Source organism: Corvus cornix, chromosome 1, assembly GCF_000738735.6.
Source record: "Corvus cornix cornix isolate S_Up_H32 chromosome 1, ASM73873v5, whole genome shotgun sequence".
NCBI classification, from domain to species: domain Eukaryota; kingdom Metazoa; phylum Chordata; class Aves; order Passeriformes; family Corvidae; genus Corvus; species Corvus cornix.
Window position 1 is genome coordinate 96589488 of NC_046332.1, and position 288358 is coordinate 96877845.

The 288358-nt window shown below is 36.8% G+C and overlaps 2 protein-coding genes across 13 annotated transcripts; one reads left to right on the top strand and one right to left on the bottom strand.

Annotated features, from left to right (window-relative positions):
* Positions 1-10557: 10557 nt before the first annotated feature.
* On the bottom strand, positions 10558-80652 carry LOC104686134 (pseudouridine 5'-phosphatase). 5 transcript variants are annotated; one of them, XM_039550175.1, is made up of 6 exons: positions 80299-80382; positions 58881-59029; positions 57025-57136; positions 53536-53754; positions 39836-40065; positions 10558-11772 (listed from the first exon to the last, which is right to left on the bottom strand). In XM_039550175.1, the coding sequence occupies exons 3-6, from the start codon at positions 57029-57031 to the stop codon at positions 11596-11598; spliced, it is 633 nt and encodes a 210-aa protein (XP_039406109.1). In that variant the 5' UTR covers positions 57032-57136; positions 58881-59029; positions 80299-80382; the 3' UTR covers positions 10558-11595. The 5 variants fall into 5 exon arrangements, with proteins under 5 accessions (XP_039406109.1, XP_039406115.1, XP_039406102.1 ...); XM_039550181.1 differs by having other exon boundaries at positions 58849-59029; XM_039550168.1 differs by lacking the exons at positions 57025-57136; positions 58881-59029 and having other exon boundaries at positions 80299-80652.
* STS (steroid sulfatase) lies at positions 79701-192661 on the top strand. Of its 8 annotated transcripts, XM_039550141.1 has the most exons (13): positions 79701-80329; positions 81223-81401; positions 92193-92304; positions 102263-102407; positions 104757-104909; positions 106609-106730; positions 109627-109749; positions 115326-115749; positions 126086-126222; positions 148436-148573; positions 157556-157715; positions 160295-160416; positions 186466-192661. In XM_039550141.1, the coding sequence occupies exons 4-13, from the start codon at positions 102370-102372 to the stop codon at positions 186846-186848; spliced, it is 1800 nt and encodes a 599-aa protein (XP_039406075.1). In that variant the 5' UTR covers positions 79701-80329; positions 81223-81401; positions 92193-92304; positions 102263-102369; the 3' UTR covers positions 186849-192661. The 8 variants fall into 8 exon arrangements, with proteins under 8 accessions (XP_039406075.1, XP_019138551.1, XP_010392663.1 ...); XM_019283006.3 differs by lacking the exon at positions 79701-80329 and having other exon boundaries at positions 80699-81303; XM_019283005.3 differs by lacking the exons at positions 79701-80329; positions 81223-81401 and adding an exon at positions 91375-91478.
* Positions 192662-288358: the final 95697 nt, after the last annotated feature.

Here is a 288358-nt window from a genome sequence, read left to right on the forward strand (position 1 = left end):
AGCTTTAGCTGAATCTTGGCTGCACTGGAGAGGGAGAGCTGGGCTGCTCCGGCTGCCCACAGTAGGTCTTGGCGGGGGGGGGCGGTTCTGCAGGTGGAACAGGGCCTATTGGCCCCTGGATGGCTGTGGCCGGGCCCGGCCCCCATACGAGGCCCGCAGCCACCTGTCCCAGCGCCAGAAATGAGACAGAGCTGTGGGGGAGTTTCTCTATTCTTAAGTGTGGATCACAGAAGCGGTGAAAATTTTAAGTGGCTTAAAGAATTGTCCATATTCAAACTGGCCAGCTGATAGGTTCTGTCAGGTCACAGAGCAAGCTGTAAGCACCCCTTTGCAAGCACATCACTTCCAGGACTATGTTTTGCTAACCCATGACAGTTGCAAGTACATTTTACATTTTACTATGTCTTTACTTTTACGTGGTGATTGGTCATATTTACAGTGGAATAAAAGTGAAAAAGAAGAGGAATCAACAATCCAAACAAAATCCACTTGATGAGTATCTTAAACCTTCTCCATACACCCTAGACCTGATGTAGCCATTACTCCCATTCACAGTGCAGAAAGACAGCCCAAAAACATTGCTTACCCTGGCTTTATGTAGGAAAAGTGGTTTTTTTTCTCAGTCTGTAATACTTGTTTATAATTCTGAGATGCTAACTTCTTACTGTGCTGACCTGAGGGAGTACACTTAGTAATCCTGAGTTATTAACCTCCATATTTGAAGGGATAAAAGAGAAAGAGGGATAAAGAGAAAAATGGATAAAAGAGCGGTCTGTTCTCTTTGTAGAGAGAATGGACAGCTAGGGCTTTACGTGCATTCTATTTAAAATCCATTTCTTTGTTTGCTATTACAGGTTTAATTTATTTTCTCTTAATTTTAAATCTTAAACAGAATTTTTTCTTTGTAAAATGTACAGCCAAAATTGTAAAATTAAATAGGCAAAATACTACATTTTCCTAAACCTGACGTCTTCTTTTTGATGGTCATTAAGCTATGGGGCTGTAGTTATAATATTCCTGACACCAGTGGTCTTATAAAAAATAATTACAAACCTTTTACTTAAAATATAATATAATAATATTAAAGCAAATTTCCTTTAAAAAGCTGAAATGCATCACTGATAATTTTCCAATATTTCAAATGCTGTTTGCACTCTGGCTTGTAAGTTTTTAACTTATCTCACAGAATTATACTTTCTTGTTTGTGTTTTGTGATTAATTCCATCTGCAAAGCTCACGTCTGCTGGTTGTTTACGTCTGTAATCAGCTGTGCAATCAGACAACTAAAGGTGTTGAATAACTCAGCTAGTTTACATGCATTCCCAAAAAAAACCCTGCAAATATGGGGAGGGCGGGGTGGGGAAGTATCATCCTATCATTAGTGAACAACAATTGAAGACTTCTCAGCTCTGTTTTGGACTTTAGAAAGGGGTGAGACTTTGCAATAGTGATGATTCTTACTCCAAGAATTTTGAATACACAGACAGTTCTGCATTCCTGGTGCAAGTTGCTCTGGGCACTGAAGGTGGCTCCTGACACCAAAGGGGATCCAGTGAGGTCTGAATCGCCATCAGGCCACTCTGCAGCAATCACACCATCACTGATCATATGCACATTTTGCTCGTACTCATTGATACCTTTTTCCTATCTTTCCCTTGGGATAGCATGATCAATGTCAGTCCATGCAATGGGTTGGCTTTGCATTTCAGGAGTCCCAGTGAATTAGCCTTACTCTTCAACATCAAAAGTGATTTTTGTTCAAATCACTAGCTGTAACTGTCCAGCATGCTTGGCTGTAAACTGAGAAATCTGAGGATAAGATTCACTGTAAAATAAAGATCTAGGTTGTGTTCCTCCATAAAAATCCTTGATAAGGTGATAAGTGTTACCTTTTGACAAATAAATCTCAGGTAGTTTTTAATTTAATTAGTAGAATGCACATTTTCCCTCTTCACATTTGAAGTAGCCTGTGCTTTCCCTGGGAATCTTTTAGGTCAGAGTCCATTATCAAAGACAAGGACTCTGTCTAATTCATAAGTGAAAACAACAAAATGGGTACTCGGAATTCTTGGACTTTTTGGTTTTGAATAGATTATCTAAAATTTTATCAGACATTTCTTTAGATATTTTTAAAGAGAAAAGTTACTGAGAAAAACAGATAAGAACAACAAATTTTTGCTTTTTCTATGGGTACAAACCTCAGTTATTAAAATCATATCAATTTGGCAAGAACAGTTGAGGTGTTTTTGATTATCAAGGCAAGCCACATTAATTCAGCCATACATTTGAAGAGAGCATTTATCTTATTTCTTTTTATGTAAACCTAACAGAACTTAAAAAAACCATACCAAGAATGACATCTCAACTATGAAACCCAGCAGGGAAGATGGTATTTAATCACTAGGATTAGAGTCACATATGTGTTGATGGCTTCTTATCTGCAAAGATGAATTCATATGAACCATAGTGTTCAATCTTGTCAAACATATTGATCCATTGTTAGGAATTTAAATATCCTTTCATTTAACTTCAAGCATATGCTAAACCTAAATGTTTATACCTGGCAGGGGGAGGGGAACAGGAAAGTAACAGGGGAGAGAGAGAGATGAGCTAAAAGGAGATTGCCTGCCTATACTTGTGTGATGTATAGCCCATTTAACAGAGGATTTTATGGGCTGCAATTACCTGTGCCTCTCATGAGAGATATTTTTCCTTCATTTTAGCCATCCTAGTCAAACAAAAAATGTGTGTGGCACACTTTTAGTCTTATCATTGCCACCAAAACAGGTAGGAAGATGCTATCATAATTTGTTATAAATCATTCTAGTCTGCAGTATTTTTTAAAATTTTCTGTAGAATTTTTTACATCAATTAATTGCGGATGAAATTTGCCTAGCCTCACGCCGCAAAGCAGACTGGATATTTAGCTATAGAACAAATTCAGTTCACAGAACTATTAGAAGTTTTCCAGCAAAACACAACCCTCCTAAAGCCAGATGTTTTTCTAGTCTCTAATGGTAATTTGTCCGTATCAAGGTCATAGAAACAGCACATCTGAGAAAATCATTTTATTCTGTCCTGGTTCCAAACAAGACGGGGTAATTTTTGCAGTAGCCAGGAGGGGGCACAGCTGAGAGCCACCTCATGTCATTGCTGGGAGCAGGAGGAAGGGATTTTCTCTTCCTGGGAGAAGTGTTTCTTCCAGTCGAGAAAATGTGGCAGAGGGAGACATTTGATATTGTCTGTTATCAGGAAGTTTTCTGTGTAATTCTTTTTTTTATACCATTTTTTATTAATATTGTTGCTGTTACTGTTTGTTTTCTTGTCTTATTGCTGTTGCCAGTAAATTGATCTTATGTCAAAACATGGTCTTTACTTTTTGTGCCTCTAATTCTCCTCTCCCACCCTCTGCAGGAGAAGGGGAGGGGAAAAGTGGGGGGAGCAAGTGGCAGCATGGTTTTAGTGGGAGCACTAAATTGGAGAATACCATTCCTAAACCATGACCACTGGCATGTCTCTGAAATGACTATTTTGTTTGGCAGTTACTTAACTCTTATAACCAAACAAACACCAAAAATGAACCAAACAACAGCAACAAAAAAAACAAACAAACAAAAAAAAAAAAACCAAAAAAACAAACCAAAACCAAACCCCCCCACAAAACCACAAAATGAAACAAAACAACTAATACCTCTATGAAAAAGACATTTTAATAACAACCAACAAGGTCAATACTGTGGTAGTACCTTCAGATGGTTTAAGGGAAGGAAAAGTGTAAGAAAGGTTTGTAAATTAATTAATTAAGAATGTAGGATGTTGTGTAAAAATAACAGGCAGACCAGAACAAATAACTACAAGAGCTCACAAAGGATGGTCTCAAGTCACCTTTGTAAGAACACATCTCAAATACTCAGTATGCAATCCCTCCCGATAGGCTGTCCTAAGTGTGCAAGTTTTAGTATGCTCAATATGTCAATTAGAAGTAGATATAATAGAAGTACAGATTATTTATATTGGGTACTCTCATCTCGTCTCGTCTCGTCTCGTCTCCTCCCCTCCCCTCTCCTCCCCTTCCCTCCCCTCCCCTCCCCTCCCCTCACCTCCCCTCTCCTATCCCCTGCTCTCCTCTCCTCTCTTTTCCCTTCAGCAAACTTTCACACAGGTGTGAACTTCACTAAGGATACAGAACTCTCTGCTGAGGTTATAAGGAGTATCAATTTTGTATCAGATACACAACTGGCTTTAAGAGGAGCACAGATGACAGCTATGCACCAGCTCCTTTCATGTAGATGTCAAAATGTTCTTCGTACCAGAAGGGGTTTTCAAGCTGTTTCTGACACAGTTGAGTCTTCACTAGAAAATCAGAACTGAAAGGACCTGTAGACAATTTCACAAACCAAGTTCCTTCCACCGACAAAAATAACAAGTATTTGATTAAAGGAATGTGTTTAGGACACATGGAAAGTGTTTAGGACACTCCAGACAAAAAAAAAAAATTTCCAGACACTGATTTCAGTTACCTATGTGCTCTGTAACATTTATAAAATGGTTACTAAGAGTTACATAACATAGGCTAAGGAAATATGACAGGGTGAAATTACATAATTAATAAATCTCCTTACAGTAAGATTTGCTTTAGAGAGGGGAAAAATCCACCATGTTTTTCTGTCTCATATTGCACTGAAAAACATAAAATCAGTTACCTAATATGTTTGGTCTGAAAAAAATGAATGCCATGTGTTTTGCAACATTTCAGATGTAGCCATCAATAAGAACAATGTTGAAGGCTATAATGGATCAGTTTACAAGGCTGCAGTCATAGGCCTCCAGGAAATCCATTTTGACTTAATCAGCTTTCCAATTGTTCAGGTAAAATGTAGCAGTTCTGGATGATATCCAAGAATGAGGACACAGTAATAAAATGATTCAATACATTTTGCATAGTCTTCACAATTTTTAAATCAAGATGCTATCTTAGCAAACATTAACACTTGTTTTTCCTCATGTTCCCTGTTCCTCCCCGTTTTTTGGTGCTGTAATGAAAACTCTGCTCTCCCTTAAAAGCAGCTCTTCTCTACTGTACTTAAAAGCAGCTTATGATATCCATGTCTCTGCAGATATTCTGCAGCAGGTTAAATACGTGAAATATTACTATGTGACAAAACTACTGTTTGCTGAAATTACATTCCGCTACAGCAAAAAGACACTTCACAAGGTACAACATTATTGAACGTCTTTCAGCATTTTCTAAAAAGGAAAAACATTCCCTAGTGTAGCACTTACCTTCTCTATCTTCAGCACAACTATCATGGTCCTGTGCTTGACCATAGCTCTGCTGATTGACTCAGGATCATGACAAGCAGCACAGAGATAACCTCTGAGAACAGCAGCTGTTCTTGTATGTCACAAAGTCACTTCTCTGCATTCCTGGCAAAGTGTACAGAGATTTTTCTCCTATTTAAGTCTAACTGCATTTCACATATTTTTGTTTATCTCTAAAGTTCATGTGCAATAGAAAAAAACTGAGAACAGAGATAAAACTTGTGCATTTCTGAATTTGCTTGGTTAACAGCTAGAACGACTCCTCTCCTTTTCATGATCTGAGGCAGAGAATCAGAGGAGGCTCAGAATGATTGATCTGTGTGCGTCTTCCTCTTGCCCCTACTTGTTGCTACCTACCCTGCGTTTGGAAAAAGTAATTGGGAATAACACTATTTTGTAGAAATACCATATTTACATTCTTCCCCAAACAAACTGCATCATTTTATGAGGAGCTGGTGGCAAATGTATTTTTCTATCAGTTGTGGATCTGTGTGATCTCTTACTAAACACTTCCTTTTCACAAAAAGTAAGAGGGTTATCTGGACAAAGAACCTCTAGTTTGAAATTCCTAATGCTTTTCATTTTATCACATTTGAGTGTAAGATAGCAGTTTTACCTGCAGCCATACAGTGATTTGTATTGGATACTGTTACTATTAGACACATTGCCCACATTCTAGGTATGTAGGTAGAAGTAATCAATTAAATTACTAGCAAGACATCCAGATGATACTGTGGAATCTGCTTTGTCAAATTTACAGGAAATTTAATTAACTTCAGTACTCCAGCTTCCAAAGTTCTCTAAATGACAAAAAGTTGTTGTCTATATAGCTCTTTGTGAAAGGAATAGTCAGTAACACCACCATAATACACTTTACTTAAGTAACCATGACATCATGGATGAAATACAGTCAAAATCAACTTCCCCTTCTATGGGCAAATTGCTCTGTTTGCCATAGGGGTTGACTTATATGTAGAAACCTGTGTTTCATAACAGAGTGTCTTTGCATATGTTTTTGAGTTGAGTCTTGCTTCTGTTAATGCAAACAATTTTCCCATCATAATTACTGCTTTTACAGTTTTGCTAAGGACAAGTGGAACTTAGCAAAACATGTTTCTCTTCTTTCATTTCATTTGAGTGTGAGGTCCTAGATGGTTTATATCATGGGTCACGTCCTTGTTTCCAGCTCCCTTTTCTACCATTCTGTTCTTCTCCACTAAATAATGCTCTCTCTGCTCCCTTTGAATCCAAGGAACCTTGGATATTAACAATGATCCTGTTAATGTTTTATTTCATGTTCCAGTTTCATATTGCAGCTATTCTGGGGAAAGAGCCACAGAGAAGCGCGAGCTGGAATGCTCTCTCTCTCTGCTGAAGCTTGTTTTAATCACAAGAGTGAGCCAGCACCTAACATTTTGAATATGATGGCTTAGAGCCCATAAATCAAAGGGCTGAAGAGCAGAAGAGACCAACAGCCTTTCTTATGCTGCCCCCTGCCCTCCAGTATATACCTTTGTTTGGGTTTTTTTTGACACTGAGTTACCTGGTGTAGACACAGCCACTGGCACATTCACTGAGCCCTCCTGCCAGGGGTGGTTTCCTTGGAAGTTCTGGAAAGGGCTTTAGTTTGAGTTCTTGCCCTTCTTCTGTCCTTCATCATAATAGGGTAATTAGACCCACAACTCACACTTTTTGGCCAAAGGGAAGGTTAATATAAAGTGTTGATGAGAGTCATGTTTCCCTTGGGACAGAGAAGTGTTCTGAGAGAACTCCTTTTCCTCCAGTCCACTATTTCCATTTATTTCCATTAGTTTGACAAAAAAGCAGTCCTACCTTGTCAATGCCAAAACACAGTAAATTCAGTGAAGATACAAACTGGTTAAATTAGAAACAAATGCATGGAAACAAATTAATTGGAAAAAAAAATAAAGGGTTGCTATATTTTTATTGTCTATCATTATTCTAATATTAAAAAAATTAGAAACAATTTTTTCATATGGCCTGTGGAATTGCAGAATTTACTGCCTAGCTAGTGTTTTTGGTGTCTAAATTTATATAGATTAAAAAAAAAGGCAGATTTCTGTATGGATAACTAGTACCTAGAGCTAGCAAGAAAGCAGCAAATTTCAAGCTTCATTCTCTACTTGTTAAAGATACATATGAATTTTAATGTAGTAGAAAATAATCAGATTTTTTTAAATATGAATTTTCTTGCAATTTTTTTTTCTAATTTGGATTCTACTGAAGACATTTTTTGGAATACATGCAACATGCGCGATCTGGGCAGAGGTTTCTTTGGTTTAAGTATAGCATTCTTTAGAAAGACATCTAATCCAAATGAGGAATGAATATCTCAGCTTTTTCTGATCTTTATTTGTAGAAGGCAAATGCCAAGCTTCATAGAAGTCAGACTGCATTTTAAAATTAATCCTGTTCCAAGGCAATGAATTTTTATTTGAATATATCCAATGAAACCCCCATTTATGTAGATCTTTGCAACCTGGAAATTCTACCAAAATTAATCCCATTGAAGTTCCAGTAAAACGTAAATCCTAAGTCACTTGTGAGGTAGAAAGCAGTTTAAGTTCCAATACAAGAGTTTGTACATCACCAACTTGTCTTTCTTTCTTTTCTTTTAATTTATTTTCATGACTGAATTTAGCTCCATCTTGCTGCACTGATCCTATTTTCCAATGATAAAAACTTGGTCATGAATTTTTGCCTTTATTTTCTGGAGGCTGGAATCATTCTCAGGATATGCCTGAAGCACATGTTCTATATTAAGCCAAATAAAATTAAATATATCCTTAAAATTAAGCTGGTGCTTATTCTTTGCTTAACAAAAATGAATTAACCATGTGTTAACTATTTACTGGGATTGAAGTCTGCTTGCTGAGTTAGAGGCTAGACTTTTTTGATTAGTTTTTAACAGTCCTTTTCATAAAAACACAGATGGAGCATTCAAATGTCCTGATTGCTCACATGTTCTCATGATCTGTAGCCAGGATCTGGTATGGATTTTTTTCAGTTCAGACAGAACAGGACTTCATCTGGAAAGCAGCAGATGGAAGGAAGGGAGGGGATCCAAGTTTTTAATCCTTTTTTTCATTTTACTTTTCTGAACAGATGTTGTTGAGATGATCGAGCTACAGAGCCTCAAATCCAACCAAAAACTGGGTAAAGAAATATATACAAACATATGTTGATACTTGGTACATGGTTAATCAGGCAGGCTACAGTCATCTACTGCTGACATGAGTGTCTCCCTCACATATAATGGAGATGACAGGATTTTTAGGGCTACTGTAGAAGGATTTATTTTTGTGTGCTGTTTCGATTTCTCATTCAGTCAAGAGAAAGCTAACAACAATAATGAAAAGTACTTTAGTAACATTTAAATGGTTCAGCACAGGACCAGGAAGTTGGTGAACAACAAGCTGAACAGTACACAGGAGAGAATTTTACCAGAATGGTAGAAGGTTATGGCATATTGGCTCAGGTTCACAGACTTCAGTTTGGGGCCATAATCTCACTGACAACTGTCAGGTGTGATACTAAATAAATGGAAAAAATAATTGTAGGCAATAGGATTTGCTGATGGGTTAGGGAGCAGTATTTTTCTGATTATTAATTTTCATCAAAAAATAAGGCTATTAAATTAGACCTACAGGATATGCTGATCTTACCATGGTGGTCATGATGAAGTAATTCTGATTTTGTCAGTGATATATTCATTAATGTCTCTACATCTATAAAACAAAACTCATGACTTTTATGGCAATTCCTTCGAAGTAAAGTATAAATGAGATGTGTCTCACTTTTACTTTTTTGCAAAACTCACCTGTTAAATTAAATATATGCAAAATTTAGAAAAAGTTACTAATTACAGCTTATTAAAGCTTCTTCTACCTAGTAACTTCCTTGTTGAAATTCAGTAATTATGAACGAAGGGGATCCCAATAGGCACCTGTTTTACACTTGAAAGCTCAGAATTATTGCTCTAAAGTAAAACTTTGTGCAATGTAACATAAGTCAAAAGACGAATTATACAGCACTATTTCTGTTATCGTGTCTGCGAAGACTAGAAATGGAGTTCAGGTTGGATGGGACAGGTTGTTGTCACTATACAAACAGTTATGACTGCAATATCCATGGCCAAAGGAAACAACATAATATGGAGAATACTTACACTGAATCAATATTTACTCTTTTTCCAAAAAATGCCTCCATGTCCTTAGAATGGAAAGCATTTAACTGAAAAGCATTATACTGTATGTATAAAAAGATTATGGCACAGTTTAGGTCATATCTGACTGACTGTTACAGTGCGGATACTGCATCACGATGTATCAGACAATGAGGCCCGTGGAAAAGAAATATATATGGACCAATTCTTGATAGATGTTTTTCAGAGATGTTTATTTCTCCAGCCGTGTGGTCGGGGCTCTGCCGAGGAACTGAGGCAATCACGGGACCCGAGGGTCCTTGCCCGCGCAGGGGAACACAAACCAACCAATGGGGAACGAGGCTGACCAGGGGCAGGGAAACCCCGTGTCTGTCCCCAGGGCCCATCTCCCAGGGCTCCATGGCAGGGGGGAGGGCCCCAACAACGGACCATATGGAATAAAATGTCCTTATTTACTTAAGGTATAAACAGACCACTGTAAAAGAAAATAATTAACAGTCTAAATAGAAGATGTAAAAATTTGAGGTTTTTATAAATACAGAAGGAAGAAAATCTAAGGAAACTCACCATGAATACTCAAGAGTCTATAATCCATTAATTTCTTTCCTGAAAAAACACCGTTAAATCTAACACAGTTAAACATCAGGAATGTCTAGAAAATATTTTTGTGAGGAAGACTATATAGAAACATATAATATTAAAAAACCCTAAGGTCAGAGAAGGCTTCTCATAATACATGGAAATTGTCTGATTTGACATATTTCATGTCTCTCGTCTTTATGGAGTTTGACATTTTACCAAGACTGTGAAGTACCTCATGGATACTCATTAGAAATGTAGGGATTTAAGTCCTGAATACAATAATTAATTTTATAAAACTGTCATAAAGCTACATACATACTATAGCTTTCTTTAGACAAGGTAAAAGACATTGCTTCCATCATGTCATACATGTAATAGTGGACTCAACCAAAACCTGTCTATGTATTTAGCATTTTATAAAGGGGCCCTTACCCTTGTACTGACAAGATGCCAGAAAGAGACAGAAGTAAGAGGGACAGATGAAAACATAAACATTTAATGGAAATTATGGTAACCAGGAAAATAAATTTTAAGTATTTACCTAAATCAAATCTGCAATTTCTGCACTTTAAAAATACATAGCAAAACTCTCTGTAGGGAAATTGGTGAAAAATAAGGGCTCAAGGACAAGGTAAGAATAGAAATTAAGGACAGCCTACAGAAAGTTATTTGGATAAAGGAGTTAGGGCCATAACTTTATCAGAATTGAAACACAGACACAGGAAACATTAATTTCACAAGATTGAAAGGGAAGGCTACATGGTAGATGGAAAATAAGGATATAAGGAAATGAATGAAATATGATGCAAAGAATTTTGGCTAAATTCTAAGATCATATAACTTTGTATAGCTGCTAGCAGGTGATCAAAATATCAGAAAAGATAACAAAAGAATTACAGAATAATGGAGGTTTTAAGGGATGTCTGGGAGTCATCTCATTCAATCACTAAGAGGAAAACAAAAAAACCACAGAAAGTATAACAGAGTCCCTGTTGCAAAGAAATGGGGGAAAAAAGAAAAAAGACAACACAATACAAGTGGAATAGATGGACAAGTATGGGATGAGGGAAAGGATAAACATATTGATAGCAATAACGGTGTCAAAAACATTACAATGGGATAAAAGCCAATCCAGAACAGATTTCTGGTTAAGATCTAAACAGTAAGTAATTCAAGTGGAAACAGAACAAGACGTTTCCAATGCAGTTGCAATAAATTGTCTAAATAGTTTCATAATTTTCCCAGAAAACATTATGATGTGAATAGAACAAGGTTGGATTCACTTAACAGAAAGATGCTGTTTTAATTTAGCATTTATCAAAAGGACAAATCATAAATATTCCAGACAATTTATCAAAGTGTGAAAGTCTGGGTGGTAACAGAATTTTTGTGCTCTAGTTTTGAGGAGGAGAGTAAAAGATGAAAAAATATCATAGAACCAAAATAAAATTGCATTTCACTTTTAATTTATCTCCAGTCAAGTACATGTTCACAGGCATTAGGCATTAATCGTATGCTGGTAAACCAAACAGTTCTGGTTGGAAATCTTCCATGGACTTCAGCACCAGTGTTCCCTTCTTTTTAAGATCTGGATTTAATTTTTCATCTGGAATCATAACCACTTGCATTCCTGCTGCCAGGGCTCCTGTGACTCCATGTGGTGAATCTTCAAACACAAGACACTGAGAAAAAAGGAGATGAGGGGGAAAAAAAATAATAATGTTACTGTGAACTTCTAATAGATTGTTTTAAAAGAGAGAATGATCCTGAATGAAACTTAGTAGGAAAACTAAATTTCGTTCTTGGCTTAGACACCTCTAATTAGAACAAGAGCAAACCTCTCAGTTTGAACATCTGCATGGTAATTAACCTTTAATTAATTTCAATTCAAAAAACATCAATACACTTACTTAAATCCCAGAAACGGGTTATCCAGATGTTCCTAAGTGCTTTGTTTTATAGGGATGGGTTTAATCACAAGCTTAAAGTAAAATTAAGCAAGTGCCTAAATACCTTTATAAGCAGGCAATTTAACTTTTCCAAACCAACTTACAACCTGCAAAACGGCAAAAGCAGTGCTTTCACTTACAGGTGTGGCATTTCCTCAGTGCACAAGGCGGGGAACACTAAACTACCTAGGTCAACAGTAGGACTTTGGATGAGTGGAGACAGACACCACTCATCAGAATACTGCTGTCAAAGTCATGCTCTATTTGCTTAATTCTTCCAAATCAATGATGAGAAAGAAAATAAGCAATTGGAAGGTTACATTTAGAGAAGAGACAGTTTAGTCAGGCAGAAGTTCCATGCCTTACAATAGTCACAATCAAAAGATTGCAGTTTGGAAGCAAAGTTGTTAAAAATAATCATACATTATTTGTGTGGATTTTGAAATTTAACATCAGAATATTGAATAATAAACATATAAGATAAATATATAAAAATCATATCATCCAAAATGTTATATATTAAAAGATAATGTTTCTGGAGCTCATTCCCATTCCAGAATTTATATAATGAAGCATCTCTTCCTGCCTCTTCCTGTCTCTGACCTGCAAATTCACTTTGAATTTTTGGTCATGGACAAGCCAAAGCAACTTTTGGCATCCAATGATCTGAAAAATTCCGACCACGGTTTCTAACACTTCAGCAATTCATACTGCATTTATTATCAGTATTATTAGCACTGCTACTACTACTAATGCCAAAATCACTGCCACAAGTAATTTTAGTAATTGAAAACAGATGCTGGGATGGTTAGGGCAATTTTCCTCACATCTACTAATCATGTTCTCTCAGGCACATGGTGTGATTCCTGAGGCTGTCCTGTGCAGGGCAAGGAGTTGAACTTTGATTATCCTTGTGAGTCCTTTCCAACTCAGAATATTCTATGATTCTATCAACATAAAACAGCATACTGCACCTTTTAGGTTCTCAAACACACAATTATTTCACTGCAGAACATAAAGGATGCACAGTGTTTGTTCTGGCTGTGGTCTAAGGGAACCCAGATGCAACTTGCAAAAACTCTATTACATTCAAAGAAAACATTTTTGCAAGATTTATTAAATTTCTGCACTATATATACCCATCTATCAGAGACTGTGGAAGGGGAAAAATAAAAGAACCCTCTCCTGATTTCCTTTCTTTTTAAAATATTGATTCTTGCCTTTCAACATGTCAGCGACAACTTGGAGTCTGTCAAGTGAAAAGTAAAAGGTACTTTCTACCTTGCATGTAATAAAGTAGAATTTAATTAATGATTTGTAGTGAGCCAAAGGAATCACATCAATGTCTTTTGTGCTCATTTCCTTCATACAGTTACTGCATTCCATTTTGAACAATGTGATACTTTCAAATGTTGATACTATCTACAAATATGTAACCAGCTGATCCTGGAAAGCTTGGTATGATTGCTATTAGAATGGAAGCATGGCTCTGCCTATAGGTTTTGTTCTTAACAATAGCTTAGTTCATGACATTAAGCACTCTGAGGACAATAAATGAAACTCTGACAGGCTTTGCTTTTTGAAGAATAAGCTTAAATGTTGCAGAGAAGAGCATTGTCAAGGCCTTTCAGAAACCTTTTCTGATCCAGCTCATACGAAAGAATGTACTTCATTGCTGTGCCTTGAAAGACCTAATTGACTTCCATGATGTCACTAATCTTACTGTATGAGAAGAGCTGATGATTATGGAAGGCAATATGCATAATGAGAAGCTTAACTAATTCCCTGGAACTAGACACAATTAAAACTCTTAATTATCAAAGAAACCAGGCAAATGACCCATAATTACAGTGTCTTGCGTGTTACAGGAAATAAGTGTACTAGGTCTTCCTTAAGTCTTCCTTTCTACGGAAACTTATTGTCAACAGCACAGTCACATTTTTAATGGATGACAACAGGTTTACAGAGGTTCACACACAAAATGGATTTATTAATAAATAAAAATGTTATAAACTCTTCACTGTCCTGGACCACCCACACACTAAATTTAGAGATATGAAAGCAGCCAAGTTCTTTCCCATTTTGCGTAAGTATTGCAACATCAACATCACTCCAACTGAGAGACAGATGAGATTTATACAGACTTCAGCTGAGATTCTGGCTGCTTCTCTGCACTATTTCTAAAACTTGTGTCACTGATCAATACTACTGCTATGAGATCTCTCAAAAGGTCATGCTAATATAGGACAGTTCTCACTTTGGAATGAACTAAATGCTTAAAAAAGTAAAGTAGGAAAGTATATTAATTTATATTTCACTCTATGAATCTAGAAAAAGAAAAATTAATCACTTAACCAGAGGAAGAAATAATACCACTGCAGCACCTTATTACCTTATCTTCCTACATGACATATAAGAATATAAGAAAAGAGTGTTAGTTAGGCTCTTGGTATGTACAGCAAGCCCTCTCTAACCTACATACTGCAAAAGTCTGGATGGAATAATTATGTGACTACCAGGGATATCCATAAATGTTATTGCTATTAGTGATAACTAAGAAGCCTGGAAGGATAAAAGATTAAAATCAGTTTTGAAACTAAGATTTTGGAAAAGCTGTGAAGGTAATATATATGCATAGGGAGTGCTTATCAAACAAGCATCCTTGACCACATGCGACATTACTATATTGGCTCTAAAAAGACTGAAGGATGAGACTAAAGATGCCATGATTTATACACACAGAATTATCTGCAAATTTAACACTACCATCTATTGTTCTGTAAAGAAAGAATGAAAAGAAAGTTTTCATCATCTGTCCTCAAATGACACAGAAACATTTGGTATCAGAATGTGACACATTATGTTTTGGACTTCTTATGGATAGCATCTTATACTCTGTAACTTCTTTATTTTTAATTGATGTTTTCCCCCTTCATAATCAAATCAACCGGTCAAAAGCATGATGGGTTATTTGTAAAATTTGCACTGTAGAAATATTTGGTACCCTTACACATTAATTTATGTATATATGCCCGACACAGTCTTCTGTAAGTGTTTAAGGACTAATTCAAATTTCATCATATCTCTAAAATAGCCCCAAAACAGGCTGCAGGAAGAAATTCACCAAGTACAGCCAGGTCACATGGATATCAAAATGACACTGTTGATTTCTGTAAACCAGCTCAGGCCTTTCATTTCTACATATAACTTGCTGACTGTTCATTGTCAGAAGTATTTTTACTTTTTTCTTTGTGAAAAATTAGCCCATACTATATGGTTAAAATTCAAAACTAAGTAGTATCTAAGAAATAAATTATCAGTCTGAAAGATATTACTACTGAAATCATGGTTTGTGTTTTGTTCAACAACTTTTATAATTTTTCCTTGCTCAATTTTCTTTAGATTTTCAAAATAGTTCCAGTACTAACCAACTCTGTTAGTCATGTGAGTGACCCAGAAATTTTCAAGAACCATAATATAATTCAGAATACAACACAGACCTATCCATATCCCACACAAAATACTGAGATGCTGAAAAGGTGCTGTTTGTCATTTATGGGAGGTGGTGGAAATTCACAAAAAGAGAGAGGAAACAACAATTTTAACATGTCATAACACAGATGCTGGACTACTTTATAGCTCAACTTATGTTTTCTTTTTTCTTATGTTTTTATATTCCAAGTACCTGGGAACAAGGGGAAAATGTATTTCTGGGTGACCCATTTACCATCAGAATTACTTAAACATTATTGAATAAATCCATTTTAAGCAGCTGCAATATTTGCAGTTTTGGTCTTCTACTGTGTTAATTCTCTGATGAATTAATGAAAAACAGTAATGAAATAACGCGCTTAATGTTTCTCTCCTAATCTTTGGACTTACACTCCTTCCAGAAATAGTTGGGAAAAATCCCAATAGTGAATACAATAATGAATTACATTTCATTTTATTTTAAGGACATGTGCCAATTTGACCAGCCAGGGATAACAGAATCATATTAAATATGCTGTTAAGAAAGTAATGCAGCTTACAGCCCTACAACTTAGTTCCATTAAGGAAAATGAGGAGTAAGCCAAGATGTTTTTAAATGCTATAAAAAATGAATAAACAAGCTGGAAACTTAAAATCAAACTAATTAAGCACCAGAGTATTCAGAATACTAACTACAGCCACCATTCTTTATGAGTCAATGATTCATATTAAGAACTGTTTGGAAATTACATGCACATATGCTTTTTAATTCAGATTTTTACTAACTCACTACTAGTATGTTGCAGACCAATATAAGAATCAAATTATTTACCATAAAACAAAAAACATAATAGCATAATTTCAAAAAAGAAAAAAGAAAAAAAAAAAAAAAGGAAATGTGTTACATCTGCACATAATTAGATCACTCTGTTTCTAGCTCTTGCATAAATGCCACTTTACATTTCAGCCCACACCAGCAGTTCCTCTCTCACAAACCAGTTCACAGAATGTCATCTCAAGGAAGACCAGAAGGAATAAAATGGGGAAGAAGGAGGAGAAATTTCATATTTCTTGCTTGTTTTCAAGACTTGATCAAATGAAAGAAAGTGTTTCTGTGAGTGACAGTCAGTCCCAGACACAGCAGCTCTGTGAGGCAGGGAGAAGGTCACATTTACATGCGGGGTTACTCTGATCATTCCGGATGGCTGGAGCACTCTTTTCACAGAGCTCTGTGTGTTTAGAGGACAGTACACTGGAAACTCTGTATGCTAACTTGTATTACAGGCCTCAAGAAATTCCCAGGCATTTCGGAAACAGTGTCTGATTATCCCAGCAGCAGAAATCTAACTCAATCAACTGCAGCTTGGATTAGCTATAGAAGGGTATTGTTCTTTTATGGAGAACACAAGGCAAATACTCAAGATGTTCTCTACTGAGGCTACTCATATTGCATAACATGCTGTAGTTTTATGTCACTTATCTCTAAAAGTGGCCAAAAAAAGTAATTCTGTACAATGAAATAGTTAATTTGTGCTGCCTTCCTTTCCACAGAGAACTGTCTTTACCAAACCCACTGACTTCCTTGACATGTAATGCTCAACACATTCAAACTAAGCACCTTGCACACAGAGCTCAGAACTCTAGGACAAAATACACTAAGAGGGGTCCCTGGAGCCCATTTGGAAACACCCTATCCAACACATGTCCAGCCTAAGCAGGCTGCTCAGGTCCTTGGCCAGGTGAGCTTTGAGCATTTTCAAGTATGAAGATTCCACAGTATCCTCCTGGATACCTGTTCCCATATGGCGAAGCCATACCTAGGGTGAAAATGGTTTTCCAAGAATCTAGGAGTTTCTTGTGTTCCAGCTTGTCCCTGTTGCCTACTGCATGATCACTTTGCACCTTGGAGAAGAGGCTGGGCCCATCTCATGAGCAAACACATCAGAGATACAAACCAGGTACACCCAAAGGAGGAACTGTTTTGATGCATCCAAATGCTAAGCCTCAAACTGAAACTGGAAGTAGGCACCAAAAGTATTTCCTAAATAAAAGCAATGAACTTTATGCCACAGGGAATGTGGACAAACCCACAGGTCCAGGCTGCCAGAGCAGGTACCCTTCCTGTTTGTTTTGTGTAACTGGACACCATCACTTGCCTACAACTGCCTCAGCAGGTGCTGCAGAAGGCACTTGATTCTCATGGAGCAAGCTAATTTTTTAAAAATCTATTTTGGCAATAGTTTACTTTTGTTCTATAATGTCTTCTTGACCAGTGTTATTTTCCCACACAGGAAGACCAGCCTGCATGGTGAAATTTACATGACATTGATCTAAACATTATTTAATTATTGTATAATATTTGATGGAAGTGTCAATAACAGCCCACATATTGCTTCAGACATACAGTAATTTCCTAATTTCTTCAATAAAGAGAAAAAGGGTGAGAAGAGGCATTAACCTTTAAAGAGGTTTTCATTGGGAGTGCAAAAGCATTATGGAAAAGGTCATTTTTTTCTATTCAGGACAAGCTTCTCATTGAACTGTACACAAGAGTGTCACCAGTCTGGAGTGACTTGGTGAGATATAGCTGTGTTACACTTTAACTCTTCATGATCAGGAAGAAAAGAGCCTTTCATTCAAAATTCAAAGCTGAAAGTTATTATAGAGAATATTTAAGATTATTAGCATAAAACTCCAAGCACAAAGCCAGAAAATACCACCTTTAAATAAAACAAACAAAACACTAACATAATTGTAATAATTATTTTCTTAATATTTCAACTACAGAAAAAAAATACATTAAAAATGGCAATTCGCTCTTCTCAACATAGATTTCAGAGGAAAGTGGAGAAGAATGTACAAAACTAAGTTGGAAAAAATATTAACTCCTAAAGTTAAGAGGAATATAAATGCTCCTGTTGGACAGTATTTGAATCATATGGGTTCATCCCTTCAACTTACCATCTTATACCTGGCATACTTAAAGCTGATTGTATGTGTAAAACCACGAAATGGCTGTGCAAGGATTTATGAACGTGCTCTTTCAACAGTAGCCCACCTGTGGGCATTGGGTTATGGTTAGGAATGTCATAATTCCATAATTTATTTTTGCAACAGCAATCTAAAAATACCACATCTGAAATGAAACGCCTCATTACATCAATAATGAGATCTATTTAAGTAACTGTCCTCGTGATTTCAAAAGATGATTTCTCAGCCTTTTAATTTGCAAAGCTGCTTTGGCTGTGCAAGCAAATGGAGCTCAGAACTCAAAATTTCTTACATAATTTTCTTTACCTGAGAAATTATTTCTGCGTGCTAAATACACTATTTCTAAAGAATCTGAACTCTACCACCAAAAGTAAAAGAATTAATAATAAAACCCATATTTCTACATAAACTATGTATGATATACCCTTTTTGAACTATTTATCATGAGAAATAATTAATTCAATGGAACCACTCTCCTAACCCTGAAAGGATTAACTAAGTGCATGGCAAGTTCTACTAAATCAATACAATTATTATTGGTAAAAGCAAATTTTTTAATAAGAATGTATTACGTATTAAGAGGAAAGTTTTAAAAAAAAGTCATAATTATTTTTTTAAGATTTCAGTAGAGAAGTCATGTTTTTCATATTAATCTCTAGATTGTTTTTATCAGCTTCCTTTGTTTATTTTGGGGAAGCAATAGTTACCTAGGTACTTCAAGCTATGAAAAATGCAGAGAAGGAAAGCCAGTTAATATCAAACAGTTTTATGTGAATCAATCATTAAAACAGACTCAAGAAAATTTCTTTCCACTGTAAACTCCAAGCCCAAATATTTCTGTAAATAAGAAAATTAATATTAATATTAATTAATATACACTTAAAATGAATTCCCATGTAGAAAGTTATTTAAGTCTTAATCTCAATACATTTCAACATGCTTTTGTCAAAATTCCTCTAATATGATCTAGCTATTTTAAATACTGCATAGAAGCACTTTTTTAAATGCATTGATGACACACAGTTATCAAGCTGTGCCTATTTTTCTATTAGACCAACTCTACCAGATAAGAGAATGCTAACAGTAACTTCGACCAAGTGTTTTCAGTTCTTATTTTGACTCAGGAATGGTTACAGGAAGAGTAACAAGTCATTTTCCATGAAAGGAATAAGGGACACAAAATGTAGATGAATGCATCAGAGTAAACAATGAACAAAATTAGAAAAACATGCTTATTTAACTCTGTGTGTGTATGTATGCATGTGGATCAATACACGGTGTATATATGGTCTCCATACAGATAGTTTCTCTCTCTGTGCCTTAAGTCTTATTCAATTTAAGATATATATTAGATCAGTAACTAACACAGCCATGATACTCACTTAACATGAACATTAGTTTGGGAATACCAGCCATGGTATTAGCGACTAGTTACTATGCTTGTCACACAACTTCTGCCATGAGTAATTTCTTTTGGATACTCAGTTCTTCAAAGAAGCAAGTTTATCAGTATCTGGATTCTCATCAGCTTTTCTTAATATCATTTTTATTTAAAACCTCCTCCCATTTTGTATATTTCAATCACAAATAATGTTCAGATTCAACAGGGTATAAAGCTGACAGATGGCAGACTAATTCAAAAGGAAAACTACCATGTATTTGCCTGTAAAACAACCTCTCATGCGCAAAGTTCTCAAAACACTTTATCAGGCCATATGCTTAAGTGAAAACTACTTGTTCATCCAGCACAATAATGATTTTATATTAAAACTAAGAATCACCACTTCGTGAATCTGCTGATCTGAAGCATCATGCATTTGCTGACCTTCAACAGTTTGAGTGAGTCTTTAGAAAAGGGATGCAGGCTGATTTCCCATTTAAACTGTGTCCACTTCTTTGAGACTATTGGAATTGCTACTCTAAAGCTTGCTGCCACATTATTTTGCTAGGTAATTATTAATTACTTATTGCTATGTAATGGCACACAATATACATATATACACAGAAAATATGCAAATGATATATAAGTATTGTATGGACTCAGAATCACATGATTCCAGGATGGCTGGAATGGTGTTAATAATGCCAAGGTTGTGGGTTTGATCCCTGTATGGGCCATTCATTTAAGAGTTGGACTCATGCTCCTTGTGGGTCCCTTCCAACTCAGAATATTCTGTGATTCTGTGATTCCATGACTGAGACTGGAAGCAACCTCTGAAGGTCACCTGGGCCAACTCCCTGCTCAAGCAGGGATACCTACAGCCCAGGAGAAGATCCAGACAGTGTTTGACTATCTCCAAAGAGCGAGACTCCACTACCTCTCTGGGTAACCTGCAACAGTGCTCGGTCACCCTAATGGTGAAAAAGTGTTTCCTGATGCTCAGAGGGAACCTCCTGTCTTTCAGTTTGTGTCCATTGCCTCTGGTTCTGTCATTGGGCACCACTAAAAAATGCCTGGCTCTTTGCATTCTCCCTTCAGGCATTTACTTACATTAATGTTTCCCTGAGCCTTCTCCAAGCTAAACAGTCCCAGCCCACTTTGCCTTTCCTCAAATGCAGTATGCTGAAGTCCCTTAATTATCTCGGTGTCCCTTTGCTGGACTCCCTCCAGTAGCTCAATATGTCTCGTACTGGGAAGTGCAGAACTGCACCCAGTATTTTGCAGGTATGGCCTCACCAGTGCTGAGTAGAGGGGCAGGATCAATTCCAATTCCCTCAATCTGCTGGCAACAGTCCTCCTCATCAGCCACCTTAAGCTTGCAACGGCACATTGCTGGCTCATGGTCAACTCAGTGTCCACCAGCCATTGTAATTACCTTTTCTTCTGACCATAGGAAATCAATTGGGTTTTCTTTCCTGTTCGGAAGTGTGCAGCTAGACTCACTGGTGCAGAGACAGATGGCATTGTAATGGAACTCCTAAATTTAAAGGTCTGAATGACAAATGTGCAAAAAATATAGACAAAACTTATTGCTAAGTGACCATTACAAAACCTATGATGAGAATATAAAGCACTCCATTAGGAAGTGTCTCAGTCACCCCAATACTGATATAAACACATTTGTTCACCGTTAAGTCAAAGACAAATTGCCCTCTCTACAAATGCCTGCAGTCAAATTACAGAGAAGCACCTGAATGAGAGTTAATGTGCTTATAACACACATTTGTTTGGGAAAAACATCCAAGTTGTCTCTGCCTAAGCACAGTCCACCCTTCTTTTCTTCTATTTAAAACAAATTATGTGTATTTATATATTAGTTAGACTACCATGGCATACTGAAAAAGAGTGATTTTACATTGCTCTAACCATCACGACACATGACCTGAAAGAAAGCACTTCTAATACTGAAATACAATCAGTTCAGAAATAGATGCCAATATATTGCCAAGAATCTGGATAAATTGACAAGCAGCTGAGTGCTACAAGCAGCATTTTACTGATAACTTGGAAGCTTCAGCACCCAGACATTATATAAGTATTCCCTAGGGAAACCAGACTGCAGCAGGTGCGTCAAGGTGACAAAGTATCACTGCCACACAGTCCACTCACTGAATTATATATTCTGGCTACCAGGTAAAATATTCTGTGACTACAAAAATAAAAGAGGACAGGCTGCCTGTTGGATGAACAAGCAAAAGAGAATCTCAAACTTTGTGATTCAACACACAGGAAATGGCTCAGGTGATTTTTTTTTCTCTTCTTGTTTTTGTTTTTTTAGACGTTGTAGTGTTTTCTGTTATATTTCAAGTCTTTACTAATTGATTCCAGCTGCTTCTAGTGAGTTACAGATAAGATTCATTACTGAATAGAGAAAATTGATAAATCAAATAGCAAATATGTCTAAAGACTGAGGACTCAAAATCTCATCTACACATAAAGACTGACTCCAGGATTTATGTTCTGGATCTGAAGATCTTTAAGGTGTGGCTAAAAGCACCTGTTTCATAGTCTTCAAAGGCTTGTAAGTTCTAGTCTTAGCAAGCAGAAAAGTGTGAGAAAAGACACTAAACATTTATTTTTTTCCACTGAGCCTGCATCTGCAGAAAAAACACTTCAATACTTTTAAAGCCATAAAGAACAGTCTCCTCATTGACAAGGAAAGTCGGAATTTAACAGGTAGTTCTACTGGATATCAAGATGATGGACTAAAACTGGAAAGAGACAATTATTCTGTCTAGAAATACTGTTACTATATGCTCAACTAGGTCACGTTTTGTTACCAAAAGAACCAAAAAGAAGAAAATCTTACAAAATCAAGTGACAATTGTCCTTTTGAGCTAGTTCACATAGATACCCAGTATCTTGCACCTTGATGAAAAGCAAAGATGCTGCTCATGACACTCAAAATGCTTTTCTCAATCAGATGTTCCTGTGCTTAGCAGTGGTAGTGCTGCAGGCTTCCAGCAAAGGTTCTCTTCATGTTTTCCTACTTCCCTTACAAACTAAACTCCCTACTTTAGTTGTCTTCCTAAATACCTTCCTTGAAGAAAAGGAACACAGTTCAGGTAGGCTGATGTTAATTAACAAGAATCTTTCCTTCCAAATATTCTGTGGTTATGAAACATCATATTACTACAAAGTCCAAAGAGCACGTATGGAACATAAGCATTTAAAATTGCCAAGTTTCTATGGAGAGGGATCTGTACATTTTCATATGCAGAAATACATACATATATGCACACACATTAGTTTATGTGACAGAACTGTACAGAGGAAGAAGAACAGCAGGAACAGCAAGGGCAGGTGGGGGACCCTGAAACACCCTGGCCAGCTGCTCCCAGACACATCACAGCAGTCATCAGCCTACCAAAAGCTCATTGCTGTGCTGCATGATGGGGCAGGATGAGCCCAGGAGCCCTCTGAGGTTCTGGCCCAGCCACTGCTGGTGCCACAAGGCCAGACCCACACAGACATGCCAACAGGAGAGGCTCCATGGGTCAGGGCAGTCTGTGGTAATGTGAGACAGAAGGGGCTGATGGGGTGTGAGTAGGGGCCATCTGTTCTTGGCCATTCCTGCATCAGTCTGTGTAGTCTGTCCTGTCTCCTCTAATTAAACACCATTTATGATGGTTTTCCTGGGCAAGGGCTTACTATTGTGCACACACATGTGCATGGAGGTCTCAGTGTCAGTCCTGCCATGCGACCAGGAGTTCCATGTGCCAACAGTGCAGCACCTCCAGTGAGGATGGGTGTGCAAGTGAGGGTGTGAGGGCTAGCAAAGAGAATGCTGGAGTAGCTGGCAAGTAGGTGAAGTGTCCTGGAAGTCCAGCATGACCCTATAGGCAAGAGCACAGTCAGTCCTGGCTCTTAGAGGGACAGGGTAGGCACAGGGCAGCTTTGGCCAGCTGCTGTAAAGATTGTGGCATCTCGGGCTTTCCAAGAGATCTGTCTGTATGTGCACAGGAGAGACTCTGTGGAATGACAGAAGCACAAGACTGGGATCCAGGGACAGTAGAGTACCTAAAATCCAGCTGCTGCAAGGATTCATAACACAGGGTGAATATAGGGTACATTTGTCTCATATATTTATGCATGAAAGTGACATAACAGATGATCACTTCAAGATCATAGGTACAGGTTGGAAAAGACATATTTAAATTCTCTAAAATTCCTAGGCATATTCATAGCTGCAAAAGTTAATGGAAGGTGTCTGCACCATGAACATGTGTACTTATTGAAAAATTACGGCATTTTAAACATTTGCCAATTAAGGTGATTTTGTTTTATGTTTTCCACTCCAAAAAAGCGAACAAACAAAACCCACAAAAAAAAGCCAAAAGAACAAACTGTGTGGAACACTCATAGACAAAGGCTTTGCAAATAAAATGAGAGCCATGGTCAACTGAAATAATACTGAGCCCTTTGTTGTGTTTATAAAAAGAAATGCAAAAAGATGGTTGGGTTGTTTGGTTTTGTCAGGCAACACAAGCTTTTAATATCGCTAGTCATTCAGACCTTCGACTAAGATTTATTAACCTGTCAAACAAAAGCAATATTACAACATATCCAACTGCAGTTCATTTCAGAACATTTATTGCTCTGTAAACAGAAAATCCAGATTCTCCTTAAACAATCTATTCCTTTTCTTCCTCTTGAAGCAAGAAGGAAGGCATGGTAGTAAGAGAAATTCTAAGTAAAAAATAAAGAAGGATTTATAAACTTATTTGCACAAACATATAGAAAGCATAAAGTTAGAAAACGGACTTTTACGGTGACTACCTCAACTGAAAAAAACATCACCCACCATTGGGCAATATGGATAAGAGGGGAAGGGGAAACAGAATAGGGGCACAGCTCCGTGTTTACTTTGCATATTTTCTGCTATGCAGCTCAGCTCAATGCCTCTGAGAGGTTTAGAAAGGAGGGGGTTTATTGGGAGACTGAAACAGAAGGAGCATGATACCTACCTGGAACACGATCAGGTCATCCAGTCTCCCTTTACAGAGAGAAACATGTGATGCTAGGGAATGGGTTACTGCTTCTTGGGGATAGAGCCTCGTCTGACAGCCTGACAAAGGGGAGGCAGACACAGCTCCGTGCCCCCAGTACAAACAGTAGCAAGGCTGAGCATGTATCTCCCAGCAGGCACTAGCACACAAACACACACGTAAATAAATAAATAAATAAATATACACAACTCTAGACACACAGATCAATGCAGTTATACTCAGCACTCCCAAGGACCCACAGGGTCATTCAGCTGCCTCTTCTCTAGTGCTCACACGCTTGCACTCAGCCTGGCCACTGGCCCTGCAGATGCCTGGGCTGGACCCCCTGTCACCTGCAGTCCCAGGCTGGGGGCTAGTACCTCATTTTGCCCAGTTGCCAGCACCCAGATCTGTGTTTGCTCCAGCCACTGGCACCTTGGACACATGGGCCTCTGCCCGGGTCTGGTTTCAATTGCTGGCCACACACATACAGACCACAGACAAGATGCCCTTCAGCCAGGAAGATTTAGAAGTGGAATTTGCTAACACAGGACACACCACACTGGTAAGGAGTTGTGCATGGCCAGACAAATGTGTTACCTATTTACACATCCAATGGTTTTTATCCCCTTATCCCTCTATTTCCCTGTAATAAATCCTGATCACACCCCAAATTTTCTTCCTCTGCATCCCATGCTGAGTGCCACACCCTAGGCAGCATCTCCCCTCAGTCTAAAAGGATTGATCCAGCATTGATTCACCTTGATAGGACTTCTGGGACAGCAGTGGGAGGGCCCAAACAGGCTGTCCCTCTCTGGGGGAGTCCTTAATCTGGGCTCCTGTCTGCCTTTGGGACTCTGCTGCCCTGGCCATATGGAGATGGTCACCTGATAGGATGACGACTTCAGTGACAGGTGTGGGAACTGTTTGGGAAGGTGTGATTTGGGATCCCCCACCTGCTGTCACCTCTCTCAGCTCTTTTGTGGGTCTGAAACAAGCTTTTAACACAAACCCCAACATCTACATCTGGTAGCAGATCTTCCTTAGGATCTTTCCAATTCTATGCAAGTTTATGCATCACATGCTGCTTGATTGCTAACATGCAAGATCAGGAATCCAAGTAGTTTCTTTTACAAGCCTTTATAACCCGGGCCTGACATGCCATACACTACGCTAAATATAGAAATCAATAGAAGAAAAAGTGATACTCAAATCAGACATCCTATTTTTCCTTTCTTCTCAATGCTGCTATTATTCCAATGTTCAGTTTGATCCTAAAGCAATACACCACAGCATGTCACAAGCATTATTATGTCTTTATACTGCCGAGTAACTGAAATCCTTTTATTAAAATACAGCATTCTGTGATGGATTTCTTCATCCTTGGACTGACATTGAGCCTGAAGCTCTTACTAGTAATCACTTTACAGAAAGCCAGATCACATACTCAACTCAGACAGAGAAGCTAAGGACTCAATTCACAGATTTTTAAAAATGGTGTGAAAGCTGGTGAGACTGAATTGTTCTAGCAAAGAATAGACATATTTCAAAATTTCTGAGAAAAACTACACTGAACACCTTTTATGTATTCAACTTATGGAACATTTTATTCACCATTCATTAGCACCGTATTATTTAAACAAAATCAGAGAAACAAGAAAGTTACTCGACTAAATATTAATCATCTTAAAGAAAATTAAGGCTGTCATTTACTAATATCAGGTGTAAAGAGGAGCTGTAAATATGAAGATATCACTAAGTCTTCCACCAGCCTACTCAAAGTCAACAATCATCTTTCAAGCATACTTGCTCTTCAACTGATTGCTAAGGGGATAACAAAAAAAAAATCAAATTACAGGAGAAAGGGACAGTAATAAATTGTCCAAACATTTTAGAGTTACTAGCTAATGCAATACTAGAAGATGCAACTGACATCAGTGTTTCTAAAGAAAACTTCTTTACTTTGAGAGACATGCCAAAGTGCACATTTGCAGCTGACTCCTCTTTCCACTATCTTCGTGAGATTTTATATTTAGACATGTAGCATCCTAAATGTTTGAAGAGTTTTTGCTGTAATGTTAGCCCTGTCACATCATCTACCAATCCTCTTGAGACAGAATGCTTAGCCTCAAAAAAGTAAATGCTTTTACTATTTCAGTACATACATCATTAACGTATAGACTATTTCCTCACTTTTCATCTACACTCCCTAAAAAATGCTTGAGAAAGCCATAAGGACAAATGGGCTACTGCACACTATTAACTCTTTATAATTTATAATGAAGGTATATAGATTACTTAGTGCAGTTACAAATTCAAGTTTTCATTTTCACCTTCAAGGCCCTATATTATCTTACCCACAATTACTTATGTCTTGCTTTTATTTCCTTCTACTCCCTAGGCATCTTCTATCCTTTCACTTAATTGCATTCTTTATCTCTTTCTCCCACTTTCAGCTGTATGTCTTATATCACGCTGACCTCTGTGCCTTGTACAATCTTCATGCCTACATTCTTCATCCTTCTCCAGCAGTATATTTAAAAATACACTCTTTCAGGAATCATTGGTACATGCTCTTCTTCCTCCCTTTCTTATTGCTTGGCTAATAACTAAAATTTGTCTTGCTTAAATCACTTTTGATCCTTATTGGACCAGGGCAGCAGAGAACACAGCTGAAATCAGAGATGTCTGATTTACTTCTTATTTCTATCAGGAACGACCTCTGTTAACTTTTTAACTCTGAGGAGAACTGAGGGACAATACTTGCTTGCCATCTAAAATAAAGAATTGGAATCTTGATCACTAAAAAAGCCACAATGTTCATTAAACAAATGCCAATCAGTGTATGTGTATAGTGGTTAGTTTCTAGAAGCTACATCTGTACTTCTTAAATGTTTACATATATTTCACAGTGCTCCAACAGTTGTCCAGAGTGGGCTCCACGCCTGTGATCCAGCACACATGAATATGATGCTTTTTATCCACTCATGGTTTAATGTGTACTTAAATGTAAATATGATGACCACACTGAGCAGCACACAAACATCAGGAAACCAGGGAAACATTCCCAGATGCAGTAATGGTCACATATGGTAGAGTCATAGCATTATTCCTGACTTCTAGAACACATGACTACAGGAATTCCACCTTTGTAAACTTCAAACACCTACTCTACACAATATAACTCTTCATGGAATTATCATATGACCATTTTACTAGTTATTACTATAATTGCAAAAATATTATCTTCAGAGGAACATCTTAAAAAAACTGCAAACTTATTTGCTGAAATTTAAGGAAAAAAAATCTTCTCAATGAAAATTTTTGGCCTGGAAATTTAAAAACTCACAACAGATATCAGTCTTCCAATGATATAGCTAATCTAAAGACTGAAAATGCATTCTACTTTAGATACATGATCATTCTTTGAAAAAATCAAAGGTTTTGTTTTAATTTGCTTGGGTAACTGCATTATTGAGAGTGAAAAGCAGTAAGATAAGTTACATGCTATTATACTTTTTGTACCCATGGCACTTTTTTGAATCAGGAATATTTTGAGTCTGTAATAGTTTTGAAGTTGAGGACAACAGGCAACCTCTAATGTCTCCAGTCTGAGCTACAAGATGCAATAATATGTTCTGGAGACAAACTGAATACATCACTGTGACCAGGTGTCTGTTCAGGAGAAAGAGGACAATTTTCTTATGGAGGAAAACATGTTCTGTAACAGAAGATATTTTCAGCAATGGATGAAATTGCATCAACTAGTCTTTACTAGTCAGCAAAACCTTGGGGCTTTGAAGCAACTAACCTATGAAGTGAAGGAGTTACTAACATCAAAAGCCATTTCCATTACCACGCCACTATCTTAGAAAATAGTTGCAGTTGCATTTTAAAATAATTCTGGTGCTATTCAGGGAAGTATTGACTAGTAATCCTTATCTCTATACTTGGTAAAACCTGCTGATAACACAAAGTTTTGTAGGTCATCTGGGATAACATCTGTAAGAACTTTGGAGTGATAGTCTATTGGGCAGTCAAGTGTCAAATGAAATAAAATGGTCAAGAAATGTGGCAGGACGCATTTTCTAACGTTTGCTTTATGTATTGGACATCACTGTAAACAGCTCAGTGAAAATTCAGAACTTGGGTGATCAGCTCAGTGAAAATTTAGATCTTGGGTGATATTATTTATATTCAGAGATATATATAAAATAGTCTCATCTGGAATGCTCCATGTACTAGATCTCACAGACATTATTATATGTTAAAATGTTTTTGATAGGAAGGGTTTGAAGAAATGCAATCAGAATGATTATGAGGAGAAAAAAACCAAACAACCAACCATATCACTGCCCTCATCCCCACAAAAAAACCCAAACACAACCCTTTCAGATGGTGAGGTTTTGAACAGACTCTAAAGGGCTTTATTTAGGGAGCAAAAAATAAAAAGGGATGTGACAAGCAGCATTTACAATACTGAGTGGCAGATCAATTACTTCTTATCTTTCTCACTCATAACATATAAAAAGCTGACATTGGAACATATGCAACATATACAGAATTCATTGTCCCAGGCACACATCAGTGTCAAGAAAAAACACAGATCCTGTGAATGGGTTACTATAGCCTGTTTTTACATCTGTTTTTGTTAAAAAACAACTTGATATGGGAGCAACAGAATTTAAGTGGATAAATTAACCCCCTCTAGCTAAAAGGTGATTATTAAACTGTGATTATTAGCTATCATCAGAGATGGTGCCAAATAAGCTGGACACTGAATTTGAGCATGAACAGCAATTCCTATATTCAGTAGCATTTAGACAAAAATGAAAAGCTTTTCTTTAATGGAATAGGAGGGTAGCATTTCTGCTACTGCTTGGAATTGTATTCTACTTTAAATCAGAATCACTTCAGTCTTACTCAAGTTTAACTTGAACCGTTTCCTTCTTGGCTTTGAATTATGCTATTATTCTAAGATTAAAAGATGCTGAAATGGAAATGTTAGGCACCCTTTTTTAGCAGACATGTCTTCATGTCTTCAGTTCTTTTTATACTACAAGGTCTTTTATCTTTATAACACCTATCACAACAATAATTTAGAAAAAATCTCCAATACTGCTTCATGGAGTACACTTTGTAATCACCTTCTAAGTGCACTTATTTTGTGATGCAGCAATCAGTCTGAGCAAAAAGCTTTGCCCTGTTTAGACTATAAATAATTTAGCAGTGTTAATTGATGGTTCTATATGTAGGTTTTCTGCAACCATGCCAAAAAGACAGACTCTTACAAATTCTTTATCACACAACAGAGTAAGAACCCTATCATGTAATACCAGCTCTCTGAATATTACCTACAACCACATCTCCACAAAGAACAAGTAATTTAAACAAACAGCAAAAAAATAAACTCGCCATTCCCTACCCTTAGTGCATTAAAACAACGCATAGCTGACAATATGACAATAATTTACAAAGAAGCAACCAAAAATATTGCCAACAATGCAATTCCTTCTTTCAGTCTTCATTCTTTGTCCTGAAACTGTTGAAAACCATTGTTACAACAAGCTCTGGGTGATTACAAAGGTAACTCCAGATACAGAGAGGATCAGTGCACTAGATCTTATTGAAAGAGGATTTATTCATGCTTGCTATAACTCAAAAGACATTAAAAACATTTTTTGTGAAAATTCTTGTTAATTAAAATCTAATTATTCAATGACTGCTGTTTGGCATCTCTAAGAAAACGCTCAAGGTCTTGAAAGAAAGAAAAGATAATTCAGTGAGCAAGTTATCATAAAACAAGGATTTTCCCCCTCTTTTTTACTACTTACCATGCATAATTAATATGTGATAATACCCATAATGAGTTCCCTAAAACAATTAGCAACGCATCTCCAGTGACCTGCTAATCTGAATATAATGCTTTTTGAATTTGGAGGTGTACCAGTCTCTTTGTGCTTACACACTCACCTCACGTAGAAGCATAGAAGGCTGCAGAGCATAATTTATTATTCTGCATCACATTTCATCAAGTTCCTTAGCAGCTACTTGATACATTATCAAGACAAATGCAAGGAAAAAAATGTGTTCCTACCTCTCCACCCCCCAAGTAGGGTACCCCAAAGACTAAGAACTAATTATAATCCTTCTTTCCTCTTTCAATCATTAAAGATACCTTAAGTGAAAGCAAACCTTGACCAGGTTACTTTTTGCATGGAATTTCAATGACTTTTTTCATCTCTGTAAGACAAATACATCCATAAATAAACATGCACTGCAGTAACAAGGGCAATATCTGGAACACTTAAAAGTTAAATTACTTGCAAGCCATGCAATACCTCATTTTTCTTCCACAAATATATAATAAAGACTGCCAGCATGGGGATGGGTAGGTTGGCAGAGTGGATGTGTACATGTGTGAACACAGAAGTACACATGCTTCAGAAGAAAAGGGAGGAAGTAAATCAACCATAGGAACCAAGAGCATGATAATTGAAAAAAACCCTGAAAACAAACAAAGTCTCCTTCCTTTAATTATCTTGTAAGTATAAAATGGTGGCCTATTATGAATTTAGGGAAAAGATGCCTGTGTATAGTAAGTGTAGAGGACCTAAGCATGTTTTGTCTCAAATATTCAGAGAATTGCTACAGGAAAGGTGATCAGAAGAGAGGGTCCCATGGAGGTGGGGAAGTGCTGTCGAGGCAACTTCCTGCTCCACTTTGAGACTTCTGCTCAGTTCCCCCACCCCAACTCATTACTTTTGTATAGTGGTGTGGTGACTTGTTCGTGAGCCAGCACCTTCTGAAGAGTTTTTGTGGGAATTATGAAGTGTAGTGTACAAAACTAAGGGCTTGTTAGCCGATACTTTTTGTGGACATGTATTGTAAGAATTTAAGGGTGTGTTAGCCAATACCTTTTGAGTGTAAACACTGGGCTGGTTGCCACAGTTAAGAAGACTGTATAATAAAACATAAGACTTCCCCGACACATGGTCCAGTGCCTTTTCTCCACCTGACAAGAACCTATAACCAACATCACACCCTCTACCAGTGGGTTGTGACAAGTAGATCTTCAGAAGTCCTAGCTTGTGAGACATGGTGAAATACCTCACATTCTTTTCTCTACAGCTGGAAGGCAAGCTTCCTAACAACAGACTTCATCATCCAGCCTGGGAGACACAAGTAAGGGCTACATGCTTAGATTGTGTAGCAGCTGAGGAAGGTGCAGGATTCAGCCAACAGTACATTCCACCAGAGTCCTGCATCTTTGCATCCCAAGCTTTAAAGCTTCTAGAAATATTTCAAGATGGAGGTCTTAACACATAAAACTATATTGTTCAATACCTATTTACTTTAAATTGCTTAATACACAATTTAAAATGATGATTTATTAATAATTTATTCCTTTAAATTTCTTCAGTGTTTGTCTGAAATCAATAGCTTCTCTAGAAGGGAGAGGAACCCATACAAAAAGTTATGCTGTTAATTATTTTGCAGTGCCCCATAGTAGCAGGAATTCAAGAACTAGTCCAGCAAAATATACTAAATAGTCAAAAAACAACTTGCCATCTAGAAATAAGTCTTCAGTCACATTGCAGATCAAGAAAAGTAAAGGCTTCAGGAACTCAGGAAGAAGTTCTAGCCAAGAACCTTTCTGAGCAAAGAGCTAATGTATCATGTGATAACTAGGACAATTCCCAAGGAAGCCCAAAGGTTGGAAGATTGAATTTCTCAGGTTCAAAAATGCACAAGATGTTTTCCTACATTTTTTCAGAAAGTAGCCCATAGAGTGGACAAGACAAGGATAAAACTCTCTTCTGATCTCCTTTAAAAAGAAAACAGAAGTCCCATATTGCTGTTATGTTCTCTATGGAGGACTTTTCTTGGCAGTTTAGAAATGTGCTGGAACTAGTTTTCCAATTATGCTTTACAAAAGACTAACTACAAGGTATTTTTAGTTCCTGATGAAAAGACTCAAGCTGTTGAGACTGGGCAATTTTGGATGTATACATAAAAGCAAAAAAATCCCATTTCTCCAAAAAGCTATAAAATCAGAAAAAGGGATGTTCCTTGGACTTGGCACCTCATCTTGGTTAGAAGGCAGACAAGTGGAAATGTTCTGTTCCAAGTCCATAGATACACCCTTTCAGATTTCACCTGCTATCCATTTTCAAAACTTCAGGGCAGGTTCTACACGATAGAACTAAACTAATCTGGGTATACACAAATGATGGGACATACTTCATTCGCCTCTCAATCACTCCATGTACAATAACAGTGAAACCCATGTTACCTAAATCTATGTAATCTAAATTTGTTTAAGGGAGTGAACTCTGCTTTTGTTGCAAAACACTTAAGCAAGGTGTGTGTACTCAGGAGCAGTGTTTTCAATCTCTCATGGCACTGAATCAGTTGCTCAGCTGTCCCACCACCTCCCAGGGTGGACCACCCCCACACCACGACACACTTCTGCCACGGGAGAATCTTCTCTGCTGTGTTTGGAAGCCTGTCACAGTGTAGCACAGGATGCAAGGCTAACAGCAACATTGATAGAGTACAACCTTGAAGATGAGGGGCAAGAAGAAAACACACACCCCAGAAACACTCAAACATCCCAGACCTTCATTCAGTCTACTAATGACATGGCTACACTGGAGTTGGCATCAACAAAGCAGACAAGAAGTTCTTTATTGACTTTAACCCATCAAATGCCTAATTAATTCATGAACTGTAAAACATCAGTACGGACAAGACAGTGGCTTCTGAAAAGAAAGACCAAATTCTACTTTCTACCTCAAAATGCACCTTCAGCCAGAAAGAGCTGTGGAGCAACCTTGATCCCTCTTCATAGTAAGCAGCCACTGGCATGTGCTGTATGTCTCTGTCAGACCACACTGTCTGAGAACAACAGTTATCATTTACAAACTCTTTGTTATCTGTCCTCCCGAATGCAGCCTAACACTTTAAAAGTCAGGTATACTCTGACCATTATGATCACAGGTTATATCCACTGGAAAAAACAAATATCTAACAATATGCTAAAACAGCTGGTAAGAACTGTGAGTCCAAGGAGATAAGACAGCAGGGCTTGGGTAAATCAGAATGGTTTATACCATGAATAGCTATTTAGAAGGTTGTTTCAGATGAGAAAAAATTGGTAATGTATGCCTATTCAAAGAAAGACTAGAGCCAAGCTTGAAGAAACAGCCATTAACGTAAATTTGAACTAAGCTGAAAAATGTCAGTGTTTTTACATTTAATGCCCTTTTTTATTTCTAAAATAAAAACTTGTGAATTGCAAACATTCAGGAAAGAGTATAAGCCAATAAATTCATAAAATGGAAAAGGGGAAGATTTATGGTGATTAAAATACGTGATTTCAACAGCAGGGATTCCAATTTACAGCTCAGTGCACCACCTAGAATGGCTGTTCATGTCTGTAATTTCTGTATTTTAAGTAAAGTACTCCTAATACATTCAACCTCCAGGTATACAAAAGGAATAAGAGAAACATCACTAATTAAATACATGCTTGAAAACCATAGTAAGTAAAATATATACACTACATGCATACACTAAAAATGGTGGAATTGAATGGCCAAAAAAAAAAAAAAAGTGGAAAAAGTTAAAAAATAAAGGGGATAACACAAAAAAAAGGTTTTAGCATCCTTTTATATGATGATCATGTTAAGTACTAAATCAGCCTTCTTTATCCTGTTTTAGTTGTACAATATAGAATAAAATTACAAAATATTTGAATGTCATAGTGTTCTGAATCTACTGTTCTTTCACTACATTTTCTATAGCAAAAAAGTCGCAGAAAATTTCTCTTTGAACTTCTCCATTCTATGACAAAACATCCACTGAGACTCATAAATCCTAATGCTATTTAATCAGTCTGAAAAAATTTTAATGAGCTCTCTCTAGATTTGGTACAGAGATTATTTGTAACTATGGGATCAATTAATTAATTAGAAATGGAAGAAACTGCAAAGAAATAGTGTTTTAAATTAAGGTAATGATTTACATCACTTCGAACTTTTTAAATAGAACAGATTGATTCTTCATAAGAGAGTTATGACCATTTGTATTACTACAATCTATCCCTGTGTTTAAAAAGTGAATAATAATGGATTTATTTGCTTTTAAACTAATACTAAGGTCCATTATTTTACAGAAAAGCTACAGGCAAATCAACCAAAATACTGGAAAGAAATGCCTTAGCCTTCAACATCCTTAAGCAGGAAGTTAATTATTTGTGTGGTTTTGATGACAGAAGTATCTTAGAAATATGTATAAATCTTGGCATGAGGATGTCAGAAACCCTCTGATTCAGAGTCATATGTAAAATAAATTTGCATACCATTTTTGTTATTATGAAACAAAACTTCTTCAATATAGTATTGAAAAGTTATAGTCAATATATAAATATATATATGTATAAATTTTACAAGTACACACAAATGGCCTGGTTATTATAAACTCTTTTACATAAAAAATTAATATTCTAGTATTTCAAATTCCAAAAGCATGATTTTAAAGAATGTAAGCCCTATAAGTTAAAGTGGAACAGAAAACTATTACAGCTGGTGAGGGGTCAGTAGCTCTGACCGAGGAAGAGGTGACCGGTCCGGAGAGATGGTCCCAAAAGGAATCACCTTCCCAAGGCCTGGTGTCTTCCCTCAGCTGCTGGCTGGAGTGCCCGTGCAGAGACTGTCAGCTCTTTAGTGATTGTCAGCTCATGATTTCAGCTCAGCTCTGCAGGGCAGCCTCCAGACCAGACCAGAGAGAGACAAGAGGCTCGTGTGGCTGGTTCTGCACGAATGGTAGCTTTATTGTTGGTCCATACTCCAGCAAAGGGGAAAGCCAGGGACGAGAGCTCTCTCCCTCGCAGGGGCAGAGGGCTAGCTTTTATAGGGATACAGGGGATGGGTGCCAGAGGGTAAAGGCCAATGGGTTACAAAGGATCTGCATAGGGTCTCCCAGAGGATTCTGGGTCTGTCTTTTCTCGCCCTAAGTGAAAGTTAGCTGCCTTCCCAGGGAGTCCTGCTGGGAGATTGAGCAATCGCCTTATCTCAGCGATATCTCAGCCCCAGGGCAGGGGCTGGGCATACCCCACAGAAAACTATTGTTTAGCAGAAGTATTTTTGTTTCCTTATTTTTTTTTTCCCAGATCCAGTCTGTGAAGTTAATCACTGAATCACAGGATGAGTCAGATTGGAAAGGACCTCCAGAGCTCATCTGGTCCAACCTCCTCCATTGCACAGGACTATGTCCAGACAAATTTTGAGGATCTCCACAAGCTCTCTGGGCAACCTTTGCAAGTGCTTGGCCTTCCTCACAGTAAAAAAAAAGTGTTTCCTGGTGCTCAGACAGTCTCCTATGTAAGTCTGTGTCCATTGCCTCCGGTTCTGTCACTGGGCACCACTGAAAAAAGGTCTGGCTCCTTCTTCACTGCAGTTTCTCTTCAGGTATTCATACACATTAATAAGATCCTCTTGAGCACTCTCTTAACTACAGCCAGACCACTAAAGAAGATGTTAAACAGTACCCAGTGCTCACCCCTGGCGCACACCACTAATCACTAGCACCCAACTAGACTTGCGCCACTGATCACAACCCTCTGGGCCTGGCCACTCAGCCAGTTTTCAAACCACCTCACTGTCTGCTCATCCACATCATACAGGTGAGAGTGTCGGTAGACAACAGCCACTGCTCTCACCCCGTCCACCAGGCCAGTCACTTAATCAAAGAAGTTAATCAAGCTGTCAAGCATGACTTTCCCTTGGTGTAGCCATACTGACTACTCCTGATGGTTTGCTTGCCCTTACTGTGCCTGGAAATGGTTTTCAGGATTAGTTGTTCCATCATCTTTTTCCAGGGATTGAGATGAGGCTGAGAAGCCTGTAGTTCCCTGGGTCATCCTTCTTGCCCAGCTTCAAGACAGGAGTAACATTTGCTGTCTCCAGCCTTCGAGCACTTCTGCCAATGGCCATGATAGATCAAAGATTATGGAAAGCGGTCTTTCAAAGACATCTGCCAGATCCCTCAGCACTTGAGAGTACATCCCATTAGGGTCCCTGGATTTATCAATGTCCAGTTTGTTTAAGTATTCCCTGACCAGAATCCAAACAGAATAACACTGAAAAGTGTCTTTCAATCGTCTAAATAAAATGTATGAAAAAGAACACAGTGTTTTGAATATTGTGGCCTGAAATTTCTATAACATTCAAGAACGCATTGTTTCTACATATGTACAGCTCCAGACGGTTTTCATACAAGTTGCATCTGTGCATTTAAGAGCAGAATTTGGAATATATTAAAAAAAAATATATAGTAAAATACAAAATTTCTAGTATTTAATTTCGAGATCCTATTTTGATTACCTGACTGATTTACTTAATTACTTACATGACTGTGCATTGTTACTAGTGTTGGAAGTTCATATGATGCTTCGTGCAGCACAAGATAGAAGACCTAGGCTGAATTTGCAGGATGTATCTTTTTTGAAATTCCTGTGCTATCATTTTATCATTATGCTTATTAAGTTCCTAGTTAACCAAAGACTGCAAATCAAAAGGTCAACATTTAAGAAATTCTGAGATGATATTTACGACATCCTTCAATGATGGTAAAGCAGATATAATATCCATTTATAAATCACTTTAAATACCAGTCTACTTGCAGAAGTATGCCTGTATAGCAGCAGCCACTGGCTGATACACCACTACAGCTAAACTCTGCATTTGTTTTTTTCTGTCTACATTGTATTTTTTGCTTAGAGCAGCAGTGAAGTTTTAAAGCAAACCTGAAAGCTCTCACTTGCTCCCTGGTAGTTTGTTTCACTGTGTAGTTTTGGTATGTACTAGGTTGCTCTAGCAGGAAGCTCCAGTGAAAGTTCTTTCCAGGCACTCATCAAGAAACCTCCAATGCTTAAGAATACGTAAAGCTCCAAAGAACCTTATCTCGGCCTAGGATCACAATAAATCTAATCCAGTAGAAAACATTTAAATAATATATAGCATAGGTATATGGGCCTAAGCACTAGCTATGATGCTCTAACAACCTGTTTTGCTTGAGTCCAGTTACTTGGTTATGTAGACATTACCTTTATCTCCTGATAGTTGGCTGCAGCCTTGGATGTTACTGATTGCTGGCATGAAATCCAGGCCTGCAGCTCTATTAGTTCACCACTTGGGACAAAACTCTGAAGATGACACCATTATACTGCAACTGGTCACAAATGTTTTGGATAGTTTCGCATGTACTGTTTTCATTTCCTTCCTCTTGGGAATTCTGTGCATGTGCAAATTTCTCACACTTTAACATTTGTGACTTTTGTAGATGCAACAAAAAAAAGTTCAGCTGAATTATCTGCACTAAGGGAATTTGATGCTGTAAATTTCTTATAAAGGAAAAATATGGATTCAAACATTTATGTTCTTCTTCACAGAAGAGTTAACAAAATTAAAAATACAGAACTACTATAAACAATCTGTGACTTTGTCTAACATACCTTTAAATTTTAAAACTATTAAGTGTAATACAGATGCTACTATTTCTTCATATATTTTTTTCAATGCTAACACAACTAAAGGATCAAATACAAGTATCTACACATGTCACTGGTCCACTGGTTTTTTGCTTGGTTTTGTGTTGTTTTTTAATGTTTTGTTCTTTTTAAGTATTACCACCTTGTGGGTTTTCTGAAATAGAACCACATACTAAGAGTTTTGGGAAAGCTGCTCCTCTGCTCCTCACATGAAATTATATTTAATTTGCCATTAGCACAGATGACATTGTTTCCTTGTATATGTATATTTGGTGTATCATTTCTGAATATGCAAGCTTACAAATGAAGTAGATTCACATATACAGAACATCAAGAGAAATTGCAACAGAAAATAATCAAACCAAACCAAAACCCAAACCCAGTTTGGTTAACTGTTTGACAGTAAACCACACTGCATCAAACTTAATTCACTTTGTATTCCCAGGCAATGAAAATACCACTTAGACTCTGGGTGAGAACTTGAAGTATGAAAGGCTGAGGAATCTTAGCTAGTCATTCCATATGTATTTATCTAGCCTTTTTTTCCCAATAATTCTACTGAGAGAACAGTAATCACAGTCTAATTTACCTAAATTTTTTCCTTCAAATTAGCATGTAATGTATTTTTCCACAGTAATGAAACTCCAGAACTTCAGAACTTACGTTCCACTTGGGACAGAGAAGAAGCGAGAAAAATATTCTAAGGATAAAGGCAATTTAATTTAAAATAAAAATGAAGACATTATTTTAAGTAACTCTCAGCTTATGTGAAATATTCTCCCTACAGATTTCTATTTCAGAATAAAGTTTGGAAAGTTATATATAAGATGGGAAAACTAAACACATCTACTATTTTAGAAAGATTGCTCAAACTGAAAGTTTTAAATCGGAAACACGAACTATGATCTCAGCGATTTAGACTGCTAGTGGAAAGATGTAGCTTAGGAAAAATATATGTCCTCTCCACAAAGAACTATATTTAATGTTTCTACGCTTAAGAGGTAAATCAGCCATGAATGGATGAAAAATAAACTGACCTATGTTTAAATAACTGTTTCCAAACTCTGAATAGTGAAGTTAAGCTTGCAGATTTATGTATACAGCAGAAAATCATTATATTTTCCTTTTGCTGCATGCTACCATGTAGTAAGTCAGAGAAATCTGCATAACAAATTCTAGATGTAGTGGGGGAAAATCTCTCTCTTCGACAGCACAAACATCTTTGAAAACAGGGTTTGCTGACTTTTAGAATATTTATATTAATCTAAGTATTTATCACATTAAAAAAAAAACCAACACATAGCCCAAACAGAAGATTTCTAAATTTAACTTGTGCCCTCCCCCTCTTACCTTCTCTGGTGGTGCAGGAGGGTGAAATCTCTTTGCACAAAGTAAAAATGGATCAGGATGTGGCTTGCCACGCTTCAACTCAGGGTCATCTCCCAACACAATATGATGAAAAAGACCGAATAAGTCTTTGTGTCTGGTTGTTTTCTTCTGAAATGACTCTTCACTTGAGCTGCTGGCAACAGCTATGGGTATGTTGTGTTTGTGTAAATGACGGATCAGCTTATTCACCCCTGCAAGGCAAATATATACATTTTAGTTTTTATATATATGCATGTAAGTTGGTATATGTATTAACATTTATACCCAATTACAAAGCATTTAGCAATACTTCAACAATGCTGTCTTACTGAATGTAATAAACCTATTCCAAACAGTCAGTGTAAAAGAAAATTCTTGCTATATCTGAAATGTTCCTTCTAAACTCAAAAATCATGGAACATTCTGTAAGTTACATATCTACTTTTTCTGTTATAAAACAAGGCTTTTCACAATATGTCAAAAATGTGATTAACATCACTACATAATGAGACCCACTGGAAACTCATTAAGCAAGGTCCCCACATTATGTAAGTTTATTAGTTGAAACTGAGAGTTTGGGAGAACATTTTCTTTCACATACAGTTATGCTTCTGGGAAAAAAAAAATCAAAGATATATACTCTTCTCACTGGATTGCAGAGTTTTAATTTCTGAAGCAGGTATCCAGCTGGCTCAAACCAGCCCCTCAGATAGCTCAGTTTCTCTTTTTGCAATTCCTAAAGCAGGTAACACTGAGCAGAGGAGAGCAGCTGTCAGTCACAGTTGTTAATACCAGAGATTTATCTATTGATGCTGTGAACCCAGAGTAATGAAACCTCAAATCTTATGAGTAGAAACTTCAATCTGATCCAGTCTTCTAGGGAAGGTTAATGCAGTGAACAGTGAAAACACAACAGTCTGTGTAAGATGGAAACATACTTTGCTATTCAGTGCAAGTTTTGAGTTTTCTATGAAGGGGTTTTAATGCTCCTGTGCTGAAGCATTCTAAATGCTAGATACCTCTCCCAGACAAAACAATTATCATTACCTAGTGAAGAACAAGCATGGATGTCTGGTCTTTATCAATTCACAAGAGAAAATCCTCCATAGCTGTAAAATCATTTCAGCTGTGCTTCTTGGCATTAATCCCAACTGTACTGGACACAGGAGATTAGTTTCAGGTAGTTTTGGTTCAAGTAGACTCCAATTGACTTTTGGCTCTTTGAAACACTTGAGCACAATTCTGTTTTCATGTTCCAACTACATGAATTCTTATCTGATTTTTCATGCCTGATTATACAAAAATAATCTTATTCCGTTCCTCCTGATTCACTGTCATAGTTATGTCTGGTGTCTGCTCCCTTAAGCCATTCCTACTCCTCCTTTGCCACCTCAGCATCTCTGATTTGTGTTTCCCTTGTGATCCAGCCATTCAATTCTATAAATAACCCTATTATGTGCCATACATTTTTCTTAAATATAGTCATATGTCCAACTTTGAGAAGTTGTAAGTTCTACTGATAGTAAAGTGTATAGATTACTGAATAGGTGCAGTAACTAATCTACCTATCTGGAAATACAACTTGTAGGTATGACTCTCTACAGATTTCTCATTTATTCTCCAGAATCTAATCAAACAATTAATAACTGACATTTCCAGCCCCATGCTTGTATTTGAAGATGGCCTTTAAACTTTAAATACATGCACTTCTCTAATGTTAGATTTTGAGTTGGACAGACATGGCAAGCAGTACTGCTCATCTACGGTCAATATCTCAGCCTTTTAAAAGCCTTCCTATGCTCCCTTAAGTGGTCATACTAAGCAAGTGCATTTTTCCCCAAATGATGCTACTATGTTCTCTCACTGAAATATGATGTTTAATACAAGCCAACTTTTTATTCCAGATACTTTATATCTTCATTCTGAATCATGTGAAGTAAGTCTATATTAAATTAATGGAAGCATTAACATTCCTTAATGTAAAGCAGTAGGATAAGCATCTCTTCCCTAAAATAAAATGCATTCATTCTAAGGAACTTAATAAATTGCAATGTTTATCAAGGCTACCATACATAAGTGTAGTAATATAAAGCAGTCCAAAGATTACATAAGCAGAAGACTCTTCCTATCTCCTACACCCTTGCTATGATATGGTTAGTTTTCTCTAAAGTTGTGTTCTTTTCTAATAGCTAATTTTCTTTAGTCCCACTGCATCACAGCTTCAGTTAATCTCTCACTGTTTATTCTATGTTTCTACTGAAGGTAGCCAGCCACAGAAAAGCACTGTTGCAGAAAGTTTATTTCTTCAGGGTTCTCTCTTGTGTTCCCCAAGCACATAATGATTTCAGTGTGTAAATGTGTATGCATGTGTGTTTGATTTCTCTTTTTGGCTTCCTTCACAACACGGGAGTTAAAATGCAGTTGTCCCTAATGTCTCCAGAGAGAAAATATCTACATTATTCAGAAAATGCACTTTAATAAGAATATGCCACTTAAAAAAATATTATTTACATACATGTAAATACAGCAAGATAGGAAAAAAAAAAAAAACAGGGGGCAAATCAGCTGCCCAGAAAAAAAATTAAACTGCATTTGGAAGAATAGGTAGCATAACTTGACAAGCTCAAAACAGTAGCAGCTGAAAAATATTTTCATTCCAGGTTTGATTTCCTTTTTGTAAAAGCTATAAATCAGGAAAATCCATTTTTGTTTGCATCCATTACCACCAGTTTAGCTCTAGACACTTTGCCACCATATCAAATTACTGACACAATTATTGTAATAATTCAGCATATAATTCTTCATTAAGAAGATAATATCTTTCTTAGTATCCTTCTAATGTTTTAATTTTTTTAAAAGAAAACATCAACAGAAGGGGAATTGAGGAACTGCTTTAAAGATCTGTAAGAAACTTCCCCTGGCAAATACTGTCATTATATCTTCTACAGCTACAAAGGTTTTTCAATTAAATGACAATCAAAACCAACCAATTCAAAACTCAATGGCTATGAAGAAGTATACTGAAAATTCCCATGGCCTGCCTAACTTCTAACTTACTTGTAGCTACCATGTAAGGGATCAAGACCCATCCATCCCAGAGGGATCCCTCTGCTAGACTTCTTGGGACTACCCTCCACCTCTCCTACTGAAAGCTTAATCATATACAGCAAGAATAAAAATTAAAGAAATATCAAAAGAAATAAAGATCTCTGTTTTTCCAGCATAAGAATACAGTCCAAATGTTGCACACAGGCAATAAATATCTTATGCAGAACAACATAAATTCTTCAAGTAATTATAAAAAAATTACGAATAAATATCCCACAAATGTACTCTTGTTTTCAGATAGTCAAAGAGGTAAGTACTGCATCTTTATGCTATCTCTTTAAATAAGAAGTTTTAAATCAGACACAGAAGCTTAATATATACTAACTACAATAGTTAAACACTGGTGACTATTGCACAGAACAATAGGTGAAAAGAATTGTAAGATAAGTTTTGTTACAGAAGCTGCAAAGGAGAAGGATCAACTTTAAATGTCAGCATCTTTAAAACTCAATTAATCACAAATGTTGATGAAGTTATCAACTTTGAGAAAAGAAAAAGAAAACAAACCAACAGAAAGGACCTGTTTCTTCTGAGACCACAGACACATTTAAAAGAAAGAGATTGGCTCTTTTGTTCTGAAAATTGAAGAAAAGCATATATATTACTTTATTTTTTTGAAAAAGGAACTTTTATTCCTCCATCAGACTCCAAATGTGGTGTTGTTCTCTTTGGATTCAGCTGATAGCATGGTGACTAATACATTGGATCAACTGACAAACTAAAAATAAGACTTATACCGAACAACAAAACCCTTGGGCTAACTGTCACATTTTCTTTCTCATTGACTAATACAAACATGAACAGCAAGAGTTCAGGAAATCAAATAACGTTACACTAAAATGATCTAATGAGTATCCCTATCTAATTATTTACGTGCTATTACAACACTGTTTTCTACATTATTCCTTCTAAGCCATCACATTTTATAATCAAATGACATTATTGATCATGAGGTGAAAATTAACAAGGTGAAACTCCTGAAAGCACCTAAACTCAAATTGACGGAAAGCAAAGGGAATTTTTATTTTCCTTTTAGCTTTATACAAACATGATCTGTGCCATGCACAATACTTCAAAACAGTGAACAGAACATATGAGTTTGCTACATTTTATCTGATATAATTTCAAATTTTTGTACCATCCCTTTTCTTGTATTTATCTATCCCCGAGCAAAACACTGTTCTTAACTTGAATCGCTTCTGCATGTCCAGATTCAGATCTATTTCTTTTGAAATGCTTTCAGACAAAGAAGGAAATACTATAAAGCTCTTCTATTTTTTTCAAATATTGGTCTCCAACAAAACTTTTGTCTATGAACATGTTACAGTAGTGTATGTTTTTCAAGATAAACAAGAAAGGGATCTCCATGAAGAACTGGGCAAACACGTGAGATAAGGAAGAGAATTATTCATGCCACTTCAGGACTGAACCTTAATTTCAGTTTCCTCTGTTCCCCAGTTGAATGATGTCCGGTGTTCATATTTCTGCTTGCAGTTGATTCATTTGAAGGCATAACACCATAATACAGACAATCACAAAGCAAGATCTGACAGTACCTTAGCCTGAAAATCCACTTTTTGATTGTCTTATAAACACAGCCAAAGTCCTACAGTCTTCCAGCTTCAGGAAAACAGCTGGTTTGTGTACTGTCAGCACAGACTGCAGGAGCAAGGTCTCATAAATGCTCAGGCCTACACAGACAGCCCCCCTGCCTTCTAATGTTTCAATCCTAAAAAGATGAACATAAGCTATGTAAGAAAAAGCCCTTAAAAATGAACTTCACATGACCCTCTCTCAAGAGAAAGTATACATTGCAAATAGGACCATAGTAAGTTAACTCCTAGAATTTATAAGGTAGATTCTATGAAAATTAAGCTTCAAAATTACATTACAAGACCTAACTGGCTGAGAAGGCCTCAAATAAACAAAGAGTGGCATTTTTAGTGGCATATCCTTTCACAAACACCACAGTGTACTATACCACTCTTGCCACTGTTTAGTTCTCCCCTGAGTGGCACCTAGGTACCAATTACATCTTATTTCTGCTTAATAGTATTTTATCCACTACACAATCCCAGAAAAAAAACCCAAGAAATCAATAGGCAATAGAGAAATAGAAAATGTGTGTGTGTATTGTTGCCCTTAATTTATCTGAAAGCTAACATGTTCTGCTAGGAAGGACATATAGCAGAAGTATCCACATTTTCCCACCCTTAAACAAAATTCAAACAGCTCACAGGGCTTTCAGATCTGCCCCAACCATCGCACATAATCCTTTATAGCTTACAACTAATTTAGTTAAAGTGTTAACCAACTGTAAAACATTTTGAGCAGGCTGAAAGAGAGAATCATCATATACAGTAATACCTCATATTATTCCAAATGATTATTGTCCTTATTAAAGCAATTACAGTGTCAGATGTCTAATAATCTAAGAAACAGTATAACGTAGGATTACTTTAGTTCAAGACAGTAAATAATAATAATAATAATAATAATAATAATAATAATAACAATACCCCCATACAAACAAAATACCATAAATACAGTTTATTTCTTAAACTAATTAAATGCAAGCATTAAGTAGTCAATGAAATCAGGTTACATTGTGAAGTTTCCATAGATTCTGTGTATTCTTCTTCACATTCAAGTGGAAGTTCAAGTTAAATTATTACAGAATGCTGAAGGCTACATCTATGAAAATGATCAAAAACTTTGGCTAGACTTAGAGTGATTATTCTGTGCCTTTTTCTTCATAGTTGTTTTTTTTAGAAAGTAAACACGTGAACTCTTAAACCAACTCAAAATAGAAAATGGGTATTTTAAAATTGATATGAAAATGACTTGCTGCGTTCCAAAGCTTCTCCACACTAATTAGTTAAATAAAAAATATTACTTCTCATTTCACAGAATCACAGAACTGCCTGAGATGGAAGGGTTCCACAAGGACCATCTAGTTCAACAACCTTCACTCACATAAGCCTCAAATTATTATGATTAAAGTAACAACTTTAGTGCTACCTACTGCTGCTGTGTATCCTTTGACATAGTTTTGGGGACTACAAAAATACTTTAGAAAAAGTGAGGTATTTAGGACATTTTACAGATTGTCTTATCCCTCTCTCCAGGTAGTTACTGGTTATTTGGTGATTGATCCAATTACATTCCTGCGCTATGTTTGTCTGTATTTCATAATCGCAATATGCAATTTGTTTGCCCGTTAATTTTAATTGTTGAAAAGATACTCATTCTCCTTATTCCAATAAGCTATACAGACCACTTTCCTTTGTACTATGTAATAATGAGTACTATCAATCACATTTATTTTATTGTCAACTGTCCTTTTATAAGCCAAAGGAAAGATTTTCTCCCCAAACTTTTTGATAAGAAATGTGGTGGTTTGAAAAAAAAATAGGGTGGGGTATGGAAATATGTTAAAAAGGTCTTTTTAACAGAGAACAAAAACTGTAACCATATGGGCAACCAGATCTTTCCCTATGTATATTTTATTGTATCTACATATGCTTATGCTTTCTTGGGAGGGGTAGTTGGGGGTGGTGTAGCTTATTTATTTATTTAACCTGAACTACTTGCCCTCATTCAGAAACACAATTGTTTTTGTTTTTATTTTTATTTTCATATCATGTTTGACTAGTCTTTTAATCTACTACTTCTTTTATCCTGTTTCTCTTTGCTGATGCACATGTATGGTTTGTTTCTCTTTCCCTGCTATACTTTTGGAGCTTGTCTACACCATGTAGCCCGTGCTAATATGACTACACTTGCTAAGTCTTGTAGCTCAGATGCAGCCTATTCTGAAGAAGAAACAACATGGCTACAGACTTTTTAAAAGAACACTGTATTAATCAACAGATTTTCAGACCTGTGCACTGAAATATTTGTTGGAAGAACTATACCAGTCACCATACTCTTTCTTTACATAGTTTCTGCACAAATTCATAGAATGTTTTGTGTTGGAAAGGATCTTAGAGATCATCTAGTTCCAACACCCCTGCCATGGGCAGGGCCTACTTTTTCTAGGTCAGGTTGCTCAAAGACCCATCCAGCCTGGCCTTGAACATTTCCAAGGATGGGACATTCATAGCTTCTCTGGGCAATCTCTCCCAGTGCCTCACCATCCTCACAGAAAAGAACTTCTTCCTAATACCAAACTTAAACCTACTCCCTTTCAGTTTGAAGCCATTCCTCCTTGTCCTGTCACTTCATGCCCTTTTAAAAAGTCCTTCTTCTGCTTTCTCGTGAGCTACTGGAAGGTGCTATTAAGTCTCCCTTGAGTCTTCTCCAGGCTGAACAACCCCTATTCTCTCAATCAGTCTTCAAGGAGAGAGGCTTCATCCCTCTGATCATCTTCGTGGTCCTCCTCTGAACTCGTTTCAACAGGTGCAAATCCTTCTTACGCTAGGTGCCCCACAGCTGGATGCAGCACTCCAGGTGGGGTCTCAAAAAGAACAGAGTAGAAGGGCAGAATAACCTCCCTTGACCTGCTGGACACACTTCTTTGGATACAGTCTAGGTCACAGTTAGCTTTCTGGGATGTGAGCACACATTGCCAGGTTGTGTTGAGCTTCTTGTCAATCAACACCCCCAAGTCTCTCTTACCAGGGCTGCTCTTAGTCTATTCTCTGCCCAGCCTGTATTGGTGCTTCGGATGACCTCAACTCAGGTGCAGAACCTTGCACTTGGCCTTGTTGACCTTCATGAGGTTTTCACTGACACACCTCTCAAGCCTGTCCAAGTCCCTCTGGATGGCACGCCTTCCCTTCAGCATGCTGACTGGCCACACAGCCCAGTATCCTCAGCAAATTTGCTAAGAGTGCACTGAACCCCACTGTCCATGTTGCCAACAAGAATGTTAAACAGCAGTGGTCAAATACAACTTCGTGCTTTTCTCACAGATGTTCAGTACTCCCTCACATACATCTGCTCATTCATCACTGTAGATACAGTTACTTTTCTACTCACACTAAGCAGCATGACCAGAGAGGACACTTGACCTCTGGGGAGGCAAAATCAAGGCTCTTTAGACACCCATATTCAAGTCCACTTCATTTTGCTGTAAAGTTACATGACACAAGCTGTCCAAGAGTGTTTGGTGTATATCTGGAAGAAAAGACTTACTGCTGAGAAAAAGACTAAAGGAAACTGAAAGGTCCATACAGTGTTTAAATTAAGTGTGCATACATTATGCATGTCTTGATGATTTATGTTCAGTTGTACACAAATGGAAGTATTAAGGATAAATATAGCTTCTGTATTAAAAAGACTACTCCTTTTTTCCAAAATCATTTACAGTTCCCACACTGAATGTGATATGACACCACATCAAATGTGGTAGAACTTTTCAAGATTTCATCACTTTTTTTAATCAAAGAAAAGTTAACATTACCACTCAGAGCTTTGTCAGGTTGATTAGATTTCTAACCAATTCCAAGATAATCCATTAAGTTCACAAAAACAAATCCAAGAAACCTTAGCAGCCTCTGAACACTAAAAGCACTCAACAAAACAAAACAATCTCACTTAGAAAAAGAAGCTGCTGTTTGTTGACTTAAGTAACAAAATTATCTAAAAATATTTTTTATGTAATCTGGTTTGCTACAACAATTGCAAGCCCATCACTGGTGCTATTAATTATATACACTTTCTCTCAATCCTCAGATGAAGTCAGGATTGCTGCTGTGAAGGTGACAGTGTGACAGAGGTGATGTCATACACTGCTTGATTTAATTGCCATGAATGCTTTAACTTGGTTAGCCCTGAACAGGCAGTTGGACTAGAGAACATTTGTACATCCCTTCCAACTGAAATAGTTTTGTTCTATTCTTTCTATTCTGTTCTATTCTATTCTATTTCTATTCTATTCCATTTCTGAATCTCATGAAACTATGGAAACACAGCTCTCAGATCAACCTCCTTCTTTATTTGTTATGACATACTGTTTAAAAATGCTATCTGCAATGATATGTTATCCTTTCTCCAAGCTACAAAAGTAGAGGTGGAAACTACCGGCCTACCCCCACTTTAGAAGGCAATGTCTATAAATAAAGAATTTTATCTTCTCATCTTATTGCTCCCTAAAAAGTATCAGAGATCCTTCTGGTTAGAGAGACTTCCTATTCATCAAATCATTACTCTCATTTTAGTCTGGACACATGCACGACCACAGAAAGAATGTAAGTTCTAAATTTTACATAATTCAAAAACTGCATCAACTGTGTTGCTGATTTCCTGATGAAAGCATGTTTGGGTTGCAGTCCTTTAGAACTTGATGTAAAGGCCAAATGTTTGATATCAGCCAAACAGGAAGCACCATTCTGAGTTTGCAGCTAATTGGCTGATCTCTAGGGGTTACAGGCTCACTGAGCCCAGCATGGACTCACTAGAGTTTCCTACCATTAAAACAAAAACAGCAAGGAAAAGAAAAGATAGCATGGTAGGAAGTCTGTTTAACTGTCAAGGGCACAACATGAATCAAGGAAGCAATAGTTAAGCAAACTAGACTGCTGGTTGAATGGAACTGTTAAGGAAAAAAAGAAAAATTTGGAGTGAGTTGCCATTGAAATTTGAACTGTTTTCCTTTCTTCTCTTTTTGTGCTTTCTGACTGGCTTCATTTGGTACTAAAATTGAGGTATGAAATTATCTCCTCATGGCTGCAAGAGACAGTCAACTTTCTTCAACTGGAAAATAGCTTGCACATCACATTCTGCACTGGCTGAACAGAAGATGCAACAACTAAATCCCAGTTACCGTGAAAACAACCCAGGAATGGAAAATGTCCAAAAGGTATATACACAGCCACACAATCCTTAAAGATCTGTGCTTTGTGATAATGATGATAAGCCAAAACCCAGAGACTACAGAGAAAGAATAACAGCAGTTTCATAATCCTGACATGATTATAGCAACTGTTGTATAATTTGGAGTTCAGTTTTCTCACTCTGTATATATTCTAGGTTTATGCAAAAGCACACCTATATATGTCTAGGTAAATATACATATGCATGGTTTTCTTCTGTTCTGCTTGTCATTCCCTCATCTTCTGACTATGCACTTCCCTGCAACTTAGAAATGTTCAAAATGCATTTGCAGAAACAGAAAGCCTACTACATTACTCTTGTAGATAACAATGTCTGTACTCTGACAGAAATATTTAGAAAAGCAGCACAGTGGCAGGCCTGTCATTTTGTAAGTGTCATCTTGGATTAATTTTTCTCCACTGAATCAAAATTACCATTCCTTAAGATTCTTTCAGAACTAAAAATAAATCTGTGAAAAACTCTCAAATAGTTACTGGAAAATTCCATATTGGAAATGGATGTAGTCTCTTCTTAGATGACATTTGTATTTTGACCACAGCCTGATGTATTGAAGCTTGTCTGTCAGTCTGGCATACTGAAATAGCCAAAACTCAGTCTTCAGCCACTAATATCTCAGAGCTATTGTACACAAGCCTGTGCCATGGTTTAACCCCAGCTGGACACTAAGTACCACACAGCTTCTCTGTGTGTGTGTGTGTCCTCCCTGGTGGGATGGGAAGAAGAATCATGAAAAAAAGTAACTTGTGGGTTGAGATAAGAACAGATTAATAATCAAAACAAAGTAATAATGATAATAATAATACTACCAGTTGTAAAACGAAAGGGAGAGTGGGAGGGACAGATAAAACCTAAGAAGAGTGATGCACAATAGAATTGCTCACCACCTGTTGACTGATGCCTAGCCCATCCTCAAGCCACAATTGGTCCCTCTCCTGGGTAACAACTCCCGTTTATATACTGGGCATGATGTGCTATGGCATGGAATATCCCTTTGGCCAGTTCAGATAAGCTGTCCTGACCATGCTCCCTCCTTGCTTATTGTGCACTTATTCACTGGCAGAGCACGAGAAAATGAAAAATCTTTAATTTGGGGCAAGCATTACTTAAACATCAGTGTGTTATCAACTTTATTCTTGTACTAAATCCAAAACACATCACTGCACCTGCTACTAAGTAGAAAATAAACTCTATCTCAGCCAGAACCAGGACAGGTTTCTCACCTGTCAGACAAAGAACTGCTTTACAAATTAAATAGTCATTTAAATTCCACACTATCCTTAATCTTCACTGATATACCTGTCACTTACTTGATTTAGGAATTTACAGAGTTATCATCTTTGGCAAGACCACATGCATAGCTCATCCAGAAACAAGTGCCACTTGTGACTTGCCACAGAAACAAGTCACTTTTTCAAACATCATTGGTCACTGTTTAGCATTGCTCTCCACCAAATCAAATTTCAATCCAATTTTTTGGACGAGCTTTAGAAATTGATTGAAAAACAGAACCTCACACATTTACTAAATGTCAAAAGATGGCCAGAGACACAGCACTTTGGAGTCATCTTACACCATTAATATGACAATTAACTTTCACTTTCCTGTATTTACCTGTAACCATCTGAAAGATCAGTTTAGACAGAGAACAATGGAAACTCAAAATGTTACCACAATCTTACGTCTTGCACAACACATGCAAGGAACCCATTTTTAATTAAAGAACATTAAGTGACTGTAAAATAAATCTGCAATCCATTAATAAACATCCTCAGAAGATACAGAAAGACAGAATGAGATTTAAAAATCTGGTTCACTGGAGAACAGTTTCTAAAGAAACTAAATAGTAAGTAACTGGAGCCATTTTCCTCTAGCTTATTAGCTGTCATCAACTTGGTTTCCCAAAATTCATGGCAATTCAGCTTGTATCTTGTATCTTGTGACCAAGTAAGTACAGATCACATCACTTTAGTGACCAAAGATGCCTTTGCTCTCTACAATGGCCACTGAGCATAAAGTATTCTAGTTCACATCAATTCTACTTTAGAATATAGACTAAAAAAAGTTATCACATGTATTTAGTTGAACTGAAAAGATAATCAGTTGAACAATTTTGGTGATGACAAAAATGTTTACTTGTTTTTCCGAGCACTAATTTTGCTTGTTTCATCCATAATAGTCCAGCTTCAGTGAGCCTAAAATTCACTTTTGAAGGCAGGAACAGTACAAAACTTCATGTTTCCTTTGGCTAATCTGTTTCATCACCTTTGTAACTCTGTTCAAGCCAGCTCAGCCACATTATCACAATCTTCAGCAAGCACAGAGTATCCACTTAATAGCATCAATTACTCATGTTGTTTCTTTACAGCAACTCTTCTTTGTGTCACCTAACACTTTACCTGGTCTGTTCATCTGGCATTTTCTAAACCCAGATAAGGATTTTTTATTTGGCTTGCAAAAGATATATTTGAAAAGTCAGTCCCAGAAGCTTGAGATGAAAAACAAAAAACACATCCATCCAACTTTCTTATTTTTCTGGGAAGTTTAACTAGGCTTACAGTTTCAAGTGGATCTATAAGTGAGAGAGATGCAATTTGAAAAATCTTGTACATAAAAGACATTAGAGAGATAACTAAGTTAGAAAGACAACTAAGTTGGACACACAATGTACTAAAGTTTTTAAGCTGCTGAAAAAATCACAGCTATTATTTTTGCTGCTTGTTATTTATTCGTAACATATCACATATTTTTAACCTTTATCCTCTTAATGCATTATGAAACTAGATATAAAAAAGCTTCTAAAAATTAAAACATTAATGTGCTGTAGAAATTGTCAGAACACATGAGCACACATTCAAAGAGAAAAAATAACTGTTAAACGTACTTTGACATGCAGTTATTTCACTTCTAATACTTTTTTATAGTCCTTTCCTCCTATTTTTTTTCCCTTCATAAATTATTGATATTTGCTCCAGAAAGTTTAACATTGCACATAAAGTTAGCAGCAATCCTAGCTTTAGGTACTGATAGTGTTGCATGGCTGAGGATTTCTCCCTAAGCATTTCAAATCTAAATGTAATTGAATACAAAATTATGCATTCACGCTACAGGTAAGATTCATCCTCTTGCTTATCTTGAGTTACCTCATTGAAGCTACTCACTTGGGCATCCTGCACAATCACTGTTAAAAGACACGTATCTTGAGAAGGTAAGGAAACTCACCTGTCTTAGGATAACCTGAAAAATCCTCCTTCTCCACTGACACACTCAGACACTGTACTTGAATTACAATTTTCAGGTTAGGCGAGATCAATCCCAACAGAAAGAACCCATGGGCCCACATACTTCTAAAGGTGCAGGCAAAGGCATCTATGCTTCACAAAGTCAGACTATGCTTATGGTCAGGTAAAACACAGCTGCCAACAACAATTATAAAGAATGTTTAGTTTACTAAACAGAATCAATGCACATGTATCTAGTCCTTTTTTTTCTTTTAAAACATGAAAAAAAGCTTTTCTCCAAGTAAATAGTGGAAAAAAAATCTGTCAACTTTAATACGTAAAATATCCTTTTAAACAGGTAAATAAAGAGGTGGATTTAGGTAAATTTTCTAAAACAAGAGCAACAAAACAATCTGTAAGATCAGCTGCTTTGTGGAAGGCAGACTACAAACTTCTACCTTGATCAGCATTTAAATAATTCCATAAAGAGTTTATAAATGCTGCAAAGAAACATACCTGGCATCAACTCAGCAGTATGGAATATCTTCTCCTGCATCATTTTACTTTCATTCAATAATTCTTCTGTGGTTATTGGAAGACCTAGAACTTCTCGAATAGTCTCTGCTGCTTCTGGGGCTTGTTTACCCATAACCAAGGATTTCACATCCCAGTTGTACGTCTTTCCAAAACGCCCACAGATCTGTTCAAACACTACTGAATAGAGATGCTCAGTATCTGTGAAAAAAAAAAAAACAAAAACAAAACAAAACCTATGTATAAACAGGTAGGCAGCTGGTCTTGCAAATAGACCACATAAATGGTCAGAGAATGAACTGCCAGGACCCAGACGGCACATAGCAAAGTGGATAAAATTACTCCCTTTATTTGCAGGAGGGAACTAATCCTTCTACAATCACCTCAGAGGTACCCAGGTTTTTCAAGCTGTCATTTCTGCATTAAGAAAAGGTAAATTAGGGTCTTAACAAATAACTATCTGGACCTGCTCTTTCATCACCTTTCTTTACTATCCAAGTTAGCAAGCAGTGTCTTGATTAAAATACCCTATTTAGGCTTTCCATGAGAAAGAAAAGAAAGGAAGGAAGGAAATCTGGTACTTGGGGGGGATGTCATTACATATTCCATGTAAATTGAAAAAAGAAAAAAGATTTAATTATTTAAGAGTGTCTTTGAGCGGAAGCTTCTGAGTGCCTTCAAAGACATTACAGTCATTATTACAGTGCTGCTGGCACCACTGTATTTACAAGGGATTACTCAAGCAAAACACACTCACTTATATTTCCAGGAGATTTCAGACAAGAGTAAACTTCAGATTGAATTTTGGCAGTGATCCTATCAGCTTATATGTCAAAGGTGGTTTTAGGTTTAAAGCTATTTTTTTTTAATACAAACAAACAATTCTACCTTTCTTCCCCTCCTCCCCCAACAAATTCTTGAAAAAGAAGGTCATTAGCATTTAATTTAACACTAATATGGGGACAAAAAGTACTTTCAGCTCTTGTCCTCATTTCAGCAAAGACCTCGAACACTGGCTTTTCTACCAGTCTATCTTTTTAAACAGTCTCCTCTGAAAAGTCAGCTACTGCTGTTAACCATGCTTTAATTTCCTTCTAATGCATGTCTCTGCCTTCTGTATCTCTAAAGATATATTTATTATTATCACTTTAGCAATGAAAGGCAAAAGCAAGGAAATAAACTATTTAGAGAAACTAGGGACTTCACTTATCAACATGTCCTATGTCACATAAAAATTTTCTTAATGGAGATAATAAAGTAGTGAAATTATTCATGTGTATATTGTCTCACTTTCTGAATACATCAGAATTATGCAGGAGTGATTAAACTTTAAGCTTTAACAAAGATACTGTGAAGAAAACAGTCTGAAGAAAGAGGCATAGAGCCCATGACTACAACACATGCCAAGACCTTCCCCGCAGTTAGACAAATACTCCCTGCTTCACCACAGTAATCTGTTGTCCTGAGATCAGCAGACAATTCTGATCTGAAAGCAAATGAGAAACACAGGGGCCATTTCACCATCATATGAACTTGCAGTACAGAATACATTTTCTGCCACCTGCCAGAGTGCTTTAGTCTACGTCTCCCTTCGGTAACTAGAGGGGATCTTGAGCCAAAAGATCAGATAAAGACTCAACATACTTGTCTGGAGTATTTAACAGAGCAGCAAAGGGTTCACAAAAACCTCTCACCTTAAAAATAGAGGCAAAAAAAACCCCCACCTGTACTACTCTTTGTAAATGCTCCTTAAACAACTACACCTAAGGGAAAAATATTACAAGTGATCTTGGAGACCCTTCAAACACACAGGAAAAGTGTCACAGCAGAAACACAGGCAAATGGACTCTGAAAAGTATTAAGCTGCCTAACATGAGGAAGGAGAAAAGAAAATAGAACAACAACAAAAATTCCTCCAGTTTGCTTGAAAATGCCAGGTGGTACTCTCTGCAAGCTAGGAAGGTAAACTAAGAATACGATTTTTAAAATTCACAGGTCTCACTTTCCTTTTTGTTTTAATAAACTAGTTTTTCTTCTATATCTCAGACTCACCAGGTGATGGACATAAAATTCTTACCCAAAGTTTAAACTTGAAACTGAAAATCAGTCCTCATCCTATTAAATAGTACATAGCAAGCTAAGCAGAATTAAAACAAAGCAAGGAAACAAAAAATTCTAGAACATGAAAATTTTCCTATGGGTCTCTAATATAATTACATGTTAATCTATTTGAAAGTGAAAGGTTCAACTTTATAGCTAAATATACTACTTTAAATAGTCTCCCATATTTTAAATATTACATAGCTGACTTGTGAATGAAATTTCATTTATTTTCCTTAAAAGAAGCTTAATGATGTCCAGATTGCAGACCTAAAAACAGTCTTTTATGCAATGTTCCAGTCTGTCAATAGAAGAGCACTCATGAACAAATTTGAGTCAAACCTATTAAAACAATTGCTTACTTATTCATACTGTGCTATAACATAGTTTTCTATGTGCTGAGAAACAAAACAAAACGCAAACCAAACAAACAAGAATACTCCCAAATTAGTCAACACATTTGTATCCTACATTTAATTTAAATATACCTAAGTCCTACAAAGCAATGTGTATGTTTGGACAAGCAGAATGCCAGAGAGTCTTCTTTCCTTCCCTCCCCTGATTAATTATAGTTAAAAGACTTGGCTTACAAAACCTTTAACTTTTCTTTCAAAGAGATCATTGTCACTCTACCTTAAGTCATAGCATGTGGACTCTGGACATTGACGTAGTTGCAATGAAAATTAACATAATTTCAAGATTCATGACCTCTTGTAGGATTCTCTATATTTGTATTGCTTGAAAATCAACATGATTTTAATTTTCATGAGTAGATGACAAAAGCATGGATGTGGACATTTCACTTGCTCAAACAGATATATTTCACTACAGTACATGAATAAAATCTGAAATCTGAGGAAAAAATTATGCATATATACACTGGAATCTGAGAAGGTCACTGCTGATAAATCTGCATTTCCTACATACATGTATAACAGATAAGGACATTTTTCTTTTAATCGAAGACAAAGGAAGATCTATATGTTCCCCTTATAATTAAAGAGCAGTAAATAAATACTAAATAATGATACAACTTCAAGATTCCTATCGGAAAGGAGCAATCTCAAAAAAAAGGCAGGCTAACTTTTTCACCATTGTAACAAGAAAGAAACCACACACAGTTCAAAGGATTGATCCGAGTTTAAATATATCAGTGAAGCATAATTTCATACTGCTATAAATCTACTATACAAAAGAAATTATATCTAACTTCCACACATGAATAAAACCCATTGATGAAATGAAACAAGTGAGAGGAATTAAAAGTTCAACTCAAGTGCCTAATTATAGGCCCCTACTGTTATTTACTCTGGTATGCCTAAGACATCCACACATATCTAATGTTAAAAAGGTAATTTAAGCAAGACTCACACTTCATGGCATGAGCAGGCAGATGCCCTACAGCATCCCAAGTGTTTCACACTCACACACATTTCAGCAAGTGAATCCAGCCCCAGCTGCTAGCCTCCATCAGGAATACAAGCTGTGAACACAATAGGACATATGTGGTAGTGGCCCATTCTAATAATAGGAAGGAAAAGCAAGAATTCTTAGCTCCTGCAATTTCCAGTAAATGTATACGCTTTCGAAATACTCTTTTTATTTCTAGCTCTCATCTCTTGAAATATCTTTTACATGGACATTATCAGCACAACATACAGTCCATTTGCTCACTACATTTCACTGGGAATGAGTAACATTCATTCCCTAGCCACATATCATCTTCTAGTAATTTTTATAGTGACCCTTCTTCTATATAAAAGCATAGTCAACTCCACTGGTGTTGTTTACAGCGTGCAAAAGCCAGTCACAATAAATACAAATAAAGTGACAAGAATGACAGAGGCACTGGATTACTCAATTTGTGATCTGGCACAAAAATATGCTGACATGTATCCAGAAAGACCTACAGGTCACTCGGCAACCCATCACAGTGAATATCTGGAGTGCATGATCTGCTCAAATCAGTGCAGAGTCTCAACTAGATGTGCAGATCTGCCTAGGCTGGGGGTACAGCAAACATCAAAACAATATGTAAGCCTCATCTTTATCACTTACTTACACATAAAGACAACTTAAGACAGAAAATTATGACTTCATGAATACAGAACTTCGTTTATCTAGAAGATTACACACCTTCAAATTTAATATTATGTTATTGTTATTCTAAAATAATCTCTAGTTCATCAAGGAGATGAGATTAGTAGGCGTGAAACATCCTTTTAGCCATAGCTCATCTTAATCATTAGTTTTGAGTTCATTATTTGAATAACCCATCTCAATTTTGCATTACGCTTCCCAGATGAAATACAGCTATGATTTATCCATCCTTCTGCTAGGACCCTAAACCATCTTAAATAGAGTTTTAATTGTGTCCATTCAATATACTTCAGTAATTCAAAATCAGACCCTGGACAACTAAACTCTGCAGGATTTGATTTTTTTTTTTTTTTACGGGATAGAAAAGCAGTAAAAGAGAACAGTTTTAAGTTAAGCAACAGGTTCCTTGTGTCCATACCTGTGAGGCAAATTTCTACGCAAATGTAGAAGAGAATAATTTTCAGTATTCAGTTTAGCCAAATTTAAACACAGTCAGTAATTTTTACCAACATTTTGGCTGAGGACTGAGAAAAACTCTTAAGATTTTGTCACCATCAATACTGAATGAACACATAGGTGTCTATGATTTTGCTTTCCTATCAGTCTTCCACATTATTCCCATAATCTCTTTCAAGTATGCAACAGTGTAAAAAAACATACAAATTACTGCAACACTCAATTGGGGCACAAGAGATAAATATAATTATAAACCAGAATGTAATTATAGAAGTGTGAATATTTCCCCTGCTTTTTGCAACTCATTTGGTGGCATTTAGCACAGTATAAACTGTTAACTTGCGAACAAATCTATACAAGAGCTGAAATGGGGGCAGTTGGGACTAGATCAATCAAGATTAGATATTTCCTCTATATATAGAGTAGTAACATTCACATTTTCTCTCATTTCTGGCTTTAGATAAAACACAGGCCTTTGTGTGTTTATTCTCCCACTGTTCTCCCACTGTATCATTAAACAGTGTTAAAGAACATGGGACACAGCAATGGCAAAGCCAATTTTGACAGATTTCCCATCAGAAACACTAGCTTTGTCTAGTCCAGAGTATCACATACTCAGTCATTGATCCTCATACCCACCTATTTCAACATCAGCAAAATCATGTACTCACGGTTCTTCTTCCTCTCCCTCTTCCAAGCACACAAAAGATATGGGTGAGCAGCTCACTGACCAGTTGTGTCAAGTCTGTGAGACTCAGGAGTGAAGTAAATGCTGCAGCACTGCATGAAAGCCAGGGAATGGATGTCTTTCAGCAAATCTCTGTACGTAAAGAGATCTCTCATCAATCTTGCCATTCTACAACACCTCTCCCCACAGGCAGTACATGCTCTTAGCTCATTCAGTTACACAAATGAACCAATTCTTGAAATATGTGGATTTCAACAACTGAGGATGTGTGTATCAAACAGTGAGCCATTTACACATTTCCAAATGGTGTGTGGACTATCACAGATTTTAGGAAGCACCACTGGCAAAATGAAAGCCACATGGCTATCCACAAAGTTGCAAGATTCTGCTGGTGGTTTTCCTGGTAAAAACCAGGAAAAGAAAAAAATGGGAAACCAACGGCCTCTGAACAGCAAACTTAGAATAGATCAAGGAACATTCTCTCAAGAGAAAGAAGAAGCCAAGGTATTACTATCCACAATTTAGAAATTACATCTCCATCTCAAAAAAGATCCAAAAACCCCACAAAACACAAAACCAAAAATGGTTGCTGAGGGACCAATAGTCTATGTCACTGAATGAAGGTTTGTGCATAACTCATTCACCATTCTTTTTACTTCCTCATTTCTTTCAGAGAGAATCTGAGACTTTCCTCTTACAGGATCAGCAGTGAAACAAGACAGATAAAACCAATATGAGCAATGCAAAACAGTAGTAAGCATACAACTGTCACTGAAACAGATCTGAAACTGCAAAAATTAGCTTAAACCACACAGAATCCATTAAGAATTAGAGCTGAAGGCTCCTGATTTAGCCAACCAAACAGAAATAAAGGAGATTTACTTTTTGTTTAATAAACAATCTATAGTAGACAACTATATTGAAATTTGTGTCAAAAGGTCAGTCTTGCACTTTCCCCTCAACATCCTCCCATTCACACTTTCATTACTATGAAAGCTAGTTTAAAAATGCATGACTATGGTTACCCATGATGGCTAATAGGAGAAAAAAACAGCAGTTTAACAGCTGACTTCAAAATTACTTACAGCAGCCCAGTAAAAGTAGGGATGAAGGTGGCAGGCAACAGAAATTACCTTTTGCACAATAGCCTATTACAGCACTAGCCCAGAAAACAAAACTCAGTCTTTCGATTCATCCAAAGGGCCTGAGACTGTTTTTCTAACATACCCTGACATTTGTGATGCTATTATGTTATATACATATATACACTTTCGTACAGATAAACCATTTATATGCTTGTACATATATATATATAGAAGACATACAGGCAAATATTTTTATATATTTACTTCTATATAGTGTATGTATAGAACTGTGTTTTACAGACAAAAGTGTCTTTTCAAGAATAAAATTCAGGATGAGTACTAGCCAGTGAATACAAATCAACCTGGAGCCTCTTGACTTAACAGCTCATATTAAAGGAATGCAGTTCAAAATGCTTAGCACTGAAAATACATAAGGAAAAGGAATGTGCTATTCTTTACTGTTGTATTCCCCCACTCCTTCCATGAACTTGTTTAGGAAGAAAAATGAAATCTGCATTTATCATCTTAGACACACCCACTTCACTGCCACAGGAGGAAATAAGCACTGTTTCCACACATGCCCAACTGAAATATTTGAGCCATGCCTAAATAGCAAGGCTGATGTACCCAACCAGGAAGACTGAACCTAAAGGCAGTCTGCACCACCAAACCAAGGGAAATGCTGCTGCTGTATTCACGTCTTGTACCTTTCCACTGATCTTCATCATAACCAGCACCACTTAAATTCATCTTATTGTTCCCTGGAAGTTAAAGGAAGTTGAAGCATCTATTAAAATAAACATCAAGCACCAAATAATGGCTACTTTAAAATCATACGCTAGTTATAAAGAGCAAGTTATTCAGTAAACCATTTTACATGATTGATAAACCATAACTTCCAAAGAAAAAAATTATTATAATTGCTGAAAATTAAAATTACTGCTTCAAAGTTAATTGAGTAATGATTTGTAAATCATTATACTTTTGATTAGCACTTAGAAAAACTCACTGAAAAGATCCATTATTCATTTTAGTAAGGAGCAAGTATAAGTCTATTCTGGAGCTTTAATTTTTGCAAACCTGCTTCTTTTTTTCTGTTGTACTTGAATATTAATATAAGTACACTCCAAGGTAAATGAACATGTTACATTGTGATTACTTTACTAAGTCCAAAGAAACATGCTGCCACTGGCTAACTCAGTGCTGTTAGTCTGTTTGCCCTTCTCTGATGTGAAACATCCTACCATGAATTCAAGTTATTGCTAACAGGTTTAAACATAAAGTAAGTTTGATGCTCAAACAATAGCAGCTGCATGAAACTGTTCCCAAATGAGAATCATGTATTTGCCCGTTTGGGCTTACATTATTGGAGAATTCTTCAATGGCAGCTACAGAGGAAGCCAATTTCTCATTTTACATGCAGAGAAACATGGTATGTCTATGGGGAGAGGAAGAAGCTTCTGAACAAATTCAAAAGGCTTTTAGTTTATGTTAATATAGCAGACATATCTTAATGCTATCTTGTATTCACATATACCTCTTATCCTTTTTTTTTAATGCCACAGGGATGAGAAAGAAACAGTTCACGAATAAAGCATGCAAACTCTTCCAATGTGGAGCTGTAAACAAATAATCTGGTATCAATGCAAAATAGCACATGAAAACATAAAGAGAAATCTTCTATTTCAATTCCAGACCACATGGGAATCCAACTTTGAAATATAAAGACAATATACATAACTTAATACAAAATATTCTAAAACTGTACTTATTAAGCATTATCTATTTGACAGCATATAATTTCTTTAACAATAGAAAATCTATTGATTCATAGAAACTGCTTGATATACTTTCTTAGGCTCTCATACAGGGCCTTAACCATTAAAGACAGAACTATGCAAACAGCAGTTGATATGGTGCATGCAAAACCCTCCTTGTTGGGTGGAAATTACAGTTAACAGACAGCTTCTTAAAACGTGTATGGGGAGAATCAAGTCAGGCAACAGTTACACTGCCATGAGTATATGAGCTATTATACCATGGAAATTTATACAAGCAATGTTCTCAACCAGAGGAGCAATTACCAGCTCTGAACACGCTATCAGCTTACAACATGTTCATAAGGAAGTTAGCCTTTCACCAAGGGGGTACCTCCTCTTCTTCAGATGTTGCTGATAACACAGAGCAGCAGTTCACTGGCCCAAGGAATGCAAAACAAGGTTTAAAAAGTTGTTTTGAAATGAGATGTTCCAAGGCACTTGTATAAAACCACTACCACACAAGGTAGCCGAAACCACAAGGGTCACTGTGTTATCAAGGTCAGCAGAAGAATAGCTAATTGTATCTTCCTAATTAAGAGTCTAGTGGGTTGACCCTGGCTGAGCCAGGTATCCTCCCAAGCCCCAAGCTGCTCTGTCATCCCCCTCCTCAGCTGGACAGGGAAAGAAAATATAATAAAAGATTCATGGGTCGAGATAAGGGCAGGGAGAGATCACCCACTAGTTACCATCACTGGCAAAACACACACAATTTGGGGAAATTATATCAGAGTAGGGGAATAAGAAATAACACCAAATCTTAAAAAAATCTTCCCCTACACCCATCCCTTCTTCCTGGGCTTAGCTTTATTCCCAAGTTCTCTACCTCCTATCCTGCAGCAGCACAGCTGAACAGGGAAGAAGGGTTGTGGGCAGTTCATCACATATCTCTGCTGCTCCTTCCTCTGCAGGAGTAGGACTCCTCCAGCACCTGGAGCATGTCCTCCCCCTCCTTCTTCAACAACCTCGATGCCTGCAGACCTGTTTCTCTCACATATTCTAGCTCCTCTGTCCTGGCTGCTGTTGCTCAGCAGGTTTTCTTCACCTTCTGTTATCCCAAAGGTGCTTCCACTGTCACTGATGAGCTCAGCCTTGGCCAGCAGCAGGTCCCTCTTGGATCTGGCTGGCATAGGCTCAGATGGACATTGGGGAAGCTTCTGGCATCCTCTCACAGAAGCCACCCCTATTGCCCACCCTTCCACCCCACTGCTCCACTACCAAAGCCTTGCCACACAAAGCCAATACAAATATACACTTTCTATGGGAAGAGCTATCGATAAGAAACATAACCTTCCTTGAACAGATATCCATAGCTGTTCTGTTTAACCCACAACCTAAAAGAGCAACAATGTAAAAAAATAGTTATGAAAAGGGAAAAAAGGGTCAGGAAACTTTATTCCTTCCTCAAAAAGAAACATAACAAAATGAGTCCATACAGAAAATTGTCTTCTGCTCACCACAGGTCTCTCCTAGTACCAACTTCCTTATTCTCAGAAAGCTTTCATCTTTCTAGGAATATATACATATATTCTCAGAAAGAGAGATTATACATATATATATAAAGACTTGATCAAGTTGCAAATTCAAGATGTTTGACTTTCAGTGTTACATGTCTCTAAATCACTTTCTGTAATACTGTCAAAACATCTGCTTCCTCAACAGAGGAAACATTTCAAAAGACAGAGTGACTTCAATAGAAAACAAAACCATTACTTTTCCACTGTGGCCTTGGACAATGTTCTAAACTTAATGGTGGCAATGTGTCAATCATACTACCACAGAGAAGGTGTAGAGAACTACAGATTAATAAAGATAATTTCTTCTGTCCACTCAAGAGTGCATAAAATTCTTGAGGTAAATCTGTCGATGGAGTAATTTCTCTGTGATGATAACACCAAGAACAGAAAATCAAACATCAACAAATAGCTTGATTTTCCAAGTGCAAGGACATTTCATCGTGGATGACTACCTACATACAGAGCAAAGTGTCAGAAATACTGCAGAAGATCTAATCACAACAATTCTTTAATAGTTTTATACCAAGAACTCCTTACAAAAAAGAATCAGTGCTTTGAGATTCACAAGGCAAGTGTGATACAGCATATGGAAAATTGTGTTTTATGAGCTGCAATGACTGTTTGTTTGAAAACTGTAGAAGAAACTTCAAACACATTATATAAATACCAATAAAAGGAACTTCCAACATGATGTAACAGTGGACTTCCACACAGGTGAGCCACAGGCTTCTCTGAAGATGCATGACCACAGCCCTCACCTCCCATGTGGGGCTGAGGATCAGAGTAGAGGGTTATTCTCACAGAGTGCTGAAAAGCCTCACATGACAGCAAAAGTTGCCCTGGCTCCAGACTCAGCACTAAGCCAGAGGTAGGTCCAAAATGAGTCTTAGATCAGATACAGCCTGCAGCCCAGAGAAGGACCCCACAAAGTTAGAATTGATGACAAATGATGGTCTTTTTGTTTCCCAACACCATTGGTAAAAGCACAGAAATACTGGAAGACTGCAATTTGCTTTAGAATATAATCAGCTTGCTTATAATTTGCAGGATGAAATAAAACTTACACTTGGCCAGAGAAGCTTTTAACTAAGCCCCATCGAACTGAGAGATAGGTACATAAATTGTAGAAAGGTTTGGGTTGAAAGGGACCTTTCAAGTACCACCTATTCCAAACCCCCTGATGGTGCAGGGATGCCTTTCACTAGATCAGGTTGCTCATAGTCCCATCCAACACACAATGCTTTTGTGTTTCTGAGCTAAAATACCCTTCATACTCCAGAACCTGAACCACAGATGCTGCGCACCGAGAACACCTCATATGGCAAAAGAAACGTCTATTCACAGAAAATCAAGCCAGTCTGATACTCAAGTGCAGTCAGACTGTATCAGTACTAGGTCTTTGTAATAATATTCCCCAATAAACTGCCACTTACAGAGTTTAGTACACTATAACAGATTTTTAATAGCACTCATTTTCTTCATGAGTATTTACACACATTCTCAGTCCTGCTGCTGAAGAGCTGCATAATTTTTCCTCCCAGTATCTGAAATTTTGCTGAAAAGCTTTAGCCTCTCTGCATAGATGATTTAGTCTACCTAGTAATACTAGTACAGAAAACCATACTAAAAATAGATTGTTAGCTTTCATTAACTGAAAAATCTTACAAGAATATTTTAAGTTAGTCTTCTGTCATGAAAATTATTGTCCTTAATTTCTACCTCCCATCATATAAAATCTCTACTTAATATGGAAGATGCAGATTGATTATGAAGCCTGAAAAACAAATGCAAATATAAGGCATCAACTACAGTTCCTGTAAGACATGGAAGAGACACTTCAAAATTAAACATCTGATGCAAAATACCTGTGAAAGGATTTCAAATCACCTCAGTTTGAAACCACCCCAGGGACATTCATCTGAAAAAAACTTCACCAACTTCTATGCTGTTGTAAGGATTTAAAAGTCATGGCTGCCTGTCTCAAATGCTATTATCACCGAAGGACTTTGTCCATTGTAGCAAACTGTGTAAAGAAGCAATCACCCGTCTGCAACCACTGAAGGTGTCTCCCCCAAATACACCTGCACTGATTCCTGGAACTTGGACTGTAAATTAAGCCACCTGACAGGAATTTGAGAAAAGATAAAGGTGGTACTATTGTCTGAGTGTTATCTCAGATTAGAGGGAGGTAAACAAAGTTGGGGGAGAAGAATATATCACTGGTAATGGACAAGGAAAACCAACTGAGCAACACTGCTAAAATCAGCTCAGACTAAGTCTAGCAGGGGGAGATCAGAACCCACTGACTCAAAACACAGGAAGACTGAGTGTGGGATTAATTAGCATTAGAAGTGAGGGAATCATTTAACAAATAGAGTAAGAGAACTATGACTTGAGCATTAATGCCTTTGTTTGGTGTTGGAGAATGATTAGAGGATCAGGGACATGGATTATTGATAAAGGGTACAAATTAATAACAGAACTGTACAAGAAAAAGCCTGCAAGCAAAGGCCTGCATGAGAAAAAACCTCCATGAGAAAATGCCTGCGTGAGAAACAGGCCTGAGAACTAAAAGGGAGTTTTTAGGAGGTACAGTGCTGTTCTGATAAAGATGTGCTGACCACGAGAAGGGAGGAAGATTTTTGATCTCTCAAGACAAAATATAAATAGAAGCTTGCCAAATGTAGTCTTTTATCTAACCCAATTATGTAGAAGTAAGAATGCGTTTTTGTAAGTTTAAACCAATCAAGAACTGACAAGCATGTATACTGATACTATATAAGTGCCTCTGTATTGCTAATAAACGAAGCTTGCATTATCAATCATATTGATTGTCTGCATGTCTTCCCCAGCCGGAAAGTCAGCAGTTTGGTAAAATGTATAAATAGTGAAAAGTTTTCAACAACCTTGGGACCCTCACTACCAAGAAGCCCAAGGTAAAGAAGGACCAAGGGGATGCTGCTGGATCCATGGGTGGTGACTATACTCTGCCTTATCTGTCTGTCTCTCCCTCTCCTCTATTTCTATCTCTCTCTCTCACATTTTACTGTTAAATAAAATTAGTACTATTGACTTGGGCATATGATCTTGCTTGTACCTTAGTTTGGATAGAGTCATCTCTCAATAATCAGATCTTAACAACTGCACACAATTATTTTACTGTAGTAGAAAAGACACAGACAACACTTAAAAGTTTGGCACAGATCAGGTACCTAAAGGCAGAAGTACTGGATCCAGTGTCTACTTTCAAGTAAAATATTTTAGCTTTTAAAGCTTTTCTAAGAGTGTCATTTCCTTGGCAAAGGGGAGATGATCAAGAAATCTTAACTCCCATGCTTGGGTCAAACTGACCTTGTATTATTTTAGCAAGTTATGACAACTTTAAACTAGCCTAAGGTCTTCAAACTTCAAAATCCATTCAACCTAAACACTACTATCTCTTGTTTAAAACAGAGGAAGAAGAATAAAATAGTATCAGAGACGTTTTATAAGAAGACTTAAAACTTATTCACACTACAATCCTGAAAGAATACTGTAATTACAAAAAGGTTCAGAGAGAGAATCTCACTAACATGTCAGTGAAGCCAATTCACATGAGGGCTACAAGAGAAATAGAAAGCTGGAAGGAGACTCTCTGACAGTAGCTATTAGGGTTATATTTTTCAGGTATCTCAAAGGGGAGAGGCTGAATCTTCTTTTGCTAGAGAGTGGTTCTGGGCATAATGGAAATATTATGACTCTGTTTTGCATGTGACAGCCTAGAGTTACAAGAAACACTGCTGTGTGTCCTACTAAATGAAATAAAAAATGTGTTTAGAGATTCAAAGAGTGCAAGAAATTTCAGCCCATCATTTCATTCTTCCATATGAGTAATCTGATAAAAATAAAAAGAGATACTGAGAACTGAACTAGAAATCATTCCACTTTCCCTCAATCTTTCTTCCCTTCTGCCTCAGTTCTGCAAGCTGAGGTCAAAGTTTACATCTTGAGACACAAACAGCTTCACCCTCCTGTGGCTGAAATTTAATAAGCCTGACACAGGAGTTACTGCACTGGGGTGTGCTTAGTTTTACTGCAACAGTGCTTGCAAAAGATGGACTAAGAAATTATATGCTCAGTAAGCAGACAGAAGACATTTTTTACTTTATTTACAAAAATAGCCTAAACTTCTTTCACTCTATCTAAAAACTAAAGAAGGAAAAAAAAATCCAGTAGCCTTTCTCCCACAATCAGCAAAAGAAAAGGTGTCTGAATTATTTGCTGAATACATTGAACTGAGCCACTGAACTTAAAGGACTTCTAGATAAAAAGTCCTGTACTTTTGGATCCATTATATTTTTAAACTGTTAGAACACATTCTAGGTATATAGTTAGAGCTGTATATATACCCAGTTAAACATGGTAACTTACATGTTTCCTAAATGTAAGGAAAAAATAACTATGAGGTGTACAAGTTGCAATAAAAATAAAACAGCTGGTCAACCAAAGACCTTTCTTTTCTGAAACAGGCACACACACTGTAGGCCACATCTTTCTAACAACCACTGGATAGTAGTTTTCAAAGAGATCAAAAACTTTGCACAAAAATGCAAACCTAGTATTTCAACATGCAGAAATAGCTTTTTTTCTTCTATTTTCTGAAGAGCAAATCTAACTATTAATAAAAGAATCCAATCGTATAGAACATTGCAATCAAAGAAAATAGAACTAAACACCATTGACTATGTCTGCCCTCTCTAAATATTGGCTATTGTCCACCCTCTCTAATACAAAGGGTAGCTTTAGTCATTGACCTTGTCATAAGCAAAGAGACTGGTGATTTTCTCCTTTTGCTATGTTGACGCAGATCACGGGGGTATTGCTACAGGACTGTCAGCCTCTCATAATTTCTGTTACAAACTTGTATGATATACAACTTTAAAATTTTGCCAGTAACAAATGAATAAAATTGAAATTACACAAAAAATTAAAGCTGTTTTCTTCAGGACAGGGATTTCTTCTGACAGTACTCTCTACCCTAATTATTAATTATAAAAAATCTAGCATGTCTCTTGAGAATTTAACTCCCTACAGTAGACTCACAGAGGAGCATAAGTAGCTCTTGAACTGGAAATAGGAAGCATCTACACGGTCAGTACTGAAGCCATTAAACTGCATCATCATCATTCTGTGAAAAAATAATTTCCTTGGTAGTCTGCAATTGTTTCCAAGGCTCCACTATAAACAATTAAAGTGGGTAATACATTTTCCAAAATTAGACTGCCACTAAGTACAGGTATACACTACCTGCAATCATTGATAATTGTAAATTATTTTGTTGAATATATGATTTATGCTTCTGGGCCTATATTATCAATACCACTTTTTTATAGCTTGAAGGAAGGGAGTAGCTACTGTTATTTAAACAGAAGTATAGGATATTTTAACCAACTCCTTTACTTCTACCCATAGAAAGTGCAGTATCTCTAAGGTACTCCATATTACACCTTTGATATCCTACACTGCCTAGGTATTGGGCATCTTGTAGCCAATCATAAATACAATCTCTCTGAATTACGTATTTCTATGATGCTCACCTCTAAAAAAAAGAATGGCATAAAAAACATGGGTTTTGGGAAAAGTTATTGATATGCACTATGAAAATACCTGCCAAGTCAAGACGACTCAGATAAAATGAGAATTTCAAGATGGTAGTGAGAATAATTTCTAGGAAAATCAGATCAAATCTCAATTGAACCTAAATTTACAGAGGTTTGTTGTTTTGTTTTCATTAAGGAAGCCAGTTTTTAATTCACAACACAAGAACACTTTAAAGAAATAGGAGGAAAGAAAGGTACATGTAGGATCCAACCCTGAAAGAATGAATGGGTACTGAAAGTATTTTTCATATTGTAAGTCTCTTGAGCTACTACACTTAGGAATATTACACTATCAATGTAGTTTCTCATACATACAATGCAATTTCTCATACATACAATTAGAATGTAAAGCAGAGAACTGAAGCTCACAATTTTCGCGTGTAAGATAGTATGAAGAGAAAGGTAAATTAAATATCTACTGAAAAGTACCCAGAGGAAAGTAAGTTCTATGTCTTTTTTGTTACATACAAATACAGAAACATCTGGTTCAAACAGGAATACTTATTTTAGCCCCTGAAAGCTGCAATTATAACAGAAAGAAGAAAAAGAAAACATGAATCTATTCCATGTTGATCTGCAGTATTAGAAAAGGGAATGGGTTAAGAGAGGAATAACTTTCACAATTTTGTGATAAATGTTAGAATATTGTTTTTCTTTTTCCCCTCTTAGTAAAAACTTCGAAGATAGAACATATAGCCACTTCTCAATTAACCAGGGGAATGAGGAGAGAAAAACCATGCTAACACACAATTTAACATGTTGTATTATTGCCTATGTGAGAGGTGGGGGAAACATGAGGATTTATGTCAAGAGCACTTTAACCAGTATAATGCAGACAGGTACCAGCTACAGATCCTGAAATGCCAACTCTTAAGGCCAGGAGTTTTTGATTAGGGAAAAACAAGGCCTAGTTTAATAAACATAACCCTTATAATCCAGGTTTGCTGTTAGCTAGCACTATGCTAAGAGACTTCATCAAGAAATTGTTGGCATATCTTTAAGGCATTTTTCTTTGACAACTTCAGAGTTACCAAAGAGCTGCTCATTATCTTAATCTTATCTTAATAATATCTTAATAATTATCATTATTTAAATTGAAAGAACCCTTTCCTTTGAATACGTGCACACACATGAAAAGACATCCCCTGTATCTCCAAAGCTTTATACAGGAATTGTAGGATGAGCACTGGAAAATTTCTAAACCTAAGGAGTATTTTTTTAAAAGTTCTAGAGTGTGTAAAATAAATGGATGCCTAGAACAAAAAATGAGTTGGAAATACAGAAAACCTAACACTATCACGAACATTTCAAAGACCTTCTATTTATGACAAGTATTTAAGACAAATGCAACACTAACATAGTATATCCAAGGAATGATATGCATATATCCATATCTGATAACTGCAGAATTTAGAGCAGTCCTAGAAAAAACTTAACAAGAACAAATACAAAATAAAAAAATTTCTAAAGCTATGACACCTCCCAAGAAGCAAGCAAAGCTAAGACATTCTCTGGGAGACCAAGATGCTTTTTCATTTTCATGAAAATTTTTGCATACACGTGTAAGTATGAACTATCAGACACTTAACACTGCCATTAGGAAGTGCAGTTACTCCCTGGGGGTCCAAGGTATTAGGTTTTGGAAATCACAGGCTACTTGTAAACCCTACGACCTAGAAAAATTAATGTCATATGTTATTTCAATCTTGCCCCAATATATATGCAGACTGTCACCCTTCTCCACCATCCTGCTTTCCCTAGGAGAGGAATGGTCTGGACAGCAGTAGTGGTGCTACAGCAGACTGCAGAAAGCTTTCTTTTTACGGCAGGTCAGGGACCAGCCTGGGCAAGGGAGGTTGTGTGTGACAGGTCACAGCTACCAAGAAATTTTGCAGTGGTACTGTCTTGGGGTGACTTTATGATTTGTATCCCATATCGCTGCCCTATGCCCAGAAATTAATTTTTGTGCCTTTCTATGCCTTTAAACTGAGCCTGAGAGGGGGAAGGAAAAACTGAGCAAAATTTTTTCAAAGCAGTTTGCAGCTTGTTCAAGGTCACACAGAGATAGCAACTTTTTTTTCAGCTGCGGCAGGGGAGTGAGGAAGCACCTGGCTCGCTGTTTTCCAGTCAGCTTTTTTGGCCAGTTTTTCAGCTTCTTTTTCTCTGGAGAGAGACTCAGAGTTGAGCTTCTTTTCCTTCCCTGGAATTTCAGATTTTCTCCCTTTTCTGCTGGACTCCTTCAATATCAGAACACATCGGGAGGACTTTCCATTGAGCACAGAGGGCCTGGCCCTGGGCCAAGCCCCAGCTCCGAGGAGACCAAAGGGAGGACTCTAACACTTTTCCCAGGTTTTTTCTCCACAGTGAGAGATTTTATTGTTTCGCATTATTATCCTTTTCCCATGTGTTTGTTAAATAAATAGTTTTTATCTCCTTCACTTTCCTTGAGGAAAATTTATTTTTCCCAAAGCTGGTGGGGGGAGGGATGGTTGTGACCTGCCTTCTCTCAGAGGATGTATTTCTAAATTTGGCCAAACCAGAACAGATACAATGTGAGGTTACTGAAAGATCCAGATGTTTCTAAAGGTATGAAGACTCATGTAAGAGGCAGCTAAAACATATATCAAAAGCTCTTTAAAACTTTTGAGTACAATTACCAAGTAAAACCAAAACTTTTTTTTTTTTAATCGGTAAGACAGAACCCTTTTTTTTAATTACAAAAAAATAGTATAACTGGCATTATATGAAAAGTGGTATAAAGATGCAAAACTTATTTTTAACTGAAGAATCTAGAATTTTATCTTATTACTGTTAAATCCACAGACTAATTACCTGCTCTCCGTAAGAAGTTGCAAAAGAATGAAGGGGAATAGTTCACTTCCTTTTTCAAAAAGGCAAAGCCATGATAAACAGTAAACTCTGCAAAATTGACTTTGAATCAAACACTTCAAGAAATGAAAATTTGCAATACTGTACAATTTGCAATCAACTGACACATAAGAAGTTTGAAGTTTTAGAACACACAAAACCAGAACAGCAACACTACTTCTTGATCTTTACTCCTAGATGCCTTCATTAATGAAAAATGAGAACATTCAAATTAAAAATGGTAGAAGGATAAATATAATAAAAATATGATCTACAACAATAATAACAGTGCAAGTTATTAGGCAGCAGAATAGCAATTAGATATACTACAATACCTTAGTGGCCCAAATACTTTCATTTTCCTGAGACATGTTCCCCATGAAACACTGTTTTTAATTTTTAAAGACTAGGAATTTATTACACTGTGATAAGCTCTTTATGGCTCCATCTCCCCTGAGCCATAAAGCAAAGAACATTTTGTTAGTCCAGTAACAATATAATGCTATAGAGAAGACTCAGCCCTAGCATGAAAAGATCCACCATTTCACATAGTGTAATTTTTTGCAGTAATGGTCTTGTAGCAGAATGCTGACTTTACCCAAGGCTATGACACTTTACACACATGCACGAGTATACTCTTCTGCCCTGAAGAGACAGGTCAAAGGAGGTTTCTATATGTAAATTACAAAAAAAAAAAGAAAAATATCTTTACCATAGAACTATTTATTCAAATGAAATATGCCTCAGTATACTCATGCTCCATCTTAAACCATTAATTTCTTGTACTTCAAACCTTCTGATACACTATGATACCAATTTTTTTCATTAAATACAAATTATCTTTCACTTCATTCTTCCAGTACTAGTACAAATCTTTTCCTCTTGCTTAGAAATGCTCCCAAATGACCAGTACCAGTGTCAAACTCATAAAACAACCCAATCCAAAAAAGATAATCCCACTTATTACTGGTCAGTAATCAAATAAGGGTATATTCTCTTAGTTTGACGATGTACTCTGTGTCAGTTTACATTAAACACAAATGGAGCGATTAAAGCAGAACATAATTTGGAAGACACAACGTTCCAAAAGATGTCCTGACACAAACAGGCTATTTTCTGTATATGGTGACACTGTGAAAGAGAACCTGAGTGAACTCATATTTATGCACAGCAGACAATCAGTGCCCAGGGCTGAGCTGCTTGGCAGCCAACCCAGTGAGTGCAGCACCCGCGAGCACAAGGCTGCTGCAAAGGCCTAAGCACGAACCCATCGTTTGGAGAGCAAAGGTGACATGGGGACCTATTACAGCAGGTCAGAGAGCCCGCATTAATGAGCTGCGAGAAATGAGACACTGTAACACTGTCCGTATTATATAATGACAAAGGTCATGAGTAAATTCACATGGATGTTAGACAGAAAGACTGGACTGACAAATAATGAAGTGGGCTTTCCTCTCAAGTGCCTTGCATTACCCTGAGACAAACTGCATGCGAAACTTATCCAAAAGAACCACACACAGGCAGAGCCAATGCAAAAACTAACAGCGGTGAAAAAAAGCAATGTGTGGAATGCTAACCCATAAGTGGTGCCCTAAGGAAATCATTCAAGAACTAGAAATAAACTTGTTTCATGAGACACGGTCTATTAGTACTTATTTTATGACTTTTACAAAAATATATCATATATCTCTAAAGGGAAGGAGGAAGAAAAGTAAGAATACATTTTTTAAAGCAGCTATTATATATAACAATAGGTTTGAAAAATACTTGAGAAAGAGCAGTGTACACTTAAATTTTTTTCAAAATGCAGCATCAGATATACTGCCAAACTACTACTGAATATGGTATTCATCATAAGAGGAATAAAAAATTATTAAAAGCTGCACAAGAACAGAAAACATACATGGAGACAGCAAACATTGATACTGTCAATAGGTGTGCAACCCTTCAAGAAACAAAATATTACCAAAAAAAAAGTAGAAAAAAGTTTTCAGCCATCAAAAAAAAGAACCACAAGAGATACATTCTTCACCAGATATTGAAGGAAAGGAAGCAAAAAACAGAGATAAAGAATACAGGATGGTTTTCCCCTAAGTACCAAAAAAATCTTGATGAAGGTTGACACTACCTCAAAAACCTTAGGTAAGAACAACAATTTTCTTGTTATTATTATCAAAGGGAGGCAAAAACGGGTAAATCAAGGTCAGGAACCTCTGAGAGAACCATTGTAAGACACAAACATGATCTTGGTTATATAATTCTCAGTAGTCTTGTGAAAGAAATTAGTATCAATACAAAGAGGTACATAAACACGTAACAGGAGCACCAACAATCACTGGCAGTATCTACTTCATGACAGAGATGTCCATAATGAATGCAATAAAGTTTGAAAAGAGAAGATATTTGGCTTAATTGCTTTTGTGTTTTTAGTTAACATAGTTCCTGGTCTCATAGATCCTGCTGTGATCATATGTGAAAATTATCATCTCCATTAAGGCCTGTTGCAAATATAAAAGATAAAAGTTAAAAATCAGAACAACTACAATCACCCCTCCTCCTCCAACATTAGAAGTATAAATTCCAGTATTCAAGAACAGGATTGTGTCTCAGAGAAAACATACCAGCAGACTTCAGAGAGCAGAAACTGCCCTACCCAAATTAAGATGTTCTGAAAAATTCCACTTTTAAAAGCTCAATTAGCCAACTCACAACAAGGCTACATGAATGACTTACAGCTACTCAGAACAAGAGCTGCAGAGCTGGGTTCAAGATGGTACACAGTGTAACTCTTGACAGTACCTAGAATAATAAATCCAGGGTTGTTAATGCTGTTTTTCTTCTTAAGTAAAAAGAAAATTGGAATACAGAAGCTGGAAGTTGTGTTATTATAATGGAAAATTTTATGCACCTTTTCTTTGTGTGAAGTTCTGTTTCATTTATGACACCTTATTACTTATATTCAAAGCAAAATAATTGGAACTTTACACACAAAACAGTTTACATATCCAACAAATATAAAATCCTTATCATCTACAAACAGATTTGAAAATCTGCATTTAGGCATAGAAAGAGACTAATTTTTATAAATGGCCAAACTGCTGTATGCACTTCTAAAATCACTAAACACAACCTTTACACTCCCAGCACCTTCAAAACATACCTCTCCACTTGCTACAGGCTCTCTATACAATTGCAAGTGTGTAACAGTCAGAAAACAAAAGCCACATTATTAAAAGGGAAATTGGAAAACTCTTGGGATTAACTTGTTCAGCACGTGGTTTATCTTTTTTTTTTTCTTCTTTTATAACCAAATGCCTTAGGTCTGGGGTTACTAATAAATAAGCACCAAAAATACATTGCATTTGTGTGTAATTTCTGTGCAATATTAAAATCAAATCATAGATCTTTCAGCTTGGGAGCATTCCTTGGTTAATTTCTTGAGGAGAAATAATTATCATTGTTAATGCTGCCCATGGCATTTTGAAATGTGGTAGCCACTACAGAAATCAAAAAATAAACCCAGATAAACAAAACCCTGTTCTACCAATGCTAATTAATGAACTAAACTCTGATTCTGGATTATTCTAACCACAAACAACAGGCAACCATGTGGATGGGCAATTTGCACATCAGTCGAGGGAATCACAGAAGTCAGACTCTGGGTTAGTATGCTTGTTATGTCCTTTCCAAAATTTTTCTTGCTGTTAAATTAAAATGCTAGCTTTCAAGCATATGACAAATCTTATTTACTCTATTTATGGTTAGTTAATTCTCAATGAAGAGCCGTTTTACTTATGTCCAAGATTTGCTCATGAAGCATCTATAGGGTATTTTAATCTAATAATATCTTTAATCTCTTTAGTTTTGCAACAAATTACAAGTAGAGAACACAGGGACAAGAGAGTATTTTCCCTTCCTTCTTTGTTCCCAAAATCAGATGGAAAGTGAGAATGACAAGAAAGTAAGTTTCCACTACTCAGGGGCAGAAAACAGGTTTACAAGATTGCCAGATTATAGCCTAAGAAGATTAATTCCTGCACTTAAGCCACAACATAGGACAATCTAGAGAGGACTGATATTTAGTTGAATTGGTGTTATTTGCTTGGATGCAGAAGAAATAGGAAGCTGTTTTAAATAAAAGACAGCATATGCACATAAGCAAACTCCAGCATGGAACTCTCACCATTTTTCTTTTAACAGCCATCTCCTAGGCAACTAGTGTAATAAAATGAAAGAGCACATTTTTGACTTCTGATCTTGTGACAATGAGTAGGTAACACTTGGGAGAAAGAAAACATGCCAAAATTCTTGTGAATCTCACAACACTACAACAAATTTAACTGCAAGCTAATTTCTTCTGTATTATAGACGAGAAGTGACCTGTCTGGCCAGCCTTGCAGGAGAGGCTTAGAAGAGGCACAAAACACAGAAGTCTTCACACAAAGGAGACAGAGGATATAAAAGCAGAAACTTCTGATCCCAGTTGCCTAAACTACTTCTCATCCTTCTAGAAATGGTCACAAGCTGGCATACCTGTGCCTGTACAGTACAACATGACTTCGAGTTATGGTGAAGGTATCTTGCAAAACTAAGCTGCTTTAGGAACCATCTCTCATTTTGATCTACTTGAGCACACTAATTTATCTCATGTAAAAATACGGTTTTCCAACACTAAGGGGCACTGGCAAGAATAATAATTTACATAAAACAATCCCTACTCATAGCAAAACTTTAAACAAAAATAAATACATGACTAAACTTCCTATACTAAAGTGTCATGTTCTTTGCATGTTAGTTTAGCTCTAGTTTAGCTTTAAGCACAATGCTAAGAAACATCTTATCTTTGCAGCCATTTTTCTAACTTCATTTGTCAGTTGGGAAAGGTTAATATTATACATGCAGCTTATAAAGAATTTTAAATGTCTTCAGCCCCCTATAAGTTTAGGCACAGATCAACAAAGGCAACATTCAATCCTATTTGTGTTTTGGTGGTAGGGCAGCTATTGGCTACAATTATACAACAAAACCACTTGTCATAGCTTAAAAAGCAACCTATGCAGTAAGTTTATAAGATAGATCCTGGGGGGCATTACTCTAGTTGTATATTTTGTACAAGTTAAATAGATTTTTCCTTCTCTATCTTTAGCATTGGTTTTGTATGTTTTTAGAATATGCTAAAATGCCAGGATCAGATACCAAACCGTACAACTATAACAACAGGATTTATTTAGGTATCAAAGATCTCTAGCTTCTGCTGCTGTTGTTGTTACTATTATTGCTATTATTATCTGTTAACCCTGTGTTAACTAAGTGTTGGATAAGTGAACACATAAGTAGGTTGAATATTTTTAACTATACTACATACAAGTGGTTAGAATAGTACTCTTCTATAGGAACAGACTACCACATTTAAAGAAAAAGCAATCAACTGTTCTGAGCATTTAATGTTATTATTTCCTGTAGAAAATCAAGTAGAAATTTAACTTAAGAAATGTAACTCTTTAATTGAAGTGCTGGGGGGTTTTGTTGGGGTTTTTTTGTAGTTGTTTGTTTTGGGGTTTTTTGAGAAAGTACAGCAGTACAACAAAAATTAAGATTTACTTATTCCTTTTCCTCTGGTTTCTACTACACAGTGCACCACTAATCAACTATGCTAATTAATGAAGCTGCATGAGAGGGTGATCAGTCACTGGAACAGGCTCCCCCGAGCAGTCATCATGGCACCAAGGCTGTCAGAGTTCAAGGAGCATTTGGACAAGGCTCTTAGTCCTCTGTTTTAGGTTTCAGAAGTCCTGTGAGGAGGTGGACTCAATGACTCTTATGTGTCCCTTTAACCTGAGATATTCTACTATTCTATGTATAACAAAGCAGGATGCAACTGCTGTACATTGGCACAAAGGCTGTTTTTCTGTTACAGTGGGAGTTTCCTACAAAAAAAAAGTCCTTCAATTAATTTTACCTATCAAATAATAAGATATCTAGAGGTGCTGTCACATACTTCACTTACTAAATGAGCGCATTAGTTTGCACTTCCCGACAACGGGAACAACAGGCAAAACTCCTAAGATTTCATCCAAGAGCTCACAGGGAAAGATAAGATAATAATAATAAAAAAAAGGAAGGGTAGATTGCATTGATTATACATGCTGGAAAAAAGGGTGTGAGGTAACATTTGAAACAATGATACAGAAGGACTCTGAATGAAAGGGCTGAAGTACTTCCACAGGCAGTTCAGAGGCAATAACTTCCACATTGAAAGTAAGCTGATATATCAAGGTGGGACTCAAGGACAATTTAATCAGCCTCAATTATGTTACAGAGTTGGGGGAGATAAAATAACAGTTGATCAGACTTAGCAACACTTTTACACCGCCAAGCATTAGTCAGTAAAGTATAGGATGCAGGTTCTATAGGATAACACTTAGATTGTTTCCAAAGTCAAGAACCTTGTTTGAGTCAGACCTCATTTAAGGATTTTACACTCACAAAGATTTTGGAAATCTTTCTGTAAGAAGATATCCTACCTCCCTTCATCAGAAGCAAGTATGTCAATTACAGAAAGCAAGTTCATGGCACATTACATCAGATTAATTTAATGCTCAGTTTTTCTCCTCATTTATATATCGATTTGTGTTTGTTCTATAAAATCAGTAGGGTTTAGGTGAAAACTTCTGAAAATAGTCATGTACTTTTGCAGACACTACTTTGTTGGGAAAAATTTTTGCAAAACCTGAAGCTTCAGATTCTAAAAAATAAAACCAACTATGGGGGCACTTAAAAAGTTACTAATAATAGATATTTAATACCAAAACTTTTATTTGTGCTCTTTGAAAGGAAGTAATTTTGGGCATATTTCTGTAGCCTTTTTGCCTCCCAAGGGTCACTGCTCATGATGAAACAAATAGGTTAACCAAAAACGTTAAAGGTGTCCTAGTATTCAGAGGCTGAAACATACTGAAGTCCTCTGAAATGAAGTGCACATTATGAAAATCACCAAGGTCGTGTAACTTTTACTCCTCTGTACTGGAAGATACTTGAAGAGTATTTTCAGCTGAAAGATTTCTGAAATACAATACACACTTGATATGCAACTTTTTAAAACAGAAGAAATGACATAGATGTACCGTTACCAATACTGTCCTGTTAAGGTGAGTATTGTCTGTGTGAAGCAGATTTCCAACTTCTGACAAAGAGCAGTAGTAACTAAAAAAAGCTTTTCTGAAATTTCTAAGAAAGAAATTAAAATAACTGGTTTTGGATTATAGGATTACACACACACACGTATATATATGTGTGTGTGTGTATATATATCCCCAGGCTATTTGAGACTCCAGTGATGAAACTGAAAATGAGACTAAAATAACTCAATCACTGTTTTGCATAGCATAGCCATTTTTGTTTTAAAAGGTAAGTGTGGATCACCTTCATCTGTTACAGCCCTGAAGGAGGGAAAAGTGCACATTTCTTGGAAACACAGAGTAATTAATCAGACTTCACAGCAGTCTTCCCAGAAACTGCAACAATTTGGGTTTTGCAGAAAGAAGGCGCACACCTCCGGTTCACAGCTTTTAAGAGTTCACCTACATCCAAAACTGCTTCCTTTGTGATAACTTACATGGACTATTTCAGAAACTAAGCCACATACCAAAATATTCCATTATTCCTCAGCAGAGGGTCCTGATTCAGCAAACACTTAAGAGCAGACTTAAAAACTGTCGTAGTTCTAGCGACTATTCAAACCCCAAGATACAATCGAGCTGTAGCACGGGAGGTGTCAGGTTACAGAATAACCCTGCAAAGCAGGAAGTCTACTGACAGCAAAACTGGGAGACTCTCAGAGCGGTTTCCAAGCTCTTCGGTTGGTGACGGCAGCTCTAAGCGCTGCCGAGCGCTGTCCCGCCCTCCGGGACTCGCCACTCCCGGCCTTGGGCAGTGCGCGGCCCGGGGGTCCCTCAGCCCCACGCTGGATGCCGGTTCTCCTGCACACCCGCTTTCCCTGGCTTTCAGCCCAAACCTGTCCCTCACCGCTCTTCCCACAGACACCCCAACCTCGCTCAGTCCTCCGCCAGCCAGAGCAAGCGCCTCGTTCACGCTCAGCCCCGGGTCTTTAAGGCGAAACCTGCCCCCGAAAGGCAGCGAGTAGAGGAAGGAAGAGAAGGAATTAATTCGTTTCCTGTTGCTTTAATCCCTTCATTCTGGTTTTAGCAGCGCCGCCCGGGGCGTTGTGGCTGCTCGCCAGAGCGAGGAGGCCGTGAATGAGCGGCCGCAGCCGGGGCCGCTCAGGCCGCGGGAGGCGGAGGGGGAAGGGAAGGGAAGGGAAAGGAAAGGAAAGGAAAGAGGCTGCCCGCCGCCAGCTACGGCCCCTCGCTGTCCGGGCAGCCGGGCCGGACCTGGCAGCGCGCTGGAACCCGCCGGCGCGGGGCGGAGCGGAGCGGAGGCCCTGCCGTGGAGGGGAGAGGGGCGCAGGCTACACACCCAGCAGCAGCCCGTCCATGTCAAAGATCAGGTGAGTGACCGGGCGCAGCGCGGCCGCTGAGGAGGAGGAGGAAGCGGCCATGGCGAGGCAGAGCAGCCGGAGCGCGGCGGGAGCCGAGGCGGATGGAGCCGCCGCGGGGCGAGTCGGGCCGCGCGCGGGACGGGGCGGTCGGGGACGGGCGGCGGTTGCGGCACAACCGTGGGGCGGGCCGGGCCGGGCCGGGCCAGCGGGACCTTTCGGTTTGCTTTGTTGTTCTGCTTTTAAAGCAAAGTCCATTTCTCTTCTTGAGGCCTCTTCTCTTGCAGAACAGCGCTTCTTGCCCAGAGAGGTTGTGGAGTCTGCCTCACTGGAAATATTCAAGAACCATCTGGATGCAATTCTGTGCAATGTGCTCTGGGATGACCCTGCTTGAGCAGGGAGGTTGGACCAGACGACCCACGGTGGTCCCTTCCAACCTGACCTGTTCTGTGATTCTTAAATCCCATTTGGTGCTGCTGGCGGGAAAGACAGAAGAGTTGCTCTCAAGTTGATGCGTTAGACAGTGTCTCTTCGCGTGCCTGTTGAGATTTACAGGAGTAATATTACCACCAGACTATAGTTGAAACCAGAAACAAAAAGGTGTAAATCTGTGTAAAACTGTGAGGGAAGAGTAAAGTAATAGGGGAAAAAAAAAATCTGAGAGGAAAGAGTAAATCCATCTCTTATGGGTTGCTGAGTGCAAGAATAGTTAATTGAAGGCTGATTTGGGTGTTGTGGTTTTTTTCTGAAACATTCAAGAAGCTCTGAAGTTCAAGAAACAAGACAGTTACTGAGTTGAAGCAAAATCTTCCTGCGTGGACACATCATCTGATTTTGATTGGGCAGTTAGGAGGGAAAGAGGGAACTTACCTCATCAGTTTTCTCTTTTGTGTTTTTTCATGCAGGTAACTCTCCCCTGGGCATCAAGATCGTTGAAGCACCAGTTGCAGAGGCAGACATGAAAAGAGCTGTATCAGGCTCCCAAGGTGACATACGGGCTTGAAGATGTGTACTGCTATGCCATTCTGAGTGAGGGCAGTGCTTAGGTGCAGCTTCCCATAGGGGAGTCCTGTCTCATTTGTAGGTAGGCCTTGCAGCAATTCTTTTTTCCTGACAGCGCCTTCATTTGAATTGGCAACGCTTCACTATTTTAACAAGTTAGTGGGGGTTTTTACAGCCTTAACTGTAGGTGTGGCATAGCTATATTTGAATTTTAACCTCGTTAAGTGTCTTACCTCTCCCCAAAACCTATCCCTTAAAAATACACTCACCCTACATTTGTGTGAAATGTAGACACAGAATTCTCCTCACACCTTCTCCTATTCTGGAAATAAGAAAAAAAATAAAACATTCTTGGCCTTTACTTGTACCTTTTGAATAATAAAATTTGACTTTCAAACAAAATTTTTTGAGTTTTGGGTTGGTTTTCTCTTTTTTTCATCTTGTCTCATTTGGTTATGATAATGCTGCTTAGGCCCTGTCTGCGTAGGCTAGGAAAAAGATTGTGCGCAGTACCATTAACATAGTTTAAAAATGCCATTTGTAGTCACAACATGCATGTGTTAGTTCCTGTTAGATTTAAGGAAATGGCTCCTGAGTTTTCAGATTTTTTTTTTGTAACCTTACAATATATGAGTATTAAAAATGCCGATGGCTGTTTTGTTTCTGCAATGAACACTGTGCAACAAGTCAATATTCCAGTTTTGTTTCCAGCAAATGTTTATAGTTTCTTTTGTAGCTCACTTAGGTGGGAGCATAGCTAGAATCAATAGAAAGGTAAAATCCTAAATACAGTATGTCAAAAAAGTGTTAACCTGTTAAAGGAAATTAAAAAAATAGTAATTTCAATACTTAAAATGGTACTATTGTGCTGTCCTAAGAAAGACTGTGTTTCTGCTGTAAGAGTATATGCTGTTGTGACAGAAATTTAAACAGGATGGGTAATGATGGTATATGACAGTTCTACCTGAGGTGGATTCATCAACTTTCTAATTAGCAAATTTTCTAAAAAGCTAGTTTTTATTTGTGTATATGATGACATGGTAAAACTTTTGTTTGTGACTCAATGGATGTAGCTTTTTCTTGTTACCTTGATTTATTGTTCTAATTAGAAAAAAGTGTAAGTATTTGATCATGACTTCCATTGCCTCTAGCATCATAAAAAGGGGAGAAAATCACTATTTTTAGCATGTAAACTACCAATTCATCAGAGAAAACATAGGGGTTTTGCAGAACTTTTGAGTATTTAAAGTGGAAATAAGTCATAGGAAATCCATAAGAAAGTAGCCCACAAAATTAAAGTGTAATACAGGAGCTGAATATTTTTAGGGTAAATGGTCTGGGTTACAAATTCTATGGTACACATTTCAAGACTGTCACATTGCTGACAGGCTGATGACCTCAATTTTCTTTGCTTTACTCTGGCTCATAAATGATAATCAGTGTGATGTTAGCTTATTTGATTCTTCAAAGCTGTGTTCAAACACAGGAAAATCTTCCCAAGATAGACAACTGTTTAGTTGTCTGTTTAGGTTTGAACTGTTTAGGTTTATTCTGCGTGACTAAGTCTTTTTACTAACAGAATGAAATGAAGTAAAAGTCCAAGCAACTTTTAATTCATGGTGGAGCATAGTTTTCTAGATATGTAAGTAAGAGAATATGCTGATCTAAGTTTTGTTTTAGCTGTCTTAAATATTTGGATCGAATGACTCAGCAGTAGTATTTGGTTTTGCTGTTGGGTTTTTTTTGAAAAGGAGTGAAAAGGATTTGAGATTGAGAATTGTGCAATTGATTTTTTGTTTGCTACTATTTTTTGTTACTTATTTGAAGCTGGCTTTGAGTTATGAAGATTTCAATAACTTTAGAGTTGTGGAAAGCATATTGTAGTTGAGGTACACTAACTATGAACACCAATAATTAATTATATTCTTACAAACCAGATATATATTTATTGAGAAGAATGAACTTGGGTAACTAAGATGTAATTCTGTAACTAGACTTGAATCCTGGGAAGTTTGAAGAACACAATTAACTTCATGTACATTTTTAAAATTAATTAAAGTTGCTATCTGGGCATACGCCAAAGCAGATATATGGTGTTATATGGTACATATATATCTGGATGTCCAGGTTTTTAAACAACTGTAAATTTGCTGCCTATAGGTAGCCCTTCTTACCCCAAACAAACCTATTTTCTCTAGTTTCATAATAATGTGTTAAAATCACATTGGTTTTATTGTTCTTGAATGTCAGATAAAGTGAAAATACTCAGGTGCCATGGGGTTATTAAGTATGCAACACAATGTTTTACGTACTTGGTCCTCTTAACCTTTTTTTATCTTCTATATTTGGTTGAATTTCCTTTACTTTGAGGCTGAAAGTTTTGTACATACCTGAAATTTATGTGACCGAGTTCTTTCCTGGAGAGTAAAAGCTTCAGAATATGCTTAAGTGTTTTCATAGGTAATACCTTTGATTCAATAATTGCAGTTTCCTATTTCACTATTTCATATTGTGCTCGAAGCATGGATTCACTTACCTACATTTTTATGCCACTGATAGGAGCATGATGCACTATGTATTTCACACAGAAATTACTGACTTTTCTTTTTCTGCAGGTACCTTGACAAAGAGGATAAACAGATTATAATCCATTTTGGCTTGAATATTAAAAAAGAATCTAAAGACTTGAATAAATCCAGTAATTTAAAAGCTTTCATAATGATTTACATGAACAGCTGTTAAACGCACTATTAGTAACGAATTACTTGGAATGACTTAGAATTAAATGTAAATTCAGATATCAGCTGAGATTCACAACAGTTGCTAGAGTTAAGCCTATAAGCCTTCAGAAAATGAAACCCCTCTCAGTGCTGGATGTCACCAAACATGAGCTTTTCACCTTAAGATTGTGAATTAGGTAAATTGTATTGTTTCAGTTCATGTTTTTATAGGTGCAAAATGGAAAACGACCATATGTCTTAAAGCAATTAAATAGTACCATGACACTCCTGATCTAGGTCATGTTTTATTGATTATATAAGTTAAAAGGGAGTATATGCTCTTTTAATCAATCACGTGTCTTCTCTCAGCCAAGCAAGCAGGCATAGGAGAGCCATCTGTTTTCTAGATTTTGGTATTGTCCACCACTTACAAGTGTGTTAGTTACAAAGGCAAGGAAGTTAATGTGTTACACTTCAGCAGAATAAAGTGAAGATACACGTTTGTCATCTATAAATTTAGATGAGGCACTATAAAAAGGTTCTTAAGCAGCAATGGGAGGTGAAATTCTAGAAAAGCTAACCAAGCACACAAGAGAGAACAAGGGAGCAATGCTTCGATACTTTTAGATGTCATTTGCTGTATTTTTTGATGGGACTGTACAACAGAACAAAGTTTCTTAAGCTTGGAAAGGAAGCCTTAATATCATGCTTTAGAGCCATTTTTGCTTCTGTTAAAGTCAGTGAGAACCATTTACTCTCCTTTATGGATTGCGACTTAGCTTGTTGACATACTTTTTGGTCTTCTAATAAAATATTGGCTGCACACAGGCAAACTGTTCAGGTGATTAGCAGCATCATTGTAATGAAAATCCTGAAGTGCTTAATGGCTGGGTCCTGCTTAGCCTTAAACTATCAGAAAGATTAGGACAGAAAAGACTGCATCCCCAGATAAGATATGAAGTGTTGTATCCTCTTTTACTTTTCCTGTGATATGGGCTTGCTATGTAACTTTCATTGATTTATCTAGCTTCCCATTGTTGCGGGAACTTACAATATGTTATTAACTTGGTTTTCTTTCTTGTCTGCATGTGAATTTAATTACTTTTTTTTTTTTTTTTTCATTTTACTACAGTTTGACTGTTACAGATTATAGGAAATATTTTGTATTTGTACTGTCATGTGGAATGCACATTCTGTGAACCTTTCTGAGCAAGTCATCTATCACTTGGTTGCTGGCAGTAAAGGTGAAACTGAATGCAGTCACCCTTCCAGTGGGCCCTTTCAGTCATGGGTTCCTAAGCTCAACCTTTTCAAAGGCTGTGGTAATTAGATCTTCAGATGGAGAAGAGAGAGATGGAATTGTGATTCTTAAGGTCACAAGGTCTCTAAGCCACTGATCTGTAATGCTGCTCCAGGTTCAGGTTATATGTGCATATTCCCTACTTGGGATGCAACAAGCTGGGGAGTTGAATCTCCAGAGCTCAGACATTCTGTCTTCTCTGTGGCTGTTTGCTTTTAAAAGTTTGTATCTAGGCAGAAGAGTTGAGTAGAAATAAATGAACTGGCTGATACTGAGCCCAGAATATCTGCGTGATCAGGGAGAACATGCTGACAGCCTGGGGAGTGCAGGGAGGCTGCTGGAGGCCAGCTATCAAACAGTACTGTGACCTTTCTTTCTTTGCAATATTTCTGGTGGTCTCTGCTTCTAGATCTATCTAGGCAGAAAAGCAATAATACTGTCCTGGTACATATGAAGGAGCAACTCTTATCAGGAAGCAGAAATGGTGGAAAGAGGAGAGGGGGCAATGCCAAGCAGTTTTATTAGACATCCAGGCTGTTCCTCACTATGGAAGCTGGGACTTTTCCTTGGCTGTCGGAGTTAGTGTACTTTCCAACCAGGTCATAATTGCATTTTTTGAATTCTGTTGCCCCAGAAGCTACTGCCCTGTTCTCCTCCTGCCATGTGCAGACACTCAAACGTACTGGTAGCATACCTCAGAAGATGCTCTGTGCACAGCCAATGGCAAATAGGCTTTGTGACCACTGCCACATAAGGCACTGATTTATTTTTGAGTGAGGAAATAGTCCCTTCACTAGGCTGTCCACTTACTTTAAGTTCAGCTTATGTTTACCTACCTTAAGGAATTAGGTTCAGCATATTGTAACAAAACAGATGAGGAAATGATGTAGGTTTATTCCTTAGACTTTCAATTGAAATGTTCTTAGTGGAAGACCAGTAACACACACTTGTTTTCATAAAACATTTATAAAACAAGGAACACCAGTTGTAAATACTGATGCAGTTAGATATTAGGGATACCTAGAAGAAAGCAATGAAGTCCCAGTGCTGTCAAGCCAATCAGGCCCTGACCTTTTTCCCTAAGATAGCTCGCTCCACTTAATTGGGTAATCTCAAACATTTCACCTTGAGTTCTGTAAGGTGAATGATTGCTTACACTGGCACTGCAGGTTTGAAAGATTCCTAGATTTCCATTTCATGTACTTACATATAGGTAAGACCTCAAGAGATATTCAAGATCTAGATTAATTCTTTGCAATAGAATTGTATATGCTTAAAATATCTGTCCAGACATTATGCCTAAATTTTTCCGAATCTTTGAGTGAATTTTTTGCTCTGCTAGAATATCCTGTGTTTTTCCTCTGCTCTTTTTTTTTTTATTATTATTTTACCAATTTAATTTCTTTAACGTATTGTTGTAAGTTATGCTTTCTGAAGCTTTTAGCATTTTGGTTGCTCTTCAGCATTTTAGATTTTCTGTATCCTTAGAGAAGTACAGCACTCAGGTACATTTATTGTAGCTGTGGGGTTTATAAGTGACAAATAGAAGGCCATTTTTTGCTATTAGACTGACGAAATGCTCACAGCTTGCTCAGTCGTTCTGCTCACCGTTCGGTGCCTTGGAAAGCCCTGAGCTGCCCAGAGATGGCACGGGCAGTCCAGCGACTTGGTGGCTCCGAAAAGCGGCAAGTGATAGCTGCAAAGCTAATATCAAGAGCAGAAGCAAAGAGGTAGAAATACAGCTCTTGCTCTATGCTTTAATCCTGCCAGTAGATTGCTCTTGTCCCGAGACAGAGACACACAGAAGCTGTTAGCAGAAGGTAGCAGAGCCAAAGAGGGCGGGCCCCTCCGGGCTCTTTCTCTTATTCGGGGGAAGGGAGAGGGGAAGGCAGGGGGCAGACCGGGGATAACTGGCCAATCGGACACTGCTCCGGAGAGTCAGTGCTTTTTTCAACTTTCCCCGCTGGGAACAAAGGAGGTCTCAGAGCACATGGCAGAGACAGGTCCAGACCTGCCTGGGCAGGTCCCCGGGGGGGGAGGGCAGCCCCTTCGGGCAGGCAGCAACATTAGACTGCCTTCTTAGTCCCAGATAGACCAACACCTTCGAATTAATATAAGAGCTGAATTACCGTCTTTGCCATAGTTTGGTTTTTACTGCTGATTGGTCAGGTTGTTACCTATGTTGTACCAAGCCAAAAGCTCAAAACTTTTGTTGCTATTTGTCCAATTTAAAATTTTCTTTATGGTTCACTTCTATATTTAGTTTCACTAATTAAGAGGAGTCAGTATCATACTTCACTGAAAGAGATCAGTGACAACATCTCTATCCCATTAAGAGCTTATTACCTCTTCATACAGTTCAAAATCTTTTTACGCATTTTTAAGTATGAAAAACTACTATCTTGCAAGCCTAATGAGGCAGATATCTGCAAGAGTCTGTGCTACAGAATGAATTGTTGTATCACTGGTTTAGAAATGTTGTATGTGTCCTTTAGACCAGTGACTGCTACAATCAAATGGGAATAAGTATTATATTAATTACCATGTTTGACAGCCTGGCTCCATAATCTGTTTTTCACTGACTTTGCCTTTTTATGCTAATAATTATGCTCTCATCTGGAAAAATTAGACTAATGCAATTTTCCAAAAGCTATTAACAAGACTTTGAATATTAAGATGGCTATATGTCCTAATGTGCCATCCCAAAACTGAGTTTGTGTTGTGGTCATGAAATGAGGCATGGGTAGTGTGTATTGTGGAGTTGCAGAGCATGGAGGAAAGCCTACAGGCTTCAGGGGGCATAGAGCTTCACTCAGTATGTGCCATTTTTGTCACCGAGTTTCTACCAGCATCATCTAGGGTGATGTTTGCACCAAAACTTTCTGAAGTGTGTGGAAATAAAGTAAAACCTTGCCTGATTTCAATTATTTTTAGTATTTGGATGATTGTTGATCGAAGAACCTGACAAAGTGTGGGGACCTGAATATCCATCTGCTTTTTCTTACTTCATCACATCCAGGAAATAAAGCAAATTATGTTGTAGATCAAATGAATAATATTTTTCCCACCTGTTCAAACCCATCTTTCTTTAAAAATCCTGTTATGTTTATGACATGAGGTAGCTTAGACCAGTATTATTTGATAGTCAGAAACTATAGTTATAACGACTACACAACCTGAATCTTTATTCTTGCATGGCATAGCCAACACTAAACTCCCATATGTAAGTCTTAACCAAAGTTAATCACAACCATGATTAAAAAAAACCCACCAAAACCTTTAGATAGTGTCATAGAGTTCCATGTATAAAAGCCTTTGGGACTTCTTCAGAACTGTTTAAAGTCCTCTGCAATCCACAGATTTCACAAGTTCATATAATGACTTTCTATCAAGATAACTACATGACTACAGAATTTTCAGAGGGAAACTTGCCACTGGTTTTTGGACTAAGCTGAAGAATGAAGTTTAAGCATCTTTTTTCACTGAAGATTTGTTAATGTTCTCTAGAATCCAATAACCCAATTTGTATAAAGTCCCTAGAACAGCAAAACTGTTATCTTTTAATTCTGGGTAAGTGTCTTTCAAAAATGTCCTTTGAAATTAGCCAAATTCCTTGGGTTTCACTATGATAAGAGAAGTTTAACAGATACCCTTTTTTTCATTTTAGCTCTGTTACTGGTATGTTTCATGTGAATCTTAAGTAAAATACAAGTTTGTATTAGATTTATGTGGAAGCAGAAGCGTTTATATGTGCGCCAGCATCCAGGCAGGGTAAGGCCGCGGTGTATCATGTTTTGTTTTTACAAAGACACTGTACCATACCTTGTAGATGAACATTTAGTGGTATAGTAAAGTTGGATCCTAAACTTCTAAAGCTTTGGCAGAGATGTTTTGATGAGCTGAAACAAAAGCTCTGCCTTGCTGCAGCTCTGCCTTACCACTAAATTCCAATAAACTGGGTCATGCATCCTTCTTCCTCCTTTTCATCCCAAACTGAAATTGGTAATTTCCTTTACCAATTCAATGAATTGAACTCTTATAAATATGAACATTCATAAATAAATAGGTAGATACGGACTCCCATTTGGGACCATAAGTCCAAAATACCTTAAAAAGTAATGTTTCTAACATATTTTGAAGGAAAAAATATGGACTCTCTGTTCATGTCCATGTGGAAAAAGAAACCCAAACCACAAAAACACCTGTCGGTCAAAATGGATAATATAATCCATTAAGTAGCATAAATCATTGGAGAATACATTACTGGGTAACATAGTACCCTATTGGCCATAGCTAAATGCAGCCTCCCTGTTGACGTTTCAACTTTTCACTCCTGCTTAAGCTTTGAAGTCAGCAAGTAATTGTCACTTTAGCACTCCTTAGTGATTTTTAATCAAACATGGAAAAGAAACCTAAACAAACCAACCCCCTCTATTCAGTCTTCATTCAGTACTCAAAGTTGGATATGAGAGGGAGAGGATGTTTACTTTTTGACTCATTAATGCATTGTAATTTTTTGCATAGTTATAGTTAGAATGAATAGATCTTTATACACTGCATTTTGGTTTTCCATATCAAATGCCTTGAATTGTCATGCTAATTAGCACAGACGAGTCTGCTTTTCATTCTTTTTATCTATATTTTGTCATACATATTCTTGTTTCATCACTACTTTCTTCTAATTTACATAATCACAAGGTTTTGAATTAAAGTTGCTTAATAATAATTTGTTTAAATAAAATTTACTGTAAGTAAATAGTTATTATTATGCATTTAAGAGTTGCAGTGTATGTACACAAGAAATGGTGTTTTGCCAGTGAGTGTTGCTTCTCATCTGTTGTATCTCTAGCACTGCTTTTTTTGTCCATATACAGGGTTTTTTTAAGTACCTTCTAAAATATTATTAATCTAAAAATATCATTAGTCAAAGACATTAAAAAGTAATTGGCTATTTATTTTAGAGAGATAGACAAGTTTTTTTTTTAATTGTCTTTATATTCACTTTTTAATGCTTTGAATAAATGCAAGACAATAGTGCAGGGTTTTCAAAGGCTTAAGGCAGGGCTAGCATTTCCTATCTGTATTTGACACAGAGAAAAGGTTGGTAATTTAAAATTCTTTCCAAGTTGTTAAAGTAGAATGTTATTTTAAAATAGAGGAAAAATGCAGGAGAAAGCTCAGGACAAGCTGTAATGATTTCCTGAACCACAGAAAAATGTAATTTAAACTTTGCGTTTAGACAGCTGTTCAAAAATCTTGGTTCAATTTGATTTCTCGCAGTCATTGTCAGCTTCCAGGTTTTGCCTGGAAGAAAAGTAAAATTTCATACTTAAGTTGTAAGGCTTGGATTCTGTTAAGTTACATCAGCAGTGATTGTCACACATATTTGGACATCCATCTTTCTCTTCCTGATCAAATTTCCCTTGTGAAATACATAAATTGGGGTGAGGAGGACAATAGCCGAGAAGGAAGGTAATATGTCAACTAGCTAGGACTTTTTGAAGTTTAGTGAATGATTTTTCATGTTAGGATCCTTGGGCTTTCTGGGAGCAGTCATTTTCCAGGAGCACATATAGGTTCTAAGACAATGCATATTAAACAAACTAGTTTGGGCTATAGCGTATGGTATTTATAAAAAGATAATCTCTAAATATTCTATGCCTCCAATGGAAAAGTTTGAAAAAACACTGATCTGAAATTATACTTTAAAAGGTGTTTCAGTGCAGTTTGTCCAAAGTTGCTATGTAGATATCCTGTAGGAATGCTTCCCATTTGTACAGAAGGCAGAAATGTACCTGAGATTCTGGCACAGCCTTTGTTTTCCAAAAATATAGTGCTAATTCACGAAAAAGTCTAACGGGAGGTCTTCAGTAACAAGCTAAAACAAGCACCTTGGTTAGGCTTATGGATATATATCTGTTATGAGAATATGCTGAGATTGTTTTGTACTAGTGAAGCAGAGTCTTACCAAGAAATCCTGTCAGTCTTGCATGAGTTATATTTTTCAGTGTTATCGTTCTTCCTCTCCACCCTTCTGTTTCAGTTTACATGACTGGACTTTGTACCCATATACTGATAAGTCCACAGCCATCTTGTTTGAAAACAAGAGGCAAAAGCTGAAACAATTCCATTCTGCAAGGTAAAACACCCTTTCTGCCCCAAAGTCTGTCATTTATATATAGTTTAATTGTAAATTGGGGTAATGTGTAGTTGGAGTTCATATTCTTTCACAGCTCAAAGAAATTCTTCATGGCAGGAAGTTAGCAATTATGAGAAATAATAACATATTTAGTGTTGTCTTTTCTGCATTAACTTAATACAGTGCGTTTTTTAGAATGAAAAAGAGATTGCTTAAACCATATACTCATGTCTATAAGATACTATCAACTATAGTGGCAAGTTATTTTGTAACAGAATGCACTTTATCACGTACTGCAATGGAGTAGAACATTCCCTACCTTGAACAGATTAAAAAGAGCATAAGAATTACTTGAATTGTGAAAGCATTTTGAAGAAAATAGAAAGCAGGGTCTTTATGAACTAGAAGATTTTCCAGCTGTGCCACAGAAGTTTTTTTCTTAGCACTTAAGCTCTGGTTGTTTAAAAAGTAATGTTAAAAGTGTATGTAATTTTGATTATGGAGTCTGTTTCAAAGATCAGATGGAAATGAATTGTTAAATTGTTTTGGAGGGGGGTCGGTTCTGATACAAGCTTGTAGTTTTGAAGTGACTCTGGTTCATGTGCAGTGTATGTAATCTGACAAAGTCCAATTCAAAGGTGGAAGCCTGCAAGACCTGACTGTAACTTTTAAAGGGATATTAAATAAGTCTAATATTTTCTTTTGTAACCTCAGCCCCATTCAACTTGCAAACTGGGAGTAAACACAGCTACTGAGGGGACTGTATCTGCAAGAGGAAACACTGAGATGGAGGAGAATGGCAAGGAGTAATAGAGAAAGGGAAATGGTAAGGAAAAAAACATAACTTCTGGATAGGTTGTATCTGCCAGGCTTAAACAAAAAAACCTGCATTTGAGCAACCATACTGAGACAAGAAGGAGGAAGATGAAAGAGGAGAAGCCTATATAACCAAAACAAGTGGTGGAACAGAATCAGACCATACATATTGCTTGCTATGCAATTTTGTACTGACTCATTAATAATATGTATTCCACACATCCTGTTTTCTCACAAACATGTATTTTGCTTTTTCCCTTAGGATGCTCTGTAGGTGGATTTTAGTATGATCTGTGCTAAAGCCCTGTCAGACCAACAGCTGAGGCTCCGCTAACACAGGGAGAGCCCCAGTCACCAATAGGGAGCACTGTGTACTGCTGGCCCGTGGGAGCCTGTGTTGAGGGAAGTCGTGGAGGAGGCAGGCAGCGAGGCACAGCAGCACTGAGCAGTGACTAGTGCTAGAGAGGCAGTGACAATAGCAGCACCTGGGCAAGCAGATTTGGAGGAGTTGAGCCACTGCATTCAAAAGGTATTCAGCCTCAGTTCACATCGATGGCACATTGATAGGAGATTCTTGAGTAAGAAGGAATTTGAAATAGGGTAGGGCATGGTTTAGAAAGATTAGGCTTGCAGAAGAGTTTGTGGGGTGGCTTCTTGATTGTATGAGTGGAAGACTGTGGATGAGGAGGAATGAAAAAAAATTAGTTTAGGTGAGAAGTTTAGTGGAGAGTAGGAGGACTACAGGACAATTGAGATTGCTTTTTAAGAAGTGCTTAACAAGAATTGTGCCTATGGCACTCTGGACTGTGAAGATACAAGTTTGAACAGCTTCAGGTATGCAGTGAAACTGATTTTGGATTTTTTTGCATCCTGGACAAATGTTTCAAATTTGGTGCAAAAATGGCCTCTTCTTTTTGTCTACCATGCTAAAGAATCAGTTGATCAGCCAAACTCGTAAGGAAATCTTAGGGTACAGAGCTCAAACAGATCTGTTTTTCTCTGGTATTGTTTATATTCTGCACTGCTGACAGAACTGACTATTATGATGAAGAAAATTAGAAGTTCTTACAATTAGTCACTTACAAGAGAGTAACTCTTAGCATCACATCTCCCATCTCCAGATCCTATATTATTATAATAGATGACTGGGTATGTTGTCTAGTATAGCAGTTGTCTAATAATAGCAGTAAACTATTGTCCTGAAAAAATGCATTTTGACAGAAGAATTGATATGTTCTGTCTCACTGATGAACAGAATCCATCCTTTAAAAACATAAGGTTGTGTTGTACCTAAAGGCACAAAGCAAAGGAAAACATCCTTTCCTAAAATCTTATTTAAAAACATTCTCATACAATTGGAAAAGCATATTATTTGCTTCAGAAATACTGGCAGCATGCTCCAGTCCAAGCCAAAAGATAATGAGACCCCTGGAGCTATTACTGAGAAACTTTCAAATGTTAAATGGAAGCTAATTCTGTTGTACCACAAGAAAAGGTGTGCCATAAGAAAATAGAAAAATGCTGAATACTTTTTAGATTTATTTATGATCTTAAAATGTCATGCAAAATAAGGTGAAAATGAAATTAACCGCTATAGTTTTGAGCTAATTATAATTTTCATGTTGTCATGTTGGGATTTTGCCTCAGCGCCTACGTGCAAAAAAATGCGGTTCTGTTTTAGCAACAAGAATTTGCAAGTTTCATAGAGTTCCTATTAAAGCAAGGAGTATAGAACTAGAGAAAAAGAAGGGAGGGAAGGAAGGAAGGGAAGTAGCAAGAGTTTTCTACTTACACAGGGCAGAACAAACCTGGATACCTCTGGCTTACATTGCTGTTTTTCCTATATTGTTGTAATACAATATATGCATTTCTACACTGTTTGTTCAGGTATTTTTATTTTCTGTCTGTCTCTAAGGATCCACTTAGCCTCTTCTTGTACTGTAGACATATATTTTTAGTCTTAAAATTATTTACTGTTTCAGGTATCCTTAATTTTAAGATATTCATTTTAATTTTTACCTAATCCTATGATGTTTAAAGTCTATCCCTCAAATATTTTGCCAAGGTAAGTATAGTCACAATTTTTTTTTATTGATGGGAAAGTCAGTTATTCTTTTATAGGATTATTGAAATTAGTAAATGATCAAATCTTTGGAATTAGGATACAGGTTAATGTGTATGTCTTGTTTTGTAAATGTCTTTGCCCTTTGTCTGGCGCACTTTTTAACAGACTCTGATCTGTGTAGTTTCCAATCAAGCTGCTATATAGCCACTGTGCAGCTCATCGTCCTTCTTTTCCTAATTGTATAAATGTTCTTTCTAGGGTAAGCATTTTCCTGGTTTGTAAGACCTCCTAATTTCATGTTCCTTACATATTGTTTTCAATTTTGTTTTGCAATGATTCTATTTTATTTTTAAGCTTTGTTTCATGCTTTTGTTGTTTAGTGATTAATGTTACTGGAGTATCTCTTCATTAAATGTGGCTAGAAAATTATTTACCATCTTACTTCCTCCTGTCCCCCCCCTCACTCCCCCTTTTCTGAAGCTCTTTTTTCATTATGTTATTTGTGGGGAAAAATAGAAATGCTGAATTGATAAAGCTATTATCTTTGTTTTAATTTTGCATTAGATCCTAAGAATTGGGTAATTTGAGAGTTAATCTTTTAACTCAAGTCAAAATAATGCAGTAAAAATATCTCCCAGCCCAAAAGAACAAAAAAGTGGTTTGTTTTCACCTTGTAAATGCCAAACAGGCTATTTTTAATGTTTAAAAGTAAGGGAGAACAATGTCATTTTTTAATTGCCTCATTTAAAAAAGAAAAAACGTTTTTTGGTTTAAAACCACTTTTTTTTTCCTTCTAGAAAGAATTTTGTCAAAAAAATTCCAAACAATTTCATTCATAACTATTTGCAGAATGAGGATGCCATTCCATGAATATTAGTTGTAGGACAAAAGTAACATAAACCAGTTTTTCCGGTTTTAGAAACTGTAAGGAAGGAGCTTGGTCTTTAATAAGCCACTACTTGTTTATTTTTAATGTCTCTTACCCATGCAAATTAAGAGGAAGGAGAAACTGGTTTTGTATGTCCTGTGAGCCTCTTGCTTATAGCAGCAACACCATAAGTCAGTTGGTGTCGAGTTATTTTTTGCTTAAGCTTTGCCATTTCTCTCCCTGGTAAAAGTTCACTTTTAGAATCTAGATGGATTCAATAACAGCAAAGAAATTTTTGGCTACGGGTAACCAATGAAAGTAATTTGTCATTGGATCCATTTATTCCTTTTAATTTGAAATGTGGTGGGTTGGCCCTGGCTAACAGCCAAGAACTCACACAGCTGCTCGCTCACTTCCTTCCTTCCCCAGGGATATGGGGAAAAATTGGTAGGAATGCGAGAGAAAAATGGTGGTGAAATAAAGACAGAAAAATCACTGTCATAGGAAAAACCACTTGGGGAATACAACTTAATTTATTGATAGGTAGCATAAATATTTAATTGGTTGGAGTATTGGGAAACAAAACAAAACAAAAAAAGGGACAAATATTTAATCTTGCAGGAATAACAGTTTTCCTCCCACTTTCCCAGGCTCAGCTTCCTCTCTTTCACTTTCCTAGTCTCCATACCTTCACTCCAGACATCTCCTCCTGCTGCGTTACTGCTGCAGGTTGTGCACAGTCCCTTCAGGGAGGCACTGGGTGGCACACAAGGCTGAAGTCACTGCTTGGCTGTTTCCCTCTGCCATTCCTTGTTGCTCCACAGACCACAGTACCTTTAGGCACATTCCTGATCCAGTGTGGGACACTTCTTACTGCTCTGGCCTTTCTGTTGTTTCCTCCTCTTCCTCCTCTCCCTCTGCTCCTCACAGCCCTTCTGGCTCTGTTCCTCCCCCCCTCCCAGTATTTTTGCACTTTCTTAAATACATTTCCCTGAAGTGCCACCAGCTTGGCTGATGGGCTCAGCTGTGACCCGCAGTGGGTCCATTGCAGAGCTGGTGGGTACTGACTGTGTTCAGCACAGAGCAGCCCCTGGTCTGTTCTCACAGAGGCATCCCCTGGAGTGCCCTTCTGCTGCCAAAACAACCTACCTGTTCTTCTACCTCTTATGTGACAGGACAAACATGTGCATCACTGTTCCATGCTTAGAATGAATGAATTTCCCATGGCGTGATGGGGGTCAGGAGAACATGTAGGATGCTTATACATGTGAGTGGTGTCATGACCAAAATGTTCGCTATCCATGTGAATTGCTGAACAGTGCCCATGGACAGTAACAGACTTCTTCTTATTTATCAGGAACTGAAGTGATTTTTCTTCTGTGACAAGGACCTCGCGAGGGAAAGTAACAGGATCTAGCGATCACTGGCCAGTAACAGGCTGTTTTGGTTGCCTTGTGTGTGCAGCACATAGGAAAGTAGGCAGGGAGTAGACAGGCTGAGCTTACAGTCTGTTGGCTGGTCACCTCTGACAAGAGCTTCCTTGATATATCATCCAGCTTGAATAAATTCTGTTCTTTCAGAACTATGTCAAAATAAAGTTTATTTTTCCAATCAGACTTGTGATGGTAGCCTAAACATATATTGGCTATAGCTGACTTCAATTAGAGAATTACCAGTATTCCTATAAAATAATCATTGCTGTTGGATGGATCATTCTTGTCTGTTTTGTTTCAGAGTAATGAAAGAATAAAATATTTAAGATGGAATATTCTTCATATTGCTATGCAGTCTGGAAAGGAAAAGTACTTAAAAGCATCCCTTGGAGAAAAATTTTGCTACTAATACTCATGAGGACTTGTCCCTAGTTCTTAGAGTTGTAGTAGGAATTACTCCTCACAGACTAAGAAACTGTTACACCACTAAGGTTGGTAGAGCACATCATACTAATTGAAAAATGTCATGTTTGTTTATTACAAAAAGGGGATTTTTTTCATATATCATGCTGAGAGCATACAGGCAACCCATCATCAGGGTGGAATTTATTTCATGTAACTATTCCTTTTGTATAAATCTAGTCTAAACTAGGTGTTAAGACTTTCTAGTCTGTGGAAGAAAGGTCATGAGCATCCCTTCCACCATTTTATTATACCAGTCTTAAGAAGAAACTCTTAAGGTGCCTGTATCTTCCTCTTAATTAAAAAGAAAGCTTAGATAATTAGCTCAGACTAAATGCCTAATTTAAAGATGAATACATTCACATGGATTGGTTTGCACTATGAGTGCCTATTTGCTATGGGCCATATAGGTACTTAAATTCTACATGGGCTAAATCAGTATTGGTTGAATTCAGCCTTTTCTTAATTTTTCTATCTGGTACAATCAGCAGTATTGAGAGTTCTTATGTGTTATCATAATGAAAGTATAAATAACAATAGAACTGGTATAAAAATGATAACACTTTAAGAACAAACTAATTCAAATGCCTTTTTTCTTTAAAGGAATAATCGTTTTGGAAATAGCATAACATGCTGGGTCATTTTATTGATGTGTTCCTTGCTAGCTTTGTGTAGCAAAGAAAAATTAACTGGCCATTTCCCTGCAATTTTCTCTGGTAAACCACTCTGTCTAAAAAAGTGATGGTGGGTAGAGGAATATGGTGTTATAAAATCCAAAGCTTTGATCTTGACAGACTCCAGAGGATTCCACTAAGTAACTCAGGGGAGAGAGGTGGGTTTTGGTTGGGGTTGAGTTGTTTGGGGCTTTTTTCTGTTAGGTTTCATGTTTTCCCCTCATAGGCTTTCAAAGGCTACCATTTCAGTGAAAAGGGTTTAGAAACTGCTTTCAAATTGAAGGAAAATAAAATTCAGTGTTAAGTGGTTGGTTATTTGTGTTACTGTCCCTTCAGCGACTTACAGCAGGACTTAAATACCAACCTTCAGACCTGTGCACTGTCCCTGTGAAAGCAGTGTATTGGTGGAGTTGAGTCTTTTAGTCCAATATTAGTTGTAATTAGAACTTTTATTTAAACATTTTTTAAAACACTGCAATGAATATGAATGGAAACTCAAAGGAGACTAGTTTGGCTGTAGTTAGGCAAAGGTGAAGAGTTTGTAACCAGTCAGTGAGATGAAGCTGTGGTTTCTGTGTTGTCCAGTTGATATGGATGTAACCAAACTGTTAATTCCATGTGTAAGAGTCACAGTCTTGCAGAAATCCACAGTCCTTATCTGCTTGCATAATACTAAAGTGCAAAATTTTAGGCACATAAGTCCTTCCTCATGTCCATTTGACACTCTTGAAAAAGGCAGTGTCAAAAATAGTGATTTCAGTCAACATCTGCGTATATTAAAAAAACCCTGATTCAACATCTTTCAAAACTATTAAGTAAGCTAAATATCACGGATGAGTTTAGCTAAGCCGTCAAAGAATATAAAAAAGATTTCTTTTGATTGTTTTGAGTACTTACATCTGGTCTCCAGGAAGTGAAATGACATAGTCACAGTAGTTAGTTACTCATTATTAGCTTTTTTTTTTTTTTTGAAAAGATTTTTCTTTCTGAGGATGGTACATAACTGGCAAATAAGATGACTACCTGTTTTATCTCCAGGATCTCTCTTATGTTGCTGATCAGAGCCCATAATCAAAATAAACTTTTTAGTGAGCGTTTGGCTAATGGGGAATATTGTGAAACAGTAGCGGCGTAAAAAATGTATGTGCTCTAATATGTGTATCTAATTATACAGGATTTTTATTACAAATAAAATAATGATATTATATCACAAACGATTATATTTTATTCCATTCAGGTTATAATTTGCTACCAGAAATAATGTCTATTATTTATTAATACTGCTGTTAAGTTCTGTAACTTAGTTGAGACAAAAGTAGAAAATTCTTGAGAGACCATTTTAAAAAGACACCTAAACTAAACTTAGGTCTGTTAAGGGGCTCTGTCGCTTCATCTCTATTTAATTCAGATCCAGTAATTAATTGCACTTAAGAAACATGATTGTTTGTTCTAATGTTTTTCCGCAGTTTGCATCAAGTGAAATTTCTGTCTTTCAATGAGACAACTTTTAATTAGTTAAATACAGATTTTCATATATATATATAGTTAAGATGCATACTGACATATAAGGAAAAAATTCAGAAAAGCAGTTATATGACATCAAAGATTCAGCAGATATTATCAACTTGTAAGAGAGGAATTAATTGAGAGATTTTAGAAAATCTTAAACTGATACCAGCAAATTATCAATTGTACATAATTTCACTTTTCCATTTCTTAAAATTTAAAAGCTTACTCTTTTTTTTTGTTTCTCACTAAGCTGAAGAATTTCCTTGTTTCAGAATCTTATGGAGGACAGGGTTGTCTCTAGTTTGTTTACACTGTGATTTTTTATGGCTCTTAGAGAAATTTTTTGATTTCTAGCATTCAGTAAAGCAAGGTAATTTTTTTTCTTTTTTTGCATACTGCTTAAGGATAGCACATTTTTTAATGAGATCAGTATCTTTAAATGTTGCTTATTTCATCAGAAATACTATACCTGCAAGGGTAAAGTATATTAAGCATTTTCCCAAAGGGTTCTGTTACATTAAAAGAGTAGTTTACAGATAAATTGCTTAATCAAAGTTAATAAAAATGCTGAGATGATTCAGTTGAGAAGAGATGTTTGAAAGACTTTCATATAATTGTTCTTGTAAAGATGCATGTGTCTGTAGTAGTCGGATAAGGATTATCCAGCACACAGCTGGATAAACGCATCATGTATTGGTTGAGCAGCTGGCCTATGGGTCAGGTGCAAAGGGTTACAGTGAATGGGGTGACATCAGACTGGCGGCCTGTCACTAGTGAGGTTCCACAGGGCTCCATCTTAGGCCCAGTGCTCTTAAACATCTTCATAAACAATGCAGGACCGGAAAGTATACTAAGTAAGCTTGCCAATGGTGCTAAATTGGGAGGAGCTGTTCACTCTCTCGAAGGCAGAGAAGCCCTGCAGAGAGACCTCAAGAAATTAGAGGGCTGGCTTTATCACCAACCATATGAAGTTCAACAAGGGCAGGTGCTGGATTCTGCACCTCAGATGAGGTAACCCTGGATGTACAGACTGGGGAATGAGAGGCTGGAAAGCAGTGCTACGGAAAGGGACTTGGAGGTCCTGGTCAATGGCAAGTTGAACACGAGTCAGCAGTGCCCGGGCAGCCAGGAGGGCCAACCCTGTCCTGGGGAGCATCGGGCACAGCATCGCCCACTGGGCAAGCAAGGGGATTGTCCTGCTCTGCTCTGCACTGGGGTGGCTTCACCTCGAGTGCTGGGAGCAGTTTTGGGTGCCACAATATAAGGAAGACATTAAACTACTAGAAAGTGTCCAAAGGAGGGCAACAAAGATGGTGAAGGGCCTTGAGGGGAAGCCGTGTGAGGAGCAGCTGAGCTCATTTGGTCTGTTCAGTCTGGAGGAGACTGAGGGGAGGCCTCACTGCAGTTACAACTTCCTCGTGAGGGGAAGCAGAGGGGCAGGCACTGATCCCTCTCTGTGGTGACCAGTGACAGGACCTGCGGGACACGCCTGAAATTGTGTCAGGGGAGGTTTAGGTTGGATATTAGAAAAGGTTCTTCACCCAGAGGGTGGTTGGGCGCTGGAACAGGCTCCCAAAGAAGTGGTCACAGCACGAAGTCTGACAGAGTTCAGCAAGTGTTTGGACAATGCTCTTGGGCAGATGGTGTGACTCTTGGGGATGGTCCTGTGCAGGACCAGGAGTTGGACTTTGGTGATGCTTGTAGGCTGCCAACTTAGGATATTCTATGATTCTTTGACAACCATATCTTGAGTCAGTTATCCGGACGAAAAAAAAAAAAAGACAACTCTTTGACCAGCATTTTTTAATGAAGAAAATTAAAACTTAAAAGAAGTGTTTGGTAAATCCATGTGAAATATCAAGAAATAGTGGATTGTGTCTGTCTGGGGCTTTTCTTTCATTCATTTGTTCTTGCATATTTATACTTTGGGGTTTCTTAATGCTAATAGAAAATATATATTAGAATCCCAAAATTACAATTTGGAGATACGTAGAAAAAGTAGGACGTGTATATGCCCCCACATACATGTGTATGTACACATCAACGTCTGTGTGTGTATGTATGCATTTCTATGTGTTCCCATACAGTGATTATTGTAGGTTCAAATAGGATATGTGAAACACAAATTCTTACATGGCTATTGTTGTAGGAGATTAAGCACCTCTTGAATCTAATCAGCTTAGCAGCCACCTTAGAAAGGAAGAAGCTACTTTTAGTTGTATTATATCATGGGGAAAGTGAAGCAGAGGTTAAAACTTGCACTTACGTGCCCTACATGCAAAAAAAACGGAAAAATGTTGCCACATGAATGTGAAACACAAGCCTTCAAAGCTAACACCTACTGAAGGAGCATCTAAAGAGTGTTACGGAAGTAAAAAAATTAAATCAAATTGGTTCAATGCAAAAAACCAAACCAAAACAAAGTTAATTGATTCAAAACAGACTATAACAAATCCATGAAGGTTAAAAGGTCCATGGAGAGATATTCATTACAATGTTCTCCTCTCCAAAATTCCTTTAATGCCGGCTGCCAAAAGCTAGAAGGATGTGCTAGTAAAAGAATTTTTTTGCCAAGTTTTTTACAATCTTTCCTTAAGCATTTGAGTTGGCTCTGGACAGAGAGGAAACATTAGTTAGCTGGAAGCTTCATCTGATTTGGTGTTATCATTTTCATGTTAGGTCTACACATGGCTGTGTTTTCACCAGGAGAAAACCTGGTGTGGTACAGACAGCCCTCAGCATTCTCAGAGCTTCATTCTGCTCACATCCTTTGCTCATAGCTCCTTTGAATTTCTTTGCTGTTGTCTGTTCCACTCCATTTCATCCATCTGATTTTTCTTGCTTTCTATGCACATCCTTTCAAGACACATGAAAATCTGCTGCAGAAGGAGTACACCAGAGAAATCATAGTTGTTTGGATTATTTTTTTTCCTGTTTCCTTGTGGATTTCACTTCAGGTGATGATATCAGGTGAAGGCAAATAGCTCAATGTGTGAGAGTATCTACAGATACTACATCAGAGTGGAGAAGTATCCAGCAGTATTGTATCAGACAACCTTCAATAATGCTACATCTGGCTGATTTACAAAATGAGAAATGGAGGTAATAAATGAGGCTACCTTCTGCACTCCTTGCAAGCATCCATGCAACTCTCTACATAATGTCACCAACATATAATGTCTTCTTTTTCAAAATGCCCATTGCCATTGGCCTTTGAGACCTTTGCAGCCTGAACAGTGGGGTAGAAACATAAGATCTGGCAGCAGGTTGTTCTTGTCCTCTTGGGTCAATTTGAGTGTTAATTGTTCTCTTGGAATGCATGGGAAGCAAATCATGTTTGTTTATCCTTTCAGGGAAGAAAGGTAAATCTGCACCATGGTAGGGACTACACAGCTTCATTAGTATGGTTATTTGATGAAGGATGAGTTAGATGCATCCTATACAGAAATACATTTACAGTTTTAATCTTACTATTTGTGTATTTATTTTCCATGTCTGAAATGAAGTATATTGCTTCCCATGGGATAAACAAGATAATGATATACTGCAGTGATAACACTGGGGTCTTTACATGCTGCTGGCTGAAGTCTAAGCCAGAACTATTGTCACCAAAGTGTTTATAAAGTGTACCTTAAGCAGTAAAAAATAACTAATATACTTACTAGTGTTTTATCTATATGTGAACAGGCACTAAAAGAGTTAGAGTCCTCTTTGCACCTATACTTTCTGACAGAATAGCAATAATGAGTTTGGGAATCAGAAGTCCCAGTCTGTGTTTGTTGATCCCTACTATTTTGATCTCTTCTCACTTATATTAGTCCCAAATCTTATCTTCCCAGGTTCTTTCCAATCAGTTCTCTTCATTGACCTTAATCATAACTCCTCAGTGCTTTCCTCCCAGACATTCCCAGTTCTCTCTCACCTCTGTTCCTCAGTTTTGTTTTCCTATTTACTGTCATCCCTTCCAGTTTCTTTATTCCTCTATTTCTCCTCATTTCTGCCTGCAATTCTCATTCCAGCTGGTTCTCAACTTCCATTCTTGCTATTAAAGTCAGAGTAAACTCTTCTACTTCTGCCTATTTTGTCTTCTCTACAAATACCTTTACCCACCTCACTGATTTGTGAATGTCTCCCTTGATGTCTAGTCTCTTTGTACCTGCTCTTTCAGTTTTGACTTCTTTATCTTCTCTCCAGTTACTTTTATCTACCATAACTCATTGATTGACAAGATTTTTCTTTCTTGACCTGCTATCCCCATTCTCTCTGGAAATTTTTGTCTCTATCTCCTTCTTCTACTCTTTCATTTACAAATTTCTGCATTTCTGGTTTCTTCCACTTTACTTCTTGTCCCAGAATAATGCAGCGTGCAGGTGTGACTGATGCTTTGCCTGCATTTGAAAAAGGCTGCCTGCATCCAGAAAAGACTGGAGTCTTACTAGACAAAAAAGAGAGTCTCTCTTCTTTGTGATGTGCATGCCTGGCACAGTCCATTACCCTAAAGGCACTCAGTTTCAGCCAGGGCATGGTCAGTGCAGTTTAAAACAGAGATATGACAAGTTCTGATTTAGGTAAAATAGCATTCATAGCATGTACATCTTCAAATACTCTCTTTTACTATAAAAGTATATGTTGTGTTGTGTAGAATACATCCTTCTTCCTCTTTAAGGTTCGATATGGCATGAGCATTGTTTGTAGAACATTGTGATATTATATCAAATATTTTTAATTGATTTTGCTATAGACCCTGATATTTATAATGTTTGTGAAGAGCCTTTTCTTAAAAATTGCTTAAAATAATTTCATAGTGCATCTCTTCACCCTCTTTTCCATAATGTTTATTCCTTTCCAGAAACTTCTGCTGGATTTTTTTTCCCCATTGTTGAAGAGAAATTCAGTCATTTACTTCATTATTGGAATTGATTAACTTATTTTTTCTGCAGTGAGCCTTGGAGGTTTTGGTCCTAAATGATTTCAGATTCTGTGTTCCTGAAATCACATTTGTAGCCAGAAAAAACAAAAAACAAAAAAAGAACAAGCAAAAAAACCCCCACACTCAAAAAACAAACAATGAAAAAAAAAGCAAAACCAAAAAAACAAAACACAACCAACAAAAAATACCCAAGCACTGTTAACTCTTATGATTTATGGATGTATAGTGCATGTGTGTATGCAAAATTGCCACTGAGGTTGTACCTAGTTCTTTATTTCTCTTTATTTAAAGGCTTTATCTGTGTAAAGGAGTAGAAGGAAAAATTAGCCATATACTAAAAAATGCATTTTTGTTTTTAAGAAGTATGAGAGAGAAAATGTTTTTAAAAACTCTCAAGAAAAAAAAGCCAACTAAAAGTATGCAATATTTCTTTTTTCCTTTTACTATGCAAAGTGTAATAATAAGAACAAATTAGATTAACAGTCTATTTATCATATTTTCCACCTGTTCTTACACACCAGGAAGAAGATGGCCCTCCTTTTACTTCTAATAATTTGCCAGTGTACCATAAACAGTGTCAAAACACACAGTCTTTCAAAGCCCAATATCATATTACTGATGGCTGATGATCTTGGTATTGGAGACCTGGGATGTTATGGGAACAGAACATTAAGGTAGGATGATATTTTGGCAGAGTCATAGCTTTATATTTAGTTTTCAATGGATTTTTAAAATTAAAAATGCCAGGACGTTCAGAGGTTTGATTATTTTTTTCTGAGTAACCAAAGTTAATAAGTTTTCCAGAGATTAGAGTATTCAATCTTTATTTTCTTTTTTTGACCAAAGACTTAGCTAATGCATTTATCCTGGTGAAAAGCTGCATTATAAACAGGGGATTGAGGAACCAACCAAATAAGGATAGCTCTAGAGAAGTGAAATATAATCAACAATTTTCTTCTAAAATATATATGACACAAGTACTATGAATTAAACATATTTTGAAGCACTCATGATTTGGGACAAGCTTGTTGTTAACTAATTGCAAATAAAGAGCTGATATGTCCTTAATTTATCTTCATACAGTAGTCACTATATTAATTAAAACGAATGCTAATATACTTGAATAATGTATCAGTGTGCCGCAGGATGTTTCTTGCTACCAGCTTAGATGTGATGGTTGTGTAAACAGAGCAAGTGATATCTAGCCATTGTGTTTCAGTGGTGCAAAGTCTTTGGCAAAGTTGAATAAAAGCAGACTAAAAGCACTATTCTGTCAAACTTTAAATGCTCTTGTTCCTGCTGATGTTAGTTAGAAGTAAAATCTTCTTAAAGAAAAAAAAAATCAAGTTACAGCTTCGGGTTTTTAACAGGGAAAAACATATACAACACTGATGCTTGGATCACTCCCCTCTCAGGCACCAGAACGACTCCAAGATCTATATTCTCTGCTGGGAGAATTCAGAATTAGATTTTTGGAATACGATGAATTTTCATCTTACTGATTGTTATCAGTAGGTGATGTGACAGATAGAAAGTAAGTCCATTGGAAAATTAATGTTTCTGACTATTCAGACTTAGATGATGGGAGCACTGGTGTGCCTTGAGGTCACGGTCATTAATCTCCAGGGTCAGAGAGCTATTAGAGCATGCTGCAGCTCCTGGCCAGTCTGCATTAGTAATTTTTATCTGTAGAACCAAGGATACAGGATTTTTTCCTTCAGGAACCAATTTTAATCTGCATGATGAGCCAGGTCACAGACAACTTTCCCATGCAGATATGGAAGCTTGGTTGTGCCCCTGGGTCTAATACAGCTGACATAATCATGTCAGACATGTAGATATTGTTAATATAGAGCATAACACAGAGTCATAATCATTTGAATTTCTTCTAATAGCTGATAGAACCACACAACATTATCCCTACCCCAAAAAGCTTTTGCTGGGTAGAGACAGAAGAGACACCAAGTAGGGAGTAAGGAAGCACAACCTTTCTCTAGTCTCTCTTGCCCTCATTACTGAAGCAAAAAGGTTGTAAAACTACAGTTCTGGTCAGGGAACACATTAAAAAGGGTTAAAATACTATATGTCCACATGTTGCAGTTTAGCACCGGTCATGAAAAATAGATGAAAGTGGGGAAAAAGATGTTTGCCGCAATGTCACATTGTCTCTCTTCAGTATTGACGCCTAATGTAAAAATATTTGACATGATAGTATTTGGAATTGCAACCCCAGCATGGTTTTGATAATTTACATACAGTAAATATTAACTATATTTTCCTGATAGCTCTTGCCTCAGGTGCCTTGGGCTTGCCATGCCTGTATCCAAATAATCATCTTTGTGTATTTTTTCTCACCTGCTTGTGTTTTTCCAGAACCCCTAATATTGACAGGCTAGCAGTGGAAGGAGTGACACTTACTCAGCATATAGCAGCATCCCCACTTTGTACTCCAAGTAGGGCAGCTTTCCTGACAGGGAGATATCCTATAAGATCAGGTAAAATCCATTACTTTATTTATATATAAATAAATTATTTTATTTACAGTAAACCGTATGCAGGTTTTTTGTCTGGCCTTTCTTGATTTGTTGATCATTACTGGGTTGAGTAATGATAAATGATGAGTCCTTTCAGTGACTGATGAAGCTCAGCAGAGCTGGTCTACATTTGATATATTTCATATATATGGGGAATTTTCACATTTCAGAAGAGTGGACACAAAGATAAAGGTTTTTTAGTGAGTAAAATATTTTTTTTCTTTAAATACTGACAAAACAATCTGACTGTGGTTGTTTAATGCCACCTGTGTCCTGGACTGCATCAGGCACAGCACTGCCAGCCAGACAACGAAGGAGATTGTCCCGAACTTCTCTGTGCTGCTCTGAGGGTAGCCTCACCTTGAGTGCTGTGTGCACCAAGCCTGACAGAGTTCAAGAAGTGTTTGGACAATACTCCAGGGCATATGGTGTGACTCATGAGGATGTCCTGTGCAGGGCTGGATGTTGGATTCAATGATCCCTGTAGGTCCCTTCCAACTAAGCATATCTTGTGATTCTCTGTGATCCTGTCAACTTCCTCCGCTATTCAATGACCCCAGGCTCTTTGCCTGCCTCCACAGTTGCATTCAGGCTGTTCCCACCATGTTGGTGGGCAGCACAAGTATTGAACATCACAGAGATGCATCTAGAAAGGCTCAGTGGAAGAACCCAGTGTAAATACTTCTGCTCAGACATTTCTATTTCTGCAAAACGTTTTTGTTTAGACAAATTGTTGGGTTTGTATTTTGGCTTTGGTTTTCTTTTTTTTGCAGGGGGGCAGAACTAGGGGCAGGACAGTTCATTAAGGTATTCAAGTTGCCCTTAAAACTGGGAAGAAGAGAGCAAAAAATCTCTTATCTCTGTAAAGTGTTATTTTTGTTCCATATCTACCCATATACAGTGTTAAGTATCCTGTGAATACATGCATTTAATTTCTCTTACTTTTAAAGTACCTGATCCAAAGCCTATTTGAGTCAATGAAGATCTAGTCTGTTTATTTTAGTGTTCTGGGACTGAGCCTCTCAGTGCTTAGTCATGCAACTTTAACATTCCCTTAACATCATTTTTAGCAAGGATCATTATACATTAATCAGATCACTTGTTCATTAGTGATAAAACATCCTGTCCTTGCTTCTGGGAATGAAAGCAAAGCAAGACTCTGGAGCCTACTTGATACGTTAGTGCTCATTCAAATCAAGTAACAAGCTTCTGCAAAAGTGCCAGCTAATATAACTTGCTAAATTTTCCATTAAATTCTTCTGCAAAGGAAAATTTTATATACCTGTTACAGATATATTGCTATTAATATTTACTGTAGGTGAAGTCACAGGTCGCTTTCCATTATGATCCTTGTTCTTATTTCTGAAAAATTAGCACTTGAACTAATTTTTTTCTTCACTGATCAGCTCTCAGACATACCTAATCATTTCCATGTAGGTACAAAAATTGAACTTTGTCTTACTTAAATTACAAGATTTCTAAACATGGATTGCTTCCTAATATCTGTGAAGAACTAGTAAAGGGTTATTATAGAAGACACTAGAATCATGATGTGGAAAAAATGTTAGAAATATAAAATTCCTGCTAATAGAGCTGAAGAAAAAGATTCCAAAATGCAGTATTGGATGAGACACAAACTCAGAGAAAGGTAATGATGAAAAAAAGGAAATCATGCTTCTGTACTTTCATTCTGGTAACTTAAGGGAATTACACTGATTTCAGTTACAAGAGCTTGAAATACATAAAAACAAACATAAATAAATAAAATATAGGTAAATATATGACTAACGCTATCTGAAGTGTTGATCAGCAAAACTATCTGGGGTGAAAATCTGAAGTCAGCATTTGAAGGGTAGGTTGAGCTCTCTTTATTAAACCAGTCTAACGAGTCTTTTTCTCATGTAACCTCAAGGGATACTTGGGTAAGGATTCTGCTTGTCTACATCAGTCATGTTAACTTGGGAACTGTAATCATCCAGTTGCATAATTTAGACTTCCTGAAGATATATCTGCACAGATTTGCATATACATTCTCTGTTCTTCTTCTTCTGTCTGTTTTCAGTGCCAGCTCTCGTCTGGAATCCTAGTAATCGAATTTTCATGAACCTGAGCTCTCAAGTTCCTCATCCTGAGAGCAGTTTATAAGCTCATTTGTGTGTCTCAGACTCTTAGTATATAGAAATTACTGTGCCTTATTTAGATGTTGTCTTGTTAGCCAGTACCTGATGCTCCTTCAGTGTGCTCGCTCTGCATGCATTGGATGATATGTCTGTGCCACTGAAACACTGGTTCTTCCCCATCAATGCTGACAGCCCAAGCTACTCTATTTACAGAATCAGATTCTCCCTTGCTCTTTCTGACCTCATGATATTTACATGCCAAGCTGTAAGACTGCCCTATTTCAATGTGCCTTCTCTCAAAAAACCTTAAAGCTTGTAAAAAACCACATATGAGGAAAGTGGAAATTCTGAGAGTAGAACTTGGGAACGATCTCACTTAGTCCTCATCTTCCTTCCCTCCCCATGTACAAGAAAAAAAAATTATTCAAGCTTAACTTCTTAAACTTTTGCTATACCTTAGGAAATCTACACAAAGGGCTGCACCTGTTTATGTGATGGCTGGCCCCATGGTTATAAGCTGAGAATTTTTTCTCCATGTCTCAGTTTCTAGTGTCAATACAGAAAAGACCTCACTCAGCTAAATGGATGATTGTATCTTCCACTTGAAACATTTAATGTCTGATTGTATTATGTCATTTAAGTGATACCACCTAAAGCAAAAAAAGTTCAGGCAGAACTAATGAATGGAAATTGTTTCTTTGTATTATTGTGGTCTCACTCATTTTTACTGTATTTAGGAATGGCTGCCTTCTCACGAGTTGGTGTCTTCTTATTTTCTGCCTCTTCTGGGGGACTTCCTTCTGAAGAAATAACTTTTTCCAAACTCCTGAAGCAGAAAGGTTATGCAACAGCTCTAATAGGTAAAATTGCAGATATACACAGCACTATTTTCTTTCATTTCAATGAAAAGAACATTAGCTTTCCATGTAGGCCATAAAGGGCCTGCATTAAGCTTTTCTCCCCCACAGCATAATGAATTTATTTTTCTGGAACAAAACTGAGCACATTCCCATGCCTATGTGAAACACTAGTCAGGTAAGTATGTCTAATTCACTTCTGTAGTTATAGTTTCATTTTGCAAGGTACTGAAGAAACATGATGAACAAACTGAAAATTAGTCAAGCTCTTGAAAAGTTTTCAGTATAAATAGGAGTTTGATTACATCAGAGAGACAATGAGGGATTGATCATAGGGTGCAAGTCAGCACAGTGGTGGTTTTCATTTCACCAGTGTTCAAATACCCATAAAGTGTGATGTGTGATGTGATGTCTGGGCTACTGTCTTAGTCATCAGACAGAAATGGGCATTTCTAGGAAATTTTTCATATTCTTTGGTAGATGTTTAATATAAAAATGTATTTCTCTCTCATGATAAAGATCGTTCAGACAACTGATTGCAGCATAAATATCCAGTGATGGGCAAAAGGAATCACACTAGATGAATATTAAATAGAACTGGAATTAATATCATAAAAGTATAACATTAAAGATTTCTGATTTTTTTTCTTAATTTGGCCACTGACTTATTCCATATTGCTTATATTTTAGAAGATTCTTGTGAAGTTCAACTTGTATTACATAATGTATTTCTGTACTGGAATTGCCAGGGAATAGTTGTACAGAGAACATCATACTGGAATATTACTAAATTAATTTAGATGAAGGATGCACCCAATCTGATTTTTAAATGAAACAAAAACTTGCAATTTTGAGAGTAATTTTTGTTTAAAAAACCAGGCTGTTTAGCAAGGCTAACAATTCACACCACTGTTCAAAAAATGTCTGTACTATGTAGATAAACCAGTGTCAGCGTTCCTAGCTAAAAATCCTACTTAGCTATACCCCAGTCTTATAAAGCATAAAATACCATGATGTCCTGAAAGAATGAAAAGAGAAAACCAGAATTTCTTATCAGAAGTTTATTTAGTGTAGGTGCATTGGAACCATAGTACAAAAAAGCTGTTCATAATTTGTCATGTTCCTTGTGGACTTAATTCCTATTGCTGCATATTCAATTAAAGACCGGGTTTTTTCTATTTGTTACCAGCACAGTTGTACAACTCATTTTCTGGGGCTGACCTAGTTAATGTTCTTTTTTTAACCACTTTCACTGCAACGTGACAGCTTGCCACTTAGATCTCCAGAAGTTATCTCCATGATGCTTAATGAACAATTCTTCCAAGTGGCCTGAATGATAGCTATGAGACCATAAAATACAATATTACCATATCCTTAGAGTATAATGAAGGTTTCCAAAAATCAAGAAGTGCATTAAAATTACAGATAAAGCATATGTAAATGGAAGAAAGAAAAATTATGTAGATTTGAAGACTAGATAGGCAGTCTGATTCACAACCAGTCCATTTTCTGCTTTTGCTGGTATTCTTATCACATTATATTGGTAGGGAGTCTTTGCTTGGTTCAGTCTAACTCAGCAGTTCCCAAACAATTAATTGTCAAATCCTGCACCAGTGATGGATTGGCATAAGGGTAATTTGAAGCCTTTCTGTTCCTCAAGCCAGTTGTGTTATTTTTAAATTTTTTTGCCAATCTCCTCTCTAAGGACATTCTTTTTCTTCCCTAGGTGCATTTTTGTTTCCTTTTTAAATTTTTTTTCTCCACTGAATATATGCTTCCTTTTGTTTGGTATGTCCCAAAATATATTTTAGCCATAAATCTACTTTATGTATACACTTTTCTACCTCATTGTTTTCCCTTGTGACATAAAGAAGGTGACAACCAATAGATCTGTCAGGAAAGCACACAATCAGATCTGCAACAAAACCAGGTTCTATCAAAAAAAGCAGATGCATAGAATACGTAATATTTCACCAGTGGGAAGAAATGCCGATGTTTTGTTAGAAATAGCTATTCATAATTCAAAATTTCCCCTTAAATTTGATAGGTATTATTTTAACTACTGCTATACTCAATTAAAATTGAGTAAAGGTTAATTTTTCCTCACTATTGTTATCCAGTGTGTTGTCCAGAGAAGTTTAAAATCCACCTATGTAGCTTATCTCTGAAGCTAAAATACTAATTGATAACTGGTCCTTATTTGTTCCAGAATGAAGTATTGTAATGTTTGGACACATCACAGTAGTAAGGTGTCCAATTCAAGATTGACTGAGTCTATGGAGTGGAGTTAATACAACAGTTATTCATAAAACAGCTTAAAATCTGTCCATGTTAATACCATATGCACATATATTTTTTATAATTTTTCCTCTGTACTTCAAATAAGTATATTTCCTTAAGAACATAAAATATTTCTGTTTGCATCTTGCTTCACATCTTGTATCTTGCCATCTATCTGAAAAGCACAAAATCATTCCTAAAGAAATATATCATTATATAAAAATCAGTCTTCATACTGCTCCCTTTCCCATTATCTGAAGGAAAAATACAGGGGAAACATTGATTTCTGTAGTGTCCTCAGGATTCTGCATTCTGAAAAACTGAGTTTCAAGTGAAGTTTCTTGGCTGAATAGAACTTGCCTCTCATTTCCACTTGCTTTTCATTGCACTGCTTTCTCTCTGCAGAAATCGTAATTGTGGCTGACGGAGAGGGAAAAAAGCCTAGGTCTCAAATTATTACAGCACTCATAATTTACAATTAACAGCATAAATTTCACTCAAAAGCTTGGTAGAATCTGCTGAAATGCTTATGATGCTTGTGTGATGTGTCCATTCTATGAAGCATCACTTGGCAAAGATGAGAGCATTTTGCACTGCTCTCAGATTCAGGAGGGCCCCAGAATCTAAAGCACATTACAGTAATCTGTTCAAGCACTAGCTCAAGGCAGGGGTTATTGTCACAAGGAGTGAAACAAAGCACGTATTGTGGACCCAGTCATCACTTGCTTTTTCAGGGCAGTGCAGGATCTATCAAAACCTTCTACCTCCCCAGCGTTTGAGAATGGCAGTTGTGTCATTCCGTCACAGCTGCCGATATAATTTGAACGAGGGCTTCTATTGCTTTTCCTGCTAACCTGCTCTCTGCTTTGTTTGGCTCAAGTTGCTTCTCAAAAAATCTTTTTCTGAGGCCCATGTTCATCTTGACATTGAACAATTTGTTGTGCTTGCTAAAACCCTTTCGATAAAAATAGACCTATATTTCTCCCTGTCCTACTTTGTTATTCCAAGATTTTTCTGTCCTGGCTTGTAGTTGAGATCCAGTTAAAAAAAAACTCTGTATCATAATAAGTGACCTTGAAGGTATACTTAATTTCTTTCTTTTTCATGTTTTCTTACTGATTTATAGGTACCTTGAGATTAACATACAACAACAAAAAATTTAAAATTAAAGCCTGAAAACCATTTATGTTCATGATTATAAGCCTCTACCTTTAAATCAGTTATCTAACTTGATGAGAGTTTCATGCTCACTTTGTTACACATCTGGCTTTATGATTATTCCTTTAAGACAGTCATCCAAACCTAAGAGAAAAAATTGAAGCATTTCTTTTCAAAAATATGCATCTTTGTTTGCTGTGAATGAAAATCGCTGTTCCAGCCTTAACTAGTCCTTTATAGCACCATTATAACTGCTGAAATTTCAGTACAATGGTGTGTACTGCTGTTTTTTTTAATTGACCACGATAATTTTCCCTGGACCACGTCAAAAGTAGTGACAAGAACCATTCTGCTCACAAAAAGCAGAATACCACTTCAAGTGAGGGGCCATCTGACAGGGAAAAGTTCTGATGGAATGAGAAAGGTGTAAAGGCCTTCATTTCACTGGCACATAAGCAGACCTGAAAATCTTTTATACCTGCTTCATTGATATACAGAAGTTATTTTTAACTTAAGATCATCAAGAGATGTACAAGGACAACTGGACTCAACTCAGATTCAAGATTTCTGTGTTTTTTCCACCTTTGCTGACAGATGAACTTAGGCATATGGCATTCTCATCCTATACCTCAGTTCTGTTATTTGTGGAAGAAAAATAAGAACACCCAGCTCATTTGCTAAATTTAAAAAAAGTAGAACAGATCTCCATGTTCACCCTCTTTGGTACTGCAGTACCTGCATTTGTCACTGCCGAAGGAAGAAGTGCAGGGTGAATATGCTGTTCTGTAGACCCAGAAGGAGGTAGTCAGGACTGTTTGCATCAGGATTTTCTTAGAGATATTTAAAAGATGGGGTGGTGTGGAAAAAGGGAAAAGTATATATATGCTTTTTTTTCCTGTTTTGCACTTTCTGCCATGTGTATTCTGAAGTCTCTAAAACAGATATTTCAAATTTCTTTGGGCTAAGTTATGGGAATGAAGCCTTACTGGGTTTGCAGATTTTCTTGTTTATTTCTTTTAAGGTGACAACCCCTGAATTATGCTGGTCATGTTTAGGCATTTGATTCAGAAAAATAAATAAAAGTTTGGCCCAGCAATATATAATGTCATCTATTTTGTCAAGGCCAGCATGCTTTTCTAGATATTCAACACATTTTCTTGCTGAGAGCAAAGAGCATAGCTCTAGCCATAATCCATCTCAATAGGCTTAACTGAATTTGAATTTTTTTTTTTATAATTATGCATTTTGATTCAAATAACAGCTACCAATTAGATCTGTTGTGCTAAGCAATGCATAAGCATATGGTAAGAGGTTGTACCTGAGTCACAGAATGAATTATCTAGATGCTTACCATAATCAGCATGAATGTAGATTATATTAGTATAATGCAAATCAGGCTCAGTGGTTTCTTGTGTCAGACTGTCCAACATTATTGCAGGATTAGAGTGATTTCCTAGTGGGACAAAATGCTGTGAGAGATAGTATTTGACAGCAATTTACTTGTTACTGTTGTTTGGTTTTAATTTATATATATGAAATATATAAATACAAAATAATCACCCTCACTATATATATGTGTATTTTGAGGAAGATTGGCAATTTCAGCGATTTTGCAATCATTTAAATAATAAATGCTTTAATAATTTCCCTATTCTTTATTGATTTGTTACTGTTTTTCTCTTCTTCTTTTCTCTTTTTTGTTTTTTAACTAGTCAAATTATTTGCCAGAAAAATTTCAGAAAAGATATTTTGTAATTTCATATTAGTTCTTCCTCTTCAGTCAGTAGCTGCTGCAAAATAGTATTTTCTTATGACAACTACACATCCACAAAGGCTTTATTTCCAAAGTTAACACTTTTAGGGCTCTGTTGCTCTTCAGTAACCTGCTAGCCCACTCAAAATTTAATGTTCTTTAGCAGCAGCCATGTCAAACTATTTCTAACTGAGATGAAGAGGCAGACATGAAAAAAATCTTTGAGGAAGGCATAAAGAAAGTTTAAATAGAAAATAGGGGTCCACAAAATAAATGCTGGGAGCAGGGGGATATCAGTCAGATAGTGACAGCTTCATGTTTGAAATAATGCAAATTAAAAGTTTGATGATATATGTACAAAATACTCCCTGTCCTTCTCTCTTTGTAGGAAAGTGGCATCTCGGGATGAACTGTGAAAGCAGGAATGACTTCTGTCACCACCCCCACAATCATGGATTTGATTACTTTTATGGCCTTCCCGTGACTAATTTTAGAGACTGCAAACTTGGCCAAGGCAGCGTATTTTTAAAAGGGGTTCAGAAAGCCCTTGTCACCCCAATCCAAATCACTGGAATCGCCCTTGTGTCTTTGGCGATAGCGCAGTACATTGGCCTCCTCACAGTACCCTTCCAAGCATTGGGTTACTTCTTGTTAATAATCACAATTTCACTTGTGGTTTTGATTTTTTTCTTCTATCATTTTCGACACCTAAACTGCTTTTTAATGAGGGACCATCAGATTATCCAGCAGCCACTGTCCTATGAGAATCTTACTCAGAGGCTGACAAAAGAAGCCATGCAGTTTATTGGAAGGTAGGTTTCTAACTGTTTTGTAAGTTATTGTTGGCATTTCATAATGACAGTGCATCTGAAAATTAGAAAAAAATGTGAGCTGGTGGGCACAAGGAATATGTCATTATATTTGATCAAATTTTTTTCCTTTAAAAGATGACTGAAGTTAATCTTTTTGGTGGAAATGACTGGTTTCTTTCTATTTGGTATGTAATTAATTTCTCTATAAAAAGTAAATCATTTTTATATACATGCTTCAGAATTTCTTTTTTTTTTAATTTTCAACTTTTTTAGGACTAATTCTTAAGAATTTCATGTAACTTGAAATATGAAAACTTTTTTGTGGTGTGACAATTTTGTGAAAGCACAATGCAGAGTCATAATCCATTACTTTTCTGGAATGGGGAAATGTTCTTCATCATGGAGTTGATACATCCATTAAAAGGCATTCATATGGCAAATTTTTTAAGATACTGGCATTTTAGATGACTCCACTTTTATTATAGTAATTTTGGAAAGATTTGGTTTTCAGAAATTAGGGTGCTAGCTTCTGGACCTGGGACAGAATAACCCCAGGCACAGGGACAGACTGGGAGTGATCTGCTGGAAAGCAGCTCTTTGGAGAAGGACCTAGGGGTCCTGGTGAATAACAAGCTGTCCATGAGCCATCAGTGTGTCCCTGTGGCCAAGAAGGACAATGGTATCCTAGGGGGCATTAGGAAGAGCATTGCCAGCAGGTTGAGGGAGGTGATCCTGCCCCTCTGCTCAGCCCTGGTGAGGTCACATCTGGAGTGCTGTGTCCAGTTCTCAGATCCTGAGGACAGGAGAGACATGGAGCTCCTGGAGCAGGTCCAGCAGAGGGCAGTAAAGTTGATTAAGGGAATGGAGTATCCCTCTTATGAGGAACGGCTGAGGTAGCTGGGCCTGTTCAGCCTCAAGAAGAGAAAACTGAAAGGGGACCTTGTCACCATACATAAGTATCTGAGGTGAGGGTGTCAATAGGATGGAGCCAGGCTCTTCTTGGTGATGCCAAGCAATAGGACAAGAGGCAATGAGCAGAAACTGATGCACAGGAAGTTCTGAGTATGAGGAAGTACGTCTTTACTGTGCTGGGGACAGTGCCCTGGAACAGTTGCCCAAAGAGGTTTTGGAGTCTCCCTCACTGGAGATATTTAAGAACTGTCTGGACATACTCCTGTGCCATATGCTCTGGGATGACCCTGCTTGAACAGGGAGGCTGGACCAGATGATCCCACTGTTGTCCCTTCCAACTTTACCCATTCTGTATTCTGTGATTCTGTGAAACAAATGCAGTGTTTTGAAAACAGTGTTTTTAATAGCCATCACATGGGGCCACCTAAATATTGGATTTCCAAAACCATTGTAAGTCATCGTTCAATTTTGCTAAGTCAGTTACTTTGCCATAATTCTCACCATAGGGGTCTTAATGGGATTAAATCAAAAAAGTATACATTTGTGTATTCTAAAATAGAAATATATTTGAAAAAAAAATACTTAATCAATTTAACTTCTGGAAAAAATACATGTATGTATTTTTCTCCACCACTTTTGACACAGGTTGCAGCATTTTTAAAAATACTAAATCAAATCTAAATCATATTCTAAGATGTAGAATTACTATTATCTTGAATTTCTCTTCTACATCCCTGAATTCTTTAAAGTATGTAGCTCCAGTTACTGTGAATACATGCATATGGTGTCGTTGCTGGATGAAAACATGTACCAAAGAATCTGCGGCTAAATTTTCTAGACTTAATGACTGCACACAGCAGCTGCTTCTAGCTGTTAGCAAGAAAAAATGTTTATCTAAAATCTCGATCTCATGCTGCAATTTTTTGTCATTTCTATCATTATGAATATTTGATGTGGCCATTTCTACACATTCTACTGAAAAAATGGTTTTCATAACAAATTTCCTTAAGTGAGTAAGTCTTCCCAACAATCAACATTCTCATAAGTATTTATAAATGGACTAAACCATCTTTATTTCCTTATGGCAATGGGGATAGATATAAAGATGCCTTCTCAGATACATTGTAACTAAGTTAACAGTGAATAACTTTGTTATTACAAACACACACACGCAGTTGAAAATTGTTGAGAGATTACTTGCTTAGTGACCAAGCATTCGGTGATTTTAAAAGACTCTCAAGTACATTAACTATATGTTGGTATATTCTTGCATTATTTACCAGTATATAAAGTGCCTGTAGTGACAGTGTTTTGGGTATCTATGAATGTTTCACTGATTTCAATGCCATGACAATAAAATGTCTGCCTCAAAATAGGTGAGTTCAAGATGGAAATCAATGGTAGGAAACCAGTAACTCTTTTAACTGTATTAATATGTGTAGTGTGCACAGTGTTATCGTGTAGATTAGTGTTGTTTTTTGCCAGTGTTTAGAGCTGGCAAAATAATGTATCATCTAGGTCAGCATAGCTTTTTTGACCCAGCTGGAGGTAAGTGGCTTCATATCATTTAGGCACTTGGCCCCAAATGTCAGTGTAGTTTTCAGACAACAGTGATGTTAAATTGAATTCCAGGTTAATAGCACATATTTGTGTTTTACAATAAACTTTGTTACAGAAGTGCTGCAATTACAGTGAGAATTATAACCCAGACTCTTCATAAGCAATATTATATTAGAGAATACCCAAACATGTTAAGGTATTGAGAAGCAATTAGGACATTTGAGCAATCTTAACTGTGTCCTTTAATGAACCCACATGCCAAGTATATGACCATAAACCTTACTCCTGGGGCTATGAGTAATTAGATTAATATTCACTGAATTGATCTATCTCATGTATTAGTGTGAGCAACAAAATCAATATTTGCTTTGACACACTAGTTCTGAAATGATAGAGTTCATACCTATAAACTCCAGAGCACCAGTAGACCATTGCTTTTATGACTAATCTATTGACTTTGGCCATTTGTAGGTGAACAGCCACTGAGAGGCAACCAGGTTGCAAAAGTGAGGGGTCATAAGGTTTTTGGAAGTCAGTGCTTGACAGCATTCTTGTCATTCCAGGTCTTTCAGCCCTTTAGCCACGTTTGAACGTTCAATTTGTCATACAGTCTACTTTTCTTTAGATGACACGTTAAGTAGCAAGCTAACTCATGTACACTGGTAATCCTTGTACACAATTATACCAGAGTGCAAACAATCCTGAATTTGAAGAATTCAAGATTTCACATTAACTGGTTCTGAATACACATTTTATCATCAAACTAAAAATCATCAGATATCATGTGTGTTTTAGTTGGTTAAATATTTTTACAATAAATATATGATGAAGCGCCAACCCTCAACAGCACTGGTATTTCCTGTAAAGCTTTTTTTATGCTATATTTATATACAATGTATATTAATATATATATATTAATTTTCCAGTGTTTTATCTATGTAAGTTTAATATACCTATCACCTATATTACCTCTATAAGTTCTTCAGAGTTCAGGTGATGGACTTCCAGACATTCTCTTTTCTAGCTGTTTCTCAGTAATTTTCAGTTTTGTGACTTCTTACCATGTATAAACATCAAATTCTTCAGAAGGAATAGGCAAAGAAGGAGAGGTGGTGGGGTAGACCTTTGTATTAAGGAGTGTTTTGATTATCCAGAGCTTAATGATGGTAGTGATAGATTTGAGTGTTTGTGGGTAAGAATCAGGGGATAGGCCAACAAGGTAGACACCAAGGTGGGAATATGTTATGGACCACCCAGACAGGATGAAGAGGAAGACCAAATATTCTATAAGCATCTGGGAGAAGTCTCACAATTCCTGGCCTTTATTCATGAGGGGGACTTCAGCTTACCAGAGCTGGAAATGCAGTACAGTGGACAGGAAACTGTGTAAGTGCTTCTTGGAGTGTATGGGAAATAACTTCCTGACACAGCTGGTGAGTGAACCCAACTGGCGAGGGGCCCTGCTGAACCCGCTCTCTGTGAACAGAGAAAGAGTGGTGGGTGTTGTGATGGCTGGAAGCTCTTTGGGCACAAGGATGACAAAATGGTAAGAGTTTCTGATTTGTAGCAAAATAAGGAGAGGGGTCTTTAGAACTACTGCCTCGGACTGCTGGATGGCAGACTTGGATTGTGATTCTATATAACTATTAGAATTCGTATTTTTAAAGTCTTGTAATTTCTTCACAGTGTGTAGCTACTTTGGTCTGTTTTTTGGAGAGGTGGTATTGTATTTTATCTTCCTTTGTCCAGTGCATGCATATTGCAATTTTTGTTTGTTCCTCAAGAGACTGAAAAAGACCAAATACAAAATTCACTGCCCAAAAATGGCACAGAAGAATGTATGCAATTGCAAATGTCAGATCTGGTGTGTGAAAACAGGTAGTAATTTAGTTGCTTACCCTAATTGTGAGTGGGCAGGTCAGCTCTGTGTATGTTAATTCTAATGCTCTTTTGGTATTACAGTGTATTTGAAAGTCAAATGGATGCTAATTATTTCATGTTAAATTCAATGTGGTTGTCACTCATACATCTTCAGCATGCCCTTCAATGACCAGCTGCACAGAAAATCCAATTTTGCAAAATGCCAGAGTCCGGTTTCTAAGGTATCAGAAATTAACAACACAAAAGTACCATCCGTGATACAGAATACCTCTCTGACAAATTTCTATAGCTGATCACAATTAATAAAATTTTCACAATGTCTAATGAAATCTACTTTCTGGAAAACAGTATTTAAATACAAACATGATTATATTTAAAAGCTGTGGTGAAGGTGAATTTGAAGAATTTTCTTGCCTAGTTTTACCAGTAATAGATTACATAAGCATAATTTTCAAAATTTTATGATAACAGTTAATAAATTGTAAATTTTCTCTTTATCTATTCTATTTTAGTCCTTGAAACACTGTTGCAACACCTATTCAAATTTTTTTGTTATCTACTCTAGGAGACTGTGATTTAGAGTTTTTCCGTATATCACTAAGTCTTAAGATCTAGCAGTTGTCATGTTGTACTGGAGTTAGAGTTCTGAAATCAACTGTTTTTATGAATCCTACAAGAATGTTCCTTATAGCTTACAGCAAAATAAAAATTATAGAGAAAAGTTTGCATATCTCTGTATATATATAATGTATATATGCACATATATTAAAAAGTGTAGTAACTTGGATCTTCATGCCTTTTCTCTCAGACCTCTGATTGTGCCTTTTGAACAAGAAAATAGGAAAAAGGTGTGAGTTCATGCAGGGCTTTACTAAATCTTTAGATCATTTGAGAATGATTAGGGACCTCACTAGTTCTCCAATGAGTGGCAGACTGAATTGACAGTGGTACACTTCTAAAACAGAAGTAGAACTGTATACTGGACTCCAAAGTTTCAAGGATGAGAGGGTTCAGTAATGAGTATAATTTGTACTAGATGAGAAATTTCCTTTTTTTCTCCATGCTTACAAAAATGTTCTTTAGGAGGGGGAGAAAAAAGGTTATATAGAAAGGAAATAGAAACATGTGAGTTGTTTACCTTAAGCATTTAAAAGAAGCAATGAAGGCATGAAATTGGAGAGGCAGAAGTGTCTTGTATATTGGCATGGAAGAATTATTTCAAAAATGCAGATATAGTAGTAACAAATCTTACTTTTAATATCTACTAGAAAGAATCAGATTTTCTATATATTTACATTTTCCCGCCTCTCTCTGTTGCATTTTCAACACCTGGTTCTGATAAGTTACTCCCAGGTGGTCTGGAGTTCTCTTTCTGATATTGAAAATAATTGAAAATACAACACCTGTGTTTGAAGGTGTGTTTTTTTAAGAGCAGGGCAGAAACATTAATTCATGGATTCATTCAGACTAACAAGAATTTTAGCATGGTTAGCAGTTGAAACAAAACAAAATCCAGCATGTAGAACAAAGTCCTGCTTTGATACAAGTAAGCCAAAAGTTGGCTTTTCCTCCTGGAGGAACAAGAAGGTTTAATGACATGCGTTCAGCCAGTCCTAGCACAAAGAGCACTGTCTTACTGGTGATCTAATCTGGCATCCATGGGGGAAAAGCACTAATGAATTTACCCACTTGGGGGGAAACTGAATAAGAACTTTTTTAGTAAAAGGAAAATCACAGGAAAGGAAATGTTATGTTTCCATCTGCTTGTGTTGACACACTGTTGCTTCATCTAGAGTACTGTTTCTAGGTGTGCAGTGCTCAGCACAAGAAAGATGTGGACCTCTTAGAGTGGATCCTGAGGAGGGTCAAGGAGGTGATGAGTGGGATGAAACTCCTTTCCTGAGAGGACAGGCTGAAAATACTGAGGTTGTTCAGCATGGAGGAGGCTCAAGAGAGACCTCACTGCAGCCTTACAGTACCTTAAGGGGGCTTATAAAAGGAGGGAGAGGGACTTTTTGTAAGGATAGATAGTGACAGGTGATAGTTTTAAACTGAAAGGGGGCAGGTTTAGACTAGGTATTATGACGAAATTCTTCACTCAGAGGGTGATGAAGCACTGGGACAGGTAGAACAGTTGTGGATGCCCCATCCCTGGAAGTGTTCAAGGATTACCTGCTGGTCATGGTGGTTTTGGTGAAGCTCGGGATACAGTTGGCTTTATGGGCTGCAAGCACATATTTTGCCAGCTAATGTAGAGTTTCTTGTCAACCGACACCCCAAGTCCTTCTCAGGTCTGCTCTCAATCCATTCTTCATCCAGCCTGCATTTGTGCTTGGGATTGACATGACTCAGGTGCAGGCCTTTGCACTTGGACTTGTTGGACTTCATTAAATTCTCATGGGCCAAACTCTCGAGCTTGTCCGGGTGCCTCTGGGTGGTGTCTCTTCCCTGCAATGTGTCAGCTGCACCACATCGGTCCACAGAAAAGCAAACAACTGCCCAAGGAGTTTTCAAAGCATCGAGCATTTGGAGCAGATTTTCAGGAAAAAAGTTAAAAGACTTGTGTTTGAAGCACAGTCAGATTAGTTTTAATTGCTCTTTCACTTTAAAGCTGTGTTTTACAGCTCAAGCCTGAGCTGAATCCTTAAGTAGTATAAAGACACCTCACAATAAAAAAGACGAACCCGGTACTTTGCAATGCAGAGGAGTCACAAGCATGATGCTTTAAGATGTTTTCAAGATCCATTAAAAACACCCTGAAGAATATCTTATGTCAGATGTATGTAATCTCTCTAGCTACTTGATAAATTGAAAAAAGCTGTGTGACTCATGTGAGGATAAAAGATCTCAAATCTTTTGAAACGGAGATTCTCTGTGTTTGGGCTGTGTAAAAGATAGTGGGAATACATTTTTGAAAGAGCTGTTTATTGAAGTGGTTTAGGAGTTAAGCTGTTACTGTCAAATTTCTCTCCTGCCTACTAGCTGGTATTGTCATTCCATCTTCAAGGTCAGAGTAAAGGTATTCAGTTATGATTCTCCTCATAGAGTTTTGGCAGGAGATAAATAGCTGTCTCTGATCTTTTAAAGGATATTAATAGGTGAGACACTTCTATACCTGACAGCAAGCTGTCAATCAAAATCTGTCAATTTTAGTTGGAAAAAAGAGAATGATGTAGTGCCCTTCCATATCAATCATTGATTTGATGACTCTTCATGAAAGTTAGATCTTTGTGTGAGCTCAACAAACAACAAACAAAACAAACTACAAAAAACTTGAGTCATTACGTCTTGAAAATAGCATTTGTAGTGGAGACTATTGATACTCACTCTTAGCAAAACAGGTAGGCAGTTATGAGAATGCAGTATCTCTATGGCATTAGAACAAGGAAGTTTGCATGAAAACTAGCTTTTGCTTGCAGTATTGAAAGTATAAAATAAGTTATTGTGGTGTGTCCTGGTTTGAGATGAAATGAACATCCTCTGATAGAAGGCAGGTTACAGCCATCCCTCTACCACCCAAGTTCAGAAAGAATTTTCCTCAGGGGAAAATGAAAAAAACCCTATTTATTTAACAAGCAAAAGTGCACACAGGCACGGGAAAAAAAGGATAATGCTAAATAATGAAACCTCTCACTATGGAGAGAACCTGGGTAGATTTCAGTCTTTTGTGGGTGTGGCTTTCTCCTCTCCGGAGCTGGGGTTTGGTGTGGGTCCCTCCAGGCCTCGGTGGAAAGGCCTCCCAGGGAAGTTCTGATGTTCTGGTGTTCTGAACAGTTCCAGAAGAGAAGAAGAAGAAGCCAAAGTCCCAGGGCTCCATACTTTAGCTAATGAACAAGAAACAAGCTAAAAAGCAAAAGGAATGAAACTCTCTTCCCTGCTGCAGAAGTGGAGGTGCTGGGCAGGAGAAGCCAGTGAGCTTATCTGTGTTTTGAACACAGCGCCAAACGAATTCCACTGGCTCTCCCTGCTCTCCCTTAGCTAGCTTTAAAGGCATAGAGAGGCAAAGGATTCATGTCTGGACATAGAGCAGACGATAGGGGATACACATCATAAAGTCACCCCAAGACATGGTGTTTTATCTAGAACTTGTATATTAATCTCAACTCAGTGAACTGTGTTTAAGGAAAAAGTCAACAGATACAACAGATAATCCCAGGCATTAAAAAATTGTAAGTTTAAACCAAAAATCATCTGCCTTGCAGTAAAGTTCTCTAATGAAAGGTCAGTATTACATTTGTATATATATTAAATATGTAACTTTTAAGTATATATCTTTTATTTTACTTCAATTGGTGGTATTTGCAGCCTTTTTAATTGACTCAGGAATCTCCTATTATTTGTTCCTAAAACTGTGAAAAGTTCTCACATGTATGACTTTTCAAATAGAAACAAACAACTTTGTGGGAAGTGGTTTTTTATGAAAAACATTGTCTTAAATTTTTTTGGATCAGTATTTTTTATTAGTAAGGTAATACAGGATAAATGCATAAATATTTGTAAGAGAATTAAAATATTTTTTACCCATTTTCCACATGAAGAAAGTTGTATTTATTCTGGGTTTCTTAAAAAAAAAAAAGAAATTTTTTGTGAAGAAAAATTCCCCACCAGAAACACACTCATCAAGTGAGTAATATGGATAAAAATTTCCTATTTTGTATTTATGTACTACTGTAGATGCCAGGAGAAAAAAACTTTAACCATGCAACTTGAGCAAAAACAGATCCAACCACGGAGGGAGGAAAAATGGATCATAAATATACTAGATTAAATGTAATTATTTTTCTTTGAGAGGAGAGTATCGATATCAGATGAATCTCTTTTACTAAAAGACTTTGTTTTCAAGTTCTAAAGGTTAGAATTTTTTTGTTAATTTTAAAGAAATGTTTTTTATGAGCTTGCCTGTATTGTGCCTCCCCTCTTTAAAGTGTGGATGGATCAACTGCTTGAGGAAATATATAGTCTCCCTTTGATGTTGACATGAATCACAGGTATTATCCACCACAGTTTGCTGAGGGAAAATATGATAAATAAAACTAAAAATAGTCTATAATTAGCTGTGTGCTTTAAGGTGAGATCCAGACAAGTTTTTTGGGTAGTGCTTTTGTGGTTCAGCTGATATTTACAATATGCATAATGCACTGCAAATGCTGTTAGAGCATATAGCAGTAAATTTGGCTAGTACGGCACAATTTTAAATAAAGTACTATAAATAATGCATAAGGAGAAGTACTTGTTTGAGCTGTGCTTTCACAGCCTGCTGGAACTGATCATAAATACTGTGTTGACAGATCACATGAACAGCAAAATTTACTGAGAGTCTACTTATTGCACTCTTTCTTCTGTATCTGTTTAGGAAATAGAAGACAATGGAAACTGTTCATTACCTTGAGAAGAAAAATTTTAAATCAGTATATACTTTGAGGTTATGTACAGTCACATGCATACACACACAGAGCTTTAAAAGAGCAGAGATTTGGTCATATACACTTAGTCCAGCATAAAGACCCAGGTCTTCATAATAGTGCAGTTGATCAGCTTCCACGGGACTTTGTGAGGAAGGACGTTGTGTTTCATGTAGATATTTAGTTCTGAGGGTATGTTTTTGAAGAGCAGTTGTATTCAGATTTTTAAATATATACTTGTAAAATGAAGAGGGGTGTTTGTATTCAGAAACTGCTAGATTCCTGCCTTTAAACAAGTCTTCTTTCAATATATATAGCAAATAATAATTATCTAGATTTTGTCACTTCTTTTTGCTTTCATTTCAGTAAAAGAATGGCATTTATACTGTGCGTATGATTGTTCAGAATTACCCTGTAATCAATTACACTATTCCTTTTCACCTTTTTTTTGGTGTTTGTTTGTTTATGGGGGGACAGGGAACCTTTTTTTTTTTTAACTCTACTGTAGAAAGATTTATTTGTAGAAATTTTATTATAGAATATGCTAAGGATTTGTGGGTTTGGTTTGTTTTGTTTTCCAGGAACACTGATGCACCATTTCTTCTTGTCCTGTCTTATCTTCATGTCCATACTGCTTTATATGCTTCAGAAAATTTCAAAGGAAAGAGCAAGCATGGTTTATATGGTGATGCAGTGGAGGAAATGGACTGGAGTGTAGGTATGTTACATTTGCTTCTAATAGCAGTGGAGGGAATTCATGATGGCTTGTGCTCATGTTCACCAAATTCAGACCAGCAATTTGTGTCTACAGTATATCTGTCATACTTGTCCTTTATACTTAGGGAAAGAAACAGTCATTTAGAAAGCACAATAATCTGAGCTTTTGCAATACCTACTTTATTGCCAAATCTATTGTGTCCTACAAAAGCCCATTCCCTTCTTTGACTGTGAAGGTGGTCTATACAGCATGGACTTGGCAGAGGTGTGGACATTTACCTGTGGACTTTTGAAGTTGGTAGTTAAATCCAACCCTCTGAGCTTCTGGGTGCATCTGGCCTGTTCAAACTATCCTTATAAAACAACATATTAATTCAAAAAGTTACCATATGATATCAGTATCAAAATATTTTCAAATGAAGTGACATAATATGCACTGTTGGCAAAACTAATTTTCTAATTATTTCAGTGAGTTCTCTGAATTGCTGAAATCACTAAGGTGAGGTCCACTTCTATTTATGAAAAATATTCAAAACCAATGAATTTGCCTGTCAGCGCCTTCCATTCTCTCTGAGGTTGGAATGCAATTGGTCCCTACATCTTTCAACAGGCTTCCTGTATCTCTAGATGTATTAAAGTGTTTCTTTGATTCCAGGGATAATCACCTGTGAAAACAAGTAACAAGTTCATATTTGTAAACAATCATATTGATAAAAGCAGTATTATAATAGGTAAAGATGACTTTACCGTCCTCCTTCCTGTATACCCCAAGTTATTCTCTTCCCAATACAAGTCAGTAAAAATTAGCTTTCTTGAAGAAAACTTTCTGACTAAGTTGCTGTAAACAGATATTTAACTTTGGTGCATACATAAATTATGCTAGCATGTACAGTTAGACATGTATTTCTTTGCATATTTTGTATCAAGAAGTCTAGTTGCAGAAACAGTGGGCAAAAGGCAGCACAGCATACTTAGTGATTTGTAATGTACTTATTGCAGTATTTGCAGGAATGGGGAAAACCTTTATGGGAAACTGTGATGTGCTTAGGAAGGGTTTTCAATGTAGGAGGTAACAGAACAATATTCTTTTGTACATCAGGTTTTGTAAAGAGAGCAGGTTTTATTCCAGTTCTGTCAACCCGCAATCCTTACTTCTATCAGTGGCCACCAGCATTTGAGTACTTGCACTAGATAAAAGAATGTGTGTGTTATCATTTCTGTTTGCATCCACATTGTAGCAATCTACTGAGTATTAGCTGGTTTTACTGTCTGTGTTTGATTTTACTGTTCCTTTTTTTCTGCTGTGCAATATTTAGGTTATTCCAGCCTAATTGGTTATTTGCTTTTGCCATTACATTTTTCTGTTTCCTTGCTGCCCCAGAGAGTGCCTCTAGGGCTTAAACAGCAAGTTGGAAAGCAGGGTACCTGACATGTTGCTGTTTCAGGCTATTTAGTGATGCAGAGATGGTAACAGATTGAAAACCACTGCTCTTTTCTAGAATGACCACAGGCTCTTAGGAGGTGTGTCAAATAAACCAAACTGTAGGACAGAAGCATGGTATTTTAAAAGCTGGAATAAATCAGTGATACAAATTTAATTGTGATAATATAGGAATTTAGCACAAACTTAGAGGAGATACACAACATTCCTCGTGTATTGTCCTTTCCTGTTCATTACAGGAGCATCAAGGACAGTAGGGCTAGCTTAATCCGGAAACAGATTCACAACTGTCATTTACTAGTAAAAAAGTAACAAATTATTTTTCAGTTGGGATCTGGTTACTCAGTTTTGCTTATGTCTTGTAAGATCTCACTGATGAGAGATGGCATATTTGCTCCAGGAGGTAGAAGATGTGTTTAGTTTCTGTGCTACTTTTTCCTCCACTATTAGCCTGATGAAAAAAAGTTACGGCTGTTATTTCCAAATGAATCTCAAGGAATAATATAGCTTTTCTCTTTTTTTCAGTTGAAGGGAGTACTTATTTCCATTAACCTCCACTGAAAATTCCAGTCTTAATGCATCAGCTATGTCAGAGAAAGTAGATTGATTCACTGTACTGCTGATGTCAGTAACCAGTATGTTCTTGCAAATGCCTCTGAAGATGTTACAGTAGAAAAGTTAAAAAAAAAATGGTCTAGAAAAGATGAAAAAGATGTAAGATTTTCAGAAATGGAGGTTTTGTCATTCACTTGACAGAAATTACTATTTATGCATAGATGAGTGTAACTTGCAAAAGCAATAAGAACAAAATAGCACAAATATAACAATATGCTGCAAGACTTTCCAAGAAAAGACAACACAGCATATGAAGAAAAAAATGAGTGCATAGAAAATTACATTATAGAACAACATCAGAAATCTTTGACCTTTGGTAGGAAAAATACACTAGCTTTAACTCAGTTCTGAAAGAAATTTACAGTGTGTTTTGTGCTGACTGAAACATTTTGTGGAAGACCTTTGTGGATGGCTTAAAAAAAAAGAGTAGAAAAGAGTAGAAGTTGCAAGCAGAAGTTAGGACTGCCAGGTAGCTGTGATGAAAAAGATGTAAAGATTGAAGAATGAAATGCAACTGAAATATTTTTCCTCATTTGAGAGATCAGATGGAATCAGAAACACTTTAAGTGCCATTTTCAAGAGAGAAAGCAAAAGTTTTTCTCTTAAGATGGAAAAGTCCATTCAAGACTCAGAATTATAAATGTGAAACAATTCCATTTTCATTTGTTTATTTATTGAGAATCAATACCAATCATGCTAGGAGGAGAAAAGCCCAAAAGACACATGAATAAAATACTTCTTTGAATATTTCATGTTTGCGACTTGTTAAACCAATGCTGAAGAGTATTATTGCAATCCATGTCAAAAATCCAAAATACATAGCCTCTTGATAAGGTTTGGGACCATGTATGTCTATTGCTTTTGCAAACTGATGTGTGTGTATAACAGAATTCAATGTTGAAAGCATTCACAGTTATAATGTCACTGCATGTGACATGCCTTAGAGAATTATTCTCTGGCTAATAACATTAATTTTTCTTTCAATGTAGGTTAAGCACCTTATTAATGCTGTTAATTATAGCTCATATGAGAGCAGATGAAATAATCTTACAGTCTAAAAATGGAAAAAGAAATGATGAATGAATCGATGAATGCACTATCATCCTTTTCTTCCTTCCTCTATTCCCTTTTTTCATTCCTTCATTCCTGATTGAGTATAGGAAGAAAAATGGATATGTTCAGAAATTGTTTTTGATGTAAATTGCATTACACTAATTTAATCCAAACAGAGCACTGCAAAGAGTTTTGGAGCCCCCTGTAGACTTGCATACAAGCTGTGTGAAGACACACTAATCCAACACCACTTTTACAAATGGCTGTTTATTGTTCTGTTAGCAGTAGCAGAACTACATATCAGGTCTTCTTCCTTTGTAGGATAATCACAACTGAAAGGTTTAGATGTAAAAAAGTCTCAGAAATTTTAGTCTGGCACAGGCTAGGTAACTGTAAAGTGGGGGCCTTGTCTGGATATCTTTATTATATGAATACCCTGAAAGCTGAAAAAACATAACTGCCTCTCTACCATGATCTTTTGACCTGTCTTAGGATCAAGTTAATATTACAAGAAAATATTGCAGTCATCCAATGGGAAAGGAAAGGAAAGGAAAGGAAAGGAAAGGAAAGGAAAGGAAAGGAAAGGAAAGGAAAGGAAAGGAAAGGAAAGGAAAGGAAAGGAAAGGAAAGGAAAGGAAAGGAAAGGAAAGGAAAGGAAAGGAAAGGAAAGGAAAGGAAAGGAAAGGAAAGGAAAGGAAAGGAAAGGAAAGGAAAGGAAAGGAAAGGAAAGGAAAGGAAAGGAAAGGAAAGGAAAGGAAAGGAAAGGAAAGGAAAGGAAAGGAAAGGAAAGGAAAGGAAAGGAAAGGAAAGGAAAGGAATCCCAAAGAATCTTACATGTAAAGTTTATTTGAAATATCTTAGAAGGTTTTATAGAAATTTATAGGAAGGGTATAGTTCAATATGTTCCCAGTACCAGAGGGATAGAGAGCTACTGACCAATGTCCAGCAAAGGGTTACGAGACTAGAGCATTTTTTAAGAGAAAAAGCTGGGAGAGCTGGGACTGAAGCCCTATTCAGCCTGGTGAAGAGAGTATCCTCTTAACCTATATAAATACCTGAAGGGAGGGTGCAAAGAGGATGGACGCAGGATCTTTGCATTGGTGCCCAGTGGCAAGAAGAAATGGGCAAAAACTGAAACATGCGAGGTTTCCTCTGAACATCAGGGCAAACTTTTCTACTCTGAGGATGATCACACACTAACACAGGTTGCCATAGAGGTGGTGGAGTCTGGAGATGGTCCAGGGCTCCAAGTAGCCCTGTTTAAGCAGCAGGCTTGGGCAAGGTAACCTCCAGAGGTCCCTTCCAACATCAGTTATTCTGTGAGATGCTGGAGAAAACAAAAAAAGCTGTTCAACAAAGTCAAATCATATTTGAAACAAAATCAAATACAACCTTTAAAAGTCAGTGTAGAAGAACAAAGGAACTCTGAAGCAAACAGAAGCAAGATACTGTCATGACACTCTCCTCCTCTTCTCTAGTGTGACCCCACCTGGAGTAATGCATCCAGGTCTGGAGGAGAGCCGCAGAAATGGTCAGAGGTCTGGAAACATTCTCCTCTGAAGAAAGGCTGAAAGAGCTGAGGTTCTTTAGCTTGGGGAGCTGAGATTGTTTAGCCTGGGGAAGGAAAGGCTTCAGGGAGATGTTATTGGTGCCTTTCAGTGTATAAAGAGGGGCTATAAAAAAGGTGGACTTGTTGCCATTGCCTATATTGACAAGACAAGGGGCAAGGGTTTTAAACTGGAAGAGGGCAGGTTTAGGTTAGCTATTCGAAAGTAATTGTTTGTGATGAGGTCAATGAGACACTGGGGGGTTGCACAGAGAAGCTGTGGATGCCCCATCACTGGCAGTGTTCAGGGTCAGGTTGTACAGGGCTCTGAACAATGTGGCAGGGATGTTGGACTAGATGATCTTTGAAGGTCCCTTCTAACCCAAACCATTTTGTGATTCTGTATTACTATAGTGATTGACAAATTTTGAGGATGCTAATGACATCTTAAATGGATTTTCCTCATAAGGAAATAACAACCCATAACCTTTTTTTCTAACTAGAAGTAACTGTAATTAAACCTTAGATATCTGAGGAAATTGAACCTTACATGAGGAACATTTATGACTTACTGAAGCATTTGCAATACTCTGCAACATGACTCTCTGGGGCAATATGTGGCCTATTCTAAAATGCAGCAGGGCAGGTGTAAAGTATACTTCACTGAGGAAGGCCAGCTGGGGTACAGTCCAGGAGGACTAACTGAAATACCACTTTTCACACTGTTTTTCTTTGATTCCTCTGTTATCATGATTAAGAATTGGCTATAAATATGTATCTTCACATAGCACTTTCAAAGGGGAAGAGAAGGGCAGAAGCTCCACCAAGCCAACTCTAGACTTTAGTGAAAAACATCTAATTTATTTATTCCCTAATGAGATTTCCTAGTGTTGTAAAAGAGATTATATCAATAATATGTGCAGGATTAAGCTGTGGCTCCTAATCTCTATATCACCCAATTGTGAGATGATGAAAACTAAATTCTTACATACCTTTTATCTGATGAATTTGTGCCTGTTTAAATAGTTAATATGCTAAATATGTGAACTTGATCACATCCTCTACTTTTAATCTTTCTCCTACTCTGGAATGATGTGAATCAATGGTCTAAGTGAAAACCATTCCAATTTAATATAAACTATTTTTAATGACCCCTGTGGCATCTTTCTCTGTTTTGGTAATAGATGTACCACCACTTCATTAATAGATAGAAAGAATGCTTTCAGAAAAAAAACAAATATTACTTTGGAAAATGTAATATATTTAGGAGACTGAAAACTGAACTATGTCCAAAAGACTCATAGGAATTCTTTCTCTGATGGAAGTAACACAGTCTAATGCATTCACAAAGCAAAGAGAAAAAGAAGTAATGTTTTTCTCTTTTTAAAGTAATTGTTTTAAACTTACAAGCCTTTAAGCTCTTAAAGCTGACTTATTATTTTTAATTACAAAGTAATTAAAATTTAATTTTAATATTTATTTCAATCTATTCTGGCCTGAACTTACATTCCTACAGTTTGGATGTTTGGGGTTTTTTGGGGGTTTTGTGGAGTTTTTTAATGTTCTTTCCAATCCTGAACAGTAACTATAGTCCTTCTGGTAAACAGCATAGTATTATTAAATTTCATCAGAAATAAATATTTCTTCTTTTACATATAATTGTTAGTGGTTGTTATTTTGAATTCTCACATCTTTTGTATACTTTGAACCTCTATGTAAAACCCTATTCTATAAGGAACAACCTAAAAATGTGCCATGAATCTTCTGAGAATTCTGAATTATATTAAAAATCAAAATAATCATTATTTATAATATGAGTGGGAATAAAGGAATAAATTCATATTGCTTTGACAAAAAAATGAGTGACCTATCCTTAATTTTTTTTTTCTCAAGAAAAAATCCTGTACACTGAGATAAGTCTAATTTATCATGGCTTTTCACCTCATGTAGTCATTTGTAACAGTGCAACATCGATTTAAAAGATAAGCAAAGGAGAATGATGCTACATGATCAGAAGCAGCAGATAAGAACTGATCTTATCCAGCTACTATGAATGTGACATAATGTTGGCTGAGCCTGAAAACTTAAAGATAAAACTAAAAATCTGAAAATGGATGCCTGATGCTGATGGTGCATTCCTTGACCTTGCTTTTCTGAATGTATACTGGTATACATCTCAAATCTATAAGGTTTAATGTAGGTTGATTTTATTATCATAAAAGATGTTCAGCCAGCACCTCTGAGGAAGAAGGTATTCAGCCAATACAGGTACTCTGTGACTAGGATAAAATTTTCCCACTCCGTCTTGCCATTCTGCTCTTATCCTAGCATTAAGACTGTTTCTTCAGCTAAGACAGTAGTTAAGCTCTTGAAGCACATTCACTCATTAGGTCACATCTGGGAAAATTGTCAATATGGGTGCAGATTAAAGACATTTGTGGTTCTGCCTTTTATGATATGGATGCTTTCCAGTTGCAATCTGTTCTAAAACCCAAACCCATTTCATATGTCACTAAGCAGCAATGACTTTCAGTCACTACTGCATGGGACCAAATTTAAGAAGTGACTAGGTGATGAAAGACTCCCATTTCCACTGATAAGCCTCCTGATCTACCTAATCCTCCTTAAGTACAGTTTCCTCTTTCTATATCACATCTTTGTATACAGCAAAGCTCCTTCCCAGAACATTATTTACAAGATTACAAGGCACACCTTAAGCAGCCATTTCTGTAGCACTTCTTAATCAGTCATGTTCAAATAATGCCTTACTACTCCATGGTGGAAAAATTCAGTGTAATGCAGTTTGTGCTAGTAGTGCTGTGTGGTTCAAAATTTGGTGCCAGCTTCTGAAGAGGTTTCATTTGCATCTGATATTGCAGAAGTTAAATTTTCAGGACAAGATGTGGTAGTGCATTGTGCATTTTTTTTTTTTACAAAAACGTAATCATGTAATGTTCAAAAATGTAAAGGCTTTCTGTAAATTATGAAGCTCTTAAAATTTGCTCTAATACAAAACCAGTAAAATAACATTGTGTTAGATCAAAACGCTGTAATTGGTGAAAAAAAAAATTAGCATTACTCTTAGACAAGCTAATTTCCATTAGGAAGAGAAAGCTCAAAGCTTGCTTTAGATAAACTAGAAATAAGAAAATCCTGATGACTCCAAGCAATGAGGATGAATCCAAGCAAGGAGGATAGGAAGTTCTGTAATGAAATGTGCTATCAACCTTTTGTTTAACCTTTCCCTCTGAGGTTTAATTTTACATATAAATGGTATGGTTGGATTTTGCTCCTTGCTTAAGGTGGGTAAGGAAAACCATTATCAGTGGGATAAAGAACACAGCAGAGATTTAAGCCAAAACTGACCTACAGGAACACAGTGATTTCTATGAATACTCAGATGAAGGTTGCAATGAGGAAACAGAATGGGGCTAACTTTATTCAAATAGATAGTAGATAATCTCCAAAATACAGACTGGAAAAACAATTTTAAGGAAGAAGGTAAAGGTTTTGCACGTCGAGTGCCTCTGCATAGCAACCTTTTTAGCACAGATACCATGAAGCTTTCAAGAAAAATTACATTTGCACTGTCCTAGAAAAACTCCACAGGAATTTAGTAAGTCAGTTATCCAGAACAAGGGATCAGGATGATAGACTTTATTCGCTTTGGTGAAAGTGTTACTGTTGTCAACCTTTAACCTTCAGCCCTGAGTTAGGAACATGACTTTTGCCATCATTTTTCTTCAATAGTTGGACACTGAAAACATCTCTGTGTAGATATTTATAGAGCTTGTAATCATGGTTTTACAAAGAATGTGACTGTGCTAGTAGGAGAAGGATGTTGCCAGTAGTTGTTGCATGTCTATGAAAGAAGCCTAAACATGAAACTAAGGAACAGAGAAACTGAAAATGTCAAGGACTTTTAATCTGGGTGTTTAAAACTTCTCATCCACGCCTCTTCCTTGTACCTTCAGATAGTTTTGTAGTGGATTACCCAATACCTTAACATAGCTGATACAGCCCATAAATGCATACCAACATGCAGAAGGCACAAGTGAACATTGTAAGACTGTGAAATCAAGTACTCAAAGATAGAAAGAAATCAATCTCCCTATGTTTGTGTCTTATGGTACAGTTTTTTAGCATATGTTTACATGCCACTTCTTTTCCCACTGGAATCCTATCTCCTTGTCACTGAATGCCTTCTTAATGAGCAGCTTCTCAACACTAGGTGTATTCCTCATTGTTCAATATGAATTCTCATGTTTTATTTAACACATACTATTGAAGTTCTGTTTTGAAGACAGATTCTTTGACATTTCTCATCTTTTCTCTGTCAGTACTTTGCTACAGTGTATAACAGATTTGCAAATAAGCATTTTCACAAAGCCTTTGTAAGATAGGGGAATCTCATTAATCTGTTTCCCAGAAGAAAAACTGAGACACAGAGATGATGTTCAGTTTTACCTATTGAGATATAACTTTCTTGCTAGTCACCCACTAATCCAGATCTGGATCTATAGTAAAGCATTAGGACTTTATTCAGCTGGCATGGGATTTATGAAGGGGGAAAGATAAGTAATTCTTTTTTCATGGTCTTGATCCATGTTGGAGGTTAGAATGTGCACCTGGACTCAGGAACTCAGGTTTTCTTCTGGTCCTAGGGATTAAGTGGTATTTTTAAAGGATAATTAAATATCTTTGCCAACATATAAACTATAATGATATGAACAGTTTCTGTGATGACTCAGGGAATGTCTTCCATCCTTTTACCATTTTTCATAGCTGGCTGCATATCAGTTAGCTGTAGAAAAAACTCTAAAACCGATCATGTGCATTTCAGTTTCAGTGTTGATACTGAGAATACTACAGATTCTTTTTAAATAATCCATGATGTTTTTTGGAGAGAGACATGAAATTTTTTCATGCTTCTTTTGAAATGTATCTTAATTTTTTTGAGGCTGTACCGCTTAAATAAAAGGTGACCTAATTCTGAGTGAAAGCAGCAATCATACAATAAAGCTTATGGCAATATTGATTCTGTATTGCTCATCAACAGACTCGTTCCTATTAGTGAATTTCCATGCAGAGATTTCACACTGCTGAATCACAAGGTTCAAATTCCAGGTGGTAATAAGCTCTTATTGATGAGGTTGATAGAACTGCCCTTTTATTGACTGTGGCTGGTAATTTTTCAATGGTACATTTGACTGCTAAAACAACCACACTATGTAATAGGCAGAGTGGTAATACTACTAAAGATCATTAATTTTCTAGAAAAATGTTGTTTATATTGCATTAAAGAAAGCTTTTTTTTTTCTTTCTGTATAATAATGAAATATAATAATGAGATAAATAATGAATTTTTTAGGGTTAGGGAAAGCAGTAGAGTAATGATGCAGTGACTAGTGAAAGGCAGGCTGGTAAAGTGGTAATTTTGCTCTGCAGCTTTTTCCCTCACCAGTTGGTTGTAAAAAAAGGCATTTATATTTTAATTTAGGATGTTGTTTGAGGAAAACTGATACTGAATCCTTATTTTTCTTTCTTACCATTCTTTTTTAATACTGATGTTTGCAGGGCAGGGATTGTGTGTTTCACAGTGTATTCAGGGTATTTTTTACTAGTTTCAATGCTTTCTTTCTGTTTTTTCTTTTTTTTGATTTTGTATACACATTTCTATTTTTAAATCATTCTCTCTCCCTACCAATGAAACTTTCTTTATAACATTTTCTCATGAAGAGCACATTGCAGTAACCATGAGAACACCGAACTGATTTTAAGTTACAGTAGTAAGCTCAGTATCCAAATGAACACCTGACCCCTAAGGGCGGAGTTGCTTACTTGGGATGAGCGAAAAAAGACTCCAGGTTAATCAAATTCTTGCCTTAGACAGCATGAAGTTATATTCCACAACTTCAGTGGATCTTGCAGCCTTATGATATCACAAAAGGGGAGGCAGAGCATCCCTCTCTCCCTTATCTCCTTTTTCCTAACCAGCTTCCAGAGAAAATAGAAAGAAGGAGAAAGAGGAGAAGAAGAGAAAAATCTGCCTTTTTAAGCAAGTGGCCTTTTAGCAAATGACTGGATGTATTCATCTATAACGTCACACTTACTTTGTCTACAATTAAGTGTGATTAACTTAGGTCCTTCAGTTTACATGGTTTTATGGTACTGTTGCCATTTCACTGTTACGAGGATAAAAGATTTTGCCTCTTTAGGCTCCTGTATCTCAGTGGTTGAGATAGCTGTGGGTTAGAAATCAAGTTTACTTTCATTTCTGAATTCAGACTGGCATTTAAAAACAAAGAAGGAAACAAGAAAAAATGCAAATGTAACTGCACTTTAATCTTAAAGAAAGGAATGGCCTAGCCCAGAAAAGCAGTATGAACTTTGGTCTTCCAGCAAATCCAAAGATAACTTAATGCCAGATGTTTGAAAGAAATTAATAGCTCGGGGTTCCTCATTATTTCTAGTAAAGTCAAGGAAGGTACTAGTTGTGGTAACGTGAAAAGTATAGCCAATATATAGTATTTCAATGTATAGTATATTGCTGTGTAAAAGTAGCAAAGTGTTTCTAATCCAGAGTTCAGTTGATTTTGTCATCACAAAATCACAGAGCATACATTAAGAAAGTAATAAATGAATAATTTTTTATTTGGTTATAATTCAAAGGTATATAAGTTATCCTTTCAGTCTGACAAATGAAAAACTGGACATGAGCCAACAGTGTGAATTTGAAGCCCAGAAAGTCAACCATATCCCAGTCTGCATCTAAAGCAGCATGGCCAGCAGGGGGAAGGTGGTGAATTGTCCCACTACTCTGCACTTGGTAGATCCCACCTGGAGTGCTGCATGCAGCTCTGGGGTCCTCAGCACAGGAAAGATGTGGGCCTCTCAGGGCTGGCCCAGAGGATGTCTGTGAAGATGATCAGAGGGCTGGAGCACCTCTCCTATGGAGACAGACTGAGAGAGCTGGGCTCAGAGAGACCCTGGAGAAGAGAAGGCTCTAGGGAGACCTTATTGCAGCCTTTCAGTATATAAAGGAGAAAAAATTATAATAAAGACTGGAGAAAGACTTGATATCAGTACTTGTAGAGACAGGATAAGGGACAAAATTTTTAAACAACAAAAAGGTAGATTTAGATTGGATGTTGGGAAGAAATATTAGACAATGAGGATGGTCAGACACTGGAACAGGATGCCCAGAGAAGTTGCGAAAGCTGCCATCACTGGAAGTGTTCAAAGCCAGATTCTGAGTGACCTGATCTAGTGGCAGATGTCCCTTCCTATGGCAGGGAAGTTGGACTAGATGATTTTTGAAGGCCCCTTCCAAACCAATGTCAGGAGAGAGTGAGACATGATGTAACCAGCACATCCTACAGAACAAGGTTTGAACATCTTAGCAGGATATTCTGAGCAAAGTGCTGCTATGATGGCTTTTTTACCAGCATGTTTTTAATACAGCATAAAATTGGCAGTTGTCCTTAAAAAAAAAAAAGCCTAAAACCTTTCTACAGGACATTTCCTAAATATTCTTGCCTATTTAGAGCTGAGGTACTCAGGCTCCATATCCCAAATTTCTCAGTCCAACTTTGTATGATTCTGCTGCAGTTTGCCAATCGACTTGTGCAATAACCCCCAGGTGCTGCTCATAAAAAATAGACGGCCTAGTTAATGAGAGCTTTGAGGACTTTCTTGGCAAAAAAATACTAGACAATAATATCACATTTACCTCTCAGAATGTAAACTGATTTTTGATGAGACATTTAATTACTTCCCTTGTTATAAACTAACTTTAGCAATTCATAGTAAAAGAGTAGAAGATAATTGTTTTAAATAGGAGGCACTGGTATATTAAATACGTTACCAGGAAATGTATGCAAACGTTCTATCCTACTGTTACCATATTTACGTGTTGAATCTTGATAACAATAGAGTCAGTTCCTGTGTATATTCCATACTTTTCCAGTGCCTTCTAGAGCAGAAATCTATTTGCTGCATTGTACTTACATCTCTCTGCATGTGATACTGAAACACCAGTGTGTTACAGAGCTATTCATGTAAAATGTGAAGCTTCCAAACATTTCCTGTTCAAAGACATCTGTTTATATACAACTTCTTACATTTGATTTTATAGGTTCAGAAATTATTAATTTCTAAAATCATACATTAATAGGGAGGAACTAACCCTCTACCTTCCTGTGTATCCATAGGAACAGTGCTATTCCCATAAGAAATGTGCTGGTTGGGGCTTTCAAGTGGTTATTTGCCATCTGTTCTTTGGAGAGTTTACCTTGGCAATAACTCCTATCTTCCCCAAATAGTGTCTAATTACAGTTAGACTAATTTGTTCCGTGTATCTACGTAAATATTTCAGCTGATCTCTGGTGTTTCTGTGTGAATGAACCTTCCTCATCTTACATTTAGCCTTCAGATTTATCCTAAAAAACACATCTCACTGTGATCATTATATGCAAGGTGGAACCCTTTCAGAATTCTGCCTTGCCTTCACACAGGAAAAATGTATTGGTCAATTTTTGTAACTTCTTGTAACAAACAAAATGACACATAGCATTCATAGTGTTAAACCTTTGTGAACTCAGATTAATTAGTAATTTCATATTTAACGTACTCATTTTATTATTTTGTTATTATATGAGTCCAAATTAGAGAACAGGGAAAGAAATGAGCCTAATGATCTGATGGCCCTCTCTGATCTCATGACTCCACCATGTCTTAGGGGCATCAAATACATCTTGGCCTAAGAGGAGTCCTCAAGTATTTCCAAACCAATTTAAAACAAGAATGACATATTTCTCTTTCCAGGCCTCAGACCAGAAAAAGGCAGATTTTCTTTTTTTCCCTCGTAGGCATCTGTTGTGCTACTGAATACTACTCTGAAACTTCAACAAAACTCTTTCTGAATAGGCTGAGAATATTTTTTCAAGAGCACTTAGATGAATTAAGGAATCAAAGTGCAATTTCATAAGATAGTGAGTTACTAATCTATCATCAATCTATCATTGAGCTACTAATCTATCATCAATGAGAATGGTCTGTAAAATTATTTGCCTTCCCTTCAGAAAGGATCCTCTGGAATTTAAGTCAGCATATATTTGTCATATTTAACACACATATGTATACCGGGGGAAAAAAGCACCAAATCATAATTTGTGCCTCTCAATGTGTTTGTTTGTATTTTTTCCTTTCCTAAATTCTGAATGTCATCTAGAGGAGACAGAGTGGAGTCTACATCATTAGTGGAAAAGTCCCTTGTGACAATTTTCACAGTCAGTTTTGCCTTCTTACTGGTAGTAACAGTGTCTGTATAGAGATTCATTAACAGGTAACATGTTTTGGAGATGGTGATTTCACAGTAGGCTTTGAGTTTCTAGTAGCACTTAGTCACAAAAACTGCTGAGTTTTCCAAAAGCAATTAGAGAAGTAGGTGAATTAACAAGTCTGCATGGTGATTGTCATGTCAAGGAGAAAAAAAAGGTGTCTTGTGTATTGGGGGTGAGTTAATGCACATCTACTTTCATGTTAGATTAGATTTGCATGATTAAAATCAGAAAACCAGGAAATTAAATTTATTGGTATTTCATTAGGAATAATAACTCAATCTTGATAAAACTCCTGTTAACCTTATGGTATATAATTTATAACAAGTGTTTAAAACCTGCTTTCAAATTCAGCAAAGATTAAAAAATTTGGCTGCTGAAAGACAATAAATGCTTATACTCTAATGTCAGACAGTTTTACCACAGTTTGAATTTTACTTAATAAAAGTTATAAAAATGAAATAAACAATTGGCAAATACTTTGAAGTTTTCAGAAAAGTGCAGAGGATTAAAATGGGGGGTTAAATTATTTGCCCTGCTTTAAATTCTTCATAGTTCTTCATACTTTAATCTGGCAAAATGTTGTCATTATGCATTTGGATCTAGGACCATATACATATTCAGTTTAAAACTTAGTCTGACATTAATAAATGTTTAAACCTTTGAAGACGCAGAGAAGAGTTTCTTTTATCACTCCACATTTATTCAATCAGTCACAATCGGCATATATTGGAATGATAAAATACCTGAAGCCTTAACTTCACCTGACAGTCTAATTCAAAATTGAATAGTATCCCTCAGTTGTCACTACAGTTTGCCAAGGTCACACCTAAAGAAATCCCTTTCATAGTTTGGAAGAAAACATGGGAGATCTCAAAGTGGGAAATAAGACAATGTCTTTTTCATTATGCATCTTAGTTGTATGTGTGAAATGGCATCTTAGATATGTGAAAAATGAAGATGCAAATTTACCCAAAAAGTTATCACAGCTGTCATGCAAAATGCAAATGCAATGGACCCTCCTAAAATTGCATGACCATCTCTCATATTTTAGCATTTTAAGCAGGATAAAAATCAAGATTTACATTAGAAATACATAGACTTATGTTCAACAGATGTAAGGTCTAAAAGTGAATTTCAAGCAATGCATTTATTAGGTAATTTAAATACTAATAAGGAAATAGCCACTGATTAGTTATACTTTTTGACCTGTAATAATCCATAATTAGTGTTGTAGTATGGGAAACTTTTCTATCTTGCATTGTCTATATTGCTGATATACTTACAGGTGTTCAGACATCTAACTGTTTCTTTATTATGCACAGGTATTTATACATATCTAAAGTATCATTCCAACTTTCATATTTAAAAAATAATTTGAACCTATATGAATAAGAAAAATAAGAGATACGGTACTCATCTCTAGGAAAAACCTTATGCATAAGTCATATTTGGTTGATTTATTCAAAGCTGTTGAGCAGTGTGGGTACCTAATCTGCTGTGCACTATGCTGAAAATTTATCCCAAGGTTCTGAAAGACACATTATACTTATAAAACTGTATAAACAGTCACAAGAGAATTTCGAGTTTACAGCTATATGGCAATGCAAATCCAAACAAAAAGCAAGTTCACACTGACAGCTTAGCTGACTCCACATCAAAGTTGCCTTGCTTTTTGTTTAAAAAACTGCCCTTTTCTGAGCACTTCCGCTGATTTACTTGTCCTGCTCTGAGTCTAGGGGAATCTAACAGAGAAGTGTTTGATGTTCTACAGACTATCAGGACCTAACACCTTCTTATCTGATTTCTAGTAGTAAGTAGTTATATCTGGGGCAATTGCCTCACCTTACTTCACTTTGAAAAGAACACAGGATTTTTGGGACCAAATTCTTATGATAGGTGAGCTGCATAGGAAAATAAATACTTTTTGCTTTGTGTACACTGTATGTAAATCCCACCCTCAATGTATCTACAGCATGAGCAGGTGGAGCTGGATTGTGCCTGCACTAGAATTTCAGTGGAGGATTCATCAATCCTACCATGTTTAAAATTGCCAACAGTGGCAGGTCTGAACTGTCTTCTGAGCTGCAAAAAGACTGTCAGCACACCAGCAGAGACAAGAAACCCACTTCAGACCAGATCTACTGTGGTCCTTGACTGAATGTCCGTCAGTAGTGTGTGTCTTAGTTGGATTCCCAGAATTAGTCCTTAAATTTAGACTTTGAAAGAAATCCAGGTCACAAAATCCAAGAGGGCTTTGCTATGGAAACATAAATATGTTAACTGTCCATGATTGGACTTACTGTAAATATGCACTCCTGTTATGAATTAAAACACTAATATAGATGTGGTTTTTCATAACCAGATGCTACTTTTTGGCAGAATGTCCTGTTGACGTTGGAGATCCCACTTACCTATCATAGCAGGAGCTTAGCACATTTGAGACTCCAGCTTTGTACTTTCGGAGAAGACTTCATTGTATGGATTATTTCCTTGGTATTTTCTTTAGAAATAGTAGCACGGTAGTACTGATTCAAGGCTTTGTACTTGAAGCTACACTCTGCCTTCTTTCTGCAGGAAGAACCTTATACCTTTTGTAATTGTTATGCATCTGTTTTCTGTTCTAGTCAAAGAGTTGTACTACCTAGTATTCACTCTCACATTTAAGGTTCATATGCTAATGTCCTCGTTATGAGAATCACTTGTCTTCTTAGGTGGATGTGTTCCATTGACTGGCTAGATAATGTGCCATAGCATATCCCATATCCCATAATGCTTTGTCCCAGAATTTCCACTTTACAGTGGTTGTGTTGTAGCTCTGAATGTTAAACAAGTTGCATGCAGAGTTTATGTACTGTTCACCATATGTGCAGCCACTTCTTGTGTTGCTGTCAATGGTTTTATTATTTTCCATCTTTACCTCAAATATTGTGCTCAATGACTAGGTCTGAAAGTGATAATTACTTCCCTGCTGCAGAGACAAACTGATTTACATATTTATCAAAGGGAAACTGGATGGCTCTGAGCATACCACAGGAACATTTGCATATTTATAACCTGAAATGTACAAAAGCTAAAATTAAGATAGGGATGTCTTGGTCTTAGTTATAAGCTTGTTTTAATACAAAGCTTTTAGTCAGTGGATTTTGTAATCGGATCAGTGCATTGAAATGAAGTATCTTTTCTTCATCACAGTAAATCAACATAGAGATTAAAATGATTGTTAGCTTGTGAATGATGCTATGCAGAAACTGCAACGTTAAGTTTTCATAAGGTGAAAATCTTAGCCTTTGAGCCCTGAAGAGATGGTTAACTGTGGCAAAACCTTAAACTGGTATAGCAGAAAGGGGCTCCCAAAAGGTTTACTATGTAGTAAACCTATGGGTACATAGTTGAATGGCATCAATATATTTTCTGGGAGAAATCTGGGTTTCCAAATACTTATGAATGTAGCATTAATTTGTAGGATTTTATGCATTTATTCAGAGACTTGCCACTCAGAGAGGTGAATGCCTGGAGCTGACTACAAGTTGTGATTCTGTTTAATGATGCTATTCAAAACCAAACATGAGCAGCAGTATCAAATTCTGAACAGCAAATAAAAGAACAATCAAACTGGCTCTTCTAGGCAGTGACGTGATGGTTTATTTTCCCAGGCTGATCTATTGGAATCTTTGTTCACTAATTGTCTCAAGCTTGCTGTAAGTTTCTGGATACAAGACAGGCATGTGAAAGTTTACTGTAGTTGGAAGAGTGTTACATTTACAGGAATTTCCTTTATTGTCAACTGTCTTTTCCTGAGACAGATCCTTAACTCTCCTTCCAACATGTTTTTTCTTTGAATCTGGCAAACTGCTTTAAAGCTTTCCTCACAAGTAGAGAGACTATTTTTTTCTAATGCCCAGATTACACAGAGGTATTCTGTTTCTCTGTCTTTTTATTCACAGTTTCATCAATATTCTAAATTTTTTTGAATTAATACAAATAATATTTCTTTCCTACTGATTTGAAATGATGGTAAACTAATTTTGAATAAAATGCATTTGTTCATATGCTTTTCTGACTAAACCTTTGAACACTTTTCCAAATCACTAACACATTTGTAAACACGTTACTGTTTTTTTGGTGTTTATACCTTGTTTACAAATGAATAGTCATTTTTCATAAACCCTATGTCTTCATGTAGATGCATAATATAGGAGCTTTACATGAGTCAAAACTCAGAAATCACAATCATCATTAGTGAGGCTGGTTCAGCTACCATTCAGGCTGTGAATAAGGAGCATGGCACTGTGTTTCCTTCCAAAAAACAGTCAATTGCTCTTCTCACTTTCACATGGCTATCATTCCACTGAAATTGGCATTTTCATATTCAGAATGAAACAATTCTTTATAATTTTACACAGTTTGAAGCAAGAATAGAGAGCAGAATATAGAGAGCACTCTTCAGTATATTTCAGAAGAAACTTCACTTGAATTTTGGAATACTGATGTACTAATTAAAACAAGTAACATCTTAATGCAGTCCTCAGTCTGTTTTGTATCTTAAAAAAATATAAATGGAAGAAAAATGTCCAATGATCTAGCACCTTTGTCTGCTACAATGTTAGTCACCTACATTGTGGAATACATTCCTAGAATGGCAATGGTAGGTGTAGCTTGATCTGAAATTCCAGTTACTAAATAGCTGCACAAATTATGCAGCTCCTTCAGCTAGATTGATTTTGATATTCAGAAATGTTGTCTTTCCAAATATGTTCTGTTTAAATCAGAAAAAAATTAACTGGTACCATCTACATGGATCAGTACAGCAGTTAATTTTTCAGAATGTGGCTTTCAAGTGAGGTATTTTAGTCTAAACTCTTTGCATTTTTATTGATAATTTCCTACTCTGGGGATAGTAAGCTATCATTGCTTTAACAAAGCCATGGTTTTCCTGAAGCTTTGACCTATTCATCCTACAGTTTCATATTCTGTATAAACTCTTTACATCCAAAAATTCTATTGAAATTTGTATTGCTTTCTGCAGCCTGCAATAGAAGTCACAGGGGACACTAAGTCAGCTGGAGCCCCATTCTTCTAGTTCAAGAGCACATGACATATGACATACTTCCAATCATATTTTATGGGTGAAGCAGTACAATTTTACCATCTTCTCTTACGCAGACATCATTTATCTGTTCACCACACTCATTAAAGTGTGTTGCTCATGGAGTTGCATGTCTAGCACTTTGGGTACGATTCATCTTACTGTCCTTGATGTCTAATATGAAAGCATTTATTTTTCAGTTATTTTCCTATCTTCTCTTTTTTAGTCAACAGGTAAAAAAGGTCTTTTTGCTGCTGTGATTCACCTCTTCCCAGGCAGCTAAAATAACTGGCATTGCCTGTGATATTTATACATCAATTTTAATTTAATTCTAAAGTCTCTGAAATATACAGAAGTAGTGAGAGTGAAGGAGTTAAAATTAAAAAAGAATATTTTTTTAATAAGAAAACAGTAAAAGATGTGTTTTGTCTTCATGATAGTGTTTGCTTCCAAAATTTGTATAATATTGAACAAGAAAGATAACTATTTATAGACATCCACAATGCACTCTTTGCATATTTCTGCACTGGTTACCATTTAGAAATACTGGTAAGTGAATGTATTTCCTGTGTTAACAGTAGTCACATCATTCAAATGTACTTAAATGTGGCTTATCTCCTGCTAGCACACACACTTTTCTGTTTATCTACAGTTTTCATTCTAGTAGGTGCCAGTGTTCAAGATCAAAATAAAAATGGAAGGTTTGTTTGTGAATGTGTTGTGACTGCCACACTCTGACAATAATGTTTTTTGAATTATCACTATTAGTCCATCTGTACTGAAAAGTGTTGCTGCTATGATAAACTGTCATTTTAGCATTCATTAATACACCTAATGTAGTCAGTCTTCTTTGTGTTTAGAAGTCCTTTTGAAGGAAATGGAAGTTTTACCATTGGGTTTAACAAGTTTGGATGAAAATTTCTGTGCATTTTATTTGGGTGTTTTTTTCTAAAATGGGAAGCATTTGAGTGTCAGAATTTTATATTTTTTTCAGGGCAAATCAAGTTTCTCAACCTTGTTACCAAAAAAAGTCATCATAATGTCTTATATTTAATTTTAATATGAATTTTTAATTTTATGTTTAATAATCTGTGATATCAAGACACTCCTCATTGCTTCTCCTATTTTCCCAAATTAGTTGGGAAAGCAAAATGGCCATTATTGAATGGTTGCCAATGCCTTTGTTCACCAGAGATCATTTAATGTGATATACTGAGTGCAACTCACATTTTATTTTCATTTTGTTTTATATACAGGATGAATTTGAAAGTTCAATTTCATCACAGAAAATGGTGTATGTAAAAAAATACTGTTGTGCACATCACTGCACATATATTTCTTTGCACAATACCATTTATTATTATTGTCATAGTGTCATAAAATATAGCTTGATATAGGTTGGGAGGGAACTCTGGAGGTCATGTGGCTGAATACCTACACATAATGTCCTAATTTATCTTTATACTACACTTTTTTATCAGCATTGACACATTTCCAAGAGATATTGTAATCACTTAGCAAGTACATTCTCCAAACAATTTCAGAAGCCAATGGGAAATTGCCTCGTTCTTTTCTGGCACTAAGTCCACCTTATGCAGCAAGCGCATGGCTTGTCAGATGGATCTGCATGATTTTCCCTCAACCCACAAACTTTAAAATGTCAGCCTCTGTAACAGATTTTCTCAGCTCTGTTGGGAAATTTCAACTCCCACAAGGCTTCAAAATTTACATAAACAAATTCTCCTACTCTTACATTTCTTCTTTGCTCCTAGTTTACAAACAAGACCAACAGGTATCACTTAAATTTAACTGCTGATGACCCAGTCATTTGAAAAATGAAGACAGTCAACCTTTTTAAAAAGGCAGTTTTAGAATGATATAACATTAAAAGACAACTAGAAATAGTATCAATAAGTAAAGTAGTTACTCCTTATCCAGAAAAAGAACATAGCAACAGAAACAATGATCTGAAAACCATTTAGAAGGCTCTGTATTTCAAAGTTCTTATCTCATCCACTTTGGCACAATAATTGGGCATCAGATGACATGGTGGACAGGTTAGCAAATCAAAATTAACATTCAAATTGAACTATTCTTGGATGCTTAAGTAAAAGAATAAAGATTAAATGGTTGCGAAGACAGAATTATCTTTGTATGCTCTGAGATCCCTAAAGGACAGGTTCATTGTCAGGCTGATGGGAAGAATTATAATCTTAAGCTTTGGTCATTTTCCAGGACAAATAATTTTAGATTCCTCATCAGTATAAAATTCACTGGAGCAAGTTACAAAGAGCAGCTTCACTCTCATTCATACAGAAACACACTTTAAAGAATTCAGTCTAAATAGGTTTCATGTAATTTATATAACTGCAATCCACAGTGCCAAAGTAGTGTGAGGAGCCTTTTGTGAAAATGAAACAGGAGTCCATGGTGCCTTAGAGGTACAAAACATATATCCCTGTGGATACTTCTTTTAAATGTGTGCACCTGGGTGTGTTAATTACCTTGCACATTTTGAGTTTAGTTGATTTTTTTCTATATGATGAGCTATTAAAGACTAATTATTAGGTTTGATAATGAAACCACACATACGCCAAAGGTGCTACATATATTCTCTTACTTTTTTTTTTTTGTCTTACTCTAACACTCACACTGAGATTTTTGCCATGCTGCCTCTATAGGTTGCTAGGCATCAAGGTTTTACCCCCAAACTGTGAGATCTACTCTGCATGCTGAGACTCTTTCAGATATCCTCAGTGGCTTGAATCTTCTTGCAAAGGGGTTTCCTTGATTGAGAGCAACTGCTTCCAAAGGTCACTTGCTCTCTGTGGATTACCTCTTTTCTCTGAAGTGCACAAATCCTCTCATTCTGTACTTCAAGAAACCCTGCAGCAATCGAGTCATGGTCCTGATTGCTACAAGCCCTGTGTGGTTGTGTGGTTGTGCCCTACTGTGTGCTGCATGGGCCAATTGGTGTGTATAAGAGAGTTTATGTGAAAAGTGGTCTCAAGAAGGCATAAGGACACAAATATTTATATGTGCCAAAGACCTCAAAGCTTCAAAGCTGTCTTTTTTTTTTTTTTTTTTTTTTTTTTTTTTTTTTTTTTTTTTTTTTTTTTTGATACCTAGGGCAAGTTCTGGATGTGCTGAAGAAACATAATCTGAGTGAAAAAACTCTTGTATACTTTACATCTGACCAAGGAGCTCATGTTGAAGAAATCTCCAGTGCTGGAGAAGTCCATGGAGGATACAATGGCATATATAAAGGTGAATATTCTCTGATTGTTCTTGAAAAATGCGAGAAGAAAGCATCTCCTTGGGTTTGCACCACAACTGTAATGTACTATGTGGCCAAGGTCAAAATCTTCAATCTAATTGAAATAAAGTAAGAATGTTTGTTTTTATTCTTTCTAATGAATTTCAATGAGTCTTCTTGTCTCTTTACGAGAGATTAATTTCTTTTCATTGTTTCACTAGGTAGAGGCTGTGCTATGTTCTCCACTCATATTTCAGGGGTCAAGATCAAAGAAATCCAGTAATTTTTAAAAAGTCATTCACCCAACTTGAAGCTTCTAGTTGTAGAAAGAAGTAAACTGTCCTTAGGTCTGAATTTTTTTTCTTTTTTTTTATATATGGCAGAACTACAAAGTCTCAAAATCAACTACAAATCCAGTTGAGCCTGGAAGGCATCTCCCAAGGTCTGCAGTCCCAGCCCCTGCAGAGCAGGGTCAGCTATAGCACATTCCTCAGGATTGTATCCAGTCAAGTTATGAAAATCTCCAGTGATGGAAACTTCACAGCATCCTTGGGCAACTTTCTTTAGTGTTTGATCACACTCACCATAAAAAAAAAATTTCTTATGTTTAAATGGAGTTTTCTGTGATTTAGTTTGTGTCCATTGCCTCATATCCTGTCAGTGGCCTCCCAATGAAAAGAGTCTGACTGTCCTTTTTACTCAGGTACACTCTTTACCATGTGTCCCTACAGATGGTAAGATCCTGCTAAGCATTTTCTTCTCCAGGATAAACATCTCTCTCAGCCTCTCCTACTTAATCATTCATCACCATCCTTTGAACTCATTCCACTATGTCCAAGTCCCTTATACTGGGGAGTCCTGCACTTGGACCCACTGCTCCACGTATGTCTCACCAGGGCTGAGAAGAGAACAAGACTTACTGGAAGCATTCTTCCTGATACAGCTCAGAATGATATTGTCCTTCCTTGCCAGAAGGGCAAATTGCTGGCTTATGTTCAGCTGGTTCATTAGAACCCTGCAGTCCCTCTGTGCAGAGCTGCTTTCCAGACAGTTACTGCCCAGCCTTTGCTTTGCTAGAGGTTACTGCTGTGAAGATGCAGGACTTGTTATTTCCTTTGCTGAACTTAACGGGGTTCCTTTTGGCCCATTTCTCCAAGCCTATTAAGGTCCCTTTGGATGGTAACACAACCTTCCACTCTTGCCAGATTTATATCATCTGCAAACTTCAAAAAGGAAAAAGTACAGGCATATAGAGTAAGCACTAACAATACAGTGAGGTTTTCAAGCAATAGGACCCCACAGTTTTTAGTCAGTAGGTATCTGTCTGAGAAATGACCCTTATATTTTAAGAGAGCTGCAAAGGAAATGGTACACAAGAAAAACAAGGAACGCCAAAGTCATGAGGTCTGTATATCAGATGGGTCCCCTTGGGCTAACACCAGAGTGAAATGTGTCTCGAACATTAGCACACAGGCCTTGCGTAGTGATTTAAGTAATTAAGGAACCATATGGTTACATATCTGTAGCTGTAGGCACAGCCTGAGGTGTTTTAGAAACTCTAAAAAATATTTGCCTTCTAGAGTGCCAGGCATAAGGTACAGGATAAATGAGAGGAAGCAAAAAATACTCTTGGGAATATGTTTTCTTGAGGAACTCTGATTAAATGGAGTCTTTTCTCTCAAGCCTTGCAAAATTTTGTATTCATGCTTCCAGTGCAGAGAAAAACTTGAAATAGATCTTACCTGGATTAATAAAAAAATCTGATTGATAGGTTTAGTTGGATAGTAATGGGGCTTCTTTTCAGAAAAAAAGTAAAAATTGTGTGTTTTGCAGTTAACATCTATGCTGTGCTGGCAAATTTAATATACAACGGGTCAGAAAATAATCAGAATGTAAGAAACAAAATGATTATTTGGTAAGAGATATTCTTAATAAAATTAAAATAAATTAAGAGACCCATGCGATTAGTTGAATATACTTCTAACATTTTAAAATACAATGAATTCTGCTTTATCATCTACTCACTCCATCTCCAAATCAGTCCTTAATTTAACAGGTATATTATACATAATTTTCAAAAGGACTGAAGTGGAAATGGTCAATTAATTGCATAACTATCTATTTTCATACATAGGAATTTATTCATATTAAAAGTCATGTGTGATGAAAAGTGTCCGTTCGTCTCTGGCAGAGTTAATGAGAAGCAGACCTGTGAAGCGCTGAGACTCAGGCACTGATAAGCAATGTGCCTAAAAAAGCAAAAGGACAATCTTTGTGTTGCTTGTGCTTATGTGTGCATACACTAGGAATTTGCTTCCTCTGGTTTGTAGTTTAAAAAACTGGGAGACATACACATCCTTTCTCTCTCTCTGCTAGTCAATCTCCACTAGTTATCTTTATCTGAGTGCTGTATGAATGTAAATATGAATCAAGCCACTTAACCCTCTTGTCAGAGCTAGAGCAGTATACTAAGCAATTATTGGTTCTGCCCTAAAATCAAAAGCTCTCAATCAATCTCCACAATTCTAACTCACTAATTTCTCTTGATACCTAGCCAAATAAGCACCAATAATAAAATTTAGGAAGGGTTTGGAGAGTTAAGCTAGTGCTGCAAGACTCGATGCAAAAAGGGGAAATTGCTATTTGAAGGTTTTATTACTTTGGATTCTAACTACAGAACAGTTCACCATAAATTTGGATAGCCCTTGAAATTAGAAACCACAGCTAACATAGTGTTTAAGCAGTTGCTGTTGGACACAGTCTGGTTTATCTCTGCAGTATCCCTTCTCAGAGGACGTTACACAGTAATACTGAAGTGATGGATCAAAATCTCTTTCCAGCGGCCTTTTACTGAAGATTATCAGGATCACAATCTGTGTAGTAAATAAAATCCCTAAAATCTCCTCCTAATCCTAGATAGTATGATCTTGGTTTAAGATGTGAATCCTGACAATTTAGATTCTACAAAGATTCTTTACATTAATTACATAATTTTTCATCATATAAAGATGGATTTCCACTTTGAGTCTTTCTAAAGTCTGAGCATAGCCTCTAACACTTGTCCATGAGAACACAGTGCTTTCATTTACTATTTTGAAATGGGGCAGTTGCAAATTTCATGGAATATCTTGAAATTTAATAACATCTCCTAACTGATACAGGATAAAGGAGGGAAAAGTTTTTATATCTTCCCAGCTTAGATTTGTTTTGTATACTTTTATGGTGTCTCTTTGCAGAGGAAAAATTCAGAAGATAATTGTCTCTTCCAACTCTTTTATCAATTTTAACTGATGAGTTTTTACCTGTCTCTAATTCCTTGTTATATTTCTCTGTGAATTACTTGCCATTCAAAACTGAAGTAAATATACTAAAGTAGTAAGGGGCTTAACACATAGTAGCATCAAGGTACCTTAATACTGGTTTTGGGATTTTTTGCTAAGGTTGACAGGCTGTTTGTTTTCTCTTTTTGTTTCCTGACTGTTAGTCAGATTTTGATTCATGATAACCCTTTGTCTCCTAAACCATGATTAATGTTCCAGTAACTTTTCCTGAAGGTCTTTGTCAAAGATCTTTCAAAGGTTTAAATCTAGATACAGCTTCTAAAACAAAAAATAGTGGCTATTTTAGTAAGAATTTCTTACCAACAACTGAAGGCCTTCTTACCTGAACTCATGAAGTACTCCTGGGATTTGTACAAGATACTATTAATATTTTAATTAAATTAACAATATTAGCAATTTAATACATTAATATTAACAATTTTATATTGAAATATGGAAAGTATTAGGTGTAACTGAAGTATCTTCTTAAAACTTTCTATGTAATTTTCCAGCTTTTTTTTCAGTTCCATAATATGTTGAAAGTATGAAACATTAAGGTATTGCTTGTATATATGATTTCCAGGATACCTGCACTGACTTCTTTTTAGGTGTTTTTCACTAGCTGCCTCATTGAAGCATGTCCATTTGAGCTAGTCACCATAGCTTTCTTTTAGGAGCAGAAATAAGTTTAGTTTCTCCAAATACTTTAGATTTCTACTTTCAAATAAGATGAGTAGAATAAACAAATGAATAGAATTTCCTCTATATTAACAACCAGCATAAGGTGACTGATTTGAAGGAAATCATTATATTCTTCTTTGGTACCCTGAGATTTTGCATGTAAATATTTTGTGGTAATTTTTATTTAGTTTCTTAGTGAGTAATTTCTTGAATTAGCTTCAGTGTGCTATTTTATATATATATATATATATGTACACACACAATTTATAGCAGTAAGCAATGAAGGCAGTAAAAACTTTTCTCTACTCTTTTTCTCACCGTAGTATTTCACTGGTACATATGCAGACAGTAGAAGTCCTCCCTCGCTATCACTTGTTGACATCTATCCCACTTTGTTACATATGGGATTTTCTGTTGAATCTCCTTACATCTCTTACTGTCTTTTGGATATGTACATGTTGCCTGTAGCTCAGACCTGCATTAGAAACACTGTCTTTGTACTTGTGAAGCACTTAGCACAGTACAGACACTTGGCTATTGTCGTGCTGGGCCGTGAGTTCTGCTGTTAATGGAAGTAATGGAAGTGGAGCCAAACACTGATAAAGCCAAACTGAACAACATCAATTTTAAGTGCTTTGTGCCTTAGAAATAGGTATTATCATAGTTATTTGTTAATATCCATAAAAAATAATAATTAATGTTTCCTAAGGACTTAGACCCTTATATTTTAAATCTGCTACAGATCTGTGAGACCAAAACAAGAAATGGAGGAATCAATTACCCAATATTTTATTAAAATTTATTACTGTAATACAAGTTTATATACTGCAGTGATAAGTTAGTTCAGCAACATTTCTTGGAGCTGCTAGTAAACCTTTTCCTTCCTGTAAGCCACAGAGAAACCAGGCTGACCATTACTTTGGCCCCAGGAATCATGCTATGGCATATCTAGTGATATTTGTTGGAGTTCACTCTTGACTTGAAAGAAAGCAGTAGTTGACCCTTTCTTTTCAAGTGTACTGTACTTTTATATTCTCTCTGAAGTAATCCAGATTTTTAAATAATCAACCCATCTTGTTATTTTGACTGAAACAGAAGGTATCCTCAGAGATCATTTCTTTTGGTTGGAAGAAAGGTCAGATGAAAAATGGCCAAATGAGCCATGTCTGTTCCATTCACCTGTACAAGAATAATTCAGATTAAAAATTAACAAAAACAGTACATAAAACAGGTTAAAAATCAGTAAAATAAAGAGTAAATTTGCCATTGAAAATAAATTGTTGTTTGACCATTTTATAAAGTAACCAATAGTAACCCATCTTGGTTGTTGATATATGTGGCATAAAATCTGATACAGATGGGTAGAATAATTAATTTCTTTGTATTTCTCTATCATTCAAGAGAATAAATTGGGTTTAGAAGCTTTGTTTTTAAAAGAATATATGAAGGAAAGGGTAGTATGGTTTTAATCCATGTGATTTAAGAAAGTTACTTAAAATTGTTTTCATCATTAATCATTCATAATGTTAATAGTGATTTACTGCAGAGTTCCCCTTTATTTATCATCCTTTGTAAAACCTCTATTGCCAGAGTTAGGTAATAGCTGTCAATTTAAACCAGAGGGAGAAAAAAAAAAGATGTATTCTTTTAGCTAAGATTTGAAATGAGGTCAAAATGGAAATTTGATGTCATGTTGTGGATGACTGCAGAGAGTTATGTCTGCATTTTGCCTGCTCCTGCAGGTTTTTCAGGAAAGGTGGATGTAGGCTATTGTTGAACATAACACTGAAAGGTGCAACTACTCAGAAAGTGTAGATAGCTATGCAGGAAAATACAGCCTGGTGTGTTTTACACTTTTTAAAAAATATTTTTACACAAATTTAAGTGAAAAAAATAACAAAAAGCTAGGTTCCCTAGAGTCTGCAAGGTATACAGGCTACTACGTTGCAAGTTTTTCTCTGTTCCTGTGTTGTCAAGTCTGAGCAAAATACAAAACTAATGAGCCAGATCCTTAAATATCAAGAGATTTTGTTTCAAAATAATGACATTTTGTTGGGGTTTTTTTTTTATTAGTCATTTAGATGTTTGCTACATGTTTCAAGTATCAGTAGTAAAACTTTGATTTTTTTCTTTAAGGAAAAGGAATGCAGATATCTTGAACAAAAATTAACAGCTAGAGTTTTAAAGATGATAAATGTCCAGGGATTTTTAATCATATAATAGTATTAAGCACCTCTAGTCACTTAACACAATTCTAATAAAAATGAACGCCATGTAAGCATAGATAATAGAAGATAGTCTTCTGCAATGACCTGTAATTCCTGCCCTGATTCTCTGCTATTCCCAGTCTCCAGAGATGTAAAAGAATTATGCTCCAATTAGCCTTTTGAAAAGAAAACAGCAGTCACTTCTTCATAGACGTAAGTGAGGAGAGAGCCCTGCTGTGGAATCCATTTTGCTTCTTCTACCTTACAGCAGGGCATCAGAGTTTGTGGAGTGCTCCTTTGTGCTTGGGTAATGTGCAACTTTTCTGACCTCTTCTGCGTTATTCAAGAAAATTGTACTGTGAACCTAAGCACTGTGAAAGCGACACAATATCTAGGTTTTAAGAATTGCAATGTGTGGGAATCAGATTTACCACTTACCTTGAAATTTTTCTGTCTTCAGATTAGAAAGGAGACAACAGTATAAGGAGACTTTATTTAAACATCCTCTCTAGCTAGCACTCTTACTAGGCTCTGACAGGCATACAGAAATAAAAGGAACATCATACCTAAAGCTACCTATGGTATAGATCAACTCTTGGTGTTGTCTGTCTGTTGATGCTGTTCAGCCCTAAAGCTGCTGTCATTTGTACACAGAATTAGGATCTGGCTCATGAACTAAATCATCTCCCTGGCATAGCTGTTCACTGAAAGTATGTTAATTTGAGGATATCTGTAATTTTATGGCCTTATGCTTTTCTTGAATTTTGATTTGGATTTAACAACTCCTGCTCAACAGGATTTTCTATGCACCATAGCTCAGTCAGGATATTAATCTTTCCTGCTATGTAACATCTAATTCCCAACAAACTTTGAAAACTTAATGACTTTTGTACAGGGGTAGAATCATCTTTTCTATAGAAGATGTACACATTCTAGTGACATCTACACTGATCTTGACCCAACAACATTAACAACTAATCAACACGCTTTTAGCTGAAAACTTCCTTCTGCTAGGTGAAAGGTGTTCTGTGTCTCACCAAATAACAGTTTATGGACTTAAATCTCCATTTTCTTTAGACTTGTGTTTTGAAACTAATATTTTACAATAATGTAAACAAAAATAGCACATGCATCTCATTCTTAAGTTTTTGAATAGGTAGTCACACACTTCATCATGAGAATGGAATTACATTTAACTCAGTGATGACAGTATACTTTTAACAGTGTTCCAGAAGACAGACAGTCCTCTTGAGATCTTGGCACTGTTTTCAAAAAAAAAACTTAAACAGGTATTGTCACTTGACATAAGGTTGAATATTAGATAGTCTAAGTTTTCTGACATCAGACTAGGTATGTCCCTGACTATTCAATATTATGAATTCTGATAAAGCCCATGAAAAAATTAAGCAAAAATCTGATACAACAAAGAATCATGAGCTAATGGTCTTTCAGTCACAGGAAAAGGAAAAGGTAAATTTATGCACAAAAGAGTTGTCTGTCTTGAAGTTACTATTTACCTTTACGAACAGTGAAAAACCTGTATAAAACCAGGTGGATTCTTAACCCCCTTTGCTGAAATGGAAAAGATCATCAAGGAGTCAGTAAAATAGGCAGCATTTACAACAAGGGCTGTGGTGAACACCAAAGATATTGACATCTATGAGGTGTTTTGGATGTTTAAGATGCTGAGGAAACAGAACTGTTGAAGTACTTTGTTGTAATATTTTTTCTTTTGTTCTTTTTTTTACTTGAAAAGGGAGATACAGGAAAAAATAGGCCAATAGGAGTTTTGGCTGAACCATGAATTGCTATTTGATTCATTTAATGGAAGGAGTCCAACCCACATATTCCTCTTTTTCCAGAAGTTTCAAATGTATAAAACAATCTCAATTTACTGGTAAATGGCCCTGACCGTGCTTAACCACATCAAAACCCCATCTGTTTAACAGAGGTTTCTTTTTCAAGTCATGTATTAATTTCGAAGGTCACCCTGAAGTGCTTTACATAGTCAGGACTGTGTGGGACCTTGGTAATAGCATTTGTGATGCCTGTCCCTACAGAGTCGTGTCAATTATTTATTAAGTAATGGTGACCATGCTGTCATAAAATAAACCCATTGCCCTGCTGCAAAGATGTTGGGAGGACTGTGCAGTGATGGATCTTGTAGAAAAATAAATGACTGCAATGCAGTGTTGAATGCAATCGATTGATAGTGCATTTGATGCAACTGTGTTGGTTTAGAAGACAAAAAGTTCTTCACAACATCCTGAAAGTTATCATCACTGAAGGGAATTTCTTTCTAATGCACTGAATTGGAGAATTCAGTAATATACTTAAATTAGTACTTTCTTCTATATAAAGTCATTAAGCACCATTTTTAATAAAAAATCATGAACTTTCTCTGGGTCCATACCTCAGATATCTAGGTATAACTCAATATTTTTTTGATTCCTGTATTTTGGTTGTAGTTCACATGGCTGTGGGGCACACTATCTAGACCAATTTCTATATGAAGATTCCAGTGAAGTGCTTTTTAATCTCCTACAACTACTTATTTTTGTGTAATTTAAATGCATCTTATAAGCTCTCTCTAATACATATTAGTAAATTTACTGTGAGAAAGTACTACAGTAGGTCAAAAATCTAGAAAATTAAGAACAAGGCTAATACATCTCATGTAGAGATTCTAGCTAGACAAAATGTTCAATATTTGGAAATTGAATCTTACGGGGTGGCATTATCTAAGAAGAAATTGATTTCTCAGCAAACAAAACTAATTTTTCAGGTGGAAAATCAACGAACTGGGAAGGAGGTATTCGTGTTCCAGGTCTTCTCCGTTGGCCTGGAGTGGTACAGGCTGGTGTCTATATTGATGAGCCAACGAGTAACATGGATATATTTGCTACCATTGTCAAACTTGCAGATGCACAGTTACCCTCTGACAGGTATGCTCTGTAGTCATCTCTGTTTTAGAGAAAGTGTCATGAGTGTTTTGTACATTCTGGTGATATCTATTAAGTTAGAGGTGAGAATGTAAATAAGAAACTAGGTTTTATACTTGCAATATTATGTTGTCTCTTTTCATATTGAAATACTGATAGTATTTTGCAGAAACGTTGTATGTAAATACAGACTAACTTGCAGAACAAGCACCAACCACCAAAAAGATAACAGAATACCATCAGAGCAACATACTGTCAAATCAAACTTGGAATTACTTACTAAAGGCAAAAATGAATGTATCAAAAAAGGTTCTGTTCTGCATGAGTGGATGTGTTGGAAAAAGAAACTATAAGTGTAAATTACTTTAAACTTCATGATCTCATCCTTGACCTGCTTAATATAACAAAACACATCAAAATGCCAGCTAGGCTTTTCTCACAGTTTTGTTTGGGTTTTTTTTGTTTTGGTTTGGTTTGGTTTTTTTTTTTTCTCTGTACCAACTTAGTGAAAATGATCCCATACAGAGTTTTGCAGCCTGATAAGAAAAGCCACTGGACTTCTACAATTCAAAAGATGCTTTCCTGACACTGCTATATCCCCAGGCTTTGTCTTGTTTGAGAGATACAAAGTCTCAGTGGCAAGGTGCCTCTTCCTAAATGCTGTTGCTATCCAAATCCAGTAAGTGGAGAAACCTGTCGATATACATATGCTTTGAACACATGTGTGACTCACAAACAGCTTTTGAGCACAAAGCATCAAGAATTCACATGGGGAAGACCAGTGAGCAGTCACTCTGCTAATGATTATTCATTGAATGTTTGAAGGAAAGGGCAGGGCAGGACAAGTCTAAGACATGAAAAATTAGTCAGGTTGGTCCTGAGAGATGCTCTACAAGCAGTAATTCTGTCGAATATCAGAAGTTCTGATTGTTCTTAATGTGGCAGATCTTATGCATTTTGTTTTCATATTGCTTGAGTGAATACTAAGTACTGATGTTTCCTTTGATCTCTTTTATAGAAATCCAAATATACTTGCATAACTTCCACTTGCAGGTTACTCCACTGTGATTCTTCTGTGTAGACTGATGCCACAAGTACTACTTCATCTTAGGTCATGGACTAGCGTGAAGCTGAATTCTTATAGCTCCACTGAATTCTTCCTGAGAAATAAGAAAAATAAATATAATTAGTGTTCTGTCACTGTGAGAGAGCAGTTTAAAGAGGAATGGAAGAGATGCTCCTAGTTGAAGAAAAGAAATTAGTAGTTGAAAGAAAAGTCTAGTATATTCCTCTGAATCCAGCAGTTGTAGGGGTACTAGAGTACTGGAGACATTTTTCTGGAGATGCCTTTTTCCCCATCAACGGGAAGGCTGTAGAGCAGAAAGTGTTCAATAGATATGCATCTGTTAATAAGCAAGCTTGCAAGACAAGAGTCTGTTACTCAGGCAAGAAAACATGAAAAACTGAAAGTGGGAAAGACTCTTTTCAACAGACCCCCACAGATAGGGATTAACCCAGAAAGCAGTTATCAGACAAGGTAGCTTTTGGAATTACAGGAAGTTTTCCTACCCATCCTTTGAGAAAAGTGCTACTCTGAATGGATTGTTGCATACAGTTGCTGACAAGAATTTAATTAACACATGTGACTTAAAAAGTAATACCTGTCTTGCAGTAGTTAAACTAAAGTAAAAAATGTTTTACATAATGCTAATGAAATGGTCATGTATGTAAAGGTAATGAAAATTAACATAGACCTTTTAAATCTTTTTGTAAGTTTCAAAAAATTTTAATGGGATGTTGCTCAAAATGCTGAAGAAATAATTACTTGCTGATCTGTATATCAGCAAAAAGTAATTTCCTGTAAAAATTATTGAAAAATTTGTAATCCATACCAGGTCAAAAATGCAGATTGTGATTTCTCCCCCTGCCAGCTGATGTCAGCAATTCAAAGGTTTAATTTAGGGAAACTGTTAAAAGCCTTGCTTATTTTATAACTCAGTTTTTATGTAAATTGACTGACTCCTTCAAAGCATGATCAAAGTTGCCCAGCAGCATTTAGAGAATTTATACATATTTATGTGTATGTGTGTGTGTGTAGTTGGTAAATGCATATTTAAACAGTTAATTTTCAAATTTGAAATGACCACTTCTGTCTTAAATTCTGATATGCATAATATGTTGGACAGAGATATTACCACAACTTCTGAGGATGCTAGCACAGAACAGCATATTTTTTCTAGTTTTAGGGTACTTCAGCCAGACTACTCCCAAAAACTTAAGCAGGTAAATGTGAAGGACTGTGTTGTAGCAATTTATTCATTTACGTCCATTCACTTTCTCATTTAAAGGGAAAAAAAAGTTGACAGAACAACTATTCCTAATGACAAAAGGTAAAATCGTTTCCGTAGCTAATGTAAAAATCTAAGGGAAGAGCACCTGAAGGTTTTTCTCTGAATTGACCAATTGGAGGTGGCTGTTCAGATTTGGGGTTTTTTAGGCAGCAGATGTGCAGAGTTATAATATCTTCTCAGGAAAGTGAGGTTTGAGTTATTTTTCTGATTTTGAAATGCTTTCTTACTCAGGATTATTGATGGACATGATCTGCTACCTTTACTTCAAGGAAAAGTTACTCGATCTAGGCATGAATTTCTCTTCCATTACTGCAATGCATATTTAAATGCAGTGCGCTGGCATCCAGGAAACAGTAAGTAAACTTGCCTGTTCACATTTTGAATATTTAATATAATTTTTATTGCAGCTTGAAGAGAATCAGGAGGAAGCCTTGGGCTATAGTAATAAAAAAATTGTTTAAAATATCTAGCCTTTTTCCTTCTCTTTAACTTTTCTCTTTGCTATTGCATGCCTATTCGCCATTTCACTGTTTGATGTTATTTTGTTATTATGCATTAATGTTAAATATCAATGCAATTCTGAGATCTATGGTATCTGAAAATGTCTTTTTTTTAAACCTTCCTGAGAGAGAGTCTGTGCAACAGAATAAAGTAGTCAAGGCTGACTCTTACATTGTCCTAAAAATGCACAGGTAATAGGATGGTTTGCTGAATAACAGCGCAAGTATGATGTCAGCCTGGCCATTTTTATTATTCAGATAGCAAAACATAGAAGAATCACTGAGTCAGTCATAATTATCCAATGAATGAATATAGTATTAGAGAGTCCTGTTTCATGCTTTTTATGAATGACATAATTCTACTTTGTAGGCCAAGGAAAAAAGCATTTCTCACTGATTTGCTCTTTTTTAACTAACAGCTCACTGTTTCTGGTAGCACCTTCCACATTAACCAAAGCATATTTCCCTTTCTATAAAAATCTCTGTGCTGAATGAAGTTAAACACACATTAGTCCCATCTCAGTTGACATTGAAAGTGATGACTTGTGTTACAGCTTCAAAAAGATGATCCAAGACAAGCTTTGCCTTAGAAATTTTTTATTTAAGTGTTTTGGGAAAGGACTTGTTTAATATTTAGTATGCAAAGTTAAAGTATTTGGAAACTTTGTCTTCTTGGTCATCTGTAGGCTGACTCTCTACCTATCTTGGACTTTAAACTAGGAAAAGGGAAAATATTACATATAATATTTATTTACCACTACCGTGCCTCTATGTCTTGCTCTAATAAATAATAAATAAATCATAAGGAATAAATAATCATAAGGAAGAACAAAGCAATCAGATCTAGGAGCATTTTGTATCTGGTGTTGGATGAAATTATTCTGCATCACAATGAGAGAAGTAGGCCGAGCTTCTCACAGTCAGAGAAGCTGTTTTTCTCAAACATACACCTTTACAAGGTGATATATCCCTTGTCTGAGGAAAGAGTCATCTTTGCTATTCAGTGAAGGGGAATGTGATGGGAAATGAATGGGAGCAACAATGAGGGGCTAGTCTATTGTATTTACTTGATGAGTAACAGCAATATAGAGTGCAAGTCTTCCTTTCTCCAAGGCGTTCAAATGAGAAAGCCCACTCAGGACCTGGCAATAACATTTTCATAACAGTGGGCTGGCTTTTGTACAGAAGGTTGTGGTGGTTTAATTCCAGATAGAAACAGCCTGACAGAGACACTTTAACATGGTGGGATGGAAAAGAGAATCAGAAGGGTAGAAGTGAGAAGGTGAGAATACTCATGGGTTGAGATAAAGACAGTTTAATAGATAAAGAAAAAGCCACATGTGTCAGCAAAGCAAAACAAGGAATTCATTCATTATTTCCCATTAGCAGGCAGGTGTTCAGCCATTTCCGGGAAAGCTGGGCTCCATCACACATAGTGGTGACTTGGGAAAACAAATGTCATCACTTTGAATATCGCCCCTTCCTTCTTGTTTCTGCAGCTTTCTGTGCTGAGTATGAAGCCATTTGGTCTAGGATATGCGTTGGGTCAGTTGGAGTCAGCTGTCCCATCAGTGCTTCCTCCTGTCAGAAGAAGATACTTAATAATCTTAAGGAGAGTCTTGAAGAGATATTCCTTATCAAAAAATATGAAAACTCTGGAAAAAAATGTCACCAAGGAATAGTTTTCTCTTTTTGTGTATTGTAAATGATCTTTTAGACCAGAAAAGACTTGGGTTATTCTTGATCTGTGCTGCATAGTTAACTAGGTTAACTACAGCTATTTTGGAATTCTGTAAAAACATTCTACCTGCAGATTAATAGAGCAGCTCTGCCTCCCACTCGACCTGAGGCTCAGTGAAAGAAACCATGACAGTGTGGGATGAAAACCCTCAGCCATGTTCAGCATCTTCTACACTTCTCTGGTAATGGGCCCTTCTAAGAAGAATCCAATTGTCCAACTAGACTGCTCATTCTTTCGTTAAACATGTAATTTCTATTAATTTCAAAGATGCACTTTTTGAAGAACAAAGCAACAACAGCTTAGAAGTGAAAGCTTGCAACCCAGGAAAATATGATTTATGTATTTATTGATTCAAGTACAAGGTAAAGGTACATATATTGTGTATATGCACTTATTAATGCATATATCATCAGATTTCTTACTATATTTATTTTCTGGGAAGCCTCAGTTTGCATGTCAGCTACAGCTTGCATATTTCACTATTTTTTTCTAGACACTCAAAGTTTCGGATTAGCTTTGATCCTCAGGAAAAATGCATATACCAAGAATTGTGAGGGAAGCAAAATTCTGCTTAGCTATTTGGTCCCTTTTTAACTCCATCACCCCACAGTTCCCTTAGTAGCTTCATCTTTGCCATTGTTAGATTTGCACTGTGCTTCAGTCCAAACCCCCTTTTTTTGGTTTAATTTTTGACTCTTAGGTTATATATATGAAACAGGTAAATGTAGTGTATGTTAAATTCTTGGTAGTTGCACATCTTTCCCTTGCTTGCAAGATTCTAGTCTGACTTAAGCAGGCATGTTTCTCACATCATTCAGGGAAGGTCAGAAACTTCAGAGTGAACAATTACCATTTTGCATTTGTATATTTAGAGGCTAAGAGTTCCTCATAACCAAATCAATACACATCTTCATTAAGTTATATTAGTTAGGTCAGTTATTGCATTCACAATGTACTTTCCCCTTCATCAGTCCTTTGAAGGAGCATTTAGAGGATATGTGCTATGCAATGATCTTCTCAAACAAGTCTTCAGAATTTCAACGTTGTGCTTTCTAGAGCATCATGAGGAAAATAATCTCTCTTTTTTTTCTATTTTCCTCCTCTTTCTCAGCCACAGAAATAAGCTAACACCATTTTTTCTTCATGTCACTTTGACTCACATTTTACCTGATGCTAGAAAATAATGCACATAATTCTTCACATTCTGAATTTTAAAAAAAATAGAATGAAATATCAGGCAATTTTCTTCCACTCTCACAGATTTGTGCATGCTGATACTTCACCGAATCACAGAAGTACAGAATAAGCTGAGTTGGAAGGGACCCACAAGGATCATTGAGTCCAACTTGGAAACAGCCAAGACATATAGTCCTATCCTTAAAGGATGATTTCCTGTTATTTTGAACCCTTATAAATATTTGTATTAATTTAGCTGTTAAAAATACAGAGAGGAAGACATGCTAAAACTGTCCAAAAAGTACAGTGATTTCCCATTATCAATATTTTTTCCACAGCTGCCTGGTATACTATAGAAGTACCAATATATAAAACCAACACCTTTAGAAAAAAAACACTACATTTTTTTTCTTCCTAGTAAGGTGTAGTTACCTAGTTTTTTTAAAGCATTAAGTAATTTTTTTAATCATTAAGCATTTATATTGAAAATAAAACAGATGCCTTTACTTTCTTGAGCTGAGCCACCCAAAATTTTGTGTTGCTTTCTGTGGTGTATGTCAGATGATGCTTTGGCCTGTTTTAAGTCTGATCCCATGTTCTTCTGCTTGAGCAAGTTGACCAGTAGTTTTGTATTTGCTAACATTATCATTTAGCATAGCTGAGTACTAAAAAACTACCAAGAGCACTGTCTCCAGAATATTACTGACATACTATCAATACTATTAAAAATGCATTGCTATGACAACTTAATTATAAGGGGAGAATTAATCAGATACAGAGCAAATCTATAGTTGAATGAAACTGCATCTTTCAGATTGCCTGGATTGTGTGCAAAATTTTGATTTGATAAGGAGGAAATATATTGTAATGCTGTGTAATAAACATTGGGAAATATAATGCAATACAGTCTGCATTATAAAGAAATCATTATCTTCACAGTATTTTGGTACTACTAATAAAAATATACTAATGTTTCTGGTAAATGCTAGAGTGACTTTACTAGCAACACTTCACCTTTTCTATTTCAAAATTAATTTAGTTATTCAGTGGAATATGTCATTCAATAAATAAAAGAAAAGGAGGTTTCCTATTGCAGGTTCAATTGAAGCAGACTAGACTGCAGAGCCAAATTATCTTATCACACAAATATAATGACTTTTAAAGACACTAGAAATTCACTGGAAAGCTTTATATAGAAATTTCCCACTTTGCCTTACTTAACAAATAAGATACATTTCAATTAGTGTTTATACTGAGTTTCTTGAATGTTGTGATCTTCCTCAACTACTGAAATTATTTCAGTCAAATTCACCAACTAGGGATTTTTTCTGTAATATCACAGAATTCATAGCTACTCTGATTCCTGGCTGTTGCAATGTTCTCCAGCATCCAACAGTGGACATATTTTGAGTAGACATATTTTGTTCTATGGCTAGGGGTTATAGGCTCTTCCTAGTCACGAATTTAGCCTCTTTCTACATTTTCAGCTGTTAAAGGTTAAAAACAAACAAAAAGTGAATGAGAGAGAAATATTTTGGTTTGCAGTTTTCAGACTGGATTTGTAGGATAAATTTACAAAATAGTGTTTTGGGGTTTTTAAGCGGTTCCTCCAGATTTAGTTTGACTAAAGGCATTAGAGTCATAATAAAGAGAGGACAAAGCATGAAAAATCTGCTCAGAAGGGTCATTTTGTAATGACTTCTGGTTTGGATAAGTGCAACCTTTCTTGTGAAATTGAGTTAAAATAAGACCTGTTTCTGAAGCAATTAAATATGAGGAACACCTTTCACTTTTCCTTGCCTCTCAAAAGCCCAATGCTATGTATGCCTTAAGAGGTAGTAAGAGTTACCTTATAAATTAAGAGGGCTTGTATTATTTATGGTGCCATTCTTAGCTTAATTTTTTGTAATATCACATTCAGTGTTAATAGTTAAAAACTGTAAAATGAATTCATATGCTTAAAATACTGGCTTGTGAGCACAATATTGTACTGAGAGGAAAAACACAGTAGTTGGAGTTAAGACAAGTAACAGAAACTGGAAAACTTCTATAAAGCTCTAGAACCAGCTTGAAATGTTTTTTTTACAGTCAAGTTCTCAGTGTGAGGGTAGGTGAATCTAGTGGTTGTCTCTAGCAAACAGAAATGCATTAATTTGTATATAAGGGAGATTTGGGTGTGTTGAGTGGTGCTAGAACACTTCTGTTTGAAAATGCCTGTCATTCCTTGTTTGGTTATCTTAGTGCATCTAAAAAATATAATTATCCAGACATCCACAAAGTAAATGAAAATTCTGTTTTCTTTGAATTAGAAAGTATAAGAGTTTTTCCTAAGTACTTGCTATTTTAAAGATCTCTCTTAATATTGCTTCTACTTTCTGAATATAAACAAGAAATTTCAAGCCATTAATTCTTTAAAGCCTCATAAGCTTCTTTTTTATTACTTTCTTGGTAATAAGAGGGGAAATTTTTCAGTGTGTTCTTTACCATAAGCTGAACAAATGCTACGGTAGCTTCATATGTAAGATGTGGGATGTGCTTGTCACACATGGTAGGCCCATTGCAGAACCCATACCTTTGCCTAACTTTTTCTTATTCTTTTTGCTTGCTTCCCTGAGGAACTTTTTCCATTTATGGTTTATTTGCCTTCTCTGTGGGGAACAAAGGACTTAGAAGATGTTGTTACAGATTAGTAAAGACTCACATTGACCCTGAGAATGCCAACAGTTATAGTTGCTTTCGTTGCTTAACAGTACAAAGGAAGGTAAATTTAATAGAAGCTTGATCCACAACTTTCTTCTTTTGCACAACATCTTCAAAGGAGAGATACTACCATGTGATTTTCACTGCTGTCAAGGAAACATTTTGTTTTCTTTCAAAGGAACATAATTTTTTTTTTTGTCAAATCTTATCACACCAACCTCCTATCTTTTCTCAGAAAATAACAGATGAGAAAGGATAAAACAGAAAGAATAAACATTTAAAGGAGTAAAACTTTCCTATTGTCAGAAAAATTTTAGATTTCTAGCTAGAAGGAATAAACTTTTTCTTTAGTTGTAGTAAAATTGATGCAGGAATGCTTTTGTTTTAGAGGGGTGTTCCCCCAGTGAAAGACCATGGTAAATGTCCTTCGACAGTGACATTATACACACAGACTTTCAGTGATCAGGTCAGAGTACTTTTTCTTCATATAAAAATAGAAACCGTAACATACTGCTCTATTGAATTCAAAATATCCTGACCTAAATTAGCAATGTTTTTAGTGAACATGGAGAGGTTGACGGGTTTCAGTGATCATATAAAGGCAAAGGCATTTAAAGTAGATAACTCAGTGCTATTTAAACTTCAGCTTTAATCATTTGCTGTCAGATGTTTTGTCATGCAGTTGTGACAAAGAAAAACAAAAATTTTACAAAAGAAAAATTTTAACGGATTTTTCCTCTGTGCTCTACAGCTAACACTTAAATAGAAAAAGGTATCTGAGTTAGAGCAACTGTCTAATATTTTTAATTTACTTATAAATTTAGCAGTAGTCAAAACAAATATGAATAACAACAGCCACATAAAAGACTAGGTAAAAATGCACTGCAACTTTCAGAAATTAATTTCATCATTCCAAATACCATTAAAAATGAGTCTTTAACAATATCTAGAGCATTACACTTCCAAAAATATCTTTACTTCAATGTTGTATTTGAGCCTGCAGCATTTTGCATGTTACATTCAGAACATAGCACTGATTCATCCTAATTTTAAAATCAGATTCAAATGGCATATGTTGTCTTAGGCAATGTTCTTCAAGGGAAGTAGTTAATGCATGCACAGCCCACATGGAGTATTTTGTGTGCCACAGCTTCTAACATCATATTATTACTCTTAGAAAATAAAGTATCTGTTTATAAGAGAAATTCCCTGGAAACTTGACTGTCAAGAGCAAGGTGACTTCCCAGTATGCCATAAAAGACCCTGCCATGAAATGCCAAAGAAATAAATGTAGAAGAAAACAGTGAATGGTTGAAGCCTAGGTGCACTTGGGCAATACTGTGGTGAAGGCCAGTGTGCATCTGTGGATGATGTGGACTCTGTACCATGTAGTTGCTTCTAAATTTAAGTACTGATCAGTACTTTGGACAGAGAGCACAACCAGAATTACTCAATAATCAGTGAAACTGTTCTCAGCCTGAAAAAAAGCTCACATCTCAGTAAAAAGAGTGATCTTTCTATTGCTTTCAGACAATTTTATGTGGTCTCAAAATATCAGAGGGTGCATAACACATTGCATTTTTCAAGTATCTTTTCTTAAGGCATCCATAGTTTCCTAAAACTAGAAGTAAGGGGTTAAAAATCCCACAGCAAAATACCAAACAGCTTTCTATAATTTGTTACTTGTTTTGTTGTTCTTAGTACAGAAGTTTTGTGGTGGATATGTATGAAAGCTTTTTGAAACGAAAGAGACTACATTTCATGTATAGTTTTTTATCTTAGTTCTTTCAATAACCTCCTAGTAGCAATGCAAATTGGGTGAAATAGTATAGAATAAGTACCTACACATTGTGACATTTTTTCAGATTTATTCAAAGTTTTACCCCCAAATTTATTGAAAATAAGTCTTCAGATGCAGTTCACTCATATTCAGGAGAATTTTATGGTCTCATGGTTGTGGGACTCTAAGGCAAACATTTCTGAGACTCACTCAGTCCTCTTCAAGATTGATATTTTAAAGCAAAATAGGTTTCTAGCATTCAAAGTACAAAGGGGAAGTTAGAAATCATGGTTCACGCACAACATTAAAAGTCAACAAGACCATAAAACCTCAATAAAGATCATGATAATTTAGCACTTAGAATTAGCACTAGTGCAATAAAGAAAGGGTGACCCTTTTAGTATTAAGAAATATTAGTTACCCTTAAGATAATTTTGTCATTACCAAGTGTGTGCTAATTTTTCATGTACAACCTGTTACCTGTCTGTTGGACATTAATTTCTAAATGCTATTATATCATAGAAGCAAGATTTCAATCATCTCACTAGCTCAGTGAGAAGAGTAGAGGCTTCAAGACTCCATAGAATCTTCAAGATTAACTTAATTATATTGTCTGGGCTCTCTTCAAGGTCGTAGGATATTTTACAGGCAGCTTTTCATCATTCTGTAAGTCTTATCTTTCTGTATGGTTCTGTTTGGTGACAAATGGAGACTGAATCTCACTCCTAAAAGCCTGTAATTACCTTAGCATTAGTTCATATCCTTAAAAGCAAAACTACTTAGTCAGCAAAGCTTTATAGTTTGAGCTTAAAACCAGTGTCTTGATCTACTGTGTTGTTGATAATTCCAGTTTGAATTCTTCACTTTAGCTCTTCACAGAATTGCAATTTTGGAAGGTTTTAGTTGATTCACAATTTTTTTTTTTTAAACAAAGTTCCCCTCCCATCCCTACCCAATGCCAAGCTCTAAATACTTTATTATCTTCCAAAAGCCAGCATGGGAAGAATTAATTAATCATTTAGTGGAGCTGCTAAAACTGTACCATGATACATAAGCACAAAGTTAATTAGAGAGAGGGATTAATAAAGTATAAATGGTTTCATGAAGATTTTGACTTTAGCACTACAAAAGCATAAGACTGAAATATTAGGCAAGAAGGTGTGAGTAAATAAATCTACCTGAGTGAAGAATTACTTATTCTCTTGTCCCAGTTTGAGACAAATTCAGAGGAATGTCCAAAATGAACGTTCTCTGATAGAAGGCAGGTTACAGCCATCCCTCTACCACCCAAGTTCAGAAAGAATTTTCCTCAGAGGAAAGTGAAAAAAACCCTATTTATTTAACAAGCAAAAGTGCACACAGGCACGGGAAAAAAAGGATAATGCTAAATAATGAAACCTCTCACTATGGAGAGAACCTGGGTAGATTTCAGTCCTTTGTGGGTGTGGCTTTCTCCTCTCCAGAGCTGGGGTTTGGTGTGGGTCCCTCCAGGCCTCAGTGGAAAGGCCTCCCAGGGAAGTTCTGATGTTCTGGTGTTCTGAACAGTTCCAGAAGAGAAGAAGAAGCCAAAGTCCCAGGGCTCCATACTTTAGCTAATGAACAAGAAACAAGCTAAAAAGCGAGAGGAATGTAACTCTCTTCCCTGATGCAGAAGTGGAGGTGCCGGGCAGGAGAAGCCAGCGAGCTTATCTGTGTTTTGAACACAGCGCCAAACGAATTCCACTGGCTCTCCCCCTCTAACTTTAAGGTACAGAAAGGCACAGGGTTCATGTCTGGCATAGGGCAGACAATAGGGAATACAGTATCATACAGTCACCCCAGGACATCTCTGAAAATGGTGTCTCAAAACTCTGGAATTTCTTTTGAATGCACTTTTCTCTAGTTCTAGAATGCTCTGGGAAACATTAAAATTAGGACTCATTAGTTATTCGTGACCACGGTGTCTTAGAACTGCAAATCCTTTAGTTCCATCAGGGTGCAAGTCCACTTTATCCCACAGCTGGTCATGGAGGCACTTTCATGCACTTTCTCTACTTCTTCATCTCTCAAATTATCCCAAACTTCAGTCTAGCAATGGGAATTTGTTGCAACTACACTGCTGTTTGCTCTTGATCAGCTGTTACCTTTTTGTCTCAGACATGGTTAAGCTGCTTTGCAGAAAAATGCAATTCCTGTCTGTTGTATGTAGACTGTGGATTTTAAGGCATTGATATAAAAATGGAATTTGCTGTGCTGTAGCATATCCCTCTCTGTTTTATGCAGCATACCTAAATTAGAAGCTAAACCAATTCTTTTTAAAGATATATATATCTGCATCAGGTGCTCTATATAATAGTTTTATTGTCTGATTTCTCTATTGCCTGATTATGTGTAATACTCAAACATAATTTTGATGCATAAATGTTATATAAAAGTTCAAAGTGATTACTTTCACCCATAGAGGATGATACTGATAGCTTTATAAATACTGAATGGTGGATTGCTTGTAGTATTTTTAGTTGAAAATGATTTTTTGACTCTGAAAAACGGTGCAATTGTTATTAAAACAAATTTTCAGCTGTAGCCAGAGGCTCTAGGACCACATACCTTTATGATTCAGAAACAACTGTAGCTCTTGCACATTCAGGTCAGTTTTCAAAAAGCAAATTACAAGAAAGCCAGAGATTAAACAAAACTTATCTTCCAGAGGAAATCAGTTTCATCAGTGAGGAGTATTGGTATGTATGCTGTTGAAGGCATGAGCTTATGTGCAAGTATGAGGAGAAATACAAGATGACTTGAATTATGCTGTGAGATGGAAGTTTTGCCTTAAAGTTTGAAATTTGCTAAAAAACTTAAATATCATATGGAAGATTTTATCCTAACAGAGCTGATCAGAATAAGAAGACCAAAGGTAGAATCAAGAAAATAAGGGAGAGAAAAAAATGTAACTATTAGTCATGCTGAAACTGAGGGTTTATATAGCTGACTTTTTTTCAAAACAAATACAGAAAGCATGTAGAATTTCTTTGGAGTCCTATTTGCAATGGTCATTTTTAAACCTTGAAGGAAGACTTTAGGACCTCATACATTATTTTGATTTTCATTCTCTAATTTTAAGTTTTGAGTAAGGAAAAGATTAGTAATCTGATGCATTCTTTAGTGGCAGAAAATACATTATGTGACTTTAAATAGGGATTATAATAAAACTAAATCCATTACGAAAAATGAATTATATATGATACTTGAAATATTTGAATTATGATATTTTAATTTATCAAAATTAGCAAAAATGACCAGTTTTTATTACAACTAAATTTATTCTACTGGATATCATACTTTGACAGTTTTGAGGTTTATCCTGAAAATCTTGCAAAGTGCATTAATAAGCTTATCTTAGCACACGAGTAAGTACAGAACACAAACGTCTCAGTTCAGTTTCATGGTCAATGGAAACATAATCAGTCAGTAGATAGAAAAGCAACTGGGAATTGCAAAACATTGTACAAGAATACATGTTGTTTTCTCATATGCTTCAGTTCATTCAGCTCTGCTTGAGTGGAGCTGTTGGGTTATTTAGAAGTTCTGGTGATCTCAAGAATGCCAAGTAGCTCCACACACCAGGACTGTGTTGTGGCAACAGAAGTCTGTCCTAGAAAACCATGCTGGTATTTACAGAGTCGTTGTAATTATCAAGGGAAAGGTGCTGAGAAATGCTTTAACTGGATTTGGGAACATGATACTAAGTAGATTATACAAAGCCTGTACCTCCTGATCATTATCAAAGGCCTCTTTTCTCCCTGCTTTTATATGCCAAAATATTTGAGGTCTCCAGTTAGGAAGTGTTAAATATCTACCAGTGCTTTTGAATAGTGATGACTACTGATTTTTGAAAAAAAATTAACCATGCCAAACCAAAATAATAACCCTGAACTAAGTTCTGAGAAGTATATTTGAATGCTTAGCAACTAGCAGGTGGAACTTAAAAAAGTAAAAGTGCCACTTGTATTTCAGAAAATATTTTCGAGTACATATCTTTCGAAGCATTTAATCCATGAGAAGTGTTTGTACTTGGAAGACAGAAAATGTGAAAAAATCAACATCACTCTCTTTAACACAGCTTAAATGTGAAAAAGTTATATATTTTTATCTCTTAATCAAGAAAATTAAGTATAAATTATTTGACTGTTGTAAAGTGTTATTCCATTAGTGGGTATTTTTCAAACTAAGATGTTGGCAAATGATTACAAGGACAATGCCTACATGTCAAGCTTGATAAATCTGTGTTATTACCATAGCATGGAAGAGTCAGAAAGGGGTTTCTACCTCATTAACATGTAAACCTCAGAGCTGGGCTGAGCCTGTCAATGCAGTCTCTGCCTGGACACACAAGAACAGCTCCTATGATAATTATATGCGGTCTTTTCTAACCAATTTCAAGCAATTTGTTCTCTTTGTGGACCAATTGACCTCAGATATATTCTTATCACACTGCATTGTTAGGTTTTGTATTTCAGTTGCTACATACTTGCAAAAGGTGTGTGAGGACACATTGTGTCTCAGGGATGTAGAGGAGAACCTTTAGGAAGGCTTAAACTACGTGCATTCTTGCACATCTGCACAGCTGTGTAATATGTCTGTACATGGCCATCTTATTCCTCCTGTAAGTTTTGATCTGGTTTTGGGGAGCTAGTTGTGAAAGCAGATAACCTTTTTTATACTTAACTTTTTGGTCTTTTTATGTTTGATAGGTGAGTAGTGATCCAAAGTTCTGAAGTTAAAACTAGACAGACCTATAAGATTCAGCAGGACAGGCAAAGCTGTCAAGGTGAGGGTGAAGATCTGGATGACAGGTAAATTGTTCAGCAGGTCTATCTGCCTGGCTTGACTACCATTTGAATGCACTTTGGTTGGAAGATTTCCTATCCTCTAATCCTAACTGAATTTCAGGTTCCTTTTTATGTCTACAGAGTCTAAATGCCAAGCCCTCAGTTAGGAATTCCCACTGGGTATCAGTAAAGAGTTTAAGAAAGAGTTTAAGCTTGGACATGTTCAGGGTGAATGACAGCTAGTTAGAGACTTCTTTGGAAATGTAAGAGAAATTGTGCTTTAATTAATCACAACATGAAACTGAGGTGAACATCTGTCAGTGTGCGATGAACTATAGTATGAAGGAAGGATTACTGCAAACCACTGCTGAATGCTAAACCAAACCTGGTTTACAGCTGAAAATCATTCATGTAATCAATTTTCTTTTCCATTGCAATGGATGAGGAATTTGTGTAAGGTTATTTACCTTGTGAAGAATACCATAAAAATTCTTAGAAGGGGCCATGGTAGTGAATAAAATAGAAAAACATTTCCTCATCTTTCCTGTTGCCATTAGTATTGTCATGGATTTTATAAGGAGAACTTTGACAAATAAACCACCTAAAATTGAGAGATGGAGGCCGAGTTTGCAGAACTATGAATTAAAAATTTAATTTAAGATTCAACAGTCCAAAAACAACTAGCAGTATGCAGATGTTTCTATTTCACAATATCCTGTCATCACTCTTAACTGCAGTGAGAACGGAAGGCATATATAAAATTTATATCTGGCACGTAGTGCCAAAAGCATTTTCAGTAGTTTTGAGAAAGTACAATGTGTAACTGAATTACTTCAGAATGCAAACAGTTTTATATTCTATTTATTTATATCACTTCTTAAAAAAGGGGTTAGAGCCCTTAGAGAAAACCATAATATATGGCAACATACTCTTAGACCAATAAAAAGTTGTAGAATTTCATGCTCAAGGATAAAGCTTTCTTTAACTTGTCTTTGCAATTGTCTTGCTTAACATATCTTGGACCTCACAGTGCCACAAGAAATAATAGTAGGTGTTGGCTTAACTTTATGAGATAAGTGCCCTCTTCAAAAGATACTTTGAGACTAGTTAAAATTATTACATTGAATTATATAGTTAGTTAACAATAAAAGATCAAGCCAAAGGGAACAAACATGGTCTCTACCACCTTATTCACAGCAGTGGTCTACCTACCCTCCTTCAACTGTGCTCCAGAAACTGGAGGGAAAATACCCCACCAGTATTCCTTTTGCCACTCATGTCATCAAAACCCCTTGCCCTTTGTGACCCATGAAAATGATTGGGTAGAAATTTTAAGTCAGTTTTAGGAGAGATATCAAACACTGCCTGAAGTTCTAGCATTTTTGTCTTTTTTACACAAAAATCTGTAAGAAAATACAGCACAGAGAATTAGGGACAATGACTGGAGTTCCCGAGGTCCATTGCTGCATTCTTCTAATTTGAGATGAACTCACTCCATAGCTGATTACATCTCAGCTGAGCACTCTGGCATTGTGTAGGACTATCCTATGCTTATGAATCTCTCCAGGAGGCCCAAGAGCTGGAAAGGGCTTTGTTCAAATGCTGCACCCAGGTCCACACATCACATAGCTCAAAACCACCTGGATTTACCTGGATATATTAAGTAGTATGCCATGTATACATATACATGTATATGCCAGAAGAAGAAAAGGCAACAAGATATTACCACTGAGATTCTGAGTAACTGAGGAATTTATGTTTGGAGGTAGAGGATGTTGCTACTCAGACATGAGTTTAATCTTCAGGGAGGTAAGATGTGAATACTGAACACTGATTTTTCTACAAAGTACAGCTGTCCAGTGAACAGGACAGTTCGACTTGGTAAAACTTGATTCAGGTTGCTTCTTCCTACAGACCTTGAGACAATATTAAATAAATTCTTCACACTATATCCATTAATATATATGAGTGTTGCAAAGAAATAAAAGTTTTTATTAACTATTTTATTAAGCAAGAGCACAGATGGCCAAAAAATAATTTACTCATTATTTTTCATCAAATAGTTTGAAGTAGGAGATTTGATGGAAGTTGAGCAGCATATATAGATCCTTGCTTAAACAATTAGTTAAGCACACAGCAGCTTCAGTCATAGAATACATTGTACTTTGCTAAATTTAAGCATGGGGTTATTATTTGTATTCTTAAGCTAATGTAAAAATACTTTGTTGAACGGAAGGCAAACAAGATTAAATCATCAGTAAATTCACAGGGATTTTAACATTCACTTCAGTGCACCACAACTCTACAAAAGGTGTAGAAATGGAATTTAGAATAGACAATGCAACAGGTAGTTGAGGGATGGGGCAAACATCAAAAATGAACTGTGAGACAGTCATCTGCACCAAAATCCTTACTTAAACTTCAGAAAAAAGTTTGTAAAGGATTGTATTTGAAAAAGTTAGTAGATAAAACACTAAGTGAAAGGAGCATGCCAATAAAATGTCTTTGTCTTCTGCAATAAAGGAAATGAATGATAGCAGCACAAAAGTTACAATTGAAGACACCATACATCAAGAGAGCTCTTAGAAAATACATTGTGGAGAACAATTGTGCAGTGGCAGGGGGATGAATTAGATGACAAAAAGAAACTTCACTTGAAATACCTGGAATGAGATTTTGTTCTTATTTTCTACAACTGGAACAGAAGAAACAGTACATTTATATGAGCAAGATACAGCATCTCATAGGCAGTGTTGATGTAGATGTACTGTAGTTAGTGACTATATTTCAAAGATCATTGAATGATCATTAGGGATAAGTAAGACTCATTTAAAAAAAAGTATGCAGAAGTAACATATATGAACAAGGAAGGCAAACCTCTCTATTTTCTGGCCATGTCAGTGAAATATGTGGGTTTTACATGTACTTGAGAGGAGGAAATTTTTAACACCCTATGGATGAACACTGTGGGACTTTCATAAGGAATAGCACCTTGTAGATAGATATTTGATCTTAAAAACAAAATTGAGGATACAGTAGAAAATACTGGAGAGACAAGTTCAGCTTTCTAACTTGGGATGACACTTCACCCTGAAGGTGATTCCAACAGAACTGTGAGTGACCCCAGCACTGACAGTGGCTTTACTGACAGACCAATGTCTTCCAGCAACTGAGCAGAATGAGCAGAGCTGGGTGCTGGTAAAGGCTCCACAACAGCCCCAGTCCTGGCAGCGTGGTGAGTCAAATTCAAGGTCCACCCAGAGAGTTTGGTCAGGAACAGGAGGAGACGAGAGCACAGACAGAGCTGGAAGAAAGGCTGTAACATAGGAACATCCAGAGACAGGGCTGGGAACTGGCCATTGCTGCACCACTCAGGCAGGGAGTGATGGCCTTGGGCTGAGCTGAAATGGGAATCCTGGTCCATAGGCAGAGTGCATGGATGAGGGCCCACCTGAGCAGGTGGGGCTGGGGCACCACCTGATCCAGCTGAGGGCTGGGCAGGTCCAGTGAGGCTTTTTGATGGCCTCAAGACTCTTGACACCTTGGTTTTTTAGCAGACTCTGAGGATGGTGATGACAACATGTACATGTCTACAGTGTAGTAGACACCTACAGCTGAGCTAACCTGATGAGAGCAAATCACTCTCATCAAAAGAGATACAAGCAGAGCTCTTCTCACCCTAAACACCTCTAACAAAGTTAAAAAGCAGATAAGTATAGGCTGATAACTAACTTACATGAAGACCTGCACGTTGCTTGCAGTGATCCAAAATTAGGTGAGGTGACCAGATTGTCAGATTGAATACTGTAGCAGTAGCAGCAAAGTGATGAGCAATAAATCCTATTTAGTAACATGAATTTAAAACTGGAGATGCCCTGCTACCCTTTTCACAGTCTGAAAAATAGTATTATTGCGCTAAGTGACAGGAAGAACACTGTGAGAGTATTTTGAAGTTGACTGGGAATTTTAGACTCAAGGAATTTATTTAGTGTAACTTTTAAATCAGCAGAGGTTCAAAAAAGGACCTGTCTACAAATACAGATAAATAAGATAGCCATTAGAATGTGCAATAAAATGCAAATAGTGAATTGGTTTTGGATCACAAAACAGCATTTTATACATGCATTAGTGTAATAAAAGAACTGACAAGAATGGTCAGAAAAATAATAAAATGCAAATCCTGACTTAAGTGGCACTGTCATAAATATCTTTAAAATCTAACTAAGAAAGTGCCACTCACTTTGCTTGTTGAATTTTCCTTTTAAGACTAAAACAGTAATTTACATTGTCTGTTAGCTATCAGCTCTCTGAGAATCTTTTTACTCTTTCTCACAGGTGGTGTCAGTGATGGGGCAGCTCTTATTGTGGAGGCAAAGGTGTCCCTCCACAAAAACACTTTAAAAAACTTCATTAAGTCTCATTAAACCTCATTCTTTGTCACCAGACTTTGTCTTAATAGCAACACACAGTGGCAAAGTAATCTATCAAAGAAGTTGCACAAAAACTTGCAATAAATACAAAGTTTCCATAGATAAATACACATATCTTTTACTGATATTTAGACATTTGCATGTTACAGTTTACAGAAAAGTTATTATATCAAAAAGAAGTATCTTTTTGCTCTGCATGAAACATCTGAATCACTTATTACTGTTTCCTGCTGTCATTCATTGCAACCTTTTCATCTGATTACTGAAGTTATTTTGTTTCCCTGCTTCCTAACTTGCCTTATGAACATCATCTTCACTCCATGTTTCCTCCATTTGTTTTTTTCCCCTGTCTCTACCTGATCTTCCCCATGTCATGGAGGTACAATCAAGAAAATCTTCCAAAAATCTCAAATCATCTCCCAAAACCCTTCTTTATGTTCAGTGTTTCAACCACAGCACTGGAGGAAGCAAACCAAGCATCAAGTGTCATTTACCTAAACTATCTCATTAAGAATTTTAATTTGCTATTTTGAGCCTTATATCAGAGCAGCTACAGTTGAATTTGGGTGACACAGTTATGGACATATGATTTGATAAGTGTGAAATAACATGACTGTCAAAGGAGAGAAGAGCATTTCTAGCATGAACAGACACCACTAAACGGTTTTTATCAAGCTCAAGAAAATTGACCTAATCATCTGATACACATTTCTGCTCACAATATTTTAGGTAGGAAAGTGTTCCCCCTGACAAGCATGACAAATACTGTTACAGTATTTTCTTGCCTTTGCTCTGCTCTGTGTCAGTGGCAGCAGAGTTACTGTTAGGCTCAGGCAGAGCTATTTATACCCTGGGATTTGCAGTGCTCTGTTCCCTACCATCTCTTCTAAGAGAAAGAGAGAGAAATAAAGGGAATGAAAAGAAATTAAACACTGTCCTCAAAAAAAATACTTACCCTACTCTTAATCATAGCAAGAGCATAAAACCAATTTATTATTGCAGTTGTTTAAGTTGAAATGGAGACCTTTTTTTTGCCTTTCTGCTTCTTATTTTCACTTCCCTTCATCCTGGTTTTATTGCAAGCTAAGGGGCAGGAATATGGCTGCAACATGGAAGGCACAAGCCAAACCTCCTGTACACCAATCCTATGAATGATTCCTTACTAAAAAAACCCCAAAAAGAAAAGAAAAAACAAAAAAACCAAAAACAGAACAAAAAAAACCCAAAACACAAAAAACCGAAACAAAACAAGCAAAAAATACCACCAAAACCCCCAAAACAAAAAACCCCAAACAATCCCCTCCCCCGAAAACAACCCAAACAAGAAATGAACACCAAAAAGCCCCCATAAAATCAAAAAAGCCCCAACAAACAAACCCTGAAAATTACAAAATTATTTTGTATTAATTGAATGACAAACCTAAATAACTTTTCATGATAATGATGCTGGTGTTTCCATCTAAGTCCTATATAAGGAAAAGTTGAAACATATTCATCTCATCTGCATCTCCAGGAGATCCTTCTCTGTTCTTGTTTCTCAGAGGAAGGAGATTCTAGCACATTATTGCACTTCTGAAGGGCAAAGCCTGTTTTTCACTGCACCGTACACATGCATTGTTAAGCTGAAAATTATGAGAGAGAGTCAGGATTCTTTCCTTTTTCCATCTTTTACTGTCATCTGGAGAATAGCTGGAGATTTCTACATCCATTTCGCATTCAACCAAAACAAGAAAATATTCCCATTACTTTCCTAAAACTTTTCTTTTCAAATTCAAAGATTTTTTGCTGCCTGGACAACTGTGAAAAAAAGGTTGGATTTTGCATAAAGGTCCAAACTGGCAAATTGCTGGATTTCTCTGAAATACCATTGCCTTGAAAAAGTCCATGTGAAACAGAAAATATACTTCTAGAAATGTTCTTAGGAATAAATGTGTTATTTGTACCAGAGTCCCTGCTGATCATATGTAAGAGAGCATCCTGTGGTATGTCCTTTAGGTGCTAAGGTTTTTAATTCGGATTTTGCATTGTTTGCTCAGTGTCAGGAAAATTGCAAATTTATGGTTTAACATCATTCGTAATCTTTTACTGGGTTCAGATTCTGGAAAAGACATGCATTTTCTAACACTGGGATAAAAACCGTCTCATGTTTCAGATGCTGAACTGCACATACATCTTTACAATAAAACCAAATTTCAGTCATTCATATTTTTTTTTTAATATTTAGGAGTGGCTGATGCTGAGATTTTTTGCACCATCCTACTTGCAAATGTTCATTTTCTTCAACTCAATTTTTTTACTCTCATAAAAGCAACTTCTTTGCTCTGTTGTCATTCATACTTAACTGAATAAATTTTCAAAACGATTTTTTTTTTCCAAAAGATTGTCTAAGTGACCTTGTACCTTCATAAAAAAAAAAGAAAATAATAAAATAAGTCAACTAGCTAAGACACTTGTAAGGAAGAACAATTCACTTTTCTTCAACTTTTAAAGTAAAGCAAATTATTCAGTATTCTTCGGCACAGCACAAAATTTCAGGCAACTACATTTACAAAATTTCTATTTTTCAGTTTTAAATTAACTTTGAACTGTTACTTCTTTGTTTTTAGATGTACATCTGATAATTTAAAGGTTATGCATGGTAGTAATTTTCAGATTAATGATTTTTTCAGTTTTAAATTAACTTTGAACTGTTACTTCTTTGTTTTTAGATGTACATCTGATAATTTAAAGGTTATGCATGGTAGTAATTTTCAGATTAATGATTTTGAGTACTTCACTAGCATTCCATGTGTTGACAGCTTATTTTTTTGACATCCAAATTTTGAAAGCTTTCTGCAGAAAATAATTCATAAGAAAATTCCCAGTGGTGCTTTTTCTTTTTGGCTGACAGAAATTTGTCTAAAAATATTTGCAGAAGTTGCTTAGGACTTCCATTGCATCTTTGTCCCTTGTGTTTGCTTAGTATCAGAAAAATTGCTTTCTGAATCTTATAGATCTGTTCTTTTCACTCAGAAATATTGCATCCACTTTCTGTAAGAGGGAAATGATTGTTCTCAATGTATTTTCTGTTAATAAAATGCATTCTTGAAGGACAGAAAAAAAATCAAAAGAGAAAACACCATTCTGAATAGGTTTCTCTTTGGGTTTTGCCATCTTTGGCAAAGTGTTTCTGCTTTGTTCCTAAAGGTGTTCTTAACTGACTGATTAACTGAAAGGGTGTTCTTAATCTCTTACTGACTCTGGTGGAAAACCACCACATGAAAATCAAGACTATATTTTCATAAGCATTAAAATAAGGCTTTTGTGTTTTCAAGGACTTTTAATATAGATTGAAAATGACCAGGTTTTTTTAGTTGGGTTTTTTTCTGGTTTGGTTTGGTTTAGGTTTCTTTTTTTAGTGTGTGTGCCAACATTATCCTCTCTCTCCAGCATGCCATCAGCTGCTGCTTAGATGAACTGAAAACTACATGGACCATTCAGCAAGTAAATATTCTTCAAACAAATCTTTAGCAAGTGTCTGGATTATTTCCATCAAATTACTACAGATGGGATTTTTCTTCCAGAGCAATATGTATTCTTCCATGTTGCTATCACCTAAGACATCCAAATATGAGGCAAAACATTGCATTATAGTACTTCCTATTTTAGCAGCATAATTTCTATACCCGCAGATTCTTCCCTTTTAAGACTTTCTTCAACAAGAAAACACCGCAAATGATCAATCAATTCTTTTTGAAGGTGATGAAGAATTCAGAAAAATAATTCTTTTTCATCTAATTTCATCTAATTCAGTGGATAATCTTGACTTTTGAACAGGATTCAGTGGAAGTTTCTCATACCACAGCACTTACTCTAGATAATGAACTCAGTCATGAGATTTCTGCCTTCATCACTCTGGGAATGGTTTCGGCATGTCTTATATTTTTCCTGCAGTATTTGTTCAGTATGATTATTAGATATTCAGCAATGTGCAATCCTTTCTGTTTTAGTAGATACTTAACACTGTAGGTTTTATTCTAAATATTTTAAAATCACTGCTACTCCTGATTTTTTCATGGTTTTATCTCAAATACTGTTAAGGTCTGCACAGTTCTTTATGCAAGCCTCTTGTAGCAACAACTGGTTCTCACAAACCAACATTATGTATTTGAGTATCACTCAGCTATTCTCCACCTACACTGGGACATAATGTGCTGTCTTTTGACTGCTGTAACAATATAACACCATAAGATACCTAGACATTAAATATATTAAAAAAAATAAAAGAAATTTTCATTGTAAGAACAATAAAGTTACAAATTTTTAAACTCAAATAGCATGTTTTCATTAGCTGATTGAGGAATGCACATAGTCATAAAAATAATAAGTATAGTTTCATTATAGTAACCAAATAGTATTGTCTTTACTATATAGAGCTATTTATAGTTTTACAAGAATTTCACAACTGAAGCTTTTTTACACTGTTATATTATCAAAAAGCTGAATATATACATATATGTGATATCTGCTACAAATAAGATTATCAGAGAACCTAAAAATTCTGAATGAACTTAAAGGAATGGGGAGGAAAGGATTCAATCTAATAACAAGAGTTATCTGAAAAAAGTAATTTTCAAGTGAGTTGCAGTTTTCATCTGCTACTGTGTAGAACTGTTGAAGAGCATGAGTTAGAGTGTGGGAGTTGACAATGGCTACAGAGCACACTTGAGACACAGAGAAGTCTGTGGCAATTTTTGTTGGTCTGCTACACCCAGATGGCTCTGAGAGGCATCTGAATTCAAGCAGGGACTAGCTCCCCAGTGTATGGTGGAGAATAGACCTGTTTAACTTGTTCTTCTACAGAGGGAAGCCACACAATAATGTGAACAAAGGAAATGACAGTAGCTGCAAACCTGTAAAGCTACTCTCATAGATTAAATTCAGTAAAAATGAAGTCCAGGCAATAATGCAACAATAGCTTCTGTTCATGTCAAGAACCGCTTATCAGAAAACACCAGTTAGCCATCAATGATTAAGAAGGATGCTTTTATAAGAGAAATTACATCCATATCCAGTGTGTCACTTCATCTTGAATATATTAATATATCTTACTGAGAGACTTTTATTTAATCTCATGGCCTCTACCTGTCAGTTGAAGCTACTATTGTCTGTATGAGAGGATAAATAGCTGGGTAAAGGATAATAAAAGAGGAGTCTTCTAGGGAGATTGAACACTGAACAACTATGTTCATAGCAGATTTACTTGGATGGAGGGGTTTTCAGCCACTGGGAGCTGGCAGAAGGGGGTTTTTCCCCTCGTGTGCCGACACAAAGAAGCCCGGAGGCCAACACAGAAACCCCTCTGGAAGGCGGCACTCAGTGCCCAACACACAATGAAAAAGGGGCAGAGCTCCTCACCCAAAAGGGGCTGTATCTTCCTGTTGCTGCTAAGCAGCACGCAGGCGACGGCAAAGAAGAAAGAGAGGGGACTCTCTGTATGTGTTCCACACAGGTTTATTCCAGTGAAATGACAGGGACAAAGCGACCCATTGGTGGGAGGGTCCAGGGATCTTATACTGGGTACTGAATAGGTGGGGAAAGGGATCTCAGCCAATGGGATAGACACAAGCAGGCGGGATTGACAGGAAGGGAACCAATGGGAACAACACATAGGCGGGACTCAGGGAAGGATCCAATGGGGCGTCGAGGAACAAGGAACTTTCTAGAACTGATACATATTAAAGAAGGAAAATGAGTATACATAACTTCCTACATAAAACAAGAAGGCAAAATATTAACCAATCAGGGGAAAACATGCAAAAAGCAAAACAAGGGAATCATGGGTTCTCACCATGACAGTAAGTCACATGCTAAATTTGGGTTGCTGACCACCACAGCTGATTGTCTGAGTTCTCCTCAGCAAAAAGAGTAGCTGCAGCCGCCTGCACCACTACTCTTGGACTAATAGCAACGTCTCTTAATTTGAAGCTATTTAGAAGTACAGCTTCTGTAGTTTTTGTTTTTCTTAACATGTAACGGAAAGAAGTATTCTGAGAGCAATCTTACTGGACGACTCAGAGAACTGGAGAATTGCAGGAAAAAAGGACTGAAATTATTTGTGAAGCACTGGGACAGGACCTTTAAGGGTGCTGCAGGCTTAAAGCTTGCCTGCTGTTTCATAAGAGGCTTGATATACTTGGCTTTGGGGAAGCCCTGGCAATTTTACTACTAACTTCACTGTGGAAGAGACATACAGTTATCTTTTTTTATAACAAGGTTTTACTATCCAGATGTTTTGGAGGACACAGGTACCATTAATTACTGGGAGATTAATTGGATCCTTGTACTTAACCCTCTGTCAACCTGAGATTTTCTATCAGCTGAGAGATGGGGAGAGAGCTCTCTCTTTTTAATATCACGCCTTAATACAGTTCATCAGCTTTACAGATTAGAAGTCTGACAGTTCTTAATGTCTCCTAGTATATTGCACTGGCTGCTCCACAGCCACTGACAGATGTGCTTTAGTTTTTATAATGCTTAGGAAATAGGTGTTTAAAGTCTGTGCTGCTGCTTCTCCAGCATAACATGCGTCTCCAGAAACACTGCTGCAGTGCAACAAATAAACATTGCACAGTAACACCTTTGCCCTCCCAGTGCTCAGTGTTTTGTACTGTAAAATCATGACATTTTATAGCTGCATATCTGATAAAGTACCATCAGCTCTTCAAAACACTAGCAATGTCACTCAGACATGAGATGATGTCACACGCACCTTGTCCCCAAACCCACGCATGATTTTGCAACATGCTCTATGCTCTGTATATAACAAAACCTAAGCAAGTCTTTATTTTGTGGGGGAAAAAAATCACAGTACAATGTCCTTATTTCTTTCTTTTCCCCATTTCTTACCTATATTGGCGGCTTGTACCAGCTTGCATTAATTCAGAATTTCCAACTTTGTATGGTTATCTGTAAGCCCTAGAGCAGACCTGATGCTATAATGCCCAACACCAAAAAAAGGTAGCTGAAAGTTTTCTTTTCAATGTCATTCAGCACAAATGTATCATGAAAGACCGATGTGCAGTAAGCTTGACCACTAAGTTCTCGTGTGCGTGGCCTTGTTGGAACTTCCTTTAATTGACATTTTAGTAGCCATATAAATTTTTTTCTGCTGATCTTCTGTCAAGGTGTTCTGGTGCCCTGAATCAAATTCTCAGGTGTGGCAAATGTTGCATGGTCTACAATGACACACAGTGCATTGATTAATCAAGCCCTTTGGCTTTTTATGTTCTCCACCATCCATCTTGCAATTAAACACATCTAAGGAGCCTGAACCAATGCTTAGTAGAGAATTACATGCCTTCTCAGAATGTAAATTCTAAATCTCAGTAAACGAGAGGCATATTTCTTGGAAATGTTCTGTGCATAAGTTCAAAGAAGTTTAAGTGGCCGTATTTGATTTTGTTTGTTTATTTAATTCTGAGAAAACAAGAGATTCAAGTGCCAAACCAACCTTTCAAAATGTTCCTGGAGGTAGATGAAGGAATGCCATCTTGCATTACTTTGTCTTATCTTGCTTTGCCTTCCTTTAAATTTCCTTTCATTTTTTTCCCAGTAACACTGTGCTATTGCAGCTGTCACTGCCAGAGCCTTTTAAAACCTTCCACATCCTATTGTCTGTGCCAGCAAGTCACTCAGCCTTTAAAAGTCCTTCCCTTTGCTGACTTCCAAGAAGCATTCAGAGGGTTCTCCCAGTCTAATGTGTATAATAGCCATCACCCATCCGACCCCAATTTAAGTGGAGACGAAGTGAACTGCAAGTCCCTAGGCTCTGTCATTGAATTGGTTCCTAAAGGTAAAATCACTTATAATGTGAAAAATGCTGTGGAATGGAAGAAGCTGTCAAGAATCTTAAGGTCACCAACTGTCCTTTAAATCCATGCTGTGGTCTAGAACTGCAGCCTGTGACTCTTTAGTCTGCTGAAACATTTCTCTTTAAACATGTTTTTATTCTTTAAAAGCTGACTGTGATGTGGTTTCACCATGGCATATACCAGTGTATCTCTGCTCTACCCATCCCACATTTTCTAAGGCCTTCCACACAATAGGGTGCTGAGAAATGTAAATTACTGATGACTAAATTTTTCCAATGTTTTTATAGTCTCAAGTGAGCAGGTAATCTGACATTATAGATCTCAGATGTTTAGTAACCTGCTTTTATTAAGAGAAAAATACAGATTTTTCTTACTCTAATTAATTATTCTTTGTCCCATTTCTGAAGAACTATATAATTCCTTGGCTGTAGGAGGATGGTGTGCTTCCCTGGAAGTTTTTGTCTGTTTCTGCCTTTCCTATCTGTTCTGTGATACTTGAGGAAAACAGTAACAACATTTTTGTTTACATCTATCTTGTTAAGTATTTTTTGATCCTCCACTGACCTGTTTGAGAGTACTTCTTGAAAGAACCAACTGGTATTTGCTTATTTTTATTCCAAGAAATATCTTGGATTTTCAAACAGTGAAAATACTGACTAAAGTTACATGAGAGTGGACAGTTCAGTTTCTGTACACAGAAAATTAAGCTGAGAATGACCAATCTATAAATGAAGAACTTTGGTTCTCATTTTACAAAGCAGAATGTCACCTAAGAATTGTGCTACTGTAACTGTTATTTATTATTTATGTTTGGAAAAATCAGCTGGAGGCCTAAGACAGCATTCCTTATGCCTTTTCATGTCATCCCATTTAATAAAATGAGAAACTCTGTACCCAGGTCTTTGCAAAGAAAGCATGGGGCAGAGGACAGTGGGTTAATACAGCAAAGAGAGAAATAAAAAGGTAACAAGGAAACTATTTTGATTAGCAAAATGAGACGCAGGGTCCAGCATATTTACCAGTGGATAAGTATGGTCAAGGGGCAAAAATACATTTTAATAAGCCTTGAAGAAGACTTAGTATATATTTCTGCAAATCTTAGCGCTGTTTCTGTAAAACACAACGTTATTTAAAGTCTTCTATGATTTCGGTAATCAGAATTCTTCCAAGGGAATGAAATTGTCATAATTGTTTCATAAATGTGTTTAGCATGAAAATCACCATGTTTTGCTTATTTTTGTTTTGCTCAATTTTGTTTTACTCTTTCAGTATGCAGTTTCTGTACAGAGTGTCTATGCTGTCTTTTTACCAAAAGACTGATTTCCCATGTTGTTGGAGTTTCCTAAAACTAGGAGACTTCCATTTTGTCATTTTATCACTTTATCACCAGCTGTTTTGTGGATGTAAATTGCAGGTGAATCTGTCTGGAAAGTCTTCTTCTTCACTCCAAACTTCAGTCCTGAGGACTCCAATGGTTGCTATGATTCTCACGTTTGCTTCTGCCATGGAGGATTCATTACACAACATGATCCTCCACTGCTTTTTGATCTGTCCAGAGACCCTGGAGAGAAAGTCCCACTGACTCCAGAAACTGAGAGCCGTTTCTACGAAATCCTCAGGGTTGTACACCAAGCAGTAGAAAACCACACCAGATCCCTGCATGCTGTTCCAAACCAGCTGTCATGGGACAACCTTCTCTGGAAGCCATGGCTCCAGCTCTGCTGCTCATCTCTCTTTCAGTCTTGCTATTGTGACTATGAGTCAGGAGGGAGTCCACTGGAGGTGCACTCCGGATAAACAAGCTGCAATTCCCTTTCAGAAACTGGACCAGGGGAGTGTGGGTGTCTGACTTGAACTTGTGGTACAAGCCTTCAGAAGGTTTTGTTGTGTTGGAGGAGGACCAGTCTTCAAATACCTATTGCAGTAGAAGAGAGTTTCTGTCAGAAAATGTGCCAAGAGAGGGGGGGCAAGACACACCTTTTCTGACTTTATCACACAGCATGAAGGACATGTTGCTGTCCAATCTACACATGGGTAAACTTGTGAGCATTTTCTGTGGGAGATAATTTTCTAGACCTTCAGCTTTTTTCTTACACAGCAAAGAATTTACCTATAGTTTCTGTCAATCTAACAACTACTAAATGCACTTGCCTGTCCTTTTTGCTAAGTGTTATCCATTAGTAGGTCATAGCACTGAGTAATCAAAAGTAGAGAGATAATAGTGGAGAGGTCCTCCTGTGGCAGTCATTTGGTAACTGATAGGTTAAGAGCAGACTTGCAACAGATCTCTATCAGCAAGCATGACAGGTATGAAAAAACTGACAGATTGTCAACAGTCTGACTTTGAATGTGCCATAAAAATGCACAGAGCTATGTAGTGAAAGACGTGTCCATATTAAAATGATGCTTCCAAGCATCCCCACTGTCCTATTGTATGGCAGTGACCTTTGTTTCAAAAGGACACTACTTCAAGTGCACCAGTTGTGTGCTTGAGTGTGTTCCATAAGTTTCCATACAAATATATATATATTTATATATGTGCAAGCCAAATTCATAACCCATAAATCCTTCAATCCCTGTTGTAGGCACACTCTCATGGTGATAGTCCAACTGATAAAAGATTCGATCCATCCTTGATATTTGCGTTCCAGATTCACATGGTACTATCCTACAAATATATATTTCACTATTTATTTACCCTACCTATTCTTCCACTGATGAAACTAATCACAAATAAATAAAATTTGGTCTTCCTTTAAATATCTTTGCCATCTTCTAAGCTCTCTGAATAGGATCTCTCATTTTCTGAAAATAAACTTGGGCTTGAGTACTTAAAGCCAAATATAACTGTCTCTGAGTTCTTAGCAAGGTCTTGGGAAATCTACTGTCCTCGAGGGCTAATTTTTGTATCCATTTTTATCTCCATCTTATTCAGGCACATTTTCTTTCCACTCTACAGGCAGATAATCTATTTTCTTTGGCGTAGAGATATAGAAAAGAAGATATCAGCAAAATAGTAAAATGATTTGATGCCTGATAATAGAAAGTGACTTGCTCCTTATCAGAAAGCAGCAGTTAATTCCCACATTATGACATGTTAAAACCTGTTTGGGGCAAAAGTGATCTGTGACTATAGTAATGCAGTACCTTCAGTCAGCCAACATTAAGATTGTGACCTGGTTCTTGTGAACTATTGAAGCCTGTCATATAAAAATCTATTGTGATATATTGTGTATTTCTCTGTCTGTAAAACCTAGGTTTTATTTGATTTTTCTGTTGCAGTTTCATTCAAAATTTCATTCTCCACAATATCCGGAAGCCTGTCCTGGGAAATGTACTTTTTCCTTGGAGTTCTATTTTTGATGTTTCACCTTGTGTTCATGATCTTAAATAGACCTCTGCAAACTCTCTGCAGGTGTCAGAGTCCCATGACCAGTATTTATCACTGAATGTACTACATAACCTTAGGAAGAAAAATGCCTCTCATTTGAATATAATTATTCTTCTATGAGAGTAGCTGCCTCTCAACATCATGGCAGGATCTGTACCTCCCAAATTTTTGGTCATCACCATGTGGCCCTGGAGCCCCTTGGGACATGGCACTGGTGCCAGTGTCTCTCCCCACAGCCAAAGGGCAGTCCTGGTTGTGTCCAGAGTGCTGGAACATCACAGTGTGGAGGGATGCTCTTTCCAACTCCCACAGCTCTGCCCCAGCTTACACAAAACCTTTTCAAACAAGTATTCCTTCCGAAGAATGTGGGAAAAAATATGTGGTGTGTTAGGTATACAGTGCTAACTCAGACAAGGGGTTTGGTGTTGTTAGATTTACTTTGTTTCCACGGTTTCTGGTCTGTGTAAAGGTTAGATTTACTTTGTTTCCACAGTTTCTGGTTTGTAAAGGTTTACAGGGATCTCAATTTATATTCTCAAGAACATTAACATCAACTTCTTTTCATCAGAAAGATGCGGAGTTGTTATTATTTCTTTTCCTTTCTTTCTGCAAGTGCAGTAATTCTTTGTTCTGCTAGGCACAAAAGTTCTTCTGTGCTACTTGATCGAGGTATCAAAATTGGTGACTTTTCCACTGCTCTGATTTCTCCTTGCCTGAATATGACATTTCTTTCATACCCTCCTTTTTGGCTTTTGATGCCATCTTTCTGATCTCCTTTCTTAAAACATCCACACCCCTGAAATACTTTTCCATCTATTTCTTTGCCTCTCAGTCCTTCTGTTTGCTTGTCATATTGATTATAATGGCTATTTTGCCCTAATCAATCAGAAAATGAAAAGTAGTCTTTGTAAAAGGATTTGACTTCTAGGGCTCCTTGACTCTGCTAACCTCCTGCTTATTTAAGGTCTAGCAAGAATTACCTTGGTATTATGAAATATAAGTAATTAAAACGTACCTGAGATGCCCCAAATAATAAAAACTATTTCTTGTTTGTGGCATAAACTTTATATTTTCAAAAATATCATTTAGTACAACATTTAATACTTTGAAAAAAGCAATAGAATATGAAATCCATTTTTACAATTGTTCCTTCAAGAAAGATTCTGTGAAGAAAAGGGCAGTATTTTTCATACTCTATGTTAATACCATTTCATTTAATACCTAGAATAAACCTTCCCTGTATTGCAAATGTATTATACCTTTCAGTGCTGTACCTTCTGTTCTGGAGATGGCATGTCAGATCAGGGTAATTAAAGTAGTCTTGTTTATCTGCAAAATAAAATGTGAAGGACAATATACCATTTGTGTGATGGCACTGCCTGTTGTAACAAGGAAAAGTTTTGTTTTTCACAACAGGTTATTGATGGGATATACATGATTCACAGCTTACTAACAAGGAAGGCTCTAGGAGAATGTGCTCTGATACTTGGAAACTGACTTTCAATCTATCATTTAATGAGCACTGGTATTTTAACATGGTACCTGTTTGTTGGATATGTCCATTTAAACTGGGAGGTTCAGCTTCAGAGGGAAGTGTATTCCTCTACAGTATTATTTAACAGTATCATATCCTAATTTGTGGCAGAGTCCCTGTACAGCCCGGAGCAAGTCATTTAACTCATTTCTCAGCTCCTCTGCTGCACTCAGAGAAGGATAACAGTATTTCTCTAACTGCTGGGAATACTGAAGGAGCAAAAAATGCCGAAAGTGGTAAGCTGGTAAAGGTGCACTTTCTAGTCAATAAGGCACCTTCTCTATAGAAGATACAATTTAAAAGCTGGAAAACTAGGATGTAGAAGATCCCCCTATATGAGGGGGTATGTGATACCCTTAAGTTGAGGTTTTCAGGTGGGTTCTGTGTGTACTGTTTAGTGCATGTGGGATCACGATCTGGAAGAGAGAGAATAGATGGCTAAAAAAGATACACGCTTGGGATTCAGAGGAAGCTATAAGTCACATTTTTATGATCATATTTATTATCTTTTTTAGCAGTCAGGAAACTACATGGAGCAATAAATAATATTTTTCCCGCAGGGACTGGATCTCGCAGGTTCTCAGCTATTAAAAATAGAGATGTCCTGACTTGCCCCAAATTATGATCAGAAAAATCAAAAGAAAAAGGGAAATAGGAGCTTTGGAGAGAAGTGTCAGCTCACTTAAATCTAACTGAAAGTTTGCAGAGAGCTAAGAGAATCTGGTCTGTATACTTCACAGCTCAGTGAGAATCATCACTTGCCAGCAATAGTTTATTTCACATTCTATTAATGTGAGATCTGGGTGTTCAGATATGTGGACAATGTAAAAAATATCACTTAAGATATCACTTGATATAGGAACAAATGGAAAAAGAAAGAAAAAGAGTGCAAGTACAGCTACAAAAATAATGTATTCTTCTAGAGTATGTATATTAAAAATTGGTTTGTGTTTTTGACATACATTACTACAATGTTTTTTACTTACATTAGGACATAATAGTTCTGTGCTTAAGACAGATCTTGTCATCTTCTCTGTCATTTCCCTTTCCTCTGCCATTGCCTGTGCAGCATCCAAAATATGCTCTAAGGAGCAAGAGGCAGCAACCCTGCCCAAAAACACTACAAGCAGTGTGGCCAGCCATGTGGGCAGGAGGAAAGGCTTAGCCAAAACTCTGAACTGGGAACCACCAGGAAGCAAAGAGTGTCTGGGGGTAATCTCCAACCCAAAGACAGGGACCTGGAAATTGACCCTGAGATTAGCTCAGTTGGTTAAGTTGGTTAGAGAGCAGTACTAATAACACCAGGGTTCTGGGTTCAGTCCCCATCTGGGCCATTCACTTGAGGGTTGGACTTGATAATCCTTCTAGGTCCCTTCCAACTCAGAATATTCTGTGATTCTGTGAAATTGTTGCTTCCTCTAGGTCTCTCAGGGACTGCAGGTGACCAGGAGGAATGAGGTCCCCTCTGTGGCCAGCTGGACTGTTGTGTGTTCTGCAACAGTGTCCTTCTGTGTCAGGCTGTCAGGTGGAAATTAGTTTGGAACCCACAGGATGCACCACCCCTCGCCTCTGAATAATTATGCCAAGCAGACTGCTCCTGAGTCATCATACATGTGGTGACAGATCTTAGTCTGACACTCTAAGACAGCAACAGTCTCTTTTTTCGCTGGAGGAACAGAAGACCTGAGCCAGGCTCTAGGGACTCCCAGTTTACAGGGTGCTAAAACTGCAAATAATTCAGAGTCCTGGAAACACCCTGGCAGATCATATGGCTTTTCCATGCTCTTCTTGGTAGCTTTTATTTACATCAAAACTGATAAGAATCTGCCTAAAACTTCACCTGTACAGCAAACAAAGGATATTGCAAATTTTTCTTAAGACCTCTCCCACAATAACTCTGACCTGTGAGTTTGGTACTGAGAACAATGAGATTGTGCCAACACAAGGCACAGCATCTGAAGGTTTCTTATACATATGGAAAGATGCTGAAGTCCAGACTCCCAATGGAGTTTGTGCTATACTGGTTAGTGAGATAAAGACTGGCTTGATTATCTGTGCATCTCTAATTGCACTGTCAATGTTATGAAACATTGCTGAACTTGGGAGATGTGAATTATAGGCTTTGCAATGCTTATACAGCATCTCCTAAATGCCTAAAAAACATTCCTTTAATATAAATCGTGGTGGGTTTCCCATGTAGAATAATAATGTTAGTCTGATGTATAAAAGAATGGTGTTGCAGGTACTTTCCTTGGAAAATAAAGCTATATTTGAAGATAACAATTTCAGCATTTGGGGGTCAGCTCAGTTATAAAACACCCTCCAACATTATTTATTCTACTGTTATCCAATAATAAAGCCTTTTTATGCAGATAATATTTTACTGTACCTGATTTATGTGAAAAAAACTGTGAAACAGTTTAAATTATAAGGCAGAGCTCTTCATTGTGACACTTACTTTAAGAGAATTTGATATGAAGTTGCTTTGGGTAGCAATATTTATTACAAAAGATTAGATACAAAGCATCTCAAAAGCCTTATGGACTCAAGTTGGGCTGCAAGAGAATAACTTTGGTTTAATATGGTCTTCATTGCTCACAAATGAAAAATAAAGTTACAAAGAAAAAATCCTCAAGGTTTAAGAGTAGTTTGCCTGTGCTATTAGTAATAAAAAGAATACTTGAAGTTTGTATTATGTGTGAGAATTTCTTTCATTTTTTTCCTTATTGTTATCTTTTATGTTATAACTCCTCCTGCCAAGCAGACAAAATACTCAGATTTAGGAAAATGTGCTGATCGGTTTGTAAGTGTCAACCTTGCATTGTCATATCCAATGCACTGAGAAGTACCTGATTTATGCCGCTCTCCTGATGACTGTTTAAACTTCAGAGAGGTTGTTAGAATAGGAATTTTAGATCCTAACACTTCCCTGTCTGATACCCATGAGAAACACAGTCATTCAGTGATGTGTCATCAATGACCAAGCTTTTAAAAAGCATATTATTCTGCAAAACAAGCTGCTTCATACCCCTTCCTTCTCCTCTGTGATACTTACCAAAAATAAGTGGAAATCCTCTCTGATGCTAAGATTTATGCTACTGAATCACAACCCACTTTGATTATCTTTCAAGAAAATTCAGTCACAAAAGACCAACCCCAGCAGCTAAGGAGTCTGCCCTTTCTGGATTAATGAGCATAATGAATGCTAGAGCTCCAGCAGCTGCAGTAATGTGTACTAAATGAATGCTGCTGATACTCAGTTTTTAAGCACTCAGTACCAGGTTATGTAGAGAATCTCCATCTTCACATATTAAACCTATGGCTGGCTTTGGGTATCTCCTGTGTTTTTCCTTTTGCTCTCCAGACCCATTTTGGGGAATGTAGAAATCAAGATGTAGGAAAGTATACAGTCTGGGAATGAAAAAAAATAACTCTTCATAATCTGATTGAAACTGTGCCACTGCATAATAAAAAATTTTAAATCCAGAGAACGAAGAAGAGGGTAAAATTCCCTAGCGGTAAGGACACTCACCTGGGTTGTGATGACAGCTTTGCTATGAAACTTCAAGACTGATTAAGTGTTTTTAATCACATGAAGTACACAGATTGCCTCTGGAGCAGAGACAGATATACCTTATGGCTGTGAAGTCACTTTCTGTCTCTGTTACTCACTACCTGACCTGGTAAGGGTAGGAGTCTTCAGAGCAGCAAAGCTCGTACAGAAAAGGCAGAAAGTACAGTGTACTTCTCCTTGCCTCCCCCCTTTTCACACCCAGCCAGATGCTTAGGAATGCTTTGTTTTAACTGAGTGTCCCATCTAGAAAAATGTCAGGGAGGGAAGGCTTGAAAGTATTATCTGTCTTCTTTGATCCCTGGCTTAGAAATACTGTGCTTGTGCAGAAAGTACCTCATTCTTGCACTGCCAGTAGTGCTCTGAAAGTAGGATCAAAGTACTTAGATGACATAGGGAGGATGCATTACCTGCCTGCAGAAGAATTTAGAAACCACTGTAGGTAGAAAAATATAGTTCTAGGTCTGAGATTTATTTAAGTTAAATGATGAAGATATCTAGACATGGGTTTACCTCCATTTCTACCTAGGACAGAGAAAAACAAGATGGGTCTATCCTAGCTTGTATGGTTATGTGAAGATTCTATTAGTCATGCCTAATAATGTTCTCAGGTTTTGGGGGTTTTTTTGCCTTTTCATAGATAAAAGAAAAAAAAGGACACAGGATACAGTTTCAACAGCATAAAATCCCACAATATCTGTTTATCTGTTTTTAGGGAGTAGAATCCTACTTCTTTCTCCTGGAATTTTTGAAATATTTTTTAAGTAGGGAGTATGAAATTTAAGATGGATCATCATAGTCAGAAGTTTGCAACCAAATGCCTATTTTTCACTGAAAACACTTTTTTTAAAGGATAAATTTCTTTGTTTCTTCTGTGTTTGTTTCCTTGGGGTTTATTTGCATGGATCTTCAGTTCTTTTTGTCTCTACCATGCTCTGCAAGTAAGAGAAGAAATATCTTATTGGAAGTATTTAAAAGAAGTGTCATCATTATAGAGGTCAGGCAATTTGTTTTTAAGATCAGACTAGTCATTTTTATGCCCCTTTAATTATTTTACTATGATGAGATATTTCAATTAGAATAGAGTTTTGCTAAAAATAACTTAAGATCTTTTACAATTTACATTTTCTTTTAACATCAATGATGATTGTTTTGAAAGGATACTGCTGAACTTCTGGAAAAAATATCATGACATTTAAAATACAACTTTCAACCTCTACTATAGTGGATGTTTAAGTGTTAAAACATTTACGTTGTTATATGCATATGACACATCTTCCATCTTCTTGTATCTTCAGAAATACTTTGCAGCCGAGCAAACATATAAACTGCACTGAATTATGCATGAAAAAATATTTTAGGGCTCCATCTGCTAGGCATTTTTTACAGTTTGTTTCTTAAGTTAAAAATGTTTATGCTGCATTATATTCAGTATAAAACTAGTTGCAGCACCTTAATGGATTTTATTTCCTAATATTCTGTATTATCACATGACTAAACACATCTAGTAAGAACAGAAGCAGAAAGATCCTAGTTCAGCAGGGCATTGAAACAAGGTTTGGAATTTAACCATTTGAATCATTCCACTGTGTTCAGGAATTTTACTGATTGAGACTGTTCAAGAGAAGATACACAGATTAAGTAATGTATAATATTTTCTTTTTACTATCAATATCTTTAATTTACATTAAACCAAAAACATTTTGCATATTTTAATTGCCAGGTTTAACCTTTCCCATTCCATAATTTTAGGCTATGTCCATCAGATATTTGTAAGCTTGCCTCCAGCCTTGCTTTTTGTTGAAAGTGCAGTGCAAGTTAATATTTTTTTCTGTGCTCTACAGCCAATTACTTCTGTTACTAGGATACTGTTTACCATAAAGATCATGATGTAGAATGTACAGGGTAAAAAGGAATAAAAAACACAGAAAAATGAAAAGCTTTCTGAGGGGATAAATCCAAAGGCATTGATGATCAACTACTATCCAGCTATAAAATGTACCTTTTTACATGGGTCTCAAGAAGCAACTCTAAATCTGTTAGATTCCATTATTAAAAGAGAAGACAAAAATATTTAAATGAGAGGTGAAAGAAGCATTTTACACATGGAGATAGAAATGAGCTAAGCCCAGTATTAGCTAGTGTTACATTAGCTTATGGCTCCACAGACATAAAATGCTGTTGAAAGGACAGCAAATAAACTAAAATATAGGAAAAGTGGATTCAAGCATAAAATATATGAATTTGTCAAGTAACCACAGAAAGATATAAAAAAAATGTACACCAGCTGTGCTTATACTTGGATATATATTGTATATTAATATATACCCTTGAAAGTTTATTTGAGTTGTGGCAGTCTGGTGAAGTTTCCACTGACTGGAAAAGGAGGAACATAACCCCCATTTTTAAAAAGGGTAAAAAGAAAGACATAGGGAACTACAGGTCACCCAATCTCACCTTTGTGCCTAGCAAGTTCGTGGAACAGATCCTCCTGGAAACTATGCTGAGGCCATTGAAGATAAGGAGGTGATTGGTGACAACTGACATGTCTTCACTAAGGGCAAATCCTGTATGACAAATTTGGTGGTATAATAAGAGGGATAAGAGGGCTGGAGCAGCTCTCCTATGAAGACAGAGAGTGAGAGTTGATGCTGTTGATCCCAGAGAACACTCTGTGCTGACCTTTGAGCAGCCTTCCAGTACCTAGGGTGCGTTAAAAGAAAGCTGGAGAGGGACCTTTTACCAGGGCAAACTAAAAGAGGGCAGGTTTAGATTGGATGTTAAAATTCTTTACTGTGAAGATGGTGAGACACTGGAACAGGTTGCTCAGAGAGGTTGTTGATGCCCCAACCCTGAAAGTGTCCAAGGCCAGGTTGGATGGTGCTTTGAGCAACCTGGTCAAGTGGAAGGTTATTGTCAGGAGGTTTGGAACCAGATGTCTTTAAGGTCCCCTCCATGCCAAAACATTCTGTGATTCTATAAAAATCTCCATTTGACTTGGACAGCTGTGAAGCCCTACAACTGGTGGAGGAAGTCCATCTAAATGCCTAGTTTTCATATATAAATTTAATGCAAAAACGTAGACGACTTTGAAGGTTGCCAGAGGTATGTCATATTTGTGTTAATTGTAAACAATAAAATTAAACACAAAGAGAAATTCTCAAAGCTAATTGTAGAGGAAGAAGCAATCCAGAAATAGTGGTTTTGGAACCTGTTGGAGATCTGGGACAAGGGATATCCTCCAGCATTGCCAGCAGCTTTTATGGTAAGTCTATTCTTATTCCCCAAATAAAATGAAATAAATACTTAAGTGTGATTTCACCAGACTGTTTTGATCAATGTTACAATAATACAATGTTACCAAATACTTAGACAAAGTAAATGTTGGGGCTGATAAGATGTATTAATTTAAGAAACATGATGACTGCCTCTAGCGATGAAGAAATTATTCGTCACCTACATTTAAAATGTTCTATGTTTGGACAAGTATCCTAGTTCTTTTTTTTTTTTTTTTTTTTGAATGAAATACATTAATAGAAACTGATTCAGATTTGTTGGAATAAATGCTATGATCCCAGACTGAATATGTAAAATATACACATTTTTAGTTCTGTTTAAACCACATTTGTGCTTAGGGACATGTAAATTTGTTTTGGTATGAATCATTAAGACAATAATTCTGCATTCTCATTTCTCTTCCTCACTGTAACTCTGCTCTTTACCTACTTCCATTACAATGTAACGTCATGATCCTAAGTACTGTCAAATAACATGTCAAATATAACACCAAATAAAATTCTAATACTGCTAATTGCTACTACTACTAAATAAAACTCTAAAGCCTCTTAAAATTTAGCTTCCAAAGGAATAACATCATTTGGAAGCATAAATTAATCCTTGTTCAGTTTTGTGCTTACAAGGTTAAACTGCAAACCAGCAGCTGGGTAAGCTCATTAAAAAAGTCTCATTCTATCTGCATTAGCTGCACCAAAATCTGAAGTACAGCCATATCCAAAACTGAAGTAATTTGACATTAGCAAAATACCAGACTCAGACCATTAGCAAAATATCAGACTCAGACTCACTATACTATAAGCATACATTTCCCTGCACTTCTTAATGAATTATTTGCACTGACTTCCTCAGACGATGTAGCACGATACAATATATCCAAGAAACAATATACCCAAAGGACGATGAAGATTTCCTCTGGACAGATAACTGTCTAAATGGGCTGTGATCCTGATTGCTTGTTTCTATTTCTAGCAATTTGTAATTCACAGAATAACACAATACAGAAATTGGCAACAAACCCTCCAAAAAACAAGAAAAGAAAGAGATATTTCTAAAGATTTTAGTGTGTCAATCTTTCTGGAACATTGTCGCGGGTTTGGTTCTGTAACCGGGCGGAAACACCAATTTAGTGTAGTGGTTTGGTCTAAAATACTCATTACTGTTTATCTTCTGTGAGATAAGAATTAGGAGAAATGCAAAGCAGGCACCAAACCTGAAAGAATATAAAGAAGTTTATTAACAGACCTAAAAGAAGGAAAAAAAATTATACCACCTTCGGAACTCTCCTCCTCCCCCCACCTTCCTCCCTTCTCCCACTGACAATGTAAAAAGACAACCCTTGAGATGTTCAGTCTGTTACCACTTCCATAATAACCTTGTTCAGTCCATTTAGAAAGAGAAGTCTCTTCTTGCTCGTGCTATGAAAACATTATCACAACGAGACAGCCGCCCACTTCCAAATATTGTTCAGTCCATTTAGGAAGAGGAGTCTCTCTGCCTGCGTGTGAGTCCTTTCCCCCGACTTGCAGCTTTTCCCGCAACTGCTTTCGAGGGTCCACTCTTGAAGTTTTTTGGGGTACAATTTTAAGGTTGAGCCGTTCAGAAACAAAAACAGAGGCCCTTCTCCATCCCTGGGAGCAAAGGGTCCTCCTCATCTTCATTGTTAGGACTATCTCTGGGAGCATCTCTAGGAACTGAGGTTTTCTCCTTTCCCATTTGGAGCAAAAGTCCTCATCTGGTCCATCTCTAGGGACTGAGGTTTTCTCCTTTCCCATTTGGAGCAAAAGTCCTCATCTGGTCCATCTCTCCCTGTCCAAACTTCTCATGCAATTACAGCTGCGTCAGCATCTGCCTATCTCGGCGCAGGTGCTTTTGCTCACGAGTTGAACACTCCACCCCCCATATCTTCATGAAATTACAACAGGATACTCTGATATATCATAGCTTCACAACAGAATTTCAGCTTTAAGCATCTCCTCTCTCTCTTCCCTAGGGTTTTCAGCTCTTCACAGCAGTAAAAGGGTTAATCTCACCTCGGCCCTGCAGCTTTGCAGCTGGAATGTTGAATGTTTCTTATCGAAGTGGAGAGGAGGGAGAGCCGAGCCGCTCCGGCTGCCCACGGCAAGGCAGTGGGGGGGGGGGTTCCACGGCTGGAACAGGTCCATGGCTCCAGGATGGCCATGGCCCAGCCCGGCCTGGCCCAAGCAGGGCCTGGCCGGGCCCGCTGGGCCCCACTCGGGCCCCGCAGCCACCTGTCCCAGCGCCGGAAACGAGAGAGAGCTTGGAGGGGGAGTTTGCCTATTCTTAAATGTAGATCACAGAGGCGGTCACAACTTTAAGTGGCTTAGAGAATTGTCCATATTCAAACTGGCCAGCTGATAGGTTCTGTCAGGTCCCAGAGGAAGCTGTAAGCACCCCTCAGCAAGGACATCCCTTCCGGGACTATGCTTGCTAACCTATGACAAACATAAAATAGTGAAAAAAAGAAAAGTTCAGAGTTGAAGCAGGAGACACTCCAATCTTATGCATTATTAATTGCCATAACAAAAGTGGCATGTGCTTGTCAACATTAATCAGAAAATTCAAAGCATATCAATCTTTTTAAGGAGTGTCATATTATGAAGCCTACCCAATGTAACTGATTATTTAGAAGAGATAATATGCAATTTTTAGTGGACTGTCTACAACTTCTACTAATCACCTTAGATAAAAATCAAGCCTAGTGATCACAGAAAAGCATGGTTTCTTTATCCGTGTTTCGATATTAATTTACATATAGTTTTGCTTGAAATGAATTAGAATTAATGTGCATCAGTTAAGAAGTCAGTAACCTGATTTCAGCAGAAAGTTAAATTTGAGTTTCACAGAAATGTTTTCTGTACTTTTTTTTCTATTTCTGTCCATCAAGTTTATATCCTCTTTATTCCATTGCAATTTTGCTCATTTTCATCATCAAAGAGAAGCAGCATTTTCTAAAGAAGAGATGAACACTGTTGCTAACTTTAAGAAGCAATTAACACAAGATATTCAGGGTGGAAATCAAATAAAGTAGGGGAATGAGGTTTAGGAATAAGGTTTAATCACTACTTCAGAAGACACACCAATGCAAATTAGAGAATCTGCAGCTAAGTTCCCTTAACTGGTGGATACCTCTAATAAAACACCCTTAAATAATTTAATTTCATGTAAGTTTCCTCTCCTCACCTCGCCTTGCTTTGCCTTGCCTCTCCTTTTTATTCAACAATGCTTTAATTAGGGGAAGCCCTGCTAAACTTACAGCTGTGTAGTGATACTGATGGCTTTTAAGTCTTTCACTACACTCACATTAGAGAACAAAGCTGATTGAAAGGAGATTGCAAAGGACACGTGCAGAGGAAAGGATTATATAGGCTTGGCTAGAGAGGTAGCCCACAAGCTGAGTGAGGAGAAGACCTACCAGCTGAAATGTTGATGGTGAGGGAAAGAAAGAGGTGAAGGTATAACCAGAACACCAGAATAAAATAACAAATGCACCAGAGAAACAAAGCCGTGGTATTAACAAAGGTATTCCTTTCATCAGAGTAGAGAAGAATATCTCAGCCCTGAAAAGTAAACTGAAAATTTTGGTCAATCCTCTGAATGTCAGTATTTGTAAATAGACTTGAACTACATGGTTTCCCTGGCTACATAGGCTTCTTATCCCTCAAAGGTAAATGATGAAAATATAAATGGTTTATGATGAATGCATTCAATGACAGTCATTAAACACTAAACATTTTCGAGAAAAGATTCTTGAACCTTCCATACAAAAAGAATTACCTAATTTATTTTAACTAATTTATTGTTAGGAGGCCTTTGAAAGCAGATACTGAAGCTACTGTGTGTTGCTGCATGTTTAACTACATTGTCTGTCCTCAATTTTTCTCAGTGTCCTTGTATGAGTAGGATTGAGTAACACTGACAGTTAAGAAGCCTTGATTTAACTTGCATAGATATATCTGGAGATCCCTGCCAGACCTGAGTTCATTTAAGATGTTGCTTGACAACCTGATCCTTTGAACTCAGTCTGTACTTGATCTTGCACCTCTATGTTGCCATGGCTCCCAGATTAAATAATATAACTCTTTTGCCCTAAAGGCACACCAGCAAGTAACATTGAGGTCTTCTTGGTTGTGCTTTCAGTTCTGGAATACTGATGCACAAAATCTCTTCATGCACAAGCATGCACATCATTAAGTTTCCTTTATAAACCTCCAGAATACCGTTTGGAAAAAAAGTAGAAAAGGATGTAACTGGAATTTCTAAAACTCCATTAAAATGATTGTTATGGTGTCCATCCTGTTAACCTTTATGATAGTATTTTCCACAGTAGCTGTTAAATTGCTTCCTGAAATGTGCCAGAAGAGGTGACATTGGCAATATGTTCTTCATTTTACCCACATCTTCAATGAGTAAAAATGATTCTAATAAGTCTTCACCAATAATGATGATCCCCTAAGAAAATACTGCCCCTGTCTTTCTGTAAGGTGTAAGGATTGCAAAGGGCATACCATTGTCAGACCCAGTGAAGTGCCCTTTGGAATATCATAAACAAAATGCAACATAAAATAACAATACATGTCATGTATTAGGATCTAGGTACATAAATGTATTCCCAATGTAAGCAGTTTTTCTTCATGGAAAAACATGGTAGTTTAAAGTGTAGCAGCAAAACATTTTTCTGTGAAAGGCTGGAGCTGCGGGAGGTGATGGAAAGCTTTGTGATGTCATGTAGTACTTGAAAAGTCATGATTTCTAGCTATAGAAATACAAATTTTAAATTATTTTTCAAATGTTTACCACTCTAGCTTAGATTCAAACTGTGAGATATGTAGTCATGGTGGAAAACATTTCCCAGCAATCACAATACTTTCAAAGAATGGTCTTTAGTGAAGCAGAATATTCATCTGAAAGGGAGCATTTTTTTTTTTATTATTATGAAACTTTTGGTTGTGTAATTAGAGAGGAAAACCAGATTAAATAAATTTATTTGGATTTTATTTCAAATATTAAATATTTTGATAAAGTTATTTTCCTTGATCTATTCCTTTTTCTTTTTTCCTTTTTTGTTTTTCCTCTTTTTGTTTAGAATTTTTTTAAGATTAAGAAACTGTGGACATTTTCCCATTTTTCTTTTTTTTTTTTTTGAGACAAACATGAACATGTTTTAATGAAAACTTTAGATTTTGACAAAAACGCCCGTCTTTCATTAGTAGAAAATATAAGAACCATTTTGCTACTAAGTCAGTGTTGTAATTCACCTGTTTTCTGTGGGTTACTGCTCTTGTATATGCCCTGAAAGCATTATTGCAAGTTAAAAGGAAGAATGTATGTCTGATGCCTACAATCAGGGATGTGAATCCATATATCAACTCATAAGTAGAAGGGGGTCATTTTTCAAATACCAACTCCCAGCTATCTGTGACTTAACTCTGAGGGTTAGGTACCTTATGTTTTGCTGTAAAATATAACATTCTGTTGTAGTTCAACATTGCTTAAAAAGAAATTTTTCAGCCAGTTTAGATTTTTCCTTTCCGAGGAATACAAAGTTTTGTCTCAACTAGAGGGTGACCTTTTTTTGTGATATTTATTACCGCTCTGTGAGTATTCCCTGCTCTCTGCCCTTCTTTAAAAGGCTTTGGAGCACACATTATTTCAGTGTTCAAGACGCGTTATTGTTTTATTGTTCCAGTCAATGTTTCAGTAGGGTGCTCTGTTACTGCCAGAGCACAGATACCTCCCATTCAGCTCAGTGTTAGATAACACAGATTCTTGAGCCAGATTACAGAAACAGAGAAAAAACATATGGATGGGAAATTAGTCTTTATCATATGTAGTACTTTTACCACATTCATATCTTTGAATTTATAGGGTGTGCAAAGGCCTCTCACATAAAAGGTCCAAGATAGGGAGCAACTGTATTCTTCATGCTGGAGGAGTTCATCAAATATAGTACTGGTTCCTAATGATGAGAAGGAAGGGACTCTGGTAGAAGTGTTTTCCTGTGTTTCTGGTGGTTTTTTCCTTGCCTTGAAAAGCAAGATAGTACTGAAATAATACTGAATAACACTGAAACAATGAAGATGAATTTCCAAATTAAACTATAACTATTCTGCACTATGATGATACATATGATCTTTTAAAGAACCTCTGAAATTCCATTGTTTATCAGTCTGTGTGAGTTCCTTGCATCCACATTTTTTTGGCTGTTGATACTGTTTAAAAGAGTTTATTAAGTGTAATCTACTGCCCACATCAATACTAATATACTTAGCATTAATCTTCCGTGTTGTGTTGCAAGAGCTCTGATTCTCCTGCCTCCTCACAAGAAGCTTGTTTGCCATCAATCAAGTCATCATGACATGCCAGTTATTTTTTTCCTTTAATTCAAACATGATGCACAGGAGCTCCTTAAAAATGCAGTGCTAGGAACTCTGGAACTGTCAGCCCCAGTGTCAGGGTTTCCCCAAAAGGAGAGATCCTTTTTCAACACAGCTATAAAGCCTTAACAAAACAGATAAATAAGATAAAGTTGTAGATCAGGGCTTGGGTTTTTGTTTGGTTTTTGGTTTTGGTTTTGGTTTTGGTTTTTTTTTTTTGTTTGGTTTGTTTGTCTTGGTTTGTTTTTTAAACAGTATAACCCGCCAGCCCTGTTCTGCCTGAGACAACCGGAATTGCCAGCTCTGTCACTTTGGTAATCAGTCACTGGAGGCAAGGCTGCTTTTTCAGCCCAAAAGTCAATCTTCACTCTTGTGATTTCTAGTCCTTCCAACCATCACACTGTTCCCCTGTGCTTCTTCCTTTTTTTTACTCCCCAGGAGTAGGCCACTTTTGGACGCATTCCCCAGCAGAGCAGTATTTTGCGGCAAGGATTGGGGGCTTTGTTCTCTCCCTGCCACCCCTCTACTGAAGCAGGCAGCTCCAGGAATCTCTTGGCTATTCCCCTTCCCAAAGTTTCAGCGTTATCTGTTTCAGCCATCCCTCACGTGTTTCAAGAGAGGCTCCATGTGACAGAGCAGAGGGATGAGAGGGAGGAGGGTGAAGGAGAAGGTAGCTTTAAGGTGATGGGATTTTTCTGTTTTGCCCTACCAACTGTTTGTAACAGGTATCAGCTGTACCTCTGACCCTCTCTCATGTCTATGCCTGTCTGCCACCTCCTCAGTGGAGGAGGAGTACTTTGCAAAAGACCTTTCATTGACTATGTATCGCCTACAGACTGGAGAGAGACCAAAATATTTCTCACTGGCAGTTTTAAAGTACACAAGGTTGGTGTTTTCCCATCACAAGGAGCAAGCAGGTCAGCAGGAGATAGCCAAATTCTGTTATTTCTTGTAGTGACACCCCGAGAACTGCCAACTTTTAAGTGCCATGTTATACTAAACTGACCTGGCATATATTCCAGGGGATATTGGTATTGCTTTATAAAACTTTGATACTATGCTTGAAGGGATATCAATCAAGTTAATCAAAGTATGAAAGAAACCTGAAAATGAGGACAGGGGAAATAGGAATTGGCTTAAATATAACCAGGAGGGAATAAAGAAAGACCACTTGCTAAGGAAGACACCAAAATACTTTCTGAAGCATAAGAGTTCAAAATGTCGGCTTTAGTTTCATCCCAAATGAAGAAAATTGATTCTGACAGTAAGAGAGAAAACCCAGCTTCTGGTGGGTCAGGAGCCCTATACAGCAGTTCAGGCTTGTGTTTACCTCCCCATTCCTCAAAAAGACAGGGTGGAATGGAATCTATGTGAATGGGAACTTTAATTACTAATTGTTTCTTATTTCAGTGGGAAGCACTCAGCCTAATACACTGGGATGACTGTGTTGTGACAGTCATAATTGCACTGGTGCTAACTCTAACATGGGGGAAAACTGGATTTTCTGATAAAAGATGCCAAACAGAGGAGAATCATTCTCCAGGTGTCTGAGGGGAGGCCATTACCCATGGAATGCAAATTTTATTTTAAGTTTGATCTCAGTGGGAAGAATACATTTGTATGACAAATTGAGGAAACAGCAAGTAAAGAGGATTAAACATATACAGAATATTAAGAAACCTTCTTTCAATAGTTAGAGGCATGGAGCTTTATCTTTCAGTTTCATGGTTTGTCACTGGAAGTGCCCAGACTAAACAACTGAGTTAGCAACAGCCACTGGGATGAATGTATGCACAAGGAGCTAGTTTGCATATAAAATCAGCATAAAATGAGAAGAGTTGATTGGTAGTCTAGAAATGGATGCAGATGGGAGAGTGTGCTGAAACAGAATGCTTGGATATTGGTAGTGTTTCCAATGCTTTTGTCCAATTTGAACACCTGTGTTGTCTGTTTGCTGAACAGTAGGAGTTGCCTGTGATGTTACACCACAGATTTCCAGTGAATCCTGTGGCCTCTGGAGCTGAAGCTAACCAGAATTCACTGCAGACATGATTTTCCTGCATTGCCATGTTTCCTTCTCACTACAAAATCAGTTGATTTTTTTTACAAGAAACCCTTCTAAGTATTTCCAAAGAAGAAAATGGATTTTTCTAGTAGTGAAGATTTGTTGGGATCAGTAAAAAAAAAATAATTGGTGCCGTGTGATGTTGCCTGACATGGTTTTAGCTGAGAGGGAAATGGGCTGATATCAGAAGTTGGTGACTGCTATAACAAATGGTTGCATTCATACCATGGTGGGTTCATGTCTACCAATCACCATGTTATCAAAAAAGAGACAAAAATCTGGGGTTAGTATTGCTCAAAATAAAACTTAACATATTTCAATTTCACTCCAGAAGATATTCTATTCTGTGGGCAAAATGTGGGTTTTCCTGGGGGTGTGTTTGTATATTGGGTGGGTTCTTTGTTTCTTTTTTGTTGCTGCTGGGTTTTCTTCACTCAAGAGAGCACTCATCTGCAATGAATATGATTTTTACTGTGTGCTTGAATTGCAAATTACAAAACTTGGATTTTGAGATGTCTGATAGTTTTTCCACACCATCCAAACCCCTGTCTCCTTGCTTACTTCACATAGCAAACTAATACTGAATCCTGTAATAGATATACATAACTCAAATAACCTTGATGTGAGAAAATTCCTCTAATTATGTCAGATATATCCAGTATTCCCAAACCAGGTGATAAGATGCAGTATTCTAATTAGCAGTAAAAACTCAAGGAAAGCTTCTGATGAATGACTATCAACTGCAAATGTATGGAGATTAGTTTAAAAGCACTGATTAAATATTTTTTATGATTTTTTCAATACTTATTAATATTGGTCTGCATGGAATTGCTTATCTAATCATGGTAACACAATAGTCCATACCAAGTAATCTTTACAAGACACCAAAAGAGCCCCAGAATCCTGTGGCCTTTTGGAGACAGATGCAGTAAAAAGTCCAGAGTTTGTTTCTTTACATTTTTAGCTCTCATTTGTCACTAATCTTTCTTGGTTTCTCTGCTAATATAATATGTTTTCTGGTATAGCAGCTCTGGTTTTGTGTTTTTAGCACTCATAGAAAGTTATAATGGAATTATCTTATTTGAAGGAAAATATAATGATAAAACTGTATATACATTAGCTGTAACACTTCAATTTTGAGTTATTCTTTTGGTAATATTTGTATACAATTTGGCGTGGTAGTAAGAAGAGAAAACTCTATTAAAAATAATTTTCATTTTGGTAATTTTACAGAGCACAATGTCAGTCATACAGCTCAAGAAATAAGAGCCATGCCAAGGAAACTATGTAGTGATGGAAGTCTCCTGTTTGACATGTTTTCCTGTTGAAGAGAGAGGACCAAATACTTTGGAGAGTTTTAGGCACTTAGAAGTCATTTAATTTCAAGTTAATCATAATTTCATCAATTTCAGTCCATGGAACTTTAGCATCTAAATGGCTTTGGGGATGTGAGTCAAAAAGACTCAACATATTTAATAACTATGTTCAGCCACACGGATTAACACCTATAAGATGTCTCTGGGCTAAACTTACTCAACTGCAAAGGAGTCATAATTTTGCTTTATGGCATTACTATAGAAGTTACTTTTCTTAATTAAACAGACAACTTCATTAAGTCATAGGGGTTTTTTTGTTGTCATATATGATTTAATGATGCCATCACAGAATCACAGAACAGTTGAGGTGGGAAGGGACCTTCAGAGTTCTTCTGGTCCAACCCCCTGATCAAGCCAAGCAACCTAGAGCCAGTTGCTAAGAACCAGGTGCGATGGTATTTGAATATCTCCAAGGATGGAGAGTCCACAATCTCCCTGGGCAATCTGTGCCAATGCTCAGTCACACTCACAGGAAAAAAAGTGTTTCCTGATGCTCAGAGGGAACCTCCTGTATTTCACTTTGTGCCCATTGCCTCTAGCCCTGTCACTGGGCATCACTGACAGAAGCCTGTATGCTTTACACATGTATTCTTATGCAGAGAAATGTATATTTAAAAGAAAAATATATACCCGTAATTATTAATCTCAGATTTATGGCTCTTGCTGACTGTCTTGTTTGGTGCATCATGGACTTGATACAATTGTCTTAACTGGATATTTTAGAGTTTTTGTTATGGGAAGTAAAAAAAAAAAACCAACCTGATTTTGTTCTTATATGTTTAATGTTTCCTATTTTCTCTAAGTAATTTTTCCAGTAAAATATTAATTCTGGTTCTGCAGATGTGTCCTCAAATTTGAACTGTTTTCCCACAAATGAAAAAATATATATACTTCTATTCCAGAGCTGAGTGTGCTGAAATAGGTTCCAGCTGAAGTAATGTATCACCTGGGCTCTAGAACTTCTGTTTGGTTCCTGGATAAGAAAGGGCAATCAAAGCTGGATGTTTAATGCAGCTTTTTAATTCCTGTATAGACAGTGGAATGAGAATCAGGTGCTTCTAAAGGACTGCACATAAATTGCTTCCCTTCCTTGAATACCAAAACTGTTAAACTTTCACTGTGACTAGATTCAATCTCTTTATATTTTTTGCTTCTTGTTCATATAACTATACCAGTTTGATTCCTGCTAGGAAATAACTATAGGTATTTTTTCTTCATTTTACCATGTCCTAATCTCTATAGTCATTTGTGCCTCTTTTTATGATAATGGTTCCTGCATGCACTTTTGTCTTTGCTGGGTTTTATGGAACAAACTGCTGGTTGAAATACGCACAGCAGAATTTCCATACAGTGTCAATTTATATGTAATATGTTTTCCATAAGCATCATTCATTCCACAGATTAATTTGCACATTGTACCTTATGACTTTAAGATGTTAGATTTAAATTTGCCCTTCACATTTCTCTTCTACTTTTCATCGGTCACATATTTGGAAGAAAGAACTGTAGCACATAGTAAATAGCAACAGCTGCAATAGCAACAGCAGCAGCAACAGCAATGCAATTTTACTGTCCGTGCCTATGGTAATATATAAGATTGACACAGATGTGCTACTTGCAAAGTGCCAGCTGCTGGCACTTCTTTTCTTGTTGACTAAAAGTGAATGAAAAAGAAATGAAACAGATTATTTCTGTGACACACCACTTACTTCATAGATATTTCGGCAAACATAAGGGCACATTCCATAGCTGAATATATTTTACCCTTGGATACATTCAATTTGTATTCATTTTGGAATTTAATTAGAAAAGGTTATAAGATTAATAAGTAGTCATTGCTAATATATGCAATGGAATATAAGCTTCAGTTATGATGTTTTTTCCCAAAGAGGAGTTAGTGATTAGTTCATACAAGTCATAGTGAGCAGTATGTCCTATCCTTCAAAGCTGGTCTTTATGTTGCTTTGTAATCTCTGAATCATTTCTAAAATCCCTGCTAGAAAAGCCAACAAAAACCCAGCAAACCATACCCTACCAGCATAAAATGACACATTGCAATTTCATACACTCTTACTGAAGAGTTGATTTTCAAGGAATTCTTAGTAGAAGTATAATGATAGATAGCTTAGAAACACACAGAGAATACTATAGCCTGTGAAATTACTCCTGTTTGTTAAGAAAATGTAGTGTTAACTACAGTCTGGGCTTTTTCTCCAGTTTTCGGGGTATTAGACTGACCCTTGGCATGTGTTCCAACCCCAGCCTACATCGTGTTTGAGATTCATGATGATGAAAATGACCCAGAAGGGCAAGGTGGTCTCTGTAGTTCAGTAAGATCAACGTGCCCAAATTTCAGCTGACAAAAAAGAAGGTCAGCTGCTGCCCTCTTCTTTGTGGCCACCCAGAGTGGGGTTCACTGTAGAATGGTGTCAGAATGACCTCTAGGTAGGTGATTTCCTGATCAGATCACTCAGATATAAATAAAGGCTCTTACGCTTGGGAATTTTTTGAAGCTGGGAGGTGAATGATTCACTACAGATGATCTCATCTCCAGTGCAGGTGAAGAAGAAAGAATAAAATTTCATTATCTGACCTCTTACTTTTGTTGTGGATGGAAGGGAGAGGTCAGATTTTAGCTAGACCTGGAATCTTGTCACATGTCAGTTGTAGTTCAGCCACTTTAATTTATCATGACATTTTCTTTGGCTGACACTGTGGGAAAAAAATTGCATCTTTTCTAGATTTTTATGAATACAGACCCAGAAAAGAGCTCAGAAGCTCATCAGCTCTCTCTGCTACTTGTAAATTATCTAGATATTTCCTCCAGCAATTTTTTAAACAGAAAACAGTTATCTAAACATATCCTTTACCACCAAACGTGTTTATCTCAATATATAGACATCTTTTAGATTCAAAAAGCAGACAAATCAAACAAACCAAAAAAAAAGGAAATATCCACATGCAGGTGTCAATAATCTGAAAGCCAACTGACTGGTCAGCTGTTTCAGAATACTGATACGGCCTTTTGTACTCTTCCACATAGTTTTGGCAAACTCATTACTGTTGAGAGGGTGACTAAAGGGCATGTCAACAACGGTGAGTTTTGCAAAATTGATGAGTAAATTTTAGATGGATTTTTCAATTTTTAAAATTTTTTATAATTTTTTGAATCGTTGCAATACATAACTTGCAAAACATATGCAAACTAGGATTTTAGCTGCAGAAAATGCATTATGTTATTTGAAAGGAAAGTCTGTGGGACTCTTAAGAAATTATATTCAAACAAAAAATTCTGTGTAACAAAGATTCACTCCTGATTCTTTAAATGCTTTGTTATTATAGACTTAACTTGGTTAAGGAAATTGACATTAAAAATAACAAAGTCAAAAAAATATTTATGTAATAAATGGAATTGGATAAATAATTTAGCTCCTGTAATTGGTGTACCCTATATTTCATTAGTAAATGCAAGGAATATTGAAGGCAAGGGAAAAATTCTGCCCAAGGCAATCAAAACATTCAGTGGTGCAATAATTAAATTAATATCAGAAACAATTTTAGTTTCCCATTGAACCACCCTTTATTCTCTTTATTGACTTTTTCTTCCCTGATAATAAAACCTATATTTTTCTCTTTACTTTTTGGTGCAAATTATTGTGGTGAAATGTAACCTCAGAAATGTATGAACACATTTTCAGGAATTCAGTCAATGATCCACATGTATGTTGTTTTAAACAAAACACCATCCGTCTTTTGAAAGCATAAAAATCTATGTGCGTTGTGATCCCTTAAGTGTGCCTACAACTTCATGTGTAAAAATAGTCTTTATTAAAAGCATATCATAGTTCTTTATTATATCGTAACCTCTTACAGCTTTATATAAATACAGATTGTAGAAATGTTATATTAGAAATTAAATATTAATGCACAATGTGCTTTCAAAACACAAGCTTCAAAATGCAGTTCGTATTTTATTTTTAGTGCTCAGCTGAAAATTGCTGTGACTTTTCAAAATAAATCTGAACAACCACTGGACATTTTCATTTATGACTAGAGGCTCTCCAAGTTAGTCTGTGATGACGTAACAGTTAATAGACAGATTTTGCAATATAGTTTGGTTTATCCCTCTGCACTGCTATGTCACTTATGACATGTATATTGAATGATCAAGGACCAGGAGCTTTTTAACTGAGGACTAAACCTCCACAAATTTCAGTGAGAGCTTGTAAAAATCATCAGTTAAAGGAGATTTTGTGCAATGTTTAAAGGTTAATTTTTACATTTGATTGCAATGTGGTTACACAGTCATTTCAATAAAATCGTTCCATTTTGTATTGCAACGTCTTAAATGAGATAACTAGAATATCAGCTTGTTTGTAGTGGGTACAAGATAAACTAAGACTGAATTATTTCTTCTGTTTCTAAATTACATTGGTTTTACTCTAAAGTTCTGTTTGAAAAGAAGTCATTGAGCTCTCATGCAGGTTTTAGGAGAACACTAGAGAACAGACATCTGCTTAATCATCATATTTAATCAGACAGTGTCTGGTCAGGTGAACACTGTTTTCACTGCAATGATTGACCCACTTTGTCTTTCACAAATAGGCTATGCAGAAGAGCATTATCAGGTGTCCATTTTTCAAGATGTTAAAGGTAAGTATCACCACAAAACATGCAGTTAAGAGGATTAAATTATCATCCCATATTATTAAAAAAATAAAAATCAGCAGGCCACCAATAGCTTCCTGAATGGCCATACTTGAAAATTAACATCTTTTACAAAAGCTTTGACATTAGAGCTCTGAAAATGGAGGTTGAAGTTAGTGGATAACTCCCTGTACCTACACAGAATCCAATCCTCACAATATAATCTTCCTTTTTGGAGATTATGCATACATTTTGTGTCATCCAAAGAAGCCACTTTCTCTCTGGTTTGAAAAACTTTTATATTTTTTTTAATCACACCTTTGGGGAAGAACAACCAATCTGGGACATTACAAAGAGTAAATGTGCTCACTTTCCTTCTTTCAAGGAAAAAGGGAAAAATACAGGAGAGACTAGGATTATGTCATTTGTTCCTCCATCATCTGTTTGTCTGGCAGCAACAGGAGAGATCCTTAGCAGCCCAGACCCCTAATAAGTGCTCAAATGCAGAAACTCTAAAAAAGCAGAGAGAGAACTGAGACACAGAGCAGCATTCCAGCCTTAGGAATGATGTTAAGGAATCCCAGATGCTACGTGAGAAACAGAGTTAAGGGAAGAACAGTTACTGGGTTCATGCTGAAAAGAACAATATTGATTTTGAGATTTAGAAGGAGAATTAACTGTTGGGCTAGGAATGAAGAGCTGTGTGTTCATTAAAGATTTCTGTCTCTCTTGGTCATATGCACATACACGCTTTTTCAATTTAGGTACCAATTATTTCTAGTTCATCTTGCTGTTTGTTTTGCTGTTCCCCCAGCAGATATTTAAGATTATGAAACATGGGAATTTGGTCTTTCCAGATGAGCTCACTGATTCTTAATGTCTCATATTTTCATGTGATTACAGAAGAGTTCTGATCGAAGAGAATTCACCTCTGGTGAAGATATAAAAACAAAACAAATGCATTACCTGTTTTTTTATAAGAGAAAACCATTGCATATACATTTACATGTATTAAATGTTTCTGCCAGAGGCACTTAAAATTATCATTAATTCTTCTCTTTAATTTCGTAAAATCTTCCCGTGCAAACACTTTACAGGCTTGTAAGTAGAAGCTGACAGTAAAGGCATGACTTGGTCCACCATGAAGCACTATGGTCTTGTGAGTGTACTTCTTGAGAATCTATAGATGTCAAGACTGTTAACTATTTCACTGTTCATCAAAGCATGTCAGGAAAGTGAGAGACTTTTTTTTCTGAAGAGGTGCTCAATCAGCTGTGACTGACAGCTCCTTTTTGTGCCATGAATTTATAGCTTTGGGGAGTGTATTTATTTACCTTTTTTTTTTTTCCTACCATTCAGGAGCCCAGCAGGACTCTGCAAGGCATCCGGCAGGACATGCCTCTGCTGTTATGAGACCAGGTTTCAGACACCTTCAAACAAGTTGTTTCCCACTTGAGTTTGATCACAGACATGTGGTGCCTCTTGGAAGACACAGATCTGGAGCTGGATCACTGTTCAGCTGAGGTAGCTCTCAGATGGCTGTGGAGCTCAAGCCCACTCTTGCAGTTTTTGACATAGCTATACTTCTTTTGGGGAAAGCCCTGCCAGGTAGGACACTTAATGAGGCAAAGTTTCCTAGTATCAGTGTCAGGTATTTCAATTTATGACAAGTCAAGTCTGAAGAGCCGAAATAGGGCTTATAAACATGTTCCAGACACTGCTGCTGTCCTCATCTAGATATTTCTGATAAGGGTGGTCAGTGAATAATTATGTCCTGTTGCCCTCATTTGAAAATTGTGTTAAAAAAGTGCCAATATCTGAAAAATACTTTGAAAATGTGACTCTCAAATAGTTGGAGAACAGTCTAATTAACAAGTGGTTGAAGATTTTCTAAGGACTTGAAAAGCTCTACACAAGACTCCTGTGATGCTTTGTGGAGGAAAATGTTCAAACATGACATCAAAAGACACATAATTTGTACAGAATAGAGTGCTGTTGTGTCTGCACATACCCACCACACAAACAGCTTAATTGTCTAGTTAGAAATTGCGTGTTGGAAGATGGCAGCCAGTGGGAAGTCAACAGCATACTTCTGTGAAAACTTTTGTGAAGAGGGCTTGATTCTTTACATTGGACTGCTGGCCAAGGAGGTCCAGTTTTGTGCTGTTTGATCACAACATTAATGTATAGGTTTGTTTACCACAGTAAGTATCCTCAGATAAAGAAATCAGATTGACAAAAGAAATATTAAGCTGGGCAAGCACTAAATTAATGTGTTTCCTTAAGAAGAGAGAGTTAGATGTGAACTCTGGACCAGACAGCTGTGGCCAATTAAAAACATCTGCACCTGGTGTGACATGAGTAGGGCAGAACTGCTGAAATGTCTTGGAGATGAGATAGTGGCCAGTGGGGCAGTGCAAATGTCAGATGGTAGAAGAAGGGAGACCTGTAAGGAGTGACCAATGACACTAACAATTTACATATGGCTTCTTTTTTTTGTTCTTAAGTGGTTTGGTACTTCCCTGGCTATTCCCTTGCTCATGAGCAAACAGCACATCCTTATACCAAGAGGTCTGAGCTGTACCCACAGGTGAAGGAGTAAAGTCATCCTTTCTCCATCCACACTGCTGGAAGTGCCCTGTTCTTCCTTCCAGCAGTAGATCAGGAAACTGTGCCATTCAGTTTTAAACGGAGCAAATGCTTGCACTTTTTTTTGGAGGGTTCTTAACAGACTTCTATAAATTTTATCAAGGAGCTTTCACAGTGACCAGAATTCCCATTATGTCTTTTCTCCATCCACCCCCACAATGATTGATGTGACACACCTTTTGCATAGAACCACCCAGGAAAAACAACCCCCTTATGCAATTGAAAGTAGTTTCATCTTCAATTTCTTGCTTTGCCAGAGGCCACGAGAGCTTATTATAAGCATGTGGTGGTGGCAAAAGTCCTAGATTTTGCTTTATTATTTGTGTGCATTTACAACCTTCCTATGTGACAGTCTCATTTAGTTAGTGCTACAGGCAATCTCTGTCTGTACTTAAAATATCTTTAACAGCTACATGTAGGGAACAATCACAGGGGAAGGAAAAAAGCATACAAAAGAAAAAGGCAACTTAGAAAGGAACTGGAGCCAGAGGAATTCATGGGTGGGGTTCTTTTATTACCTAAAAGGACACATATTTTGTGGAGCATGCAGAGTCTGCTTTTACTGATTCTATTTTTGTTGATATTTTGTCCGTTGCCATTGTTTGCTCAAAATAGTTTCTCAGGAAATACCTGGTGTCTGCTGGCAGCAAATTTTAACAAAGTAGCTCTGAAACTGAAAAATTGGATTATTCTCTACAGAAGACAACTACTTTATACAAGCACATGAAATATCTATGAATCTTGGCATTATATATTGGGGAGTGTGACAAGTTCCTATAAACTCACAGACACAACCAAGAAATAGTGCTAAGAAAATATTTTTCTCTCTTTTCAAACCGTCAGCTGAAAAGACTGGGGGGTAGTATCTTTTATGTATTTTTCTGGTACTCACTGGAATGCTCACGTTTAAAAGTTCTTTTATGTCCTTTCTTCCCAAAGTCCTTGTAGCACTTATTATCTCACAAAGTTTGCCTGATCCCCTTCCTGCCACCCTGTCACCACTTCAAAAATTGTTAAGCTAGGGCTGAGAAAAATCATTTGCTCTGTGTAATCTCAAAGTGAAGACCTTAAACTGGCAAACAGAAACCAATTTATAACCTCTTTATGAACTACCCCTCCCTCCGTTTCCATCATTTTCTGTAGATTTTCTGTGTTATAGGTACTTATAAGTATTTTAACTTAGTGATTAGGCAGAAGGTGCAGTATAGTCCAGTTTGTCATTGGACACCCCATCAGGACTGTCTGACAGCCTGCCTGTTTCTGACATGTATCTAAATCCCATTTAATTTCCTCCTTTCCCCCCACCCATGCTACAGCTTTGAGATCATAATAGAAACAAGTTTCTGGATATCCTAGTTTCTTGAGGGATAAAATTAAGTATTTTCTTCATCCCAGAAGAGTGGGATGGTGAGTAGGTTATAAGATTCATGTTGTCTCCATTTTCAAGGTGTTTTTATTCGTTCAACATATTGGTTCCCTGAGGAACTCTAAGTGTTTTAGAAAGGAAGGCCTACTCAGGAATGCAGAAAATAATGTGTTGCTCCTCATACCCAGTATAAGAAAAAATATTTCATAGTATCTAATGTGCAAAGAGATGATCATCATTTTCCCAGTCTTTTTATTCTCGTGTTGCAAAGCAAGAATAGCAGAAATATGTGCATTGTGCCCCTTATATCAGTGCAAGAGTGCCCACATATGCCCACATATTTTTCTCATCTTTCCCTTAGATATCTTGTCTGAATTATAAGAGGATTTTGCTTTCTCTGTCCCTCAATTTATTCTGAACAAATATTTGTCTACCCTGTCATAAAATTGTCCAGTAACTGGGATTTTATAACCTGCCTAAGTACTCTTTTCTGGTGCTTCACTAAATATTATTAACTCAATTAATTTCCCTCTAATTCCAAAGAGAATAAAAAAAATGAAACAAAACACCCACACAGAATTCATTACTTCCAAGTAATTTTTACTTAACTCAACTCTGGCAAGATTCTTCTAACCTGAATTTAGACGTCCATAAAAAAAAATGTTTAAAGTTGTGCTGACTCCCATTGTCTCCTTCTACACTCAATGGAGAAAATGAGACATTTCTAGACTTCTATTCATCTGGCCTATTTTAGCTAATCAGTAAGATTAATCACGACCCGGAATTTCCTTTTTCACTCACTTAGCTAGAGAGGGACCTCAAGTAGATTAAGACATAGAGCTAGAGCTTTACATTTACTCTGGCAAATTCCACCTAGAAGGGAATACAATGTTACTACCTAAGACTTACGAATTTCTAAATTAAAATCAATCCTTCCTATGATATCCAGAATCAGCCAATAGCGTCACAATAGCTGCTCAAACAACCATGAATCTGATATCTCACTATCAGTTCAAGTATGAAAAAAAAACCCAAAAGTGAGGAGGAGTGAAAAATAAATGGGCATAAATTAAAGATGCCCAGAGTTTTTTTACAAATATATCAAGATGTTAGCTGTGATGAGGACAGAGAGTAGATGCACGAAAATGTGAAAAAGTGAAGTAAAATACTCCTGATTCATATAATAAATGAAATAATGAACTGCTTTCAAAGAACCTAGAATTTAAATAAAAACTGAACTAAACTAAACAAATGGACTTCTGGCTGTTAAAATAAATGTGGAGAAAACTTTCCAAACATTAATGTTTTCAGAGACACAGCAGTGATGTGAGTTCCTCTAAAGTGAATGTCTACACCCTTGGACTTTCCCTTTGTCTCTCCTCATCCCACTGTGCAGCAGTAGCACAAGCAGTTGAAGCCATCAGAAAGAAATGTGAAGACTTCACTCAAGAAACCCCTTGGAGAATGTTCAAGCCAATGACTGAAAGAAATAAAGCTAAAGAAAATACTTGCATGTAAGTTTCCATTTCATGATGAGATAAATTTGCTCACATTTTTGCAAAAGCACAAAGTAAATTTGAAAACAGTCATAGTTGTCAGTCATGAAGTTAAGCATCCAGAGTTTTTCTTTCTTTCTTTCTTTTTTTAATGTAAGAATTCATAGAGTTTTTACCTATTTTTTTCAGTTTTTCAAATTCCTATTTTTCCCAGAAGCCTAGCTGATTCAATACAAAAGAGACAAGCTATGCAAAGAATTAGCAATTTTTCAACATTTTTCTTTTATGCCTTGAACAAAAGGTTCCGCTCTATGAGTTCTCGAAGTTCTAGAACATTTCTGTTACCATTTTCAGTACACTCCTTGTAACAAGGTTTAAGAATAAGAAGTGGAAAACCCATCCAAGCATCTTCAGAAAATCTTAGAAGAGCTCATTTTTTCACAAAATAAAATTTAAAATGCAAAGCACTAACCAAGACAAACAGTCAGATGCTTGCAAAATGTTACACATATACATCTGACCCAGGCTAACTACAACCACTTTTTCCTTTTTGTGGGTACGAGGTTTGAGCCAAAGACATCTGGGGAGCACTGGGCTAGGTTAGTTTTTATCTAGAATAAAAATGTGTAAACACGAAAGAAGATGAAAGGTAAATACTACATACACTTTATAAGAACTTGCTGCTTATTACTTCTTGTTGAGTTACTAAAAGTGGACACTTTTTAAAGTGAAAGCCTGGATGCATATTTTTGCAGCTCTCTGTGCTGAGAGGCACTGAGGCATCCTTGAGGCTGACTGCTGGGAGTTCTGGAATATAAAAATAACTAGAGAAGTGTGCATTTGATTAACAAAAATAAACACCTCAGTAACTTCTGAACTGTGAATCAACAAATGAACACTACTTAGCTGTAAAAGATTGAGTTCTAAATGAAAAAAATATTTGCTGAATTTCTGATCACCCAGAAGAAATTTGCATTGCAGATAAGTGACGCTTTGAAAGGGTCATATCAATTCTTGTGTGTGTTTCAACACTGCTGAAGCTTAATTTATGTGCTGCCATTGGAGAGAGGGAAGTATAATGGATTTTTAATTATTCCAAGTTTCAAAGAGCAAATGGGAGGTAGTCCAGTTTCCAGACAAAGCAGAAAGAGAATTAAGAGTTATAAAGAGTGAATTACACAGTCATGCCCTATTAAAATTTTCTTGGGAATGTGGCATTCTTATATTTTAAAATGTTTACATTCATTTCTTGATCCACTGTCAGGGTACAATGCTTTATCACATTTTTTAGATGGCTAACAAGGTTGCATGCACCAAATTAACTCTGGTTGATTTATATTCCCACATATCTCCTCACTTTTTGGATAAGTAGGTTGATGTACCATACAAAGGCAACAAAGCTCTGCTATAACATTTAATATTTTGGGATTTGTTTTCCAGTTCCTTGACCAAAGAAAGTAGAAAGTTTTTCACATACCTTGAAAAAGTTCTTTGTTCTCTGATCATGAAAGAAGGTACATCATTAAAGGGATTTTCAAGCGTAAGATTTTTTCAGTAACTGCTAGCACTTAGGATGAGAATTTTTAAAGAGCCAGACTGATAGGCTTGTTCTGACAAATTATTGCACTGGCATGGTTTTGAATCTCAAACGTTTTTGTTCAGTAATAGCTGATTGATTACAAGCACATAGCAGTGCTTTTCTGTATCTCTTTTTATTTCTTTCTGTTCACTAATAACATGATCCAGCACCTGAAAAAGGTCACAAAAATCTTAATAATTTTGATGTGGATTTAAACCATCACAATGCACAGAACATTTTTCCTCCCTAAACCTACCAGAACTTTATCACTAAAACTAATATTTAGTATGCCCACTTCTCCCCCAACACACATCTTTCCATGTGTCCCATGTCTCATTTTGTCCCTTTTCATCCTGGTTGCCACTGAAAGCACATTTGACATGGGCTTTCATTAAAATAGGTAAATTTATATATGTTCTTTTTTAAGTTCCATTCATCTAAATATAGAAAATTTTGATGATTAGATAGAGTTGGGTTGAACTCTTTGAATAATTTGAGTTTTAGAATAAGTCTGGAGATCTTACAAGAAAATATTTTCTTGGGATATTTAGAGCTGTTCTGCTTTTGGTTCTGAAATACTGCAACAAACCCTGTTGGTGTTTCATCATTTGCAGTTCCATCTGGAACCCATAAGGCAAATTTGCATACATAAAAATAAAATGTTATTTGAATATTTCAGACCTTCATTAAAGGCTTGGTCTAATTTCAGGTCTAATCACAGATGAAACTCTAGTGGTGTTGGGGGACACTTAGATTTGGACTAGTTCATATCTAATTTTCATCACCAGGAAGACTGCCTTCTCTTGGGAAAAGGCAATAATTAATAACTCTGCTGCTTTTTCTCAAGATTATTGGAAAGTGAAACTAGAAGTTAATGGATTGGATTCAAATACTTGTTAAGCCTTTGAATAGGCTTTGAAGGACTACAAGAAAGGGAAGGTAAGAGTTCAAAGTCAAAAAGTTTGCATGCACCTACTGTTGATAATTCATATGATTTAGTGCAGAAACTTCTGCAGTAGAACATAAGACTGGTTGTGGACTCTGCAAATGAGTCTCTCTATGGCAGTGACAGCTATGCTTCAACCATAAAGGAAATAAAATATGTTTTTATTACTGTGTTAAAATTTTTGAAATAGATTGGTTCCATTGTTTTTTAGAACATTACTTCATTGTGTTTCACAGCAGAAAGATTCACACTGGGACCTTTTGAAGACCCCGCGTGTCTGGAGAGCTCGGGCACAATTTAGAGGGCTTGCAATTGAGCTGTCTCTGAATCCACAGAAGGAAACCCACTACTTCCATTATTTTGAGTTATTAGTGTTTAGTTCCTTTATTTTTCTAATACATACACAGTGTGTAACAGTTGATTTCTTTTCTCAAATTAGATTTAACAGTAAATGATATCAGTTTCACCAGAAATGTTCATATACCACAGAGACTATGGCCACATCTGCTATCAATAACATAAAGTAATATCTGGGACACTCCAGAGGGTACTAAAAGTGGAAACAACATCTACAGTATCAAGTTCTCAAACCAGAAAATTATGATATGGCAACATCGTAAAATCCACCTCTGTGAGTAATGGCTGACATGGATACAAGTCTCAGGCTCAACCTTAAATGTAATCTATTACTTCTGCTGCTGCCATTCCCTGGTGACTGCTGGTGCACTCTGCAGGATGGAGAATGCAAGCTACCAAAAATGTGTGTTTGCTACTGTTGGTAGACTGTCTGTGAGAGCAACATACAAAGAGGGAAATCAGACATGTGCCATCCTTCCTGTGGAAGTTTTCCAGGAGGTATTTCAACCTGCTTTGAGGGAAAATTGTGAGATGACATTTCCGTACTTAGGAAATAGTTCTGGAGGTGGGGCCTGCTGAAGTTCTTTGGGGATAGAGAAAAGAAAAATATTTAGCTTCTTCTAGGGTTCAAGATTATAGCAGATAAGTCTAGTGAGGAGAAATTAATGATAACATATATGTCAAAAAAAATTTCAGTCAAAAGAAATATTTTTTTTGTCAAGGAAACCACAGAATCTGAAGGTGAGTGTATTTATCCTTACTTCTGAACATTTTTGCAATTTTCTGCATCACAGGTAAAATAGATACTTCATGTGGCTGGTGATTGCGCAGCCCTGTCAGTTGAAGTCCTGCTGTTAATAATGCATCAAGCATTTACCTTGTAGGTACATAGAGACTAGAAAAATAAGGACCAGAATAATGCAGTCAGTTGGACTATTAAAAACAGTTGCACCTCCCACCACATTGCAGCTAACCCAGCCTCGGAGAGGTGAAAATTGTTTCCTTGTACAAATACTTGTTGCTACAGAAATAAAGCTGGGAGAGATCTGTGAATTACATTGCCATCATCCACAAGTTTTAAAATAAAAGCACTTATGAATAATGAGCAAGTTCTCTCAAGTCCTGACTTGAAAACCCTGAACTTCTGTGATGTAAAAAATAAAAAAGACAGACATTTAAAAATGATGCCACAAAAGCGTACAGAGAGATACCATAGGTGCTAAATACTGTTCCCAAGGAGGAGACTTAGCTGGCTTGCAAACATGCAGTTATCCTATAAGGAGTTGCCAGTGAGAATGAGTGATGAGAATGAGTAATAAGAATGAGCAGTGAAGAATGTAATCAAGATTAAGCAGGTTATTTGGAGATACGTAAGTGTGGTAGACATACATTTTCACCTGATTCCAGTTTGCTTTTCTGATTTGGTGTTTTTCTGGTGATATGTAACCACTTGGGTATTGTTTTTTCAGGAGTGAGGTTCTCTTTCTTGTAAATTTTGATAGGGAATAGGCCTTTGATGTGGGTCTTCCACACCCTTTGTATATACTTGGTTTACTGAGTGAGGTGTGCTGCATACTTGTGCCAGTTATATTAAGAAATCATCCAGTCTGATCCTGATAATCTCTCCTTTGGAAGTCAGTACAGTTCCACTAACAGACGTAGTTGTGGCAAATCACTGTCATCTCCTCTGGTTATATCACTGCCATGAGAAGTGCAATTCTTCTCTTTTCAGCAGATTGACAAGGTTTATTCTCCTTTAACTAGTCTCAAGCTAGTTATGGTACTTTAACTAATAGCTGAGGGTTTTCTTACTGACATCAAGAAAATTGATGAGAGTTAAAGATAAATTAAATTTCAGATGGAAACCCTAGTGTCTGTTAGATCCACAGATTTGCTATCAATCATAGCAGGGTTGAGACTTCCTAAATAAAAAGAAAAAAAAAAGGAAAAAAAGAAAAATAAGGAGAAGAAAGAAAAAAATAAAAGAAAAGCTTGTGGAAATATGTCAAGTAAAAAAAATATGTTTTAATCTTCTTTTTGTCATCACTGGGATATAAACCAAAGGCACCAAAGATTCTTATGACATATGATTGACAATTTTTTTGTCTTTCTGCCTGCACTCAGAAAAAAAATGAATGTGTTAAGTCTTCTTTTTGGCAAAATTTACAACAAGATCTGAAAGATCATTTATAAAAAAACCAAGATGATTTTCTGACCAAGGTCCATATCCCTGCCTGGATTTTTTTATTATTCTGATCAGGACATAGGAACAGACATCAGGATCAAGAAGCCATCACATCAAAGCTGTTTTCAGTGTGTTGCAATTACAAATTCAAAGAGTAATGGTATTACAGCAGAATATATTTAATCATTTCTGTATCATGGTATGAACAGAGAACACGCTTTAAAAACCACCTAACTGAAAACCTAGAAGATCTGGCAATCCACAGAAATATTTATAAACAAAAACACAGCAATCAAAATCTCATTAACAGAAATTTGCACAAAATTGTTTAACACCAGAAACATGGTAAAGCATGCTGAAAGGTGGGATTACATTAATTAAAGGGTCTTAGCAACCCTTTTCTTTTTTCTGTACTTCACTGGGGTGAATTTAAGTGGTATAACATCTGCAAGATGGGCAGCTCTTTTGTTTTATGTCACTGCATGTGTGAAGGTACTGTAAAGAGAGAATTCCAGATGACCTTCCTTGCAGCTCAGAAGGCAGGGAGGTACCCACTCTGTGGTGGTGTACAAGATCCAAACCCTGCCATCTCTGCTGCTGTCCACACAGAAGGCTGATGACCCTTCTGTCAGTAAGATCTGTTTCTGTTTCCCCCAAGTAAAACTTTATAGTCTGGGGACAACAAAAGGAGTCATAGAGTAAATTTCCGTGTGTCCTGACTTTTTTGCCTGTCCAGTGGATTGGAAGTGATGTAGATCCTGTTTTATTGAGATTAGAGTGTAACACTAACCAAAGGATCACATAGAGGTGTCAACAGCATTCTCTCACTGAAGGAACTCCATGAAAAACACGTTGCTCTGTATAATGAAAATTTAAAATTATGTGTTAATGAAATAGATTTAGTGGAGAAAGTCTCTAAAAAGTTTCTTAGAATTAGGAAGCAACACATTTCCATTGCTTTAACATAATCTGACTATAAAATTTTGTATTAAACTGAAAATTAGAAAAATTTAATCAGAAGATATTAACAGAAAGCTGGTTCTTGAAAGTCAGTTGTGATTAAAAAGATGTTAGGGTGCAAAGTCTTTGACAAATACCTCTGACAGCTAATTATTATTTTGCTTAAAAGTTTCGTCTTCCAAAGCAAGGTCAATGCGGGAAGATATGTGAAAATGAATAAAAAGAATGAGCTGTCATTTAACATTCTTTGCTATAAAATTAAAAATATGCATTTGTGTCAAGGTTATAACAGCACAAATGTAATACATTACATAAGCATCTTGGTTCACTTCATGATAAACTTTGCAGCAAAAATGTCCACCCCCTAGATCATAAACTGCAATCCCTGTAGCTTTTATGTATTTTAGTTTGTGGAATGGATAAGAATATAGGGTAATACATAGCCTAATATACATACCGAAGTAGTTAGACAGTGGTTATTTATGTTGTTGACATTGTATGTTAAAAATGTTTAAAATTTGTCATCAGCCTAATGTGTACTCATATTCGAGTGATACAAATAAAAGGAGTAAGCATTTTACTTTACCATCAGTTCTCTTGAGAATTATATATGCACATATTCATGTTCATGTGTAATTCCTTCTAAATGCATGGATTGAATTCTTTGTTCTACAAAATCATCAAATCGTAGAATTATTAGGGCTGGAAGGGACCTTAAAGATCATTTAGTTTCAATCCACCTGCTGTGGGGAGGGAACTCTCCACTAGACCGGGTTGCTCAAAGCTACAACTTGTCTGGCCTTGAACACCTCCAGGGATGGGGTGTCCATAACCTTTCTGGGCCACCTGTTCCAGTACCTCACTCCCTAAGTGAAGATTTCTTCCTAATATCTAATCTAAGGCTGCCCTCCTTCAACTTAAGACCATTATCCCTCGCTCTATCACTACATGCCCTTGTGAAAAGCCCCTCTCCTAAAATCATTAACTATTTTTCATTTATAACTCTGTGTATATACAAATGAATAAACCAGGTCAACTTTTACCCATAGACTTCATCAGCACCCTGAAGAAAAGAAAAATGCTCTTAATAATACGCAGAATTGGAATTATGCATTTTTGGGAATTTTTGTGCTACTGTAAATTCTGTAAAGGGTAATGTAACTACTAGTCCTATTAAAAGATTTTGAATGAATGCAGAAAACAAGATTTGGCAAAAATTCTCCTTCCCATGGATTGAAGCAGTTTCTCTTTGTCCCATTAACTCTTGACTGAACAAGTGAGGGTGTGATATGCTTTCTGACAGTATAATGCAAAAGGCTTTATTTCATTCCATTGCTGTGAAATAGGTTGTTACCTTCAAAATAGTTTTTTTAGAAAAACATGGACAAATAGCAATAGAGTGCTCTGAATCCTTTAAAATTGCATGCCTGACAAATACGTCTTTATCTGGTGCAAAACAAAATGATAAATAATTTATTTCTCTAAATATTATGGCATCATATTATAAAGAAAATGTCAGAATGAATAGTTAAAAAATGCTACTTATGAATAAACGTATCAGCTGCTAACCCACTGAAGTAGGACATCTACAAAGTTGTGAAATATTTTGACATTGAAATTTTGTCACATTCAGAGTGGCATCTCCTCACCTTAAGGTGTCTCCAGTATAGGTGTAACATTTATTCTGGGGTATCTAGACCTTAAATTTATTCAGTCGAGACCTACTCAGTGACATCTGTGGCCTCCAGAGGTTTATTCATTCCACTGTAGAGCCAAATGTAGATTTGATCAGATAACTGCATCCTAACCTCATCTGCCTAGTTAATCTGCTGTAGTGGAGACCCACACGTGTTACTGACAGGTACAGGTCTGTTTCCTAAATGGACCTACCACTCTTATTGTAGGAATCACAAGATGTTCCAAGAAGGGAGAAGAGGAATACAGAGGGCACCAGGTTCTTGTTTTTAGCTTTTTGACAGCAGCCAAGCATCATTTCATACTATTAGTCATCTTGAGAGTGACAGTTGAAAAAAAAATGGAAATACATGTCTCTTTGCTTTAGCGCTAGTATACATCAGTGTATTAAAGGAGGTCAATACCAGAATTCACACTTCAGACTGATGAATATAAGGAAGAGAATAAAATGAACTCTGGAACTTGAATGACTGACAAAAAGTAGTTTCAATGGAGAGAATAAGGAGAAGTTTCAGTGTAAGGGTGTATACAATAACTATTATGTAAAACTCTTTTAAAGTACTTTTTCTTGGACAGCTTTAATGGTGAACTTTCTTTTCTCTTAGGTAGTAACAATACAAAATGTAGGAGAATACTTCATATCTCACACAAGAACTGATCTTGTTAGCCAAAGCCACAAGTAAGGCCAGGAGTATAAAGGTCGGTCTCACAAGTAGCAAGCAATTAGGTTTTGTATTTGCTGCTTTGTACTTAAAATAAAGGGTAATGCTAGATTAGAACATTAAATTTTTAAACAAATACAAAAATTAACCAGCTTAAAAGGAAGGCAAATATAATGAATTTATCAAATGAATGGTTATCCTGCAGGAAGCATTTTACTGAACTTTGTGTAGTATTTCTCTCTGTAAATATAATTTTTCTTAGACTGTAAAGAAATGTAACAATGTAAATGTAAAGAAATCAGTAACAAAGAAAAAAATCATATGAAAAAAGAAAATTTGAAAAAGCATTACTAGCATATCTAGGACACAAGGTATTTAGTATTGGAACACAATCACATATTGTACATTTTTTATGTGGAATTTAATATATATACATATGTGTCTTTATGTGTATGCACACTTATTATTCCTTGGATGAACCACACAAATTTCATCCTTTTAAACTGTATGAAAGACAGATAATGGAAACAAGAAAGGAAATGTATACATTCATGGAAGTAAATGAAGCAATGACTAGAACATAATGAGGCACTAAGTCATAATTCTTTCTGCTGAGAAAAAAGTTTTCCCAATGGAGAGAAAATATCTGGCACTTATGAAGCAGGGTTCTTGATTTTAGCATCTCTTCAGACATTCAGAGATCTTCTGGCATCTCTAAATGATAGAAAATCATCATAAGTGACAGAATGACTATCCAGATTGAATATATACTGTGAGCAGTGAAAACTAACACAAATGAAATAGAAACATCCCTGCTTACAGAGAAACCAAAGAAAACTAGATTGAAGAAATAATGTTTGCATTTATTTTATGATTACATTTGCACTTTGTCCACTCATACAAAATATCCTCCAGGCATCCTGTTCAGACTCTGACTTTAAAAGTATTGATTATTTTGGGTTAGAAGCTAGATTTCATAGTTTGAAAGAATGATTTGCATTTTGAGGAAAGAGGACTTGTAAGTATAACTACATAGGACAGATCTACAGTTTGGCGCTCATCTCTTGTGTGAACAGAGCATCAGAGAGGAAGAGGGAAAAGTAGATTTCTTAGTCCAGAAAATTGTTTCCAATTACAATTAAAGATTGCTTAAGAAGAATCATTTGTGAACTGTATGGTTATGCCTACAGCATTTAATTTCAGAATAAGATTGTTGTGCTATTGTTCTGTTTGGTTCTATCCTATTATAGGAACACTATCAAAATACAGAGAGCTTTTTCTTTGTCTGAGACGGTTCTGAAAAGAAAAAATTCCAGTATAGTGGAATGATGCAAGTACTTCACAGCTGTGGGCTAGAGGTAGTCTAGGAAATTGCAAGTCATTCAGCTGATCACATTCAGCTGCTGACAGCTGATCCAGTGATCCATGAAATAGTCCAGATCTATGCTACTAAGATCCTGTATTCCCCAAAAGTGGGTAGCCATAACCAAGACATGAGTGGGCTGTGGTGCATTCCAGCTATGACGCATGCCTGGAAATTGTTTAGGAGACCATTAGCAGACAGTGTCTTCCAGAAATTAGAATGGACCCAGCTACCTGGGCTTGGGGAGAAAACTCTTCCAGGGACTGTTCACACAGGCATACCTGGAGGCAGCTGTCACGACTTGTGAGTCTGCTCTGTTTGTTTTGTCAAAGTCCTCCAATCTGCTGCTGCTGTCTTTTTTACCTTTCTGCCATCATCTGGCTTGCACAAAATCTTTGTGGATCCCTTCTCCGTTTAGTCAGCTCTTCTGCAAGTTTTTGTACTTTTCCTGTTGCCTTCCCACCCTCTCTATGTGACTAACATTGCCTCTGCTGCTACTGCTAATCATCATTTGCCACTGATTTTTGGGTTCCATTCTTAGCAGAACTGCACCACCATGTTGGGACCCTGGATGACCCCAAGACACTCCTGTCTCTACACAAGTAATCAGTAGTCCAAAGCTGCTTCTGGCCTTGTATGAAACAATTTAGTTTTAATCTATTAGCTGAGATTATTTGGGGAAGTTCTATGTTACGTGACTTCATGTCAAGACTAGCAAAACCTGAGACTAAGACTGAAAACCTCTGTCTTGGGAGATTATTAAAAATTTAACATTGTGATTTGAAGCAGTCGAAATAAACTGGATATCTGAGCAAGCGTAACAAGCTGAGTGCTTTAACAGTCCTAGGAAAACAAAAATAGGAATAAGCCCTTTCTCTGTCACGTGGTTTTTGGCAGGAGATATGACCCTAAGTCAGTTCAGCCATAAACACTGGATTGATAAGCCTTAGATCTTATTTATGGGCTTTCCCAGCAGTGTGACTCATCATCATCTAAGTTGATCTTTTTGATTTCGATAGATTTGCTTTGTCTTTAAGCTGTTAGATTGCCATTTTATGTTATGTACTTTTATGAGCTAGAAACAGAAGCAGAGAAAAACAACCAAGTCTTTTAAAAAAGCCGATCAGATTGTACCAATGAACCTTAACTATACAGGGGATGCTGTTGAAATAAACTGTCATCTTTGCTCTGCCTTCTGCAAAGTTGAAGGCTTAAAATAAAGTGTCTTCTTCAAATAACACAAAAAATAATTTACATGCAATGACATGGTTTTTCTTATCCTCATAAGCCCATCTGTGCAATAGAGAATATGACAGAAATAGAAATTGTAAGGCAAGGGGAAAAAGCTATCTATCTACCCCATCAATGTTCATATAGTAGGCCAACTGAAGTAGCACATGAGCAATATAAAGCTCTGCCTATTACCTTGGTGAGAGTGGTGGAATATGTTCTGTGCCTTGGCTGGTCCATTTCTGTATTGATTTTGAAATAGTGTCACAGCTGAGTGATGGTCTTGGTTAATCTGTACTGTAAACTGGGCCTCTGGTTTCTTTAACATGGTTTATGCAACAGCATGCCAATATGGACTTACGCAAATAAAGGTAGAGAGGACCCTCCAAAGCAGATTTCTTCAACTTATTGCAATTATTTCCTGTACAGCCATCAGAAATCTGCCTAATGAGCTTCTGATACTGGCAGCAGGCTGTCATGTTTGTGGTTATCCAGGCTCATATCCATAGAGAAGCTTAAGGAACTCTCTTTTGTTAAATCACAATGCTTTGTGGTATTATTTTGTACATGGCAAACTCCATAAATCCAATACCTTTCTTTCCTTTGATATTTACCTTTTGAACCCATTATGGAACCAGTCTCTGGCTTTTACTCATTGCAGGACTAGCACAAGGATCCCTTCATATGTGTTCTACAAGTGGCTGGAATTGGAAGAAGGGCAGAACAAATGTCAAATTTGTATTAAAGCTTTTGGCTCTAATTGTCCATTTGGTTCTGCAGGTCAAAATAAAATATTTTTTCCTCTGTGTTACAGAGAGTTCTTTGACCTGTAGAGGACACAGTTCCAGAATTGCAGTTCCCGAAGTAATACTGTATGGTAGCAGCCATTTGCCAGTTCATAGCACAGACCAGATAGTTTTTGGAACTGGGTGTTCTGATCAACTTGATCTTGTTTGTTGAGGTTTCTTCCTCACATATAGAGTATATATGATCGTGTCTTAACTGTTTAGAGACCGAGACAAAGGATTGCTGAAGTTACAGGATCCTCGTCTCTTCCTACTGTAGTAAAGGCTTGTGTTTGAATTTTACTTGAAATAAGCACTTCCTTTTGAGCTTGAAAACTGAATGAAAAGCTGTACTTTTTTTTTTTTTTTTTTTTTTTTTTTTTTTTTTTTTTTTTTTTTGTCCTGCTGTGCCTAGGTACTATGCCAAGCATCTATTGACAATCCCCTATACTTTACTATGACAACAGAGGGAGACCTTCCATTTAAACTACATGATTTCCTGGGAAACTTGTTTTATCTCATAACTGAGTGCCTTCAAACCCCATGAAAGATCTACAGTTTGTACAATTTAGCTTTTTGAAGAGTCTTATGACCTCGAGGCAGATCTTCAATGCTATGTGTTGTTGTGCTGGAATTGCAGACAATTTTAAATGCCTTAAATTCTAAGGATAAAAAGAAGTATTACATTTTAGATGTGCTATAGCAGTTTAGATATTTATAGTTAAATATAATGAGCAGAGATTGCCATTTTTTTACCAGGTAACTGAATATTTGTTTGTTTAACTTAAGTGTTGTTCCCATCAACTCCTGTTTTAGCAACACAAGTGCAACCTGATAACTGAACAAAACAATGGTGAGACAATAATGTGGAATTTGTAGCTGTTTTCTGAGTAATGAATTACATTCCTCAATGCCAGAACAATATACAGTCTAAAATCCGAGAGTGTATTTTTCTCCTAAAATCCTCACAGAATCTGGAGACTTAATGTGAAATATCAAAGAGTAAGCTATATGTTTTGCTTATATCTATGCCTTTATTTTCTCTCTTATTAAATAGCAGATGGGCTCACATTGAATAATACCTTATGCCTGAGAAACCCATCTATGAATCTATTTATGGATGAGTATGCTTACCTACCTGTCACTCAGTTCTGTCCTTGTTAACCATTACATGATAGCACTTTCCATTTATTTCACTTCTAATTAAAAAACCCATAAATTTATAATCTCATTCTGAAAAAATTCAGAAATGCAGTTCTGTATAATCACAGAATAAGATGAATTGGAAGAAACCCTCAAGGATTGTGGAGTCCAACTCCAGGGCCTGCGCACCACCATCCGCAAAAGTCACACCATGTTCCCGAGAGTATTGTTCAAACACTTCTAGAACTCTGTCAGGCTTCATGCTGTTACCACTGTCCTGGGGAGCCTGTTCCAGTGCCAAACCACCCTCCGGCTGAAGAATCTTTGTCTAATATCCAATCTAAACCTCCCCTAACACAGCTTCAAGCCATTGTCTCAGGCCCTGTCACTGGTCAGTAGAAAGAAGAGATCAGTCTCTGCCTTTCCTCTTCCCCTCATGAGGAAGCTGTAACTGCAATGAGATCTCCCCTCAGTTTCCCCTTCTCCAGGTTGAACAGACCAAGTGATCTCAGCTGCTTCTCATACAGCTTCCCCTCAAGGCCCTTCACCATCCTTGTTGCCCTCCTTTGGATGCTCTCTAAGAGCTTTATATCTTCCTTACATTGTGGCACCCAAAACTGCTCCCAGTGCTCGAGGTGAGGCTGCCCCAGTGCAGAGAAGAGTGGGACAATCCCCTCCCTTGCCCGGCTGGAGATGCTGTGCCTGATGTCCCCCAGGACAGGGCTGGCCCTTCTGGCTGCCAGGGCACTGCTGGCTCATATTCAAGCTGCCATTGACCAGCACCCTCAGGTCCTTTTCCTGGCACTGCTTTCCAGCATCTCATTTCCCAGTCTGTACATCCACAGTTTCCTCATTCCAGGTGCAGAATTGTCCGGGTCCCTTCCCCCCTGCCATGTGGTCCTTGGAGAGGGGCCCTGGGGGGGAGACACGGGGTTTCCCTGCCCCTGATCAGCCTCGTTCCCCACTGGCTGTTTTGTGTTCCCCTGTGGGCAAGGACCCTCAGGTCCCATGATTGCTGCAGTTCCTCGGCAGAGCCCCGGCCATGCGGCTGGAGAGATAAACATCTCTGAAACATCTATCAAGAATCGGTCTATATATATATATATATTTCTTTTCCACGGGCCTTGTTGTTTGATATGTTGCAGTTTCCCCACTGTAACAAATGATAGAGAATTGCAAGCAGAACAATCCCTGATCCCTAAGGACAGCGACTGATTTGTGAGTAAACTCCAGATTTCTCTTCTTGTTTTTGTTTTGCTGTTCCATCTCTAAACTATGGAGGATCTGTGGAAAGACTCTTGGCTCTCTGAGCCGCATATGGACATTTATCTTAAATTTGAAAAGATTCTTGAACAACGATTTGTAAATTTTAGCTTAATTCAAGCTCAAAAGGAACTGAAGCATTTCCTTTCGTGGTTGTTTAAGAACTTTTTCTACGTTTCTTGGGATTTGATTCTTACCAAAGACTTTTGGGAAACCGTTTGGACTCAGTTTTTCTGAGTCAAAACATATGCTGATAGAAGAATATTTTTGTGAATATTATTCAATTACCGAGACTGTTGAACAATGTCAGCTGTCTCCTTGTGAAGTTAAAACTGCTTCAGGGACCGTGTGACCCAGGCCACGTGGACTGAGCGCTCTCTGAGCAGCAGCGCGGCAGTTCCCGCGCACGGGCGGAGCGACACGAGCTGCAGTGTCGGCAGCAGAGCGAGGCACAGTGGGAGCCTGCCCAGCCCCGCACAGCGCGTGGTGGAGCGAGCCCCATGAGAGGAGCAGTGCGTGGGCAGCGGCTGGCAGTGGAGCGGAGCCGCGCCTAGCCGAAATGCGCACTGGAGCAGGGCGCGGGGGGGTCATCGCTTGGAGGCCCGGCCGAGACATGGGCGTGGCCCCAGGCAGCGGCAGCGCAGCTGAGAGCAGAGGCAGTGGTGTACGTGGAGCTGAGCGGCGCGGCCCGGCCCGCGCGGCCCCAAATGCAACCCCGGGAAGAGCGCGCAGGCCTGAGCAGCCCCCACGGCCCCAGCAGCACTGACAGCTCCAACATGGGAGTGAGCGAAAGAGAAAGCAAAAACACAGAGAGACAGAAAACAGCAGCCACTCAGAGAAAGGAAAAAATCATCATAGCTAAGGTTTTAGGAATAGTAAAATGGTATAATGGTAAACAAAATTATGGTTTAAAATGGCATAATGTTAAACAAAATTATGGTTTTATAATGAGATGTGACAACCAGCAAGACATATTCATTCATAGAACTGCTATATAAAAAGAATAACCCTGAAAAATACATCCCAAGTTTAGGAGATGGAGAAGTAGTAGAGTTCAAAATTGTGCAAGGTAGAAAAGGGTTACAAGCAGCAGAAGCCACTGGGCCTGATGGTGTTTTTGTGAAAGGCAGTATATATGCTAAAAATCGTAGTCAGACAATATCTCCATTATAAGCCCCCCCTACAGTCTCCCTTTCCTAATCCCACCTTTCCCTTTTAACCTATATCCCATTACCCTCAGTGTATTCCCAATCAGTCTTTTCACCCATGGTTTCCCTCACAAAACCATGCCTTTGCCAATTGTTTCCCCAAAAATCCCTTTCCAATGCCGAGTGGGGGAATGAAGAGGGGGAGGGAAGAAATTAACTATTGTTGTTTAGAGTTCCAACAGGTACAAATAGAAGAAACCCTCTCCTGCCTCAGTTTCCCCACAAAGCATGCTCGGAGACGCCTGTCTCCCTTCTGTCAGCCTTAAGATGTTTCAGAGAATCTGTTTGGACATTTAAAGACTCAGGAGGGTGGCTTGTATTGTTTTAAAACTGTTCTTGTTATGTTTATCCAGTTGTTTTCAATGTTAAGTTTTAAATCTCTTTTTGTTAAAAATGAACAGGTGAAATGTCGGGGTCCCTTCCCCCTGCCATGTAGTCCTGGGAGAGGGGCCCTGAGGGGAGGCACGGGGTTTCCCTGCCCCTGGTCAGCCTCATTCCCCACTGGTTGGTTTGTGTTCCCCTGCGCGGGCAAGGACCCTCGGGTCCCGTGATTGCCGCAGTTCCTCGGCAGATCCCGGCCATGCGGCTGGAGAAATAAACATCTCTCTGAAACATCTAGCAAGAATTGGTCCATATATATTTCTTTTCCACGGGCCTTGTTGTCTGATACACGTGTTGCAGTATCCTCGCTGTAACACAGAATGAAGCACTTTCTCTTGTTGAACTTCATATAATTGCCTAAAGATCTCAGGAATAATAAGGATTATGTTCTACCTTGAAATTTTTTTTGGATGTAGGAGTTTAGAATCTGAGCAAAGTTCTCCCCACAAAGTAGATTCAGATAAAATAGCTTATTTTGTTTCAGTTTCTCATTCTGAGCATTGACTTGGGACCAATTGTTTCAGTTTACAAAACCAAACTCACGTGCACACAAGAAATAAACAAGCAATCCCCTGTATATATGTTGGAATGCTAAGAGTTTTTTCTTCAATAACAGCAAACATGGAGTTAATCGTAGATAACTGGGAGAGCAAAGTGCTTCCTGTAGGCAATGATCAGGTTGTTTACTACCTGAAGAACCTGAATGCAAATAAGTCTATGGGGCCCGATGAGATGCATCTCAGAGTCCTGAAGGAATTGACTGATGTAGTTGTCAAACCACTTTCCATGATATTTGAAATTCTATGATTCTATGAAAGTCATGGTAGTCAGGTGAGGTCCAAGATGACTGGAAAGAGGGAAATATAGTACCTGTCTTTAAAAAGGATAGAAGGATGATCCTGAGAACCACCAACCTGTCAGCCTCTCCTGTGCCTGGTGAGATCATGGAATAGATCATCCCAGTAAGTCACATGGAGAACTGGGAGGGGATTTGAGACAGCCAGCACAGCGTCACCATGGACAAGTCCCACCTGACCAATCTAGTGGCCTTCTATGATGGGGTGACTGCATAAGTGGACAAGGGAAGGGCTACAGATATAATCAATCTGGACTTCTGTAAAGCCTTTGACACAGTCCCTTAGAACATCTTGCTCTCTAAATTGCTTGCTTTCTGTGTAAATCTCCACTGAATTTAGTTGATTTTAAATGCCTGTGTGGAAGACATATTAATTTTCTAGAATTTCAGACCCTACTGAAGAATTAAAATTCAATTTCAAAGATATACTTTTGTCATAGTGTTCTCATATGACTTGCATTTCAAGCTAAACTTGCCTTGGCTGAAGGTTTATGTGTCTCTCCTAATGTTAACCTCATGTTGTAGCCTGGATAGCATTTTACATCAACCTTTTACACACACAGAAAAAATAAAAACATGCACTAAGTGACCTCAAAGCTTCCCAAAATTCTTTCACTGACCCTTTTATTCACTGCACAAAGGTACCTTAAACATTTCCTATTCTTGTCTCAATGAACTCAGACGAGGAGAGAAGCTACCCTTTTTCAGAATAAAAATATTTCTTTTTGTCATTTAGGCCTCTTTCCCTAATTAGTGGTGAGTACTTCTGGAAGATATGTTACTTTTGAGCCTCACTGCTGTTGTTTTAAATGTTTCTGCCCCTTGGCTGCCACTGGAAGCAGATGGTAGGCTGACAAGATCTATATAAGTTCTGAGTGTCTTGAAGGAAGTAAAAGCAGTAAAGGAAGGTAATTTGAAGTGTGGGGAATATAAATCATACCTTCATCAGCATAATTGTAAAGCTAGGCTTTGATCATGGAAGCGAAACTTCTCACACAGGAATCTGTACCTGATACCATCATATGTGGTGGTACTCTGTCAAGTCTCCAGTGCAGATCCTTTTCAAAAACACCAAACATTCCATGTCTTTATCCTTCCTGAGATAAAAATGTGCGTGTGTGCATAGCATCAACAGTCCCTTCACCCCAGTATGACAGTTTTGACAATGGTCATAAGCTGATGCTGAGAGAAAAGCATAAAACCAGGGGAATAATATATAGGGGTTTTCCTCCCAGTACTTGACCAATAATCACTTATTTTCATGGATTCCACCAGTTGTTTAGGTATCTCTTAATATTTTCAGATTTCTCTTCCATGCGTCTGATAAGAACCACTGCAATCTGCTGTTGCAATCATACACCTCTTAGAAGAACACCTTTATAATTTCTTTTTAGGGCTATTGGACAGATGGTGATCACCACATGTCTATGAAATGCAATTGTCTGTGAAGATGCCCAGCTATCTCCTTTGATTACAAGGAGAAACCAGCTTTGGCTGCATTTCAAGCATAGGTACTTCAATTAGTTATCTGAGGATATGAATTTTGTAGCTGACATTTGCTTTTAGAAGACAGAGTACTGCCAAGTGTTGAATTGTCTGTCAGGGGCAATTTACAAAAGAGATAGGAATAATATTATTTAGTGTTATAATAGTTGGGTATATGCCCCAGAAAGACTTTACTGAGATATCCAAATTTTCCCAAGGTTATGACAAGCAGCAATAAAAGCCCAGGTTCACATTTGAAGGTGCCGCTACTAATAGACTAGCTCAAGTCTTATACAAGAAATCCAGAAAATTAACCTGAACTTTCCAGCATTCAACAAACAGCTTTTTGCCTCTTTCAGAAATTCTTTAATTAGCTTAAAAGCTAACATATTCATCAACAGGAGAAAAATCCTAAGAGATAAACAGAATAATACTACCTAATTCCTCATGCAATTATGAATTTATAAAATTTCACTCAATGTTTGTCAGTTCTTGCTTGGTAGCAAAGCCCACTTTGAGCCAAACTGCTGTTACAGTGTGAGTTAATTCTGGCCATCGTTTCTTACACATGCTTCAGTGGTGCTGTTCCTTTAGCCATTCCTTGCTCTGGTCCTGCATGCTGACCATGATAGGTAGCCCAGCCGGGACACAAAGAGATTTTTATTTTGCATCTGAGCAGATGTGGAATTCTTCTGAATGCAAAATACAGTTTGCTGCCACATCTAAGATCCGGGTTTTGCTCAAATGAAACATACACAGACAATATTCTTGATTTCTTTCTAAATTCTCGCCTCTGAGCCTTAGTGCCACAAACTGTTACTTGAAGGTACATGGCCACTTATCCCATGTACATTTAGACGTTATTGGTAGATTAGATTCCTCCATGAAATTGTAATTAGAAATTTTCCATCATATCATGATAGGGCTCTTTTTTTTTTTAATTATAACAATGCCTATTAATCAGAATACAAATCAAAGTATATAAAACAGACATTTTATTATCTATTGCTCCCTTCAGATTTCTTCTCTAGTCATGAACAACACTTTTTTTTTGATTTTCTCTGGAATTCTTGATGAAGAGAGCAGAGGAAGCCTGGAAGTTTTGTTTTCATATTCAATTGCAGCCACCAGGCCTACACAAGGTACTCTTCTTTGATGCTATTTACTCATTTCACTCCAGTTGAGAATGCAAACATGTTTTATTAACTCATTTTTTATAGAGTTTGAAAATTGGCAACAATTTATAATCAAGAAAAAATGTTAATAATATTTGGGAAAAAATAAATAAGCATTATCATTAATAGTTACTCATAAACTGAGAAAAAATAGCAACTTGCTTACATTGCATTATGTCTATATTTCAATTTTTGCTCTAAAAAAGGGAAAACCTTACCTGAGACAAAACATATTCTGGCAAAGTAATCAACGTAAATCTCTAACAAAAATAAAGAATGAAATTGTTCCTTGATTTTTATAAAACAATGTTTTCTACCTAGATATATCTCAGAATAGTTATTAAATAGATAAAAAGTATCAATTTTTGTATTTGTTTTTTAAGCATGAAATAAGGAAAATTTATTTTAATGATTATTTTAATAAGAGAATATTCAAAAATTACTCAAAATGAGATCAGAGAATCAAGAGCTTTATAGACAATAAAATAGTATGAAGTTTCAGAAGATTAAAAAAATATGTTTAAGAACATTTAACATGTACATTACTTTTTATTGCATAAGTATACACATACATTTATAAGCCAATTTTATGTTACTTGCCAGCTTGAACAGTTACCTAGAGAGCTTGCTAAAAGATTGAAGGAACCTGGGTCAAAGAACTTGTTAAATCACTGCAATAGTCTATTTCCTGAGGAAGAAAAAATATTTTACATGCTCTTAATTAAGTTAAAAGGTCAAAAAATCTAAGGCTACCTCTAAGATCAGTTGAAAAAGAAAGGTCAAAAATGTGTAACATCAAGGTACATATACGCCTATAAGACAAAAGTTTGTTGTACTGTATTAAAATGCCCTGAAATGCTTCTGACAAAATGCTTCTGACATGTCTATACTCTGCAGAGGGAAGAGACCAGTTAGAACAAGCCTGCTCCTGACCAAGGTGTCCATAAGATTCCAAGTAGAAAGGATCTCCACATACGGCTCCAGAATAACTCCGTTAGATGTGCATGTGTCATATTTCACTGCTCTCTGCAAGCATGATGTGGATTAATTTTCGAAGTGTAGATTGTGTGGCCTTGTTCAAGGAAGGAAAAACCTTGTTAGAAAAGTTCTGCTTTTTGTTCTTGGAATAAGGGAGTAGGATGGAAAGACATAAGGAAGTCAAAATCTGGTTATAATTAAGCTCTCCAATATAAATTTGTCCTGTTGAATCCAGCCTTTAATAGTTACCGGGATGTTACTGGACTAGAAAAAACATTCCTTTGAGAAGGATTCTCACTTTAAAGTCACAGTATTTTCTTTTGTTGCAGTCATTACATGAGTCAACCATTGAAAAGCTCAAATAAACCATGAAAAAGTTAGGAATGCATTACAGAAAAAAACTTTCGTGACAGTGCTTTGCTTCACCTGGTCAAAGTGCTGTTTAGTTAACTAGAACAGTCTGGGAAAAATATGTTGAAAATGAGATAAAGTTCTTGAGACTCAAAAGAGCTAGTTTGGTTAATAAAATTTTATGTGATCATAAATGTGTTTGGAATCAATTGTCAGGTAGTTTTTGTTGAGAAAATGTTTTTTTGGAAAGGCTTAGTAAAGAATCATGCAAATTTTTGGTTTGAAATGCAAATTTTGACTGCATTAAAAACAGGAGCTAAAATAAAAACTAGTGTTTAGGAACTATTTACATCTCTAGCTGTCAATTAGGCTGGTAAATTGTATCTTATTTTAATCCTAGTTTGGGGGTCAGAAGGCTACATAACCATCTACTTAAAACACTTTAAATAATCATTTATTAAAAATATCTTGGCTCTTACACTTTCTCAATGGTTTTTAAGTCTAAATAGCTTCCACTGTGTGCATATAACTCCTTAAATACATCTTCCCATCATATGCACCACCTTCCTGTAGAACTTTTGCCTTCATAAGACGAAGTCTGCATTTGTTAGGTGTATTAATACAGATGAGATTTTTGCAGTTTCAAAGTCTCATTGTATTATTCTTTAAAATATCAGCCAGAAACATGCTCATTTGCAAAATAAACTTGTGAAATATAATTAAGAGACTATTTCAAAGCTCTATTTCTGCTCAATTGTCATAGTTGATTATCTTAAAGGAAAAATTCTCTGGATGGAAGAACTGGCTTAAATGAAGTCAAGAGCAAATATCCTTTTGACAAGAATAAGACCAAAATTTCCACAGATTAAACTGTATTGAGGTAAGATGAAATTTTTTTTAAGCAACCTAGACCCCCAAACTGCTTGCTCTTGACAAATCATCAAACCAGTTCTGACAACTTTGAAAATCACAACTGACACATAAACCTGGCAAACTCAGACAATCACATTTAAGTGAATGTCTTCCAGTGAGGACAAATTCAACCCCAAATTAAAAAGTAATGAAAATCTGTTAGTGCTCAATGCTGTCTAACTTTAAGGCCCACTCTGTAGTTTTGAGGCCTAGACATCTCCAGTTGCTGTCATGAAAATTGGTCCCAACCAGGTAAACTAGAGCCTGTTAAGGTAACAAAATGAAAATGTGGTCAGATAAATGCCTCTTCCTTGTACCTCAGCATGCTATTGATCCACAGAAAGCATCCTTTATATTCAGGGTTTATAGCCTGGAATTTCCCAAATGCTTTCTTTGGAAAAATGGAGACAGATGAAGCCTGGGAATCTTCTACACCTCTAAGTCTAAAACACTAGATTTGTATACAGGGAAAATCATGTGCTACTCCTTCTTTTACCAGATCTTAGCTTTTCTTTCACTGGATAGTACTGAAAATGACAAGCTGGACTCTATTCAGAATGAAAGGATGCTGTTAATTCTACATCCTTCCTTTGAAGGCATTCCACTCTCCAAGAAAGTACAAAATACTGAATCTGCCAGAGATCAAGAGCATGTGCAAGATTGACTACACCAACAATTAGGGCATTTATCCATCAAGGGAAATTCAAAGGTTCAGGTTTATAGTCTCAGACTTTTATCATTCATCTGTACAGTCTTTCAGAATTAGAGATAATAGAACAGGTCTTGCTTAACCCAGGAGGAAATATAGCAATTTTACAGTCTCTAGCAAGTTAACATTAGCAAACTGTGAGCATAGAAAATGTTTCTGAGATTAAATACATTGTTCAGTTAATGATCTTTGTTGGCAGCAGACCCAGAATGAAGAATGCTTCATGGGTGTAGGTAACTCCTGCTGACCAGCTCTGTGAAACATATGTGGTGATGACAGCCCTTAAGTGAAAATAGACATATGCATAATTTTCAGGACCTAAAATGCCTAATGGGAAACCACACCAGGGAGGATAATTCTCATAATTATAAACCTGTTATGTGAACTTTGCACAAGTAAACCTGAGAGACATACAAGCGTTTATTAGGAAGATTCTGTGAATAAACTCTAGCAATGGTTATGGTTAAATGCCTCCCTCCCTCTTTTATTTCTTCATTCCCTTATTCTGTCAGACACCTAATGATGTGTATTTTATATGTTTTGCTAAGACACTCCACAGTATAATTGCCACTCTATGTTTCATCATCACAATAATTGGCACCAATCTTAAACTCAGTGTCCTTTATGGTGTCCTAGATGTCCTACTATTTAAAATGTCATACTAAATCAATTTCATAAAATCAGAATAATAGAATCACAGAATCACAGAGAGGTTTGTATTGGAAAGGACCTTCCAAGATCAGCTATTTCAACTCCCCTGACATGAGCAGGTACATTTTTCACTAGATCAGATTGTTTGAAGGCCTTACACACTTCCATGGAGGAAGCATCCACAACTTCTCTAGGCAAAATGGCCTAATATCTCACCAACTTTACCATAAATTTTTTTCCTTACGTCCCATCTAAACCTATCCTCTTTCAGATTAAAATCCTTGCCCCTTGTCCTGTCACTAGAGATTCTGCTTAGAATACTATCTCCATCTTTCTTATAAGCTGTCTTTAAGAATTCAAACATGTCAATTAGGTCTCCCTGAGCCTCCTTTTTTCCAGACTAAATAACCCCACCTCTCTCAGGCTTTCTTCATACAACAGCTGATCCATTTATCTTCATGGGCCTCCTCTAGAGCTGCTTTAACAAGCCCACATCTTTCCTGTGCTGTGGGCTCAGGCCTGAATGCAGAACTCCAGGTGGGGTCTCACCAGAGCAGAGTAAAGGTGCAGTATCCCCTCCCTCACCCTCCTGGCCATGCTGCTTTTGCTGTAGCCCAGGCTACAGCTGGCTTTCTGGGCTGCAAGCACACATTGCTATCTCATGCCCCAGTTTTCATCCACCAATATCTCCAAGTCCTTCTCTGTAGTACTGCTTTTAATCCATTTACCTCCCAGCCTCTATTAATATTGGGGATTGCCCCACTGAGGTGTAGATCTTTGAACTTGGTCTTGTTGAACTTCATGAGTTTCACATGGACCTGCTCCTCAAGCTTTTCAAGGTCTCTCTGGATGGCATCTCATCCTTCGAGTTTAACAACTACCCACGCAGCTTGGTGCTGTCTGCTAACTTGCTGAGGGTGCACTCAATCCCACTCTCTATGTCATTAATAAAGATCCTGATCAACTTCAATCCCAATACTGCTCCCTGAGGGACACCACTTCTTACTAATATCTGTTTGGACACATTGATTGAAACTCTTTGATGTGGTCATCCAGCCAGTTCCTTATTCTTAACCTCTATTTCTGATAAAGACTTTGAGTGACTTACGGAACCTAGGTATGGAGAGAGGGAAATCCATGTCATCAAGATTCATGAACCTTATACTTTGAATATTTGAGTTCAAAATGTAATTAGTGCTCAAATATTTGCAGAAAGTTATCATGAAATTGAGATGCCACCATAGATGTGGCATTTTAAAAGAAAAGTGTCAGCATCATCATTCAAATGCATGTTTAAAATTAAATGGCTCTGTACATTTTTATAATGCTTATACATATGCCTGAATTTTGTGGTTTCCATCTTTGTGTACATCCTGGTTTCAGCTAAGGTAGAGTTTATTTCTTCTCAGTAGCTGTAACAATGCTGTATTTGGTATTAAGAATGAGAAGTATTGATAACACACTGATGTTTTGGTCTTTTGCTAAATTGTGTTTATAATAAGTTGAGGACTTTTTCTTTCTCATGCTCTGCCAGTGAGGAGGTAGCAAAAGAAATTGGGAGATACCACAGCTGGGACAGGTGCCTCAAACTAACCAAAGGGATATTCCACACCATAGAATGTCATGCTCAGTGTATGAACTGGGGGGAGTTACTCAGAAGGGAGGCTGATCTGGGTTTGGGAAGGCAGGTCTGTCATCAGTCAGCAGGTAATAAACAGTTGTATTGTACATCACTTGGTTTTCCCCTTACTATTATCATTAATAATATTATTATAATCATTTACCATTATTACTGTATTTTTTCTTTATTTTAGATTATTACACTGCTCTTATCTCAATCTACAAGTTTTACTTTGATTGTCCTCCCCGTATCACTGGGTTAGGTGGGGGAGAGAGGGGATGAGCAAGTGGCTGTGTGGTGCTTAATTTCCAGGTGGGCTTAAACCACAACAATGTGCAATAATCAAGATTTCATCTAACAGGATCTTGAAGTTAAGATGCAAAATTGATGTTTAGGCTCTTGAGACTTGGTGTTCAAGGAACATTCATTAAACACAAGCCAGTAAGATACGCTGTCTCCTCAAACCAAAATATGTAGAAATCTAAGTAACATTTTATATAAAGTAAGTTTTAGAAAGTTGTCTCTTAGAATTCCAAAATGAGTTGTGTACTGAAGTCAGCCTTTCATGCCTAAATTTTAGAACCACTGAGCTAAGAAAATCAAAGCTAGGTAATGCCTTTTTAAGGATGCTTGTGCACTGTGAAAAAAGTTGCAATAACAAGATCATATGGTATATTTAGATCATATGGTATGTATTATCCCACCCTTTATAATCAGCATATGTTTCCATCCCTTATTTCTATGGTTCCTTAACCAAAATTTGCTTCTGGATTTTTCTTCAGCATTCATTGCTACTGGATTTGGGAATGCAAAACTTCTTTAAAGTATTACCCTAACTCTTCTGTCAAAGCAGTTCCATTTTGGACTGGAAGAGAAGAACAGGTAAGATAAGTGTGAAAATGTTGTGCAAGATCAGGTGCCTAATTTGACATTTCTAGCATCTGTTATTTGCAGAATGCTTATCACTGGATGGCACTTCTTATATCCAAAACTTAGCTCTTACTCATTGCTGTTTATTACTGTGACTGAGTAGCAGGTCCATCAATTAGATACCAGATCATCAAGCTGGGCATTCAGAAAATAAGAAACACATAATAGTGACCATCTGTGAAGAGGCAGATTAACTGACTTGACATAGAAATTTTCCATAGCATCATTTGTTTGCTTTGACTAATGAGACCTTTTCTCTCTGCTTGCAATCACATTAGTCACTCAGTATGCTCTTTCTAAATTCAGCAACAAGAAAGAATCCTGCAATCAACAGCTTTCTTTACCATAAATTCTGACTTTCTAACACAGGAGATCTACTCTGCGCATTCAAAGAAGGAAAAAAAAGAAAAACTAGAAGGCAATAACATAAAGGGAGATCATATGAAGGAAACCTCTCTTCTGTTATATTTTAAGAGATCATAATGTCTTCACAGATTTTAACAGGATGATGGCTGAAATCTCTGCTCTGAAATTCTTTGCATGGGTAAACATTTCTTTATATACCTAAAAAGCAAGCTGGAAAAACATAGATGTGATCAAATTGATACCCATTTTTAGGCACTGAACTTAGAAGGTATGAGTCACGTTTCACAGGTTTCTATAGTCTCATTTATTCATAGCGGAGAAGCTGGATTCTAGATTGAGTGCCTTTGTTAAGTCCTTGAGGAGGAACAAAGATAAAAATAAAAAAAAAATTAAATTTGATCCTATATTTTGATAATGTCATTGTTATAAAGCCATTATAATGAATATGTCTTTTGATTTTCCATTTATGCTATTTTTTCTCCTGTTCATTGGGCAAAATTATAAACTTCACTCTACTGTTAATTGATAACAATTTGCTCATAAGTATAATTTTCTTATTGTCTTTCTTGTTTTCACTTCCTTGCCTCGCATATTGCAAGAAGAGTCATAGACTTCCTTTGATACTTTTCATTTCTGAAAATCTGATACATTTGTACACTCTTCTGTTACAGAACTGATGAGACAGAACATATCTAAAAATGAGATATCTAAATAATGCAGGACATTCTAGCACATACTTGTCTCCCACAGAGCCCCTCTAATCTCTCTAATCTTATTTGCCAAAAGCTTTCACACTCTTGTCCAAAAATGAGCACCATCTCAGAAATTGTTCTCACCAGGCAAAAATACAGTGCAGAAATGGAAAAGAAAAGAAGTCAGACATGTAAGGATACTAGGAAGTAAGAGGGAAGATAGATAATGAGATCCTGGCAAACTATGGCAAATATCCCATGGGAAAAAAGAGTCTTACATTACAAGGAGACAATTCTTTTCTTACAACCATTTATCTTTATGTATGTGTAGACAGGCTTTTGCAGGTGAAAAGGAGCCCATCCTACTAAAATCTTGAGCTAAGTGGAAGTGGTGTGGATGCATTGCTGCATAGCTGAGCCTAAGTAAACACAGTCTTTTCAGCAGGATTTAGCACTACACTAAACCAGGTGCTATGGTAACGGCATAGTGTAAACACTCATCTGTCTGGACTAAGCAAGCATTTTGTAGAACAACCCAGGCACTCAGTTACTGCAAATTTGCATACAAAGCTCACATTAACTTCTCATAAATTTATTTGTGTTGCTAATATTTTATCTGCTGGTGGGAATTACATACACCAGTATAGTCAGTGACCTAAGGTTCATTGGTCTTGATTTCAATGCCTTCTTACACCACTGATTTTTCAAGTGGTCTTGGTCAAGTCACCATGTTTGTGTTCCTCTAGAAAATGGAGAAAATAATTTTATTCTCCAACTCTAGCTAAGAAGAACATTGAGAAAATTTGTGAAGGTTTCAGAAACTAAAAGGGGAATTCTTCTAATCATTTAATAGAATTTTTTGCACTTTTCGTAGTGTCCTTCTGAAGAATATATATTTTAGGATGCCAAAAGTAATGGAAAGGAGCAGACAACAAACTAATGTTAAACAAATCTTTAGGAGAAAGTGAATGGTCATGAAAGTAAAGTGTGTAATGGTGTCTCAGTGATGGACTCCATCCCCATATACAGGGATGGCCAGCCAAGGCAGAATGACATGATACAAACATGTATGATGTGTCAGATAGAGGGAAAGTGGTGGGAGGACAGAAGCTGAAATTCCTTGGCTCCTTTCAGTTAGTACTGTATATGCAAGCCTCCTCCTGGGGGGGTGAAGCCCAGAGAAAAATGCTCATCTGACACAATTCTATCAATTTTTTTTTATTATATTGGGTACTGCTTAATATCATTTTGTTGCACACATCACTGGTTTTTTGTTGTGGTTTTGGTTTTTTTAATTCAAGTCATTAATTTTGTTTTTCCATAGTGGTCGAGTGTATGATTCTCATTCTTTGTTAGTTTGAAAACATTCCCACTTAATCCATTCTCTATATTATTTGCAAATACACGAAAAATTCTCATGTATGGAAATTATTTCTTAAGGATAATGCTTTAATCCAGACACTCTTTGGAAGTACAACCTTTTATAGTTGCAACATACTGTGGTTTTGATTTTTTTAGTTTTTGCTTCCAATAAAAGAGTAGAATACAGGTTTTTTGTGAGTCACGTAGAAGTTAAATGCAGTATCATATTAAATGGAATATAATTGGTGCATATCTGTCCTTTTAAGACTCTCAAAAGAACATTGTGCCTGTCAGACAGTCTGTGGTTTCTCAACTACACTAATCTTATTTCTCATTAATGGATTTTGTTCCGTTGTTAAGTTAAATTCCCTAATTGCTATCTTCATTGTTTTTTCTAAGGAAAAACTAATATTAAAATAATCTCATCCATTTTCTTAGATAAGTTTTTTTTTATTTGCAAATAAAATGATACTTTTTTCATGTACTCATTTAAACAATGCCTTTTTTTCTTCTACAGATCCATTTTCTTCCTTTTGTCACTTCCCCTTTTACCCTATGTTTTATTCTCTATACATGCACTCCTGCTAAGACTTCTTCATCTTTGTTACTAGGTTATCCATCACAGCTGCCAGTGATTCCACCTCTTTTTGTCAGTTGGCTTCCATCCCTTCATTCTATTATTAGATACTTTTGCCTTCTCAAATACTAGGCACTCTCCACATCTAATAGACACTATTATACTTAACAAAAGAAAACATTATTATGGCTGAGATTATTTTCCTGCAAAACAAAATAATTATCATAAAATCCAGAAATTCCTGTTTATTCCCATGGCTGAATTTCTCCCATAATATGCTATATATATGTGTGTGTGTGTGTGTATATATATGTAATAATTACAGTCTATTTTCTGAGAAAATTAAAAATATAAAAGCATAAGAACCGAGAAAACAGAAAAATCTCTAGCTATACAGGCATAGTTACCTTTGGACAAGTTACTTGCAATCCCTCAGGAAGAATAGCTATTCTCTTTGTCATCCACTCAGATCTTGTCATTAAATGCTGAACCCAAAATCAAACTCTTCAATGGGATTAATACAAGAAAGTTATTCTAGAACAAATTGGAAGAAATAGAGATTTTTTTTTTTTTGACAGCCAGACACTCAAATCCAAAGCTCAAATTGTAAACTTTTGACAATATAGCACCATTCAGAAGCTGTGACAACTCAGATTCTGCCTTGCTGGCAGTGGTTGTCTGTCTGTTTTTATATTGCATCACAGGTTAAAACTCTGCTCTCACCAACTCTGCCTCCCTTGGAAAAAGCCTCTAATATCAAGAACAGTTCCATTCACTTCAAATCCTTTTGTCTCTCAGCCTCAAGAAGCTGTCATCTCTAACAAAGAGCATCCTACCCAACAAATGAAATATGCACTTTATTGCCTGCCAGCAGACCTCAGGACCTTTGCTACTCATCCATATACATCAGGAGAAAAAGGGGAACAAATCCAACTGTCTGGAGAAATCCATGTTGGGTGACCATTTTGTTCTCCAGATAAAGAGAGGTAAATAAAGGGATATGAACAGGTTCTTTAAGAGAATCATATTGTGAAGATCTGCTAATGTATAGGCTCTAGTTTGTCACTCAGATAATCTAAGAAAATGGGTGTCAAAGATCTTATTTCCATAATTTATATATTTTCAACATTTTCCTTTAGCTTCCCATAACTCCTTATAATCAGTTTCAGTTGAAGTCTGGCATTTTTCAGGATACTGCTGCTTAAACAGAGATGAAAATTCCTTTTGTACTTCTGCAAGTTTTTGTCCACTGCTAAAGCATCAGGGAAGATATAATTTCATTGCTAGCATTTAGTGTTCTGCTTCTGATTTACTTAACTGCATCTATTTGTTCATAAACTTTATGAATATTTTTAAACAGAAAACAATGAAAGAAAAACTGCCAGGAGCATGGCCAATATAGCTTACCTTTTTCATCAGAATAAAATTGTTTTCTTGAAAATGTTCTTTGTCATTCTTTTATGAATTTAGGGACATACTATCAAACTTTGGGTACCAAGATTCTTTTCAGTGTAGCCTGACACAGATTTGTTTAAAAGAATAAGTAAAAGACAGTGCATGTAGTCTCAAAAATGTCTATGTAATCTTAAATATGAGTAATGTTCAAAATGGAAACAAACCTCTAGAGTCATTCCTGGGGATCTCTACTCCTTCCTATCTTCTAACCCCAGTAATACATATGGACTGCTTCATCACTTTACTTATTTTATTATCTCATGTATTTACAAGAATTTAGGTTAAAACACAGTTTCAAGTTCATCCAGGATTACAGAAGGATTCCTCAATATGTTATTATTGAAATATGATCAATATTTCTCAGTTCAGACATGGTTAAGTGTTTAAACAATCTATTGAATTAACATACTACCTGTCTACTCCCTTCCTGCATATTATGATTTGTATCAAGAAATATTTCCTGGTTTCGTAACAATTCACATACTACATCTCATAAAAAAATCAATGAGATAAAATAGCTGATAATATTACAATTTATATAATTGTAGATAAAGTTGTAAATCATTGATAATATTACAATATTAAAGTAACTTGACAAGATTAGTGTAAAGACTGCTTTCCATTGTTGATTGATTAAGGATTTGGAGCATCCATTTTGCTTCGCATGTCTTTCAGGTTTACAAGGTCAGTCTGCCACAGAATGCTGTAAGAGCAATTCAGAGCCTGTCATTTCCAAAAGGAATTTGCAGCACTGGCTTGCAGTATGTGGGGGTCTGTGAAAGTTTAGCCTGATAAGACCTAAAAGTTAGCCTTATTTTACTCTTTTCTGTTAAAATAGCCTTTGGGGTGCTGAGAAGTTGGCCCTCTCTTTACAGTAAAACTGCTGTCATTATAGCTATTATAATATATTTCAATGGTATTTAATTGTCAAGGAAAAGTTGATTTTTATGAACAGGAATAGAAAATATTTGCAAGGCATCCCATCAGTGTAGTCAAAATTAAATGTGTGTGAAGCATTCCTCCAGATTTCATGTGTTCCTTGTATATACAAACATTATTATCAAGGTTTCCCTGATCCAATGAAAGGAAATTAACAATTCATTAAACTTGTATGCTGGTATTTGGAATGATGAGCAACACTTCTCTCACATTTCTTTGAGGAGACAAAAAAAATGCTGGTTCAGGCACTGTAACGCCTTTGTACTGCATCAACACAGAGCACTAGTGCATGAGTTGAAGAAGTTCTGATGAGAAGGACGTGTGTGTGTGTGCATATTGTATGTGTAAATGAAGGTTCATTCTCTTCATTTGTGGCACTTGGCTGTGTAACAGATTTTTTTGAATGCTTTCACAGAGGTCCATAAATGTTTTTGGGATTCATTGGATGTAGTATCCATACGGACAACATCATTTAAATTCTGACAGTTGATTAACTTTCCTTTAAGACTCATGTAAAAGGGTTGTCCCCCCTGTCTGCCTCCCTTACATGTTTGGCATGACAAAATAATGTATCTCTTAGTTATTTAAGATTTTACTACAGCAGTGTAAATCTTCTTGTTAACAAATACATGCAACTGCTCAATTGTCTCATTCAAGAATTCTTTAAGCAACAGCTTTAAGTTAAACCAGGAGCTAAGTTCTGAAAATAACTTCTAAAATTCTGTGGCACAGATAAATTAGCATTGCCATTCCATGGTAATTTTCTGAGATCTCTCACTGTGCCATTTTTATAGAGCTCTAAATTGCTCATATATTCTTCTTTTTATTGTATGTTTTTAAAGTAGGTTTCACTCTCTATTAAAGCAGATGGATTGGAACAGGTGGACATTTTTATTTTAATCTCATAAGTAATAAAAGGAAAGTAAATTCTTGCATGTGACCTACTGCCATGATTTGCCCTGATGATGAGACCTTTTGATGGATGAAAGCAAATTGTTCTTTAGTCGCATTCTGTCTTATTTTCTTTTTGTACTGAGAAAGCTAACCAAATTGTTAAGAAATGCAAACTGCTACAGTATTTTCTTTTATTTTTTTACTCATTTTCTGATGTGGAAAATTGGGCCATTAGAAAGCAGACTGAGATCAATGCATTTCAACATGAAGCATGAAACAACCCTCTGAAAGTAATATCTCTTATTTAATAGCTTGAGTTCAATAGTGGAAAGTGGATGTCTACTTTTAGAAATCTGACTGCTACCCCTGAAGCAGTCATGCTATCTCTGATTTAAAACATAAAAACATTTCCAGACATAAAGATTACTGAGAAGTAGTCTAACCCTATGTGAGACAGCCTTTGAACACTGATGTTGTGTCTCTGACCACCATTTAGAATAGTTACATTTTAAAGTGTCACTACTTCTTAAAAGAGGCAGCTAGTGAAAGGACATTTTTTCCCAACTGGTAAGATTTATTCTTGTCCTTCACTGAAAAATTAGATAAGAATTAATTAAATACTATTAAATACTATCCCACTTCCAGATAGTTGTTGCCAATTGCTTATCCATTCTCCAGATGTGAGGCAGAAAGCAAACATTGCTTCCAGATCACACTGACAAAGCCTACAAGGATTGATTTAAAAAAAAACAAAAACAAAAACAAAAACCTGTCTTTTTTTTGCAGTGATAAATTTCCTAGAGTAATCTGAAGACCTGGATGTGAAGCAGACGGTATTTTCTTTCCAGGGCACATTTTGGCCTTTGGGATAGCAGATTTAAGAAGGGAAAAGCAGTTAGTGTGGTGAAACGAGTGCAACAAGAGAAGGAAAGAGTGAGAATTTGTGAGAGAAACAGCCCAGCAGACAGCAAGGTCAGTGGAGGAGGAGGAGGAGAAGGTGCTCCAGATGCAAGTGCAGAGATTCTCCTGCAGCCCATGCAGAAGACCATGACGAAGACCTTGGTGAGGCAGCTGTGCCCCTGCATCCTAGGGAAGTCCATGGCAGGACAGAGATCCACCTGCAGCTGGAGGACCCCAGGGTGGAGCAGGTGGATGCCTGAAGTAGGTTGTCATCATGATACCACGGAGGACCATGATAGAGCAGGCTCCTGGCAGGACCTGTGGCCCTATGGAGAGAGGAGACCATGTCGGAGCAGCTCTGCTGACAGGACTTGTGACCTTGTGAGGGATCCATGCTGGAAAAGTTTGTTCCTGAAGGACTGTACACCGTGGAAAGGACCCATGTTGGGGCAGTTTGGAAGAACTGCAGTCTGTGGGAAGGACCCGTGTTGGAATTCATGTCTCCTGTGGGAGGAACCCCACGCTGGAGGAGGGTAAGACTGTGAGGAGTCCCCCCACTGAGGTGGAATGAGCAACAGAAAGGTGTGATGAACAGACAGCAGCCCCCCTCTCCTGGCTCCTTGAGCTTATGAGGGAAGGAGGTAGAAAAAACTGGGAGTAAAGTTAAAACCAGGAAAAAGGGAAGGTGAAGGGTGGTGAAAAGAAGAAGGGAGGTGAAAACACATTTTTTAGTTTGGTTTTATTTCTCAGTATCCCACTCTGATTTGATTGGTAATAAATTAAAATAATTTCTTTACGTCAAGTCTGTTTTACCAATGCCAGACAAACCCAGTACATGTATATGCTATTATCTATACGTTAAATTGACTTGAATGTCTTCGTAGAGCTGATACCACTTAGAAGCAAATAATTCACATTGGAAAATAATTTTGCACAGGATTTTACAGTTCGTAGTTTGGTCATTAGAAAAGAACACAGGACTAAAACCCATTGCTACTGGAAAAAGATAATTATATCAACCTTATCTTGTAAATCACTTCACGACATGAATGCAAATAATTTCTAGCCAACCACATGCTATTTATATTTAAATACAGTTTTCTTTCTCTTAATCTTTCTAAGCACTAGAAATACCAATTAGGTACCCTAAAGTGTAGATAAGGCTGTATCTGTTCAGAACCTCATACATGATTAAATGATATGTTTTATCCTTTTATGGGAAAATAGTAAAAGTAGATGTAAATAGAAATTACATATTCAAGCATATTTTCTGTTGCATGGTGAAATGAACTCCAGAACTGAGATCGTTTCCCTCTTACAAACAAAATATCCAATTTCTGTTATTAAAGGAAAAGGATAACATTTAATATTTTTCATCTTGCTATCCTCAGGGTAGTAGATATGAAAGGTTAACAGTGAAACTACTGTCTAATAAAAAGACGGTAAAATAGTCAGTAAAAATGGAAATCAATAAAGGCCAGAGCACTTTCTCCTATCCACTGGTTTCTCTGAGCATGTAACACTACAGCACCTACACAAAGTTTTCAAATCTTCAGAGTCCTGCATTGGCCAGAGGTGGATCTGTGTTGAAGCCAGCTGGCCTTAGCCCTGTTGGACATGGGGGAAACTTCTGGCAGCTTCGCACAGAAGCCCCTATAGCCTGCCCCTCAGGCTCCCTCCCGCCCCCCCAAAAAACCCCAACCTTGCCATGTAAATCCAATATGTTACAACAGAAATGCTAAATAATACAATGAAAGAAGCACCTGTTATAATGAGAAACACTCATTGCAAGCAGGCAGCATTTGACTGTTTTGCTCCTGTGGTCTTTAAGGCTGGTTGTAGGACACTGGCTCATCTGCCGACACTGCTGCTCTGGAAGATCTCATCTTAATCAGTTTTGCTCTCTGGATGTACAGACCTACCAGGACTTGTGCAGAGCAACTTGCTCACTTGATCACTTGTTTTCCACTCCATTTCATCTTCTTGCGTGATGCCTGAAGTCACCACCTAAAAACAGAGACTAGACAAGAATAAGGGAATAAAGGTAGGTATTTATTTGAAGGGCCTTCAAGGTACCCCCTGGGGAGCCAGAGGCTACTGCCAAAATGGACTCCATGATGGACAACAGGTCACAAGTTCTTCATACTTTTTAGGTTTGGTTCATTTGCATATCAGGATTAATTCTCCAATTAAAGCTTCAGTTAATGATGTATTTTCCCCTCCACTTGCCCCCCTTGGAGGCTCTTTAGTTTATACTTTTTGGGCCTAGGACAGTCTGAGTGTCCTTGGAGAGCAGGCCTGGAGAGGCTTTGTTATGTCTACCTAGCATGAGAGAGCAGATATTAACAGGCTACAAGAAACTTCAGAGTTACACACTAGGCAGTACAGGATTTGAAAAATACAAAAGTTAAAACCTAAGGCATTGTGTGTGCCAAGTGTGCTTTTCAAGGTGTCTTAGAGTTGCATCTCTACCCTGTTCATGGTGTCTCACTAAGTCAAGTCCCTTCATGCCATGTGCAAGCAGAGGGATTTGGACAGGTAATTTCAATGCTATAACAGCTATGGCTACATAGAAAACCTTTCAGGTAATCCAGCTTTAGCTCTTGAATTTCCACCCAAATTCTTTAGCCATGAATTTCCACCCAAATTGTATATGTCACTGTGTTAGGAGTACCAAGGCATCAAGTGAAAAATCTAGCACTGATAAGTTCTTCCCTCTCTCCCTTAAATATCCACAGAAAAATTGAGTGGCTGTGATTTTCAAGCCTCTTTTTGGTTTGCCTTTAGGATAAAAAGTGTAGGGGTTTAAAGATGATAAGCATTTAGAAAGCATTACAGTCTACAACAGCCTTAAAGATCATACACCAAACTACTGTAAAATGTTTCAAGCTCCCCTTCCTGCTTGTGCCTTAAAGGATCAGCTAAGAGAAAAGCGGAGGGCAGACAGAGTGGAATTTCAATCAAAGATGACATTAGATTACATTAATGAGAGGAGTGTGAGCTGTTGTATCAACAAAAGCACAAAGATTTTAAAGTATTAGCAATGTCTGGGCTGCAAAATGCACTTTCCTTTATGGCCACTGCTTAATGGCATGTTTGCACAGAGGGGTTTTACTTCTACACAGCAGCACACCTGAGGAATCAACGTAGTGAAGAGAGAAAAACACAGAAATAAACTGACATGCAATAGTGTTATGCTAAATAATTGTTTTTTTCAAGACCAAGCTCTTGAATGGTTAAAAGAAAAAAAGTTCTGTTAGTCATAAATCCAACAGTGTTATTAGAGGGTCATAGTTCAAGTTATAGACCAGCTGTTGAACACCACTACCTTTAAATTTTTCTCTTCTTCTCACTTGCACAACTCCATTGAATAAAATAGGGTCATGTGGGCATATTTTACACTCTATGAGTGTAATACAGTCCTTATCATCCTGAAATCTTGAGATTTGTTTCTGTTTAAGAACACTTACTTCATTTTATTTCATTTATCCACCAAATCTTTTCATGATTGAATGGTAACATCCAAAGATAAAAAGTCTGAAGGCTAAAGCTATACTAAATCCATGGAATAAATAGAAAAAAAAATAAAGGTGTTAAATTTAACGTTTTAAGGGAAAAAGAAACATAGTTGGCAGTGACATCTCAGTACAAAAGATCATTTTAGTGGTAGACATGATCACAATATTGGAGATTTTCTATATTTGCATTGATCTTTAAACAGTTCTGCTTTAAAAGTCAAAATATAAATTTAACATCTACTGTATCTGTAGATTTTTATGTATTACTTTCTTTTTGTCTGATAAAATGTTACAATCTTGTTCCAGTCATGTGAAAGCACTTTTTACTACAGTCTCTGAATTTTTTGGTTTATACCATGCTGCTCACTAACACTTCAAAACTGCTAAACTATAATATACAGACTTTTTATTACTTATTCTGTTGACAAAAATGTACTACAGAAATGTACTACAGACACCTGCTATTTTAATGGCATTTTAATGTGGTATCATGCCATGAATTTATGTTCAATGCAGGTTGCCTCACCATATAATTAATAAGCACACATATTCACTTTGGTGAAGAGACTTTCAGACCCCCATAGGAACGGCCACTTTCAGATTGCAGCCTGATAAGCAAGAGCTTCCTTGTTTCTGCTTGTCATACATGAAATAGTTTTCATAATAAACTTCAAGCAATTTTCAATTCCAGTTCAATTTCTACCTATATTACATTTACTAAACTTCCTCAGCATGCTCCTCACCAGAGTCAATTTTCAATGTAGAAAAGCAGAACTCTGCTGTCTCAATGACACTTTTCAAATGACTGGCATATAAGACTCCTACAAGTCCAGAGTATCTGAGACCTGTTTCCTCCACAGACTACACAGAGAAAACAGCTTTGGACCTGCATCGAGAGGTTGGATTTCCTGATCTCCTGCACCATTCTCTGAGTCTGTGAAACACCAAAACACTAATGGTAAGTGCTGTTATGAGTGTGAAAAAGAATTAAACTGAAATTCCTACATATCTTTTAATAGGGTCATGATGTTCAATTAAAGCTTTCCTATAGCTGGGGTATCTAGGATCTTCTCTCCATGTGAGTTCACTGAGCTGTTCAAGAACATGAGAGTTTCCATAGTAATGTCTCCCACAGAGCAAGCAGAGGTGCTTTCCTCAGTGTGGCTGTGTTTTACTAGTTGTTTCTCAGTGTAACTCGCAATGTGAAGCTTCAGTTGAGTTTATTTGGGTACTACCAGGTTCAACAGTTGGCCTACCCAAAGGTGCTTCATTTTCCTCCCACTTCCCCTAAAATGCCAACCTCTCCCCATCACATAAAACTCATTCCCTTGGGAAGACTGGATAAAGGGAAATAAGTGAACCTGTTTGAAAGTGTCTTTAATAAATTAGCCTGAAGATAGATAATGGCACTGTCTAAATTGCTTTCTGTTGCCTACTGTACCTCATGCCTAGGAATGGAAACATGAAAACTTAAAATTACTAAAGATTGCATTATTAACTGGCAAGCAGGTGGCAATGGAGTAGAATCTAATCAATGATTAATTTCAGTGAATTCAGGGCCAGGAAGCAAGACCCATTTATTTTGTTTAGCATTTGATTAACTGTTTTTGCTTGGTTTTAATTTTGTGTTTTAATTTTCCTTAATCATCACTTATCTGTCAGGATAACAGGTGGGTTTAGAAACTAGAAAATTAGAATAATAAACCAGTTACTCAGGATCACTGTTTATCTCTGGGATATCTGCCCTCAGAATGTACTGTCTTCTCCGGTACAAAGAAACTGGAAAGATGAAAAACTCTGGAAATAGCAGTGTCCACTGTTCCATGCTGCCTGAAAATTCTGCTTTTTTCTTATCCAAAGTTTAAGGCTTTTCTTTAAAAAAGCAAATGGCCAAGTAATTTAAGAATAGAATGAAAATGAAAGACAGAATTCTCAGTCCAGGTTTTTGACTTGTAGTTTTTCTTAATTTTCTTCAAAATAGGGTTTTCCAACCTCACAAAGTCAAGGCCTTTTATTATAAAGAAAGGGAGACAAGGACTTTTGTTTCTCAATGGCTGAAAAATCTATGTCAACAGCTCTTTAGAGTTTATTGAATTTGAATAGTCTCAGTGAAATGTTTTCAATTTGATGAATGATAAAGATGCTTGCTTAGAATTGGTTTTGGAACGTTCTGCTGGGACTGACTTCTTATCAGATGGATGTTCATTTATTCCAAGTTTTTGAAGGACAGGTAAAATTTTACTACTAGGTACACACAGGGATATGTTAGTATAATTGTTGACTAAGTAGACTATATTGAAAAAAACCTATTTTCTCTGCCCATATGCTTCTACAGGTATATGCATTCATATTTCATCAAAATTTGGTGAGATTGGGACCCTATTGTGTTACATAGCACAAGTCCACATATTTAGAAAGATTCTATAAGACAAGAAACCATTTAGAGTAGTATTAATAGACTATTACAGGAAATTACTTCTTTTCCTTCTGAGATGGTTCTCTCAGCACAAATTTGTCAGAAAGGTCAGATATGAACAGGTTCACAACCTGTGCAGAGTCTGGTTGAGCCTGAGCATAAATCAACATTTCTCTGCAGACTGAACTCATTGTTACCTTTCTGCTCCCATAGCATGGTACCTGCTGTTGAAATGCACTTCAGTCTGATTAAGTTCCTTTCCATCTATCATCTTTTCTGATTTCCCTATAAGGAGACTCGCCACACTTTACTGTTGCTGTCTATGGTAAAGACACATCTGCAGAACAGTCTGGGTATGCTGTTGGGAATTACAGAGAAAAGTCATCCTGGGCTGCATTTTGGTTTGTTAAGCTTTTACAAGAAATCTAGGGAATTGTTTCAATGGCAGTTCTTTTCCTGGATACCATTTACTTTCTTTAGACCCTCTAAAAAGAGATCCTTGAGGGTCTTGAATGTCTCATTGCTAAAAGAATACATTTGGTTTTGATAAAATTTAATGGAAATAATCTCAGATGATATTTAACATTCATTAGAAAGCAGCTGTCTGTGCCCAAGGCTTTTGTTAAGGGTGACTTCAAACGTTTTGGTTTCCTAAAAGAATATGGCCAACATCACAAGGCACCTGTGCTTGTGATAATGCAGCAGAAGGAAATGCTAACAGAAATTCAGGTTCAATATTGTTTCTGTTGCTGCAGTGGCTGTTTGACAGATGGCTATTTCTGAACACCCGTGTTATGATTCTGAGGTTTGGGTTTTTTATGCACTTTTTTTTACAAGAACTGTATGAATAAATTTTATCTGTGCTTCTATTGAAACAGTTTTTCAGGGGAGGATGTAGGGTCTTCTCAGACAACCTCATCTTCAGATAGATTGGGCAGAACTAGAGCCCTTTGAAGCTGCTCTGAACCCACTGTTGGAAACATCTGAAATTGAAGACTCCACTTTAAATTGAGGGATGATGAAAAAGGGCTGACTGAGGCTTTGTCTGCCCTGCCTTTTGTACACTGGCTCAAACTCAGGCTTAATTTTGAAGGAAGGCTCCATCAGGCTCTGCCAACAGAGGCACTGGCTGTGCACGAATCTTTGCTCTAAGCCATCCACAGTGCTCCCCTGTCTGATTCACGTCTGGGCAACCTGTTCCTCTGCTCCACACTTGGTCCAGGTTTGGGGGTAGAAATGTAATGCAGGTTTTCGGTTGACTGGGCTTCAGCACACAGCAGTGTGCTGCAGCCAGCTCCAAGCTTGTGTGGTGGCAGAGACATAACCTTGCAGACTGTGCAGTGCAAAAGAGGGAAATATTAATTGTTTCATGAGCTACATAGGTCAAGTACAGTGTTAATAATGGATTTTAAAACTAACCGATGAGGTATAAGGAGGAGTTAAAAAAAATCATTGAATGACTCTGACTGAGGAATCTGAAGGCTGTCTGATACAGCGAGCAAAAGGTCAACAGAACTTTAGAGCCATGACAGAAGGATACTTCTTCATTTTGTCTCCAGGTTTCCAGGTACAGGATATTTACCGAACTTACAATGTTATTTTTTGCCCTTTGAAGTAGGCTGAACTGAATTTTACTTCAGAGACTGTTTCAAAATGAAAAAGGAAATGGAAAGCAATTAATAAAAAAAGTTTGTCAGATACTATGGGAAGATAAAGACAGTAGGCCAAAGATAAATGCAACAGAAAATTCCACATAATATATTTCTACTGTAGCTTTCAGGTAAAGGTGAAACCAGCAGAATGCAAAATGGATTTATCTATTATAATGTCAACCTGCAGGTGAACCACAGATAAAATCCCATTAGTATAAACAGAGAGGATACATGAACTCCTAGGTTTTTAATGATAGGGTTTCTGCTCTTGGACAATGAGCAAATGACAGTCTAAAGCAAATTTAGTAAATAGATTTATATGAACTAGATTTAGTCAGAAGGATTCTTCTCCCAGTAAAATAAATAATTCCATTGGCAAATGCTCACTCACCTTTGTTATGTACAAATTGTTATATCATCAATACACTCTGCACTAGGCATTCGTCTGCATTGTCTTGCTAATAAAAATACTTCACCACAGGTACATTGCTACAGATTGCAAAGAACATCAGTCAGTAGTAGTGGCTTACAAATCAAACCTAGTGGGGCAAAGCAGTTTATTAGTGTGCACCTCATTCCGTGGCATGTAGGATTACCTGCATGCAACACTTGAGCTGTAAAAATTTCCATTTGCAAAGGGTGATGAAAATAACTTCAGTAATGTATACTACACACGCTTACACCACAGTAAGAGTCAGCACCCTCATGTTTAACCTCATAGCAGTTGATAGGGCATAACAGTGAAGAAGTGAGATGACATCACTGAAGCACAAATAGCTGGAACAGCTTCCTGCCTGTGTTCTGGCAGGTTGTGGAATATTTTCAAACCCAGAAAATAGCCTCATTAATGCATTTAAAGGTAGGCTGACCAAAGCCCTGGTTAATGTACAATTGAGAAAACTTTGGAATTAACTTAATTAGATTATATAGTTCTTTTCTACTTCAAAATTCCTCAGCTTTAGGGCATGGGGTAAAATTACTGATCTTTTAGTAAATTATTTCAAACATGCCTAGCTGCAGTTTTCATTACGCAAAATATATCTCATGTACCAGTGCATTCTATTTCAGCTCATTAATTCAGGATCACTTTAATATTAGGAAGGATTTTACTCCCCATCAGTGAAAGGGAAATCCTGCCCACTTTTCCCAGTAGTAGGCAAAGAAATGTATTGCCAGTTCATTTTTTTCCCTTGTGCAATTCCATAAATACTCATATATTCTTTCTGCTATTATTCCGGAGAGTTTCTAACATGTAGGGGAACATCCTCAATTAATAATAGAACATGGTTTCCAGTGATAAACCAATAAAACAAATTTGGGATTGTAATTTTTACTTATTACTGGTTTCAATTCACAATGTGGCAACAGTTAGTTACATTGTTTTGCTACCTTTCTCTTTTGTAGTAATAGGTGTGCGTAATGGTCGGTGGCCTCTTACAAGCAAATAATTTGAAAGAATATTACTCTGCTATAAAAAAGGATTTTTAGATGTTAGTGTACGATGATTTCCTTTGTTATATTCTCTTCTGAGTTCTCCTTGTTAGACAATGACAAAGACTACTTACAAAGGGAGGACTGTATGCACTGGGTGTTTGGGTCTTATTTTTTTTCTACTGAGAATTTATATTAATATTTGAGAATCTTTTTCTGCTTTAGATGTTTCACCAGATTTGACTGTGGGAGCAGTAGATACCCATTAGAATTTGGTTCAGTACAGGTTTTGACCTAGTCCAATAGGTATTAAGCCTAAATTGCACGTTTTAGTAAGATTGTGTAGGGTATTCCACCTGGCCTGTAGATACCAGAACAGAAAGCCTAAGTCTCCTATAGGTCCTCCGCTGCATGTGCCAGACTGTACAGACTTCTTGGCTGGTACTACACCCATGTGTTCCAGTCTAGATGTCCATAGGTGAGCTAGAAGTTCCAATCATACCCACCACAGATCTGGTAAATACAGTCATTGGATTATAGAAAGTTGTTTTACTCATTCTTCTGTAGATGCTTATATTTTACTGCATAGCTGTCTTGAGTTCATTAGACTCAGTTGAACACAGATGATACCAGAGTGTAGTATTATTTTGCTTTATGTTATACTGGAACAGCTGATTTGCAACACCTGCTTGTCTTTGTATTTTCAAAAAAGAAATTTTCATCCGATGTACCCGACCTCTTGATGTTGGGGTTCTGCAGAACTAGAACATAATTAAGCAGAATTATGAATCTTCAACAGCCTTGTTTTTCTAGTTCTATTTGAATCCAGCCAAGATGATGTTTTCTTTTATATGTCTCTTGGAAATACCCTGTCCCTACTTGATTAGCCCTAATAGATGGATTTGCATGTTTTTACCATCTTTGTGTTCTGTGTAAATTTTCCATATTAAATCAATGCTGGCTCTTCCATCTACTGATCTGAGTTTGTTTTTCTAGGACATTATTTTGTAGTTTCAAAATGTGTGGTGGTAAGCAATGTGCTTTAATATCCTGCAGATGTTTCTGGTTAAAGTTGGAATCTTTTCTCTTTAATTTATGGCAGGTTTAATTAAAGTACTTTCCTTTGGTCTAATCATTATAACGTTAGTAATTCTAAGTTATTGCTTGAGCTCCTGTGTCATATTCCAGGGACTACTTAAAAAAATATATCTTTCCATTTTACAGCTACTTGCCACTTATGATTTTAGAGCTGGTGGCTTCTATTAACTCCAGCTTCTGTGTATTATCCTCTAATTTCTTTTCTTAGTTTGAGTTTTTGCAGCTAGAGCATTTATTTATGTTTCAGGTGTTTTTCTTCTGACCTTGAAGACTCAATAAACACTGTTTTCAGTTAAAGTATGGAAACATTGCTTCAGGCTTCTCTTCTAATATTTTTTCTCTCTTTTCTTTTTATATTCCTGCTTTTAGAGATTACATATTTGACCATATGTTGCTACTTAATTGCTTTTTTTACTTTTATATTTGCATTATTTTTGCTTGTTGGCAATAGCTAGTGATTTAAGATGATGTACAAGCATTCATAAAGAAAACCAGCCAGCCATTCACTTCCCCACACATTCTTCATGCCCTTTTTAATACATGCAAGCATATACAGTGTAATGAAAAATAAACTGTTTGTTTGAAATGGGGACAGGGCTTGGGTATGTTAGTTTTTCTGCTCCATTACTCAGCTGGAAAAAGGAACAAACAGGTGCTTATTTACTTCCTGAGTTTGTCTTTGCTTGCACTTCATATTTAGATTTACTCAAGGCTTCCAACATGACGGAACCAAATACATTTCCATGCTGTAGTGTCCATTTTACAGTGATAACCTTGGGCTGCCTGGAAGAGATTTGTTAACCTCTAAAGTTCATATTTCAGTTGACAACAGTAGCATCAGTCAATCTGCTGAAGTAAAATACTGTCTTGGTTTTGGCTGGGATAGAGTTCATTTTTTCTTAGTAGCTGACCAAAAAAAAAAAAAAAAAAAAAAAGGGAGGGGATAAGTGAAAGAGTTTTTAAAGAGAAAGTGAAGATAGTACAAAATGATCATGGAGAAAACAGCCTTTCCTTGCCTTCACATTTTTCCAGGCTATATTTGGAAATTTTATGTAGTAATCCTACTTGTAGAAGTAGGTTAGAGAGAACCTGCCTTATGGGATCATAAAGTTCAGGAGTTTAGGTGATTGACTGAATAAAGTAGGGATGCTAATTCCTGAGACGTGCATTGTGGCATAACTCCAGAAGAGCAGGCTGAGGGGCGGGATGCAATACTGTGGCTGGGCAATAAGCCAATGAACTGCATCATTGTAACTGAAGATGAAATAATAATTATTTGTGATAGCTTTCTAATCAGTGAAAGCATGGAAAAGGCTGCTGACAAGCACCATCAAGGTAATTAAGGTGAAGCATTGAATTTGCATAAATTTACACTTTGATAATTGTTCACAAGATACTGTTTCTTGAAATAGACTTGGCTGGTTTCAAGATGAGCACTAAATCAAAGCAAAGGAGTGCAATAACTGCACAGTATCAATAGTGCTTACAAAATACAGATGCAACTTACATAGGCAATTATCTAAAAAATCTATTGTCCTTAATCAAAGGATGATACTCAAGTTACTTTTTCAAATAACTAAATAGTCCTAGTTAGCATATGCCATTCTGGTTGTAGCTCTTTGATGAACACAGAAAAATCATGAAGGTGAGATCTTTGGAAAAGACAACATTTGATTATTTGCTTAAAACAACCCCAGCCTCTTAAATGAGGACAGCTGAAGGAATCATTCCTCATATTGTTTTGATACATATGCAAGCTGTCTCGGAAATATGTATTTAATAGATTTCTTTAGGAGCTGCAAAAGTGATACTCTCATGATCTCAGGCTCTAAGTCACCATCTCTGAAGGAAGGTTAAGCTCTAGTCCTTCAGGCTTCTATGCAGGTTTCCTCAGTATCAGCTGCCAGAGTAATTCTGGTGCTTAGGCCTGCAGCCAGAGCACTGTGGTCTGCCTTAGCTCCAGTTCTGTGATTCTTTTCCCTCTGGGAAAAAGCAATGGGTCTCTTGACAGTGCTATTTTCCTAAAGGAAATAACGGTTTATGTAAAACAAAGGACTTTGAACTCTCAAAGCACGCATGCAAACAGCAAAAATCTAGAGTGTACACATCTATTCACTCTTCCCTAAAGTTTATTACTTACTGGAAAAACCCTACTGAGACTTCTGGAGTCCTTTCTATCAACCTTTCTCTACAGATCTTTCTGACAACTCATTTTCCACTTTCTTTCTAACTATGGTTTTTTTAAAGCTTTTTTTCTTCTGGATTTAGGGGGCTCATCTTACTAAAAAAAGCTATAGGTTTATACTAATTATATGGTCAGTCACAATTTCTGACTATTCTGATTTATATTATATGGCTGTTTGTTTGCTCTGATTTTGACTAACATCATCCTACAGAAAACTTCTTTTCTTCCCTTGTTGAGCATGTAGTATTGATGCTCCTAACTATTCCAGAATAGATATATCATAATGCAAATATTCTATATGTCTCATTTGGGTAACCACATATACACATGAAATAATAATTTAGATGCTAAATAATTTTAGCCACCAATTCTAGAATTTTTTCTATTGCCTACTTGTGTTCTTACCTCATCTTCCACCTACAGTAATGCTGCATAAAATTAAGAGGCTACCAAAACTGTAGTCTGCTGTAAAAATTTTGCAACTTATTTATTTATTGCCTATTATTTTATTTCTGACTTATACATGGTTATTCACTAACAAAGTTGTAAACCATGCTGTCATGTTTGAGTGGTTTTTTTTTTTTTAATTTTAGCCATGCAAATTATTTTTTGCCTAGATACAAAATTTTAGTAGAAATACAATGTATTTGTCTAGTACAGCATGTGCTGGGCATGTTTTTATATTGTACTTATTTAGAAAGATGATCTCTTAAAGCTATTGTTCTCACACAGTCATGAAACATGTAGGGTTTGCTTTTGCAGTGCAGCAATAAACACATATACTTAGGTACCAGAGATTTTATGCTAAGACAGATCTCTTGGTATGCTGCATTTGTATTCCAGGCAACCTCCACACGCCAATGTAATTATTTGATTAAGAGTGAGCCTCATTATTTTATATGTGAGCATTCCATGCACAGCTCTCCTGGTGATGTACACACTGTACATGTCTTAAAAGTGTCACCTGCTCTGTCATTGTTTTTCACCTGTTTATTAATAAATGAATCAAGCTACTTTACAGAATATTAGAGAATTAGGACACGAGATACATAACAAATGGTGAAGCTGCCTTCCCTACTATAAATCTGATGATCTTATCATATAAATGCAACTCAGAAGTTATATCTCAGATGAATGAAAAAAGTTTTTTAGAAAGATAACACTAGAACTATTTTGGAAGTTCTGGATTGAATGCCTGGCCCCAGTAAATCTGTAGCAAATACATACTGATTTCAGCATGGCCACGGTTTCACCGATGGTATTCTGAACTATTTCCTTAAAATTCATTCATTTAGCTTTTTGAACTCAGGATATATTTGTCTTTCTTCTTTTTTTTATGCCACTGGAATGACATGTGGCAAGGAAAAGAAGAGAACCTAGAATAAAATATACATAACAAAAGTGTGCGTATTTTTCATAGGGATTTTTTTAATGAGGGATTAGTTACATAGGAGCTTTAGGGATTAATTAACCAATACCTAATTAAAGCAGGGTTCTAAAGTGGATTCACTGTAAATCTGAAAGTCATGTTGAAGGAGAAAAAGTAGAAAAATGAAGTGATGCAAAGTAATGGGTCATTTCTAAACTGAGGCAATATACTACCTCAAAAAGAATGGGGAAAAAACAGGAAAATAATCTAGAAAAGTGGGAACAGGAGGTTGTTGCTGTCTCTCTATTGCTTTTGGTTTTAATAGATAAAATATCTTATTTGTCTAGCCCATACATTGACCTCTGTTTACAAACTACACTTTGAAAAGTCATCTATTTGAAGAGTAAGGCTTCCTGCAATGCAGGCCTGAGTGTTGTGCTGGGTTTCTGCTTGACTCACTGAGGATGGGGGAAAAGACACAGATGAAGCACTGATACTGAAGTCTATACTCGTTATTGCCCTTGATTATATGTTCATTCTCTTCTGTGTATTATCCCCATTCTTGCATCAGTTTCTCTGACCTGATATTTCACTGCATCTTCATTCTATACTCTCTGTGCTCTGGTGCCTTTATTTAGAGTACTTTTGGGCACAGTCACTTAGAGTTTTGCTATAGTGAAAACAAGATGTTTTCCTAGAGGAGTAACATGAAAAACACAATGACTCTGTAAAATAATATCCACTTGTATTTTGATTTTTGACTATTTTCCCAAGTAGCATGTAAAACAGAGACAGTATTTTGGGGGAGAAGGGAGGAACCCTGCATGGTCTTAAGCTTTTCATTTGAAAAGTAGCTTCAACAAAAATTATAAATCCAGATTATAATGTGGGTCTCTTTTTTTCCTCCTTCCGCCAATTTTAAGTTTAAAATGAGCCTTAATGCATTTTTATTTGAAGCTCCTATATAATATCGACTATAAAAATTCACCTTGCAATACCTTCATTGAATCTAATAATTTTTGGATGAATAAATACAGATTTTACATAGATAGCTCAAAAACTTTTATGAAGGTGCCTCCATCATTTCTCCAGGGAAGTTTCTCAAAAGGTTAATCACTGCTAAAATATGTCCTTCTTCCCTTTTGAATTTGTCTACCTCCAATTTTTTAATGATTTTGGAAATTCATGGTCAGGTGGTTTTGCAATATGGTCAAACACTAAATCTTTGTCAAGGTCATTGCTTCTTCCCAGGATGTTCGATAATATTTTGTACCTCCATATTTATGTCTTTTCATCTGACTCTAGGAAAAATGGCAGCAGACAGAGCCCATTATTCCTCTTTGACGGTGATCCTCTTAAAAAAGGTTTGCCTCAATTCAAAAATGCCCCCTGCTTTTATCTATCACTTCACCAGTCCTTGGTAGACTATAAACCTTGATGGAGAAGGGCTTATACTTTCTTGTCCTGGGTTGCAGTGTATTCTATTACCATCCTCAGGAGCTGTTGAAACCAGGTGGGGCAGTGTTTCCTTGCCTCCTCCCCCCAGACTATCTTTCTGTTAATTGCCCATCATTGTCCTGCTGCCTGACTCAGAGATAACTCCCTCCGGACTATCTTCTGTTAATGAGCCTCATCAACACTTGGCCTCATGACTCATCACCCCATTGTGAGATGCTCCACCCAGAGGGAGGAACCAAGCATCCCATCGTGGATATAATCTGGGACTCTGAACACCAGAGACAACCCTTCCCACTGGATTTCCAGAGGACAGGAGCTACACAGCCACCATTGGACTTTCTGAGGAAGAGCAGGCTCTTTTACTACAGGATCACTGCTTCAGAGGACTGCAGCCACCATTCTACCAGACTGCTACCACCACCCTGCCTAACAGGGTGTCAGGTTGTACCTTGACTCTGTCAGTTTGACAGTATTTTCTTTCACTTTTTTTTTCCTTTTCTTTAATTTCCATTAAATTGTTATTCTGACTTGGTGCCTCCCACTGGTTTGTTTTCAAACTAGTACATTTCTTCACACCTCTGATGGAGACATTGAGTTGCATTGGATTGAGGCTGTGTGTTCATTCTGTGATTTCCTATTAGCAATTACATTTTCTTATCCACCAGTTATCACTTTGTCATCTATTGACTAAGTGCTACATTGATCTCAAATAGTGCTAATTCCTTTAATCAGAATGTTTTGTGGTAAAACTCAGTTTTGCTGACCACAGCAAAACCCCACAAAACCTGTCTCTTTTCATCAGAATAGACTAAACCAAAAATACACATAATCAAAGGAAAGATCTGTTGTTTAGTGTAGTATTTCCCTGATTGTATGGAACAGTCATAGGCTCAGGAGAACTGTTTGCACTGAAAAGACAACCAATCCAAAAAAATCTACCATGATAGTGCCACTGTCTTATGTAATATGTTATATCAGTCTGGGATCAGCACAGCACAGCTTTGCCTGACTAAATACAAGAGGAACATATTCAACTGTGAGAATATGTTCCATCGAATTAAAAATAGAGAATGTACACTATCTGTAGTTCATAAGTATTGCCAGGTTGTGTTCTGCATATCTTGTGTTAAATTTCACAAACAGAAATGCAGTGGCTGTCACTCGAGGACTCTTGGTGACCCTTTATTACTGGTACTTCAGAAAATGGGATTTTAAAAAGTTTTCTTTGCAGCAGTACCTTCTAGTGGTGATATATATGTTTCAAAGACACAGCTATCTTACTTTAGTTGAATCAGAAACCTCAAGATATGGCACTTTTCTTTTAAATCCTCTTAAGTGAAACTGACTTCAAACCAAGTATTGGGTGAAGTTTTTGCCTATTTATTTACTTATTATTCTCACTTAGAATTCAGAATTAGAAACAGTATTATATTTTTCTGCATAGCCAATTTTCAAATTCATAGTCATAGTCAAAAGTTCATATTTAGCACATATCAGTGATAACTGTAATTGTTACCTATGTGGCTCAGAAGAATCTCTTTCCTTTTACACAGTGCAATGTCAAGATTTCTGGTACAGTCCAACCATGAATAAACTAAACATATGATCTTGTTTCACATGCCTTAGAGGTGGACTGTAGAATTATATTGAAGTTCATTTCAAAGGCAATGTCAGCACTTGTCTTCGACAGAATTCCTTAAATCTACATATACATGACAACATAAGCAGTAAAACTGATTGAAATAATTAAGACTGGCTGAAAATGTCCAGGAAATGTGTTTTTCAGTGATACATAGCAACTAAAGGAATTGAAATACTCCATGAGTATGTATAGATAATATTTCTTTTGATCCAGAATTTTTTTTTTTTAATCATATCAATAAGAATAAAATATTTTTTTTTATTTTTTTGCTTTCATAAACTTCAGGTTAAGGTGTATAAGGAAAGATGGCTGGGGGTAAAATTAGAGGAAACTGAGAAGTTATATTTGCATCCTAAGAGAAATTGTAACAGCAGAGAAATTATAGGGAAAAATGCAGTTCCTGCTGCCTGGATGGAATGTGACTGGCATGCTCAAAATCTGTTCCACGATGATCCCTCACACCTGTAATCTGCGTCCATAGCACCCACTAAGGGGGATGGAACAGAGAGAGGAGCAGAGTGGAGACACCGTGGCCAGGCTCTGTTGAAATCCTTGCAGGGAGGGGAATTCAATGGTACTTTGCAGCTGAGAAACAGCCCAGCATCTGTCAGCCAGGGCAGAGAGGGGGAGATGTCCTGCTGGTGAGCTGCAGCTGCGGTGGAATCGCTCTCCTCTGATGAGCTTGGTTCATTATAACTTAATTATAATATCAAGGCACACCTCCATCCCAAAGTTACCCACCTCCAGGGTATGACCACCCCTCACTGGGCATGTGCTCTATATTTTATTGACTGTATCTTTAAGAGAAAAGTGAGGGGATTTTGCATTAATCAGTAACAAAGATATGTAGGACTAGAGTCAATCAAGCTCCACCTAAACACAAAGAAATAGTATAAAAGTAAGTTGAGAATGGGGAAAAGTTAGGGAAGAGTCCATTTTACCTGTTGGGATCAGCTGATGGGCTGAACCTGTCTTCTCACCCACAGGGACACCTACTGGGTAAAAAAACCATACTCTTTGTGTTCTGAATATTTTTTGGGGGTTAGAGCTTGTCTGTGTATTGCTTTAAACACATTTTTGCAGTTAGATACTATGACCAGCAATCCTCAAACCTTAACCTGTCACAATTTTCTATTGATAGAGTTCAGTTTCACAAACTGTTGGTGTGAGTCCTTCAGAGCACTGGCAGTTGCCGGTAGTGGGTAGCGTACTTGAAAGAAGTGGAAGGCCCACTAAGGGACCATAAAGTGGAAAGACCTGCTGAGAGGTCTCACTTATGCTGTTGGTATGTCCCTGAATAAGTCAATGAAGCCACCCTCCAATCCTGCAGTACTGCTCAGTGAAAGGTCCCCATCATGGGATGCTGACAGACTGCTCAGGCACAGGTATCTCTGCTTTCCTGGGGCACTGACAAATCAAACATGAAGCGTTGAGCAAATCTCTCTACACTTAGGGTTGAAGAAATCTCCCCTTTTCATGTGACAGAGAATAAGTTAAACAATTAAGTATTTAAGGTCAATTGGGACAAATGGAGAGAAAATTCAAACCTGAGCAATTGTGTCAAAATACATAATTAAATAGACTAGGAAAACATGGCTTTAATAAAGAGTTGAGGGAAAATGAGTGATTTGTTATACACGTATCTGGACATATAAGGGGTTAAACAAGTAACTGTGGAAATGCTTCAATCAACAGGAAAAATATCTTTTTCCTAGAATAGTACTTCAAGCAACTGTAAAGCTATTTCTAGTTTTAAAATTTATGTCAGTCAAATATACCTAAAAATAACTGTTATCCCCATAAAATTTGCAATTTATAAGAAGAAAGAAGCATTTTTGACATGTGAAGCACTTACTTCCATTCACCTTCTGTGGATTTCTCTAGAGTTCTGTCACATCTAGTCTTCAGCTAGTATGAGCTGGGGATGTGTTCTGTTCTAGAAGAAAATACCATCTCTAACATGCTCAGCAAACCAGATTTTTGTTTAAGTACAAAACATTCATGGTCTATAAACTAGCAAAGTGCCTTTAAATTACCAACTTGAATAAGTACTTTGCAGAAGCAGAGTTCTACCATTAGCGGTTGTTAGCACAATGGGGATGAACAGCTAGCAAAAGATTAGACCTACTTACCGGTATTGTTTCCTGTTTAGAGTATCATTGCTATTGGTAATTTGAAGGAGCTTAGGGGAAGTGAGAGAGAGAAATAAAATACAAGGATAGAATGAAATGATAATAAAATAATGTACAGAAAATACCAGGACAGAAAGCTGTGGTGATGGCTTTGAATATCTTTTTATTGTTTGGAGGTTTTTTTGTCCAGGTAGGACATCCAGCGTCCATGCTAACAGAGAAACTAGTTTTCCTATGAGTCAAAAAATCCCTAAAAACAAACCAAACACATTACAAGGGTTAGATATAAATGCTACAAAGAGAAAATACTGTAAAAGATTTATTGATATATGAACAGTAAATGTCAGAAGAATATGACTGAAATTACAATCGTACAGAAGATATAAACTAGACATATTTATAGAGTTATGAGATACTGTATTTCTAGTTCATAAGAGGGGGCTAATCTGCAAATAGATAAAGGTTTTTGGAATGTTATGAGGAGGACTGGAAGGCCACAGATGTGCTTTGCATTTCTCCACCAGCCAGGTGGAAAGAGTGGGTGAAACTAAGGTATACAGAACATTAATTTCCAAGTTGTTAATTTTAGAATAGGTACTTTGTAGCCTTTGCACAAAAGGCATCATTAAAAAGCGATTAATGTTAACACAGTATTTTGTTTACAGTAATAAGATTACTATCTGCTGAACAACAATTGGATAATTTATACCAGTTGTGGTTATTGGTTGTACAGATGGGAGGGTTTAAAAGCAAATTACTTGACCAAATTCTGTTATTAAATTTTAATTCACTTTTGGATATTTTTCTTTGCTGTCTGAAACACATAATCTTTGTTACTCAGTTTACTTTAAAAAGGTAGGAGCTTGTATAAATGTTGAACATTTTGGAGGAAGAGTGGGGCTGTCAGTCTGAAACTTATTTGTATTTCATATTATCAGCCTAATATGCACAACTGATAATGAGGATGGACATTTTTTCTATGTCAAACATATCAGTGACTAAAGTAAAAAAAATCAAAAAAAAATCACAGACTTACACAGAATCTCAAAATGGTTGAGGTTGGAAGGGACTTTTGGAGGTCATCTGGTCCAATCCTATTGCTCAAACAGGGCCACTTGAAGCATATGGCCCATGACCATGTCCACACAGCTTTTGAATATTTTTGAGGAGGGAGACTTGACCACCTCTCTGGGTGAACTGTGCCAGTGCTCAGTCATCCTCTCAGTAAAAAAAAAAAAATATTTTCTGATGTTCAGAGGGAACCTCCTGTGGTTAAGGTTGTGTCCATTGCCAGTGCCTGTCTCCGCCTCCTTTGCACCCTCCCTTCAAGTATTTATATATATGGCTAAGATCCCCCATCTCTGTTCTTGTCTCCAGGCTGAAGAGCCCCAGCTCTCTCAACCTTTCTTCGCATGTGAGGTACTCCAGTACCTTAATCATCCTTGTGGCTGGCCCATTTGCCGTCTTTGCATCAAGAGCCCATTACTGATTCATATCCAACCTGGTGTCCACCAGGACCCCCAGGTCATTTTCTGCTGAGCTGCTTTGCATCTGGGCTACCCCCAGAATGTATTGTTGCCTGGGATTGTTTTTCTTCAGATTGAGAATTTCCTGAGTTTCTTGAAGCCCCTTTCTCCAACTGTTGAGGTCCCTCTGGATGGCAGCATGGCCCTCTGGCCATGGTATCAGCCACTGCTTCCAGTTTGGTGTCACCTGCAAATTTGCTGAGGGTACACTGGTCCGTCACCCTTATTGTTATGAAGATGCTGAACAGGATGGGATGCAGTACTGACCTCTAGGATACATTGCTGGTCACTGGCATGCAACCAGACTTGTGCTGTCCATCACCACTATCTGACCTCAATGAATCCAGCCAATTTTCAATCTTATTCACTGTCTGCTCATCCATCAACAGCTCCTCTATGAAACTGTTATAGGGGAGAGTGTCATAGGCACTACTGCAGTTCAGGCAGACAACAGCCTCTGCTCTCACCTTGTCCACCAGGCCAGTCACTTCATCAAAGAAGTTTACCAAGTTGTTCAAACAAGACTTCTCATTAGAGAAGCAATGCTGAATGCTCCTCTTGATTTGCTTGTCTTTAATGAGCCTGGAAATTATTTTCAAGATTAACTGCTCCAACACCTTTGTAGAGATCAAAGTCAGGGTGACCAGCCTGTAGTTCCCTGGGTCCTTCTTCTTGCCCTTGAAGACAGCAGTGACATTTGCTTTTCTCAAGTCTTCTGGTGCTTCTCCAAGTCTCCCTGATGGATGAAAGATTATGGAGAATGGCCTTACAATTTCTGCTATCTCCCTCATTGCTCATGCATCAGGGCCCATGAATTTATCTTCCACCAAAAGTGTGTGAAAACAAAACTTCCTGGAAGAATAAGTTTCCTGGCTTATACATTTTCTGGATTGTGTATCTTTTAATGTCTGTGAAGATGTCTCATTAATTTTCCCTTGTTATGGTTGTCTAGTAGAATTATCTGTTTCCCAACACTCTTTACAGACCTCATTATTACTCAGTTTACTTTAAAAAGGTAGTAGCTTGTATAAACGTTGAACATTTTGGAGGAAGAGTGGGGCTGTCAGTCTGAAATGATTATTTCAGATTATTTGACCTATTTATGTGTGCCAAACATTTAGCGGAATATTAATGAAATACCTGCATCTTCCAAACCAGGAGATCTCACAGTATCTAATGCATATTATTCTAAAAGTGCTAAATGGTTATGAGTATTGCTTATTCCTCTTTAACTTTTCATTTCTATATTGTTTCAGTACTGTAAAATAACATAACATTCTCAAGATAATTGTCATACCAAAATAGAAAATTGCTCAGAGTTTGTCCTGGTTTTTGTCTTTATTCTGACTTTCTGAAATGAAAGGATTGTGAAATAGGACAATTAGATAATAAATTAGATAAAAGAATGCTTATTGTCATTACTACTAGACCAATATATTTTAGACATTAAAAAAACCTGGTGACTAAGGTAGAATAAACAATTAATATAATTAATAATATAGATATATTATAGCTAGCAAAAACAAATGCACACGTTTGTGGGTTTATGTACAATACTAATTGCTTAGTATTTCATAAGTTTATTGGGCTGCCAAGCTGGAAGACCCTCTCAGTGTCCCAAATATGTCCAGCCTTGCTCAGACAATTAAAGTAACATATGTTTTAGCAATTGAGCCTCCTCTATGTGGTTTTAGCTACATTCATGAATAAGGAAGATTTAAATATGTGTTTTTAACACCATAAATTGTCCATTCATATTTTCAGTAGCAGATAAATGGCTTAGAATGAGTGATACCAGAATAAATCTTAGTGGTCCAACAGGGAAGAAACCAAACCAAACCAACCAAGGAAAACCAACCAAAAAATTCACTACAAAACAAAAAGCCAAAAAACCTAAAAGCAACATAAGGTTTTAGCAGTATGAAGTGTCAGCCTTTGGAAAAACCTTCCATACTCCCATATAACAATTGTTTTTCTAAAATGCAGCATCTAATTGAGGTTTTTGTCATCTCTTGTTTCTACAAAATAGTCTTCTGAACAAAATACTATAAGCAGGATCAAAATGTCTTAAAGTCATGTCTTTCCCTACATGAAATATTTTCAAAATAATTTGGTATTACTAGGAAGTGCTAACATTCAAAAAAGAACAAAATTATCTCAGATATTATTCTAGCTGCCTATTGAGGAGTGTCTCATCTGCATTATTACATCATAGGTGTTTCCTGTAGAAAGCCACCAAAACCCAGGTTTCATGGATCACAAGCTTTACAAAATAGTATTTGCTACGGCCATATCAGGAACCCCAAATGGAGAGTCAAAATGATTAAAAGTGAAAGAACTAGAGCATTGGTTCAATGCAACATAGTCAGCTATATGCAGATCTGTCAGTGTTATTGTGCAACTATCCTGTCTCAGATTCAAATGGTTAGGTAAACAAAAACAGCCCAAAAAGACACACGAGGTCTTTGTTCAATAAACGTGAGATGAATAACAGTGATAAAGGCAAAAATTAGAAACACTTTTTGTGCAGTGTGCAGAGCGCAGGGAAAGCAAGGAAACACTAGTTGAGCCAGGTTCTGTGTTTGGAGAGACATGAGCCAGAGTTTATACTTCATCTGTGGCTCACTATTTGGTTTCCCACATTGGCAGTGAATAGAACTGGATTTCAGTGTCCTACATCTGAATACTGGGCTACTGAATATAAAAGTCAGCTAAGTATCCTCCAACCTTACTTTGTTCAAAGCACTGCCTAGCAGTGATCGTCTCACAACTGTGAGATCCCTGTGCTTCTACAGAAGCAGTGTGGATGAGAACAGACAACGACCCTCTAGACTCTGGATCAGATTAGCTGTCTGAGTGCAGCTATTTTCAGAAGAAACCATTCAAACATCGAAAATAACCCTGGGTGCTTGCATTGATGAAGGTTCATATGCCTGAAGATTTGACACTCTTACAGGGATAAGAAGCACTTAAACAAAGTAGTTGTGGACTTTTGCTGTGAGGTTGCAGGGACATAAAAACCTAAGACTTAGGCAAACTTTACCATTCTTACATGCTAAATCAAGATCTGAAAAGCCGAATGTGGTCCACTACTCTGAAGACACCTCTCCATAAAAATGTTTCTCTTCAGATGAAAATTCCTTTGAAACCTGATGATTGGCCTCTGCACAGCTCCTTCTACAGTTCCTGTCTGTCCAAGTGCACTGAAATGTGAAGAGGTGACACTTCACCTGATGTACTGTTTTCCATACTGGCAGCCAGGCATGATCGTGGTAATACTGTGGTTTCTTCTGACTTTAAAATGCTAATCCCAGAACTGAAGACTGAGATCAGCTCACTCTCACATGGACTAGAGGTTAGAGCAGTAGCTCAAGGCTCCTTAAAACATGATGTTGCCATATGGTCATTGAAATAAATGTTTCTGGCACTGAACAGTGCCTTAAGAACAGTAGCTAATACATTGTCATTTAAATTTCATAACATCCCCTAGAAACAGATGAATCATTTTGCATTGATTTTTCCAGGATGCAAGCCTATACATATATATGTAACTCTCAACTAGCCTACAGAAGAATGGGAGGCAAAGTGGCTGCTGTTCAGGTTGACTTATTCCTGACAGACAAGAAGAAGAACAGGAAACCTCTGTCAAACCTCTATTGGTTTAAAATCAAGATATATTTGAATAACACCATAATGAATCCCCAGAATACAAAATGGTGCCATTATTAGCATAGTCCATATAACAGCCATTGGTAGTAATAAAAAAATAAAATTAATTTCTTCATTTGATTTCCAAATTTTTCACTTTCAGGTAAAAGGAGAAGAAGCATGTAATGGTGCACTATAAAATTTAAGGCAGCTCAAGAGCTAGCAGGTAGCCAGACACATTGAAACAGAGAAAAGTAACAGACATTTATATTTAATTGATTCTTTTGAGCCAAGAACAATATTTTAGAGAATACCTCCAGTGTTCTGTGACAGGGGTGTTAACTGGGTGAATGGGATCAATCAGTGATGAGATTAAATGTAAATTGCTATTAAAGCTCTGCTTCCAGCTGAGCAACTAAAAGAGAGAACTGTGATTAAGGAGGTATGGTTACCCAGCTGAGAAAAGATTTGGGTCCTGCTGCTGAAGACTACTTACGTATTTGCCCCATTTTGCCAGGCATATAAAAATTACTGAAAAAATGGCAGTGCTACTGTTCCCTCATGGACCTGGAAAACGAGAACTTTCGTTCCCTGTTGTGAGGAGTAGTGAGTGAATATGGAGTCCTATAATTCACCATTTCAAACTCTGTAATGCAAGCATAGAAATCAGCAGCTAGAGGGAGAGGCCAGAGGTCTCCTTTTACATAGATTCCAAGTAAAAATTTCCTGTCAAGGAAGATAACAAAAAATCTTGGTTCGTCTAACCACACAAACACATGACTTCCTCAAGTTCTGGTGTGTCCCTGAAAAGGTATCAGTCTGAGTTTCCATCATCCTGCCATATCCCACCAATTGCCATGTCTTGCAGTCTGCTAGTTGATCTGCTCCATAAACTTTCAATCGAATGTTTAAACTAACTTGGCTTATTTTCCATGAAGTAGACTAGGGAGCCATCAAATTATTACATCAGCTGGCAAATCTGAGGCAATGGTCATCCTCAACCATTCGCTGTCAGGGACAATCAAACAAGTGATGGCCTGGAGCTGATAAACTTCTGCCATGGTGTAGCTGGAGCCAAAACAGGATATGTAGTTTCATCTTACTTATAAGTCTATCAAATTAAAAAAAACAACTCAAACCTTTATTTGGACAATTTTTCTTGTGTGTTCACTTTATAAATTAGCTACAACAGAAGAAATATTGAAAACAGACAAAATGTTATGTCTGAAATCATAATCTGATATTTACTGGGAACTGCAAAGAGGTCTTCAACCTCAAATCCACCATCTATGATTCACTTTTGTTTTGGTCAATACAAACAGCTTTTCTGCAGAAATGATGCTGAACTGGATGGACAGCAGATCTTTTTTAGGGCATTTACAGCATTCTTTTATCAGCAAATGTATTAATCATGAGGACCATTAGGAGAAAGCTGTGTCACATCCAAGATAAACCAAGGGATAACAATTGAGGCATCCAGAGAAAAATCAGACAATCAGTTCTCCAGAATGGCAACAATAATTGGGTGATATAAGAAATCTCTATCCAGTAAAGCAAGAATTAAGAAGAGTAGAAAATAATAATTTTTTAGAGACTCATAAATTTAATTTTGGTTTAAGAAGTACAAAGTTTCAATTTTTTAACTCTTTGTCAAGAATAACTTTTTCTTCAGCACAGGGAGATCTATTCCAGTGATCAATTATTATGATAACTGAAAGTGCAACAACTCCCATAACTGAATCAAAGTAGACAATTACATGGATTTCTTTAATTCCTAAATATTTAGAACCTGTAGCATCTTAAATCATAAAGAACTGGGTTCTTGTCTGCTTTGTCTCAAATACAAATGGTAATATATGACTCTAAACAGAGGGAAAATGGGGACAGGCATGGACATCACTTCAGAAAATGGTCAGCTAGAGATGTAATTGTTGTCATGAGGGAGTGTTAAACTCCAAATTTGAACGTCATCATATTTAGGCTTAAAAACGGAACACAGCTACCGCTGATCTATTGTCCATCCAGTGTAATATGTCTGCAACTCTCATTTTGTATCCTGGATTATAACTGTTGCACACACCTGAGGATATGTGCAGCATTGCAGAAGGCAGCATACATGACAACACATGAAGAAACCAACCTGGAAGTAGCCTCATAATATTTATTCACAGCCATTTACAGTTTTCTGAAAGTAAACTGCATGTTGCGCAGTATCTTTGTTGATCAGTATCATCCAGGTTTGCTGAGCATACAAAATTTTTCTTCTAAGAATTTGTTATATAATAATAAACAGTCTTCTAAAATTAATTTTACCAAGGATCGTATAAAAATCAGGAAAAAGAAAACCCCACAGAAAATTTGCAATTTGAGATTAGATATTCTGTCCATATCCATCAGAATTATTTTTTCTAATGTTATACAAGAGCAAAAGTTGACAGGATACCACCATACAACTTATACTGTGGAAGGAACAGAATATAACATACATATTCCTCCATAGACCACACTTTCAAAGTAATATCTGCTATAAAGAATTAGATAAATAGTTCTCTATCTATAGCTCATTTTATATTTATATAAATAATGTATAAATATATATATATAGATACATACACACATTACCTATGCATGTGCTAGACAATAGATTAAACATTACAAGCATACTCTATTATTGTGGGGTCCTGAATATCTCTGGCTTTTCTCCCTCCTTTCTCCGGGAAGAACTTAGTTACAACAGACTACCAATGCACTAGATTAATAACAAATATCTCATTATCTGAAAATCTTTTATCCAAAGAGAAACTAGAATGCAATTAAACAAAAGGTATTCAAGGCACTGAAGGAAGTTCTGTGGCTAAACCAGTTTATCAGAGTAAGATGTTGTTTTCACAGTGATTTATGCCTCAGAGCAAACACTGAGATTGCTTGCTGTGCTCACAGCCCTTTAAGGAGACAAAAGAGAAAATCTGCCAATCTAATAGTTCTATGACTATCATGCATGGAGAGTTGCTGCATTAGATACAATTTCACAGCAGCTTCCAATTTCTGTTTTATATGGCTGCTGAATGGTTTGTTGGTGTTTTTTAGTTTTTAGGTTTTTTTCATCCTGGTTTGTTATTGAATACAATTCAGAAGCTATCTTTTGAAATAGAATACTTTAAAGTAAATGTTTAATACAATTCCCTTTTGCTTTGGAAAATAGTCAAACAGCAATAAATGTATATTCTATTGAAAATAAAGCCAGTTTTATGAAGGGAGAGTGGAATAGAAGCCTGAGAGTATTAATCTTTTGCTGTATTGACATACTTTGGCACTGTACTAACAGGATGATGTTTGACATTTTGCTAATAAGAATAGATAAGATTTGATTTTTCTCATTTGGGTTGGGACTTAGTGGGAAGGGGCTGTTTAAAGAAAGTGCATCTTACCCTGCAGCCCTCCAACCAATTAGCATGGCTAGCAAACTGGGAATGATGGATGAGGAGAAGGCTGAGGTACTCAAAAGTTTTCCTGAAGTCTTCAATGACAGCATTTCTTTCACACTTCTCAAGTGGTTGAACTGCAAGACAGGGAATAGGGGAGTAGAGTTACTCCTTATACGAGAGAAGATTGAGTTCATGACCACCTGAGGAACCTGAACACACATAATTATGTCTATGGGACCCAATAAGATGTATCCCAGAGTCCTGAGGGAATTAACTGGTGTAGTTACCAAACTCTCCTTGCTATTTAATATAAGCTGTTCAGCATGGAAAACAGAAAACACCAGAGAGACCTTATTGAAGCCTTTCAATACTTAAAGGAGGTTATTGAAAGATGGAGACAGATTTTTAGCAGAGTCTGTTGTGATAGGTCAAGGAGCAATGGTTTTAAGTTGAAAGGTTGTATATTTAGACTAGATGTAGGGAAGAAATTTTTTATGATGAAGGTGGTAAAACACTGGAATAGGTAGCCCCATCCCTGGCAACATAAGTCAGGTTGAACGGGGGGGTTGAACAACGTGATCTAGTTGACCATGTCCCTCCTCATTACAGGGGGGATTGGACTATGTGACCATTTAAGGACCCCTCCAACCCAAACTCATCTATGTTTCTATGATTAAAACCTTTTGTGGGTTAGGAAAGGTTTGTACACCAAAGCAGAAAAGCAACTATTACTAAGTGGTCTGGCTGACTCTAATTTTTGTGCATATATGATCACCACCAATATATTTTATCTATTTTCCTTAAGAAATGCTGTCATAAAATCATCCGTTACTTGAAATTTCCAAGTTAATCTTTTGAGATCAAAGTTTTCTCACACCTTTTCTGGTCCACTAGCTTGACATAAAAAAATTACATCTCTTTCTACAGTGAGTTTTGAAATGAGAAAACAATATTTCACATTATATCTGGCTACTTCCAGTGCTCCAACAAAAATGACCATTGATATCAAGATGAGTGACAAGCTTTTGGAGTCAATCCAGCATGAGATGTGAATATAGGCCACCAGAGCTATTGCTATTTATTGCGCCTCCATTTCACTCTACTGAGCATGCTGACACAGCATTAATTAATAATCTATTCTGAATACAAAACCTCTGATACCACTTACATTATAATCTTTTTATATCATGTTATATGTCATTAGAGTCGACATAATGATAATATCTACTTTGTAATGGAAATCGTTTTAATAGAAAGAGCATTAAAACAACATGGTACATGAAGAAAGTGTTATTTGGTATACATTCACTGAAGTATTGCTGAAAGGCAGAACATAGCAGGATGAGTAGAAGGCTGCAATTATCACTCTGCAATTATTACTCTGATTCCCTTAATAAAAACATGATATCTATTTTGATTAATGTCTGTCTTACTGTCTTAAATCCTAGCTTTTTCCTTAATCTTCTTCTCTGCAAGTTGTTGGGTTTTTTTAATACAGGTTCATGTTCTTATGATGCTGCATAATATACATAGAAATTTTAAGTGAATTCTAGTATTTGGACTTAATTTGTGAATGAAGAAGGATGATGGGACCTTCTCACTGCAGGGGGGACTGTGTCAGGACTGTGTGATATAAGTGATAAATTTGCAGGGATTTCCACAAGGAAAAGACTGTTCCGTGTGATAAAAAATACAAGCCAGGAGTGGACTATATCCCTTCTATTACATTAAGTCTAAATCCTAGAATCCATTTGCCATTTTCTAAGCTGTGCAGGCAGTTTTGCAAGACTGAATGTCAAACTCTTTTCTCAAGAAAAGAGAAAGAAGTTGTTCTTCTATTTCAGCCATTTTTTTACGTGCCTGTGGTATTCAATAGGCTTTATTGTAGATCTTTAATATACAGATATGGATCCTGTGTAGCTAGGTGGCTGCAGACTAAAGGGGGTTAGGGCTTATCATAGGATGCACAGGCAAGAGCTTAGCCTTGAAGTCCAATAAAACTTGTGCTATGGCTGGTTGTGCTAGGTAAGCATAAATCATCAACCAATATGTGTCAGATCTCTGTAGATGCAGAAAATTATACAAATTATGCTGACAGTTTGCTGCTGTTTGATAATTTCAGCCCTGCCAGATCTAGCAGTCAGATAACAAGGATTACTCAGGGTACCAGAGTCACACTTTGCTGTAACTTCTGTCAAGCTGCCTCTAAATACAGCATTAGGTGAAACAGTCATTTATCTCAGTCTTTCGTGGGGCAATGAACAATAAACATCTGACTGCTTAAGCGTTTTTATGTTGTTCTCAGTGTGTGTGTGCACTTATGCCTTTAGAAGATTATTCTGAGCTTGGTGCTATAAAGCACAGAGCAAATGCTGCATTAGGTGGCCATCAACACCTCGGGCTGAGCACATCCATGTGTCATTTCTCTCTTCTGTCCTCAATAACAGAGGCCTCCAAAGCAGATACACCTAAATGACAAATGGGTTTGTTAGTACTTCTGACAGCACATATCCACCTGCATCCCTTCCTAGTGGAAAGAAAAATGTTTACAATTTAGGTTCATTAGACAATTCTCATGGGTTTTGTAACAAAGCCTATACAAATATACACTAATCTGTATAAATAAATTATCCTGACAAATAAAATATTTTGAATTATTATTATATTAAATATCATATTTTAAGTCAATTGAAAATACTCTGTTTGCTGAGCTGCTTTGTACTCATTTCCAAGGCATAAATACAGAACTGAAACTGCTATTTTTGGCTTTGGAAATGTAAATAATGGTTAAAAATAAATTGTACTCCCACTCTAATGTAGAGTACTGGGAGTATGGGGATGGAGGAGCTAAGCTTGGAAATCTGGATGCAGTTTCTCACTCTTAGCACAGATGCATCATGACCTTTACACATTGGCACAACAATATAGTATTGTTGCTACACATTTTCTGAGAGACACTCATCTCTATTCCTGTTTACTAAAGAACAAAACAAATTTGAAGTAAATTAAAAAAAAAATTAACTCTACTTGAATACAGATGTAACTTTTTTTCATTTTAAGCTATGCCATTACACTAATCTGTTTTATAGCAACAACTGGGAGTTACACCCAAGATCAGAAAGATGGGTGATTGTTTTACACTTATTTTTAATTATCATTCATTGCAACAGTAATTTAAGTTCATTAGAGCATCAATTTCTTAATGAATAGACATATTTGAAATACAAAACTGTTGGTATGAAAGATAAGAGAAAGAACAAAAGTGAAAAGACTTTTTTTCCTCCTGGGTAAATAAAACCTACTTTAATAATACTTTGTACAGGTGCAAAGGAGTTAAAATTATAATTTTATCTATTATACATATACTTACGTTACATTACCCGACTTCAGCTAGTTCAAATTTGTTAGGAGTAACAGATAGAAATCACCCTGAGGTTAATATCTCTTCCCTTCTGAACTGCCAGCTTCCAGCAGGCTTTTTATATCCTTAATTTTGGTATGCTATTGCTTGCAAATTCACACTGTAAGCATTTTTCTTCCTTTTTTTTTCCTTACTTGTGTGTGTGTGTGTTTTTATATTCTTCATTATACATCCAGGGCATTTTATGCATTTTTATTCATTATATTCACCATAACTGTGGTCCTATTCTTGTTCTCATGAGTCTACTGTTTAATCACCCTTAGAAGACTTTGCTATCAGCTTTACATTTCTCACAGCAAGTACTCTGAACATATCTGTTCTTTACAGTTCATCCTTCAACGCTATTTTGATTTTTTCTAAAACCTTGCCAGAAATCACATGATATTTATTTTTATGTGAAATGCTGAATGTTTAATCTCCTGTGTAAGATATTAAATGTGTGCTTAAGGCGTAAAATGTGTGTTCTTATACTATGCAAGTACGAAAAACTTCAAGTAGCTGATAATGTTGTACATCAGGGAAGTGAAATGTTCCTACAGTCGAAACAATCTGCCAAAAACCAGGAGGGGATACACTGGAAAATCCCATCCCTGTTTCACAGCAGGGAGGCTGTAAGATAGTCAAGACTCCATTTTACCACTATCTAAACAAATACGTAATATATGTTGAAGTCAAAGACATTTTTAGATACATGAATTTGTGCCAATAAGTACTTAAATAAAACATGCTGCACAACTTCACAGATTATCACAAAAGCAAAAATTGAACACAATCTAGTTCATTGTACACATCCTCAGACTCTCTCTTCCTATTAAGAAAAATCTTTTAGACAACTCTTTAAAGCCCATGGAAAAAATCCTGAGGTGTAAAACCTAGTTCAAAGCTACTCAATATCTCATCAAAACAGGATATTTTGTGTATGTGTGTGTGTGTGCGCGCGCGTCTGTGAAAAATGAATGTACTTGAAAAGTATCAGAACTACTCTCTCTATGTTCCATGGGAAACACAGAGAAAACTGCATGTCTCTGATAAGCTTAATCTTCAATATTCTTCTCAAAAGAATTTAGCACTCTTGATATTGCATATACCGCCAAGTTATTTAAAACTACTCATTGAAAGTATATTCTTTGAGTTGCAGAGTTAAGTGCTCAAAAAACCCCATGGAAGGTCCAGATTATGCATGTTAGTGTAAAACTCCTCCTGTGCATGGACATTTTAATATAGTCATTAATTATCCAGGCAACATTGAATATTTTTTAACACTTCTCTGCAACACCAAGAATTAGGTGGTTTACATTGTAAAATTTCCTTGGTTGAATCAGACATAAAACCACACACTTGATATCGAATCTTTTATAACATAAGGTTCACTAAACACATCTTTAGCACTTGAATTACCGGAAAAAAAGGTTTATGTTGTGCTTATCTGTGCAGACTAGGATTAAAGAAAGAACCCTTGACCTTAGCATTTCATGAACACATGTTGAGAGCAGATACATGATGGGAAAGAAAAACTTTAGGTAATATTTCAGGTTCTGATGAGAACTACATGCTGGCGTAGCTTCTTGAAGCATTTCATTAAAACTTTAGCCCCACACCTCCTTTCTTCTCAAATCTTCTATCCAGCCTCTTCCTTCTTCAGTTTTTGGTTTAGTCATTCCTAGCCCAGGTTTTTAGGGGGTTTTTTTGTTTAAGTTTCTACTCAATTTTTTTTTCCATTCTACTTTTATTTGTTTGGGGGGAAAAAAAAAAACCACACAACAAACCAGGTGAAATCATGATGTCCAAAAATGTGGTCTGCACAATCAGCACAGGCACTTTGTAGGGCCCATGGGAACTCAGCTGTAGATCCAAGGAATCTCTGTTGCCAGATTGAAGAATGACCAGTAGGACTGAAATCTTTGAAGATTTAAGATCTTTAAAGTAAACAAGTCTTCCAAGGGCATGTGTCTACTGAAATTAAAAAAAAATAAAAGTCTTTAAATTTGACCTACTTTTGCAGATTTTTTGGGACATAGAAAAAAAGTCACATTTCCTACATAGCCCTTTCTTTACTGCTTTTCAAGACCTTTTACCACAGGAGAAAAAGAACCAGAATTATCGGAGAAAATTATAGCATTTGTTTTCTTTTGCAATGGAGAAAAATAGTATTTTCCTATATTACAATCCCTAAAAATGCCTGGATAGCTTTATTCTTTTTTTTTTTCTTTTCTGTTTCTTTTAGTCAGCCTACAGGCTGGGAAATTTCAGTCCAGATGGTTGAAGTTTGGCAAACTTATAAACAAACGAAATCAGGGTCTTAAAATGGAAGTGATGGGCAACATTACTAATTAGGCATTCTATATTTATTTTGCCCAGCTGCCTCCTCTTTTTCATCCCCAAATAAAAATAACCAAGGAAACAGAAAATTGAATTTGGTAAAAGATTACAGGTTTGGAGCTTTGTTTTGGGGGAGTGATTAATGAAATTCTGTGCATTAATATCTAAACATACTTTTAGGTAACTATCTTCCCTGGAAATTTCCATTTTTTTCCAAAACCCCTCTAAAATATAATTGTTTGAGTTATTCAAATTATGCTAATGTTCTCTCTGTAGGTGTAAATGTTTGACAGCTATGTGTATTCTAAAAACTGAGCTTGTCCATTCACTGTTACATCTCAACTCCAACTTTATAGGTTTACCACTTGTGTCCAAAGTCAATGTCAAAATGCAGGAAAAAGAAATGTTGGTGGCACTCTAAACTTTCTGATCCTGGTTTCAGGTAACTTATTTTACCATCTTCCTGTATTTCTGCTTTACATTTAGCACTTGGAACCTAACTGCACCCACCCTGTAAGCAGTCCATCAAGCACCCACCACCCACTGACAGTCCAGCGCGTTTTTTCCTCAGGCCTGAGTGCCTTGCTGTCGGTTGGCTCCATGCTAGAGGCACTTTTGATATTATGGTCTTTATTTGAACTTTTGAGATCTGTGTTTGCTGGAGAAGATTTATACTCTGCATGTCAGATGTGGTAATATGGAAAAGCTGGAAAAAGACAGCCATGGAACCACAGCACCATCAAGTGACAATTGCCTCTGTCCCTGTAAACTATTTCATGAGCACACACAGGTCATTTCACTTTTTGCTCTCACCCTCTTTCGGCCACAAGTAATGAAGTGAATTATAGCTGTCAAATAATTAAATTGAACCCATTTTTAATTATATAAAGTGAAACTTTCTTCTCTTAATGCTTTTGTACTCTGTTTTTTTGAAATACTGTAACATACTTGGCTCAGGATGTATACCAAAGACTGCAATGAGATGTCTGGGCTTCCTTTCCAGCCACTTTTCATACACAAGGTAATACTGGGAACATCATTTAGTATTTCTATGCATTAGTTGTCCTGCAGGGAGTGAGAAAATTGTAGCTATCCCTACTTTAAATGCAGTTATTGTACAAATTAAACACATTATATCAAGGCACTATATAAGTCTAACTAGTTTATCATATTTTTTATTTCTCTTCTGTTTCTCTGAGGAATTCATGGGGGTTTAAACTGACAGCATTACCTGTGTGATCTTGCATCGACAAACAAGGGTATTCACAGGAGCTTTCTGAAGCCCACACTAGCACTTCTGGTGGTTCAAATGTTTCATCAAATCTGCAAAGCAGAGAATATACCACACCATGAAACCATCACAGGAATCACAAGATGGGCATCAGTACTTCTTTTATCAGACCACAAAGAGGACTAGAGGACACCAAAGGACCCCAGTTAGGCTTCGTGCTGAGTGAAGGGTGGAGGTGATTTTTTTCACTTCTCCTGCAGTCTGGAGCTTTCTAACATCTCCTTTGATTCCACATGCAAAGAGACCCTTAAGCTGTGCAATCTCAGGCCTTCAGAGGCCTTTGGGACTATGCTTTTTTCACATGTAGTCTTTCTGTTCAGAGCAAAGGACAGGAAAATCACACTGAGATTCTTATAGGTGGAATGTAAGCCTAAATTGACACTATCTTTTCCAATAGCATATCTCCACCATAAATATTCTATCACGTAAATGGAGAGACATGACAGAATGTAACATACGAGTTTTTACTGCCCAAAATGAGTATACCACAATATAACATAGAAGGAGGTTTTATTGGCCATTAATACAACCTATATGTGTGTACAGAGAGATACCTAAATATGTATACATGTTGTATATATATGTATATTGTAACAATGTACCAGGGTATTTTTCACTTTTATTTCTCTTGTGAGGTTTATTCCGAAACATGACCACTTGATATTGGAACAATAAGCAAGGACATCATAAATATTTCACTCAACCACTAGAAGTAGATTCAGGATATATGTCACTATTTATGCTCATCCTTCACTCTGGAGGCGTCAAAGTAAGGGGGAAAGTACTCTGGACTAATGGCTCTTAGACTACCAGTAAGAAAATAATGTCAGACATTAGCCATGGTCCTGAGGCCAAAATCTGCAATTCTGCTAATGTCCCAGGCAATCTGACTGAATCAGAAACAAATGAAGCCTTTCACTTTCTTGTAGGTCCCACACTCTTGCTAGGTAACTGGGGCTTGGATTTTTCTGGGGGAACATACACAGCTTCATCTAGATGAAATGTGGACATTTGGATGACATAAACCTCTCTGACTGTGAATGGAAACAGGTCTTGCTTAAGCAACAGCATTTTACAGAAGGTTTTGGAAATGGAGAAATGTATTCCTAAAATACAGTGAAAAAAACCTTCTGTATCCCTTAGGAAAAATATTGATGTGATGGTAATAAAAGTAGCAATATAATATAGAAGTACCTAGCTCCCAAAAACTCTTTGTGCAGATTTTTGAAATACATGAATCCCCACTATGTTCAATCTGCCTCTACATCTGGTCCCAAAACATGATTTGTGATTTTAATATGGTTGGTAAGACATAAGTTAATGTGTTTTTCTCTGCTAGAACTAAAGCATTTAATTAAAAAAATTAGAGAGGGAATCTCTAAAAATTTTGTAAAATGAGAGAGAGAGAATTTCCTGTGACAATAGCCCACAGTAATACAATGATTCTTACTCTTGCTGCCTACAGGTCACCCCAACATCTCTCTGGTCTTCATATTTAACAGATGAGTCAAATGGGGGGGACCTTACTGTTACAACCATTCCCCTGCCTGAAATCTCATATTAACTTTTATCAAAATTATCAGTTGAGCTTTTGTATTAAATTTTGGAGCAACAATTACAATAAAAGTAATAAAAAACCATGAAACACATAAGGGGAAAATTTTTGTTTTGTTTTTCTTTTTTGTTTTTCTATTTGTTTGCTTGTTTTTCTAAAAATGGCAAAGTTGTTCTGGGAGTCCAGTAATCACCAGATTTCTACAAGGCAACTTAGCTGTCTGTGTCACAGCACTCACAACACATTAATTTTCCATTAAGAGAGATAATATTACATGTATTATGTGTTAAATAGCAGCCAAAAGTTTGCTGTACTGAGCAGTCTCTAGCAGTTGTCACTGTTTCTTCCTCTAGCATTTGTATCACTGGTATTGTGTATAGGATGAAAGTTGGAATCATAGGATCTCCCAAGTTCGAAGGGACCCACAAGGATCACGGAGTCCAGCTCCTGGCCCTGCACAGGACATCCCAAGAATCACACCATGTGCCCAAGAGCATTTTCCAAATGCTTCTTAAACTCTGTCAGGCTTGGTGCTATGACCACATCCTTGAAGAACCTGTTCCGCTGCCCAACCACCCTCTCTGTGTAAAAATATTTTTTGTAGTATCCAACCTAAATCTCCCCCGACAAAGCTTCATGCTGATTCTATGATTCTATGGGTTAAAAATTCTATTTAATCCTTGGTGAATGAGACCCATAAGAGTATTTATATTGTAGTGTGATTGATTGCCACTTTCTTCACTCTTACAAATCTGTCTCTAGAGGTGTGATATTTGATAGGTACTTATTTTTAGAAGCCAGAGCTCTGAAAGAGCCCACAGATATCTAGGCATATATTTCTCAATGAATTTTTGTTTGGCAGGATGACAACTTCCTTTGCACAGCACATTGAAGTTCTAGCCCTAGTGTTCCTCATAGGGCTAACTCCAATGATGTGGGTACTGTGGTAGTGGGTTTTGCACCTTATCTTTGAAATAGTAGCTCAGAAAAGATTGCTCAGAATTAAGGGTGCTACACTCAAGTTTAGGCCAAATAGCTTTAGGGTAGTTCTGATATGTTGAGACAGTAGAGCATGCCATGGATTGGAAGAAAGCTTGAAGCCACAGGCCGCTCACTCTTCCATGCTCTGAGGAGAGGTGCAGAGTGGTTATTCCATGGATTGGAGTGCTCTTATGAAAGTAAGCATGGGTGAATCAGTACAGGATCATTCCCTTGTGCAGTGGGAATGAAAAACATGATGTACCCCTTTTATCTTCTTCCCTGCAAAACTCAGGACACCCTGGTTTCTGTTTTTAGGTTTGCTTATGCATTTTATACCTAGCTTTCTGTATCCAAAATGCACAAGGAACATAGGATCAGGGACTGGACATCAGACATCCTTTTATTCTCTTCCTCCCTCCTGGCAACACACTCCCATTCTCTGTCAAATTAAATCATTCTTTTCCTGTGTTTTGGTAGAGCTGCAGTGTCAGTTACTGGGTATATCCTCTTCTCCACAATAGCTGGTCTTCTGTGCTTAAAGGCGTGAGAACTACTGACTTTGAACTACTCTGCCTCCAGCTGCAGGGAGATCTGAAGCTCCCTTTCTGTGTTGTGAAGGCATGTTTAAGTTTTCTAAGCCTCTTGCTTCCCTGCATTTACTGTGTCTTGGTTTGTGTTGCTCAATAAAACACACAAGCTAGATGCCTGTTGGATCAAAAGCTCTTCCAAAAGAAAGCTCTCTGGAATTCTCCAGTGGAGTGACTGAATATTGTTTGTTCCACATTACTGCTCTGTGCTAGTGGTTAGCGCCAGCTGGGCACTAACCACTCAGGGTTCTCAGGGCAAACCAGGGGGACAGATGGTCATACTGACCAAGGCAGCAGCACCACCACCTCTATGAGCTCTTCTCCACTGCTGCTTTTTGTGGAGCCTGACTGAACAGTCTTACATTCAACATGCTCTGCAATCAACCTCCTTGAATGCCTTCAGTAGCGGAATGATCTTTTGGTTCTAAACGCTGCTCATAACTTAATTTAGAGACAGAATTTGCCATTTTCTGACCTTTAAAAACAGAGTATTTTTCCCAGAGCAGCAACTGACTTTTGAATTATACAGTAAAACCAAAAATAATTCATCTCAGGAAAATCAACATTGTGTTTATAAGTTTTTAGCAAATGAATTATAATCATTTAGATATATGTATAATTATATTTATATTTTTCTTAGGCAACAATGCAGAGCTTAATTTTATCATGAGGGGCTCTTCTATTACATTTGGAGTCTAAAGAAGCTAATGAATTGATTACAGTAATAATGGGAATAAATGAAATAAATCATCCTGCAGAAATAGAAGTTGAAGTCTGAATTTAGTATTCCCACAGAATAATTTTTCCAGCTAATGCCTATGGTTATAACACATACTTGAGGGGCAAATCCTACAAACTTAATCAGCATTGTTTGACAGGTTCCAACCAGTGTAATGGTGCATTCCCTCAGGCTAATATTATACAAAACAGACAGACGAAGAGTCTGAGATTCCTGTGGCAGATGATTATTCACAAAGTTTCTAAGTCAATGGAACACTTAAAAATCCAAAGAATTATTATTAATTATTAACATGAATTAATTAATTAAATTACTAAATTAGGTGAAAAGTGCTAATCCAATTCTACTGTCCTGAGCTCTGTGAGAAGGTTTTAATCATTTAGGAACTGTTTCAGATTTTTCATTTTCTTCCAACACAAGATTCTTGTATTGGTGCTACCGGGAAATCAGATATGTAATTGTAAGGTAAGGAGCTTGGGAAACAGAAAGATTGAAAGAGATTGCACAGCTAAGATTT

Bases quoted from the DNA above. Each gene is read 5' to 3' on its own strand.
- LOC104686134 (XM_039550168.1), bottom strand. From the start codon at position 80,575: ATGGACTTTGCTTTAAAAGCAGAACAACAAAGCAAACCGAAAGGTCCC. The intron at 53,755-80,298 runs GTGTGTAGCCTG...TTTTTTTCACAG, and splicing joins CATGGACGGGCTGCTGCTGG to ATACTGAGCATCTCTATTCA. The intron at 40,066-53,535 runs GTATGTTTCTTT...TTTGCCTTGCAG, and splicing joins TACTGCTGAGTTGATGCCAG to GGGTGAATAAGCTGATCCGT.
- STS (XM_039550141.1), top strand. From the start codon at position 102,370: ATGCTACATCTGGCTGATTTACAAAATGAGAAATGGAG. The intron at 104,910-106,608 runs GTAGGATGATAT...GTGTTTTTCCAG, and splicing joins TATGGGAACAGAACATTAAG to AACCCCTAATATTGACAGGC. The intron at 157,716-160,294 runs GTATGCTCTGTA...TTTCTTACTCAG, and splicing joins GCACAGTTACCCTCTGACAG to GATTATTGATGGACATGATC.